The 246,897-nt window shown below is 38.2% G+C and overlaps 6 protein-coding genes and 1 long non-coding RNA gene across 10 annotated transcripts; 4 read left to right on the top strand and 3 right to left on the bottom strand.

Moving 5' to 3' along the window:
• Positions 1-6,147: 6,147 nt before the first annotated feature.
• On the top strand, positions 6,148-77,194 carry ADAM19 (ADAM metallopeptidase domain 19). Of its 2 annotated transcripts, none has more exons than XM_060688499.2 (23): positions 6,148-6,770; positions 11,491-11,576; positions 21,355-21,425; positions 36,861-36,939; positions 39,621-39,697; positions 42,383-42,575; positions 43,902-43,967; positions 47,361-47,432; positions 49,282-49,448; positions 49,813-49,897; positions 51,668-51,807; positions 53,571-53,748; positions 54,410-54,499; positions 58,165-58,360; positions 60,304-60,412; positions 61,677-61,881; positions 62,604-62,681; positions 64,594-64,702; positions 65,038-65,182; positions 65,946-66,027; positions 67,211-67,429; positions 70,193-70,342; positions 71,710-77,194. In XM_060688499.2, the coding sequence occupies exons 1-23, from the start codon at positions 6,677-6,679 to the stop codon at positions 71,761-71,763; spliced, it is 2,745 nt and encodes a 914-aa protein (XP_060544482.2). In that variant the 5' UTR covers positions 6,148-6,676; the 3' UTR covers positions 71,764-77,194. The 2 variants fall into 2 exon arrangements, with proteins under 2 accessions (XP_060544482.2, XP_060544483.2); XM_060688500.2 differs by having other exon boundaries at positions 6,159-6,770; positions 67,226-67,429; positions 71,710-73,764.
• Positions 77,195-79,403: 2,209 nt separating this feature from the next.
• Positions 79,404-93,174, bottom strand: NIPAL4 (NIPA like domain containing 4). The gene is made up of 6 exons (XM_034401613.3): positions 92,839-93,174; positions 86,539-86,787; positions 85,688-85,744; positions 83,838-83,928; positions 83,363-83,523; positions 79,404-82,564 (listed from the first exon to the last, which is right to left on the bottom strand). The coding sequence occupies exons 1-6, from the start codon at positions 92,882-92,884 to the stop codon at positions 81,960-81,962; spliced, it is 1,209 nt and encodes a 402-aa protein (XP_034257504.1). The 5' UTR covers positions 92,885-93,174; the 3' UTR covers positions 79,404-81,959.
• A 1,606-nt stretch (positions 93,175-94,780) lies between these two features.
• LOC132710842 (uncharacterized) lies at positions 94,781-97,472 on the top strand. The gene is made up of 2 exons (XR_009621571.2): positions 94,781-95,193; positions 97,284-97,472. It is a non-coding gene; the product is annotated as an uncharacterized LOC132710842 (long non-coding RNA).
• A 3,679-nt stretch (positions 97,473-101,151) lies between these two features.
• On the bottom strand, positions 101,152-172,360 carry CYFIP2 (cytoplasmic FMR1 interacting protein 2). Of its 3 annotated transcripts, none has more exons than XM_034401637.3 (31): positions 172,050-172,360; positions 156,935-157,075; positions 155,421-155,510; positions 155,250-155,327; positions 154,008-154,109; positions 151,918-152,099; positions 150,524-150,620; positions 149,274-149,402; positions 147,959-148,063; positions 142,281-142,372; positions 137,583-137,700; positions 135,573-135,692; positions 134,850-134,975; positions 134,401-134,567; positions 133,371-133,518; positions 131,693-131,846; positions 131,099-131,255; positions 130,298-130,394; positions 130,095-130,171; positions 128,668-128,776; positions 127,911-128,030; positions 126,622-126,821; positions 126,002-126,089; positions 124,286-124,429; positions 123,156-123,246; positions 121,003-121,133; positions 116,470-116,542; positions 115,995-116,089; positions 107,131-107,369; positions 106,731-106,878; positions 101,152-105,888 (listed from the first exon to the last, which is right to left on the bottom strand). In XM_034401637.3, exons 2-31 carry the CDS (start codon positions 157,049-157,051, stop codon positions 105,721-105,723), a joined length of 3,762 nt encoding a protein of 1,253 aa, XP_034257528.1. In that variant the 5' UTR covers positions 157,052-157,075; positions 172,050-172,360; the 3' UTR covers positions 101,152-105,720. The 3 variants fall into 3 exon arrangements, with proteins under 3 accessions (XP_034257528.1, XP_034257535.1, XP_034257543.1); XM_034401644.3 differs by having other exon boundaries at positions 142,281-142,369; XM_034401652.3 differs by lacking the exons at positions 115,995-116,089; positions 116,470-116,542.
• A 660-nt stretch (positions 172,361-173,020) lies between these two features.
• ITK (IL2 inducible T cell kinase) lies at positions 173,021-214,563 on the bottom strand. Its single transcript, XM_034401663.3, has 17 exons — positions 214,308-214,563; positions 195,097-195,201; positions 193,971-194,052; positions 193,085-193,213; positions 191,768-191,808; positions 190,967-191,118; positions 190,177-190,242; positions 189,079-189,133; positions 187,817-187,896; positions 186,130-186,266; positions 185,300-185,374; positions 184,829-185,000; positions 183,515-183,731; positions 182,654-182,718; positions 180,196-180,314; positions 175,977-176,134; positions 173,021-174,516 (listed from the first exon to the last, which is right to left on the bottom strand). The coding sequence occupies exons 1-17, from the start codon at positions 214,506-214,508 to the stop codon at positions 174,445-174,447; spliced, it is 1,926 nt and encodes a 641-aa protein (XP_034257554.2). The 5' UTR covers positions 214,509-214,563; the 3' UTR covers positions 173,021-174,444.
• A 4,977-nt stretch (positions 214,564-219,540) lies between these two features.
• Positions 219,541-224,063, top strand: MED7 (mediator complex subunit 7). Its single transcript, XM_034401673.3, has 2 exons — positions 219,541-219,674; positions 220,662-224,063. The coding sequence occupies exon 2, from the start codon at positions 220,679-220,681 to the stop codon at positions 221,369-221,371; it is 693 nt and encodes a 230-aa protein (XP_034257564.2). The 5' UTR covers positions 219,541-219,674; positions 220,662-220,678; the 3' UTR covers positions 221,372-224,063.
• A 4,214-nt stretch (positions 224,064-228,277) lies between these two features.
• Positions 228,278-243,505, top strand: LOC117654787 (hepatitis A virus cellular receptor 2). Its single transcript, XM_034401685.3, has 6 exons — positions 228,278-228,408; positions 229,910-230,257; positions 231,355-231,443; positions 233,907-234,036; positions 239,960-239,999; positions 241,317-243,505. Exons 1-6 carry the CDS (start codon positions 228,360-228,362, stop codon positions 241,408-241,410), a joined length of 750 nt encoding a protein of 249 aa, XP_034257576.1. The 5' UTR covers positions 228,278-228,359; the 3' UTR covers positions 241,411-243,505.
• Positions 243,506-246,897: the final 3,392 nt, after the last annotated feature.

Raw genomic sequence — 246,897 nt, 5'->3', positions numbered from 1 at the left:
TGATATATTCTAAACATATACTTCAAATATGCTTTTTGGGGAAAGTTGGTCTTCAAGAATTCTTGTGAGCAAATATGCTACAGTCCAGGAAAAAAAAAGTCTGTGCAATCCTGTCTAACACAGAGCGTACAATTGTTCTTTTTTGTTTCCTTTACAATATGTAAATACCACAAAATAAATAGCAGCACTAAAAGAAGGACAGGTAAGCATAGGCCTAGCCAGATCTTGCTCATCCTAAGAAAAGTAGAAGAATCCATGTAAGCCAATTCTTCCCAACCTACAGTCCTCTAGATTTGTTAGATTATAATTCCCAGCAAGGCAGCATACAGAAAAGATTATCCTGCAATTCAGCATCATTATTCACAAATACAAGAGTTAACCACACTATTCTGGCTCAAATGAGTCATATTTCATTTCATTAAAAAAATTACATTTTCCAGACTATGAAAGAAGGTAAGAGAAGAAATAATTATGTGATAGCAAAAAGGAAAAAGACAAACCTCCGATTAAAAATTTCCAGTGATAAAAATGCCATTATAAGAAAGATCATTGGCTGTAGCATACTCCATTTTTACAATTTTTTGCTTGCCCAATATAGTGCTATTTCAGGGCAAAGAAAAATCAAGATACGAATTTATGATTTTCTTTTTTTTAACGTAGTTTTTTATCTAACAGAATGGAAAACTGTGCAATATGAAGAATAAATTGCTGACTTTTGAAATCAGAAAGTAAAAGACTAACCTCATGGAGACATTCCTCTATCGTGGAGACCAGTGGTTTTGTCAGATATGGGATAAAGCTCAAAGCAAAAACTGCTTATTAAAATAAAAACCCAAGCTTTTTGTATAGAATAAGGGGGAAAGTTTGCACATTTTCTTTCATATGTACAAAAAATGTAAGCAAACAAATATTCAGGCTGCTGATTCTAAAAACAAAAATGTTTGGCAGCTCAGTTTATAAAACAATATGCCTATTACATTTTATCTTGCATAATTGGGCACAAGGCACAAACAAAATTGTAATGCAATTCCCCTTTAGAATAAGTTTTGTTTTATGCAGGCATCCACAGAGAAAAGAGGAAGTGGGCATTAATTCTGTATGGAAGATATACAGCATTATATGTATGCATAGATATATAGCATTATATGTATGCATATATGATTCTCATGCTGTTTTGATGAAATAAGACGAAGTGAATTAAGGAGAATTCCTTCCATCAAGGACTTTTGCCATCATTAAAACTCATCTGAGACACATTCAGAATGGTTTACCTGGGTCACAAATGTAGAAATCTGTATGACATCAATGTTATGTGTCTACAGGTAGGTTTGCCTAAAGGTTCTGCACTTTTTACAAATCTTAAAACAATAGTGACGATTAATCTGAGATAGGAATGAACCACAGTACATCGGTGTGATTTCAAAAGCAGAGGTTATTATCTTTTGGTCCAAGGAAAGAATTCTAATCTTCAAAGAATTCTCAAGACTGTTGGAAGAGTGTTAAACCTACAATTTTTTCGTAGCCATGGTGCATTTTCTCCTCCCAGTTTGAGAAAGTGATAGTAACATTAAAAAAAAAAAAAAAACGTATTGAAGAGCATTGCTTGATTCTGCCCAGGCAATAGAGTCAAATAGGTATGTGGTCTGCACAGTTCATAGAATAGAATGAAAACTGAATGGATGGAGGAAGTTATGAAAACCCAAGAACAGGAATTCAATCAACAGTAGGCATGTAACATAGAGGCGTGTGATGTACATAATTTCAGCACATAAAGATGCAGAGGTCTCCTGCTAACTCTCTGTTGTCCTGAGTGATCAATAGGCTCATAGGTGCAAAAGGCGGCCGCATGCGAAGTTGAATTACAATAGCATTACAATTCTCAAAAGTTATTGCACCAATTTGAACTGTCATCACTTCATGAAGGTCTTTAAATTGGTCTCTTCATAGTGCCTTGTAGGTATGTCTGTTACTATCTTTAATGTGGGGTAGTAATCAGCTCCTCGGTCCCATTCAGCTGTGTATTTCATCCAGAATAGTAATTGGCACCAATGTACTTTATATGCACAGTAATTTTCTCTGATTTTGAAATCAGAATGCAACTTTTATTGTCCTCGTGCATAATTGCAGGACTAATTTATGCATCCAGGTTAATTTTATCTGCAGGTATGTAGTCTGCTTCTGTGGATGAGGGGGTGATTATTGATTGCTTTCTATTAGTCCAACTGCTCCCCGTAATGAAATAAGTTTATACTCATGGATTTTTTGTACTTCCAGGCCATTTGCATCCATAACCTTGTACTTAGCTGATCAGACTGATCTTGAAATGTTAACTAGCATCAGATCTGGTTAAATTGGATGGGTAACCATCAAGAAACAGTAAGCTAAATTGGAAAACAAAAATATCAGAGTATGGTATTGTTGCCCCTAGCCACCAAAAAAGACATAGAAGTATCTATAAGTCATCAAAACCTGAACTCAATTCAAATATTTTATCTGCCCTATAGCAGCTGCTACTGCTTAGACTAATCTTTCTTCAATATTTTGGCTATGCTTGCTTGGTATGCTGAAGATTTTAAGATAACTGCTTAAACTGCTAAATTGGCAGACTCCAATTTAAGAATAGAATAGAATTCTTTATTGGCCAAATTGATTGGACGCACAAGGAATTTGTCTCCGGTGCATAATCTTTCAGTATACATACAAGCAACAAGTGATAAATTATGATCATAATAATAAAATACAATCATTAATCATAAGATACAGCACTCAGTGATGGTCATAGGATACTAAATAAGCAATCAATATAAATCATAATAGGATACTAAATAACAATCCACATAAATCATAAGATACAAACAGCAAAGTTATAGTCATAAGACGCTAAGGAAATAGGTTATAGGAAAGATGAGAAGGATAATAGTAATATAGCCCTACTAGGTAGTTTGACATTCCAGGGCTTAAGACAGTATTGTGAGAATTAGTTGTTTAGCAAAATGATGGTACATGGGGATGGGGGGAATGTCCTTGTATCTAGTTGTTTTGGCATGCAATGCCCCATAACGTTTTCTTGAGGGAAGTTGAAACAGTTTAGGACCAGGATGTGTTGGTCGGTTGATACTTTCACAGCCCTCTTTCTAGCTTGTGTGATATACAGATCCTCAATGGAAGGCAGGCTGGTTGCAGTTGTTTTTTCTGCAGTCCTAACTTTCCATTGAAGTCTATGTCTGTCTTGTTTGGTTGCTGTGCCAAACCAGACAGTTATAGAAGTGCAAATGACAGAGTTCATAATTCCTTAGTAGCTATATCAGCAGCTTTCTGAGTTTTCTGAATTGGCTCAGAAAGAACATTCTTTGTTGTGCTTTTTTGATGACATTTTTGATGTTAGGTGTCCATTTTAAGTCTTGAGATATTATAGTACCTAGAAACTTGAAGATCTCTACTGTTGATACTGTGTTGTTTAGTATTGTAAGAGGTGGTAAAATAGGAGGGCTTCTCCTAAAAATCTATCATTTCTACAGTTTTGAGTGTGTTCAGTTCAAGACTGTTCCAGCTGCACCACGCCAGCTGATCAATTTCCCGTCTGTATGCAGATTCGTCATCTCAAATGAGACCAATCACTGTTGTATCATCTGCAAACATCAGTACTTTAACAGAGGGATCCTTTGAGATACAATCATTAGTATAGATAGAAAATAGTAGTGGAGAGAGCACACAACTCTGGGATACCTGCTAATTGTACAGGTATCTGATGTGATTTTGTTTGGCTTCACCTGATGCTTCCTAAGCTTATGATCTACTTATAGTTGTGGTCAGGCACAATTGTGAGTCAGTTTAGTGACAAGAATATCTGGAAATATGGTATTGAATGCCGAGCTAACGTCTACAAAAAGGATCCTTGCATAGGTCCTTGGAGATTCAAGATGTTGTAAGATGTAGTTTAGTGCCATATTAACAGTATCATCTGCCGATCTATTTGCTTGATAGGCAAATTGCAAGGGGTCTAATAGTGGATACATAATGGTTTTCAGGTGGGGCAGTACTCCAAGTTAAGGGTCTGTTTCTATCTCTCATAGAACCACACCAATATTTTTCTAGAGATTCCATACTATGGTAGTGCTGTTTTTCTCTTTTACCAAACAATAAACTAGAAAAATTACCTACAGTATATGAGACATTGTCTTCCTCTGCAGATGGCTTGCTACATGCTTGGAGCCATCATTAAATATGAAAGAAAATTGTCCAGGACTAGGGGTGAAATGATACTGGTTCAGTCCGGTTTGCCCAAACCGGTAGTAAAAAAATGTAAAAGAAAAGTTCCGACAAACTTTATGATGAATTGGTAGTAAAAAAATGCTTTAAAAAAGTAAAAAAAAAAAAAGGTTTGGATGATCACAGCTGTGCCGCGCAATCATCGGAACTTTTTTTTTTTTACTTTTCACGCATTTTTTTACTACTGGTTCAGTTGAATAGGTAATAAAAAATGCTTTAAAAGAGTAAAAAAAAAAAAGCCTCAGACGATCGTGTGGCACAGCTGTGATCGAGCCTTTTTTTACTTTTTTAAAGCATTTTTTTACTACCTATTCACCAGAACCAGTAGTAAAAAATGCTTTTAAAAAGTTTTTTAAAACGGTTCCCAAGATCACGTGCCACAGCTGATTCCCCCCCACCACAAAGCTGTTCTACTTACCTTCCCAAGCCTCCTTTTGGTGTATATTGTGTATGTGTGCGCAGTGCACGTTTGGTGTGAATTGCACATGTCCGCGCAGCACACATGCGGAGCCAGTCAACCAGTAGCAAACCGGTTCAGATTTCACCACTGTCCAGGACCCAGAAGACGGAGTAATGGAAAATATAGCAAACTATAGTTGCAATTTGCCTAGTTAAGAAAATTGCTTGCAGCATACATACATCCTTGATTCATCATGAATCAAAGGAAATCATTGGAGACATAATATTTGACTCATTATCTTCTGGATAATATTTTCCATTAAACCCACCAAATACAGTATTCAGCTTTCTACAGGACTTGTTTTATGAAAACCCAAAAGATTTATTATAGTACTGTATAGCTTTTGTTGGCTTCAGCCCACAATGGCAGATGCCAGAAATACAACACTGATCGTCCACAAAATAATAAGTTCAGGACACTGAGAAAGATCCTGATGTTCAGAATAAAAACCGAATCCTTCAGATGAATTCACCATTTCTTATTCTCTGGATTTACTGGAGCTAATTCCAGTGGTCAGTGGGTTTCATATGTAAACCAGCAACCACAGCTGCCAGAACTTGCTTTTCTTTCCCAGTTTGTAACAACTTTCTGAACAGCACTGGACTAGGCACTCTCACAAGGCCTTTCTCAAGACAACAGTGTCTGCCGAGGGTGAGAGGGGATTGACAGTGATAAGATGGCAAAGGGAGCACTGTGCTATAAAGGCTGACCTTTTTTTTTACATATGCTAAAGTCATTCTTTTTGCCTTCTTATCAATTTTGGCTGCCACAAGTGTCTGCTGCTGGCACTAGTCTTGACTTTTAAATAGGTCCTTTAGTTAGTGGGGAATTTGGTCACTCATAAAAAGGAAATCAAATGCATGACTATAGGATGAAAGGTACTTGGCCCACAAACTGCTACCTTGATATTTATGGTTTAAACCAGTGGCTCCCAACCTTTTGGCCACGGTTCCATAGAGAGAGCTTTTTCTGCAAACCAGAGAGGGTGTGGTTTCGCATCCTGCCTGCATCCTGCACATGGGGCTTTGCTTGTTTGTGCGGACTGGTTGCTGACATACCACGGACTGGTGCCGGTCCATGGACCGAAGGTTGTGGACCCCTGGTTTATAGCATTTTTTTAAACCTTCATTTAACCTTAGCGCTGGAGAATTCTGGGACTTGAAGTTCACACATCTTAAAGTTGCTGAAGTTGAGAAACTGATTTGGACTGTGGTGCTTTTCATGCCAAAAGTTTGGGTTCCCCCACACCATTGACATCCATAAAAAGGATGTCATGGAGAGAAATGTTACTGTGGGGTAACGTTCCACCTCCAGCACCGGCTTCTGGAAACCAGCAGGATGTAGACTCGCCACCAGAGGGCGCACCGAAAGAGCCATTCCGGTTACTGCGCATGTAGACTCGCAATGCGGTCCCCTTCGGGAGCTTGGCGGAGGCGCGCGCGGTGCTTTTATTTCCAAGGTTGGAGCTGCTCGGGTGCCGGGCTCGATTTGCACGTTAGACCTTAAAAATAAGGGCAGGCGTGGGGAAAGAGCCCCCGTCACGGATTTTAGAATCCGAAAGGGCTCCTTAAAAGCAAACCTGACGGAAGTAAAAAAAAATTGCACGTATAAACCCATCGCGCTTGGAGGCTTTTGGAGACTTGGAGTAGTTAATACTCGCTGCAGGTTCTGATCAGTTTTAAAACGGGAGGCCAGCAGAAGTGGGGAAGAAGGATCGGTTTTCTCGCTTGCATCTTTTTGTGATGGCTTCGTATCATTGATACCGGGAGAAATTCTGACCAATGGGCGGAAGGATGGCTTCCGTGGGCGGGTTTTAAGAATGGCCTTGAGTAGGCGCACCAATTCAAGGGGCTTCTGCCCAATGTCCTTGCAAACGCGGAGGCATAAGAGTGGCGGAGCTGTCAGTCTTCATCTCGCGGACGATCTTCCCAGATCATTGGAAAAACGATGCCCATGTTGGCAGAAGGGGGCTTGGCTTATTGCATTGGCATCACCTTGCTTTGTCTAAGAGAGTTTGCAGCTGAGGCTTCGGGATGGACAGGTAAATGTTTGCATCTCTCTGCAAGGCTAATATTATAATTAGAGCTGCTAATTGAGTGGCTATTCAAGTAGAGCAACTTAACGACGAGTGTAAATATCCTCAGCATTGGAAAATAATCTTTATATTCTCTTAAATGGTGCCATTATTATTATTTTTTTTTAAAAGGGGGGGTATTTAGTGGGAAATAAATGCCCTCGGTTCTAGGGAATGGAACCGATATGATATGTAAGCATTTCTGGGAAGACAAAATATGAGGTGCGTGTTTAGTTTTCATAACTAAGTTTTTTAATAATTTTAATTAAATTTTAATTAATTTTAACTAATTTTAAATGGACTTTGATGTTTATGTAATTTTTTTTTGTCTCCTTCTTGTAAACTGCCCTGAGCCCTTCGGGAGAAGGGCAGCATATAAATTACATACATACATACATACATACATACATACATACATACATACAAAATAAATAAATAAATAAATAAATAAATAAATAAATAAATAAATAAATAAATAATAAATAACTGCAAAAGAATTTGTGCATAAATAACAGGACTAAAACAGATTGAACAGGGGAGCAGAATTGTTATTCCTCGTCACCCCGTTCTGCTTTTATTGCTACTGTAATTGTTCTGCTCCCAAGAAGGTTTAATTCAGAAGCAGTGCATTTGTTTGCGAAAAGATGTTCAACAGGTATGCCCAGGAGAAATGGAATTGCTGAATTTTTTTTTCCAAAACAACACCCACAACCTGGTGTCAGCAGAACCCTGTGGGATAACTTAACAGCAGCTATAATTAAGAATCACAGCCTCTAGTTGGACTAAGTGTAGAAGTTTTTAATTTTAGGTTAATTAGAAAGGTATGAGTACTCTTTGAAGAACCAACACAGGGTCTTAAAATGCCAACGGTACTTACAATGTTCTTTGAAAAATATGCTCCAAAAATGAATAAAGTGAATAATCCATACAGTAGGTGGGTTAGTTTTCTCCTTGATTGGGGAAGAGGAGAGAGCTGCTTGTCTGTTACTTCACTCTGGTCATTGATCTCCTTAGTCGTTTTTAAAAACATATTCCCTCTCTTCCCTTGAGAAATTTTCAGCCAAATCAAATGGAGAAGAGTTCTGCCACTTCCTCCTTTAGCCTCAGTGACAGGAATGATTATACATACAAAGGTGTTTCTTTTCCAGCATGTCCATCATGGGGCCCATCAGATAAGAAAGTGTCAAATATGTAAGGGAATCAATTCTGGGGGAGGAAGGAAGGGATCCTACAAATCCTGCCGTGGCCAGGAGGACTTTTTATCAGGTTTGCCTGATTCGCCAGTTGGGTCCCTTTCTGGATCGGGACTCGTTACGCACGGTCACTCACGCCCTTGTCACCTCACACCTGGATTATTGTAATGCTCTCTACATGGGGCTCCCCTTGAGAAGCACCCGGAGGCTCCAACTGGTCCAGAATGCGGCCGCGCGGGTGGTGATGGGAGCAATGTGGCGCTCTCATGTAACCCCCCTCCTGCGCGAGCTGCACTGGCTCCCGGTGGTCTTCCGGGTGCGCTTCAATGTTTTGGTTACTATCTTTAGAGCGCTCCATGGCTCAGGACCAGGGTACTTACGAGACCGCCTCCTGCCACCAATAGCCTCTCACCGACCAGTTCGCTCCCATAGAGAGGGACTCCTCAGGGTGCCGTCGGCCAAACAATGTCGACTGACGGCCCCCAGGAGGAGAGCCTTTTCTGTGGGGGCACCTACCATCTGGAACGGGCTTCCCCCGGAGTTACGAAACATCCAAGACTTACACATATTCCGCCGTGCCCTGAAAACATTTCTATTCCAACAAGCTGGTCTGGCCTAACTCTCCCTTTTAAATTGGCTTTTAAACTGGCTTTTAAATCGGGTTTTAGACCTCTTTAGATAAATTTGGATGTTTTAATCTTTGAGCCTAAATTACTTAATCTGTTTTTTAATAGTTTTTAACTTCTATATGTATTTGTATTTATTATGGCTGTTCACTGCCCTGAGTCCTTCGGGAGTAGGGCAGTATACAAATATGAAAAATAAATAAATAAATAAATGATCTAAACCAAATGTCCTGAAAGCTTTCCAGACATGGATGGGAGGGATAAAGCAGCAGAGGAATCTACCAATCAGGACAGCGGAAAACATGGTCCCCACAGAACCTCTGACTATCACTGGACAAAATATAGCAAGTTTGAAAGTCAGAAAGGAATTCCTTGAGCCAGTGTGGTTCCCAGCTAGTTTATGGACAGCAATTGAGCAAGTTAAGACTGTAATAAGGAAAAAGCAGGTAAGGGTAAAAAGTACCCTTATTTATTTATATCCCACCTTTATTATTTTTATAACTAGCTCAAGGTGTCAAACTTCTAATATCCTTTCCTCCTCCAATTTTGCCCATAACAATAACCCTATGAGGTGGGTTGGGCTGAGAGAGAGTGACATGATAATTATCTTTCAATACCTGAGTGGTTGTCACAGAGAAGAGGGGGATTGACTTTTTTCTCTGAAGCACCTGAGGGCAGGACAGGAAGTAAATTGAGGACCCAGTTGTGGGGGCAATAAGCTGACTTTGTATAAATATACAAAAGAATGAAGGCTATTGCTTAGCGCATTGTAAGCCGCCCTGAGTCTCCGGAGAAGGGCGGCATATAAATCAAATTAAAAAAAAAAAAAAAGTAACGGGTGCAAGCTTGTTAAAGAGAGATCCAATCGAGGAGTAAGGAGAAATTTTCTGACAGTGAGAACAATTAATCAATGGAATATTTTGCTCCCAGAGTTGTGGATGCTCCATTATTGGAGTTTTTCAAGAATAGGCCGGACAGCCATTTGATCAGGATGGTATAAGGTCTCCTGTCTTGAGCAAGGGTTGGACTAGATCAGGGGTCTCCAACCTTGGCAACTTTAAGATTTGTGGACTTCAACTCCCAGAATACCTCAGCCAGCTGGCTGAAGTATTCTGGGAGTTGAAGTCCACAAGTCTTAAAGTTGCCAAGGTTGGAGACCTCTGGACTACATGATCTGTGAGATCCCTGCCAGCCCTATGATTCTATGCTGTATGTTCTATATTCTAAAGGGGCAAGTTAATGCGAAGGATGAATAAAGAATGAGAAGAGATAAAAGATGAAACTTACTTTTCCAAGAAGAGAAAACGTAGTCTGGCATGTGCATTTTGAGAGGCCTCTTGTAAAGCCAAAGCTAACAGACAAGCAGAGATTGGAAGGAATGACATATAACCAAAGACCACCAACATCCATTCAGCCTACGAGCCATTGGTCAACAGGATGGTGGGATGATCCCAAAAAATCTGATTCCTCCAAGGGTAGAGAGAAAACCAACCTAAATAAAAACCATAAAAAACAAAAAGCCATAAATTTTAACAGAATGGGGGTGACAGGACCCAATGACGATGAAGGAAAACAAGAACATAGGGACAGAGCTCCCTAACACAAGTGGTAGGGGATTAAATTAGAAATAGGTCAGAAATCTTTTCCAGTTTAATCTCAGTATCAGAAAGATTTAGTGTTATAAATCCAGAAGGAGCAGCTGAAGAAAGTCAAGCAAACAAACTTAGTTCTGCTCCTAAATCAGGGCACCATGAATGTTTATGGAGATTGTCTATCATCTAGGTCATGGTTGTCCCAAAGATGCTTTTACAAAAGGCAACTGGAATTTCTTGCTTTTTCTTTGAAAACGTTTCACTTCTCATCCAAGAAGCTTCCAGGAACTGAACCAACCAAGAACTGAAGAAGGTTCCTGGGTGAGAAGCAAAACGTTTTCAAAGAAAAAAACCAAGAATGTTCAGTTGCCTTTTGAAAAAAAGCATCTTTGGGACCAGCCACCATGATAGCAGTGTTCCAATATCTAAGAGGACGCCATAAAGAAGAGGGGCTCAACCTATTCTCCAAAGCACTTGAAGGCAGAACAAGAAGCAATGGATGGAAACTAATCAAGGAGAGAACCAACTAATCAATTGTTAATTAAACAAAGAGCCACCGTGGTGCAGTGGTTAGAATGCAGTACTGTAGTACTGCAGGCTACTTCTGCTGACTGCCGACTGCCTGCAATTTGGCAGTTCGAATCTCACCAGGCTCAAGGTTGACTCAGCCTTCCATCCTTCCAAGGTGGGTAAAATGAGGACCCAAATGGTTGGGGGCAATATGCTAACTCTATAAACTGCTTAGAGAGGGCTGTAAAAGCACTGTGAAGTGGTATATAAGTCTATGTGCTATTGCTATTGCTAATTAGTGGAATGACTTGCCTCCAGAAGTTGTGGATGCTCCAACCATGGAAGTTTTAAAGAAGAGTTTGGACAACCATTTGCCTGAAATGGTATAGGGTTTCCTGCCTGAGCAGGGGATTGGATTAGAAAATCTCCAATGTCTCTTCCAACTCGGTTATTCTGTTCTGTTCTGAGTTTCTAACACGGTTTATTTTATCTTTCCAATATTTTTAAGTATGCAATACAATCAGATAATTTCTGTTGCAGGGCATATCCTAATAAATAAGATGATGATACCATTAAATTAAAGACGGAATATTTGAAAAACACTAGATGAGTCTTTTCTAAAACTAAAGGATGCTGCTGAAGGGAAGTAAGAAATATCCAGCGTGATAAAAGTTGTTGCTGCCTTAATGAATTATGGGATTTTTTTCCTCTGATGACTTTTACAAGTTCATAATAGATCTTTGAGCAATTTCTTATATTTCTCCAGGAATGAGGAATACAGTCAGTGCCCAGATGCCCCATGAAATTATAATCCCTCAGTGGAGAGCGGATGCAAACTCAGGCAACGACAAGGTAGGTTGCCAAATTACAATTGTTAGCAAAGATTCTGTTTTCTGACGATTCCTCCAGATACTCATTCATGATCTGCTCATGGCAAGAATAGTTTGCCTGTGGCTGGTTGCTCAGCAGCTGCAGTGAAGAACCCAAAATGACGTGATTTGCATATGTTTGTGTACATGTGTATGAGAGAGAAAAGATGTAACCTTTTGAAGCAATATATGGGAAGAAAATTAGAATTAAAATTAAAATGAGTATTCCCTCTTGAGATTTGAATGCTTTGATATTAATAACTTCCTCTTCAAGAGAAGGAATCGATTTTTGCCAAAAACCTGTCTAAATGTTAAGCATTTGTTTTCTCTCTCATGGGTTTGTTCTGGGGGAGAGGGATTAAAAAAAATCAAGACGATAGCTGAAAATTTTCAATTAAAGTCCCTCCTTTTTTTACATCCCTTGTGCATGTGACATATATATAAAGAAAAAGAGAGCTTGATAATGCAGGACCCTTTCCAAGGGATGTCCCTGCTGCTTCTCCCAGAAGCATATATCAGATTCGGTTGAATCCAAAGTGAGTTGAATTGGAAAAGTTCAGAAATTGTCTGAATCAAAGCAGGGCTTTTCTAGATGAGATTGAACCTAAATCCTTTGCTAATGATGTGGAGGAACAGGAAATATATCTCAAAAGGGCTGATCCGCTTTTCTTCCTGTTAAGCTAAGAAAAGCACCAGCCTGCAGAGCTTCCCCAAAGGAGCTAACTGACTTTAAACAGTTAATCATTCATTGTCATTCTCCAGTTGCTGGGCTTAGTTTCTGAAATTTAGCAAAATATTGCACAGATTATCAGTGAAAAGAGACTAGTGGTTAACATATTGGAGTAAGAGTAGGAAACCTGCTGGGTATCCTCAGGACAGTCCCTCCCCTTCACTCCTAGGCAGAAGGTAAGGGCAAACCTGTTCTGACCCAGCTCCCCAAACACGACAAACCCTCTGTAGTTGAAGCAATGATTCCTTTATTATGAGCGCCAGCAGCCTTGGCAAAAAGTTTCTCTCACACAGCAGGCTAACAAGTCTGTCCAGCAGGGAGGTGAATAGTTGTCTGCCATATCTATTCATCCCTGCCCCCTGCCTTTTATCCCTAGAGCTAGGGTGGGGCTTCACTAGAAGCGGTGGCTCTTCTGTCCCAAGGATTGACCCACAGATTTCCACTATTCTCCTCTCCTCTCTGCCTTCTGCGCATCCGTGTGTCAGGCACTGGACCCAGCTGTTCCTCCTCTTCCTCATCGGACGGCCCAGGCTCCACCTCTGTCTCTTTCTCTGACAGCTCCATTCCTTCTTCCCCCTCAGAGTTCTCAGGTTGCCTTGATGCTGACCTTGACTCCCACATCTCCTCCTCATCTGATTCGGCTGTTGGAGGAGCTGGCGGCTGACAGATCACAACAAAACCACTTCCAAAAATGTTATCAAAACCCCCTCCCCGGGCTTGTCTGTGTAGTTGCCAGAAGTCTGACTGATGAGAAGATCAAAAGGAAAAAAAACAAAGAAACAAAGCAGTGAAAATAAGAGAAAGGGAAGAAAATGCATATCAATTTTTTTCCAACTGTAAAGATACTCTTGTACAACAATTTTAAGTCCAGTCACACAAACTTGATCCCCTCATAAGCAATCAACATGCTGACAAATTTAACTCAAACCTGCCGAGAAACCATTAAAATAAATGGCAGTTCTATTTAAAAATAAAAATCCAAGGTGTAAATAAACCTGGCATATACTTACATACATTTATTTTATTTATTTATTCATTTGTATCCCATCTTTATTATTTTTTTTTACAAATAAGGCAGTTAACACATCCAACACACGTTCGTCCTATTTTCCCCACAACAATAGGTGGTAATACAGGCTGGTCTTCAACTTATAACCATTCGTTTAGTGATTGTTCAAAGTTATAACAGCGCTGAAAAAAGTGATCTATGACCATTTCTGACACTTAGAACTATTGTAGCATGCCAGTGATCATGTGATCAAAATTTGGAGGTCTGGCAACTGGCATTATTTATAACAGATGCAGAGTCCTGGGGTCATGTGATCACCTTTTGTGACCCTTTGATAAGCAAAGTCAATAGGAAACACAGATTCACTTAACAACCATATTACTAACTTAACAACTGCAGTGATTTACTTAACAACTATGGCAAGGAAATGGGGCAAAACTCACTTAACAACTGTCTTGCTTAGCAACAGAAATATTGGGCTCAATTGTGGTCATAAGTCAAGGATCACCTGTACCTTTACTGAAACCAACTGGTTATACTTGTTTTTCTATATTTACGAGGTACTTCTAGCAAATACGCATAACTGCTATTGTGCAAATGCAAATACTTTTTAAAACTGGGAAGCCTTTTGTTTGTTAATAAATGTCTTGCATAACTTTCTGCTTTGTTCCTCTTGTTGCTTCCTCTTGCTTTACCTGGAATAATTTGTGAAAATGCTTAGCTCAGAGTATTGTATTAGTTTTAATAGTAGTGGAGCTTCCGATGTGGAGGTCATTTCATAGTATGGTAAAGGTTCTGAATAGAAAAATGAAATTATCAGTCTTTGGCACTTAAAAGACTATAATTCATATACACGCTTCATCTTGTGAATCATTTTCATTGTGGATAAAAGAGGAAATGTGCAATATGTTACCACAGTGTTAGATGGATTGCCTCTGAATTGCCCAAACTGCCACAAAAAGCTAAAATTGCCTTTAAATTGCTAAAATCTCATGCAAGAACACTAAAAAGGTATGAGACTTTATGTAGGTATATAGCTGATATACATCACAATATTGGTATTTTGAAGGGTATTATTATTTTAAATGTTCTTCAGGCAAGTCTGACATTATATATATTAAATTCTATTTAAGAAAGGTAAAACAAGACATTGATGATAAAGACACAAATAAATTACATTTATTTGTAATTGTTATAAGTAATCCTTGACTTACAACAGTTCATTTAGTAGCCATTCAAAGTTACAATGGCACTGAAAAAAGTGACTTACGACCGTTTTTCATACTTGCGACCATTGCAGCATCCCTATCCATGGTCACGTCATCAAAATTCTGATGCTTGGCAACTGACTCATATTTATGATGGTTGCAGTGCCTTAGGGGTCACGTGATCAGCTTCTCTGACCTCCGGACAAGCAAAGTCAATGGGGAAACCAGATTCACTTAAAAACCTGTTACTAATTTAACTGCAGTGATTCACTTAGCAACTGTGACAGAAAAGGTCGTAAAATGGGGCAAAACTCACTTAACAAATGTTTCACTTAGTGTAGTCTAGTCCCAATAGTGTTGTACGTTGAGGACTGCCTGCATTGGTAGATTCAGATTTGGGTCCAGTGGGGACATTGTTTCTTATGCTTAGTTCAAGACCATTAAAGAAACCCTGAAAACATAAAATGTATGCCTATGCAGTTTAATTGATCATATTGCTTTCTCCAATTATTATGTATTTATTGCTTTACTTTGTAAATCTCTTTGTATATTTGTGCATCCAACGTCACTTTTTTGTATCTCATCTCTTTGGTAAAACGATGGCCCAGACTGTACACAGTGATACATGTTGGCTCTTGCTTAAGGAACTGGTGTTGGATACAAGACTCCGATAGTATGAATTAGTAATACTGATTGGATTCAGCCTGTCTTCATTTTCTTTTGCTCCAGGCCTTGGGCCAATGTTGAGAATTCTTTTAGTCCCTACCCAGTTATTTGCTACAGAAAAACAAAACCCAGTTCAGGGAGCAGGATGATGTGAGATCATTCAGTTGTCGGCCTTTGCTGTTCTGACTGTATGGTAGCACCAGCCGAAGCACCAGTGAACACAAGCAGAATGTTATTTCCTTTTCTGTGCATGTGGCAGTATGCTTTGCTTCAAACATCCTTCATTTGTAACCAAATCTTGCAGAGTAAAGGATGGGGAGGATGTGGTAGCCTTGTGCCTCATGCAGGAAAGAGTATTGTTATTCTGTTTTTGTTTTTCTTGAGTTTAGTGTCGTTACATAGATTGCCTAACAAAGGCATTGCATAGAGAACTGTCAAGCTGGGAACTCTGTCCACCTCTTTATCCTTGGTGTAAGCTGGATATCTGTGCAGGCCTGGTTAACTTAAAGGGGGAAAAAAAGTTACGCTGAATTTATCCAATGGAGAGTGGGAGCCAGTGCCTCTAATTTGCAGACTCAACTTTTACTATCTTATTTATTTATTTATTTATTTATTTATTTATTTATTTATTTATTTATTTATTTATTTAATTTGTATACCGCCCTTCTCCCAGAAGGGACTCAGGGCGGTGAACAGCCAAAATTAAAAAACATACAAATGCAAAAGTTAAGATAATTAAAAGAATTAAATCACTGGCTACCCAATTTAAAACCCCAAATCCATAAAATTTAAAATCCCAATTAAAAACCATTTAGGCTAGGCCGGCTTGATGAAATAAAAACGTCTTCAGGGCTTTACGGAAGGTCCGGAGGTCCGGGATCAATCGTATTCCAGGAGGCAGCTCATTCCACAGGGCGGGTGCCCCCACAGAGAAGGCTTGCCCCCTGGGGGCCGCCAGCCAACATTGCCTGACCGATGGCACCCCAAGGAGGCCCTCTCTGTGAGAGCGTATTGGCCGGTGGGAGGTTATCGGTAGCAGCAGGCGGTCTCGCAAATACCCTGGCCCTAAGCCATGGAGCGCTTTAAAGATGAGAACCAACACCTTAAAGCGCACCTGGAAGACCACCGGGAGCCAATGCAGCTCGCGCAGGAGAGGTGTTACGTGGGAGCGCCACGTCACTCCCATAATCACCCGCGCGGCCGCATTCTGCACCAGCTGGAGCCTCCGGGTGCTCCTCAGCGGGAGCCCCATGTAGAGAGCGTTACAGTAGTCCTGGCATGACGTAACCAAGACATGAGTGAGTCCCGATCCAGAAAGGGGCGCAACTGGCGTATCAGGCGAACCTGATAAAAAGCCCCCCTGGCCACGGCCGTCATATGCTCTTCTAAAGACAGCCGTGTGTCCAGGAGGATGCCCAAGTTGCGAGCCCCCTCTGTGGGGGTCAGTGACTCGCCCCCAATAGCCAGCGATGGCACCAGCTGGCTATACCGGGACGCCGGCATCCACAGCCACTCGGTCTTGGAAGGGTTGAGCCGAAGCCTGTTCTTCCCCATCCAGACCCGCACGGCCTCCAGACACTGGGACATCACTTCGAGGGCATCATTGGGGTGGTCTGGGGTGGAAATGTACAGCTGAGTGTCATCAGCGTACAGATGGCATCACACCCCAAAACCACGGATGATCTCACCCAGCGGCTTCACATAAATGTTGAACAGGTGCGGCGAGAGGACCGACCCTTGTGGCACCCCGCAAGCAAGGCGCCTCGAGGTCGACCTCTGCCCCCCTGCCAACACAGACTGCGACCGGTCAGAGAGATAGGAGGAGAATCACCGCAGCACGGTGCCTCCCACCCCCAGTCCCTCCAGCTGGCGCAGCATGATACCATGGTCGATGGTATCAAAAGCCGCTGAGAGGTCTAACAGGACCAGAACAGAGGAACAACCCCTGTCCTGAGCCCTCCAGAGCTCATCCACCAATGCGACCAATGCCGTCTCCGTGCTGTACCCAGGCCTGAAGCCGGACTGGCACGGATCTAGATAGACGATTTCATCCAGGAACTGTGGGAGCTGTCGTGCAACCACACTCTCCACAACCTTCGCAACTAAGCGAAGGTTGGAGACCGGACGGTAGTTTGCCAAAACGGCTGGGTCCAGAGAAGGCTTCTTGAGGAGGGGCCTCACCACCGCCTCTTTCAAGGCGGGAGGCAAGAAACCCTCTCTCAGAGAAGCATTTATAATCCTCTGGAGCCAGCCTCGTGTTACCTCCCGGGTGGCCAGTACCAGCCAGGAGGGGCACGGGTCCAATAAACATGTGGTTGCGTTTAACCTCCCCAGGATCCTGTCCATGTCCTCAGGAGTCAGGATCTTCTCCTTCAACTTGATCATATTTTTAGCATTGTCCATGAATTTGACTGAATGTAAACTGAAAAATTCTAAGAGGAAAAAGTCCTGGTGGGTAAAACAAAGAGTTCTTCCATGGCATTAATTTGAGGAGTGAAAGGCATTGTGAATGTCCTGTCTTTCATTCTGGGGTGACCTTTGTACTGATTTATATTCCCTTGCTTCAGTTAAATCCGAAGAGAAGGAACAACTTCTATGGACCTTTGGCATCTTGGGAACCATGAATTGAGACAATCTGCAGTTGAAAAATGTAAAGATCATAACTAGGGAAAGAAGAGCAGCAACAACCTCACAGGCATAAATATCCTTAAAAATGAAGTAGAACACTTAAGCATCATTTATAAGTGTAGAGGTACTTCCAAGGGATTGGAAGTGTTTGATATTGGCACAATATTAATGAAAATGAACCAAACATCCCCAAAAAGATGGAGGTTAAATAAAAAGAACAGAGAGAAATTAAAATTATCAACCAATATTCTAGTTCAGGAATCAGCAACCTGCAGCTCTGGAGCAGCATGTGGTTCTTTCACCCCTCTGCTGCGGCTCCCTGTCACTCAAAATATGCGTCACAACTGCCAATGTGCAACACCCGCCGGCACATGATTTATTGAGCTTTTCAACCCCCTGGTAGGCCAACCATGGATAAATCCAAGAAAAGAAAAGTTTCAGAAGAAAACAGAACATTTAATTCAACTACATATGCTAGTTTTGTGGCCGCTCAAGAAATAGTCAGGCACGGGAAAGGTTTTGTGGCTCCTGGTGTTTTCTTTTCTGTGGGAAACGGGTCCAAATGGCTCTTTGAGTGTTTAAGGTTGCAGACCCCTGTTCTAGTTTATCCAAATACCAACTAATATTACCCAATTACTAACCAATATTCTGGTTTATCCAAAGACAAAACAAAAAATCTAAAGGCTTTGTAGATGGAAAGGATTGTGACTGGAAAGCTCATTGTAATAATTTGAGGAATGTAGGGAACAGAACTTTAAAATTAAAATAGACATTTTCTTTCATAATTAATGAAATTGTATATATAAGATGGCATCACAGAGCGCTAGCAGGACTTAGTGATCTAAGATTTAGGGGTTGGACTAGGACTGGGCAGTTGTCCACCCTCAATCAAGGAATCCATCCACTCTTGGAGCCTTCGAGTCAACTCACTTAGCCCAACCCGCCTCACATGGTTGTAGTTGTGAAATAGAAAGAAGATTACCATCTGAAATTCCTGGAGAAAAGACAAAGATATAAATCTAACAAATAAAAAATAAACAAATGATGGATGGATGGATGGATGGATGGATGGAGTTAGCATCCTTTAATATTGTGCCAAGTCATAAAAATTATGCTTGGACTCTACCTAGAGTACAGTATATTTTCTTTATATTATTGTTTGTGTGCTCAGCATTTTAACATTTAGGGAATGAATGAATCTGTAATTATATTTAGGCAGCTGTCGTACCTAGGGGATTTATATTTGTGCGTTGTATCTAAATCTATGTTTGACCACAGGAAGTATGGTGATGTCATCTGAGAGGATAGGGTCAGGTTTTTAGGTGATTTTTGAGGATGAAAGCTTAAAAGTAAAATATGTATGTTAAAGTCTGTGGATTAATAATCTATTTAGCTTTTAATTTTAATGAAAACCACAAAAATTATGCTATGGAAAACAAGTGATTTGCTCTCAATTTTTATCGGTGTGGTCTTGGGGGTAGCTAACCTCTATAGATTGTGAAAAATGAGTTGGGGAACTGCATTTAGGCTTCATGTTTAATATTACAAAGAGAAAACAGGACCTAATATATGATGGTTAGAAAACACAAATCTATTCACCTAGATCAGGGGTGGGGAACCATGGCCCTTTTATGACTTGTGGACTTCAACTCCCAGAATTCCTGAGCCAGCCACAAGTCATAAAAGGGCCATGGTTCCCCATCCCTGACCTAGATAGACTATGTTCCCAGTATCCTGTCACAGATATCAGGGAAGAAAAGAGAATATAGAATACAAATACTGTACAGAAGCTGCAATGTCCTACTAAGTAGAATGTCCTACTGAGACTACAGGGGACAGATGGTTATGCAAAACTATGAAGATGAGAGCAATTATTTAATAATATAATTTGGGTTTCAGGAGCCCAAATTGCCATTTTCCTTTCTGTTCATTGACAGTTTTAATTCATTATATCTAATACATATGCTGGCAAGGATATGCAGGGGAAGGAGACAATGGCTTGTTATTTTGTTCATGTTTGTTGCAATGCCTATATTTGGTTCCTCAGCTCATAGTTAACAGTCACACAAAAGTTCATTCTAATTGGCCAACTTCCTCACAGATGTAGCAAGAAGTGTTACCTTCTTATTCAGAACCTGCTTCCAGTAACTGTCACAACATGTGTCTACATTAATTTCCTTTTAAGCCATGTTTTTTCTATATAACTGGTCATGATTTTTTAATCATTTTTTTAAATGATTTTTTAAATGTTATCTAATTCTGGGTTTTATTTAATTGACCAAACTAAGTAATAATTTTAATTAGCAATTTTATGATGTTTGTGTGTCTATATTTTTCTTGACTGTACACCGCCTTGAGTCCTACGGGAGAAAGGCGGTATAGAAATATAATAAATAAATAAATAAACAAACAAACAAACAAACAAACAAACAAATAAATGTTGCGTGTCCATGTACTGAGATTGTTTAAAATATCATTATACCACTTGAGCATTAGATAAGACAGCAGGGAAGAAAGAATCATTTTTGGGCAAGATTAGAAAAAGCCACCTTTTTTTTCTGGCAATATAATTTTAAATTAGTTTTTAAATTAAGTAAAAAATTAATTTAAAATTAAAATTAAATTAAGCATTTAAATTAATTTAAATTAGTTTTTAAATTAAGTATCTGCAGAAATGTTGGTGGCAATTAGAGAAAAGGAAATTCTTCAAATGGCAACAACTGAAACTAAGGTGTTTTAATGGGCTCTTGAAGATACTGAGTGGTATGTCAAGGGAAAGATTATAATAAAAGTGGTTGAAAATACTCGGTGATATTTCAAGAGGCTCTTTGTGGTACGAGGGCATTTGGTTTGGCCTCTTTTTCCAGAAGCCACTGATTCATTAATCTGGTATTAACCAGAAAGCATTGTACAGAGGTAGATTGGTACACATGCACAATCATAACATTGAAGGGGGCCGCTTAGATTATCATGTCTTACTCTCTACTCAGAACAATCCAGATTGAAACATCTTCAACAGGTAATATCAAGTTTGTGCTTGAACACATCTGATGAAGAAGAATTTCCACCTCTCTGGTTTCCACTGCCCAAATGTTTGTAAAGTTAGGAAGGTTTTCATTACATTTAGTAAGAAACTGTCTTGCTGCAACTAGCCTGGTTGTGAAGGCGTGCATTCAGTACAATTGAGCTGGAATGCAGGAGTTATTTCAATATTCATCAGTGTTGTCTCCAAAAATCAGCTTCTCACTATTTTTCCTCTCTTTTTATTATCATTCAATGTACCATTTGCAAGTACAGTGTAGATTAATGGATTTGAAGTATAGTATCAACTAATCAAGAAACCTACATCAACAAAAGTAAGGGAGAGTATGAAGCTATAATTTGAAGTTGGCTTGCTCTGAAATTTGAATCCTGAAAACTCAAATGTTTACCTAGATAGCAAAGGAATGAGTGCATGTATCCACAAAGCTTCACTGTATGGCTATGTATTGGTAACTGTTAATTTTTATATTCTATGTAGCATCCATCGAGAGCAGAACTCAGGATAACAGCTGAAGGAAGAAACTTTATTGTCGATGTTGAAAAAAATGAGTAAGTACTTGAAATCTTACCATCATAAAGAAAGGTATAAATAGTTGGCAGTGCAGTGCTTCACACCAAATCTCCAAAAACTGCTTTGGGGCACAAATGTAGCATCTCTCCATAATACTTTGAAGTAGCTGTTTACTTCTTTCAGGATCTCAGAGCCCCAATAAGTGTTTCTTAAATTCATTAAGCAAAAACATTAAGGTCTTTTAGGGTCTGAGATTAACCTAAAGGACATCTATGGAGATTCTCAGTCATCCAGGTCATGGTTGTCCCAAAGGTGCTTTTTCAAGAGGCAAATGGACTTTCTGGTTTTTCTTTGAAGACATTTCGCTTCTCATCCAAGAAGCTTCTTCAGCTCTGACTGGATGGTAGAGAATGTAAGTATTTATACTCCTTTCAGACAACTGGACATTTGGATTCTTTTAGCAACACAGTCCTTTCAACAGTTCCAAGACAGCTCCACACCAATTTGCACCACTCAGGTGACCCTGATGATACAGATAAATCTGCAGGTGGCCTCAATGACCCTCTAAAAGAATGCAAATGACCAGCTGTCTGCAAGGAGTATAAATCCTTCCATTCCACACCATCCGAGCTGAAGAAGCTTCTTGGATGAGAAGCAAAACGCCTTCAAAGAAAAACCAGAAAGTCCAGTTGCCCCTTGAAAAAGTACCTTTGGGATAACCTAAAGGACTGACATGTATCTTTAAATATGTAACTGAGAAAGCTTTGGGAGGGGCTGAATAACATACATGTGATCTTTCACATTCCTCCTTTTCCTGAAATTTCACTTACTGTGCATTCGTAAATTTTGCCTGGCTGCATTAAGCATAATACATGGTATTTATTACTGTAAAGTAGCTTCAGTATTTCCATATCAAAGCAAAAAACTGCCATATCAAGTTCTCAGCAATGAAAATTAGCATAAATTTTAGTATACTAAATGAAAATTTAAGCATGAACCTTCTCTTGTGTTCTCAAGAAACAAAGAAAGGTAAATATACATGCATTTGGGCAATGAGGGAATAACATTAAAAGCATTTAGCCTAATCCTATTATGAAGTGTGCATCTAGCTGCCAAACTCTCCCTCCACAGAGAGAAGTTTTCATCCTGTTTCCTAGTGATTTGGATCTACATCCTAGTATAAACATAACTCTCTGACCATCTGGCCTTAAATTTCCAGCAATATTTCTGAGTCGTATAAAGTAGTACAGGCAAAGCCACTGATGCAGCAGAATTGGAAGAAGCAGAATCATTAGTAAAATTCAGCCACATTTTAGCATGGAGGATAACGATATAACCACCAGATGCCTCCTGGGAATTAACGGTGCTATTGCCATGCGAAGCTTACTCTCAACAGGCTAGCAAAACAGAATATATATCTTTACTTTCCCAGTGGGCTCACCGTTCAGCCAAACGTGCACGCATAGCCATTCAACTTTGAAAGGGATTGAAGGAGACAATGATACGGATTCACAATTTTGTGTACTGTATGTACATAAGTGCTTTAAACTTAACCTTGTGTAGATTTGAAGTGTTGGAAACATTGGCTAGTTAGTTTTTTGCTAGTAGATTTTTTTTCTTATTTATTTTTATCACACCTTTATTATTTTTTACATTTAACTCAAGGCAGCAAATGTATTCAACACACCTTTCCCCTCCTATTTTCTCCACAACAATAACCCTGTGAGGTAGGTTGGGCTGAGAGAGATTGGCTGGCCCCAGGCCACCCAGCTGGCTTTCATAGCTAAGGCAGGACTTGAACTCAAGGTCTCCTCCCGCTTACTAGGCTGGTGCCTTAACCACTAAACCAACGTGGCTCATCCAAAACAAGAAGTTATTGAGTCCAGTGGCCATCATCCAGTTATTTCATTACCACTATAATTTTAAGAAAATGAGCTAGGGGAAGAAGAAGATTTTTTAAAAAATGCAACAGTTGGAACATAGAAAAAAAATCCATAGAGTTTGTGTATTATAATAGTCTAAAAGTGAGGAGAAGATAGAAAGCCCAGCACCAGGCTAATTAAATAGGTAGACTAGAGCCAAGCAATCTGAAGGTAAATGGCCACATTTAATATTCGTAGAAATACATGAATTTAGAACTGTAATGGGCAAAACAGTATTGTGCTCATGAAGTCAGCCAAACTTTTCTATTTTATTTCTGAGTTGGAGGACAGACATTTTGAGATTCCTGTTGTAAAAAAAAAAAATCCCCATCAGAGAAAATTGTATTAAACTGTACTTAAACTACATATACTTTGCTGATGACTAGAGTTGAAATCCTATACGCAGGGGACAAATCCTGTCGAGAAGCTTGTTTAAGTATTAGGAAATGGCAAACTGTTGTGAAATTCTCCTTACCAGAGGATGTGCTTGATTTCAGCATCTGTTTACAACAGGATGATCTCAGTTGCTGTACCCCCATGAACTGGGGACATTTATCTTCTTTATTTGGAGACCACTCCCAAAATGGCGGCCAGAGTGGCAAGTTAAATCCTCTACAGCTAAGAATGTATTATTTATTTAGCTATTAAAAGTGAGCTATAAAATAAGCATTTTTCATGCTTTTTTTAAAAAAAAACTTTGAAGTCATCTGAGTCCAAACATAATTTTGTTGGGATCCAAAGAATTGGAGCCAGATGGAAAAAAGCTCTTAATTGTCATGTAGCCAGGAAGCAAAGTCCTTGGTGCAATAATTGGGTTAAACACACAAGGCCATGAACCCCTAGCAAGCCAAAAAAATCCGCAGAGGATGGTCATACCCAAAGGACAATGCAACACCACCATCAATTAACTTGATAGCTTTCTTGAAAGTCCAAGGAATATAAGGATTGGCAGGAAAAAGAGGCAGGGACAAAATATGAGGTAGGTCCAGAGCAGAATAGTAGCATTCTGGAAGGAGATCTTGGATTCCACTTTATTTGAGTCTATTTTAAGAGATACTGAACACATTCTAACTAACATTAATTTACATTTCCTTGATATTGCCAGTATTGTGTCAATACAAAGCACATTTAATTCCACAGGAAGTTACTCTATTTACATATAAACTCTGAATTGATTCCTAAACACCCGGTGCACTCAAGTTTGTTTTTCACATACGGGTTGTTGAGATGTTTAAGTTCTGCAGCTGCAAAACAGAAAGCCCAAAGCAGAAGGATATAATGAGAGTTGGGGGGGGGTATAACATTGGTCATTACTGTCAAAGAGCATCAGATGTTCACAGATGTGTTTCAAAGCATAATTTTCTGGAAGGAGAGAAGAAAGAAAGAAACCAGTCCTCTTTGCCTGAAGTTAATGGAAGTCTTGAAGTTGCGATAAAAACAAATAACGTTGTTTTAAGTCTGTGTTTAATTAGAATTAATTGCTTTGGGTCAGCACTGGCCATCTGCACAGGCCAACTGGGGACAAGTTCAGGGAGGCAAAGATAGGATGTTGATTTAGTAATGGAGGCAGCAGCATTTTCAGGGGGTGGCAAGGGGAGTTGGAGTGATACTGGTGGAATCATGTGAGTTGGTACAAAGCTTGCTCCCTTTCTGATATATGTCATTATATCAGTCACATTCCCAAAGGGGCAGAGTTTACAGCTCAATGCTACTTTTTTCATTGTGAGAGATTGTAGACATGACTGAATGGTTGTGGTCAGTCATTTTTAAAAGATTTATCTATCTATTTATTTATTTATACTTGTATACTGCTCATTCTCAAGCCTCTAGGCAGCTAATAGTGAACAGTTCTTTAAAAACAAACACCTAAATCAAAATGCGGAAAGAACATTCATAGTAAAAACAAAAAAACAAACAAAAAATGCATGCCACAGAAACCACTAGCATATTGTAAAACACCCTCTTTCTGACTTATTGGAAGAAGTGAGTTTTAGCAAAATATCAGAAAACTTTCTACTTCTGACAGGCCCAGGAGACATGAAATAGGTCAAATTTGCACTGGGAGGAAGTTCAAATGTAAACTTCAAAGAAATGTATTATGAACTGAGACATTAGTTTGGAAAATCTCCTCATCCACAAAATCTCTGTCCAGTTTACCTAGAACTGGGCTACCAATAATGTGAACAAGCTGTAGCAAGTATTATATTTGCCACGTATAATGTGGGATGTATCATCTAAATTGTTCTGCATTGTTTTATCTGAACTATATTTAGGGGACTGGAGGAGGCTGCCAATTTGATCAGGGCAACATCACAACTCAGGAAAACAAGTGCCTAGGTCAGTGATGGCTAACCTTTTTGCCATTGCGTGCCAGGAGAGGGGGGGCGGGGGAGGGCTACGCACGCATGTGCCCACGCGCATGCGTGCGGAACCCCCTCCCCCCCCCCACTCCTGGCACATGATGGTCTGGTAGGCCCGTTTTTCTTTCTTACCTGGTTCCAGATCCTCTCTGTGTATCTGGGAAGGGTGAAAACAGCCTTTCCCACTCCCTCGGAGGCCCTACGGAGGCTGAAAGGGCCCATTTCCCAACTCTCGGTGGGACAGGAAGTGACATTTTTTGCTGTCCCCAGCCTCCAGAACCTCTCTAGGAGTCTCTAGGAGCCTCTCTAGGAGTCTCTGGAGGCTGGAGGCTGGGACAGGAAAAAACATCACTTCATGTCCCACCGGGAGTCAGGAAATGGGCCCTTTCAGCCTCCGTAGGGCCTCCAAGGGAGTGGGAAAGGCTGTTTTTGCCCTTCCCAGATACACAGAGAGGTTCTGGAGCCAGGTAAGAAAGAAAAACGGGCCTTCCCCACCCCGCCCCCAGGCCCTCCAGAGGCAGGAAACAGCCTGTTTCCCTACTTCTGGTGGGCCCAGAAGGCCCGAAAATCAGCTGGCCGGTGCGCGCCTGCGCCCCAGAGCTGAGCTGGTGTGCCCACTAATATGGCTCCGCGTGCCACCTGTGGCATGCGTGCCATAGGTTCGCCATCACGGGCCTAGGTTCTTACGTCATGCTGAACCATTGTGCATTTGCTTTGGGTTTAGGAAGTTGTGTGAACCCAGCCCATTGTGGCTTATTCAATTCATTATGGTTAACACTATGTGTAAGCCAAGTCAATGTGGAAATGCATGAAGGTGGTCTGAATATTATTCTTCCCCCTGCAAATTTTCTGACAGAAGAAAAAGATAACGAGGCCGTGGCTCTTTGTGTTTTCTGAAGTTTTATCATGAAGGATGTTTGCCCTGAGACGTGGCATTTTGCCAGAAAAATTCCTGAGTAGCCAAGATGTGATGTAATGAACTCCATGACTAGACCAGCTGGCATAGGAAAAAGTCCTGGCATCCAGCCCTATTCAGAGATCTAATTTTAGAATTGCAGTACTGTAGTTTGGAGCACAAAACTGCCTCATTGCCAAGCATACTGTACCCTTCCCTTGTGTCAGAGCTACTCTGAATGTCCTCCGGAGGTGCCCCCATCCCAAGATTCAGCTGTGCTGTTAATCTTTGTCCATCATTTCCTGCCTTGTGGTTTCCTTTCCAGAGTTTCCTTTAGAGATTGGAAAGAGGAAAGATTGTTTTCCAGTTTTGGCTTTGGATTGGCGGGATAGCTGAACTTTTCTCTGCAGGGATGCCCTCGCCTTAGCTTTTGCTGATAATTTCCTAGATGCAGGGATACTAATGGGGGCAAACTCACTGGATGCTCTGACCTTTTCCTGCAGAGCTTGCAAAGACTAGCTGAATGGTCAGAAGAACAGAGCAGCCACCTGGGGATTTTTAGTTCATCTTCCTCCTGGAATAATGATTTCATTTTCTGGAGGCCAGGCAAGGAAGCTTGTCTCTCTAAGTTATCTGTTCTTCATTGCAAAATTTCCTGGGAGGGAAGTATGCTTCCTTCCTTTCCTTCACTGTTGACTTTTTGGCTCTACAGTTTCACAGTGCAACCCTTTGAGTGATAATTTAAAAGAGAGGGGGGGAGGGAGGGAGGGAGGGAGAGAGAGAGAGAGAGAGAGAGAGAGAGAGAGAAGCAAGCGTTGCTAGAAAAGTTGCGTTCTTCACAAATAGGAAGATGCTGAAGTAAAGAGGATTGAAATCTCTGGCTTTGGCAGAGCACATGTTGAACATCAGCATCTAAAAAGGATGACTTTATCCTCTCTTTAGCTTAGGGGCTGGGTGTGTTAATGAAAGGGTGGCTTTCCTTCTTAGCTTCTTGGTGATCCCAGTTCAGCAAAATATAGGCTGAAAGATGTCAGTGCAAGCAGCTTGTCTAAAAGTATAAGCCTGAAAACATAGTATAATAAATTGTGTGGATACAGCAGATAATCCTAGCTCATATAGATGATTATATATTTGCCTATAGCAAAGAAGCATTGATGTTCCAATCCCACGAAAAGAGGTTTCCCATGAAATTACATTTTTCAGTACAGTTGGTCCATAGATTTGACTGCAAATTATCAAACGTGAAAACTTAAGTCTGCAATGATTACAAAGTATGTGTTGTCTTTGATATATGAATGTTGGCTCTTGGCCATTACCTAAGTCTAGTACCTGGTACTGATATGCAGTCATCATTTTGTATTTTGTTCAGCTAGCTGGTTGTTAAATTCCAACACTTTCTTACAGAGGTATGATGGTTTTACAGAACAAAATTCCTCTCTTCCCCTTTAAACAAATACAAATAAGAGCTCTGACAGAACAAGACCTACCAGAGACTTCCATAGAGAATTGTTCAGTGTAAAATGAGGGCAGGAAACCTGGTGTACTCTAATACAGCCCTCAGCATCCCTCAATGCTGGGAATTGTAGTTCATTAGTAACAGGATGAATATAGGTGTTTTTTTCTCCAGTGGGACCAGTCTATCAGGGCAACCTGGTCTACCCAATTATGGGGCGGAACATACTGCTTCTGTTTTCGCCTTTCAGCCTCAATCCAGGGGCCTTCGCTGGCAGTCACTTTCACGACAAACTATTTTTGTGTTAAATTTATGTTTTACTGACAAAGAAATAAAGGGAGACTGGTATAGAACTATTTCAAGCTATTTAGCTCTCATCAGCTAGTCATGCCCTTCTCAGATGGCCCAGGTTCAAATCCCAGAAGGTTATGGCTAGCTGATGAGAGCTAACTAACTTGAAATAATTCTATACTAGTCTCCTTTTATTTCTTTGTCAGTAAAACATACATTTAACACAGGATGAACATAGCTTCCCCAGCTCTGAAAAGTAGCATATTTGTAACCCCCCAAATGGTAATGAACAGCAACAGTTTCCACATCCTAAGCCATTCTGACCAGGAATGAAAGATTTCTGGGACTTATCTTTTTTTAAAAAAAGCTTTTGTATACAGAAATCAGCAGCTCTACAACTAGAGGAGGTATCTGGTATCACAAGCGCTGACTGTCATATTATGATTTAAAGGACATACGTGATTTCCTGTATTTTGTGCCAATTAAGACATTATTACCGCCATTCTCAAACATTAGACACCAAACAGAGTTGCCCAGAGTTACATTAACAGTGAGATGAGTGAAATGTAAAATTAATAAATAGAGTTGATAGTAGACTTTAGACTGAGATAAGGAATGGATGACATGTTTGAACTGTCAGAAGTTACAAATCTAAGCATCCTAGACAACATAGTCAGTGAAAAGGAATATTTGGAGTTGTGATTCAAGAACATCTGAAGACTCACAGATTTCCCAACTTTGTCTTGGATAGTCAGAGATATTGCCAGTGTTATGGATTTGTACAGGACTTTGTTGTCTTTTAATTGTATTACATACAGTACAGATCTCACCTTTCTTCCATCATGGAAGAAAGAGTCTCGAGAGACTCTTGTCTTACATAACAGAAACAGCAAGAAACAGACAATCCTGGGTCAAAAACCAATGCTAAGTTAATATGAACATAGTTGAAAGAACATAGTCAAAGCAAATATTCAAACAAAAGCATCCGAAGGAAGGTTCAAAATGTTATGCAGCAGGTATTGGCAAATTTGATAGAAGTAGGATTAATCAAGTTATATTTTTAGTGCCTGAATTACTTCAAGCGAAGGTTTTTATCCCAGAAGCTCCTGGTTTTCAGTGACCACAATTTATAATCCTTCAAATGAATGATGCTTTGTGAGCACTTGTTTTGGAGCTATAATGTACTCCAGAGACATGGTGTTCTTCTGAACTTAGTACTCTTCCCAATAATCTGGTGTTTCTTGGAAACCTCCACTTTCTTCTGTTAAATGTGGGGAGGATGTCTTTGCTTTTGTATCGGATTCAAGAATGTAGGATTGGGAATGATGGAAGATGATTCCAAAGCCAAAGTATATCTACAGTAAGTAAACAAGCTTATCATGTTTTATTTCCTATATGCTAGGCATTAGCATGTGGACCATGAAGATTCTGAACTTTGCAAATCAGTGTTGTTCCTGTGTTTTCACTGAGTGGTGCAATTACATGTAGTATTGCCAGAATAATCTCAATTAAAATATGAATAACACTGAAACCAAAGTTGGAAATGATTCAGGTAAAAAGAGTTAATCCACCCTGCCCCGAAGCCTAGAAGAATAGCCTCAGAAGTATGGAAGGCTGAGTCAACCTTGAGCCCTTCAGGATTGAACTCCAGAGTGTGGATAGAGTTAGCCTTCAATACTACATTCTAACCACTGCTCTTGCTCTTGGTGGCACAGTGGTTAGAAAATTGGTCTTAAGTATGTTTATCCATTCTGATGGGGTTTTCCGTTGTGTAGGAGATGATGAACTTAGTATAACAGTCTTGCAACAAAGAAACTATTCTCATGTTTATGACTTTATGACATACTGGCATTTTCTACCCGAAATTTCCATCTGCCTCATTTATAAACTATTTGCATCCTTTCTCTTCACATTGGATTAATGGTGTTAATGCCACAAAATAGAAACCCCCTTCACTGCAGGCGCCTTCGTTGCTCCATCCCCTATCCTGAAGATGGAGGCTTTGCTCAGAACAATGGTATCATTGACACAGTAGAGGATAGCCAAAAATGTGCTGAATTGGGCTGGAAGGGAAATAAAGCCGTTAAAACATCTGTATGTTGTGGCTACAGGCCAGGTTCTTGCTCATTCTCTGGATCTGACTCTGCTCCTGAGATTTCTACTGTAATGAAAAGTGGCAACAGCTGTCTGCTTTCAGCCAACATCTGTATTTTAGCAGAAGGATGCTAAATCTGCAGGCCACAGTCAAACTGTATTCACAAAGTGTATTCTTTTAGTGAAAAAAAGAATCCAAACTTTTGATTCTAATAATCCTAAACATGCAAACTTAGAAGTTAAGTCCTACTGAATTCATTGAGCTTACTTGAGAATAAACATGCCTGAGCCGAAACTTCATATAATTCACAGTTCTTTTACCCTCTATTTGTTCTTTCACCTAGTGCTTATTTTCTGCATATGGTTTTTTTCAGATGCATGTCCAGGTAAACAAAGTAGCTGAAGCAGCTAGAGATAAAGTCAGGCATTGTTATATTCTGTGATTGCCGCAGTTCAAAAAACAGTTCCAAATATATCATTCACCTTATCACTAGGAACAGTTTCCTTTTCAAATCAAGGCAGCCAAAATTAAAAGCAAAAGCCTGTAAAATACTGAAATCAGCAACCTGGTTAGGTCGCTATATTAACAGCAGTTTTAAATAAACATTGCAGGTAGTCCTTGACTTAACAACCATTCATTTACTGACCATTTGACGGCATTGAAAAAAAGTGACTTGCATCTGGTCCTCGCACTTAACATACATTGCAGTATCCCCATGTTCACGTGATGAAAATTCAGATGCTTGGCAACCAGCAACTATTTACCATAACTACAACATCCTGAGGTTACGTGACCACCTTTGCGACTTTCCCAACCAGTTTCTGATAAGCCAAATCAACGAGAGAAACCAGATGCACTTAATGACTCCATGCTTCACCTAACAACTGCATTGATTTCCTTAACCACCACGGTAAAAAAAATAATTCTAAAATTCTTAGCAACCAATATTCTGATCCCAATTGTGATTCTAAATTGGGGACTACCTGCATTGACTGATCAGATTTGCAAAATGAAACCAGTTTGGTTAAAAAAGAAAGATTGACTATAGCAAAAAAAAAAAAAAAGGTTTTATCATATACTCAGTTAATTTATATTTTAAATTATTGATTGGCCCTGAAACACTATCAGGTCCTACAAAAATTTGGGACCTCTGTAAGTCTAGCCATCTGAAGAATAAAATGATTTCTGCAAGTTCCAGTCTGGGTCAGTCACTGGGACCAGAGGTTTTGTCCAAATTCTAAACCTCTGGTCCAGCTACCCGACCTAGATTGGATCCTGCTCAGCTTGGGACACGTATATTCGCCTTCATTCATGAAAGTAATTTTTAGCTTTCTTATCTCTCCTGTTTCTAAGATTCTGATTTTTTTAACATAAAGAATATAGTATATAACCTCTAAAAAAGGCTTCATCCTGAGGTTAATTCTAGTCCTTCTTAACATCCCTCACAGATCTTTTACAGGAAGAAGATAGAATACTACTGCAATTTTCACAAATTGATACACACCAAATATTTTGGCCCCAGTTTGAAAAATCTGGTCCAGAATATTTTGGGAAGAGCACGTTGGCAATGTTCACTGCTTTTTAATGTAACACATAATTTTTGGGACAAAAAACAACTCTTTATCTCAGCGGGTAGAAACTTGGGTATTGGAGTAATTAGTGCAGCAACCCGCTTCTTTCAAGAATTATCTCATCATTCTGCAAAAAAGTTGTGGTTTTGTGTCTTTTGTTGTGGTAGTTACAAGCAGGGACACCCTCAGTGTACATTATCTTGTTCTCTCAAAGAAAAGCAGCAAAATACCTGAAGATGAGGGAGACTGTTAAATACAATCAATTGGTTGGTTGGTTGGTTGGTTGGTTGGTTGGTTGGTTGATTGATTATGTCATTATCAACCATATAGATGGATAATGGTCTGTCCCCAACCTGGTCTTTCAGCCCTTCCAATAGTGCACTCATCACTCTAACATCAAATATCAAACATAACTCGGTTAAGAGGGGGAAAAAAGGAAGTGGTTCATTATGTTGGAAAATAGTGTAAACCATCGCACCTTGACCACATTGATCTTAGTTCCTCCAAACTCATTAGCCACAGTTTCATAACTTTTACCATTACAGACATTTTTGTGGTAAGATATCAAGGAAATGGATGATTTAAAATAAACAGGTACATCGGATTTTATCATGTTCTTCAGGGAAAAAAGACCACAGTACCCATCGTCATAGTGAAATAATTAGTCACTCATCTGTTGCCATTTCATGATTATCAATGAATAGTTCCAGAGAGGTCTTTAGTGGACCTCTCTTTTGTACATCCATAGTCAAGAGTCATTGTTGAAGAGCAAAGTTTAAAGTTACTAAGGATGCTCAGATAAGTTACATGCATGAGACTCAGTCCCAATGAAGTTGGTAGATATGTATAGTTTTCATTGCTCATTTATTTCCATTCTAGCCAAGAATTGTTAGTATTGTATCCATAACACAAGGCTGAGAAAAGCTAACATAAGCTTTACATTATAGAATAACTGGCTCTGTTGCTAGTTGCAACAGAGCTGGTTGCTACACCAGCTTGGTGTAGTGCGTAAAGGTGTTTCGTGTAATGGTTTAGAAACTGGAATAGTGTAAATTCTAATTCTTAGGCATGGAGTTAGGTGAATGTAGTAGGCCATGTCTATCTCTCCCTCAGCCTTAAGAAGAAGGCAGTGGTAAACCACTATTAAAATGTTGCTAAGAAAAATGTGTGGACTTGTTCATTTAATTGGTAGACTGCTTTAAACATCTCCACCCCAGACCACCCCAACGATGCCCTTGATGTGATGTCTCGCTGCCTGGAGGCCGTGCGGGTCTGGATGGGGAAGAACAGGCTCAGACTTAACCCGTCCAAGACCGAGTGGCTGTGGCTGCCGGCGTCCCGATATAGTCAGCAGGTGCCATCGCTGACTATTGGGGGTGAATCTTTGCCCCCCACAGAGAGGGCTCGCAATCTGGGTGTCCTCCTGGACGCACGGCTGTCTTTAGAAGAGCATATGACGGCCGTGGCCAGGGGGGCCTTTTATCAGGTTCGCCTGATCCGCCAGTTGCAGCCCTTTCTGGACCGGGACGCCTTGCGCACGGTCACTCATGCCCTTGTCACCTCCCGGCTGGACTATTGTAATGCTCTCTACATGGGGCTCCCCTTGAAGAGCACTCGGAGGCTCCAACTGGTCCAGAATGCGGCCGCGCGGGTGGTTATGGGTGCAACTCGTTGTGCCCGCGTGACACCCCTCCTGCGCGAGCTGCACTGGCTCCCAGTGGTCTTCCGGGTGCGATTCAAGGTGTTGGTTACCACCTTTAAAGCGCTCCATGGCATAGGACCCGGGTACCTTCGAGACCGTCTTCTGCCACCAATAGCCTCCCACCGACCAGTCCGCTCCCACAGAGAGGGTCTCCTCAGGGTGCCATCAGCCAAGTTATGTCGGCTGGCGACACCCAGGGGGAGGGCCTTCTCTGTGGGAGCCCCAGCCCTGTGGAATGAACTGCCCCCGGAAATACGCAAGATCTCCGATCTCCGGGTGTTTCGTTGCGCATTGAAGACCCTGTTGTTCCGCCAGGCCGGGCTATCGACATGATAATTTTAAATTGGGGTATTTTAAATTTTTGGGGTTTTAAATCGGCCAAATCTATTTAATTATTTTAATTTTTAATTATTGTTGTGTCTTGTGTTTTTAAATTGGCTGTACACCGCCCTGAGTCCTTCGGGAGAAGGGCGGTATAGAAATAAAATTATTATTATTATTATTTATTATTAAAGATACATTCACATATATACATTGATTTTGTTAGCACTAAACATTGGTTCATATATCCCAGATTCTGCATCTTGGTAGGCATTTATTTATTTATTAAATGTATCTACCACTGGGCTCATAGTAACCCTGGATGGCTTCCAATTGTCAATGAGAAGTCAGTAATAGCTGATGGGATGGGACAGGAAACAGTCACCTTTTAAAGTATATATTTAGTAATTAAATGAACATGCAGTGCAGCAAAATGGCTTTTTTCAAGGTCCATCCATTTTTTATGTGTTCAGATTGTCTATGGGCTGTGAGCCAGATGAGCTCAGAGGTAATGCTAATGATGATCATGGATGGAGATAGAGCGCTAAGCAGTAAGTCCTTTGTATCATTAAAGTAATAGCTTCCTGATAATCCAAAGTAATTAGAGAAGGAGGCTGGAGAGGAAGGACAGTGAAGTAGCCAGGACACCTGAAAAGAAGTACAAAGATGATGGGCAGAAAGTAGGGTGGCAGTGGCTCAGCGACAAAGTAGCTATGATGACATGGAAGGTGGAGGATCTCCTTAATCCAGAAATATCATTTGAGCCTCCCGCCTTTTTTCTTATTGCAACTGGTGCCAATGCAGCTTCTTTCTTCCATTAGATTTTTCTACTGAATTCTAACATCCAGTAAGCAGATCCATGTTGTATGACCCAAAATTTTGGAATTACTTTTAGGTTTATATAGAGATATTGTAGCATAATGTCTTCTGATCATTTCACTAGAGGACCAAATGTTGAGTGGGGCATCCTTCTACTATAGGATTTGGGGGAGTTATTTTCTCCTTCCAGCTTTTATTAGATCTATTATATTTATTCTATAACTGATAAAAGGATAGTACTAAAGAAGTGGAAATGTGTTCTCCTAAATTCTTTCTCAAAAGTAACTTCAGGGAAAAAAAAGGATGGCCTTATTTTTTTAGTTGCTACATTGACAGTAGTAAGACAAGAAAAAACTAGAACAAAGCATTAAATTTTACCCTTTTCAGATTTTAAAATATTGTACATAATGTTTTACTTTGGAATTTCATATAAATGCCCCTGATAAAGGTGCATTCCTACATAATATACGTGCTATTTATGACAGAGATGGGATATTGACTAAACTCAACTTGTACAGATGGTATTACTGTCTAAAATGTAGGTTACCCTAAATTCTAGTTTTTTAGGATTTACAGAACCCTCAGTGAATCCTCTATTTGCAGAAAGCCAGGCATACTGAATAAAAATTCTTTCTCTGAGATTACATTTTAATTTATTAGATATCTAGGCAAAAGGAAAATGGTAACAATATTAAAGCAGTTGTCTCTCATCTGAGAATAGGCTGAGTCAACTTGATGCCACCCCAAAATCTGTTTTGATTATTGTTAATATTAAATTTGTGTTACTAGATAGAAATCAGAAGGTGCAGTTTTGTTTGTTCATTGTAAATAATCTCAATATTTCCTGTTTCTTTTATAGTCTAAAGAATGGCATCATAGGCTAAAGAACAATAAAGGGAAATGAAGTGATAAAAAGACAATATAAGGAATATATAAACAATATAATTGTACTGTATATATAGTGCCCTTAATAGCATCATACTGTCTGACCTGCAATTCAGCCATCTTTATTTGTTTGAGGCCTGGGAGTTGGAAGAGAGCAAAGATATTTAAATAAGATTCAGTTATGGGTATAAATATATAGGTATATATGGAAAACCGTAGCAAATCTGCATATACTTGAATAAGCAGCTATGTAGGTAATAGATAAGCAGGTTCTGAACCCTGAACAAATGGCAGATCAGTGAGATTCAGACGTAAAAATAAAGTTTAACTGCACTTAGCTTTACCACTCCACAAAGCAGTCATGACTCAGCCATTCTACTGACCACTCTTTGCTAATTGCTAATGTCATTTCCCAGACAGGTAAATACAATTGGCAAAGAAAATGATTGATTCTTGAAAATGCATGCTGTCCAGACCCTTGGTAACACAGGATGTATAACTGAGCTTATTTTGCAGTTTTGTTTGTGGCTGTTTTGGTTGACCATGATCTAAAGATGCAACATGATGAAGTGACCTTTATTAACAAAGAGCAGGGGAAAAGCAAAATTAGATTTGTTAGAGTTAAAAGCTTCCATGATTCATCTGTTAACCTGAAGTCTTTCTAGAGCACATTTAGTGTGCAAAATGTTAAGTTTCTCTAATCTTTTCTATGAATTCTTGAGGTGAAGAATCATCGGAGGCTGTTTAATGACATGAACAATCATATGTTTATAGAGTTATGAATGGTATGAAAGGAGTGGAGAAAGACATTTTTTCTTTCCATCTCATATTGCATTATGCAGATTGTTGAAGTGTCAGATTGGCCACAGGGAATCAAATGTCCAGCACAGTTTTAAGAAGAATATTTTTCATCTGCTAAATTGGTTTTACTTCATCTTGCCATTTTTCTTGGCACATAATGTTGACATTTATTAATCGTTGTCACAACTTTAATCTATTTTTTTTCATGAGTCTGATTGACAACTTTTTCTAAATGTTACAATTGGTTATTGATGAAATAGATTTTCATGTACATGAATATTCAAATAATATTAATATTATTTTTTCTCTTCTACACCCTCCACCCCATCCTTCCCTCTTTCTTCATTTTTGTTCGTAGGGATCTCTTTGCACCAGACTACACTGAAACTCATTATACCAAAACTGGAACAGCCCAAACCATCTGCTTGAACAAAACAGTTGAGTATCAAATGTAATTTCATGAGACAAATCCATTTGAAAACACAACCCTGGTTCCAACTTGGATAGGCTTTACACGGAACAAGTCTTGACTGCACCCTGAAAAAAATGATTTGGAGGCACAAAAAAATTGGAGAAAAAATTATCAAGGGAGCAGTTTCAAATACACTCTGATTCAATGCTGGGGTGGTAAATAAAGAAATATTCATTGGTCTTTTCCTTTTTTCGAAATGAGTTCATTGCTAAGTGTAATGATGTAATATGGAAGTAGTGATTGAATAAGAATCTGATATGGGATTTATGATAGTGGCTGCTACAGTTTTCATAACTGCAGCCGTCTATTCAGTTCATTTCTTCAACAAATCATCTTTCTATGACTAAATATAATAAGCCACTGTATTTTTTTATATCTTTACTGCCAAGAGTCATTTTGGAATAGTATAACATAGAAACTCCAACAATATATAAATACCATTCAGATGAGGCAGAATACTTGGAACAGCAAAAACAGAAATAAGTTCCATTCCTTTTCCAAACTGTGACTTTATCTTAAAAAGCAAAACTCTTTGAATCTACTATATTCCATATTAACAATTTATCAGATATTGTTTCATAGGATTCATAGAAATATTAGGTGTAGCTGTGTAATGATGAACAGCATCATAGAGTGTTGTTACAACTGCAGTGACCCATAACTACATAGAATTAGCTTGCAAGTTGGGTGTGGTCCTTGAAATTCCATACAAAATTGGCAGTGAACTTCCTTGGTGTCCCTACTACAGTGCTGTCTTGCAGCGATATGCTGATGGGCCACTGAAGTATAAAACAACAAACAACAACAACAACAAAAAACAACAACAGTGAACCAACCACTAGAGCAGTGATGGCTAACCTTTTTGCCGTCACGTGCCAAAAGCGGGGGGAGTGTGGGGAGGTTGCATGTGCACGTGCCCATACCCATAAATCGGATGCGTGTGCAACCCCCCGCACTCTCCCCGCTTTTGGCATGTGATGGCCCAGTGGGCCCGATAGGCCCATTTTTCTCCCTCCCCAGGCTCCAGAGCCTTTCTAGGAACCTGGGGAAGGTGAAAACGGCCTTCCCCAACCCCAGGAGGCCCTCTGGAGGCCGGAAATGGACCGTTTCCCATGTGCCGGAGCTGAGATAGAGCAACGCTTGCGTGCCAACCAATATGGCTTTGCATGCCACCTGTGGTACACGTGCCATAGGTTCGCCATCACAGCATTAGAGCTATCCAGCTGAACATATATGAAGCCATATTATTAATGTGCATTCTTTCTGATTGCCATGTTTTGACATTTCCTCTTGCACTTCCTACTAGTGTATTATCTGTTTGTGCTCTTGCCCATGTCTGATACCTACCCTATCCTTGCTCCCGTCTGCAGAGGACCCCTCATGTCATAAAACTGAAGAGATTGGCTATAACCTTTTCTTTTGCCTCAATAGCAAAGTACTTATACATGAAAATTCCAGATTTTAAATTTGTGTGTGATGTCTGTACCTTCTAAGCTATCCAGGCTAGAAGTGCTCATGAACTTAAAAATGGATATCGTCCAGGAGCTGATCTTTCAACTTCTGCCTTCTGCTAAGTGGGATCTGAAAGCTTGTTATCCTCTCAAGGCCTTCCTAAATTAACATGCCAGCTGGCTGTTGTCCAGCCGGACCTCTCTTCTGAATTAACTGACTGGAAAAAAATGTTGACTGGCTAGCAGCACTTCAGATAGTGAATTAGGTGGTTTACAAATAAGTGTCCATAATAACAGCTTTCTTCTTCTCTTTACTGTAGTTTCCTAAAAGAGGCTGACTGTGCAACATTGTAATGACTGTTGGGTTGCGGATTTGTTGTTGTTGTTGTTTCTTTGCTAGTTTTCATAGTGGAATTCTATGCAGTACAGCTTTATCATTTCACAATATGTTTGTGGTTCCTCATAAGAAAATTGTACCCCAGAAGTCAGTAAAACTTTTTCAGCCAGAAAAGTTCCTGTCTTCTCTCCAAAGGTTTTGTTCAATAGAATAATAAACACATTGGTACATAGAATTCTCTCTCGCTTTCTTTTAAAGTAGAAATAGTTTTCCAAATTATTTTTTCCCTCCCCTACAAAATACTCTCTCAACATTTACAAATAAATGACGGTATCAAGGGTACAAGGAAGTATTTGTAACTCAGGGCTGAAATGAAGGGTCCTTGGTGCTGTCTGAACTTAGTTGTTCAACCAAGAACCTCTCAAATGAGGGTATGCATACAAAAGTAAGTGGGGTCACAAAGCATACTAATCCATAACATAATTTATGGCATTGTCCAAACATTTTGCTAAGCCATGTTTGATTTAAGTGTTATTTAATGAAAACTATAATTGGTTGGGTTTATAACAAGACAAAACCAAGGTAACTGTATTATGGCTTAGACCAGTCTGGGAAACCCAGCCATTATGGACAATTCGGCTCTAAGCTTTATTTTGGTAGGAATGAGTAGAGGGAGAGATTGGAAAGAATTCCTATCTCCAGAGAGCTAAATAAGCCATGGTAGGATCACTTCTATGCCTTTTTATGCCTACTTTTCATGTAATTCAGACTTGGATCCCTACCAAAGGAGTGGGGTTAAGATAAATGAATCTGCAGGATGAGATTACTTGCTCATGACACTTCCTTTCACCCTCTCAGGATAATTGCTTTTACCATGGAAGAGTGAGGGCCGTTCGTGAATCAAGTGTGGTGCTCAGCACATGCAGAGGTCTACGGTAATTTTCCACCTCTTTCATGCATTCTCTGTTTACAAAGTAACAATTGCACAATCTCATAATTTGCAGTTAAAAATTAGAGTGATGACTAAAGGACTTTAAAAAAAAAACTAGATAGATGAATGGCTAAATAGTGATAGACAAAAAAGAGATTTTTTTTCTGTATGCAGCTCTGCTGTGAAACCAATATTTCTGAGGATGATTTCAGAAGGATTCAGTAAGCTTTATTTGTATTGTTCCTTCCAAATACCACAAGATAGGGATGGGCAGCTTTTGGCAGCAGGACTGCTGCTGCTGCTTCTCCCTCTCCTTCTCCTCCTCCACCATCACCATCATCAACAACACTACGGACTATTCTAAGATGACCACACTGCGGGGGGGGGGGGGATACTGATACACTCATTTGTTTTAAGAAACTTGACTTCTGAAAAAGAAATATCCCACTACATCTATTTTATTATTCTTTTAAAAAATCATTTCTTCAGAGTTTTGCATCAAATTTCTGTAGACTAATTTTAAAGGGCTTCAAGGGGTCATGAAAAAAAGAAGCTAGCCAGAGGGTAGCTTCACATAATTCAGAAATTGGAAGTTGGTTATCCTTGCTGTAAAAACAAATGTTGATTTATATCCAGGGATTCCACTTTTTTGGGATCTACAGTCTTCCTGTTTAGCTTATTTGGAATAAGATAATTGACTGTCTAACCCAGTATTATCCTCCTTAACTGGTAGCAGGTCTGCAGAATTTGGGGTAAGTGGGTTCTTTTCCCAAACTTCCCTGGAGACATGGAGGGTTGAAACCTGGAACTTCTGTATACAAAGCAAGTCTCTTCCAAAAATGCTACAGATAATCCCCAGTTCTAACAAATGCCACAATCTTTCCATTTTCATTCATTTTTGCCTTTCTTTAGCCTGATGTTATTTATCTCAGAACAGTTTTCTGAATATTTATTTTGGTCTTAATATTTGTAGCAATCTTGCAAACATCTGATCCTTACTAATATGAAGTTCTCACTTAGTAAAATCCTTGGATAGCAAGGAACCTTTCCTGCTGATTAACATATGCTAATTCTACAGTGCACTTAAGAAACTAAACACATTGTTTTTATAAATAGGACTTGGTTTCCTTTTGGTCACTTCAGAGCCTATTGAAAGCTGGGCTTCTGTCCAGCTAGGAAATAGCTTTGGCCAATTTTTTAAAAATCCTCAATAGTCTCAAGCCAAATTTAATGTAAACAAATTGTCTGGGTGTATAAACAAAATAAAGTCTTCCTTTTATGGCTGATACACAAGACCTGCATAAAATAGAAAGCATCACAGATGCAAGGTGAGCCACTTTCATCCCTCCCTCCTTTTTCCAGTGTTTTGGGCCTTGGCTTCAAAATTTCCAACCAAAATTGTAGTTTGTTGTTAATATTTTGATTGACTGCCCAGCTGTTCCATATACTGGCCAGCATCCTTTACATTATTTTAATATCGAAATAATTTGGGATTCCTGATCAAAAAGCAAAAGGTAAAGTCTTGCATATGTTTTTAATTCTTGTGGGAAAATAAAGCACAGCACAGCTAGGAAAGAGACTGACCACAGACAATTATTTCTTGCTTTGTACACTGGTGTTCATTAAAAAACAATTTGGAACTCAAGCCAATTATAACACTTAATATTTCAATAAAGCAGTTCTATATGTAAGCTATTACCTGAAACTTAATGATACTATTTTTTCTATAGAAACCAGGAGTAGATTGTGAATACAGAAATATTGACTAAAACTCATTCTACGTGTATGAAAACATGCCAAATAGTGTTTTTAGCAGTTGATCACACTCCTATTTTATTTATTTATTCACATAGCTGCTCACCTTATAAACATGACTATGTGGTGTAACATAAATAGCTATAAATGAATACTATCGAAAATGTGCCTTATTTTTTTGAAAAAGCAATATTATTAAAAGACTAGGAGAATATTTACAGGCAGAAAAACATCTGACTAAAGAGAGAATTGGGTTTTTCAGAGGCTGATTTCCATAATAGTTTGCAATAGTTTTCAGTGACTTAAAAAGCCTTCCTTCCAAAAAAGACTGTGGAACTCGAAAAAATCAGTCACTATTAATTAATTAATTCCTTTGTTTCAATCAAATTATATGGCTGCCCATTTCACAGCAGTGACTTTGAGTAGCTAATAAAGTTCAAACTCAATTTTAAAAGCACAGGCAGTAATAATAGCAGTAAATATACATAGACTAGTTAGCTTGCTTAGACTTCTATATTTTAAAGGCCTTTCATTTTTATTACGAAGTCAATTATTTCCATTACTAATTTTACTTCAAGATTCTTTTATTCACTTAATATATTTAATATTAAGTGTATCACTGTAATATATTTAATATTAGTCTCCTTATAGCCATTTAAGAAAGTGGAATGGTCTTTTTGGGTGTTAGAAATAGCCATGTCTTTTCTTTGTTGGGTTCAAAATTTAAAATCTGGGATTTTATTAAATGTCCTGGTTAGCTTTGAAAATCAAGACTAAAAAGGGCTTAGTGGCTTTCCAATATTATTAAATGTCACTCTTGTAAATACCAACTCTGAATTACATCTTACTAAATTCTGTTGTTACTAAATTCTTTATTTTTCTTTAGCTGATTTGCCTTCCCTGCCTTCTAATGGTTTGTTGAATTGTTTTTCAGTGGCCTTATAGTTATAAGCAACAACCTCAGTTACGTCTTAGAACCTCTTCCTGATAGCAAGGAGCATCACTTCATCTACAGGTCTGAGCATCTCAAAGTTCCTCACGGAAGCTGTGGAAATGAGCATTTGGAGTTAAAGGTGACAGATTGGCTTGCAGAGTTGACAGGCCGAACTGAACCCCGTTACCACAGGGTATGTCTGAGTCACTCCTCCTACCTTACAGGGTGTAGCAACATCAGAGTGGGAGGGAGTAAAGAAAAATAAAGTGGTGCATTTGTTAAGCTTTCAAATTGCTCTACCTGGACTATTCCAGCAATCATTCAATCGCCACCAGTTGGAAAATATAGGCTAGTTTATTATCCCAATGCTGATGGATGGAAACCTGAAGCTGAGAAGTAACAGATAGTCCTTGCTTACTGACCACTCGTTAAGCAACGATTTGAAGTTGCAATGGTGCTGAACAAGTGATACTTAAAATGATTCTTGAAATTCTGGCTATCACAGTGTCCCTGCAGTCACATGACTGCGAACTGGGTGCTTGCCAACCATGTCACAATTATGACAGTTGCAGTGCCCCACAGTCATGTGATTACCAATTGTGACCTTCCCTGCCAGCTTCCCACAAGCAAAGTCAAAGGAAATATATCCGCCCAGACTCAAAATCATTCATGCACATCATTGCAACCACTGCTGTTGCAATAACCCATATGTCCTCCTCCATCTGGTAGCAAGCCTGAAATCACTTGCATGCACTTTTGCAACTATCACATACTTTCCCCCACTTGGGAGTAGCCACTGACACCCCCCTAACCCAGCTGTTTCATCTCTTCGTTGGCAAACAATTGAGCAGAGTAGAACCAATTCACTTCTGATGTCCTTAAATATTTTTATTGCTTCATAAATTGCCATTTTCTTCCTGAAAACTCCAATAATGTCTGTGGTGGGTGAGGTAAACACTCTAGCATTGTTTATTTATTTAAGAATGTATATTCTTAAATAACTTTATTTATTTAAGAAGGCATATTTTAAATAAAGAAAAAATTAAACAAGCCCAAGGGTTTTTTCTAAAGTAGAATCCAGTCAGTTCAGAAATATTCTGTAGTGTTTATACTTGGTAACCTAAATAAATCATAATTTAAAACTTGTGATAAAATAATAGCAGCTAATATTTATAGGAGAATAGTTCAGTGAGTATTTTGGGCAGAAGCATAATGTGTTGATAAGAAAATAAGAATGCAAGTAATTTGCAATTATATATCTGTGTATGTATGACAGATGACTGAGAATAGGACTTAAATGAAGGGTAGACATGGTGAATCGTCTATATAAGAACAATTCCTAAATATATAGCTTAAATGTAGTTTGTGTGAAATACACCATTGATACTTAATTATGAACAGTTGCTCATCTAATGTATGACTGGTCATTATTTCTCTTAAAATGAACATATGTACAAAGGTTCATTGTTTGACCAAAATAAACAACAAACATGTATTTTTGTGTGTGTTTCTGCCATAGGTGAAGAGGGATGATCAACAATCAATGAAATATGTGGAGCTTCTATTAGTAGCTGATTATGCAGAAGTAAGAAAGTCACCTATTATGTCTAATTAGTGGTGAACTCAGGGCAGATAAAATACTAACTACACATAACATGGACAAATCAGTGATCCAAAGTCCCAGTTATGTTACCTTAGAAGTGGCTATGGGGAAATCCTAGTATCAGTTTTGTGAGAAATAATTTTTATTGCACACCGTCCTGCCGAAGGTTAAGAGATAGTTCTGTCATGTGCCCAGTCAGTCTCTAGAACTCCAACTACAAGGATATGATTGTTTCTGAGTAGCCTCCCTTTAATTGTTGATCCCTAGTGTACTGAGGAGATCTGGGGATGAAACAGCTGAAAAGACACCCAGAGTGCTGATGTCACAAAATGAGGAAAAATACAATTAACACAGATACAACTCAGGTTCACAGCAATAAGAATGGTGCAACAGATTTATTGTGTCTGCGAAATTTTATCCATGGCATTTAAGATTACCTGAATTCTGTTCGATCTGGGCATAAGAGGAGATTTCCTAGTAGGCCACTGTGGCTGATTTGCAAAACACTTATAGTCAAAATCCCTCAGAATCAGGTGACACCGATACATTGAGTTAATGGAGATGATATCTTACAATGGGATTCCTTGGAGCTTGTAGACTGTGCAGTAGTAGCAGGGTTCTCTGCAAATGAACTCTTCCATCTGCACATTGGACAAAACTGTTGCTTTAGTTAACTAGTGGTGGTGGAGGTAGATGGATTTAAGTGGTGGCAAGTGCTTATTTAACAGCAGCTCTTACCTATGTTTAGTAGTTGAGTTCGTTTTTCGTCTTCCACTAGTGGCATCTAGACATCTCTTAATCCATTTAAATCTCTCTTCATTCTTTCATATACCACAGAGAACACCAAGATCCCCCAGGTCAAGAGACACCACTTGGGCACAATCTTGTCTAAACCTCACTCACCTTCCTATTCCAGATGGTGACTAGGGACTTGGCAGGACTATGCAGCTTATCTCATAACCTCTTCGCTCCCTCTCAAATCCATTAGGGTCAATCAGTCATTGGGGCAGACCAATCTAATAAGTTTCCCCCTCCCCCATGAAAGGGTGCGACTCAGAAGATTATAGCTACCAAACTGTGATCTGACAATGATAAAGGGATTAAAGAAATGATTATTAATCCCAGATCACAAAGGCACCACACCTTCAAGAACACCAAATTGGGTGTGTGACCACTATTCCTAGCTGTGTCCTGGATGACTGGACAAGCCCTATAGATAGAGATGTAAAAACATTCTGTGTGAACATGTCTGGAATCTGTTTCTAATCAATTACTGGAACTAACTAGTGTAATTCCCAATAGGACATTAGATCATTCATGAATTTTTAATTTTAATTCCTTTTCCTCCTGCTCGGTTCTTTTCAAAGATGCGATTTCTGCTGACATCATGTCTCTGGGTAATTTGATTGTCTCACTAGCTATTTACTTGACTATTTTTTCCTATTTTTAATTTACATTTGATACAAAGAAATATATATTCTCAGCCATGGTGACAACTATATTCATAGTCACAGCACATATCCATAGATCATACACCTGAGTCTCCAATTATGTGACTCTGAATTTGCCAAGTATAAGGTGCATAATAATACACCCAATAATTTTTTATTCAATTATCTTAGAGTGAATGCGCCATCTTGTCTTACTCATGAATTATAGCTAAAAGTGTTCAGATTCTGCTGAGTTATGGTTATAATATATTCTTAGTGAAATGAACAAAAGTGTCATTTCATTTTTCTTTCCCTCTATGGAAAAGGTGTGTGTGAGAGAGGGTGGGGAGAGACAAACAATAAAGGAGTTTCTTGAGATTCCGAATGTTTCCTTTCTATATTTTGTTATATAGAAACATATAAATCGCATATAAATCATATAAATCATATAAATTGGCATATAAATCACAATAATAAATTAATATAAATTAATGCATTTAATTAAATTATGTTTCCTTAAACAGAAACAGGCAAGCTCTTCATAGTCAGTTCCCAAAAATGAATAAATAAATCTTACATCATTCTTTATTAAAGAAAAAGTTTATAAAGCCCACTTAAACCCATGGGATGGAGGGGATGAGAAGGGAGATCCAGCTTTCCAGGTGTTCCTTCACTTAACTCTCATTATCTCCATGAATTATGCCTAACATATCAAATTACAGAAATGTATATGCATACATTCTGGTAGATTGAGTTTCCATAAGGCTAAGTGAAGGTAATGCAACCAGCTAACCATAGGGAAGAAGGATTAAAAATATTGTTTTCTAAAACACAAGCTTTTGTTTCCAAAGACCCAAATGCTTCTGAAGTCTGTGCTTAAGATAATGCCTCAACTGTTGTAGGTAAAAAATGGAACAAATGGGAAGCAAACCTCCCTGGATTTCTCTGTTGGCTTTGGAAGTTGGGATACCATTCATATGTTACTGGTTAGCACTTAGCAATAACAATGGCACTTAGACTTATATACGCTTCATAGTGCTTTACAGTCCTCTCTAAGCGGTTTACAGAGTCAGCAAATTGCCTTCAACAATCTGGGTTGTCATTTTACCAACCTTAGAAGGATGGAAGACTGAGTCGATCTTGAGCTGGTCAGAATCGAACTCCTGGTAGTGGGCAGAGTTATCCTGCAGTACTACATTTTAACCACTGCACCACCATAGCTCTTAGGTGAAGCCTATTTGGTTTCTTGCCTTGCATCCCTATCACACCCAATCTTGTTGCCTATTAATACAATACAGAGATTGTAGCCCCTTGTGGGCTATGCTTCAAAAGAGATAGGCCAATTCCAAGTTTCCGATATGCTAGTGAAGTAAGTGCTGTAAGCATTTTCAAGGCTTCGAGCAACCATTTTACTCAAAGTCCTGCCACCCAGCTATCCCCAGTTTAAACATTATAATCCGTATTTACCCTGTCTATTCTGGGCTGCTGCTACCTACATATGGTCTGCTCTGCAGGCTGTACTTTTTGCAAACGTGATGGAAATATTATTTCAAACTTCATACAACATTAAGACAGTGAAGAAGAACACTCATTGAATAAACATGTGGATACTTTACATTATTTATCAAACGTGCTAGAAGTCAAACATGTGCTAGAAGAACAGAAGCTAGGGAAAACAAACTTCATTGGTCATGATGTTCTTAACTCAAAGAGTTAAGAGTTGACTTATAAGACTTGACTTATAACATCCATGGGATAAACTTGACTTGGATTTCAAATCCTGGCAACGAGGCAGTAACGAGCTGTACATGCATGTATTATCTACAGCTAGAAATAGCTGTATGGCACCTTATTCATTGTATTTATGAAAATGTAACATAGTTTTGATTGATTATTTTACAGTTCAGCAGCACTGATTATGGTTGAATTTCTTTTTCTATTTCAGTTTCAGAAAAATAAATATGATCTTCAAGCAACCAAGAATAAATTAGTGGAAGCTGCCAATTATGTAGATAAAGTAAGACCAGATATATATGTTTTAGAAAACCTGTTATCTTTTAAAATAACAAATCAGGAAAAGCTGAATATTTAACTGCCTGTTCTGTGTAATTCCCCACATTTTCTAAAAAAGAAAAACAGAAACTAATGGATAGAAGAAAGAAACATGGAGTAAAGATAAGGTTATGGGAGAGTTGCCTTTTAATTTAATTATTCTATTACTAAAAAAATACAATTACAGAACAATATTTATCTTCTAAAAAGATATATTCTTTTTATGTGAACAGGAAAATTAAAGAGGAAAAAAAAAGGAACATGCAACTATAGGAAGGAAAAAGTTTCATTAGAAAGTTTGTGTATTTTTATATATCATGCAGCCAAATTTTAAGATAATATATAATCAGTCTCTCCATGCTATCAATGGAATGTTGCTTTATAAAGAGAAAATGATTACATATCTGTAAATCCAGAATAACTCTGAAATAATGATTTTCCTTTCTACCCCTCATCCATGATCATATATCAAAATTTGATAAATAAATAAATTTGATAAATAAATAAATAAATAAATAAAATTCAAGAATCTGCAATCATGAATAATTATGGATATAACTGTAGATTCCAAAATTTTGGTATACAGTGTGAGGGCATCTTCACATCTTTAAACAACAGTGATCTTTATAATAGTTTATTAATCATTTTGTGAATATTAAGCAAAAAGGGAACATTAATTGATTCTTATCATAATGTCATATGAGCTGAGAGCAAGTTTGGTGGAGTAGTTAAAGCATCAAACTAAAAACCAGGAGACTGTGAGTTCTAGTCCCATCTTGGGGTGCAAAAGCAAGTGGGTGACTTTGGGCCAGATACTCTTTCAGCCCCTGGAAGAAAGCAGTGGCAAACTATTTCTGACAAACCATGTCAAGAAAACTTCAGAGACCTGTCTAGGCATTCTCCAAGAATTGGACACAATTGAGCAGAAGATTTAAAAAAAAACACAGGAGTAAATGTTCTCTCATCTGTATGACACTTCTGTCATAACACAGTTAGTAACCAACTCTTTGTAGACATTATGTGAGGAGTCCAATACCTAAACAAAAGAAATTGTTTATCTCATTTTAAGATATACCAATATGGTTGATATTTTTAAAACCCTTTCTGATTGATTCAATAGTATAGGATATCTTGACTAATACGGACCTTAGTAATGTGAATTTTTCTATTTCATTTTTCCCCTGTGATATTGAAAATGTGATAATGCTCTTGAACGAAAGAATACCACTGATGGTGGGTGGGTGCTTTTGGAGCAGAGAAGTGGTATAGGTTGCTTCTGTCCTTCACAATACCTTCTCTGTTTGGAGACCAATCCCAGAAACCTGAAAACCACAAAGAACTCAGTTTAGCAGGAGTTCTTTGAAACATCATGATATTGTCTATACCATGTGCGTATCAAACTCATGTTGTCACAGTGGTGTCATGTGACTAATCGGGACTTTTCCCCCTTTTGCTATACCGGCATGGGCATGGCTAGTATGTTACGTATCCGGCCCGTGGGCCGGGAGTTTGACAGCCCTGGTCTATACCATGGGTATCAAATTTGCTGCATCACGTTGCCATCACGTGACGTTTCATGACGTTTTTCCCATTCGTGGAGCTGGGGTGGGTGTGGCCTGCATGTGATGCATCTGGCCTGCGGGCTGCCAGTTTAACACCCCTGATCCATACGGACATTTACTACTCAGGGAGAAAAAATAAAAATCTGTCACAAAACTTCCTTAGAAAGGTAACTCATATTAGAACTGTTTCATAGACGCAAAGTCTGTTGATTAACTAAACTCTTCTACTTTTCCTCCCTCCTTAACTTTTAGTTCTATAGGTCATTAAACATACGGATTGCTCTGGTTGGACTTGAAATCTGGAATGACTACAATAAGTGTGACATCTCTGAGAACCCACATTCAACGCTTTGGTCATTTCTTGCTTGGCGACGCAGATTACTAATAAATAAAAAGCACGACAATGCCCAGTTGATTACGTAAGTTGTTGATTTGGGAACAGTATGACTCCTCCCAGATGCCAATTACAGCAAGGATAAGTAACCTTGGACCAAATCTGGCCTGCTAGGCTAGATCAGTATTTTCTACTGATTTAAATGGAAGAAGGGTGAGGCTTTCTCATAATTCTCTCTTCTTAAGTTCCTCCCTGTGAGATCATCTATCGTACTTTGTATGGTATGCAAAATTAGATCTGATCCAGTTCCTCGCTGTTGTCTCAGGAGAGTGTAGTGCAAGCGGTCATATTAGGCTACATAAAATGGTCTCCTTTCAAAATGTAACTGCATGCATAGATGGACAAATTTTTATTCACAATTTTGTTCTCTTTCTTGTAACATGGTACAGTGGGATGTCCTTCCATGGTACTACTATTGGCTTGGCCCCTCTGATGGCCATGTGTTCGGCTTATCAGTCTGGAGGAGTAAATATGGTAAGTTACACTTGATAAATAAATTCTTGCTTTGTTCAAAACAGTTTGAAATAAATAGGAACAAACCCAAAAAGAGGAGATGTTAAGATGAGATCTTAAGGCTGGTTTTTTTTTTTTTTTTCATCAGAAGGGTGGAATTTCAGGATCCAGTTCCTTTAATGGACATTACTGCTATGGTTTGCTTTGAAAAGCCGGACTGTTTAATTATGGAGAAGGGAGGGAAAATTAAACTTTTTTTCAGAAGATTTTGGGGGAGAGAAGAAATGTTTTGCTGATAGGTTTGTCCACAAAGGGGAACAAAATAACCAGAAGGGACACTGCGTGTTTCTGCCCAAATTGCTTTGTTGCAGGCTGCAACCTCAATCAAATAACACATGCTCACTCAATAAAACTTGCTAGGAGTAGCTTTGTTGTTGTTGTAGTTGCGAAGTCATGTCTGACCAATCGCAACCCCATGGACAACGTTCCTCCAGGCCTTCCTGTCCTCTACCATCCCCCGGTGTCCGTTTAAGCTCACGCCAACTGCTTCAGTGACTCCATCCAGCCACCTCATTCTCTGTCGTTTGCTTCTTCTTTTGCCCTCAATCTTTCCCAGCATTAAGCTCTTCTCCAGTGAGTCCTTCCTTCTCATTAGGTGGCCAAAGTATTTCAGTTTCATCTTCAGGATCTGGCCTTCTAAAGAGCAGTCAAGGTTTATCTCCTCTAGGACTGACCGGTTTGATCACCTTGCAGTCCAAGGGACTCGCAGGAGTCTTTTCCAGCATCATAGTTAACAGCCTCAATTCTTTGGCACTCAGCCTTTCTTATGGTCCAACTTTCACAGCCATACATTGCAACTGGAAAAACCATAGCCTTGACTATACGCACTTTTGTTGGCAGGGTGATGTCTCTGCTTTTTAGTATGCTGTCTAGATTGCCATAGCTTTCCTCCCCAGGAGCAAGCTTCTTTTAATTTCCTGGCTGTAGTCCCCATGTGCAGTGATCTTGGAGCCCAGGAAAATAAAACCTGTCACTACCTCCATTTCTTCCCAATCTATTTGCCAGGAATTGAGAGGGCCGGATGCCATGATCTTAGTTTTCTTAATGTTGAGTTTCAAGCCAACTTTTGCACTCTCCTCCTTCACCAGCATCAAGAGGCTCTTTAGTTCCTCTTCACTTTCTGCCATTAGAGTAGCTTTGGAACACTCAAAAGCAAAAGTACTGCTTTATGGTACATACTTAACATAAGAAATATGATACTAAACTACCACAAAACAAATTATGGCCACTATTTTAAATGGCTTTAAAACAGTATTAAATAAATTAGTGGAATTTGAATCTTTCAGCTGATAGCTCTTCATGTTCACAAGATGTGTACATCTGAATATTAATTCCTGGGAGTACAAACAATGCTTCTCTCAGTCTCTCATGTCACTATAACAAGCCAATTATTTGATAGAATGATCCAGCAAGGAGGCCCTTAATGTTTTTTAAGAATGTATTCCTTAAAATGTTACATTTACATACAGGTAGTCCTTGACTTGCAACCATTCATTTAATGACCATTCAGCGGCACTGAAAAACAATTTATAACCACTTTTCACACTTACAAACATTACAGCATACCCACATCACATGATCAAACTTTGAGTGCGTGGCAACTGGCATGTATTTAAAATGGACAAGATTGGGCTATGATCTTAATGCACTCTCCTTGGCTGAATGAGCCCGGAGGGGGAAATATACCATAGAATTGTAATATTAAGTAATCTTAATTCTGTGCTTGGACAGGATCACTCTGAAAATGCCATTGGAGTTGCTGCCACTATGGCCCATGAGATGGGCCACAACTTCGGCATGAGTCATGATTCAGTTGGCTGCTGCTCTGCCAGTCCCAGAGATGGAGGATGTATTATGGCTGCTGCAACAGGGTAAGTTGTTTATGCACGTATACAAAAGGATGGAAGGCTGAGTCAATCTTGAGCCTGGTGAGATTCAAACTGCCAAATTGCAGTCAGCTGGCAGTCAGCTGAAGTAGCCTGCAGTACTGCATTCTAACCACTGCGCCACCGTGGCTCTGAAATGAAGGCCTTCACAAGGAAAGGGGCTTTATCTGAATTACTTTTTTGGCTATGACTGATACGTACAGTATGTAACCCATTCAGGGCATCCATAGGCAAGATCAAAATAGGCAAGGTGGACAACAGTGTCATAAGGCGAGAAAGGTCCCTTTCTTATGTGCACATGTTCAAAAATCAGGGCTTATATTGTAACATCACAGGTATTTAGTATTGCATTTAAATAATGTTATAATTCAATATTATACAGTAATGTCACACTGTACAGGACATCGCAGTACCCTTTTTTCATTGTCTCAATAGAATTTAGTACTAAAAGCATTAATTTTATTTTTTTCAGCTGTTTCGTATATAAAGAATTGAGCAAAACACTGTTAACATTTAGAACATTTAGAACATTTAGAACATTCAAAACTAAATTCCTTCTTTGACTCAAAGAGTTATGCACTGCTTGTTTTCACCTTTATAGGCACTTGGTCCAAATTTATCTCTGATTCTTCAGGAATCAAAGGCAATTTGATTCCTGAGTTACTTTCTTAGTAACACAGGAATCCTGAGTTAGTATCCTGATTTCTTAGTTACTCCTCCAAAGGCAATTCTTTACAACTAGGAAAACAATCACAGCAGCTGGCAAGTTAGAATTTGTCATTCAAAGTTATGGCCCTTGTACTAGATGATCAGGGACATAATTGTCATTCAGCCAACATCAACTTTCCAGCAAAGTGGACCAACTTTTTTCCTCTTTCCTTCCTTCCCCTCCAGTAGTAGTCCTACTTTTAGTGAACTAAGTCAAGTGAGTCACCAAAGTTACAATAATATTTATTAAAGGAACAAGTAGAGCTTGCGGCCTGGGGACTATTGTTAGATTTTCTGCAGGATCAACAGAAAAATGAAGTTTTGACTTTGTGATTTGAGGATTAGATTTAACTTGACTACAGAAATATTGTGGATTGTCAAATAGAGCTAGTCCTTGATTTAAAACCCACAGAGCCCAAAATCTCTGTTGCTAAGCAGGACAGTTGTTAAGTGAATTTTGCCCTATTTTATGATTTTTCTTCACACAGTTGTTAAATGAATCACTGCAGTTTTTAAATTAATAATATGGTTTTTATGTGAACATGAGCCAGTTGCCAAGTGCCCAAATTTTGATCATATGACATTGGGGATACTGCAATGGTTGTCATAAGTCACTTTTTTCGGTGCCATTGTAACTTTGAACGGTCACTAAATGAATTGTTGTAAATTGAGGACTACCTACATATGACTATAATTTATTTACAGTTAATAAGCTTCTATGTTTTACATTAATAACTAAGAATATGTTATTTTTTTAATATTGGTTGTCAATACTTTAAAGGTTTACTTAAACTTAGAGGTTGTTGTAATTATATAATTGTCTCTGTATTGAAAAAAGTCAAACATCATTTTATATATATGTTATTTTATGTATTCTTGTCACTTTTTAACTTTTCCCTTTTTCCTTTTCTCCTTCATGTTAATGTGTATTTTATTGGTTAATTTTTTTTTTTAATAAAGCTCAATTGTGGAAGCTTTCAGAGGTATTAATGCTTGAATAATAACACTCAGTTCAAGATTGCTCCTTGCGTGTTTTACAGGGCACCCTTCCCCAGAGTCTTCAACGAATGCAATAGAAAAGAGCTGGAACGGTATCTGCAATCTGGTGGTGGAATGTGTCTTTACAATATGCCAGATACAAGGACCTTATATGGAGGACAGAGGTGTGGAAATGGGTATCTGGAAGAAGGGGAAGAATGTGATTGTGGAGAAGTGGAGGTAATTCCTTTTGGTTGGTTTCACAGATTTTTCAGAATCAACTGGGAATTAGTATTTAGGTATTCCATAAGAAATAATGAGAAGTATGTTCTTCTAGTTATCTTTTCTATTATTGCCTCCGCCAAATATTTTTTCTGGTTTGAAAGCTTCTGTTTATTCTAGCAATGTGGCTTAGTTTAACTTAATGAACACGGGGAAGAGCTTCAGAATTATTTCCTTCCACCCATACCTCCTCATTCCCTTTTTCGCTACTTGAGAAGAACATCAATCCTCTTCTTTCTAGAGTTTAGAATCTTCAAATGCAATCCAAAAGTATTAGAAATTAAGTATTCAGAAAAAAAGCAGAGAGACAATACTGATGCTATTGTCCAAGAAACTTAGGTGCAGATTCCATCATTTGAGAAACTCAGACCTGATGTTTTGGTGTTTTGAACTCAATTTATTTGAGAATTGAAGCATTTGAGTCCCAGATGTGACATGTTTAAGAAGCAACTTTGAAGCTTCTTGGAGATTGTTATGCTTGGCATGAAAAGTAAAAGCATATCTAGCTACAATCTTACAAGCCACCCAGAAAGACAGCCAAATGCTTTCCAATGTTTTCAGATATAGAACATCTGTTCTGTAAGCGCAGCACATGTCATTTCTGTTATTTCTTCTGCAGGAATGTCATAATCCTTGTTGCAACGCTGCTAATTGCACTCTGAAGCAGGGCGCTGAGTGTGCTCATGGAACTTGCTGTCACAAATGCAAGGTGGGACTACCTTCCTTTTACCTCTTCCAATTCCTCTTCAGTTTCTTAATTTTAATATGCATAATAAAGGCTTGAATTCTCATTTGAATCAGCACTCTGATTTGGAAAGATTGTAATCTCAGGACACACATCCTCTTCTGAATTACTGCAACAGGAAGAAAAGCAGGGTTAGGGTTACATGATTGCTTCATCTACTTGTGAGTAATTAAGTGCCAGAGAGGACTGGGTTGGTGGCACAATACCAAATAGGATGCCCTGGTGTGGGGAAAGGAGTAGAAACTGTGGGGGAAGGCCTTAAAGAACCCCATCTTCAGGTGGCCAGAGGGTTTGGTCTACCTATCATAACCACCTATCAAGCAGTGTGTCTTAACATGCCATACCCACACCATTGTCATAACTTAAGGATATGTAATAAAATGTTTGGGTTTAAGTATACAGAATTGCAGAAGTTGTAATCAGGAAATAATTTTAGTTGCAAATATGCATACACTGTTTCTGCATTTATTCTCAGGAAACTCAGTCATTTAAAACAGGTGTTTGTTTAACTGTGCAATTGTCCAAGGGCCCTGGATTTGGCTATTATATGGCCAATTCTACTTGTTACCAGGAGTTTTATGGCATTCTGCAAAAGTTTATAGAGTCAGTTTGATTTAGTGATTAAGGACATAGTCTAGAACCGTGATGGCGAACCTATGGCACGCGTGCCACAGGTGGCATGCGGAGCCATATTAGTGGGCACGCCAGCTCAGCTCTGGGGCGCATGCGCGCACCGGCCAGCTGATTTTCGGGCCTTCTGGGCCCACCAGAAGTAGGGAAACAGGCTGTGTCCTGCCTCTGGAGGGCCTGGTGGGGGGGTGGGGAAGGCCCATTTTTCTTTTTTACCTGGCTCCAGATCCTCTCTGTGTATGTGGGAAGGGCGAAAACAGCCTTTCCCACTCCCTTGGAGGCCCTACGGAGGCTGAAAGGGCCCATTTCCCCACTCCCGATGGGACAGGAAGTGACGTTTTTTCCTGTCCCCAGCCTCCAGAGACTCCTAGAGAGGCTCCTAGAGACTCCTAGAGAGGTTCTGGAGGCTGGGGACAGGAAAAAACGTCACTTCCTGTCCCATCGGGAGTGGGGAAATGGGCCCTTTCAGCCTCCGTAGGGCCTCCAAGGGAGTGGGAAAGGCTGTTTTCGCCCTTCCCACATACACAGAGAGGATCTGGAGCCAGGCAAGAAAGAAAAACGGGCCTACCAGGCCATCATGTGCCAGGAGCGGAGGGGGGAGGGGATTGCGCACGCATGCGAGTGGGCACGTGTGTGCGCGACCCTCCCCCGCCCCCCCTCTCCTGGCACGCGATGGCAAAAAGGTTAGCCATCACTGGTCTAGAAACTAGGAGATTATGAATTGTAGTCCTGTCCTAGATGTGAAGGCTACCTGGGTATCAGGGAGAGAGAGTCAGTTATACTCTCTTAGTCCTAGGAAGAAGGTAAGGATGAATAACTTTTGAAAAATGCTACGAAAACAAATTCATGGCATGCCAATTTTCTGAATTGATACCAGGCGTCAAGACTGACTTGAAGACATCAGACAAAGCAGAGAAGCCTAAGCAAAACTGAAGTTTCTTTGTTCGTTTTATTCCATTTATATGGTTGCCCATCTCAAGTACGGTACATAACTCTCCGTGGTTCACAACATTAAGAACAATATATAAACACAAATACAAAATAAAATGCATAATAAAACACATAGCAGCTTGAAAATCATAAAAAGCCCTTAGTATAGCCAGGAAACAGGTGCTGTCATACACTCAGGATCCTAAACTTGCACACAGAACCAGGTGTTCAAGGCCCTATGGAAGGCTTGCAGGATTGGGCCAGTCTAATCTCTGGAGGGATCATGTTCCAGAGGTCTGCCGCCATTCTTCTTCAGGGCCCCACCAACTGACATTCCTTGGCTGACAGTACCCACAGCATGCCTCTCCTGCCAGATAGCATAGGATAGATAGAGACAACCAGGTTCTGATTTTCTCACTTTTATACGTTTGGGAAGCCACCCAAAGCAGCTGTTTTGGCTAAAATTAGTCCCACCCTGAGATTAGAACTACAAACGCGAAGCTTGTCTTTCAAAGGAGGTTATTGACCCAGCTGGGCCTGAAGTTAAGCCTTCTGCTTGCTTGCGTTACCAGTCTTTTTTACATGTGGTGTCTGGCAAGAAAAAAAAATCTTCATTTAAAGTTTTCTCTGACTCTGCTTCTTACTGATGTCTGTTTTCTGTTGTCTGTTATATTTTACTGAATTTGAGAAATCTGGATTTCTCTACAGATTGAGCTTCATTTCCTGGGTAGGGTGGAGTAGATAAATATACAGACAAAAGATTCCTGCGTATCACTTTACATTATAGCTTTCTTAGGAAAATGTACTTAAAATAGTCTTGGTATGCTGGGTTTTTCCCATATGTCTCCTGGAGGCCCTGCTTTCATAAATGCATCCCTTGGGTTTGCTTAAAATTGCTGCTCAAGTTGGTCAGGCAAAGCCACTCAATATGCAACATTTGAATTCTTGCACACCATCACCATCTGATATTTTGGATTGCTTGTGGTGGCGTTCAAAAGCTTAGTCCTTTACATGGTGACAACTGAATACAGCTGTCTGGATACCATCACAGAGCGAAAGTACCTTCCATGCAAATTCAAGCAGGGACCACATTCCCCATTACGGTGAAAAGTATCAGTGATTCTTAAGTGTTGCATGCAAACAGTAGTTCCTTTCCTTTGTTAAGCAAAGGAAGCTCCAGAATCAGCTTTAGAAGCATGATCTGCCTGAAAATAAATAGGGTAGCCCAGTGCTAGCAGAATATTGCCTGTTAAAGTGATCATTTAAAATTTATATAATATATACCAGATGTTCTACTTGCTCTGTGTCCATTAAGCCACTTGCTAAAAGTTATCAGTTCATCCTTCCAGGAGCTTTTAAGCAATAAATACAATATTAAAAAAAAAAACAGAAAATGCTGGGAATTGAACATGGAATATTTTCCATCCCAAAGGTGCTTTTTCAAGAGGCAACTGGACTTTCTTGTTTTTCTTTGAAGACATTTCACATCTCATTCAAGCAGCTTCTTAGCTCTGACTGGATGGTGGGGAATGGAAAGATTTATATTCCTTGCCGACAGTTGGTCATTTGCATTCTTTTAGGGAGTCGTTGAGGCTACTAGGAGGTTTAATATTTTCTATCCCAACTCTGGTCTCTTCCTCTGTTATAGGTTCTCCTATGGAGTGTAAGTAATTTGTAATGTAAAGTAATTTGTAATGTAAGTAATTTGTAATGAAGCATTAATGAAGACTAAATTAGGATATGGTTCAAGATTGCTTTTGTTTGAAAAAATGTCCTCGGATTTTGACAAAAAGAGATTCTTTTCATAGAGTTGAGACAACAAAAATGTAATTTGGGGGCAATAATGAGGAGTTTGTTCCCTTTAGTGATGCTTCAGGAATTAGGTTGAATGGAAATGAAATTTGCTATACAGAATGAAGAGAACTGAAAGTCAGTTGAGCTTGTCTTCAGAATAAATCTATGATATACACATCTGAAGCACCTAGATCAATGCTTAGATACCTTAACTGAAATGCCAAGTATTCTACACTACTCTGAAATAAATATTTAATTATTTTCCCTTCCTTTAGTTGGTTTCATCTGGAACTCTTTGCCGGGAACAGGAAAGAACATGCGACTTACCAGAATACTGTTCGGGCAAATCATCATTTTGCCCTGCAAACTTCTATCAGATGGACGGTACCCCATGCGAGGATGGCAGGGCATATTGCTACAATGGAATGTGTCTGACCTACGAGCAGCAATGTTTGCAGCTTTGGGGATATGGTAAGGAGGACCAGTCTCTAAGAAAGACAAGAGGCCCCTTGCATTCACAGGTGTAAGGAAAAGGAAGGAGAAGATTGTTCTTATTTTTAGTTTATGGAACTATAATTACATCAAGAAAGAAGAATAGAGAAAGGGAAAATGCAGGTGTTCATCCGCAGAGGCTATTGTGATCAGTGAAGGCCAGGCAGCTACTTTTATGCATCATTCTGAGCCTTGCTTTGGTGAATTATGGTTTGTTGGATAAGATGTTAAATGGTAACAGTAACAGAGTTGGAAGGGACCTTGGAGGTCATCTAGTCCAACCCCCTGCTCACGCAGGAGACCTGTACTAGGGATTCGCACTGCTGAACTGCCGACCTTTCTGATTGACAAGCTCAGTGTCTTAGCCACTGAACCACCTAGTCAGGCTGTTGATTGAGTCCATATCATTCTACCCTAATCCTAACATGATCCTTAAAGTGCAATGGCTGGGTTGACACATAACACACTAAATCAGAACGCCATAGTGTGACCTTGCCAAGTCAAGTCTGTTTTTTTTTTTAAAAAAAAATATTTTTAAGTTTGAAAATTGATTCAAATTTTCATCCCAAGGGCTAAAAAGCTTTTTAAAAATGCAGTGTGATATTTCTGCACGGTTTTATTTCAAATAATTATAAATATAGATATGTGAGGGTGGAAGTTTGTTCTCTGAGCTTGTGGGTTGGTTTCCAAATGTTTCATTACCAGGCTAGGTAACATCTTCAGTGGAATTTAGGTGATGTCAGTGTTCTTCTGCTTATAAGAGCTTCAGTGGGTCTTGTGATGGGGAGGTATATATATATATATACATACCATGTTTCCCTGAAAATAAGACCCTGTCTTATATTTTTCTGAACCCTGAAATAAGCGCTTGACCTTATTGCACTCAAAAGCCCAATTGGGCTTATTATCAGGGGATGTCTTATTTTGGGGGAAACAGGATATACATATTGATATATATATATTGCTGATAAATAAAGGGAGACTAGTATAGATCTATTTCAAGCTTTTTAGCTTTCATCAGCTAGCCATACCCTTACTTGGATTCAAACTTGAGCTTCCTGCATGTTAGGCAGTTGAATTAACCTTCTGAGCCACAAGTTCTCAATATAAATTTGGTATAAAATGGTTTGTTGTGAATGCGACTGCTTGAGGGCTCCTGGATTGGAGCTGAAAGGGAGCAGAATGCCTCCTCCCACATGTTGGGGTAGACCAGGTGTCTCGATAGAAAAACACTTAATAGATAGATAGATGATAGATAGATAGATAGATAGATAGATATTTATATATATATATATATATATATATATATATATATATATATATATATATATATATGTTAGATATAATTATAGATAATCATAGATTATTTGTACATGAATACAGGTAGTCCTTAGCATATGACCATAATTAAGTTTTGCCTCATTTAACAACCTTTCTTGCTACAGTTGTTAAGCGTATCACTGCAGTTGTTAAGTTAGTAACACAGTTCTTAAATGAATCTGGCTTCCCCATTGACTTTGCTTGTCAGAAGCTCAGTAAAAGTGATCACATGATTCCAGGACACTGCAACCGTCATAAATATGAGTCAGCTGCCAAGCATCTGAATTCTGATCACGTGGCCATGGGATGCTACAGCATTCATAAATGTGAAAAACGGTCATAAGTCACTTTTTTTCATTGCCGTTGTAACTTTGAATAGTCACTAAATGAACTGTTGTATCTCGAGGACTTACCTGTAGTCATGTCTGGTAAACCCCATGAGGATCAGATGAAATATATTCCACGGGACAGTTTTGCCTGTTCTAGTGAAGCAACTATTTTGTCCTTACTGATGGGTTCACACCCAATGCTATGCAGCTGTGTGATACAGTTGGTAAGTTACCTTTCACAAACACCGTACTATGTGAATCTTTTCCATACAGGAGCAAGGCCAGCCCCTGACCTTTGCTTTGAGAAAGTTAACGCTGCCGGAGATTCCTATGGGAACTGTGGGAAGGATATCAGTGGGAACTACAGGAAGTGCGACACAAGGTAGAAAGACACAAAGCCACCTGTTTTCATGTGAGATGAGATAACTCAGTATCCTCACAAGTTAAAAGATGAGAAAAATGAATCCAGCCTATGTTGCAAATAGCTGCAAATTCATTGGCCATTTTGTTAGACCAAATTGTCATTTTTGCTTTGCTTATATTAAAATCTTTCAGAACAAGTTCATACCCTGACTTTTCTGGTTGTGGAAAGAGTGAGATTATTTTTCATGACCTCATCATATCTATAAACATTTTCCTGCTGTTCCTTATTGCGTACATAAACAAAAAGAGCCTTGATAGTACAGTGGTCTACGCACCCTGTTATTAACACAGCTGCCTGCAATTTACTGCAGGGTTCGAATCTCGCCAAGGCTCAAGGTTGACTCAGCCTTCCATCCTTTCTAAGGTAGGTTAAATGAGGACCCAGTTTGTGGGGGCAATAAGCTGACTTTGTATAAATATACAAAAGTATGAAGGCTATTGCTTAACGCATTGTAAGCCTCCCTGAGTCCCCGGAGAAGGGGGGGCATATAAATCAATTTTTTTAAAAAAAATGTCGATTAAATGGCAGAGAAAGGACTCGTGGGTTGTGTGAATGTATCATCTGAAGTACTTTTCCCAATCCAGATAGGAGCTCCTTACTTCTTCCAGCAGATTTCTCTAAAAAATCTTTTGAAGCTTAAAGCTTTTCAACAATTCCAGATTGTTTTCATAAATAATCCCCTTTTTTAAAAAAAGAAAGAAAAGCCACCAATACTTTGGTCCCAATATGGATCAGGACTCTCCACACTTGATACTGAAAAGAAAGAGATACAGTGTTCTAAGGTGGGATATCAAAATGCTTTTCAAGCCGTATTTTGTTTTACAACTATAAGCATGCTCATTTTCTTGCAATTCTATCATCCTTAGATACACAAAGCAAACAAAGGTTTTATTAATGAAAAGCAGAAGTAAAATTGATCTCAGAAAGTAATGGAAAGTCACAGTAAATGTCTGAATACTTGTACATAAAACTCTATGTGACACTGGGTTTTTACTTATCCTATTATTGGTAGGGTAATTTTGAGGTCAGTGAACATGAAAAAGGATATTCTGCATCTAATAAATATACTTTTCAGAACATAACATGGAATGTGACTGACCAGGTCCCTCAAGACTCTTCATTTTATTGGAAGTGAATAATGTTATGGAAGCCTTTGTGTTGGGTGTGTGTGAAGCTAAGATCTTAGCCAGAATACTAAGACTCACAAAATTTTCCTTTCCAGAAATGCTAAATGTGGCAAGATACAGTGCCAAAGTTCTGCTTCCAAGCCTCTGGAGACCAATGCTGTTGCAATTGATACAACTATCAAATTAAATGGAAGAGAAGTTCATTGTCGTGGTACCCACGTCTATCGAAATGAAGAAGATGAAGGAGATATATTAGACCCAGGACTTGTGATGACAGGAACCAAATGCGGTGACAGTCACGTAAGCACTGGATGCCTGTTGTACCTTATTCCACTTTTAAAATACACGTTTGCTTTTCCCCAGAATTAATTGCATGCAACAATTTGTTTTAAATACAACTTTGAAAAAAAGAGAAACACCCAAAGGGAATCCTCAGAATCAACAACTTGGAGTAAAAAGGACCTGCTGGGTGTAGCTTCCCTCCCTTGGAGCAGGCTGCTTTTTGGCTAAGATCAATGCTGTCAGTCCCAAATGAATCTGGATGTAGTCACACTCTACACAACATGTTGGATCCGGCATTACAGATTTATGCAATTTGAGGGACTTAGTTTAGTAACCCTTCATCTCCCATAAACTATTGCTCCTTCTTCCCATATATTAACTTCTATTAGTTGGACCATGCTAGCCTTAAGCAGATGCTGAGAGCAATGGCCTTGCCTATGGGATAATTGCAAGAGTTGGCTTCACAGAGTTGATGCAGTGGTTTTACACCCCAAGCCTGCCTTGTACCCAAATCATTTAACAGCATTATTCTTGTAGTACAGCATTTCTTAAACATTTTTTACTATATTAAAAATTAAAGTAGACACATTCTCTAGGATTTTAATACTGCATTGTTTTTAAACATATGTTGGCAAATAATTTTGATTTCATGGACCTCTGACAGGGCCTTTGGGGACTTAGAACCACATTTTAACAACCACTACTCTAGTATAATTCTGAATATTCGGTTTCTCCTACAGGTGTGCTTTGAGGGCCACTGTCAGAATACCTCCTTCTTTGATAGGGGACATTGTGGAAAAAAGTGCAATGGCCATGGAGTAAGTATCTGTCCTTGTATTCAGATATCATGTGACTGTATATACCGTATTTTTCAGAGTATAAGACACACTTTTTTCCCTCCTAAAAGAGGCTAAAAATTTGGGTGGGTCTTATACTTCAAATGTAACTTTTTTGAAGCTTTTTTCCAGTCTTAATGAGGTACTAATGAGTGAAGCGATCTACCTCCGACTCTCAGCTGTGCTTCAGAAGCTTTTTCAGTGAAGCGATCTTCCCTTCTTTGCCTGGTACCTCGGACTTTCAGCTGTGAAACTTTTTTCAGCCCTAACAAGGCACTAGCGAGTGAAGCGCTTTGCCTGCTCCCTCCCACTCTCAGCTGTGAAGTTTTTTTCCAGCCTTAACGAGGCGCTAGTGAGTGAAGCGATCTCCGTGATTTGCCTGCTTTTCTCATTGCTTCTCTCTCCAAAGATCAGTTGTACTTTAGAAGCTGTTTTTTTTATCCCCAAGCAGGGGATAAAAACCAGCAAACTAATGTGCTGAAGCTGACCAGACTAAGGGCGCTAGCCAGATGAATACCTGGTAGGCAGATTTTTTTCCTCCCTATTTTCCTCCCCAAAAACTAAGCTGTGTCTTATACTTTGGTGCGTCTTATACTCTGAAAAATATGGTACTCCTTGCTTTCTTGGCTAGCTCTTATTCTTTTTGTTGGGTTTCAGAAAACTAATAGCATCCATGGAGAAAGATGTCCTATCAAAGATATGCCTGGCTGTAGAAAGACTTCCAGTTCAAATGTATTTGGAGAGCTAGTTTGGTATGGTGGTTAAGATGTTAGCCTAGAAACCAGGAGACTATGAATTCTAATCCACTTTAGGAATGAAAGCCAGCTGGATGATCTTAGGCTACTCGCTCTCTTAGCCCAACCCATTTGGGGTGGGGAAAATAGGAGAGAAAATATTACAAACATGTATGTCCACTGTTTTGAGTTACTCATAAAATAATAAAGGTGGGTTAAAAATCCAATAAATAAATAAACTCTTCCTCTGGAACAGGGATCAAACATATTGTTTAAAATCAGTTTAATTTGTACATTGACCAAAATATATTTTAGAGCAGAAATGTACACTGCATGTGTTCTTCTAGCACCCCATCTGTGCCCTGCCAGCCCCTTGAAATCATGTGGCTAAAATTTGAGAGCAATATGCCCATTTTTAAGTAAGCAAAACAGAATAGGAATTGATGAGAACAATAAAATAAGAAATAAAAGTAAAATTTCAATGGCTATAAATGCTTTTGTACTTTTCGTGGAACAAAATGCAAAACATTTTTGTATTTATGATCTATTTTTTTGGGAATATTTTTATAGCAAAAATGGGATTGTTCACTAAACAATCCCAAGTGGTGGCTAAGAGGTGGTAGAATGGTGAGACAGAATACAAAATGTTAGAGTAGGTGTCCGTCATGCAAAATTAAATTGATACTTCTCTCACAGTTTTAAACAAATCTTAGGGTTCTCTTCAGAACATAAAGATAGGCTATGAAGTATTATACTGATCTTAAATATCAAATGTTGGAAGGACGGCTTTCCTTAAGCTGTGGTTTTACATTTGAGAAGAAGTTATGGCCATTTGTTATGGAGAGGGTATTTATTGGGAGGTTAAAAATAGTGGGAAGTCATCTCTGTTCCTCTTCAGGAATGCACATATAACCCAAAGTGAATTTTGAAAGATGCAAATATACCCTTTGTGGCTTAAGTATTAAAAAAGAAAAGAATGTTTAAACACTGCATTTCTTGGGAGGGATGATGGACATAACCATGGATTGTTGGGGTGACTTTTAAATGCACTGAGCTCTAACAAAATCCAAGGCAAGTTGCAAAGGCTTCTTGTGTTATTGGATTGACCTGAGCAGGGTGTTTACTACAGAAGTTACACTGATGGTGTTCTCTCAATACAGATTTGCAACAACAATCACAACTGCCATTGTTTCAGTGGATGGGCACCTCCATTTTGTGATAAACCTGGAAAGGGAGGAAGCCTGGACAGTGGCCCCATGCTTGAAAAAAGTGGGTGTGATTTGTAATGTTATTTGATCATTGACATGTGAACAGAGCTTGTGGGGCAGGGATTTGGCTGAGCAGAGGAGGCACAGGACCACAATATATTTGGTGGTCCATACCAATATAACTGAGGGAAAGATGGAGTATGGCAAGTGAAGTTTTTGTCTCTCTCATATTCAGCATTGGGACACATGATACAGATATGCCCTTCACTATTACCTGTTCAAATGCTGGCATCCTACAGTGGGTGGGTTTGGGTTTTTTTGAGGGGTGGTGGTGGTTGCATTTTAGCACAATCAATGGATTTGAATAATTTTGACTTTTTTTTTTTTGCGGTCCAGATCCTATTCCAATCATCATAGGTGTCCTGGTTTCCATCTTGCTTTTGACTTTAATTGGAATAGCTTTATGCTGTTACAAATGGAGGGCCAAACTTGTGCCAATTAAGAAGACTATCTTTGCTCCCAAGAAAACCGAACAGCCAAGGTGAATGAATGAATGAATGAGTGAGTGAGTGTGTGAGTGAGTGAGTGGGTGGGTGGGTGGGTGGGTGGATGGATGGATGGATGGATGGATGGATGGATGGATGGATGGATGATTTGTCAGTAAATGAGATGATTGCTTTTTTTTTATGGTAAGTAAGCATGAGGGTTGATGTGATGTTGCTCATATCCCCTCATATTTCATTTGAATTCTGGATACATATGCATGACAAGCCAGTATTCTTTTATTTACTGTATATACATATATTATAAAGGTACCATTAGAGTTTCTGGAAAAGCTTTATAGACCATATTCAAGGCTTTTAGGGAAAGGTTACCTTTGGCAAATCTCACTCTGTAGACTCCTGCCCTAAATTGATTTACAAACACAGTGGCTGAGTACATATAAGAGAGGTGAATTACATATAAGAGTCTTAGTATAGTGTGTGAACTATAATTTGAAATATATCCAGGGCATAATTCCACTTATATTTTAGATAACTATTCAGACCTGTCAGCACTTACCCTATAGATCTCCTGCTAGAAACATTATGAAAAGAAGTCTCTTTGTTATATTTAACAAGAGATTTCACCCATAGAAATATGAATTGTTACAATTTGGCTACTGAGTATATCGGCCTTTTTGCAATGTTAGTCTAAATAAAAACATGTGGTTTTATTTGTAAGAGAAACCGTTATACAAATAATGCAAGTGCAGTTGCAGAAATGATTTATAATATTCGTTTGTCCCTATTGTTTGGATACAGCCCACCTCCTTCCATTCAGAAGGAAGTGAATGGACATGCCAACCCAGCATTCAAATTGAAAACTCCACAAGGACAGAGAAAGGTACTTTGAAATGACTAATTTCCATTCAAACCTCTGTTGAGCCATGCTCTGATTCTTCAGCATTTTGAAATACGCTATCAAACAAAACAGTGGTGGGTTTCTACCAGTTCATCCCAATTCGGGAGAACAGGTAGTGGCGGCGGCGGGAGGCTCCACCCACCCGCCTGGATGTCATTATGGATCCTCTGCGCATGCGCAGAAGCACCACGCACGAGTAAAGTGCGAGCGCGCACATGCGTGCTTCTGATTCCGAACCGGTAGCGAAAGTAAGTGGAACCCACTTGAAACAAAAGATCATAGTTGTACAACTAATTTCCTTGTTATGTTCTAAGAAACTTGTTCCATATGTCAGTTCCCATAAACTCTGAACTAGACCATTTTGGGATCTTCAACCATTTTTTTCTCACTGCAAATAATTATTTAAATACTTATTAATTATTTGTTAATTTATGTTGTACTCGAGGCAGTATAAGTAGGGGGTCTGTCATTTTACTCTTAAAGCAATGCCCCAGGGAAAGGCTGGTCTAAAATATAATACCTGACTCAGTTGCTCAGTGAGTCTAGTGGAGGCTTCTAAGCTCACCCTCTTAACCACTATACTATAATGCCTCTTAATTTTGTCCTATTTTAGAGTTGCAAATTGTATTTATTGCAAATATTTCCAATAGGGAACATGTATAGATTATATTTTAAATGTACTCTTCCAAGTGCTGGAACCTATAAAAGTAAGGACACAAGAATGAACAGAAAAATCCATACACACACACACACACACTCACACACACACACACTCAGCCAGGACATAAAATATATTGGCAGCACTCATTCAAGAAAGATACTTGGAAAATAGAAGTGCAGTGATTGCTGTAAACTTATTTGATCTCTGTGAGTATTTGCCAGAGTAGGGAAAAGATAAATGAGTTTGACCTCTGGTGACTTAATGGACACATTTCCCCAGGAAGTTTGGAGTTGTTCTTTGACTTCCAATTCTCACTAACCATGCAAATCCCTTGAGGTCCCCCAATTAAGCATGAACTAAGTCTATCCTAAATTGTTTTGAGCCCAGACAGGGTCAATTCAGTGCTGTCCCCTGTTGAAGCCAGAAAAAAAGTTGTTTGTCAATCAGCCGCACTAACTAATAAAATAGAAATGCCATCTTCCTCTTTGTATGATTTGCTTGTAGATTACTGATATACAGAATGCACTCTCAAAATCTGAAGTGCTATACTGCGAGCCACCTGCAGAGCTCAAGAGACAGGGGCAGCCACCACCCCCGGCTTTTCCACCTAACTACACAAAGAAACCCCCCTTTCTGGAACATCGTACCGAGGAGAAGCATTTGCCAAAACGAACTCCGCCAAACAGGCCCGCACCTCTGCCTCCAAACGTCATGGTTCAGCAGGTGAGGAATTTATATACCTATGAAATCCTCTTTGTCAATAACTCTGGGTAAGCTGTACAGGTGTTTTAAAAATAGCAAGCATTCAAACAAGTACATTTGGTATTTGCTACCAAATGTGTTCTGATGTAACTTTAGAGTAGAAGTATCTGCTTCAATCTGCATTGTATAATTGGACCATATATTTTTCTCAACACAGATATAAACAGTGTATCATTTGGGTGTGTCTCAGGGGTGAAATGCTCCAAGTTCAGACCGGATCGCCCGATCCGGTAGCGATGGTGGCAGGTGGTTCGGAGAACTGGTAGCAAAAATCCCTGCCCCACCCCCATGCCCAGCTGAGCCGCATGATCATCAGAGGCTTTTTTTTTTTACTTTTAAAAGCATTTTTTCTAAAACCTCTTCGGCCGAAGAAGTTGTAGAAAAAATGCTTTTAAAAGTAAAAAAAAAAAAAGTTGGCCACGCCCACTAAGTCACATTACCCCCCACCAAACCATGCCCACAGAACCGGTAGTAACAAATTTTACATTTCACCACTGGTGTGTCTTATATCTGAGATTGACTGTCACTTGTACTGGCATGACCTGGCCTATAAGAGGAGCACTCATAGTTCTTTTGTGTAAGCAAGTATTGACAAGGAAAATATATAGGATTATATAGGGTTTTTGACTGACAGGTTGATGCAGCAAGGAAGCATAGTGGTTGATGTAATATACTGAAAGTAGTTCAGGATCCAGCATTACTATAAGAGAAGTATTTATTTTCAGGAGAATGGTTTTGCTTGTATATATTAGAATGAGGGGGATGCAGTGGCTCAGTGGCTAAGACGCTGAGCTTGTCGATCAGAAGTTCGGCAGTTTGGCAGTTCGAATCCCTAGTGCTGCATAACGGGATGAGCTCCCGTTACTTGCCCCAGCTTCTGCCAACTTAGCAGTTCGAAAGCATGTAAAAATGCAAGTAGAAAAATAGGAATCACTTTGGTGGGAAGGTAACAGCGTTCCGTGCGCCTTTGGCATTTAGTCATGCCGGCATATGACCACGGAGAGGTCTTTGGACAGCACTGGCTCCTCCGCTTTGAAACGGAGATGAGCACCACCCCCTAGAGTCGGGAATGACTAGCACATATGTACAAGGGAACCTTTACCTTTATCAGAATGAGAGAATTAAGCTTTTTAAAAAAGATTCCCATCAATAGACGGCAAAGGACTTGCATTTTTGTGTTTTGGTGGGATTACTGCCAAAGTTTAGTAGACTAATATATTGGGGCCTGAGAGCTGCAGAAAGGGAAAGTGGGGAGCTTCTCACAGATTTCTCTTACCGCCCTTACCACTTCATCTCAAACAGATTGAAGTTCATTGGCAAAACCAATAAGGTTGAAATGACAGCACCACCTTGTGTCTAATGAATTTCCCTTCCAATCTCTTCTCTGCATAGAACATCTCATTTCAGTGATGAGGAACTGAACTTCATTTTTAGCTTGGCATAATGTATAGTGGGTTTAGTAAACCCTGGGTTCCAGATTTTTAATTTAGCCTTGTGGGTGAACCAAGCCATGTCTCAACATTATTTTTTAATAGTTCCTAGGCCCTAACAGGCTACAACTGTTCATTCCTTGAAACCAAAAGTGCCCAAAACATTTCCTGAATCTGATTGTGCAAATACATCATGGATGTATGACATGACAATTATGATACTTAGATTCGGAATCTGTCTGATCTGATTTATCTACAACAACCAGAGAGCCTGTCATGGGACTTCAGTGAAAAGACATCTGAGACTGATGCAGCGTGAACAGAATGTTGTTATTGTATTTCATACTAACGGAGGTTTCTGTACTTTCTGCAAGATCAGTTCCATGTATAGCACGTTGGTTTCTTATATGAGAATCAGCAGCAGTTATGAGCCAGTTATGAGCACTTAGACATATATACTGCTTCATAGTGCTTTACAGCTCTCTCTAAGCAGTTTACAGAGTCAGCATATTGCCCCCAACAGCCTGGAATGATGGAAGGCTGAGTCAACCTTGAGCAGGTCAGGCTCGAACTCCTGGCAGTGGGAATGCAGAGTCATCCTGCAATACTTGCATTCTAACCATTGCACCATAATGGCTGTTGATACACACACACAGAGAGACAGAAAAAACATGGTGGGAACAATTTTTTTCATGTACATCTTCTAAAAATGCAAATCCGTGCATATTTTTGTCTTGCATAATATTTGTATACACCATAAAGCGTGAAAAGGAATAGCAGAATATAATTATCTTAAATTGACCTTCGCAAATCTGGTGGCCTCCGGGTGTATTGCATTGCTGCCCAAGAATTCTGAAGTTGCAACACCACCACATTTGGGCTGTTTTACTTGGGGAATATACCTTAAATCGTGAATGTTTTTTCTGCCTAATAAATTGCTTTCCTTTCTGAGCTCTTCTAATGTTCTTTATACCACACTGTTAATAGATATCTGTTTATCTATCCAGTTATAAGATCTGTATAATTTTCTCTTTCTTTCTTCCTTTCTTCCTTCCTTCCTTCCTTCCTTCCTTCCTTCCTTCCTTCCTTCCTTTCTTTCTTTCTTTCTTTCTTTCTTTCTTTCTTTCTTTCTTTCTTTCTTTCTTTCTTTTCTCTCTCCCTCTCTCTCTCTCTCTCTCTCTCTCTCTCTCTCTCTCTCTCTCTCTCTCTCTCTCTCTCTCATATCTATCTATCTACCTATCTTCTATCATATCATATATAATAAAAATTGAAGAATTCTTACTTTTTTCCCTAGGATTCTTCCAGACTAAAACCACCTCAGAGAGCACTTCCGGCTAATCCAGTCTCTTCAAGCAACAGGACGGGGTTGTCCAAAGTGAATACAGGAGCAGTACCATCCTATGGCACTTCAAGGACTACAGGAATACATGCAGCTTTGGCAGAGGTGAGCTATAAAATGGTAACAAGGATATATAAATAAAAGATAAAGGGGGAAAAATAACACTCGAGTGTTGTGTGATATTTTTCCTGTTTTGAAATATTCAACTGGACACATGATACCAATTTTTTTCTTGTTTTTTTGGGGAGGACAGAAAGATAAGTTGATTTAAGAAAAGAATAGTAAAGATATCCACATTTTATTTGTTCAACTTGTATGCTGCCTTTCTCCGAAGACTCACATAATTGTAGCATGGTATTTTCCAGAGGTAGAAAAGCCTAAAATTAAAATTCACCAAGAGATGAATTTTAAAATAGATGCAAAAACCGCGAGGCAATGAAATGTCACTGGAAAATTCTCAAGGCTCCAGATAAGCCTTTCATGGGAGACTCTTTAGTCACCTGCCTCAATTGTCACTTGCCTCAATTGTCTTCCTGAAAAGAACCCTTTATTAAACCCTGAATTAAAAGATGAAAACAACCCAGGAATGACTTGGAAGCAACAGAGTCACAGATTTCCTCGGAGGTGAGATATGCTTGGATCCCGGCATCTCTGAAGAATCCCTAATGGTTCTCCTTGGCTCTTAAAGAGCCAGTGGTTTGTTCCTTCCTCAAGTAGCCTTTGCCTGAATCCAGTGGTACTGGCAAATTTTGTCTGGTTTCCAATTCTTCTATTTAGGGAAGGTTGATGGAAAGTGATCAGTTTACAGCTCCTGTATGTCAGAGTAATGTTGGTTGAAGGTATGAAAATGTGTATACGTTGTATGTGGATAAAACCAATGTTGTTGACTGGGAACTCATATGAGTGAGGAGCAGGGATCTTAAACTTACTGCATCAAAGATCAAGGTAGTTGCATGGGGGGTGGTGGAATTGAGTGAATTAATGCAACGTATACCTCGATGGTTAGCAGTTAGTACAAGTAGGTACATTTGTGAACTTGGGTAGAAAGTTTAGTAAATAAGGGAAAAAGCAGAAATTTTGGAGAATGCAAATCCTGATAGAAACCTAGTGGCTAACAGATGGTCTAAGAGAATATTGTTAGAAGGGACCTTGGAAGTCTTCTAATCCAACACCTGCTAAGAACAACAACATATTTTTATGGTCAATGATCAGTGCAAACATGAAGTAAAGTAGATAAAGCATTTTAGATTAAGATGCAATACATATTTAGTACCCATTCGATTTTATTGCATTCAGCAGAGCTATAGTATGTGGATCAGGTCATAATTCACTTACGGAAAGAAGTGACGTGACATTTAAAATGTTTGCATATTGGCAATATCCATCTCCATTGTTTCATCTAAATGCAAATATATCTCTAGTTTCTCCTATCCGAGACAAAACAAATACTAAAATTATTTTATCTTTTGTAGAATCGAGCCATGAGAAATCTGGGAGCGGCAAATACTCTGAAGTTTAGAAGCTGAAATTTGTCCTATGGTTCTAAAATCTGCATCAATTCTGTTTGGTTTTACCTGGAATTTTCAAGGGCTTTGTTTCATTTTGTACAAGTCTCGGGCCTAAAGTAACTGAGATCAATTTCAAAGCAACCTTTAGGAAAGGACCTATATTTTGTGGCATGGGCTGATACAATTTTCTAGAAAAGGTCTAGAGATCTCCCAGTACATACCAAGGACCTTTCTCCATTACAACATTTGTTTGTTTAAATTGGCATGCAGAGGGAAACAGAGGACTTAATTACTCCTGAAATTCATTGTTTCAACAATAGACAGATTGATTAATCAACATTGCATAATGGAGGCAATATATCTGTCTCTGAACACTTTCTGGAACAAAATCTTAAAGAAGAGAGAAATGTGATGCCCTAAGATCATCGCATGCTGGTGAGAGATCCTCCCAAACTACTTTAGATCATAGAGAAGAGTTTCCCAATTTGAAGAATTTTGCTGTATATGCATTTAAGAGAAGAATTTTCTTTCCCTTTAAGGAATCTTTTTACATATATTTAATCTCTTATATTCTTCTATGGCATCAGCTGTCACTCCAAAGTTTTTTCAGTCCACACTTTTCAGAATTTAGAAATTTTAGCAATGTAAGTGCAGTGAGTCCATATTTTGCCTTGAACTTCCACGATTCTCTGAGGTATACTCAGGTCTATTTCAGTAGTGGGTTTTAAAACCTGGCGCTACTGGTTCGCTATTGGTAGCGCACAGGTAATGTGTGCTTGCTTTGTGAGCGCGTGGTGCTTCTGCGCATACGCAGATCATTTTTGATGACATCTGGGTGGGTGGGCAGAGCCTCCCGCCACCACCACTACTGGTTTGCCTGAACCGAGGCGAACCGGAAGCAACCCACCACTGGTCTATTTGCCTTGGAATTGTAACAAGTACTGACCAGCTATGCAGGGGTGTTTTTGTGATGGCAAATGTTTACCTTCAACCTTCAACTGGTCTTGACATCATTTCTTCTCAGCTGTTGTTTGCTTCAGATGTCTTATGTATCTCTGAAATGCAACTTTGGGAAATGATTGCTGAGCTTTCTTCAAATGTTGCATGAGGTAATTTCAACAGAAAGTGAAGAATGGAGAGATGCTTCTAATACGACACCCATCTCTATTCCAAAAGAAAATACGTTGAAGGAACTTCATAAACCTTTTATATGAAGAGGGAAGTGGGCTGTTTTAGAGGGGACTAGAATAGGGAGGAAAATGACAAAAATTAAGTTGGACTTTATCATGCATGGGTCAGGAGCAGGATTTTTTTCTGTTTTTCTTTTCTTTTTTTGTAGGTAGGGTAGGTTTTTAAAGCTGTATTATGCCTATTCTAGGTTAACTTTAGAGTTTATTTATTGTCTGGTCTTGAAACAACATTTTACGGTACAGTTGGAGAAGGTGCAAGAAAGAGACTTTTAAACATTCTTTTGCTCTGAGGGATGTAGCAAACCCTTGACCCAATACCCCATGGTGTGCTGAAGCTGGCTTGTCCTGGCTCACAAGAGCCAATTGTTACATTTTCTTGAATTTTGTGAGCTGATGGAGAACAGAACTCTGAGCTACTGTGCCTACAGTACACACCAATCATCATTTACCAGCATATCAGTACCCATTTCTCACACACCAGGAGGTCCTCATGGATTTTGCTGCGTGGACTTTACCTTCCTGAGGACAAAAAAAGATGAGAGATATTATGCAGGGTCCACACAGTGTTTTTGTCACTGCTGCCCCACTCTGCTTAAGGTAGTTTTTTAAAATGTATTTATCTTTCGTATATAGACTGGGCTTACTCACTTAAAACATTTGAAAATGTCCTTAATGTAACTAGTGACTTTCTATACTTTCTAATTTGGCGCTGGTATAAGGAATACAGCCAATTTATAATAAGAACAAAGTCATCAGATAAGGTACCACAGTAACTTTTAAAACACCATTATAATGGGGAATCTCCTGATTAAAATGCAATGCAGAGCTATGTATATGTGTCACATTGATCAGTGTTTATGTAAGGATGTTACCTTACTCATCCCACATTCAAAGTTTTATAGGCTTCTCATTCCAATTAATTAGGGGATACCTAATGATCCAGCTTAATTGGATGTCCACCACAGTTCATGAAGCTCAAAAAATAGGCTTTTTGATTCATGGTGCTAGTTGAGCAGTTGATAAAAGTCTGTTGTTTGTCTAACTGTGCTCCACAAGTTGTCTTTGCACTTTAAACAACCTTGAATTGTAGTGAAAGTCAATTGTAACACTGAGGCATATCCGAAGCTTCACAAATGTTCTCAGGTTTTAAGTGGTGCTTCCTTTATCCTGTGGATTTATTTTCAGTTTGCTTTGCAATATGTTGGTGCTAAAGAAATGCTGTTTGGTTTCTGATGACGTAAAATTGGCATGGTTAGTCTAGGAGATATAGAGCCACAGTGCATATAATATGTTTGTGTAGTACACATTTTTCCTGTTTTTAAAACTGACCCCAGTTGTAACTATAAGCATCTGAACTGTGACAGAGTACAATCCAGTTACCCCACATACTATTTCAAGAGTTCATACAGAAATCTAAAATTATGTTCCTGAAAAAAATGATTTCCAATTGGGCATTAGCTGCTTTTGATTAATGCTGGGCTTATCAAATAGTATTTTAATTGCATACCCACATTGCCAGAGTACAAAGTAATATTGTATGTTTATGTTTCATACTGAACATGTAGCTACAAGAAGAGCAAATCTTTCCCATGATCTTTCTGTGATGCTCATTAGTTCCCAGCAAAACTGCATAATTATTTGTAATACGAATGAAGAGTTTTCTAATCCCTTTATATTTAACTTCTTCTGAACGAAGGAGTGTATTTGTAAAAATGTGCACAGAATAGGAAACATGTTGCAATTTTTGCTCAAAAGAAAATAGGTCTCCTCAATACACACTATAAAAACACTTCTACGGGAATGTGTTGTGTTAGAACAAGGGTGTCAAACTCGATTTCATTGAGGGCCATATTAGGGTTGTGTTTGACCTCGGGGGGGCTGGGGGGGCATGGCCAGGGTAGGCATGGCCAGTTCAATGTCACTCATGTCAGGGCGCCTGTGGCACCTGAGCGCTCTGCCAATGAAAATGTGCTCCCAAGCTCCGTTTTCACCTGCGATGGCTTCCTGCAACCCCCTGCCAGGGAAAATGGAACTCGGGATGGCCTCCCGCAGCCCTTGCGAGCTACGTTTTTGCTGGCAGAGGCACCGCGGGCCAGTCCTTCGCTGTTTCCAGAGCGGCTCCGTGGGCCAGATCTAAGAACCCCGCAGGCCAGATCCGGCCCCTGGGCCTTGAGTTTGACACTCCTGTGCTAGAACATAGTTTGAACAGTTTCATTCTGTTGGACAAAGCTTGAAACTGTTAAAAGTATTCTGATCATAGGGTTTAGTGGGAAATCTAGATCCCTATTTTTCATGCCAGAAAGCTACAAACATTTATACATTAGCATTTCATGCCAAGTTTTATGTAGAAAATTTGATCAAGTAAAAACTAAAAACCCCAAAAAGTTTTTCAAAACTTTTTGAAAAACATTAAATCCAGAGAGGAAGCAAGAGGAACAGAGTTCTGCTCTAACTATGTACTCTTTCCACTCTACTACCCACTTCCACATCTGCTTATCCAGTATGAACAATAACAGCAAGAGCATCACTTAATCCTTGCTATTTTACTGATATCTGAAAAAGTTGAGAAAAAGGAACCCAGTCATAAGTCACAAAGCAATAGCCCAGCTGCAGTTCTCAGAACAGGTAAAATACTGAAAATGACTCAAAAGCTGCCAGCATAATTTCACATTCAGAACAAACTGCTGTGTTTTGCTCTAACCAAACTCTTGAACCAAACAACTTTTTTGCTCCATGTTTGCAATAGCTGAAATGATCATTTTTAAAGCCAAAGTATTTTGTGCATTCCTAGGTGTATGTTTCAAACCCACACCAATCTAGTAACTCTTTTACAGTAAGAAAGCATCTAGAAAGTGCAGCCATCATACAGAGTTATATTTAGTCCTTTGAAGAGGATAGGTAGATTTTCAATACAATCACTATAATGTCATTCAAAATTATGACTGCAGGAGTTGAAGCCTTGTAGTAGCCATATTATGTAATGACTGCCTTAATGAAATGCAAACACATCCTACATTCTCAGTCTTCCATAATCTGAAAATCTATTTCCAAAACTTTGCAGAATCTTATTGAAAATCCTTTACTGAGGGCCATGGCAAGTGAAGACACAAAAAATCAAATTCTTAATTTAGTACTGCTTTGAGTAAATATGTACAATCCTGCCATTTCTTCCACTAATCTTTATTTGGCCTATTTCATATTGCTTCAAGGTGTCTCTATTTCCAAGAATATTTTACAGCCAAAAGGATATCTTATTAATCATATTGCTAGTTCTTAAAAGTGACTTCCTCATAAATTCTAAAATTAGCATCCTGCTCCCTTCTCACTGGTGCAGGAATACAACTCTGTCTTCTCCCTCTACCTCATGGGAATAACAGACATTTCCTTGTGTGATAATGGGAGAGAAAATAACTCTGCTCCTACAGTTACTGCATGATGGAGGGAATTTTGGTACATCTCATAACTATGTTCTAGAGCAGGGTTCCCCAACCCCTGGTCTGTGGATCTACACTGATCCCCGGCATGCCAGAAACCGAGCCTTGCAAACAAGCGAAGCCCATCCACGGGATGCAGGCAGTTTGCAAATCCACAGCTCCTCCAGTCCATGGAAAATCCTCTTTCCACAGAACTGGTCCCTGGTGCCCAAAAGTTTGGGGGCCATTATTCTAGAGGAGTCTTTTCAGATGCAGGAAATGACAGTCTCAATTACAGCATATGCCTTAATACTGATAATACTTCACATTATTCTGTTTTTTCATATGCATGGCATAGATTGGGAGAGAAATGTTACATGTGGCTACAGCTCAATACATATTGAATCAGATTGTGCTCCTAAAATCCTGTGGAGCTTATTTCCAAGTTTAATAAACACTAGAGCTGTGCAGTGCTTTGGATTCAAAGGCAAAAGGCAAGATGAGGATTCACCAAATTGAGGGAGGGAGGGAGAGGCAGAGTTTCATTGTTTGGAGATGATCATTGCTGCATGATCACGGGAAAAGATATATTTGATGAAATGAGTTCCAAAGTGCCCCTTTTGCCTTTATAACTGAAGTACCGTGCAATCTTAAGACTGAACTATAACAATTTCCACACAAAATGTTTTGAAGAAGCCTTTTTTTACCATGTCTCACCACTTTGTTTTGGAGTTTACAGTATGATTTTTGTGTACCTTTACAAATTGTACACCTATACAAATACTTGAACAATGCAGTTTGTTGTGCCTTTTGCCTAGATATACTGAATAAATTTTATGATTGCTATTTGTATACTTGTCATAAATTATTGTATGGAGATTGATAGTATTGAAGAGGTAGGGGATACTATTCTTTCAACCAATCATCCACATTGCTGGAGAACAGTTTTTTTCAATTTGAATTCGATCCAGGAAACAATGTGGATTTACTTATGTAATTTTTCTTGGACAAAACAATACATGAATCCTGATGAATCAGGCCATAGGCCCACTTAATCAAGCATTTTGTATCACACAGTGACCAACTAGATTACAGGTGTCAAATTCGTAGCATATTGCTGTCATGTGATGTTTTGCCATGTTTTTCCCATTCACGGAGCTGGGGTGGGTGTGGTCTGTGTGTGACACATCCGGCCCGTGGGCTGCCAGTTCCCCCCCCCCCCCCCGTGAACTAGATTAGGGAAACTCAAAAGTTTAGAGTAGAGAACAACATCCCCCTTCTGCAGGTCCTTCCCAGTAAATCAATAAGGCTTTTTGACTCTGATTCAGGAGGTACTAACAGCCAACAGTACAGAAGTGGTTTGTCACTGTTTTCTTCAAAGATGATTTCTGAGTTCTGAGGATCAACTAGAGTTGGCTAGCTTTGTACTGTTTCCCCTCCTCCCCAATGATATTTAACTTTTATTTTTAAACCCTATGGCCATCAAAGGGACTCAGTGGCTAAGACGCTGAGCTTGTCGATTGAAAGGTCGGCAGTTCAGTGGTTCAGATCCCTAGTGCCATGTAACAGAGTGAGCTCCCATTACTTGTCCCAGCTTCTGTCAACCTAGCAATTCAAAAGCAAGTAAAAAATGCAAGTAGACAATAGGGACCACCTTTGGTGGGAAGGTAACAGTGTTCCGTGTGCCTTTGGCATTTAGTCATGCCGGCCACATGACCATGGAGGTGTCTTCAGACAGCGCTGGCTCTTCGGCTTTGAAATGAAGATGATCATCGCCCCCTAGAGATGGGAACGACTAGGACATATGTGTGAGGGGAATCTTTACCTTTACCTTATGGCCATCAAGTCAAGTTGAAATATGGGATTTTTTTCTCTTTTTATGTTCTGTCCCCCCACCTCACACAGGCAGACACACGAGCAAAAGACGTCTATCAGTAATTTATTTTTACAAGCCAACCTGAATCCCTTTGGCAGATAAAACCTCTCTTTTAAACTGTTTTTTAAAATTTTAAAAAAATTTAAATTTTAAATTTGTCTTATGAATTTGGGGTGTTTTAAATTTTGTTTTCCGGGCCAATTATTTAATTGTATTTTAATGGTTTAACATTTGTATTATATGTATTTTATTTGGCTGTTCACCGCCCTGAGTCCTTCAGGAGTAAGGCGGTATACAAATTTTTAAAAAAAAAGTGCTGGCAGCTACTTTCTGAATGCCTGCCAAGTTTCTTATCACCTCTAAAAACAGGAGTCAGCGTATCTGTAGTCCGTTGCTGGGGCAACCAAGAGTTCAAAGAGTAGTCAGACGTTATTCACAAAGTCCAAGCCTTAATTCCGAAAAATATCCCATCCGAAGCTCACGATATGCAGTTTTTGTCCGTCACAGAGCCTGCAGAGCAACCCCACCCACTTTTATCCCCTGTGGGGCATGGCTCAGTGACTCAGCAATCTCTGGCCCTTCCCCACCTCTTCCTTTAGTGCGCACGCCTCTCCTTCCGAAGCTGCCTGGGATCAATCCAAGATTGATTTTCAGCACTCCCTATTAGTGGGTGCTCCGACATACCTTCCTCCTGGCCTTCAGCTGGAACCTGAGGCGTTGCCAGAAAGGAGGATTCTGGAGAGGGAGGCCTTGTGAGTTCCTCCCCATCACTTTCAGAGTAATCTTCCTCCGTGAGGACAGGCTCGGGAGCCAGAGTCACAACATTTTGTTTACAGACCACTCAGAGAGTAAATCTCAGACACAGGAGCGTTTCTCCAAATGTGATACGTGCTTTTTAGCTATATTGGATTACAACTCTCTTCCCATAAAACAAGGCTAATTTCAGAAAAGATGTTAAGGGGCAATAGAAATTAGCAAATGAAACAGATCACCAGCTTTGGAAGTTCATAAAAACAATACGTTCTTCCATACAAAATAAATGAGTTGTACTAAAAGTCTTATGAATCAAACAAGAACAAATTTCAGTCATTTATAAAGCCATTTGCAAAACTCAATTATACTATTATCTAATTGTAAAATACATTCATTAGCAACAAAGATCTCCAAAGTTTTACAAGATTTGCTTGACACAGTTTTATTTTTTTGTAGTTTTGGAAAATGTAGTACCTGTGAAACAAACCTTTACTATAATGAAAGCCAAAGCAGAGTGGCTGGGTTTATACATGCTAAACAAATCTACATTATGGCTTAGCATAAGGAATAGATATAAAAAGTTGTTTTCTGATGCCAGCAGAGCACAACAGCCCTTAGTACCAGATCATTATATCTAACCATCCAGAAAGCTTCAAATATACCATCCCCAAGTCAATGTTTTAATTTTGAAAACTTTATTTTTTACAGTGCCCAACTACTTACCTATCTATTCACCCATCTACCAATCGATCTACAAGTTCAAAAACCAAGAAACAACATTTTGCACTGGAAATAAAGTAGCAAATACATGTATAAAAGAGAATGACTACTTATATGAAGTGAAGTTGCAAATAGGGGAAATTTGGGAGGGGTCAGATTTTTTTATCCCATTATTATTATTATTATTTTAATTAAGGCGATGAACATATCTAATACAGGAAGTCCTTGATTTATCACAATTGAGCTCAAAATTTCCACTGCTGAGCAAGGTAATTTTTAAGCGAGTTGCCCTATTTTACGACCTTTCTTGTCACAATTGTTAAGTGAATCATTGCAGTTATTAGGTTAGTAACAGTTGTTAAATCAATCTGGCTTCCCTATTGACTTTGGTTATCAGAAGATCGCCAAAGATGATCACATGACCATGGGGGAATGCTGCAACAGTCGTAAGTGTGAAAAATGGTCATAGCTCACTTTTTTCAGTGCCATTGTAACTCTGGTCACTAAGCAAATGGTTGTAAATTGAGGATTACCTGCATTCCTTCCTCCTCCTATTTTGCGCACAACAATCTGAGGTGAGTTGGGCTAAAAGAGTAACTGACCCAAAGCCACCCTTTCAAATTCAGGATCCAGGAAACAGAAGGGAAACCCATTGCAACGCATCTTTGTGCAATACAATTTTACAAAAAATTGTTCAGAGAAACAATTTGGTTTAGCACTTCCATACAACCATCCCATGAACTATACATAGATGGAACTCCTCCAATAAATCTTTCGATGGTATTCCTCTTAAAAGTTACATGTGTTCTTGTGATCCCTGAAGTTGTATCTATTGCATTATAAAATAGTCTTCTTTTATAAATGAGAACTATATTCTGCTGTTGACCAATAGCAAAGTACAAACAACTATATATGACAGGCTTTCTGAGCTTGCTTGATTTCTTGCAGATGTTTCATTACCCTAACAAGGTAACATCATCAGTAGCACAGATGATGTTACCTAGTTAGGGTAATGAAACCTTCATTTCAACCCTGAGCTACAAATATTCTCCTTTATTGGAACTATATATGACCTTGTTTTGCCTACTTTTCTGACTTTACAATAAACAGAATAGGCTCATTAATTTAGAAGCACAGAGACAAGACTCAAAACAGCCTGAAATATTTATCCAGAAGCTTTTTCTAATGAAGTATACCTTCAAACTTAACAAAATTAAGTTTGTTAATTTTGCACTTGATACAACAAATAAATAATTATCTCAAACCAGTCATGTGAATCTTCACAAGCACAGACAATTATAACACTTTAGATTAGAACATCTTGGTCATCCAGGCTAAAAAGACTTTCATTAACCAGTAAAATAGCATAAATTGGGTGGCTAGTGATAATTATCATAGGCAGTTAGGCCTCTAACTCATTCACTTCTTATAACTAATTAAATCTTATTAACTTTTGACAGTTTTGATCCCAGTTTACACTCTCTGTGATCATAACTGAGTTCTAAATTATAGAAATTACCCCATTCCTCCAAAATATCTACAAAATATAATTTTGTATGGGGACAAGAACAAAGCATTATCACAATTAAATTATAATTCATATTTATGGAAAATGAAAGATAACTGCTGCTGCATCTGAACATCTAATAGTATCAGTAAAATTAATTAAAATAGGGAAAGCACCAAAATGTATTAAAATCCAATATCCAAGAAAAAGGCTGTAAGGCAATTTTTTGAGACTGCACCATTTAAGAATAAGGACATGACTGAAATTCTGAATGTCTTGGGCAACATTACAATCCGGAGGGAAACGTAGCTATCTATTTTACCATATTTTCAAAAATGACTTGGGTATTCCTAGCTGGAAAAATAGGCATGCTTTCTTTTGAAGCTTCAAATTCTTCACACACTTCAATGAATATAACTTTTTCTCGTGAAGATAGGGGAAGAGTGAGAAAGATCTGGAAGAAACAATGCCAGTTGACAGCAAAACATTTCTTCCAAAGGCAGAGGGAATATGCCCATGTTTGACACAAATACAATCACCACTGCTATTGATTCTAGAGTGTGCAAAATCTAGTACCATTGCCAAGGATAAAAAGGGGAGATGCAGAAATGTGGAGGTAGCAAGCTGCGTTGAAGTTGGTTGCTGTTTTCAAAAGGCACATATGGTGATGTTTCACTTAAATTCTTTCAGATACATGCATGTTTTTATGCTGTTTGGCCCCATTACTCGAAGAAATAGAAATATTAAATTAGGTTTCAACTGAAGATCATGAATACTTTGGGTTTGTTCTGATCCTTGATATCTGGATTTTCCAGCTCTATTAAAGTGTTCTTGTCATCCTTAATTGCTGGCGGCTCATTAGAAGTCTGGAACGTTTGTGGCAGACTCTTCAAACTGACATCCATATCTTTGAAAGCATGGAGTAAAAAGACTCCTAAAATAATGGTAAGAAATCCACATACCGTCCCGATAATGTCTTTTACAGACATGGTGACCCACTCTTTAAAGAGGATAACTGAAGTTGTGATGACAACAGTGGTGAAAAGCACATAGTAAATGGGAAACACCATAGAGGTATTGAAGATGTCCAAAGCTTTATTGAGGTAGTTGATCTGAGTAGCAATAGAAGCCACTAATGTGAAGACAAGAATCCAGGTCAATGGGTTTTGTAGAACAGGCAGGTGAGTGAAAAAACTCTTGATGGCAATGCCCAGCCCTTTAACAGAAGAGACGGAGAAAGCCCCAATCACAGAACAAATGGAGAGGTAGATGAGAATATTGGTCTGGCCATAACGTGGTGCTAGGAAACAAATCAGAACTAAGCTGATAACCAAGAGGATGCTGGCATAAACAAGAAAACCTGGAAGAAATAAAAAAACATAAAAAGGTGACAAATCATGACATTTTAATACAAGACAGAATGCAATGCTTAGCACAAGCATTGGCCAGTACAATAAATGGGTGGATAGAGCAACAGAGCACTGCACTGTTTTTAGGAATTTAAATAAATTAAACCAGTTTATTGTAAGGAATAGGCATCCTACTACACATGCAAGAACAAGATTTAAGTCTACAGAAAAACAAAGTTTTTAAAGACACAAGCCTATGGCCCTAGAAAATGTGGAGGAGAGGAGAAACCTAGGAGACAGATGTGAATATCTATCCTGTCTTGCTGGCTGCAGACTACTGGAATTGGGGGATTACTGAAATATTCCAATTATTGAATTTAGGGCTACTTTGCAACTGATCATCCAGCTCTAAGAATAAGAGTCAGTGAAAGGCAGGCATATATGCTCTGTGTACCTATTTTCTCTGAAAGGCTAAACATCAAAAGCTGTTTCCCTGTATGTCATCTCAAAGACCAATTTTTTAAATTGAAATTTATATCAATTCAAAATGAAATGTAAAAACAAATTGACAACAGGACATGAGCGTTTTATGAAAGCTTTTCTCCCTGGGAAAGAGAAGCAAGACAATTGGCACCGCCCATGGGATGCCACCAAACCCAAATGTGTACAAAATCGTGGAAGATTCACCCTTGTGCAAGACACTTTTACAACCATCACATTACTGCCCCTGGGAAACTGGTTCAGATATGATAACATTCCAACTAAACACAACACCTTCATTCCTTTGCTACCTTATTTCATAAGCTTACCTGGTTCCTTCAGTTTTGAAAGCAATTCTCCCAAAGTGGTGATTTCCTCTTCTTCTGGAGCATGTATCACAAGAATGGTACTACCCACAATGCTCAGCATGCAGCCAAGTTTGCCTAGCAAGTTCAGCCGTTCTCCAAGCAAATAAGAGGACAAAATGGCACTGGGCACAACAGACAAATACAGAAACACAGCCTTTATTCTACCTTCCTTTACACTTGTAAATTACTGATAACAAACGTAAGTCCTTACAAATCTATATTCTATTAATGGACGTAGATTAGAGTCACTGAAACACAAAAGTAATATGCAAGATCAATTTGGAGAGGGGGAAAAAGAAGCAGGACTTAAGTACATATCTGGCTATTGCTATATTAGCACAAGATTAGAAATCTTTTTTCTACTGGCAAGATCACATTATTAACACCTAGACCTAGAATAAATGTAGGAGAAAAGAGCAAAATAAAAGGAAGTCACCTTATAAGCACACTAAGTGCCCCGAGTGGTGTAACAATTGTTGCAGCTGCAAAGGCATATGCGGCAAAGTTGGCGGCCTCTCCTCCACCCACTGAGCAAATAGCCACCAGGGAAAAAAAAAAAAAAAGAACAGATGAATTACAATGATTACTACCGGTATTTAGGTTCTCACTGGCCAGCAACTCTACTCAGTTCCATACAATTGTCTTATTAAGAAAACATGAAAGCTTATGAACCCCAAGCAAAACGTTATCTGTCCAGGTAATCCTCGACTAATGGCCATTTGTTCCGAGATTGATCAAAGTTACGATAGCGCTGAATGAAGGAACTTATGACCTATGCCTAAAGTTATGGCCGTTGCAGCATCCTTCATTGTCACGTGATCAAAATTCAGGCACTGGCAGCCCACCTGCACTTATGACCACAGGGTACCATAACTCCCTCCCACCTAACTCTTCCCTTCCTCCCATACCATCTATGTCCTTTTGGTCCCCTGCTGCTCTCCCCATCTGTCTTCTTGCTCTCACTGCTGACAAGGAATGCCCGGCCTGGCTGCCTTGTGCTGTGGAAAAGGAAGAAAAGCCTAAAGCAGCCCCTGAGCCGTTGCAGCACACTAAAAAGCAAAGAGCTCCTGGGTGGGGCTGAGGCTGGCTTTGCACTGTGAAAAAGGGGGCGGAAAAGAGCCTAAATCAACTTAAAACAATCTGTGATACCTTGTCAATAGTGGAAGCAAGAAGATCAGTTGGGGTTGTAAAGATCTTGGAGTGCAGGGTGGCAAGGTCAACTGGTACTGGGCTGGGATAGTCTTTCCAGGGCATGGCAAGCAGAGTTCTGCAGTTCTGGGTTGTTTGCCAACTCACGAGGCAGGGTGCAGGGCAGCCAAAATGGCGGGGGGTGTGTGTGTGTGGAGGGGGCGGAAATAGGTGGTTGGAGGAGTTGGAGGCAGTCCTTATTGATGTTTGTGGCTGGATAACCAAGCTTGAAATGGGCTGCTGGGGCTAATGACTGATAAAATTTGCTTAAATACGGCAACTGGGATTGCTAAGCAATGTGGTCACGTGACATCTCCATTATAGTCAAATCGTTTAGCAATTGAAATTCCGGTCCCAGTTGTGGTCGTAAATCAAGGATTATCTGCACAACAGTCTTTGTAAGACACTTAGGTTCCAGCAAAATGTTCCCCAAATTTTCCAATAGTTCAGAATCCAAATGCAGTTTGTCAATATCTCTTTGTAAATAAGAAAAGGAATCCAAATTATTGAGCATATGATGTTATATTCAAATTGCAATGCAATAATCAATGACTTAAGACAGTAGCTTCCAGAGAACCAGTGTAGCAAAACTAGAAAAAATATTGTGTGGTGTGTTCAAAATATATTTTGGTATATACATTTTTTGGGGACTGAAGTTGCCTGCAAATATTTCCTGCATTCCAGTCCACCAAAGCTCACACCACTATAAATTTGTCAGTTGCTGAAGGTGCTACAAGGCACACTGCTGGCTCTGGCCAGCAAATGTCTCTTCTGAAAACCGAATCATTTAAATTCCTGAACATTCCTATGTTATGGTGATAAGATCTGAAAAAATGATTTCCACAGGCTTCAGCATAACCTGTCAGTGTAAAAAGGTCTTTAAGCACAAAAAGATCTTTAAGGTATTCAAGCATAAACTTCAAGTACAAAAAGGCCAAAAAAAAAAAAGTAGAAACAACTTCTGTAACTGAAGCAGGCAAAATAATCTTTACGGCCCATGGAAAAACAGAGTCCTCACAATTAAGTCCTCAGTAATCATCAAGGTTAAATATTTGATCAGATAAAAACCCAAGCCTGGCTAAATATAATCGTACTTACTGGTTAGCAAACCAGCCCACCACAGCCAGTCTCTTAGATAGCCATGACCTCCATCTCCTGGGGAAATAAAAAGGACATATTTAGAGGAGCATTTGTAAAAACCTTCCATATAAAATAAAATCAATTCTAAACATAACACTACAGTACTTAAACATAAAAGAGAGAAAGAAACAACAGCTTGGATTGAAAAAAACAACAATTGGCCTACAAGTCACAACATACATATGTTCAAAGACTTTTAAATACCTTTCAAGAAAGAAAAGTAAATAATACCTGAACTGGCAGGCCCTTAAAATCCCTCCCCACACACGCACCTCTTGCGTGCATGGACTGAAGTCTCCTGGCTTAACATTTCTGAAATTAGCTGCCATAACCTTATGCTCTGACTTGAACATTTTATCATAAGCCATAGTGTACATTGTTATAGACTTGTTTTTCAACATTTTCTCCAGAAATATATTATGCTAGAAAAAATATTGTTATTCTACGAAGCAGGACTGGATTATTAATCCACTTGGACTTGTGCTGTGAATACTGATTAGTAGCATCTCTCTAAAGTTTCAGGTTGTGTATTTAAAATGGCAAACATAGGATGAATTCAATGTGACATCTGAAGGGATCTTCAGAGGCCAGAAGGTATTAATTACTTCTTCAACCTGGAACCTGACTGCTGTTTTTTCTAACAAACATTATTCCCAGTCAACATACCTTTGATTATACTGGCTCTGAATTTTTATGAAAGTTGAAGTCCAATACAACAACGCTTAAGGAAAGATGGCTTAAATGCCACTAGAGTTCTTTTCCAGAAAACATATTTTTCTGTCCCCTCTTGTAAGTCAAAAAATCCATACCAGCCCTGGTGCCTCCTTTCTCCACCAGTCGACGCAGTCCTTTCTTCTTGAGGATGACACTGGTGCCAATGAGAAAGCTTGAAAAGATGGCCAAGCCCAAGCCAATGTAAAAGCCATACTTGTCTTCAACTTGTACCATCCAGCTGGAGCTTAAATTAAGATTTGTATGGGGTGAAACTGGAGAACTGACATTCTTAATGATTTGACAAACAGCATGATGATTCAGGCAAGCCAAAGTGATCAGAGAGCCTAAGCAAGACAATGAAATGTGGGGGAGAAGAGAAGATTAGAAATTAAGACATTAATAACTAGCAACCCACATGTCTTTAATTTTGCATGCAACCTTACTGCTAGGAATCTTTCTTTCTTCATTTGGATTCTTGCCCTACGAGTGGCATTTAATTATTTCTTAGAAAAACTATGAAGTTAAAAATATAAATTCTAAATTTATAGGAGAAGAATTGAGAAACAATGGCATTCAGATGCCTTAAAACACAACCTTATAATAGCCAACAATCTGGAGGTACTGTATTCTTCTTGGACTACAAATATTTTCAAGGTATTTTTCAGACTTGAAATTCAGCTTAGATGAGATCATGTATTTGGAAACCTACTGCTTCTTCAATTACATATTTCTAAGACTATGACATTATTGCTGTAAACCATTGTCCTTCCAATGCATGTTCTCAAATTTGCTCTGCAATAAATTAGCATTTGTAAATAGCCTTTGACAATTTCCACTCTTTAAAAGGATCCCTGATTGTAAGATTATCTACAGGAACCTTCAATTCATACACATCAATTTAGTACATATTCAATTAACTGTTCCAGTGTTTCCCAAGGAAAAGCTTGTCTCCGTTTTATTAGGTGGAAATAATGAGAAGATAATATTTTTTCACAAGTTCTGAGATGTCTCTCTATTGCAGGGGTGTCAAACTAGATTTCATTGAGGGCTGCATCAGTGTTATGTTTGACCTTGTGGGGGGCATGGCTAGTATGGAGAGGGCATGGCCCTCTGTCAGCGAAAACGGAACTCAGGGTGACTGTTTGTGGCCTTCCGGGGCCCTGTTTTCAGCTGGGATGGCCTCTTGCAGCCCTCTGCCAGTGAAAACAGACCTTGGGGGGCTGTGCATGCCCCCAAGCTCCATTTTCGCTGGCAGAGACACCACAGGCCAGTCCTTTGCTGTTTCCAGGGTGGTATCATAAGCACCCCGAGGGCTGGATCCGGCCCACGGCCTTGAGTTTGACACCCCTGCTCTATTGTCTATGCTAAGTTGGAGTGGTGTAGTTATCAGAAAATACAGGAGGTGGGGTTTCAGGGTTTTCCACAGATCCTAATCAACTGCTCTGTATGAAAAATGAAAAAAAAAAGTTTAAAGTAGAGTATTCAATGTAGATGTGGACTTGTGGAAATTTAATTGGGGAAGCAATGAAGCATTACCTAGCAGCGGTGCAAGTAATGTTTATGCATGTTGAGTATAACTATTTTAAATAATTAATTTTATTACATTTATTCTTATGTTTCAAGAGCTAAATATTTCTTCTCAACTATCCCATCTTCAAAACAGCCTGAGAAACAGCAACTTCTCTGAAATCAGCTACAGATGAATTTATATAGAGAGAATGAAGATGGATTTTCTAAACTTTCTCAGAGTACAATATGTTTTGAGTCTTTCCCTTTTCTCTTCAGGTCTGAATGTGAGTCACCTGTAAGTATGAATGTGTATAATCTAGAACAACAAAATATCTAGATTTCCTTCTTCTTTATTATTCATGTTGTAATTCTGGCACTCAATCAAAACTTCAGCTGGAGTTTTAGCCAGAATAAAGAACAATTAATTGAAAAAGATGAAACTGCTGAGGATTGTCAAATGACAAAATGTGTCTGTTATAAGAAAAGGATGAGAATCCCTACAGATGATCATTAAGGGAATATTTCGAAAGAACAAAGTCTTTGCAAAATAAATTTAACAAATTCCATTTTAAGGAAAGTGAATATTTAATAATTAATATATCTCGTTCTATAACATCCTATTTCAACCAGCTTGCTGCTGACATTTTCTAATAATCATACACATTTACTTTGTAGAAAGTGAGACCTTGTTACATTCACATCTCATCTTTCCTATAAAGACTCCTTTAGTGCCAAAGACAACACCACTTTCTGAGAGACTGATCCACCAATGGCTTAATGATCCCAGGCCTAGTTCAACTGTCTAGAACTTTGTATAAAGAGGCATAAATATAACTAGAAAATTAACAAATACAGATAAGGGCTATTGAGAAATAAAGAATTTACTTTTGCTAATACCAAAATACTGTTCAACAGTTGCCAGATTTCAAACAAATCATGTCTATCATAAGCATCAAAGATTTTTTGTGAATGTTCATGTTTAATAAATTTATTATAACTTCAGATATAGATAACTGGCATTTGTAATTTTGTTAAAAAATTAACTTTTTTATTTCAAACATGGCACTTAATCCACTAAACTCTAGATTAAGTTGCACAAACTTCCAAATGATTTGGAATAAGCAGTTCAGAAAAATTGGGGGGAAAAAAGAAAAGAAATTAAGCTGATTCATTAAGGAAGCCAAAACTTTAATGCTGTTCTTTAAAGCAGCCATTTTCCCATCAAAGCATTTCTTCTAAATGAATGTCAAAGCTTGCCCAGCCCTATTCTGTAGTTCCTATCTCACACAGTTGGGGAATAGATACATATTTTAAAGGCAGAAACCTGTCCACAATTTTGAAATGCCTCATTCTTCGTACATACCCTAGTAATTGCCTAGGCCAGTGATGGCTAAGCTTTTTGCCATCCCGTGCCAGGAGAGAGGGGGGGTTATCTATCATTGCCAAAACTATGGATCCATGTCTAACTTAAGACAGCTGCTAATGAACTATCAGAAACAAAGACTGAGGCAGATTGTTTTTTAGAATTGTCACATGTTAGGACTGTCTCCCCCCTCTCCAACAATCTGTCTTCATTTATACAACAAAATTGCATAATGTTAATTAATGTTCTTAATGAGGAAGTGAAATATAGTGGGTGAACAAAATCTGGGAAGGTTAATAGTTTCACCAAAGCTTTCCAAGGGCATCTTCAGGGGCAAATTATTTTTTTTCAATCCAGATATGTAATGAGTGGATTTTTTCCTCAGACAATATAGCTTTTTCTGTCTCTTTGCCCATCACAGCCCTCTTCCCACCATTCAAGGTATTTGACATCATCTTTAAAGCCCTTCCAGACATGTGTCCAGGTTACCATGGGCCCAGGTTACCCTGTCTTTTCCCAGTTACAGTGGCCCATCCCACCCAATCAGGCAGGGCTGCTAAAGAACTTTGATTGACAGGGTCCAGGAAGCGGTCCTTCTCTGTCATTGCCCCAATCCATTCTGCCCCTTGAGGTGAGGCTGACCCTTACCTTTCTGGTATTCCAGATCGGCATTAAAATCTGGGTCTTCCAATTGGCTTGGGGGCCAAAAAGTAATATGCAACTATGGGGTTAGTTCGTGGCTCAAGGGCATTCCCTCCATCTTTTTAACTCTGTCATTTAACTGCCTTTTTAACTTTGTTAATTTTATTTTTTGTATGGATTTTATGGATTTTTTAAAATCTGTAAATCAGCCACAGTCACTTCATTAGTGAGATGGGCGGTGTATAAATTTGGTTAAGAAACATATAAATTCCTGAATGTCATGGACATTTTGGAATTGCATATTCAGATATTGTAGCGGAACAGGACATGAAGAGAAATTGACAGGGCTCCTTTGAACAAGTCAGGAAGTGTCTTTTTGTTTGAACCAGACAACCCTGGATCAAAACCACCTTCTTAAAAATAAATAATCTCATTTGTTCTTTCATTTGTTCTTTTGGGGGTTTTTTTGTTCCTTGTTTGAGTATTAATAATGAAGTAGTATATTGAATGGATATGTTCACAAATCAGAAACTGAAGAATAGAATTGAAAGAATCATTACAGAAAAAAATATATTAGCAGCTCTATATTTATGAATTTGCTAAAACTGCTTAAATACAAAAGGAGAGATAATGACCAAATATACTGAGGGAACAGGAAACTCAAATCTGTCTTTTGTCAAATTAAACAGAAAAAAATAAAATTGCTGCTAAATTATATCTACAGCAATGCAAATATAGCATGGTGGTGTTTAGACCCTGGCACTTTGCCTAATACAGGACAGTCTTTGTGAGCCTGAAAACAAAAAGAGAATTCTTATTAGTTCTGAAGCCACAATGCCCTAATGTCATGCAATAGCTAGCCCTTTCCTTCTTCTGCGATAGTTACCCTCAAAAGCAAATAATCAGAAAGAAAGAGGCTGAAAATGGAGAATTGTTAACTCATACATTTTATTAAGACAGCTTCTGCTGCACTTTTTGGTAAGAGATTAAGTTCAAAGCCCTCTGAATAGATAGGAATTGAATATTCCTAGTCCATGTACACAGCAGAAAGAGTGGTGATAAAGCGGAAAGCATATTAAAGAAGCAGAATTTCTTTTCAAACTTTTAAAAAAGAATATCTTATGGAGATTTTCAGTGATCCAGGTCCCAAAGGAAGAAGAAATTGTTTTGAACACTCCTCTGTTAGAATCAGGAAAAGACAACTTTTCAAATCAGGAAACTGAGTCCCTTTGTCTCAGATCTAAGGCTTGTTTTGTAGAGGCAATCAGGTGTCCCAATTTATTATGTGATATTTTAGCAATTCATATACACCTGTTTGTTTACTTAGGCAACTTGCCTTTCTTCTAAATTTCTGCAGACTATGCTCGAGAATCTCATAATTAACCCACACAAACCTGTCAACCATGGGAAATTTTAACGAGACACATGTAATAAGTCGTGCTCCCCAATAAAATCAACTATGTATAGTACTGGGAACGACTAGCAATGTCTACTGAGTCTGACAAGTGGATTTAGTTTATGGAAACAAGGCTCAACTTTGCTCCTGCAAGAATAAATTAAATCTACATTGGTAATTTAACAACAGATGGCAAAGATTTATGTGTGAGCAGCAGGATAATGCCTCTAAATATGCAAATTGGAGAACATTATTGCTCTGAAGAAGTGATTACACATCAATCTGTAGAATTAGGAGGTTGCTTTCCTGGATCAGGCTTCTAATAACTCTTTCAGGATCCACTGCCTGAAGAATCTTCTTCCAAAACAAACAGATCCAATCGTTTGCTTAGCAAAATATAGAAAAAACTCTATAAAAGAAGCTGAAAAGCTGAGCAGGATTGTGGCAGGATGTTAGGCAATCACACCTCTGCTCCTTTCACCTCCATTTCTAATAAGGTCTGGTTTCACAAACTTTGTAGGCTTAGGACAAACAGGAGTGGCTTGATGGGGCTGATTTGTTCCTTATATACTCAAGAACTTTGCTTCCTCCCTTTGGTCTTCCCCCAGTTGTATCACAGGAAGATGACCCACATTCCACTAGTTTTGTCTTAAGAGTTACTCATGAATGCCAAAGAGAATGTTTTCAAAAGCAGTTTGGAGGCAACCCTCCTCCCATGAACCATACCACAATCTTGGGTCTTGTGTGGTTTCACCATGCATTAAATAAAAACACCCGGCTGAATTCTTAGTCCCAAATCAGTAAGTATCCCAGTGCAAACTGTTTTACAGCTGAACGCAAAATTAATTAGAAAATTGGTTAAATTCATTAAAAAAGTCACTTTGCCCTCAGCTAATCCGCCTCCCTTTTGATCCAGCAATTATATCACTCTTGGCAGATTAATTTTAAGAAGTATAAACCTCAGCTCCCAGAATTATGCTCAGGAAGGTGAAGTTCACACCTCTTAAAAGGCACTAAGGTTGAGAAATACTGAATTATACAGTATGCTTCATTCTTGTTAGTTTTTGTAGGAGGAAAGGGAAGAGGAGGAGGAAGAAGAGTTGAGTGGAAACTTCTGAAAGCCAAGAAAAGGCGTAGGTTCCGACCTCTTCCTACAGAAGAAAGAGCTGGGCCAAAGAGGAGGCAAAGAGGGCCAAGTTGGAGGGGGGGGAGAGCTGGGGTGGAGATCTTATGAATTTTCTGATCAATTTTTAAAGAAATCAGTCTTGTCTTCTTGCATTTCTCCCAGGGTCGACAGGTGAAGTCAGGTTCGTCGCGAAGGAGGGCGGGGGATGACGAAGGTTTCTCCCTTAATCGTTCCTTAGAAGTCAACGAATTTGGAGGGGAGGAAAAAGGTTTTCCGTGAACCTGAGAAATGCAAGTGGGTAGGAAAGGGAGCCTCCTCAAAAGCCAACCTGGGGACAAAAAACGAGCGCGCTCACTCACCGCCGGCACAGCTCCTGTTCACCCACAGCGGCTCCGGGAGCTCCATGCGCGCTTCGGGGTGAGAAGAATCAGCACATTCCTAAAAGGCAGCCGCGAAGGAGACGCGGCAGGGGGAAATCTGGAGACTGGGCGAGATGCGCGCCTGGTGGCCCCGCTGGTTCGCTCGGCTTCGCTCTTTCTCTGTTGGCTCCCTTCGGCCGTCAGCTTCGGAAGGAAGAACGGCCTTCCCTTCCCTCCCCTCCCTTCTCCTCGCCCCGCCTCGCCTAACCTGCGCGGAGCTTGAAAATTGCCCCCTGGCGAAAGTGGGATCGCACCTGCTCCAAACGGGGACGCCGCGCCTTCCTCCTCCTTTTTGCGTGGTGCCTCCTCGCGCGTCACAAACCTGCACCTACGAGATCGACGGACTGTGGAGAGGACCACGCCACACACGAGCTCTTGCAGGCACTCTGTGTGTGCCTGGCTTTCTGCACGGGGCTAGAGTCCCGTGCGCTTTCGTAGTTAGAAATTTCTTAGGCATAAATTCGGACCCCTAAGTCTATTTTCAAAGGTGGAAAGGCCATCCGTTTTTCCACTCTGATTTAAACTATTTTTCCTCTCTTTTTTTGTTTTGGCAAAAACAAATGTGAGCGTACCCCACACGTATCACTGATGGTGTTACATAGTCAGGTAATAAAACATCTGCAAGCAAACAGCCAAGCTCAGAGAACACCAAGGACTCCACAGTTCAACGCTGAGATCCATAGCTTATTTTCTTTTGAATTCAGTATAATCTTGTTCTAAATTTTACAGATTCTAACAGATTAACAGAGTTGGAAGGGATCTTGTAGGTTATCTAGTCCAGCCTACCCACCCAGCCCTGCCCAAGCAGGAGATCCTACACCATTTCTGACAGATGGTAGTCCCGTCTCTTGAAAGCTTCCAGTGATGAAGCTCCCACAACTTCTGAAAGCAAGCTGATTCAGTGATTCAGACCCTTATAGTCTCCAGGTACTGGAGAGGGATATCAGCAGTATCACCAGTCTTACCTGCATGCAGTAGCAATGCAAATCTAGGGTATCAATTAGCATATTGATAATACCAAACCCCAAACAGCAAGGTGACGTCTCCAGTGACTTATATGGATTGTTAAATGGGGGAAAGAGAGGATTGTCTTGTGTGGCATTGCACAAGGGAATAGCCAATGGGCCTACCTGCCATCCTTACCCAATACCGACTGAGACTGACCACTGAGGGAAGAGCAGTAGAACCAGGGGTGAAATGCTCCCGGTTCTGACCGGATCACCCGATCCGGTAGCGATAGAGGCGGGTGGTTCAGAGAACCGGTAGCAAAAATCCCTCCCCTTCCCATGCCCAGCTGAGCCGCACAATCACCAGAGGCTTTTTTTTTTTTTTTGAAAGCATTTTTTTTACAACCTCTTCGGCCGAAAAAATGCTTTTAAAAGTAAAAAAAAAGCCTCTGATGATCGCGCAGCTCAGCTGGGATTGTCAAAGGCTTTTAAAAGAAAAACAGCCTCTGCTGATCAGACAATTCAGCTTGGATCATCAGAGGCATTTAAAAGAAAAAAAAACCTTTTCTTTTCTTTTCTTTTCTTTTCTTTTCTTTTCTTTTAAACCACCAAAGAGGTTGTAGAAAAAATGGTTTTAAAAGTAAAAAAAAAAAAAATTGGCCATGCCCACCCAGTCACATTACCGTCCCCACTAAGCCATCCCCACAGAATAGGTAGTAAGAAAACGAAAGCTGCTAAGATGTCAAAAATGATCAGAATGAGCTTATTTCCTCCAGTTAGTTCCTGGCCAAGGTTATCTATTCATCCAGTCAGAATGTCTAACTTGTTGTCAGAATGTCTAAACCTAGACACTCATCTGCTTCTTCAATGCAGTTTTGCAGTTGAGCATTCACCAAGCATTCTCAGCAACCTCCCACAAAAGAGAAGGTTGGAAACTGGCAATAATTGTTTAACGCTCCTGGATTCAGGAAAGACTTCAAGAAATGGGACACCACAATTTCCTTAAAGACCACTGGCAGGTTCCTCATGAACTGAGGTGTAGCAATCTATCAGCATTTTGTGGTAGGCCAATCAAGAAACAGACACCTCAGAAATTTCAGGAGTGCTGTTTATTGTTGAATGGTAGAGTAAGAAAATCCTGAAAACTCTTCTTCTTTCTCAAGTTTCTTTTAATTCTTTCTCAAAGTCTTCCTTAAATGGCATATTCCTTCCTTTCCCATTTTCAAGGACAGCTCTGCGTTTCTTCATACAATCTACCAGAAATGGGAAACTCCAACTGCCATAAATATGTGTCAGTTGCCAACTGTCTGAATTTTGATCACATGACCATCGGGATGCTGCAACAGTTGTAAGTATGAAAAATGATCATAATTTATTTTTTTCAGTAGCATTGTAACTTTGAACACTCACTAAATGAACTATTGTAAATCGAGGAAAGCCTGTACTTGTCCACCATTAGATTGTGAATGGACAAGGTCTTATTGCAGCCAGACCTGGCACTTTAGATGGTTTTGTGATTATGCCAATTTATTTCTGTGGATGAGTGTTTCTTTTAACTATGGATCTTGCTGCTATTTAGCATTCTTAATAGAAAGCTGGCATATAAAGACAACAGACAAGATATATGAATAAACACAATTTTCAACTAGACATTTTGATAAATGTCAGTATGTCATAATACAGTGAGCACTGTGGTATCACCTGATTGTCAGTATAGGGGAAAAGGTAGAAAATGATGTTTTTCATCCAAGTGCAAACAACGGGGGGGGGGAAGGTTCTTGTTAAAAAGGCCAATAAGATACATGAGAAAGGTATGCATATATATATATATATATATATATATATATATATATATATATATATATGTTACAAAATAATTTTATTTTAAAAAATAATTTTATTTATTTAGAATCATAGGGCTGAAAGGGACCTTGGAGGTTTTCTAATCCAACTCCCTGCTGAAGGCAGGAAGGATTTAATTAATTTTTATCCTACCCTTATTATTTTTATAAATCATTCAAGGCAGCAGGTATATTTAATATTCATTTCCCCTCCTATTTTCCGCACAATAATCCTGTGAGGTAGTTTGGGCTGAGAGAGAGTGACTGGCCCAAAATTACCCAGACTGGCTTTCATGATTAAGGCACGACTAGAACTCACACTCTTCTGGTTTTTGGCCTGGTGCCTTAACTATTTAACATTAATTTTAATAATCCAGGCACAGGTCCCTGGTGAGAAGAAAGTTCTAAATCTAAATGTTTATTGCATATCAGGCATCATACATCAGGACAGAGAGTTCCAATAAATTACAGTGTTTTCCTAACATTGCTTGTTAGGCCTGGGCACTGACTGAACTAAGATATTGTGGCAAGGAGCAATAATTTATCATTCTGAGAATGGTGACTAGACTAGTCAAGCTTTTTTGCTTCAGGCTCTCCTCAGTCATTATTATGGCTTGCCAGCAGACATAACAGCAATCTGGCATGTTAGTTGAATGCTGAAATTTGCTAGCTTTAATCCTCCCTCAATGTCTCCAACAAACCTTTTTACAATTCATATTTAAACATTTACATTTCCCTGACACCGCCAGAATAGTTTTATGCCAAATATGTAGGGGAAAATGATTTGATTACTCCCAAAAGTTGTCTTTATAAATGTCTTTACGTAGAGTGTTTACATGAAGTCCAATGTATGCCTCCTTTCCAGATTTAAGATTATCTAACAGTCTTATCTGCTGCTTAATTTAGGTAACATCTGTTTCTTTAGGCAGGTCTGTCATGAAGGCATCCCTGGGATTTACAGTCCTATTGGTTGCTTCTAGCACAGGGGTGTCAAACTGGATTTCTTTGAGGGTAGGATCAGCATTGTAGTTGTCCTCCACAGGCCGGCCAGTGGAAAGGTAGGGAAGATGGGATGGCCATCTCCTGCAGTACCCTGCTGGCCAAAATGGGACACAGGGGGGCCATGTGAGGCCCCCATGCCCCGTTTTAGCTGCCAGAGGCACTGCTGGCCGGCCCTTTGCTATTTCCAGGCCGGCCCCTCTGGCCAGATTTAAGCACCCCGTGGACTGAATCCGGCCCGTGGGCCTTGAGTTTGACACTCCTGTTCTAGCACAATAGATGCAGAGTGGAAAGACATGGGAGGTTACAACAAAAGATAATCTCTTATGAATTCTTCTTATTTTTTTGTGACTCAGCAAGGCAGTTGTATGATAAAAGCCTTATGGGAAAGCACAAGATGAATCATATGTAAACTCCAGAGTTAATGGTAGGAAGTTCAACCTATGTTCTAATTTAAAAGTACATTTCCAACAAAATATTGTTTGGAAATATGGTGAGTTTATCTCACTGGTGATATTAAAGACTATTATGACTGAAGAATTATTAAAAGTAAAGATGTTATTTTAAAAGTAAAGATAACCTCTACCTTCTACCACAGGCTTTCTACTTGAAGCCTCGTATCCGATTACCATGCCTGAGCCTGCATAGGATTTCTATGACCAGCCAAGGTTGGCTCGATGCTGCTTCCTGCTGTTGTCTTTTGCTGGAAACAGGTGATAAGAATGCAGGGTGACATTTCTGGCCTCAGCTCATTAAAATATCTGTGGAATTAAACAATTAATTAAAACAAAGCCATGATAAGAGAAGGTTCTTTCTTTCCTTGTGATGAAGTCTTAAATTGAAAGTACAGCTGTACACCATAAATATCACTGAGCCCAAATAAAACCGAGTCTTTAAGAGATGAATCCATTAAAAGATCCCGTCAAATCCCCTTGAAATTGGCCCAGTGAAACTTCTGTAAAGAATATTGTTTTCTTAACAATGTAGCCATGCTTGAAATACTGGTTTGCAGGCTGGATGATGTGAATCTGAGGTAACTAAGAATCTGGAGTGTAGGTTAATGCAATGCTTCCCACTATGTTACTTGGCTGAATAGGAAACATCAGGGATATTATCTGATCTAAAGAATTGCTTTTGATACTTAAAGAAGAGTTTCTCGTTTTTATAATATAAAAGGTTTCTTTGTTATAATAATTTTTATTACAGTTTAAAAATACAAAAATAAAAATAACTAATACAAAGTAAGAAAAATTAAAAATTAAAAAGGGGAGAGAGAAAAAAATTAAAGAAAAAAAGATATATAAAAAAATGACTCCCCTTGCATCAAGTACAATTTCAGTACCTTAACACCTTCTCTGACATTTCAACAAAAGATCTCTTCTTCCCATATCTCATTTGTAATCTATAAACAAATTATGACTCAGTCACTCTGTCCTAATCAGCAAAAGTCTGCTGTTAGAAACTACAACAATACCACACACACACAAAACATAATGAAATAAATCAGTTTTATATTCTTTTTCCAAAAACCTCTTCTTCTCATCTCTTATCTCTAGACAAATTTTTGAATTCTTGTCATTTGGACCTACTAAAGAAAAATGGATTAAGAGCTACCAGAAACAACATGTACCATATTTTTTGGTCTATAAGATGTACTCCTCCCTCAAAAGTGGGTGGAAATGTCTGTCCGTCTTATAGAGTGAATGTTGCTGAAGCCCCGTCCACCCATCAGCCCCCACCCTTCGGCCTCTGCCTCCCAGCAATTTGCCTCCTTGCCACTAACAGCAAACAGCCTGGTCAGCTTCAGCACAGCCCGATTTAGCACAACCAGCTGATTGGCGGTTGGATCGGCCGATCACTGTTCCAGGCTGTGGGGATCGCCACCACCCATCGCCACCTCGCATGCCCCATTTTTGGCCTCTACATGCCCTGTTTTCAGCCTCCATGTATCCCGGTTTGGGCCCATTCCAGGTGGTGGAGATAGGCGGCGGCAGCGATCCCTGCTACCTGGAACGGGCTGAAAATGGGATGCACGGAGACTGAAAACAGGGTGCATGGAGGCAGTGATAGGGCGGTGACTGCTGCGATGGGCGGTGGTGATCCCTGCAGCCTGGAACAGCTGATCAGCAGTATTTCGGGAAGCCAATCCAACCGCCAATTAGCTGCTCATGCTAAATACACAAATACACAAACAAGCCTGAAATTTAATTGATGTTAAAGAAATAGATATAATTAATTTGAGTCAGATACTTAAAGTGATATTGTGTAAAATTAAACAATGTGTGTAACTTTCTAAATACATAATCAATTCCAAGAAATAGATTGGCCATTTGCTAAAACCTAAGAATGGAAATGACTTAGTGCATATGTGAAAACAGGAAGAAAATCATTTCAAAAGATTACATTGGACTACAAAGCAAAAGGTGTAATTCATCAGTCAGGCGTTCAATGTGGTGTTGTGCATAGGCACTGTAGGAGGAGAGCTGTGCAACCTGAAAACCACATTATTTATAGGTAGCACCTTTTCCAACTAATTCTGTTAAAAGGCATGAGTTTTCATGATCTGCAGTTCATTTCATCAGACTCACTACCAGACACCTTCCGATTTTTGACATACTAGTTTCATTTTTACTTCATGGAAAACCAATTCCTGACTTTGGTGTTCTGCATCTTGACCCTTTTTATTACACATTAGAACTTCTTGTTTCTGTGTCCAGCACCTCTGCCCAAGTCTGTCCACCTCAGAGTAGATTTCAATTCAGCATTGTTCAATGAGGAGGAAAAGAAAATACACGTAGTCACACTAACTCATTTTGGATCTTTTGAAATGGACCCGTTTTAAAATTCCCTTTGAAGACATCCAATGGAATTTAAATAAAAAACATTGTCTTTAACTTCTTGAAAGGATGTAAGAGACATTTACATAAAGTAATATAAACACGAGGTCAGATTGCACCAGTGTTTTGAAATTAGCATATTAAGGCAGAATAAGTAGCTGCTAAAATTGTAAATCTATGTAATTAGGGTGGCTGGTTCACATGAGCCTAGTAAGGTGTCCCTTTTTAACCAGCTTTTATTTTTCCTAAAGGAACAGGTTCTTAGAATGCTTCAATTAAGCTGGCTTGATTTCTCTCCCTTCCTCCTCCCTTCCTTCTTTCTGGAATTCAAGGCAATTAACAGTGTTTTTTAAAAAGAGAGATATTAGAGCAATGCCCATTTTTTTAAAAAACAAAAAATCAGTTCCATTAAACATGCTGGTTGCACCACTTCTTGGAAAACTGGTCTAGCATGTGTCAAATACACTTTTGTGATTGCATAGACTAATTATGTGCAATATGCAGTTTCTGCCTCTTAGTTTAAAGACAATGTAGACAGAGCTTGATGCTGGAGCAAAAAGGATACGTGTTTTTAGTATGTACATTTAATATACTAAATGTGCTGCATATATATATATGTACTGGATACATGTATAGCTTTTTTCCTCCCTCAATGTCTCATTACTTTTTACCCCTGACCATTCTAAGCATAATTACCTTTTCCAGTGAGTTTGATCACATGACTTGGCCTAAATAAGATAGAATTTTGTGATTTTGCTTTCCAGCAATGTGTTTGATTTTATACACACCAGTACTTGTTCGCTTGTCACTTTTTGCTGTCCAAGGAATTCACACAAGCCTTCTCTTCTAGCGCACCTTGAATGAATCAATTTTCTTCCTGTGTGGTTTCTTCATGGTCCAAATGGACAAATAAAGAATTAATAAAATGCCACTTTCAGTTTCTTGTTCTACCAGTCATACATCCACAGAACATATCACACAGCAGAAGAATTTTTCTTTGCCATCAGTAGCCCCATTATATGAGTGTTAAAGGAAGAAGTTGTACGCTTACTTCACTTACACTACAAAAGTGTATAATCTGAAGCCTGATGCTGAGAAAGGCCACCAAAAGCTTTCAAGACTGTCCTTAGAAATTTTCCAGCGGTCGTTAGTAAATTGCCTTAATATACACATTAATGCATGCGCTGAGAGTGATGCTAATATGCTAATAATAATCCAATGTAAATTAAATTCAAAAAATACCATTAAGTTCTGCCACACTAATGATAAAAAACTGTTATTTCCCAAACAGTAAGCATCCTTCATCAGAGAAACAATTATCCAGGTTTTACTCTTCTGTCATGTAATCACCCACGAAAAATGTTTGGATCATGATTTTAAACTTGCCTAAGAGGCACAGAGGTGTTTCCTATAAGATTAGGGAAAAGTGTTAATGGCCCTTCCCTACCATTGTTCCTATTTGTGTTTCCCTTCTTGCCATTCTGCAAGATCACAGGTTTATGAGTGGCAATTTAACATTGCAACTGGAGAACCCAGATTTATTTGTAGCACCAGGTGATTCTGAAATGCCCAGTTCAAGGAAATTCATCCTGTATCCTAAATCACAGAGAAAATCAAGTGCCGGAGTCATTTCTTCATCCTCGTGTTCACACATTTATTATTTCAAATTTTCCCCTTAGATTCATCCCAAGTTTATTGTACACATTGTTTGAAACTGCAATACAGGTCATCATCATGTCATAGCACGCAAGGTATCTTATTATTAGAGAAGCATTGGAACAGCAACAAAACCTCTGTTGACCAATGATGAAAGAACAAAAAATATAAAACAATATATACCATTTTCTGCTGCTTAGCAAATATGATTCAAACACCATAGCTGATCACTGCTGTAAATATACTGCACCATAAATAAATGTAAAATCATTGTACAAAAAAACTTAGACATTTTTCATACAAACAGGATACATTTGGAAGAATTACACAAAGATTTTCCTTATATTTTCCTTTTAAAAAAAGATTGTGTTTATGTTCTCAAATATCCAAATACTAATGAAATGCAGATTAATACAGAAAAGCAGGGGAATTACTATGGGCTCTGATATATCTGACAAGTGCTGCTGGGGAAAGGAATATAATTCAAGTGTATATTTCAGTTCAAATCATTTGTTTTTCATCTGAAATCATTAAAACCAAAATGAGAGCAATCTAACTGAGCTAGAGGGAATCAAAATGGTTTGAAGAGATCACTGTTTTGTACTTTTCTTAGTTTAAAGGACTCATAATGCATTTTTGTAAATTGCTAATTCCCATGAAGAATGATTACCAACCAAACTTTATATCATATGTGGTTGGATAGTTTAATGCACCAAAACTTGTTGTTATTGAAAATGAACCTTGAAAGTTGCAAATAACTGAAAAAGAGGTAGTTAGGGTTTCTCAATCCCAATTTTTCTATTATTTGCTTATTGAAAATCATATTTTCCTTCTCATTCATAAGAACAGGAAATACATGGTTTTGTACAATATTTAGGATTTCCCCATAAGTAGTATTGATTTCTTTTTCTGGGAGTGATTGAGAATTCTTTTGTAATAGTGATATAAAAGCAGAACCCAACAAACTTCTTTCACATGACTGAAAATGCTTATTAGAATTATTGTTCTCTACACACTTGTTCAGAAAACAAGATATAGAATGTTATACCAATCCTACAGCAGATACTTTGGGAGGATATTTGTTTTGAAGATAACTGTAAAATTTAGAACTGCGGGATACAGTATCCAGCTCTGATGGGTAACTACATTTTTTTATTTACCATATTTAATGCTGTAAGAAGAAGAAGAAGAAGAAAGAAAAGAACGAGGAGCAGAACACCTGCCTATCTTGCCAAGTGAATTCAAAATCAATCACAAGAATATGTTCGTGTTTGGTTTAGTTTTTAAAGTTTGCTTTGTTTTTTAAAGTTAATCAAGGTTTACTACGGTAGAAACTGTGATGTTAAGGAGTTCTGGCAATATTGTATTTGCTTTCCATAAAAATCACAAAACACTCAAACTGTTCTGGCAGAAATTTGAGATTGGAAAGAGCAGGACATTTCCCTCCTCTGAACTCTTTTGTTCACCATTGCTGTCTGTGTACAGAGTCTTAATTCTATGAGCTTTTCATATTTCCATCAGTACAAGAGACCCCTATTTAACCACCACAAACCCATTGAATGTTAAGAATGAGCCCAGTCCCAACATCACCCCTGAGATATTACACTAAATCAGACATTTGCATACGCAATGTACTTTTTGTTCTGAAAATGTTTTCACATAAAGAACTGAACAGATGTTGCCTTCTATTCAACATGGAATCTGGTCTTGCAAGGTTTGAGCTCATGTGAAAAGCAAACAATGTACGATTAGGTGAATATTTCCTTAGTACAGATAAGAAAACTGTATATTTGAATATCTGCTTTGATGCTCGTGGATAGAGGGGTTAGTGTTGCTGATATCATGGTTTTGTTGCATGAAAAAAAGCTGAAATATCTTACCACTTGAATAGCTGCCTCAGTTCTTATACATAGGAAACAAATATGATATGTGAAACAATATTCCATCAACTTCTCTATAAAGAGATGTAAATCTTCAGTGGAAAGAAGGCATTTAAGAAAGGCCACATACTTAATACTAATAATGTTATGCTGCTGCTATTGCTTAGGACATAATGTTCTTACAAGATTGAAAACAGAGAACATTAAGCTAGCCTTTTTTTGTATTTTTATCAGTATTAGTAGATCCTGGTTTAATAACACCTGGCACATTGTGAAGAACAGTAATTAAATATGCATTTATGATAAAGAAGAAAAAGCAGAGGTGAAAATTTCTAAGATCTAAACGATGGAAAACAAAATCTTAGCTAGATTGCCCCTCTTTGGCATCTTCCCATCAGAGCTGGGCCCAAAATTCTGGAGGACAGCAAATTTGGCAAAACTAGTCTTGAACAAGATAAGGTCAAAAGCCAGCTATTATGGAAGAATCTGCACCTGTTGGAAAACCTCCAACATTGAAAGAGCCTGAGTTTATATTTTGCAGGCTAAAGATCAGGGAAACACCTCTAACACCATCTCCACCCTAAGAATTTCACAGTTCATTACCTTAAAATGGCACCAGCAACAAATTACCAAGATGTTCTAATGATTGAGCCTCCATAGATGAATAGAAGACAACTACTGTCTTGCATACTATCATTCATTTACATAAAGGAACTTTTTAATGCACTATACCCTTGCAGTTCTGAACAAACAAGGAAAACTGTCTAAATCTTTAATATTTTGAATTAATTTTGAAACTGTAAGCAACAATAGAGCAACGTATATTTTTTTTATAGGAAATTAATCTGAACTGTTAGAGGATTTCATTCTAAAATTCATCTTTTTACCCTGGAGAATTACAGAGGAACTTGCTTGATGAATTCTATCAAGTCCCTTAGAGCAGGGCTGTCAAACTCGCGGCCTGCGGGCCGGATGCATCACACACTGGCCACACCTACACTCGGTTTAGCGAAGGGGAAAAAAGTCACGATACGTCACGTGATGCCGCCATGATGCCATGAGTTTGACTTGACCCTGCCTTAGAGTATACCAAAAGAACTCAGAAGTGAATTATTCTCTTAAGGTCTTAAAAGATCCTCCCTTTTCCTTTTATTTCCTGTTACATGCTCCAGCTTTGGTAATTAAACTAGTTCTGCTTGGGTAATTAGACTTGCTAAACTGGGTAGCTTTTATCCTCAAAATCTTTTTTACTGTCATATTTGGACTCCTGAAGATCTTCTCATCTGATAAGAGTTGTGACTGACTTAATAGTTCTGTTTCTCTTTCATCATTCTTGCCCGATCTTGTCTCTTTAAGGCGTACCTTCTCCTATAGTACAGATCTGTTATGGAAAGTGTCTGACTTAATTTCTCCTGACTGTGTGTAGTGCCCTCTCATTCAAATTACATGGATTTATCTCCTGGATGAAGAAAGTAAGAGATCTATTATGAAGAATAGCACATATGTGTTCTCAAATTATCTTTCCTCTTCATTCTATAAGCTTTTTCATTTTTAAATCAGCTATGGGAAATCCATATGTTATTGGAACCATACATATTAAAGGAAGACAAGCTGTTGCTTAGAACAAAGATTTTGTTGCATGTATTCCTAAGAGCATTTCCTTTTGATTACTAAATATGGATCTATAGTTTTGAATTATCATAGATTTCCATTTTCAGGAATACAGAAATGTAACAACCTCATTCTTTTACTAAAAGCATTCCAAAGAGAAAAAAATGTTGAGCTCAAAAGATGAACCCCGTTTCCAATCAACCTTCAAAGAAGACGTGGCCTGCTAACTTCACTAAGGGCTGAGGCCATTACAATGTGTATCACATATAGACAATGACTGTCTGTAATTCTAACAGTAAGAAACAAATATTAGCTCAGATGTATTCATGTCAAGAAAGAGATTGAAAAGAAAGCATTACTTTGTTTTCCCTTCTCCATAGCATTGTCAGTCAACGCAAAAACTGAGAAAATTTGTTTGTTAAAATTCCACTGTAAACTAATTCCAAATTTGGCTTAGCAAAGTAATTCTAGAAGGCGAGATAACAATTATAGCAAAAACCTGTTAATTTCAAGTAAACAATTATATGCTATTCTAAAACAATAGGATGCTTTTTCTGTATCACCTACAGGGGGAGAAACCTCATTATTTCAAAATGTTTAAGCACTTATATCACAAAACCAAGTTATCAAGGAAAACTATTCAGTGTGCACCAAGTGGAAGACTTGCAACATTTTGAAATGTGGGCTTCTTTAACTGGAATCTCAAAAACAATGACCATTTAAAGACTGCAGATTTTTGTGCTTGATCAGATGATTATGGGTTGTCATGAAAATAAAGGAAACCCCAGGAGGAAAAAAAAAAACACTTTCTGCTTCTTCTCACCACAGTTTCAACACTATAGTTAAAGCCAGCCAGAAAGATATAGAAGAACATGCATTCAAATGAGTCTTCTAGGAAATGCATCTTTGTGTACTGGATCCATCCATGTCTGTTTTGTTGCGGGACCTGTGTTTGCAGCTGTTTGGCTTCCAACAGCTGAAGTCCAACCTTTCTCGCCAATATCCAATGGAAAGACACAAATCTTCACACTGTATTTCCAAGGCTGAAAATTTAACATGTTGTGGCCAAGGACTGATGGATGGGGGGCTGGAAGCAGCGCACATGCTCAACTGTTGAACTGTCTGTTTCCACCGATTTCATGTATTTGTTCAGGATGGCAAAAATCTCATTGTTCAGAATTTGGTACTTCCTGATCCTGTCAGCCATTTTCTTAAGTGGCTGGAGATTAAAACAAAAACAGGGAATAAGGAAACATCAACACCATCTCTATTATTTTTATAGCCATCCTGTTGTCAAAAAAGTCAGCAAGACAACTGGATAAACATCTAGAATAGTTCTCTCCTATCTCTAAATGGAAAAAAAAAATGTTTCCAACTCCCCTATTTCTTAGGCATCATAAATATAACATTTCTTTACATGCTTCCACAAAGGTGCTGGAAAATAACTCATTTGCCTTACATTTTTATTAAATTTATGGAGAAGTGTCTCTGCATTTGTTAAATTATAGACTTCTTTAAGTCCATCTTTTCCTCTTTTTCTTTCCCTCACTACCAGAGAGCCAAAAGTACACAACTGTTTGCTAATAAAGGTCAGAGGACCCTGAATTTATTATATGTATATACAAAGCACTCACAATAGACCTCACCCTGTTCAGTTGGGAAGAGCTATTTACTGTTCTCCCACATAAAAATGCAAAATCCCCGAAATACAGGTTGTGCTAATCTGATAGATAATTGTCTGCTCTCTTTAGAATAAAAAAGACAATTTCAGAAGAAATTCCATGGCTTTGTGGTAAAGCACATGTTTTGCATGAAGAATGTCAAAGGTTCAGAAATTTGGATCATCATGGCCGGAAAGTCATCTCATTGAAACAGATTCAGTGCAATGCAAAAGGTTTGAAGTTTGACATAAAACCATTTTCAAGTTTCCACCTGGGATATGTAAAAAATCTGTTTAAACTCTGGGGAACCATCAATGTTCAATGTATAGAATGTACAGTCAGCCAGTAGAACAAACCCTACACATGGCAAACAGGTCTGTGTGTTCCCTCTCAAACTTACCACATTCTTTATGATTTCATCCTTCCCATCCTGTCTTTGCACTTTTAACAGATGATAGCAGAAGTCAAAAAGGTCAAAACGACGCTGTTGCCCCAGAAGAACTATGACTGAGCAACCAGCCCAGTTTAAGCCATCTCCAAAGCACTGTCTAGAATAAAAAGGAATGGGGAAGACATTATTTGGAAATGATGGAAATATTTAGATATCTTCTCACTTGATTCTATGAAGAAATAATATATTCTGACAAGTTCATACAAGAAAAAGACAGCCCTGTGGCCTTTATTCAGGACTAGTCTCAAGGATATGGAATCCAGTCACTAGTAAAGTATCCATATGATTTACATGTCATAAAATCTCAGCTCTTTGCAAAATGGATATAGCTTCAGCGCAGGCTACTCACTCAGCAGTGAATTCATTTGTTCCAACTGGAATGCAGTACACAAATTGCATGGCGCTCCAGAGCCGGTGAAATTCAACACATTCATCAACATGCATGACGCCGTTTGTCGGGGGAGGCCCACGCCAGATGGGATCTTGGAGGTAGCTACGAATGCGGGTCAGGATAACTTCAAACATGGACAGCCCACAGCACAATCTCTCCTTGGTCAGCAAGTCTCCTTCACGGGCTATGGCTATTTGCTGATGAGGAAAAAAAGCTCTATTATGAGATACCAATTTCTCCAAGAATTTCCAGATTGATCTCCCCACCCAGCCCTCCAGTAAAGTTTGGAACCTGTTAAAATGTTTAAGAAAGGACTTAGCCTGCTGAGGTTTAATTAAAATCTAGTAAAGTTTTGCCTGAGAACACTGAGCTGCTTTGTTGTTTAGTTTAAGGAAGTTGCTTTTTAATATACCTTTGTATATTTTATCTAAATATTTATTATTTTACTGGTATTCTTTCAATGAAATGACATTTTGTAAAGAACCAAAATTTGCTTCTGTATTAGGATTTTTTTAAAAAAATTATTTTCTGCACAATGTATTTTTCCTGCAAACTGCATTCCTGACAGTGAAATATATGTCTTCAATAATGTTTTCTTACTGTAGTGAATATTTAACTCTTAATTTGCATAAGACCATGTATTTTATATGTGCATTTATTAGTTATGTTAACAGTACCTGCTTATTATACATTATTAATCCAGCTCTGCATGCGTTTGTGAATTTGCATTTCCTGTTTTGATGATCTTACATACCTGATTACATGCTTAAATTTAATATTGATAATCTATCATGTAAAATTCATGAGAAACTTAAAATGTGACAGATAATAAAAAGAGCCTAGGGAAAAAAAGTCGCTATTCCATTAATTTTCCATTGTATATTTTAGTTATGATTGCAAGTAAGTATACTTGAAGTAAGAAAAACATTTTTCTCTGCTTTGAAAATTGAAAAGTCAATTTTATAGGAAAATATTTCTTCTTCCACCCAATTTTGTAGAACTCAGAAGCAGTAGTAAAATATATTCAAAAATAATTTTTTACAATATCAATAATTTAATATTTTTGGAACTCTAAAAAGCATGAATCATTTGCATGCAGAAATGAATGAGGGATATATACATATACTATTGTCTAGAGAACTGCATTTGTCAACTTTCTACACTTTCATTTGAAAGACAGCAACACAATGAAAATACAGATATGCAGCATAGAAATGGGCGGCAGGATGGCAGAATGAAATGGATTAGCACAGTGAACAACTAAAGGTATTTCAGCCATCACACACCTATGCCATTTCAGTCTTTTAATAATGCAGTAGCAACCACAAGAGAGAAAAGCTGGATGGACTTTATCTATTTGCTTCACAAAAATGCTAAGGCACTTTCATTAGTACATGTTGAGTTACCTTAGTACATGTTGAGTTATTTATCTTTTAGGTTCAAAAAACTGCTATTAAGGTAGGAGTTACCCATTACTTCTAGTTGAACTCTAAAGTGGAACATCTAGCATGCATATTGATAATAATGAACCAATCCATTTTTAAACCATTAGGCACTGAAAGCTAAAAGATGGTATAGAAAACTATGACTATATTTTACCAAGGAGTAAATATTTGCAAATCAGTCCATATTGGGAATCCCTGAAAATAATTTTCAGTCTATACATCTGCTACTTCTATGCAAGTTGAAGATTCTTATATTGAAAACTTACACTGATTTCCTCTCAGGTAATTTCTCACTAAACTCAGTGGGAATTATAGGATTGGGAATCAAATATGGGTTTGGGAATGGGGTTAAATACTTTTCATTATGCAACAGTTGCATTCTTACTGATTTATTCAAATCAGATTTTGAGTAAGAGATCATTTCTAGATATGAGATTTTTTTAAAAAAAATTTTATTGTATTTTTATTGTTAAAGAATAACAGAAAGAAAAAAAAACAATACAAAATTTCTGGAAGAATTGAAGACTTTAATTTCCTAAAATTTCCTTTCCATTTGTATAGCACGTTGGGGGAAAAAAATTTCTTTTTTAAATATAGATATGAGATTTTTTTAACATATAAGTCTTTAAAATTAACAAAAGCGGAATATCCTTTGAATATTGACACATTAGTGGCTGGAACTTACTTTATTTTTTTTGTAAATAAATGTCAGCTGGGGCAATTGGAAAAAAAATAACAAGATTTCCTGGAGTAATCTGATGTTTAATGGCTGGACTACTAAAATATATAGAACTCTACCTGGGTATGGTTTTGAAGACAACTCTTCAAAAGTCAACTGAGAAGCCACAGTAGGTCCAAAACACAGATCCCTAGTGGCCAACAGGCATAAGCACAGTTAACAGTGCTACACCAATATTTACATCACTGCATTGGTTATCAACAGCTTTCCAAGTCCAATTCAAAGTGCTGGAGATTACATATAAAACCCTACAAGGCTCATCTTATAGGATCATCTTTTCTGAATATACTGTTCCTGTCCACTTTTATTCAGGCGGGAACTTTAGAATATCTGCCTTATATAAAGTGAGCGAGATGGTGGCCCAGAGGTGATCTTCTCAGCTGTACCTCCACATGAAGGACACATTTGTCCCCCTTATATTTATGAAGTTTCCAAACAGAAACCAAGCAAAGTATGCTGTTCTGTTGTGCACCTGGCTGCTAATAGTGGACATAAACCCTGTTCTTGATAGGATTATTATTGTTGCTGTTGCTATTGTGGTTGCTGTTATATTAACTTTTATGGAATATTTTACTTGTGGCATGATTGCTCATACTGAGGTTGGTTTTATCATATTGCATTAGGTGCTATAAACTGTCTTAGAGTCTTCACAGTGGACACCACAGTATATAAATTGTTGTATACATAAATGAACTCATAGCTCTTCAGTGACAAAAAAGACTTAAAAGGGAATACAATATATATATATATATATATATATAAATAATTTGATTTATATGACGCCCTTCTCCGAAGACTCAGGACGGCTTACAATGTGCTCAGCAATAGCCTTCATCCTTTTGTATATTTATACAAAGTCAGCTTATTGCCCCCACAAACTGGGTCCTCATTTCACCTACCTTAGAAAGGATGGAAGGCTGAGTCAACCTTGAGCCTTGGCGAGATTCGAACCCTGCAGTAATTGCAGGCAGCTGGTCTTAATAACCAGCTTAATAACAGGGTGCCTTAAACCCCTGTACTACCAAGGCTCTATTTCAAGGCAAAGCAAGAGAATGAAGTTCTTATCCTTTTAGGAATCTTATTTAAGAAGAGTTTCTTAAAGTTTCTAAATAGATTTGTCTAATTTTTTATACAGATGTTGATTTTTTTCTTTAACATCTTCTTTGTGCTACGCAATGAATATACTTATACATTAAAAAAAGGCTACACTGAGAGTTAAGTATATCCTTAATTGACATAAGTATTTCAGTCTCTTCTTTTCGGCTCCAAGTCTTCTCTAATAATTTTAATGCAGACTATCATCAATTACTATCAATAGCAACACAATCAAAGAGTGATTAGCAAAATCTAAGTTCATATTTGTTTCATGTAGCAAATCTGAGATTGGAGTTCTACTGTTATCATCTAAAGTATAGAGTCACTTTCAATGGTGAGATGGATGGTATATAAAACAAACAAACAAACAAACAAACAAACAAACAAACAACAGAGTCACAGGGACATCCTGAAGGGAAAAAAATTAACTTTAGAGAAAATGCAAAGAGATGTAAATCTAATTATTGTATAGAAAATTTATGTATTCTATATTTGAGACTTTTCCTGAAATTAACAATACAATTAAGGAAAAATACATTTTTTATTGTGTTCTTGAGACATATCCTTCAGAACTACATTGTTTCACACCTATTCCTCTGGTGTTTTTCATAATAATCATAAAAAATGCTGAGCTACACATGGGTCTCAATTTTGTATACAGTATGTTTGAATATTAAGGAATGCCTATCTGTACTAAGGGTACGATGTGGTACAATTCAAATGGAGATATTAATTCAGGAGCTGGGCTGTGAAAAATTCAGTGGGATCCCACAGAAATATGGATAGCTTCCCCATAGACATTAGTATCTGTGGGGTTAGTATTAGTATTACTCAGAAGCAAACAGTCCAAGAGCTTTGCTGTGTTAGGAACAATCATCTGAGATCACTGAGAACACATCTTGCTCTGTACTGGTTTATATTTAACGTCTCAGAATGTTCTTACTATGTATACTAAGATGGAAACAATTCAGGTTAATAGTGGTAAACGATTTGGGAGTATCTGATAGTATATTAAGATACTGATTAGTGAATAGGACTGCCTGCATGCACTTTCAGGTCAGTTTCTGACTCCTGTTGACTGCCTGGACAAGTTCCTGAACTTTTAGTAACCTTGATTTATTTGAAAAATGAGAAAGGTGTATTAGGAAATCAGCAAACATTAAATTCCAAGACTCAATCAATAGAATGTATAATTTGACTTGACTTTCCAAATAGGACAGCTGATTCAGTTTGAATAATTGTATTAGAGGCATCCAAACGGATTTAACTTCAACTGTGAGTATTTGTGTTTTTATAGCATTAATCAATCTGAACTGATTCAGTTTAATTTAAATAATCAGGAGCAATCTGTACATCCATAGGATGTATAATAAGACTGAACGAATTATATATTTAAGGTGCAGTATAAAATCTAAGATGATAATTGGATGAGGAATATTTCTAATTGGAATCTGCTGTATGAACAGCTAACAATTGTTAGCAGTTTATGCTGCTCCAGACTAGCTATGAGGATTTAAAGAAGGTTCAAGGCTGAGCAAGCTAGCTTCCTTCATACAGGACTGCTAGTGAAGTTTTAATTTTTTTAAGAAAAAAATCTAATTTTGGATTTCCCACCATGTCATATCAAGGTTGGCTCTAAATTAAATGTTTTATTAAATGTTCTCGTGTGCCACAGACCGCAGCTGATACAGGCTTACAAATCTCTCACTGCAATCAACAGGAGCAATGGATGTCATTTTATCTGGACTGCTGTTATAGGACAACTGATCAACTAAGACTTGGGTATATGGATTTCAGACAAAGAGCAAAGCATTACATACAGAGAAGCCCCCAAGCATAGAAACAGCACCTTCCGGGCTGGTCTCCACCATCTGTGTATGGACAGCAACTACCAGCATGATATCTTGGGATTCTGAGAGTTACTGCCTTCACACATTGGAAATGTTGGAAAAGGCAAACACGGGTGAATATTTGTCACAAACTTCCTTGTATTGCTTCATTTAGTCCTCCACAAGGATCAGTTCAAAATGGGGCCAAGAAATGAATTTATATTTAAATGTTGAGATCCAGAACAAATGTTAGAATACTTGGAGTCATAAGACAGATATGTAGCCTGTGCTATACAGGCATTCTGTCTTTTTTTAATTAAGTGTGAGCATCTCAGTGATTTTTGAAGTCATAATAATAGAAAGGAAAAAAGAAACCTAATATATCGGATAGCTTCAAGGCCCAGCCCTCTATTAAAAAGAACCACAAGCAAAGAGCAGATATGTAGCAAAAAAGGGCTTTGCCAAGCACAAAGATTAAGTAACTCATGCAAGTGAGCCAAGCCACAGAATATAAAAGCATAGAGAAAACCCAACATTTCTGGAATTGCAACCAGTCCAGACTGGCCATTATAAGTATATATTCAAAAATGTAGCATGTCTGTCTATGCCTGTGTAATGTATGCTTGAAAGGGAGACAAGTAATCAAATGTCAAAATATGTGTTATCATGAGAGAGATAGGATTGATTTCAGATTCTTGTGAAGGGTACACTAAGAAAATGAATCAAGAAAATGTCTTGATATAGGATCATATCCCCCTCTTTACCTTTTCCTCCTCCTGATAGTTGGGATAAGGGTTTAACCCCAAACACGATTCAATGGCTATGTTTTGGGGCGCATATGGACCAATGACAGTGGTTTAAAAGTTTAATCAAACACCATTCCTAAACAATCTAATAAAAATTGTAGAACGTTTAAAGTCACATTTGTAATGACAGTCAACAAGTGGTAAAATGTGAATCCTCATGCCTCTCTTTGGTGCAAAAAGGAAGAAGAGCAGGGGATGAGAAGGCAAATTGAAGAATCTACTTGGGTTTACGTAATACCAAATCTTCTGAAATGGTATGTTCACCCATCTCAGGGCTGAAGTTTGGAAGGGAGAACCAACTATGCTTGGATAAGGCACAGTCGTGGAACACATGGTTATCTCCATCTCTTTAATACAGAGACTTTCTATTGCCAACAGTGAAGCCTGGGTCAAGAATAGGCAACAGTCTGTTGGTTCAAAAGGGTCGGGTAGAAAAATCTAGAATTTATACTCAACGGTAAGATAAATGCATATGAACCCTGTGATCTGCAGTAAGCAAATCGGCTGGTTATACATGATTTCTCTTTGATTGACTGATTATGTGCCATCAAGTCATTTTCGACTCCTAGTGATTCCATGGTTTTTTTTTTCCTACATGACAAATTTCTCCACCATCTGTAATAACGCACATTATCACATTCTGTGAAACTTTTGCTCTATGGGCTGTTACTGAAATAGAGTTGGTCTTAGAAGTCAAATATTTCCAAATAAATAAATCCCCATGTGCTTGGTTGCCATTTTATATTTTGTATTTATAAATTGTATTGCTTATTGTTTTTATTTGATTTATTGTTTTTAATGCTGTCACACTGGATGAGTGGGATGGCATTATATATCTAATAAATAAACAAATAAATGTGGCCAAGGCAATGTTAACCACAAACCAAGTCAAAGCATGAAATAGTTCTAGAAACTCAAATGTACTCCATCGGGAGTATTTATTTTTAATTATTTTAAGCACTCAGGGAATTATTTCATAGTCATTAAGATGACAGTGATGTGCTGTTGTTATCTCTTAGACTACTGTAATTCACACGTGGCTGCCTTAAAGTGAACCAGAATTGCAGCTGGCACAGAATACAGCCACCTTCTTGTGTGATGCTAGCTGGTTCCTTACTTTATGGAGTACTAATAGTTGAAATGTCTTTGAATATTAGTAGCTCGGGTTGGTAGTTATGTTGTTGGTTTGAGCGCCAAGTTTGGCAATTTGGTTGTAAACATTTCGTCCCCATTCGAATGGGGACGAAACGTTTGCAACCAAATTGCCAAGCTCGGAGCTCATACCAACAAGTTCTAATAGTTGCCAGTGGGTTTCTGGTCTTAATTCAATGTGATGGTCATTAGCTATAAAACCCTACACATAACCTGAGCTTTGTTATCTTTGGGACACTCTTCTCCAAGCAGAATCTGCGTGCCTTACATAGTGCAGCCAGGAAAAGATGCTGCGGGTATCCATTCCCAGAGAGATTGAGGCTGGCAATGCTCCAAAAATGCCACTGTCAATCTCAGGCCTCAGTTTGGACAAGCATGTCCCCAGAATTTAGGTTAGCTCCTGTTCTTTTATCCTTTAAGACAGTGGTTTGCAACCTGTGTCTGCGGACCTATGGGAGGGCCAGGATGTTGTCACAGGGGGCCTGCGAAGCCTTGAAGAAATGTTATGATTTAAACATTGAGTTAAGACTTGGGGATCCTTGGACACAAAAGGTATCTAAAGGGGGTTTGTGGTAAAGAAAAGGTTGGGAACCACTGTTTTAACAAGCAATCAAAAAATCTTCATACAGAGGACATTCAGTGAAGAAATTTTAAAACAAGGACATCATCAGATACAGTAGCTTTCACTTGTCGACTTCTTGTTCAGTGGTTATGAAAGCACTGAAAAAAAGATTTACGATCGGTTTTTGAACTTGCAGCTGTCACAGCATTCCTATGTAAAGTAAAACACCAAGTGCCAATTTTTGTTTTGGGCATTTGGCAATTGGCACACATTTATGATGACTGCAGTGTCCCACTGTGAAGTGATTGCCATTTGCAACTTTCACAGCAGGTTTCTGACAAAGTCAATGGGGAAACTGGCAGTCAGTCATGATCATATATGACACTGCACATAACCACCACACAGCATTAACTTCAGAGCTGCAGCCAGAACTGATGTTGTAAGGTAACAAGGTCATGTGGTGTTTTACTTTACAACCATGTCACTTAGTGACGGAGTTGCTAGTCTCAATTGTGACCTGTAACTTACGACTGCCTGTATTGAGTTTATCACTGGACACTTCAATGTGTGAATATTGTTAGATGTCTAGAATGAGTGGGCAGTTTATACAAATTTGCAAACAGGTACATAATTTGATTGCACAATTAATGTGTTATCTGCAAGCTGCATATTATAACATAGTGTCAGTGAAGATATGGAAAACTTGCCAGAGAAGTACTGTAATGGATAGCCTGGTCTTATTCTTTCCCATGACAGAACCAAGAGAAAAAAAATTGGAGCCAGGGATGTAGGATACAGTAGGAGTCCATGGCTATTTTGAAACTTCAGGGTCCACTTAGAAGAGACAAGAGAATGCCTTGCCTGATGCTCATGTGAACAACAATAACAACAACAACAAAAAATCAAATAATTCAGATTCAGGACAATAATGACAAACTGATTGTCTCTGAAGCAGAGGGTGATTATGGGGGAGACACAACTTCATAAGAACCATACTGAATTTCACCAATTTTGCTGAGTCACAAGTAATGTTTCTATCAATATTCTGGGATATACAGTTGAAATCCAGGCAACAAAAATAGAAAGGCTTCTTGAGATCCAGGATGTTTGAGGGATGAAGGATGGGGGAGGAAGAATCAGGGCTGGGTGACGTGTGTGTCACCCAGTCAATATGGGTTTCAATGTCATCCTTACCTGAGGAGTTCCCAGCCTCTCTATTAAGGGAACCAGGTGAAGTGGGGCATATTTGGCTTCGAGACGCTTCATGCGTACCTCCAAGCGTTCTCCTTCTGTTAAGCGAGCAGCAAACAGTGAAATGAGAAAGCAAAAAGAAAAAAAAACTAGCATTTCAGAGTCATCTCCCAACCATTATCCAACTCTGGGACAAGTATGACATAAAACCGTGGAAATGAATTGTGAAGAAGGGTCTCTACTTACAACTGTGACACCAAATACACTTGTAAGAGGATTTTGTTTTTAACGCAAACATCTTGCTTTGCTTACAGGGTGCCCTTTCTTGTGGATTGGCTAATAGGGCCCCTAGTCAAATGAAGGCAATGAATAGCTAACTACATCTAAGATTCTTTGAAAGCTGAAATTTCTGTAACTTCGTAGCTACTACATAGCTAGGGAATAATGACTGGTTTCTGTGCATCTCTTCACTCCTTACCTTTGATGTAGACCCTGGGCAAAATATTTTGGAAGGGAGCAGCATGCAGCAAATCACACACTTCTTCCTGGGACTGAGGCAGGAGGAAGAAAAATAAAAGGTGTTAAAAACTACCTAAGAACTGACTGTTTAGCTGTCAACCAAACCGGGAAGGGCATAGCGATCCATTTGCTTTCAGAAGGCTATTCAATTCTAGCTCAATATCCAGGACAACGGACACATAACGTGTGTCAAAAGTAAGTTTATAATAAAGATAATCTTGGTTTGTTTTGTAAAATTCAGGACTTCTGCTTTGTTTACTTCTTCTGATTCAGCAGTAGGATTTCTTGACCCCTGCTGCAAAATGGTGTGCTTTCCATAAGACTGTAATAAGGACTGCTGTTAATTAACCACGCTCCTCCTCCTTTGGGTGATCTGAAGTTGTCAAGCACTGCCAAGGATTGTGAGGGTCTGTGTTGATGTATCTTGAATGATTACATTATTCCACATAGGTGTATCCACATGTAGGCCGCTAACAGACATACTTAATTGATTTCTCCACTCACAATTGCTTTTTTTAAAATCAGCCTTAAGAAGAATTCTCTGAATGATGTGTTTAAATATGAACTATAAAGGCACCCTGAAAATTTCATTCAATTTCAGTGACAAAGCATGTAGTGCATCTTGCACTAACAGGAAAAAAAAAAAAAACACTCCAGAATGTACCAGACTTTCAGGTTTTCTACCAGGCTGTGACTTTAATTGTGATACTGGTACTGAGCATCCCCATTACAAAAACTTACAGTGTGTAAGTTACAGTGCATTACATGTGACAGACACTACTTGCATTTAAGCCAGTAAATTCAAACAATAAGCCGAGGTTTATGAGAAAATGTGTTTACATTATATTGTAACCTCTTTTGACAAGGCTTTATCTTGAAAAGCACTATGACAATATTATAAATTAAATTAATATAGTGCGGTTGTTAATTTGCCTTTTAAAGAGAAAAAAAATGAAAACCTGGTCATTTTTGGCTATGTTAATTATAGGTGTGCATCAACAAAGACTTAACATTTGGTAAACTGAAAAAGAAACCCAAGATGGAAAGTAGCAAGGGCATAGCTAAAGCTAACTTTTTCACAGAGCCTTCCTTGACCACTGATGGCAGTGGAACAATGATCAATCCGATAGATGTACAGTCCAAGTTTGGAGGTTGGAAAGGCTGATCTAACACCTAGACACAGAGTAGTCAACTGCCCTTGGAATAGTGTTGCAAGTCACTTTGTAACGTCTAATAGAAATGTTAGCAGCCTATGGGCCCCGAAAAACTGCAGCTTGAACTCCAGTAGTGTGTTTCTAAAATTCAATAGCAAATCTCCAAATTATATGGGGTGGTGGTGGTCTTCACAAGTAAGTAATAATATAGTATAGTATAATCTGTAATATAATCTATAAACTATAATACAATATAATTATATTATTGTTATGTATAGATATATAATTACTTACTTGTGAACACATAAATACACACACACATACCAAGTCTCAGTATCTGTTTTATTGAAGAAAAAGCCCAAAAATATTTTAAAAGGGGTCTGAGAATTCTGGTACTGCCCACTCTGATGTCCTCATAAAATGACTCCTTGGCATCACTTATCAGAGGCTGACTTCCCGAGTGTCTTCTTTTTTTAACCAAGTTCATTTGGAATCAATTAGTAGTAAATAAGAGATCCAAACTACAGGAAGCAGAAGATGAACCGGACTGGGGGCTAAAGTTGACCCAACACAAGATCTTCTATGTTGGGCATTTTAGTTGTTGCTGTGTTTTTCACCTGAAAGCAGTATGAGAGCCATATGACATTTGGTTCAAGACTGTGCTTACAGGAAAGGAAGACTTATCTGATACCTAGTGGGGAAAAAAAATAGGATGGCACAGAGGAAGTCTGCTCATACAGATGTAGGCGAGGAACTGCTCTTACTTTCAAAATCATGGGAGATCTTGATTGGCCTTCAGGCTCTAAGTATACAGTGAACAATACAGCTGTTCTATCCATCTATATACGTTCAAACCTAAGTTTCATGGAATTCGAAGAGGCTTCAGCTTTTTGCTGTGATATTTCCTGTGAATTTTAATTCGCTGCATGTTTCTTGGTATGGATGGACCACTCTAAAAAGAGACTCTGTGATGTATGTTGCCTACTTTCCTGGAAATATAGCCCACTGATCTCAGGTCAAACTTATTTCCAAGTAGCCATACTTAGAACTGAGCTGGAAGAGGCTGAGAGAGGAACCACAAAATGAGAAGAAATTTAAAAACACATACAGAGATCGAGAATTAATCTAAACTGCAGACACACAAAGAGGCAAGACCTCGGAAGCAGGAATGTTGGCGGAGACTTGAGTAATGATTGCAGCAAATTCTGCATGACTCTACATGGCGGTATAGCAACAAAGTAAGCCATGATAGCTGCATGCAAGGAGGCAAGACACTGCAAAAGGAGGTGGTTTTTTGATACACCCTTGTGTGAAGATGCATTTGGAACGTTGTTGATCAATTCTCTAATTCCCAGCCACACTTTATATGGACCAAAATATGAGCACTGGTCCCTTATCCAAGCCTCAGTGATTTACAGAATGTAATAATTTTATGTGCATTTTTGTAGGGGAGTCTAAAGGTGTTATTACCTTATGGTAATATCTTATGGTAAGCAATATATCATATAATTAGATATCACTGTTTCCTATTTTATAAAAAAGGCCATAGAGGGACTTGGGATGTCGGATTTTATTCTTTGGAAAGCCAACATAGAGGGGAGGTTTTAGCTGCTGGATGCAGCACCCCAGCTAATCTTTTTATGTGAGAAAAAACTCTGTACACTGTAGAAGTTTTATATAATCAGGCCCTGTCTTCTCCTACAGTCTTGGAACCATCAGTCAAATACAGTCACTTATACCCAGATTTGCTCCATCCTCTAAAGGAGAGGGGGCAGATTACCATTTTAATGCCAGAAGACAGTTTTCTTCATGCTTAGGAGGCAAGGAAAGGTGCACAGTTTTTTTAAAAAAACTTTAAAACAACTTTAGAAACATCCTAAACTCCTACTTCACGATACGTTGGTACATTTATAGATTATTTTTCTCTCGGAAAAGAACAGCAGAAAAGTAAACCTATATCAAAATATTCTCTTTAAGTCATCAGCAAGAGACAGGTCTCAATCAAGAAACATTCATAAATAATACAATGTACTCAGTAAAATATATTCTGCATGCACTATGCTTATTTTTGTGATCATAAAAAGCTGAGGGAAATTAGGTACTTTAGTTATGGGTACAATAAATAAAAATTTTTTCTTCCAGGGGGATTTTTCTTGGCATATGATTCAGAATGCTTACCTCCATTCCACCTTTGGCAATCTGCAAATTATTGGCACTACAGCATTGTCACAATAAACAACGTGCTATTATTAAGCAATTAAAAAAACAAACATGTCCAATAAAAGGGAGAAACTATTGTGAGCTTTCAAGTATAGTTTAAATACTATGCAAATTAGAAGGATTGTCCCAGTAACAAGGGGAATAGCATAACTTCTTGAAACCATGACATCTTTAAAATTGGTAAATATGTTTTTCCTCTTAATGGAAGAGAAACATCAGAGTTATAAACTGGTACGGGGTAGGCAACCTGTGGCAATCCAGAACTTGCTGAACTACAACTCAGAACATCCCTAAGCTATATAGCAAATCATGACAGATGCCAGGAATTGTAATTCAGCAACCGGAGTAGTATGGTTTGTCTATTCCTTAATTGGTTATTAAGGTTTATTCTGACAGAATATATATCAGTTTTTTTCATTTGGAGCTGGATGCTATCGCAGGTATGTAGGAAGCAATATTTGATGCTAACTTGATGAGTCAAGTTGTCTTTACAGATATTAAGAACAATTTTATGCAAAATTAATCACATGCACTGCAACTGCTGCCACACCTGAAGTGGGATTGATAGCCAAGGACTATCAATCATTTCAAAATTGAAGCACATAAGAAGCACATATATCATGTTACCAAGGTGCATGTGTCATTTTGATACTATTGTGGTTTGTTAGAGATGCAGCTGATCACAATCTGCAATGAAGCCTGAAGACAGCTGCATTTTTTTAAAATAAAAAAATGGAAAAGTATAAATAAAATCAGCTCATTGGTATTTGCTTAGGCACTTACTGGTGCATTTGCTGGTATATGGACAAGTACTTCATTCTGCCAGGCTTTTGGCAAGCCACTGAAGAGTACTGTGACAAGTAATAGCAAGCTGTAGCATCCTTTCCAATCCTGACTGTGTGGGCTTTAGCTCACTGAATATCTCAGCAGCATGGCCATTGCTACTGTAAATTCGCTGTGCAGGACTGGGAATGTAGGAGTTCCTGAACTAAGAAGTTCTATAGACCACAGCTAAGTTGACATCTAATTGAACACAGATAGCTCATTTGTTTGTTCCTTTGTTTCATGTATAATGACTTAAGCCCAATTATTTCCCCAAATAATTCATTTTAACTCACCAGGGCCTGCTCTATGAGAAGGCAGAAAAGAATGGCATTACCCACTTCCCTCAGACTTTGGAATACATCAGTCTTTAGTTCTGCATATTCAATTATGTCCTTCAGCTGGTGATGGAAAAACTCCAGGATTCCTGAGGAAAAGCAAGATATAAATAAAAGACCCAAAGGTGCTTTTTCAAAAGGCATCTGGACTTTCCTAGTTTGTCCTTGAAAATGTTTCACTTCTCATCCAAGAAGCTTATTCAGTTCTGACCGAATGGTGACGAATGAAAGGATTTATATTCCTTGCAGTCATCTGGTTGTTAGCACTCTGAAGGTTGGTCGTTAGCTCTCTGAGAACCATGGAGGCCACTTGGGGTTTTATCTAGGCCATTGGTGGGGTGCTCCTGGTTCGGTCTGGTTCTATAGAACCGGTACTAAAACCAGTGGGAGGCTCCGCCCACCCGCCATGACGTCATCATGGGTGATCTTGTGCATGCGCAGAAGCTTCTGAGCACGCGCAGAAGCGTGTGCTCCCACTGTGAACCGGTAGTAAAGGTAAGTGGAACCCACCCCTGATTTAGGCCCACCTCATAGGATCTGCCAGGTGTAAGTTCCTAGCAGAAGGATCTGAATCATGACCTCTCTGAAGCATATAAAATGCAGTGTGCAGATATAACTGGGAAGAGCTGGTGCCTCAAGATTTTGTTAATGGATAATAAAATTAAAACAATGTGGGTAAGCAGCAGAAACTCTTCACTAAGAAACCAAGGCACAGGTACAGGATGGGGATTCTTAGCTTGGTGACAGAACTGTAAAAAAGATCTTGTAATAGCAGCTGATTGCAAACAGTGTGGTGTGGCTGCAAAAAAAGACAAAGGCAATTTTTAGACTGCATCAAAAGAAAAAAATATGTTCCAAATCATGGGAAGTAACTGTTCCACTTTCTTCTGCTTTGTTCAGATTCAATTTTAAATACATTTTAAACGTATCCCATTCTAAGAATAATACTTTAAGGATTCAAAATACCTGGAATGGGTTTACAGTAGGACAAAGAAGACAATCAGGGGATTGGATATTAAGTCTCATGAGAACAAATTGTAGGACCTGTGAAAATTTAGCTTTGCCAAAGGATTGGAGTGGATGGACTATTACATCACCCTTCAAATACTTGAAAGGATGACATATTGCGGAAGTTCAAAAGTTTCATTCTGGTGTGCAGGAAGAATAGTGGTTTACTTTTTTTTTTTTTTTAATTTGATTTATATGCCGCCCTTCTCCGGAGACTCAGGGCGGCTTACAATGTGCTCAGCAATAGCCTTCATACTTTTGTATATTTATACAAAGTCAGCTTATTGCCCCCACAACTGGGTCCTCAATTTACCTACCTTAGAAAGGATGGAAGGCTGAGTCAACCTTGAGCCTGGCGAGATTCGAACCTGCAGTAATTGCAGGCAGCTGGTCTTAATAACCAGCTTAATAACAGGGTGCCTTAGACCACTGTACTACCAAGGCTCTCAAAACATACTTTACTTTACTCAAAACATACTCTAACATTTAATGTTAGGAAAAAAAATTCCCAATAGGAAGTTTGTCAGTGGAACCAACAGCCCAGGTAAGTTATTGGCATATCTGGGATGCCTTAATTTGGATTCTTGCACGGGGCTCAACTCTTTGTTTCTACAGTGATTCTTATACAGTAATTAGGTTGTTTCTAGAACTCTCAATTAGTTGCTAAATTAAACCTCTGTAATCTTAATCCTTAGTATATAATTTTATTGTGTCTAAAGCACAAATTGAGATCAGAAAAAATTGCTGCACACATGCAGATAAAATGAAATGGATAGTACAATGAAAAATTTAAAATAGTATAATTCAAAATAAGTCACGCTCATGATTTTGGGCAAAGGACAGGATCACCCAAATGTGATAAATAAGAATTAACAGAATAACAGCATTGGAAGGGACCTTGGAGGTATTTTAGTCCAACCCCTTGCTCAAGCAGGAAACCCTATATGATTTCACACAAATGGTTGTCCAATCTCTTCTTAAAAATCTCCAGTGTTGGAGCACCTAGAACTTCTGGAAGCAAGCCAGTCCACTGATTAATTGTTCTCACTGTCAGGAAATTTCTCCTTAGTATTATGCAGATTTACTAATCTCACAGTACTAACCTGGAGATCCATACTCATGCCTTGGCAGGCGGCAGATCTTCGGCATCACCTCTATCAAGGTCTTCACATACTGAAGGATGGTTCCTTGCAGCTATCAGAAGCAATTGGGGATGAAGGTCAGCTCTGGGAAGTAGACTCAACATTCAAAGCATCTGCTGTTTTATAAAGTGGCCTGCAGCTGCAAATCTTGGCTCCGTTCAGCCAATTTATGCAGTTGCAAGTAATCTTGATCCTATCTCACTCAGTTCAGACAAGAAGGAAGCTTTAAATATAATGGTTTATTAAACAGAAGTAAACAAATGTAACAATGCCAGAAACGTCTTCTGAGCTCAATAGTTTGTAGGAAGAAGCTGAGGCTTCAGAAGTTCCAAAACCCAAAGGGAAACATTTGCTAAATAAAAACAGATGATTGAAACTGGCAACTGGATGTGCAAATTTCTGGGTCTTTTGAAACTCCTCATAATGTTTTTGAGCTGGGATCCAAACAAGTACTTTTAAATCACTTTTAAGTTGGCTACAATACTTAAATATATCCAAATAGCTGTTTAAAAATACTTTTCTTTGAAAACACAAGAATAAGAAAAATAAGAAAACAATTTTAAAAATTTACACTAATAGTAACCCTACTTTAAAAAACCCAAGCAGACTTTTTATATTTTTATATTTCAGTGCAAAAAAAAGTATTTTTTTTTCTTTTTTCCTTTTGCTACCAAGAAATCTCTATATCTTATGTTGACCTGATAATTTTGGTATATGGATTTCTGAACACAGGTTTATCATATCATGAGAGCTCCATTTCTTCCAGAATAATTACAGATTTATAGCAGAATTACTGGCAGATGTGAAAAGCTTCCTCAAATCCTATGCAGAAACCATATCTGGAAAATTAATTAAAATCTGCCTTTCAATCTTGGAGCTATATTGAATGTCCCATGAATCAACTTCTATTTATACAACATGAATTTTCCTTCCTCTCTTCCCCAGATTCACTTCCGATCCCTCTCAAATCTTTGTCAGAACATCAGTTAAATTTCTAGAGCAGATTTTGGGGAACTACAAGGAACTTTAGGAGGAAGAAGAGAAGAAGAAAGAAGAGGATTAAAACCAGTGGGTTTATTTATCCCCATTACCAGGCTTTTGACAATCTTCAGCAATTCTTCCATCACAACAGCAATCCCTTGGTATCCAAGGAGTCGGCAGATTGTCTTGAAATGGGGAGGTCCCACAAAGTTTCGGTAAGAGCTATAAATGTGGCTGTATGCAATGTTGAGTGGCTGAGAATAAGAGGAGCAAAACATTTATTTAATAGGACAAGTCACATATTATGGTTAGAGCAAGGACAATATGTTGATAACCACCAGACAATGATTGATATTTTATTCTTTCTCCCCTTTTAATATCCAAACAATTTGGCTCAGATTCTTTTTCTCTTTTAGCCATGGCATTTCAAACAGCTACTAAACAACAATGCATTGATTCATAAGATTTCTTTAAAGATAATCTAAAGCCATGGAAAGATAATTTAGCAATGTAGGGTAGTAGCTGTAGTACTAGCCCTGCAGTCTGGGCAGGGGTGCGATTCTACCAGTTCGGACCAGTTCGGATGAACCGGTAGCTCCGACGATCAGCTGGGCCCACTCGCCAGCCTGCCCCTGCACTTTACCTATCTTTATTTCCTTTGTTTGAAGCCCAGCTGATCGACACGGCAGAGCGGATTGCCGCGCCTCAGCTGTTTTACTCACCGGGGCTGCAGTAGAAGGTAAGTTTTAGAGCTGAATTGAAACGCACTGCGCAAAGCATGCGTGAAGCGAACTGGTTGTTACACCAGTTGAATCTCACCACTGAGTCTGAGCTTTGTTGATACTGCTATATTTTCTGATGCCAAAAGAACAGTTTAGAGCAGGGGTCTCCAACCTTGGCAACTTTAAGACTTGTGGAATTCAACTCCCAAAGTTGAATTCTGGGAGTTGAAGTCCACAAGTCTTAAAGTTGCCAAGGTTGGAGACCCCTGGTTTAGCGTCCATTTTAGAAAGTTGCTGTCTCCAACAGTGAGAGCTGTTCCTAAAAACAGTATGAAAGTTTTTGATGCATAATGTACAATGTCCTCAACTTGCAACCACGATCGAGTCCAAAATTTCCATTGCAAAGCAATGTTAGCTTAAGTGGGTTTTGCCCCATTTTACAAACTTTTTTTTGCCACAGTTGTTAAGTGAATTACCGCTAAATTGTTAAGTTAATAACAGGGTTGTTATGTGAATCTGGCTTTCCCATTAACTTTGCTCATCAGGTCACAAAAGATGAGTGCATGACCCCTGGGAAACTGCAACTGTCATTCATGCATGCCAGTTGCCAAGCATCCGAATTTTGATCACGTGACCATGGGGATGCTGAAATAGTCAAAAGTGTGAAAACTGGTCGTAAGTCATTTTTTCAGTGCTGTTGTAACTTTGAAAGGTTGCTAAATGGATGGTTGTATGTTGAGAACTACTTGTATATAACATCGTGGGCTTAAGTATAGTGTGAATCACTGATAGTATGGGGAGCGGGGGGGGGGCGCGCAACTGACCTCTTAAAACTCCAGAAATGCTCTGATACATAAATAGTGAGTTACAAACATGAACTAGCTTCTTTGTTCACAGTTATTATTTGATACACAATGCTGCACTGTTTCAGATGGTATAACATGGAAAATGTAAACTCCTTTATTCTGAAGTGATCAAAAAATAGGACTGCATACTATTGATTGTTCCTGCCAAGTATTCTATAAAATCAAGAGAACAGGAATTTTCAAAAGCCCTATCAGCTGTATGGAGATCTAGAAACAACAAGCACATTGTTTGACTCACCTTTGAACCATAAAGGTAATATGGCTGAACATTGGCGGGTTTATCTCTCTGGGGTTCTTGGGTGAATGGAATTGCTGTCCGCACAAACCTAATAATTGTAAAATGACACAAAAAAAGGTGTGTGTGAGGAGGAGGAGGGCTGCATCAGTCATCCTAAGACACTTATGACACAAAATAGCCATGTTTCAATTAAACATTGCTTCCTAATTTAACACTGCTTATTTAGATGTATCTTCAAACAATACATCTAACACTTTTGCATCCATGCTAGCAATTACATGAAATTCATTATATAATGCAACCTGGTTTGGACTATAGAATAGAAAGGAGCTACAGAATCCAAACACCTACTCGGTGCTATAATTAAAAATTAAATTATCCTAGACAAATTGTTGTGGAGCTTCTACTTGAAGATATACGGTGAAGACCACTGTCTCCCTTGGCAATTAGTTGCACTGTGAAACCAGTCTTCTTGTTAAGAAATGTATTCTAGCATTTGGGAAGAGCAGTGAATGCAGAGCAGCAAAACTATTGTTGTTATTTATCCTAGCAGCTTAGTGATTTATTTCTAGTCTTCAGAGAGGGGACCAAAACATATTATTTTGATATTTTATTTGTACCTGTTAGTAGACCCATTGTAGCAGTAATTAGGTAGAAAGTCAAAGTTTAGCTCCCAGAAGACATGCAACGTGATGCGCCCATAAGGAGCTGAAACATTATGATTGGCCTCGCGGAACATGGCATCAAAACTGTCCAAGGTCATGTGGTTGCACAAGAGTCTATGTGTCAAACGATTGATCTCCAAAAGCCATTCAAGTTCCTGCATCAGAAAAGAAAAGAAAAGAAAAGAAAAGAAAAGAAAAGAAAAGAAAAAAAGAAAAGAAAAGAAAAGAAAAGAAAAGAAAAGAAATTCTGCTTTCTCAGGATAAAAACTGAAATCCTCATACATCAATGTTGATTTGTCCTGTGTTATTAGATGAAATCAAATATTAACAAATGCATTCCATCTACAGGTAGTCTCTAACTTATGACTATAATTGAGCCCAAAATTTCTGTTGCTAAATGAAACAATTGTTAAATGAATTTTGTCCCATTTTACGACCTTTCTTGCCACAGTTGTTAAGTGAATCGCTGCAGTTGTTAAGTTAGTAACATGGTTGTTAAGTGACTTCACTGACTTTGCTTATCACAAAGTCATAAGCAAAGTCACAAAAGGTGATCATATGACCCCAGGATACTGCAACCGTCATAAATATGAATCAGTTGTCAAGTGTCTGAATCACATGACCATGGTGCTGCTTCAACAGATATAAGTGTGATAAATGGTCATAAGTCACTTTTTTCAGAGCTATTGTAACTTCACAAACAGTCACTAAATGAATTGTTGTAAATTGAGAGCTACTTGTATAAAGTGCATTTGTGATTCAGAATCAAGTCCAATTTTTGCATCTTCCCAGCCCAAGTTGTTTGGAACATCCTGCCAATTTCTGGGGAACTTGACTCTTACACATATTTAGGAAGTAGGGAAAATCTTGATAGTTGCAAAGAAATATTGATAATTCTTCCTTGCCTATAAATAAAATCATTAAATGCAGACAGTTGTCAAAAGTTATGTACAGGATTGACATCACCTCAACATACCTGTGAGCAAAATAGAACTTACTATAAAAGCAGATGTATTTTTTATTCTATTATCATACTGGAAATAACACACTATAAAGATTGATAGAAATAAACAGAATGTATTGATGGATGCAATTGTACTAGACACGCAGTACTGTGTAGCAGGAGTGAAATCTACTTACCTTCCTTACCGGTTTGGAAGTGCACCCGCCATGCGCACATGCTCTCTTCGCTCGCTTGCGCGTCACATGCACTATATATATTCCTTATTTGGAGCAATACTTACCACTATGGATGTCAGATCTTCACTTTCAAAGCGGCTAATAGCCTGATCTAGTGATTTGTACATCGCAGCTGAGATACGCTGGGTGATAAGTCTGTTCAAGTCAATTGACCTGCCTAGCAGCTGAAAAAGACACAAGTATAAAACCAAGAAATTGGTGATTAAAAACAGGACCAAAATCAAGTACAGAGCCAGAACAGTAGAGCGCTTAAGGTTTTGGACTGGCACGAGATGTCAAACCTCAGGATGCTGAGCAAGACAAAGGGGACAAAAACTATCAGCTTCCAATAAGGCATCTTTAATGTTCACCTGGGGCAACCAAATCTTGAAAAATTGGAGGAATTCCCCACATTCATTTATAGTGAGTTAATTACAGCAATATCTCTTTGAAAGCTTTTTCCCCAGATTTCTTCTCACCTGGGCTACATTACTTTTTATAAGATAAACTGCCAACGGAGTTAGCCATTAGCTATTTCCTTCCTTATATTGAGAGTACTTTTTATATTTTCCAAAAATATGTCTTATATAGAATGCCTTCTACCATACAGAGATTCCTAGGTGAAGCCCTTACACATGTACCTTTTGCTAGTATGGTTACCTAGAAAACATAAATACTTGCAAACAATTATTCTAAGCCATGGAAATGTATGGCTTAGAATGCTAGCTTGCCCAGACTTTGGCACAGGAAATTAATGTGTGAATTTGTCCTAAAGAGCAGTCCATAAAGAACACCAAAGAATTTGCTAAAAGGAAATTGTACCTGGACATGTCTTTGTTTGAGCAAAGTTTCATAGCGATTGGATGGTGGGTAAGGGATAATCACTCCATAATTTTTACATTCAGCCCGGAAGCGCTTATCCAGTAAAACACTGTGAATGAAAAATACTCATAAGAATCTTTACTTGATTTTCTCTTCACTACCACAATTCATTTATTCTCAAGACATCAGTGAAAAGAAGAGCTATGTAATAAGATCTAGTGCAGAGGTCAGCAACCTGTGGCTCCGGAGCTTTGGGCCCTCTGCTGTGGCTCCATGTCAGGTGACCCCATCACTGGCTGGCCCTTCACCCTTCCCTCCCAGTCTCCTCGCCTGGCCTGAGAAGGTAAGGGCGATGGCGGGGGATGGAGAAACAACCAGGGCAGAGACAGAGAGATACAGAGAGAGGAGGAGAGAGAGAGAGAGACATAGAGAGATACAGAGAGAGAGGGAGAGGGAGGGAGGGAAGGGAGAGAGAGATATGTCAAAAGGATTTTGTGGTTCCCAATGTTTTTTAACAACTGGTTCTCTGTCCTAATGACCAGCTGGGTAGGTGTGGCTTGGGGTCATGTAATTGGTGGAAGTGAGTGACATCGAGTTGGCCATGCCACCCAGGTTTTGTGGCTCCCGGTGTTTTCTTTTCTGTGGGAAACCAGTCCAAATGGCTCTTTGAGTATTTAAGATTGCAGACCCCTGATCTAGTGCTTGCATTAAGGGATAATGGAGGGGGAAAAAAGACAGAAGACAGCTCAAGGTAGAAACTGACATGGAAGCAATTCTTGCTTTCTTTCCACAAATTTTAAATGCTTTTCTGAATAGAGTTACAAGACCCCATGTCTTTTCTTCCTCATATTGTTCAGTGTTAGTATGAAAATATGATTAGTCAGGAATATTATTACTACTGTCATCATCATCATTATAGAAATCTGCAAACTTAAATTTTTCAGTTGTGGAAAAAATGTTTCCAATATCTAAAATAATTTGTTAAGCTACCTTGGGAAGGTTTTGTCTCGTTAACAGAAATCCAAACCAATAATTTATCAAGACAACGTGAACTGCCAAATTAATTATGTGAACCATCTGTGGAAAGATGAAATATTCTAGAAGCAGCTACCATTTTTGATAATAAAGGAAATCAGATTCTCTGATGTAAAATAGATTTTAGGTAATATTATTCAACCAGTTGATTTTTAATTGCTGAAGAAGCATTGGTCATTCAGCAAGAAGCAATACTATGCAAAGGTTTGCTATGAATTACTGCTATCATGTTTTGAGTATGAACAATCTTTTTCCATCAATGTCCAGTAATGTCTACTTCTTGTAATATCATCACACAAACCATATATTTTTCAGCTCGGGAACTAATTGATCCATACAGAAGAACATTAATAGCTGGTCCAACACTCCCCAAACCAATAGAGGCTTCATACCTGCCAGCCATTGCTTTATAGTAAGCAAAGATTTGATCTGCCAGTTTATACACAAACTGATCAAAACACAAGTTCACCTGGTAGAAAAAGAACAAAAAACGGGCTTTATAATAACAGGCTTTATAAAAGTTGAAGTGATCTATGTAAAATAAGTCAAATGTTTGATGTTAATAATTAACAAAAATAATGCAGAGAGAACTCACTTCTGCTTCAATTTCATCATAGAGAAACTGCTTTTTAAACTTGGTCAAAGCATAATAGGCGCTATCGTTGTAGAGATCCAGTGGGTAGAGTACATATCTGCAATTAATGAAATAGGTCAGCCAGCACAGACATGTTTGTACAAACATTTGTCTCAACTATGGTAGAAATTTTAAAATGCGATTTAATTTAAAACTACTGGTTTCAGGAAAACCTGCATAAAATTTGATACAATATTAAAGCAAGCTTTCTTAATTTTGTGTATTACAAATCAATATTTGCTTACAATCTCTTTGGCTCTATAACAAAATTTCTTCATGCATAGAATTGTATTTCATAAGCCTGCTACAATGGAATTCAGCCAATCGCACACGGTCGAGAACTTTCCTGAATTCATTCATTTGCAACATATCTATTGGCATCTATCAACCAATTGCCCATCTATTAGTCTGCTCATAAATTATTTCCTATCATCGATTTTCCCTTACATCCTTAAAAATAGAAAGGAAAAAAAATCGCTTTATACAAATCACTTCATAATTCCTTTATACTGTATGAAACTAACTGTCGTTTAAGAACACTTCAGCCCTTCACTCCTCTTTGTGAGGATACCACTAGACAACATACAATAAATAAAAGTAAATTATCCTTCCAAAGAGATTGGCAGATGCAATAGAAACAGGGAGACTGAATACTGCTCCCTGTCATGAGGCACAAAGCTGAATTTGAATTAAATTGAATTCCTTCAAGAATTATCACAAAGTCACCCACAAATACATTTCATATCATCCTGGAGTTCTTACTCCATCATGGAGGGTTCTTTGGTATCCAGGATGTGATCAGTTAGAATCCAGGGCATTGACATCTCAATGGGGAACTGAATTCGGCGACCCATGGTCAACTCCAGAAAAAATTCCCGGAACCAAAGTTGGGACAAATCACAGCACTGTTGGAGGGCTTCTGAAAACATAAAATATTTCCCCAATATAAAGTGTAACTGAAAACATGTAATATTTCCCCAAAATAAAATGCAAGACAGGTTTAATGCATGTAACATAAAAAGATATTGCAGTGTGTGTGAATACAGCAAGTCCATGTTACAAAATATTATATGGAGATAATGTAACAGCATATTCGAACTGATAAAATTGTATATATAAATATATAAAATTAGACTGTTTTCTTACAAGAATAAGATAGCAATTTATTTTAAAAAAACCTAAACAATTGGGCTAACAATTTCTTTCAAAGTTCACACCCAGTTCTAATAGTTCTTTAATATAAATTACAATGCACTGAAAATTCATTGTTCCAGAGCTGGTTACTCTTGACAAGCTAATTCTTGATAAACTAATTCTGTCTAGGTTATTTATTTCAGAGTTGATGTTGCTACTTGCCACTTATATTGAGGAGATGTGTAAAGAAGAACGACTGTTTATGGAATTCTTCAATGGCCAGAACTATTGGTCCATCCAGGCTACTTCTAAGAGTCTTCTTTGAACCACTCTTGTCTGCAATGAGAGATTCTAACATGGTTCTCACCATATAAAGCTGAAAAAAACATGTTGATGATTGTTATTACAGTATCCTTTGATAAATAATAATAATCATGTATAAATAATAGTGCGGGTAATCTTCAACTTAATACCAGTTGTTTAGCAACTATTTTGGGTTTATGATGGTTATAAGGGCCTTGGGAAGGTGCTGTCATAAAATGGCACACTGCTTCCCTGTTGGTCACATGACCCCATTCTGGGTGCTTGACAACCAGCTTATATTTATGATTGGTTGCAGCATCCTGCAATCATGTCATCATGATTTGGTATTTTTTTGGGCAGATTTTGATGTTTTACATTGGTTTCTGGCAAAAAATGTACATTTGGGAGAAAGGGTTAGCCCTTACAACCATGTGATTTGATTAGAGACCCCATAAAAATGGTTGTAAAATCAGGTCTAGTCACATGGCTGCCTTTGCTGACAACTGTCACGATTTATGACTGAAATTCCAGTCCCAATTGTGCTTGTAAGTTGAGAACATATTCATATTCAGTGGAAACTGAGAAGAGAGGTGGTATCAGTCCATATCAACTATTCCACAGCTGAGGGTGTCCTATTGAGTAGGCCTGCTCAAAGGAACTTGGAAGATGGAACTCACTTGGAGATCGGAATCTCAACTTAACTTCCCTCCTTGATCTCAGTGGAAAAACAGATTCATTTTGGAGCAGAGAAGGTTTGCTACTACTATTAGAGTTATAACGATCTCTTTCAAAGGAGGAAATAAGTCTCTGATATGTAAAAGTGGATAAATAATAGAATACAGGTGTCAACTCGCAAAGCATTCCTGACCTGCTCTTGAGTTGCCATAGGCAGGGGGATGGGGAACTGAGTCTCCCAGCTGCAGCGAGGAAATTGCACTTCAGTCAAAACAAAAGCACATTCCAGCCATCTCCACATCAAGGCCATCTCCACAGAGACCCACAGTGGCTGGAGGGAGGGACTTCTACAACCCAAGAAATTGCTTCGTTGGAGAATGTGATTGATGACACACATTGGGGGAGGGGGGAACAGGGTCAGAGCCGGGGCGTGAATCAAGTGAGGTCAGAGTTGGCTTCACTTGGTCCGTGTCGACATGAAGCTCCTAATAAATAACTGGATTTCTTTTGAAGCTTGGCTCGAGGCTCATGGTTTAATTAGGGCATCGGTCCGAACCCTGACAACAGGTAATATTTAAATTATGACTGTAATGGAGACTGCCTGGTATGATCATAAGATTTGGTGGATCAACATCATTTACGATGTTTTTTGCAGCAGATGTTAGGTGACCACCATAGCAATAGCAATAGCACTTAGACTTATATATCGCTTCACAGTGTTTTACAGCCCTCTCTTAAGCGGCTTACAGAATCAGTATATTGATTTCAACAATCAGGGTCCTCATTTTACTGACTTCAGAAGGATAAAAGGCTGAGTCTTTATTTACTTTATCAGTATGAAACTGAACAGTATAATAAAAAAACTATTCTAAAGATCTGGTTGATAAATTAACCTGCATCTTCTTAATAAAGGAACAGATACCTGTGTGCTTGAAGGTCCAACAGCTCGTCGTGGGACTTTGATATCAAAACCACCTTTGGGATCTTTCTCCCCTCTCAGACAGGGATCATTTGGAGGCTCACGTCCTCCCTCCCAATCACAGATTGTCTTTCTAATTGCCTGAAGAACACTGGGAAGATGAAGAGTGGATCTATCACTGAACTGAATTGTTGTGTTTACAGTGAAGTCTAAATAATCAATTTAAATATGAAGTAGAAATATAATTATGTAAGTACTGCATGAAGCTTTAGGGATATTATACAAATCTGATATTTAATGATAGTAGCATCAGCATTAATTAATCCATAAAACTCTACTACTTTGGTATGTAAAAAGAGTTAAGTATCCCATACCACATTAAAAAGCTAATTTCAGTTGCTAATCCATTCAGGCTACGAGCAGCAGATGAATGAAGACTATCTTCAGTTACACCCACACATACATATGCATCATATACACACCCACACAGACAAAGAGATTGTGTGTTGGTGGAAGCGGTGGTGGCAGGGAGAATAGGAGAAACAAAATGTTCTGATAGTCTATTAAATGACAGCCAATAGAAACTAGAGAAAAGTAAAAACCACAACCCCAAAGCTTCATGGTTATAAGAGACATGAGTATAATCCATGTCCTATCAAGATCTTCTCTATGGAAGCAATTACTAGCCAAATATTAAGCATATGTGGATACTGTCTGGAATGCCGATTTTCTAAATACAAATTCTTGGGGACAGTGAGTATTTGAAAATGCCTTGTTTGACCACTATTGTTCCATCTAACTTGGCACTGTTTATTCTTCTTCCAGTTTTCTACAATTGCAGCCTAAGTATTTCCCAAGCTTTTGACTTTTTAATTGGCAATATTATAGATTTAGCCTGGCATATTCTGTGAGCCACGCATGGAATCAATCCTGCACTTAGAAACATACATGCTAATTTAATGGGTGTAGGCAGGCAGGAAAAAAAAATGAAATAGAGTCCATGTATTTAACTTCTAGCAAGCGATTAAGTTACCTGATGAGGACATTTTTCTTCTTCCTGACTGCTTGCCTCAGCGGCTCTCTTAGGGTCACCTGAGCAAAGTCCTGTAGAGCAGCATAGATCGTGTTCCTGATAGCCTGGTTAAAGACACTCTCCATGCGACCCATGAGCACTTGCAGGCCCTTGATCATAGCAATAACCTGCGTAGAATAAAAATAGTCAGTGTGGCTCTTTTAACTATACCAGGCCCATTCACATGCACTCTCAGCAGAGCACTCTTCTAGTGCTATCCTGGAAGCCCTGGAGTTGAGTGGTTTTTCTCTGCATACAAGAATACAAGAACAAGTGGAGAAAAAGGGACAGTTGTAAATCCAGCAATGTCTGGATCCTCCATTTCATTCCATTTCAGTACAAGACTCCTTCAGTCATCAATTCAAAGAAAGTATGTACCCTGGGCAAAAATGAAGGATATAGCCACCTACCTCCACAAAAGCAAACTTTTCCTCACTGGTATAATTGTATCTTGTAGCTCTCTCATACTCTTCAGCAGTGCCTGGACAATCTTTGTTACAGAACTTATCAGTGGGATGGACTAGCTTCCAAGAATACTTCGAGGGGGGAAAAAAACCACAGAAAATTCAGTTGGAAAAATCCAACATATTGATTTCTCGAAAACTACTAAATTCAGCCTATAACGTCATTTCTCCAGTATATGTAGTTTCCTGATTGCTTATTTGTATCCCATGACTATCATTAAGTGTTTTTACCTTATGATCTTGATGAACGTATCTTATCTTTTATGTACACTGAGAGCATATGCACCAAGACAAATTCCTTGTGTGTCCAATCACACTTCTATTCTATTCTATTCTATCACAGTTTCACACAACACACTCAGCAGAACCAAACAAATCATACTATTGCCAAGAATGTGATATAAACACAGCTGTTTTGGTTTTAAAGCATAATCTACATTAAGAGTACAAAAATGTCTTGGAAGCTGTAGTCAATGTACATTTTTCATTTTTTTTCATTTTTTTAAAAAAGTCAGGTTTTGTAAACAGTACACAGGCATGCACATCTTATTTTAAGTTCAATTTTTGCAAGATTTAGAGGGAAAGTAAATTAACCCCTCTGGTTTATGCTGAAGGCAGCTTTACCTTAAAAATCAACATATAAATGTATCAGAAAAAAAAATTACTTACCACTTCCATCACATGTGCACTCCACTTGGACAAAAGTTGAAGTCCCCGTAAAGCCAGGTCAAAAAGCTCCCTATATTCCTCATCTGACTTCTGACTGTCCAATCCTGAGCCTGTTACAACCTGGAAAAGGAGTAGACATCTGTCTCACCCAGTAATCTTTTCCTTTAGTTGCTTCACGTTGCTATTTTCATTAACTGAGCAAGACATTGCAAGCTTTCATCAACAAGAGTTAATTGATGGACAGGGAATGAGGGGAAGAACTGAGAATTTAATTTATTGATTTATTTACTCAATTTCTATAACCGCGAATCTCAATCAATGACTCTGGATGGATTACAAATCCAGAAAGTTGCTGGAAAGTTGCCGAGATAAAATGCACAGATGGCTGACATCAAAATGACATGATTCCTCCAATCAGTTTCATATTCTAGTCCTTCACCTACGTATTCCAAACAATGTAGTTCAAATATAACACTCAATTATAAAAACTCATCCAGTTTCCTACACGTTCAAATAAAACTAGGAAGGTCTTCAGAGAAAAATGCAGAAGTACCAACACCTGAATTTCTTAATTATTGCAACTTTCACTGAATTCTTTTGGAAACATTTTGACTAACAGTAAATATCTAGCTCCTATAAAAGAGAAATTCAAGGATAACTTCTCCTTTGGGTTGATATATGCAAATATATTGTGCAGCATAGTGCCCTCTATTGTGCAGGCAATCATCTGCCCACTGACTAATTGTGAATGTTTTTTAAACTTTGAAATGGGAAAGGCCGTAGATATCCAAGCTACACAGATGGTAGGCTTAAACAATGCTGAACAGTATGACATCTGACAGCACTAAAAGCAATTTGGAATTCGAGAGGCCTAGGAACACCTAGGGATGTTTAATTGTTTTCAGAAGGAGGTTCATATTTATTTTTCAATTGTATAATAGGTCCACAATTAAAATAAATAGATGGACTCTGGACAAAGACTAAAATTGATTTGGTTTAACCAATACTTAAGTTTAAGAGCCTTGGTGGCACAGCGGACTAAAGTGCTGATAAAGTAGCACTTAGCTGCCAGCTGCCCGCAATTACTGCAAGTTCAAATCTCACCAGGCTCAAGGTTGACTCAGCCTTCCATCCTTCCGAGATAGGTAAAATGAGGACCCAGATTGTGGGGGCAATAAACTGACTTTGTATAAAAAGAACACCGCTTGGGGGTGGGGGTGGGGCAGGGCGAAAGCCCTACTAAGCAGGTATATACAAAAAAGTATGAAGGCTATTGCTTAACGCATTATAAGCCACCCTGAGTCTCCTGAGAAGGGCAGCATATAAATCGAACCAATAAATAAACAATAAATAAATAAATTGAAAAAAATCAATTAAACAGAATTACAAAGATTATTTTTTAATATTTTTCCCTACTGTCTAAATTTAAAAACATACAATTTAAAGGCAACCTTTGATAAAAATTTGCAGGCTGCATATAGGGCGTCCCATGACTGCCAATGGCCCTGGGATATTGCATTATATACTTTTCTATGCAAAACAGTAAATAAGAATTGGACTGCAGACTATATCTATGATACAGAAGAACAGAGAGTGTTACATACTTTTGAATGAGAAAAATCTTTCTACTCTGAATATCTGGAGAGCTGCTGTTGGTTGGAATAGACAGAATTGGACATTCATCATCTAAATCTCCAAGAGGCAAGCTATTTGCATTCCAACACCAGGGGTGGGTTCTACTTACCTTTACTACTGGTCCGCATCGCGCCTGCGCAGAAGCTTCTGCACATGTGCAGATCACCTATGATGACGTCCGGGTCAGTGGGCGGAGCCTCCCACCGGTTTTACTACCGGTTCTTGCGAACCGGTCTGAACCGGGAGCAACCCACCACTGTCCAACACCATAACCAAACTACAGAATCAAAGTAATAATGAATTGCCCATAGAACACACTCAACATTTATTCTTTCACACATGGATTGTGCAACACATGCCTCCATGGAAGCTTACCTCACTGTTGCTGTAGCGAGCAAGTTCAGAGATAAACCGGATATGATCGTCTCGGATCTGTACCATCTGTTCACAGATGTTATACTGTGGACTGATGCTGCTCTGAGTGCATGTCCATCTGGGCAGAAAACCAATGTCTTTAAGTTAACACTCATTTCTGACTCTACGGTTATTACTCAAGATAACTTTGGTCCACTGGTCCACTAATATCTCACTTGGTCCAATGTCTTTTGATATGGTGCATCACTCAGTAACCGACAACTGAAAATTAGAGTTGTTGAAGTAGATATGTTTTTTAATTTCATAATTTATCCTATACTTGATATGTTTATTTTACTTATTTTATGTTTGTGGTAAAGGTCCGGTAGCAAATCCATAGATGACAAGCAGAATTATTCACTCAATGTGCACAACAGAATTTGAGGACTGGTCTTTAAGAAACTATATACACTGTAAACATAACTATATGAGGAAAAGATGTCTAGAATCAAAACTTGGGGTCTATTTAACCTACATTTATAACATTCTAGGTCTATGCCAATATAGAACAACATCAGCAAAAAAAGTTAAAAATTGAATTAGGAAATAAATAAGGGAAAAAATGATTTGATACATCTGGCAACCCTAATAATAATAGCAAACCATAGTTTAGAATTGTTTTCTTTTCCTGGCTGCCAGAGCAAGATCTATAGCTATGATTCATCTATTCAGATAACACAGAGAATCATAGTAAGTAGCAAATGCTTTATAAAGTTCTCAAATTAGAATTTCTAAATCTTAGTTAGAGATTCACAATTTCTCCATTTAAGATGACGTCAATAATGACCCATCTTTAACCTGATTTTCCATGAAGTTTGAACTTAGCCATTCATTCCTTCTTCTTTTACATGACTATGAATTATTCTTAAATGTAGCAAATGAACCTGACTTCTACTTAAATGTCAGTAAAGAGTATTTATACAGGCTGTCTGGAGTGCCAACTTTGCTATTCAAAATTTGCTGTTTATTTTGAAAGAGTGGGATATTTTAAAATCTCATTTCTGGGACTAGATATCCTTGGTAATATTGAAGTAGATGCAATTCTCTTAATGATGTTGACAGTGATGATTAGGTCCTATTATATTTCCAAATGTTCAGAAATCCAGTGCTTTGCTCTTACCCTTCCAGTGTACTGTTCCCCAAAGAACTCATCAACAGGTTATCAGTGGTGATCAGATATTTGGCTGCACTAGCCCAACCTGCCATATATAATCTATTCCATTACACAAAATTAAAAGGCCATACAAGAAAAAAAAATCCACAGTTAATTTACATCTCACCACAAGGATGGAAATGAATTAGGGAGACGAAAAAGAAAAGAAGGGCATGAATGTGCAGGAACATAAAAACCCCACAATTGTTGTGCAGCCAAGTTAGCGTTCATAATCTCTTCTCCAAGGAAGGAGAAAGATGCTCAGGAGGCGATACTGCTCTGCTTAGAAACTGAATAAGAAAATAATTGTTAGTAAGTAAAGATGAGTGGAAGAAATAGTTCACAGTTTGATTATTGGGATGGGGTAGGATAGATTAGAAATGGGATTTAAAACACATATTGTTAAATACTTCCATGGACTGGGCTGAGTTTAAAATCCAATTTATTTTGGCAATAGAAGGTTAGAATGATGAGTAAGAAACAACATACACATTTATGCTGGTATGGAAGCCATTAGTCAGATACCATAAAACGAAATAAATATGCACCCAATGAACACCATGAATTCCAGTAATGAAATCCAATTGTAACATGATTTCTTTTTTTGCAGTGATTAATTAGTGATTGTCTCTTATTAGCAATAATTCTGTGACTGCCGGCCTAAATTTGGTCTAAATTTGAGAAACTGAAACTGTTTATTTGATTCGAATCTTGGTAGTTATCCCAGAATAAAGTACACCAAGTTGTGTAGTGAAATGGAGACTGAAACGGCCAACTGAGAGGCATGCATCACATCAAATTTTGTGATCTTCGTATGGTTGAACCACTTTGGATTTACATCTTGCCATAAATTGAATGGCAACACTTACCCTTCATGCCTAGAAATAGCTACAGGGGAGGCTGCCTAAAATACACCGGGGCAGCATTGCCTTCTAGGATTCTATATCAAGACAGGTGGTCATACTTCAACCCTTAATTGTGATTTCATTTACCAGGGTCCTTATAAGGGAGATGGGCAGCATCAAACGTAATAAATAAATAAACAAACAAACAAACAAACCCATCCTCTCTAAGCTACCACTGAAAAGGCTCCCCAAGATCCACATTCATCCCTATGAACAATTCCATTGAAAACAATTCCAGTTGGGAGTAACTAGAGTTTATGCTACATTTCTTTTGTTGTCCTGCCTAAAACCCAATCTGAGAATCCTTCTGGACAGATAGAGTGCTGTGTTCATGCTCTGGAGGATTTTCTATCCAATTGAAAAATGTGGATAAAAATTACCCAGAGCAGGCACACTCGGTCACATTCACGTTCACAAGATGAGCATTCATACCTACATTCGCAGCTGCCAAGCATGCAAACAAATAACAGTCAACATACAAGTACAGACACTGATTTAATATATTCAAATATATTCCCAATGTATATCATCACATTAACACTCATATCCATTTTTCTTCCATGTAAGTGTTCTTCACATGTACATACTTGCACAAATCCAATCATTCCTTTCCATCTTCATCAATACCTCTCAGTCAGTACTTTCCTATACACACAACTGTACAGATATTGGCCACCATATACATATAAACTCTCAGTGCAAATTATTGATCTGCACTCAGTTCTAGAAATCACTTCTCTGTATTCTCAAAGACACATCTTTATGGCTATAATTTATGAACAATTTAGCTAGTTAGAGACATTTAGCCAGCCTGACTGGTGAACATTCAGAAAGTCTGAGAAAGTTTGTGGAAGGTAATCTATATCCTTGCTTGATTAAACAGATATCTAATACCATGTTTCCCTGAAAATATGACCTACCCTGAAAGTAAGTCCTAGCTTGATTTTTACATGTGTCCCCAATATAAGCCCTACCCCCAACATAAGACCTAATTAAGACCCCGCCCACTCCAGGGTGCATGGGTAAAAATTAAGCTAGGGTGGGGTGTGTGGAGCTGCCCTACTACTTACCTTCGGACAGTTGCAACCAGACCTTGCGCACCCCGACACCTGCCTTGCCGGCCCATTTCTTCTGCAGCCAGCAAAGCTGGCAAGGCTTTCCTGAAGGCCTCTGCAGCTGATAACAGAGCTCTGGATCGATCCAGAACTCTGTTATTGGCTGCAGAGGCCTTCTGGAAAGCCTTGTCTGCCGCAGAAGAAATTCCTGAAGGCCTCTGACAGTGAAAAGGAGGCCAGGTTGATGCGTGCAAGTGAGGTGAGTCAATGGACAACTCCCCCAACCCCCCCAAAAAATTAAGACCTGGTGCCTTTTTTGGTAGCAAAAAATTTATAAGACAGGGTTTTATTTTTGGGAAAACATGGGTATCAGGGCATTCCCTCACTAGCCAAAGGACTGGATGAGATTTGAAACTGAAATTGAGATGGAAATAGCAAGGAAGAAGTAAGAAAGTTTAAGGTTAGGAGCAAAATCTACCTGACTCAGAAAAAAACTCTAGGAATGCAAGAATTTTGAATTGTAGCCAGAGTTCACTGACCTTGAAAAGTGTTGGTATAAGACAGAAGTATAAATCTTATACTTGATATAAATCTTCAATAGTTGCATCCCTGGATTTATCATCAGAAGGTAATAACTCTGTACAGCCAAGCAGAGAAAAGTCCCAAAAGATCTGGACTGTCATTTCAAGGGTAAAATAATAATCTGATTTAATTGCATCTTCATAGCAATTCTAGAGTTATACTTGAATTGCTCCTTTAGTAGATCAAAAAAAATAGGGGCTTTTAGGCACTCAATCAGTTCAAGATCACAGCCTGAGATGTTGGGATGTGTAAGAACCGGAAAATACCAGGGAAGAGAGATTAAAGTTGAAGAATATTATATTCCAAAGATGGCAGTACTTGAGGAATCAACATTTAAAAAACTGCACTCTCTGCATGAGTTATCTTTCCATTTCGCCAATAAAGCTCAGGGTTGACATGAGGGGTCCTTGGTGCTCTCTGAGCTTGCTTGTTTTCTGGCAGACGTTTCATTACCCATACTACACAACAACATCAGGCTAGTAAGGAGTGCAGTTTGCTGTCAGTTAACATGGTAGCTTGTCTGCCAGTGTTGCTGGGGGTGGTCTTAGAGATTCTTTGGTTGATCTGTTTGCTGTTGGCTTCTTTGGCTGTTGGCTGATGATGTTACCTATGAATGAAACGTCTGCAAGAAAACAAGCAAGCTCAGAGAGCACCAAGGACCCCCCTTTCCATTTCATTTTTAGGGCTTACTGGGAGATCTGGCTATGGAACCAAGGAAGAATTTCAGGGAGGTAAGGTACATTTAACTGTAGAAATTGGTACAATCAGTGTCTTTCAAGATACAGTAAAGAGAAAGTAAGAAATCATATTGTGACCTACATCCTTAGCAAAGCACTCGTCCTTATGTTCAGTCACTCAATCACTTGGACACAGGCTCACAGGCAGTCACTCAGTGAGCTTACACACGAGTGGAAGAGTAGACTAAGACACACCAAAGCCAAGAGACATTATGGCAGGCACTCACTTGGATTTGTTCTCCTCATAGTGAGCACTGGTCTTAATGTATCTGGCCAGCTCTATCTGCATATCGCCGAATAAAGGAACCACCTGCAGCTGCTGGAAGAAAAAACAAGAAATGGTTTAAAGAAGGTAAAGAGGCTTCTTTTGGTATGAGTGTGACACATGGAGTAAAGGGGCATTTAACCACCAGAGGGGGCTAAAAGTCTGAAAGAATATTCCTGACAATATTGGGAGGAGCAAAATAGTTTGTGAATTTTCATGGTGAAGCTGAAAAATATGAGTTATTATGATGATTCAGATCAGGTCAGCACAATTTTTAGCTAGCAGTTTATCATCATTTTGCATGGGCATCAGCCCTGTTTAAAACTACCTCTGCAAGATTTCTGAATGCCAGGTCTTTTCGAAAACCACACCTTTTCTTACAATATAGTACATTGGAACACTCCTGGATCATTAAGTGTTGGGAGGATATATTGAAAAAGAAATACTAATTGATGATCTTGAGGTGGTTAATCTTCTCAATGGGATCTATTAGAAAATAGCAGCCATGTCCCATGGGTTCTAGTGTGAGGAATACAGATAGTCCTCGACTTACGACAATTGAGCCCAGCATTTCTGTTGCTAAGCTCCATTTTATGACCTTTCTTGACACAGTTGTTAAGTGAATCACTGCAGTTGTTAAGCTAGTAACATGATTGTTAAGTGAATCCGGCTTTCTCATTGACTTTGTTTGTCAGAAGGTTGCAAAGGGCAATCACATGACCCTGGGACACTGCAACCATCATAAATATGAGTCAGTTGTCGAACATCTGAATTTTGATCACATGACCATGAGAATGCTGCAATGGTTGTGTCAAAAATGGTCATAAATCACCTTTTTCAGTGTTGTTGTGACTTCGAGCGGTCATTAAATGAATTGTTGTAAGTTGAAGATTACCTGTAGTACTATCATGTGAAAACAAAACAGTGGCTCTAAATTGTCTGGCCAAGTACACAAGAGGGTAGAACTTCTATCGCTTTAATAATTGCCTAAAAGAGGAATGTCAGCAGAATTAGTAAAAGTGCATGAGTATTAAGTTCTCTTGCACCTGGTCACCCTAATACGATCGCCTTAACCCAGGAAATATATCTTCACTTTTTGCTTCCTGTTTTGCTTCCTGCTACCATATCCAGCCATCAATCTCAACACATGTAGAAGCTTAGTATACAGACAGGAAGATAGGATTTCTGCTCTCATGACAAATCTTGAATCACATATTTCGTTTATTAAATATGAAGCCAAGTCTTCTCAATTGCCTCAGATTATTATTGAGTCTCAGAGAACTAAAAATGAAAATAGCTTTTTTTAAAAATTTGATTTATATGCCACCCTTGTCCGGAGACTCGGGGCGGCTTACAATGTGCTCAGCAATAGCCTTCATCCTTTTGTATATTTATATAAAGTCAGCTTATTGCCCCCACAACTGGGTCCTCAATTTACCTACCTTAGAAAGGATGGAAGGCTGAGTCAACCTTGAGCCTTGGCGAGATTCGAACCTGCAGTAATTGCAGGCAGCTGGTCTTAATAACCAGCTTAATAACAGGGTGCCTTAGACCACTGTACTACCAAGGCTTTGGTAGTAGCTTTGTTAGCTTTGGCTAACGAGAAAGGAAATTTAGAGTTGGTAAATTTTCAGTATATGATTATATGCTTCACATGAAGCAATTACCTGAATTTATTAATCATCTTGGATTACCATTTGTAGGTTGCAAAAATCTGAATCTTTACTGCCATCTAATGAACATCTAGATTTTGCAACCCAAATACGGTAGCCTTAAATAGTCATGTTTGAAAAACCTAACAATAAAGATTATTTCTTAAAAATAATTTGAAATTATATTCCCAATTTTTGTTGACAAAACAATAGAATAACAATTTTATACAACAACAGATATTTTTTCCCTAAAAGGAAACTATAGTCTTCCAGGACTGCTCCTGGATTAAACATGGTCAGATTTTGTTCAACAAAGTGACTTCTCCCAAAGGTGCTTTTTCCAAAAGGCAACTGGACTTTGTTTTCCCTTTAAGGCATCTCGCTTCTCACCCCAGAAGTTTCTTCAGTTCTTCTTCATTTTAGAACTGAAGAAGCTTCTGGGATGAGAAGTGAAACATCTTTAAGGGGCAAAAAAAGGAAGTCCAGTTGCCTTTTGGAAAAAGCATGTTTGGGATAACCATGATTTGGATGACTGAGAATCTCCATAGGAAAAGTGACTTCTCATTTCCATCCTTCTCCAAAGAATGTTTTTGATTACAGTGATTTGTTTGAATTATTAACTCTACCCAAATAGAACTATATCGTCAAACTATAAACTACATCATCAAAGTTGAATCAACCAATTAGCAGCCAGTTACTAACACAATAGGTTTAAAGAGGCAGAGCTAGGATTGCTTTCACTGTGATTTTTTTTTTTTTTGGTAAAGTAAAATTTTTAACTTGCAGGTAGTTCTCATTTAATCACCCCTTGTTCAGCAACCATTCAAAGTTATGACAGAGCTGAGGGGGACATATAACTAGACCTCATAGTCTTTGTGATCACATAAGTGATTACGATTTGGACACTTGGAAATCAACTTGCAATTATAACATTGCAGCATTCTACGGTTGTATGTTCACATTTTGCAACCTTCATTGTCAGCTTCAGACAAGCAATGTCAATGGGGAAGTTGGCAGGAGGTTACAAAGGGCGACCACATGACCATGGGCCATTGCAACCATGTGGGATTAGCCTAACAATGGCAGCTGGGATTGCCAGAATTACTCTTGTAAATTGGAATGGAAATTGTGCTTTATGATCGCATTGTTTAGCAATCCCAGTTACTGTGAGTTCTACTCTGAAGACTATGGAAGTCTAATTCAGATATTTAATAAGTTTTAGATTAGATCAGGAGTGTCAAACTCGATTTCATTGAGAGCCGCATCAGGATTGTGTTTGAGCTCAGGGGGCCGGGGTGGGTGTGACCAGCATGACATTGTTCATGTCAGGGGCGCCTGTGGTGGCCTGAATGTTCTGCCAGTGAAAACAGGTTCCCGAGCTCCGTTTTCAGCTGGGACGGCCTCCTGCAACCCTCTGCCAGCAAAATTGGAGTGTGAGGCTCTCCCAAGCTCTGTTTTCATTGGCAGAGTGTTGCAGGAGGCTGCCCCAGCTGAAAACGGAGATTGAGAGCCCGTTTTCACTGACAGAGGCATCACAGGGCGGTCCTGCGCTGTTTCCAGGGCAGCCCTGTAGGCCAGATCTAAGCACCCCAGGGGCCGAATCCGGCCCGCGGGCCTTGAGTTTGACACCCCTGGATTAGATCTATACTGTACTTGGCATAGATTTAACACTATTTTAAAACAGGTACAAGAATCCAGTGGACTTTCATGTGATAATGAGGACTCTAAACTTTGGGGTACCTCTCAGTTTTGAAATTCTTGCACTCCAAATATTAAGCTTATGGAAGAAATTCCCATGCAAGAAATTACTTTAATATCTGCATGCAAGAGGAAGAATGAAACATGTAAATCAGTTAACGTGTAGCTCACATTTACAGGCATATGTGTGAATTGTGGAATTCTTTCTGGAACTAGGCAGTAGCTTCAAGGAATGATGAAGGTGAACAAATATACAAATATCTTAATTTAAAATCTGCTCTTTTAATTAATCAAGAACCTTAGCAGTCGCGAACTTGCTGGTGTGCTGAGACTAGACCGATAATGGATGATATATTCACCATATTCATGTTTCCTTCATTTGCTAAATGAAACACATATTGTTATTTTTGAACAGCAGTAGGTAGAATGTTAGTAATTAGTAATTAGAGGTGATGTACTGTAGTCACCATGTAGTTTTTGAGTTACACTTAACAATGGAAAGTACTCATTTTAATGAACTTGCAAGAATAAGCATTTAGCAATGCTGCAAACTGAACTGCTATAAAATAAGCCACTGGAGAGGGCACCTGAAGGTTTACAGCAATAATCTGTTGCCCTGATAATAGGAACTATGTTTGGCGGCTTATAAACAATGGTTACTATTTTGAAACTTTCAAAACTTCTGCAAACAATTGTAGATAATTGTGAACTTTAATTCTCAATTCACCTTTCACTTCTCCACAATTTTTCAGCAGGAGAAATGCTACATCTTCTGTTTAAAATGCATCACGGCATGAAAAAGTACCATAATAAAAGACAATAATGTCTTTTGAAAGAAGCAGGCTAAATGGCCAGACATTTTTTCACGCTGATACAGGAGGTACACATGAGTGATACCTAGTTCTACAGTTGAATAGCCATATTGTTTAAGATGGGTTGAAATTTCTATCACATGCAGGTCCTACTCTTCTAAAGCAGTCCACATATGGGAACCATTTTTGACAAAAACTCATAGCAAATTCTAGGTTGGACATTTTTGAGATCAGCAGATACTATTTACACAAATTTATCTGTTATCTAAAACTGCTGCAGCTGTTGCTTGAGCTGGTTGTTAACAGCTAAATCAAGCAAGAGTGAAACAATCAGAACACTTTTTATGCAGTTTAGTTTTTAAATGACTTTGTTAAATAAACTAAAAATGATAATAAAGTTTCCCTCCAGCTGAGTTTAACTTCCGATGGCCTCACTGGTGATTTCTTTGGCATCTGTTCGGAGCTATATTCTTCGGGAAGACTTTTTTTAAAAAAAGACTTCTCAATCTAGTCTCTTCTATAGTCTTGGCATTTTTGGATAGCTTCCACTTTACACTTTAGAACAGAAAGGATAGTATGACCTCCCAGCAGGTCCAGCCCTTCTCAACTTTCAGAGATCAGCCAAAGCCAGTTTTACCATGTTTTTAAAAGTTTGGTACCAGCCTGAGAATAGCGCACAATTGAGTTTTTTTTTTTTTAAAAAAAAGAGAGGACAGAGAGGGATATATCAGAAGAAAGAACCAACCAAATTATGTGTTTTACAGCCAGCCATTACAGTGAATTCCATAAGAACTTATTTTCTTCTCTCCTTTATCCACACCTAATTTTACTCAGAAAGTACCTGAATGGAAGTCACAGCTTCCATTTATTGAGGTATGCGTCTCCATAAATATGCATTTAGTTCCCACCTCTGTTATAATTTTGCGTGTTTTCTTTTCTTTTCCCCCCTGTATTTAATTTAAAAAATGAAAATGAAAAACGAAAGTATCTGAATGGAAAAGCTTGTGCACAGTAACTCACATTCTATTAAGGAATTCACCATTATCTAAAAGATGATCAACCTATTGTCCTAATATATGTAACTATGTCCATTGCAGGAACAAAGTTTTCCCCGAAGAAGGCAAGGTAAACAGAAGAATTCCTGTCTATGATGCATGTCCTGCTGTTGATTGTCAGGGTTTATTATGCAGAGGTGAAATCTGGTAGATATGGAATTAATCTGTAGGAATCTGATTTTAATCAGGACATTTTTTTGCAGAAATATTAGCATGCTGTTAAAACACACAGAATAAAACCCCCTAATTGCTTATTTTCAATTTTGCAGCGGTAAAATATTCAGATTTTTGTGATTCAATCGCACCTTAGGTTCCAGCATGTCAAATCCTCCTGTGTTTGCTCTATCTCTAGACAGTACCAATACAGGTAATCTCAGGTCCCTCTGGAAATAATCATGAACCAGAGCCCAGCCAGACACTGACCTTGAAGAATTTATCAATTTTGCTGAGGTTGATTCTCTTCTTGGCATCTAATTTATAAATATTACTGACATTTCCATCCATCAGGTACAAACCAAAACCCATCACCTAAAAGAAAAATACGAGCAACATCTGAATGTTCATCACAGTTATTTAACAGTTACTGTTTGAAAGAAGGAAAAGGACATATTCCATGCACAAATTTTCAATTAAAAAAAAACCCCCACATATATCTCATAATATCTGAGACTACATTTACTCTGTGACTAACCATAACATACTTTTGATTTCCGAAATTATAGGAAACTACCTTAAATTGCTTCAAAGTATTTGCCCAGTTGACTCAATATTTTCCACTCACACTGGCAGCTGTTTTCTGAATGTAAATGTCAGCCCTGACACGCGGCCGCGTGTCGGGGCTGCCATTCCGGTGGGTGCGGAGGTTCTGGTGAAGTGGTGGCTCCCATGGCACCCTGGCTCCTCAGCTTACCTCTTGGCCACCAAGCAACGTGAAGATCCCTCCTTGCCTGCCTCGTCATCTCCTGGCCTGGCAGCAAGTTTTCTGAATGGACTGGACAGAGAGTGCAGCTGGGAGCTGAGCAGCTGTTGGGGGAGGCTGAGAGGCTGAAGGTCAGAGAGGTTTGGAAATGGCTGTATTGATGGCTAATCTGGAAGAGTAGCCAGCGAGCCGGGAGCATGCGGGAGTAATGCCTAATTGCACTATCTAAGGGAACTATGATTAATGAGTGGGGAGGAGCCGGATCACCTGGGTGATAAAGTTTTATAAGGTGATGGGGAGTACAAAGCATTAGCTCCAACAAAATCTTCCTGTATTGCTTTATGGATGTTAGTTCGTGCTGGTAAAGGATTCAACCATCATTTGTCTGTGTGGAGTTTTCTTTATACACCGGAACCTGACAGTAAAGTTATTTTATCCTGGCTTGCTTTTACATCTTCCATTTGCGCTGCAACACTTTTTAGAAAGTACACGCACACAAAAGTCTGGGGCCTTTTCTGTGACCCACAAGCTTCCATCCCTTAGATAAATAAAGGTTTTTCCAACCTGACTCTGAAAAAGATTTGCAGGACTTTTTGAATGTATTTTTGAAAATAGTTTTAAATTTTTCTTTTAATAATCCAATAATTATCTTTTCATAGAGAAGTTAAAAATTACAATCTAAAAGGAGAAAAATGCCCCCACCCCCACCCCCAAAAAACCCCACACCAAGACATGCATCATGAAAATAGGCATCACAAAGCACTTGAGAAAAACTGAAAGATGGTTAAAATACATTTGCAGAGAATTGAAAGAAATTACCTTCAAGAGCATATGCTTCTCACTGGGTGTCAAATACATCTTGTTTTCATAGTAATCCACACAGATGTTGACAATATCAGCCAACAGTTCTTCATAACCAGGGATCACTTCCAGCTGCTGATGCAGGCACTTAAAAAAAATTCCCACAAGACCCTCACTAATTTTCAATGAGAACGAAATAAAAGGTCGTAAAGTTTAATTTAGCATCTTCCTTGCAGTGTAAAGGCAACGAATTAATTTAAGCATGTACTGCTTACATCAAGCACTGCATTTGCTCTATATAGTTGTATGCAGTGCTGGGCAGTATAAGAACGATTAAACATCTCTTTTCCTATAGCTACTGCATCCTACCATCTGCCTATTCTCGATGTATTTCTGCTACCACCATTCTTTTTCAAAAGGCAATAGTTTTGACTTCTGCACTAGCCAATTCTACATTTAGTAGCTTGCAAAAGATAATTGTTTACAAAGGCTGCAAAAGCAATAATTTAAGTGTTTGTGTAAAAATGGAGTGGAGTTCTTGGTGTTCTCTGTTTCCCCATTCCAAACATGTCCCCTCAGCAAAAAAAACAATCCACCTGGTGCAAGGTAAGTTGCTATACATAAAGAGGCAGCACACCCTACTCTCAATCACACTGATGATGTTACCTAGTTGGATAATGAAATGTCTGTAAGCAAACAACCAAGTTCAGAAAGCACCAAGAATGACATAGTTCAACCCTGAGCTATATATATTTTCTTTTGTTGAAATGTCATAGGGACAAGAGATTTAGTAGTGGATTACGCCAAATGATTATTAGCAGGGTGTATTCCTGACTCTGTGCATTTCTTGCTCTGTGTGTGTATGTGTGTTTCTATATATTTGTATGTGTGTATGAACGCATCTGTTGTATAGAATAAAAAACACAGTATTTGGTTGCTATGGAAATGTGGTTAAAAAGCCTTGCATGGCATTTGCTATTTCATAGCACAGTGTTTGCTATTTCATGGAGTTGATGTATAAGTGCCATCTATGTTGATTTCATAATGCCCACTGCTTCATAAATAGTCCAAGCTGACTAATTTCCTATATAACAACTTGCATTTAATAAGTCCCAAAGTCCCAAATACAATAAGGCCTAACAGTGATAAATATATTTCTTATGATGTACTGTATTCTCCAAACTCAAGTCCAAAGCATACATGTCAAGTCAAAGTAAACTTATTTAAATATCATAATATTTGTAAAAAGATAAGAGAGAACTTTCTACCTGAGTGATTCTATTATGGTTTGCTAGGAACATCGAGAGATTCTGTGATTCCTGAATAGACTGAGGATCAGCCATTTTTCTTAAAAACTGGGCTGCTCTAAAAAATAAGAGGAAATTCAATTTTGTTGATAAGTTGGAACACCATACCAGCACATTGCTGAGTAACACAGACGTATAAAAGGGGCTACAAAAGGAATACAAGAATGGCATTTCATTGTCTTTATTCCACTATAAATATAGTTTGACACAAAACAAGATTTAGAAACCTCTAATCCAGGGGTGAAATGCTCCCAGTTCGGACTGGATCAGGCAATCCGGTAGCGATGGCGGCGGGTAGTTTGGAGAACCGATAGCAAAAATCCCTGGTCCCCCCGTCCATGCCCACCCAATCGCCCGGTCCCCACTTGCCTACTTGCCAGCTTGCTGCTTCTTTTGGGCTCGCTCGCTTTTCCTGTCTTGCTTTGGCTGCTGCAATCCATTGCATCAGCTAGCAACTCAATCTGCCTGCCTGCAATCAATCCAATCGGTGAGCAATTCAATCTGCTTGACTGCCTGCCTTGTGCCTTCAATTTGGTAAGTAACTGGGGTTTTTTTTGATGGGGGGATGGGGAGCTTTAAAAAAAAGTTAATTGGGTTTTTTTTAAGGAGTTTTATTATTTTTTTTAGACATAGCAATTTAAAGTTAAGGAAGTTTTAAATTTAGCTGCTTTTATCTAAAAATATAAATAAAATAAAATAATGAAATAAAATATTTGTGCAGCTTTCTGAGATTTGGTTTTGTAGTGTTTCACTCTAACTACACAAACACACAAAATCTCACAAAGCTGTATGTGCATTTTGTGTGGAAAAAGTGTGAAAGTTGGTTTTTGAGCTTTTTGTGGCTGTGTGAGGTTCCTGCTTGTTGCAGGGGCCATTTTGGGTGAAGTGCAGCTGCTTTTACATTGTGTGTGAATCTGTTGTGTTGTGTTGTGTTGTGTGTGTGCAAAGTGTGAAAGTTGGTTTTTGAGCTTTTTGTGGCTGTGTGAGGTTCCTGCTTGTTGCAGGGGCCATTTTGGGTCAAGTGCAGCTGCTTTTACATTGTGTGTGAGTCTGTTGTGATGTGTTTTGTTGTTTGTGTGTAAAGTGTAAAAGTTGGTTTTTGGTACCTCTTATTGTTTTGTTTACTTTGTTTATTATTTTTATTATTTATTATATTGGCCACGCCCACCCGGACACCTGACCACCAAGCCATGCCCACCAATTAAGGCACGCCCACAGAACTGGTAGGGAAAATTTTTAGATTTCACCCGTGCTCTATTCTATGACTAAGTACTATTAACTTTGGAAAAAACAGTGGCCTATTTCCAAAGATCCCAGCAATAAACCCTATTAAAATACATACGGATTAATCTCACCTTTTGTAAGCAGAATGGTCATTTTTGACACTGCACTTCATGTTCTTCAGTTCATCCAAGACTGCAAACATATTGATAAACTTTCCCAATGTCAGTAGATAGGCTTCTGAAACAAAGTCTTTCCTTCTCTCTGCATGGCACAAACGCTTGACCTCACTACAGAATCGTTCAATGGCCTTTCTCTAAGAAATAGTAAGACAGCAATAATTTAAAGAAGGATTAAAAGGGAAGGAACTGCCAGTAATGGGTGAGAAATGAGGCTTTATTAAGTACATGAGATTCCACCATCTCAGGTCTAAGATTGAACATGTCTCATTTCCACCTCCTAAAGGGTTAAAGGATGTTGTCGTTTAGTCATCCAGTTGATCTGTTGTCCTCAACATACCTAGCATTCTAAGAAATTAAAAATGAAAATTGGCCCAAACTGTGACATCCAGAAAATACTCCCAACAAGCTGAGGAAATACTACGAATCATCCTAGTACTTGGAGAATGGAAAAAGATGGGATTCTTTTGGCTATGCTAAATGTATCATTGTGAAGTATTTATTTTTGTACACCAGCTCTTATGCCTTGTTTTCCTTGTGGATATGTGTGTGGTGGCTGACTTATATATATATTTTCCTGGTTTTGCTTTTGGCATGATGCATATCTTGTTTTCTTTGTTTCTATTTTTTTAAGAAAGTATATGCTGGAGATATTTTCTTTAGCATCCACCAGTAGCCCACATCCCACTATGGGGATAAATTTTGAGAGCTCTGGCCTTGATTCTGATTTTTTTCATTTGGTAGTTGGATTATTTGCCTTTTCTTGAAAGCCTCACCAAATTACCTGTTTGGAAACTGACATTTTGTTATTTACTATTCCTCTAAAGAATTTAACTAAGCAAATGTTTTCCTCAGTTCCCACTAGATCGTGAAATGGCACATTGTCAAACTTTTAAGGAGATCCATCAACCCAAAAGCTTTGGGGACACCTACCGTTTCTCCTGTGAGAAAAGAATAGCTGAATGGTGCCTTTTTGCCTGGCACTCATACACATAATTTCATTTGCTGAAAATTGTATTACATGGGGCGCTGGAAAAAATGGGATTCAATTGACAAGGGAATTTCAAGCTAGAAACTGGAATCTTCTGTTTAATTCTTTTAAAATCTGTCTAATTTTAGATATGATAATAGATAAACGGACTTAAGTTAGAAAGGAAAATGAACTCGTATCTGAGCAGGATGGTGCTTCATGTGACACGATTAAGCAAAAAGTGACCACCACACTACAATATTTTTATTCGATGGTAACCCCTAATTGTGTGTTTATGCACTTTGAGAAGCCCACAACTATGATACTGTTAAAATATAAAGTATTTAAAGTATTTCTCCTGTTACTTTTAGTTTAGTCTGTTTCTATCATATTATCTTCCAACTTAAAAGGCTTTCATTATCCGGGGTCATGTCCTTGGGTTTGCTTATTTGGACTATGATTTGCGGTGCAGTTAAACATCTTTCAAAACCGATCACAATGAACCTCACATTAGAGAGAATGGTTTTCCCACATCTGTGTAACTAGTCTTTTTAGGCAAGCAGAAAGAAAGGTCAGCCAATATTGACAAGAACTTGAGTACTGTCTGTGTGGCATCCAATAACATTCATTTGTTGACAAAATGGCAAACAGACTGAATGCTGGCTTTTCCTGACACTATCAAATCTGCCTCTGGAGAGTATTGTGTCTTTCAAAACAATTTGGGAAGTGGACAGGTATATATGGATGGGAATGGATACAGTCAACAGAAATTTGTTCATATAATTTTAGATATTGCCCTCTTTTAGTAATTAAAGCAAAATAAGATACCATGTGGGGAAAAAAATATATTAAGCACTTAGCAAAATCATCATGCCTTGGGTAAGTTTACTGCAAAAATTGTATTTTATTTATTTATTTTATTTATTAAATTTATCAGTTTTCCATCTTACCACAGGGTAGCTCTGGACCAAGAAACAACAGAAGATCTACTTTTATTTGCTCAGTATCTGTACAGACAGGGTTTTCCACAATAATAAGTGAAGAGGACTCAAGCATAGGAATTTGGAACACCTACCTGAAAGTACATGAACTTCATGAGTTTTGTCACTTCTGGCTCTAAGACTTCCACTGTCTTCTCATAAATCTCTACTCGGTTTGGCTGCTCATTACACTTTACCTGAAAGTTAATGTGACAATTTGATATTAGTAGTGCTCATGGACATGATGAAGAAGATCCATGGGACACAGAGGGAGATCATTTCTAAAAGGATAGTTTGACAGTCTTATGTAGCAAAAACAAAAGATCTTGGAGTGCTTTTGAGATAAAACCAATTTAGAATGTGAGGGGCTTTCATAGACAAATCATAATCAGCTGTCAGATAAAAGGCTTCTAAATGAGAAAAATGCAAAGATTATCAGAAAGTAATTAGTACTAGGAATGATATTCCATCATTTACATGATCACACTTTTCTACAATTTGTTCTCTAGATCAGAATGAACCAATGTTGCTGATGCTTACTTCATTTATTACATTAATTTATACATTTTTCTTGCTAAAGAATAGCATTCATAAGCTTTTCAGAAGCCAAATACTTTTATGCCTTTTACATTTAGCTTGCTGAAAACCCAATTTTTCATTCCAGCTTCCTTGATAGGAATGTTCTGGGGAAAGCATAATAATGCATTTTACTTACTATAATTGTATTTGTTGATTTTATTACATATTTTATTAGCTATGCATACTATTCTAAATACATCTAACATTATAACGCAACGTAAAATAGATTATTATGATTGGTTGCGCAGTCAGCCAGATGTTTAGACTGGATTTGGCATTTTGGTCCACCTATCAAGGGTCAAGTCAATTAACTGCATGATGAAAGCTTCCTAATTGAAGATTATGGAGTGTAAACTACCCAATGGTCCAATATGAGTTTGTAGTATTTTTTTTTCTCGTTTTCCCAGTCTAGGGTTGACTGGCCCAAATTCACCCAACCAGAATCTGTGCTTAGGAGTAGACTAGAACCTGTGTCTTTACATTCTATTCCAGACTACACTGGCTATCCATAATAGGTTAAATAAGAAATAAAATCATCTGAGTGAATATTCATTTATTAATGATTTGTTCCTTTGGAAATACTGGTCACAGTATCATCATCAGTGGGTCATTATTCTATAACTTATTAGAGAAAAATAACTTCTGAATTATTCTGAGAAAAATAAAAGTTTATGGCATTCCTAGAGTATCTTTCAATTTCTTCTTGACAGAAACTTCTCTCTGATTGAAGTGGATTACAATTTAACTTGACATCTTACCTGGGGAATAGCTCTGGAGCAGCTCCTCCAAGTATAAAGCATTACTGCATATTCGTGCCCTTCCTCCAACATCTCATTCTGAAACACATTGGGACAATGTAACAGCACTAGTTGTCACATAATAGTCTATTCTGCATCCCCTCAGTCAGCTCTGGATCACCTGATACCTACCATGCTAGAATGCACTGTTGCTTGCTCAATGTATCTAGCAATACCAGTTACAAAAGCATTTCTGTCTTCAAAATTTGTATCAAAGTTGGCCTGAAAACAGATAAAGAAATAGTTAGATATTCTTTTTATTTAGATTTTCATTTGTTTTCAGAGAGTTTCCAGTGTCCTATTGTAGAAATTACATTATCAATGTGCAACCAGTTAAAATGGAAAATACAAAACTTTATAGAAATAATGCATAAAAATTAAAAGCAGCTATAAAACAGTTGTCAGATAACAGAATGTAGTTACCTATCTATTGTTTCAAGAAGTTTAATCGAAAAAGCCCTGATAAGCCATCATTACAAGCATATATCTACATATGACAGGAACCGGAAATACCTCACAGGAGCAGCTGAAGGCAACTCCTGAAGAGGCAGGAAATGCATCTCAGACTAATCCTGCCAACACAGCAGACATAAGCACTGTAACATCTTCCCTTTTCATATTAACACAACTAACACATATTAAGACATTATAAAACCTTGTAAGCATTGTAAAACATTGTAAAAGTTCTGATGAAAACAACTGTAACATCTATCTCAATATTAAAAAAGCTGTTAGTGAACAGTACTACTGTATCAATAAGATAAAGTCAGAACAAAACCAAGAAAAAATGGAAATAAATATTAGTTTTCTAGTGATTTAGCTGCTTGGCTAAGATCAAGTGTATATTGCATTATATAATGATAACTGCACATATCACTTGATCACTTGGGCATATACATAACTACAAAATCCCTTTTGTAATCTATGTGCAGAACCTAGAGGGGAAAGTTTAAAAAAACATTCAGTTTTATAATATATTTATTGATATTTACCTTATTAAAAATTAAATTCATTGGTAAAAATGAAATTGATACTAGAGCTTCTCACAACTGTTTGATGGGATCCTAAGATACACACTTTAAGAAGCACTGCTATGGATTATATGAACATATATATTTGCTGAACTTGAAGAAGAAGCAATAGAACTGTTCTATAATAAACAATGGCTTGTATTTATCGTAACAGCAAAAACATATTTTGATATTAGGAGCATAACAGTAAGTTTAGTCAAGCTTGTACCTCTTAAAAGTCTGCATAACAACTAATGTTAAATGCTTTGTCAAAAGAAGCCAGTTCATATAATATCCACTAATCTTTCTCCACCAGATTCATACAAGACAGCTTCGTAGTAAATTAAATTAAAAGAAGAACCAAAAATTTCCAAACTCCTGAAGGAGGGAAAATATGAGTACAAAGAGAATGTTAACTTGTTTCTATGCCACTAAATCAGAATACAGCTTTATAGCCAAACTATCCTATGGTTAACATTCTTATCTTGTTTCTTTAAGTCTTTTTTTGCTTGTCCTCTTCCACATTATTCTATCTGCCTCTTGGAACTCTCCAATATTTTCTCCTTTGACAAACTTTCTTCTTCTCTTCAAAGCATGACAGACTTCAAGGTCTGATTCTAAGGAAATATTGCTTACCTGGTACATAATGGATGATGGAGGTGGCTCAATGCATGGCTGCTGATCTGGTAATGGCAGCTCCTCCAAGAGGTCCACATTGGACAGAGCATCTTCCAGGGTTACGTGAGTTGTCATGGTTCCCAGCTTTTAGACTCACCACTAAAACAACAATAACAAGTGCTTACGTTATAGAACTGAAATAGAAATACTACAACTATAGAAGGAAATCAGGCAACAGCAAAACATGACTGTTTCTGATGAGTTCTAGTGCCATCTTAGGCAAAATGGGCAGCTGGGTGACTTTAGGATAACAAAAGCCTTCAGTGTGAAAGTGTCTATGGATATTCTCTTTCATCCAGGTCATGGTTGTCCCAAAGGTGCAAAGTAGTGGTGAAATGCTACCGGTTCACACCTGTTCGGGTGAGCTGGTAGGGATAAAAGCTACCAGTTTGGGTGAATCAGTAGTAAAAAAAAGCTACCGGTTCATCCGAACCAGTATTTCTGACGGTCAGCTTGCCGCGTGATTTATATTCGCCAGAAAGCAGGAAATCCTGATTTCTAGCGAATCTAAATCATGCGGCACAGCTGTTTCCCCCCCTTGCTGTTCTACTTACCTTGTTAAGCTTCCTTTTTCTGCACGAAGCGTGTGTTTGGTGTGCACTGCGCATGCACGTGCACAGCATGCTTTTGGCATGCACTGTGCATGTGTGCGCACAGTGCGCGTTTGGCACGCACACACGGGCAGTGAACCGGTGGCAATCCACGGAAGATTTCACCACTGGTGCAACTGGCCTATCTGTTTTTTCTTTGAAGGAAGGCAGTAGCCTTAACATTGAAGTTTACAGTAAACCCACACACACAGATCACTATTTAGATTTTGATTCCAACCACCCACTGAAGCACAAAATGGGAGTCATCAGAACCCTACACCACCCTACAGTATACCACCGAGCTAAAGGCCTGACTACCAGCAAAGATCGGAAAGAAAAAGAACCAAAACACATCAAGGAAGCCCTCAGAACATATGGCTATCTCAAGTGGGCCTTCATCAAATCTCAAAAAGGACCCTACAGAAGCTCCTCCACAACAGACAATAGAGAGAACAATAAATGAAGCAATGTCATTCCATACATTGCAGGAATATCAGAAAAGCTCAGGAGGATCTTCAGCCGACACAACATACCTGTACAGTTCAAACCCAAGAATACACTACGGCAGAAGTTTGTCCACCCAAGGATAAAACACTCAGACACAAACTGAGCAACATGATATATGCAGTAAATGCAGTGAGCCGTGTTCATTGGGGAAACAAAACAACCACTTCATAAATGCATTGGCACAACATAGGAGAACAAACCCATCAGGACAAGATTCAACAGTCCATCTGCATTTAAAAGACAAAGACCACTCTTTTGAAGACAGCAAAGTCCACATTTTGGACAGAAAGGACTGCTGCTTGGAAAGAGGGGTCAAAGAGGCCATCTATGTCAAAACTGAATAGCCCGCTCTCAACAGAGAGGGTGGGATACAACATCATCTATCTTCACTCTACAACACAGTTCTTTCAACAGTTCCAAGAAAGCGTCACATCCATTTGCACTATTCAGGTGACCCTGATGACACAGATAAATTTCCAGGTGGCCTCAATAACTTTCTAAAAGAATGCAAATGACTAGCTGTCTGCAAGGAGTACAAATCCTTCTATTCCCCACCATCCAGTCAGAGCTGAAGAAACTTCTTGGATGAGAAATGAAACATCTTCAAAGAAAAACCAGAAAGTCCAGTTGCCTCTTGCTAAAGCACTTTTGGGACTTTAGTGTGAAACTGATTAAAAGCTGGTCAGTTTCAATAAGCAGAGAAGGGGAGCCCAGGGTTCTAATCAACTAATTAAGGTCATATAGCTGATATTATTAACTTGTCCTTAGCACTTAGGGAAGTGCTAAGAAAAGCAGCTCAGGAAGAGAGCGCTTGTTTGAGCAATTTCTCCACCTTGCAACATGGGCAAAAAGGAGGGGAAAAGAACACATGACTGTAGGAGAGAACTTTATCTGCACAAGATGGCAACAACTACTGATCTTCTCAGCATTCTCAGTCATGTGTTCACTTAGTGACCATTTTTTAATGACCCTGTCATTGGAACAGAAAGTGGTCACCAAATGAAGAGAGGGTATAACTAAACTACTAATAAAAGTGTGCCAATCCAAAGATATATATCAAATGATTTCTCTCCTGTGACTGATTTGGTTTTTTCCCTCTCCTTCATGCAGAGGAGAGAGATTGGAGAGGAAGGGATTACAAGAGAATAAGCAAACATACAATATGAAATAGATCTAGCTGTTTGCATAGTATGCTTCTGATGGCTGGTGTTGCTGCATTACTTTTGTTGTGTAGTGCCCACAGTGCCTACTTACTCTCTTGTAATCTTTTCCTCTCCAATGAATGTAAATACAATCATTAATTTCCTTCTTCTAATTATCCCTTTCACCACATTCCAAAAGGAAAGGAAGTGATTAGGACGCAAACAAAAGTGAAAGGTATGAATTTTATTAGTTTTGTCAGTTTCAAACCAACATCCTAGTGCCAGGGTGAGCATTTCAAAGGGTGAGGAAGTGAGGAAAGGGAAAGTACAGTTACAGTCACATGATTTCCCACTTATGCCTGCTTCACTTAACAGAGATGTTGGTTGCAATTTTGGCCACTAAGCAAGGACTACAGATATTGTTTACACATTTTGTATTGGAAGGAATTGATTTACAAATAACATTAGTAAACATTTTTCCACTGCAAGGTGGATTTTCATATCATTCTCACCACTTTTGACTATTTCAAAATTCACATCAGAAAAATAAATAAGCATAAACTTTGTAGAGTGATAATCTGCAAATCTCAACCTTGAAGCAATAGGTACAAACTCTGCAAATGAAACAAGTAGGTATCAATTACTTAAAAAATTCAGGTAAAATGGGCATTATTGTCTTTTAAATTAAGTCCATATTGCCTGGAAGATCTTATAATGTTTTCATAATAGCATGAGAAGATCTTCATGCTTCTGCAGAGTTTTTTATATTTAATCAGATAACATATTGTTGTTTTTAAGAGCAATTTCACACCATGAAATCTTGTTAACAGTATGTAAAATATATTCAAAAACATTAATGGCAAGCAATGGACTACAAAGTGTGCATATATAACCGATTACAATCGCATATCAAGATGCATCTATTCTTCAGCATCTATCAGTGGTTAGTGCACTTGAAAATTGGATAGATTTTCAGAAGCCCTTTTCCAGAAAAGAGGACAGATGGACTCAAGAATCAGATGAGGTAATTCTCCAAAGGTTTCTATGACAAGTGTGATAAACAGCCATCAGAGCAAAGCAGCTGCTCACCTAGGTTTCATGAAAATAATACCATAGAATAAGAGAGTTTTAGGAAAATGATCTATAAGGCCCTCCTATTTTGTCTGAAACAACTTAAATCTGATTGCTCCTGCACATTGATAGAAACTAAAATGCTGAATTTCACTGCCAAGGTAGCAACCCTAAGTATAAGATGTCAATTACCTTGAAGAATTATTGGCGTTATAATAATATTGCCTCAGAGGCATTTGTTGTTTTCACAGCAATCATGTCTCTTTTATAAGTGTAAGTTTGGAGGGGGTTGTACCAGGGGTGGTATTGACTTATCTTCACTATCGGTTCACAAATGTGAGTGCACTGCGCTCACAAACAACACCTCTGCGCTGGCGGATGACCTTCTGTGCATGTGCAGAATGTCAAAAATGGGATGTGATGACATCCGGGCGGGTGGGCAGAGCCTCCAGCAGCCGCCTTTACCGATTTGCCCAAACCGGATAAAACCAGCTGAATACCACCACTGGGTTCTACTTGCAGATGTGCAAATAAATTTGGAAACTAATTTCACAGAAAAGCAGTCTCTTTCAACTGGTGTGTGACGCAGTGTACAAGCACTAGTATTGAACTGCACCTTAGACATTATAGTAAGCGGTTCAAAGAGCTTAACAGGTAGAGAAGATCTGTTTCATCAAAAGAAAAATTGAACAGGTTGGAATTATCTCCACCCATACATCTGCACAATGTATGGAAGATATGGAAACTAACAGAGGTGTTTCCAAAAGATGGATGGGCATATAAAAAAGTCGAATGGTGGCTCCTGATCCTTTTCATATGTGTTACATGTAAAATATTGTCCTCAAATATTATTGTTTGCAAAAGCATTGCTAAAATAGGAGTTGGAAAGGAGTCTTTCTCTTTCAAACTGCACAAAAATTTTTCATAGATTCTATGGGGATTCACAAAAATGAAGCTTCTCTTCTTTATTAGCATCTTTATAGTTTAACAATTTTAAAGACATACAGAAATGTATTGGTGGGACTTTACAAGCTTATCTTCTGCATCAGGGGAAGTTTCCCTACTACGTTATTCCCACAAAGAAGCTGTGTTAAAGGGACAGTGACAGGAACATGAGACACACACTCACACTTGGCAATCCAACAACTCTAATAAAGAAACAATTCATGTATCTTAATCCACAACAGTTTCTACTGGTTATACTGGTAATTTTAGCTTTGTGTTCCCAATTCTTGATTTCTAAAAAAGCAAATGAGTTGCTGTAGCAGATCTACCCAGCCTTCTCATGTGAATGAAAAACATCTGCCAGTTAATGTTAGAGTCATTATCACAAGCAATCCGAGCCAAAGAAAGTTGCCCTTTTGCAAAGCTACAGCAATGGGTTCATGGGGTCATTGATCAAAGGTCAGCATGAAATATTAGCCAACAGAAACCATCTGCGCCTCCTCGTAGGCCTAAACCAGGCAGGGTTGATTGACGTGAGAACTCAAAAGTGAACAAAACAGGATGGTGGGGGAAGGGGTGTTGAGGAAAGGCAAATAAGCTGTTAGGTCTGTGGTTCATGCATAAGTGCAACACTTCCTGCATCGTCATGCTCAAGAGACAGCAGTTGCAACTCCAGATTCTCAAGTGTAACAGCTGGATGCTAGATGTAGATTATTCATTACCAATGAACTTGAAAGAGGGACTTTTGAAAAGTAGGCTGTTTTACTTTTTGTACAGGAAATACAAAAACACAGAAAGCACTATCACTGTACAATCTGCAGTGATTTATGGCTTCATTACAAAACAAATCCATGGAAATTCACCTCCCCTCTTTTCATAGAGATAAATATATAAGTATTTCCAGCCATTACAAAACAAATGAAATCGGTAATATGCTTGGAACTCTGGAATGAATGAGCTAGTTAATTAGTTTGGGGTTCTTTCTTTCCGAAATATAGAGTTATTACTTTCCGGAGAGGCGCAGAAAAGTAGCTCTTTCATGTGCTTCTGGTATCAATCTAAGGCAGCAGCAAAAAAGATCTTGAATTGGCTTGATGACATCTGAAAGAACTATACGAATCTGGAAAAACTGCATGCTTGCACATTTATTGATTTTGGTTGAAAGTAGTCAATTACATGGAATGCATAATTTGATTGTGCTGTCATTCAAATGCTGAATCTGATATTGATTCTGTTTTTTTCAGATTATTTGAATTTATTTATACATTTTTGTTAATTGCAGCACTGAAACAAGGGACATAAAAAACAAAAAGAGTCTGGTAGCACCTTTTCTAAGTAACAAATATTACTAAAATCTATAAGCTTTCCTGGGGACTTCCAGGGGAGGTATGGGGAATTGAAGACAGCTCTGGAAAAGGGCAACCAATGGCCATGGCAAAGAAGGAGTAACTGGTGAGTAGATAGATCATAGGAATGTCTCTGAATAAAGATGGAAGATTACCCCATTTAGCTGTTCCTCAGGAGTCGGTAGGACATTGGTTTTCTGCAGGTTTGAGCACAGAGAGACAATGGGATTCGCCATCTTGCTCACATTCACAGTGGAAACTTAAAGGACACAAAATTTGCAAACTGCACTTTGCAAATCACTCTTGGAAATTGCTCATTAACTACTTCTAAGCTAGAAATCTTCAAAAGGATAAGTTTGAAAACATCTGATGTGTCTGCTTTTAATCGTGGATGAAAGAATACTTTAATTATAAGCTTATAAATATATATATATTTATAATATATATATGTAGGTCTTTGGTTATTCGGGTCTTCTCCCACGTAAAATTGGAAGTGTCTTGGCGACGTTTTGACGAAGTCTCATTCGTCATCTTCAGGCTGGTGTTCTCGGCTTCGTGCTTCCAGGAGCAATGTGAGATCGCAGCTGTCTCTTCCTTTTAACACGTCGCCAAGACACTTCCAATTTTACGTGGGAGAAGACCCGAATAACCAAAGACCTACATACAAACACCCGCGAAAACCTGAGAAAACAAATATACATATACATATACATATACATATACATATATATATATATATATATATAATATTAATATATTATTAATATATAATAATATTAATATATAATGCAGTCCAATCTAAGCATAGTACACAAAATTATCTGCTACAACGTCTTAACTGTCAACAACTTCTTCAGCTTCAACCACAATAATACACGGGCAAACAATCGATACAAACTCAAGGCAAACCGCTCTAAACTCGATTGCAGAAAATACGACTTCAGCAACAGAATGGTCAATGCCTGGAACGCTCTACCCGATTCTGTTGTTACAGCCTCAAACCCTCACAACTTCAACCTCAAACTGTCCACCGTGGACGTCACCCCATTCCTATGAGGTCTGTAAAGGGGGCATGCATAAGCGCACCAGTGTGCCTACTGTTCCTGTCTTACTGTCTCCGTTTATCTGTACTTACTTCCTTTGTTTATGTTTATGTTTATAACTATACCTGTTATCTTATACATATTTGACAAAATAAATAAATAAGTAAAATAAATAAATATGAAATAAATAAAATAAATATGAAATAAACAGCAAAAAGTAAATACGATTTTGATCTTAGAAATTTATATACCAACTAAGGGTACAAATAAAATTGGAATAGTGAATCTTTTACAGAAAGATTTTTGAATTAATTATAAACACGTTTTCATAGGAAATAGATTTTATTTATTTATAGATACAGAATTTCATGATTCCAAAAACTGGACATTGGAGCGGACAAACTTTAGGGAGACGAAAGATATACAGATTAATAAAATGGTTATGATTTTTGAAGAATGGAATCAGAAAATGGTAGCCACAATAATAATGTCAGTAATGATATCTGCTTCCATGATTAGACTATGTCCAAAAGATGTTATTGAAAAAAGATCATATGTAGAACAAATTTTATCTGACAAGACAGAGATGGATTGAAAGTGGATTTGCAAGTGACAGGCCAAGACAATAGTTAGAAAAAGATGTTTCATTTGATGTAAAAAAACAAAAACAAAAAACAAACCCCTGGCTGAGATTTTAAAATTTAGAAAAGAAATAAAATGATAAACCAAGAGAGCAACCTGGATATTTTTTGCAACTAGATTTACAAAAATGTATTGCAAAAGCTTTGAAGAACTCTGTGCAATGAAATAAAGAAGAAATAAAGATAAAGCAAATCCTACGACAATATTTGAATGAACTAAAGATTAAAACTGTTAGAATAGAAGGAATATAAAATTGGTTTATTTGATCAAGGTTAAAACAATATATGTTGTTACTTCTGGTTATCTCTTCTTAACTTTCTGTTGACACCAGGACTGAAACATTATGTTTTATGGATTTGTTTATAGATAAGAAATGGGATATGGAATGATGAAATAAATATTTGTAACTTTAGAGAAAATGAGTTACTAAATTTGTTATACCTGTGATGAAAATTGAGATTCACTTCTTTATATATTCCTTATTTTATCATATTCTTACTTCTTTCTCTTTCTTCTCTTTTTTCTTTCATTGTTTACTCCTCTCTTTTTTTTCTAAATTTAGTTTTTATTAGATTTTACAATTATACTCAAAATTCTCACTTCATCAGATGTACAGAACAGTCAGACTAATAGGAAAATGTACATTTATATGTTTATTCATTTATAGTTTACATGTCAACTCATTAAATTGAGCAGATAGGTAATACAGCTAAAGTGAAAACACACATGTAGAAATAGACAGTGGGATGAAAATCATGAAGTGACAGAGGAAGCCAAGATGAAAGACTGAATAACAATTGCCTCACAGCTGGCAGCATAAGGAAGCAATGGATTTTTTTAAAAAATGCAGTCTGTGGCTGGCAAGCAGCAAGAAAGATGAGTAAGAATAGTGTATTGTGGGATCTTTGGTTTATTTCATGGCATCTGTCATTGGAGAGCTGGTTGGAAGAGTTTCAACAATGAGAGAGTAGACTTGGTGAGATGGTAGAAGATTGAATGGGCACAGGCAACTACAACAGACTTGGCAAATTGTTGGAGATATACTTGCTGTTCAAGTCATCAGGAAGGTCTGATGAGCAGTGACATCAGTAGGAAGCTGTCAGAGGTAGAGGGACCAGGATTTGAAAGAGCACCAGGAAGGTGTACCAGGTGAGTTCTGTAGCCTAGGGAGGTTACTTAGGTGTTGGACAGATGAGAATCTACTCACTGCCAAGGGAAGTTCATTTGTTGGTTTATTGATGAGGAGAGTCAACAATGGCCAGGCCATACCTTAGACCATTGATGGCAAACCTTTTAGAGACCGAGTGCCCAAACTGCAACCCCAAACCCACTTATTTATCACAAAGTACCAACACGGCAATTTAACCTGAATAATGAGGTTTTAACCCATTTATTTCAACTAGCTGGGCTGGCTTGAGTCAAATTTTAAACTGATTTTAAATTGGAATTGTTTTAATTACGGCCAAAAGATTTAATTATTTTAATCAGTTTTTAGATTTTGTATGTTTTGTATGTATTGTCTTGTTTTTATTTTGGCTGTTCACCGCCCTGACTCCTATATTGGAGATGGGCGGTATAGAAATTTAAACAAACAAATAAATAAATAAATTTAATTTAGAAAAAACAACTCATATGTGATTAACGTCTTTTATCTGAAAAAAACCCACAATAACAGAGCTTTCAATGAATCAAACAACTTTTTATTGAAAGGTAAAAGTTTGCATTTAGCATGCTTTTGATTAATGAGACTTTTGCTGTTGTATGCACACCAGTGGTGGGTTTCACTTACCTATGGTACTGGTTTGGAACTGCAAGCATGCACGCGCTTGCTTCGGTTGCATGTGGTGCTTCTGCGTGTGTGCAGAACCTTCTGGGCATGCGCAGAGCATCAGTGATGACGTCTGGGTAGGTGGGTGGAGACTGCCGCTACCGCTACCAGTTTGCCTGAATTGGAGCGAAGCAGTAGAAACCCACCACTGATGCACACTGATAATTTTTCTAATCTTGGCTCATACTTTGTAAGTTTGAGAGCAACTCATGCAGCACTGAGGTCATCTGTTAGTCCAGGGGTGTCAAACTCAATTTCAACGAGGCCATATCAGGATTGTGGTTGACTTCGGGGGTTGGGGTGGGCATGGCCGGAGTGCGCGTGGTGGGAATGGCCAGTTCTCACTGCTGCTGTGCTTGCTCTCCTTGGCAAGGTTGCTCATGGTGTGTGCGGGAGGGCAAAGTATGTGGTTCAGAGGGAGGCCCACTCCCTCTCCTTATGAGAAGACCTGGCTTTGTAACCAAAGCACCCACAGTGATAGGATGGGAGATCACCAGGAGAGGTCAGGAGGAGTGGACAAGGGAAAGGCAAAAGGCAGCAGGGTTGCTGGTGGTCAAGTGCTAAGGCAGGATTTACCTCAGACCAACACAATGCGTTGGAAAAGTAGCATGTGGATAGGACTTGCTTCACAAAGGTGTGGCTGGCTGAGGACAAGGATGTAACCATGCAAACCACTGTTGCCCCCAGTTCAGATCGATTCGCAAGAACCGGTAGTAAAACTGGCAGGAGGCTTCGCCCACCAACCCAGTTGTCATCAGGAAACTTCTGAGCATGTGCAGAAGCACGCGCACGCACAAAGCAAGCACACATGCATGGTCCCGTTGCGAACCAGTAGTAAAGGTAAGTAGAACCCACCTTTGATGCAAACCCCAAAACTTTTTCCAAAAGTCATATAGACAAATTAATTTTTCTGATCTAGAGCAATCCTTCCCAGTCCAAACATCTTTCATGGACATAAGCACTATATTGCTACCATCATCTAGGCAGTTTTATTTTGATAAAAATTGTTTCCTCTCTATCTTTTGTTGCTACTACCCTTTTTATTATACAAGAGGGCAAAGAATGGGGAAACAAAATATGGGAAAACATAAGGAAAGGGGAACTACTATGTATTAACCAAACAAGCCACAATTATGACATCATAAAATGTCAGAAGAGATCATAAAATCAATTTTCTACTGATTTGAATAATAATATAGAAATATGAGATGCAATCAATTAGAAAAAGAGCAAGGCACTACAAAAATTTAAACTGAACATGTAGATTATCTTAAATATGTTCAATTAAAAATAAATCACACTATGTCACATAGGGTTTATTCCCAGATAAGCAGCATAGAAGTGTCACCCATATGTTTAAAACGGGAACTAGTCTTGAATCTAATCCAGCAAATGAAAAATTCTTTTTCAAGAAGTATGATGGTTTAATACTTCTGAAACTAATCTAACTTTCTCAGTCCTACAAACTCAATTTTATCTTTGGAATTTGTTCTTTCCCTTATGATGTCTGATTTGCTAAAAGAAAGTCTAACAAAACAAATATGGATGTTACTTAGAATTTTGTTAAAGGTCCATGTAATTTAAGAGAAAGAGACTTCATCAAATTCAATTTTTACAATTAATTTCTCAGTTGTTTAAATATTCCAAGTTAATTATATAAATGGAAGAGGTAATCAGCTATTCTAAGATAGCAACCTGACCTCTTGTGTTCTCCCTTCTGTAGCTAAGACTTCCCAATCTTGCATGATCTCATGGATTCATCAGTTTCTGGGGCATCAGCGGCCAATGGGGGTGGGGCAGAGATAAGATGACAATTGCAGCAGCATGATCAAAATCCATCCCTTTTCATACCTGTGTGGTATTGATGAGCCTAACAAGAAGGATTTGGTACATTCAAAACTGCTCCACCAACTTCCCTTTTAAAAATTTTTTAACTATGCATGCCTGTGCTTTATTGTTTGATATGGCCTAGAGGTCTAGAGAAGTTGCTGTCCCTTGATCTACTTGAAAGAATCATGTTCCTTCCCCAAACAAACTCAGGAGTTTACATGCAATTTCCTTCCTTTGACTGTAATTTTGTGCATACTTTTTTCAGATTAGAACTTACTATATTTATAGTCTCTTTTTTTTACTTTATTGTTCTAAATTGAGGATACCAAATCCATTTAAAATTTAACTTTTCATAAACTCTGGAGGCTATGTGGCTTTCATTCTTATTGAATTAACTATTACTGAATAGATGGTTATTGTGGCTTTGTCACCCACCTTTGAAGTGGAACTGAGTATGTTTAATTTGAATTGTGTGCTTCTACTAAATAAATGCATTTATCATTTCTTTATCACTTAAATCACATAATGCCACTTCTTGGGTCCCAATACCTCTCAGACGCAGTCCAAAAACTCTATTCCTATTTCCTTAATTATTTTCAAGAAAAATATTTGGCTTTTATCAAATTTCAGGGAGAAAATATTTTTCTGTATTTGAAGAAGTAATATTTGAGATAGGAGGCAATTTCTTGCCGGCTTTTCTCAACCAAAATCAGTGGAGAAGCCGACAGAAAGTTGGAAGTCCCAGGACTGGAGGCAGGTTGGTGGCTGCTGCCAGATAGGAGAGGGTGTAAGTGTGAGAGGCATTGTGTGGGCCAGGGAAGGTGTGCAGGGTACACAGGTAGCTAGCACAGTGGAGCTGATGGACAGTGTGCTGTTGGGGAAAACTTACCCCCAGTAGTTTGCAAATTTCCCTACTGGCTTCCCCTTTGACTTTCTGGATGTTTGTAAATCCACTTTCTATAACTATTATGTGTGAAGTAGTCATTATGGCTTGTTTACTGTCAATTTTTTTCCCAATAGTCCTCTTTTCTCAAAGATGCAAAAAAAACCCCATTTAATTATATTACAATACCTAGGTCTTTTCTCTCTTCCCCTCTAGCTTTAAAAATAGCTCTGTTATCACTACCAAGTCTTTATTTGTATTTTTTCAGCATAAACAAAACAAAATTTAAAAATTATGAAAAGATTCATATATTTGAATGCAGACTGTTTAGTCTTGATCATGAAAGCAAAACAAAATCAAATTGTGGATAAATAATCCTGGTCTGTTTGATTCAGAAAAGCAAGCTCTTTTCCTCAAGCCCATTCCAAAGAAGGCAGGGAACAAATCTAAGGTTAAACCAATTTAATACAATTTGCAAACCAATCACAGTTTAATACAATTTGCAAACCAAATCAATGATTCATCTTTCTCTGATGCTTCTCCTCCATTGAATGTTAGCTATACTATATCTTTTGACAGAGCCCTGCCCTTTTATATTCTGCAAGCACAGTAATGAAGTACATATGACAACAATCCAGTCTGGCACAATGAATATCCTTACAGTGTATTCAATGAAAAATTATCTTAAATTACTATTGGCCCCTTTCTGTGTCCTATCAAGATAATTTTGATTTCTATAGAGTTAGAATCTTCATGTGGCAAGTTTCCAACATATGAATTTACCTCCTGTGAAAACAACTTGAGAAAAAGTGACTGTACCCCAAAACGTTCCGTATGGGTGAGTATGTGTAATAAACATATATGGTAACATAGTATTTTTCATGCTATGGTCTATACATGATTCTGATTCCCACTGAAAGGCACACTGGAGGGTTTTCAACTTTTAGAAGTGACTTTTAACTCTTGACCTAATATGAACCTCATCTTTTTATGAATGTTTTCTCACAATGAACAACCATTGATAACTGTGTAAAGTCTACAGAAGAAGCTGAGTTCATTATAGTATAAAAATGTATTTGGAGCCTTACTGCTTGCTTTTTATTATTGTAAGTTGCCTTGGATGTCATCTTGGTCCCAAAATAGGGCAAAAACATAATAAAATCAAAAAGAGACAGAAAGTTATTTAGAAGAAAATCTTCCTGAATCCAATAAGTACCATGTAAATATGAATAGGTCTGAGCCTCAAATGGCAAAGAAAAGCATTCAGGGCAAATAACAGATTCCAGGAAAGCAAAATGGGTTTGAAGAAAAAGGTGCTTATACAGTACAGACCCAAACGCACACACTGAAAAGTAAGTTTAATTGTGCTAATCTGGAAGAATATCATCGGTTGTTTGGGTAAAACTATTTTCTTGGCCACTGGGTTGGAGAATTTATTTTACTTTGAGAGCCGGTTTTAGCTGAAGCTTTATTTCAATGCAGATTAAAGTCAGCTGATTTCTTGCATTATATCAGCCAAAAACATTTTTTATCCACAAAGGTCCAATGTTTCTCCTAACAAAATAGCCTAGGAATAACATCAGATCTCTGCATGCCTCTCTTTCCATTTCCTGTAGTTAAGTCAATCTCATTACTTGAGATTTTTGTGATAGGAAATCCCTGACCACCCTAGTGACAGCAACAGATTGCTCGGGGGCCCTTCTATTTCACTAACAGTAATCTCATTTTTACCTGCAAACTCCAAAATCTGGGTTGCTTAACTTTCACAGGGGCTATCTTTAAAACAGCCTAATGAAACTACACTAAGCCATTCCTTTCTATATGTCTGGTTCCCTTTTTATTTCAGAGAACTCAGCTGTGATTGACAGTACAATTCATTGCAAACCTTATCTAGCTGTTGTTTGGCACAAGGAAATAGCTGATTTCCAACCCACTCATGCTTTATAAGCACAGAAGTTTGCCTCATACATTTGATGCTACATAGTATTATTTGAGGTATCCCCAAGGATAGCATTTAAATAACACATAAAAATAATAATTTGATGTAGCCAATTTCAGATTCCAATTCTGAAATTCTAGTCCAAATTCCCCATTGGCCTAACCTTTTGTTTAAAGACTCCATTAAGAACAAGATGATAGAGAAACTGTTCGAATAAGCATGACTTAGATAACTATGTTTATTTTTCATATTTAACCACCCAAGCATCTTTTTGTATTTTTCAAGTTGGAAAATACACCTGCTGCGATTCCATTTCCTTTGAGCATTTTCTATTCCTCACCCCTCCCCACATGTTTGCTCCTATGCATCACACCTTTTTATTTTGAAAGAAAAAAAGACTAAAGTACCAATTATGTCTCTAATTGCGAGCGGTTTAATTTAACCCCCCAAAGCCATCCCTTAATTCCATCTGAGGTGTGTTTGTCTTAACAAAAAAATCCAATTAGCCTTTCATGATGTGGAAAACCCAGCCTCGGATCACATAATTTTTTTTTCCACGCAAGATATCAATAAAAAAGGCTGATCACATGGCAGTTGCTTGATGCACTCTTATAAACAAGGAGGCCTCTGGATGTATAAGCATAGGTATCTCTAAGCATTCTGGGATATCGCTCGTAAAAATCCTTCTTCCCGAGGGGGCTAGCAGGGCCCGCTCTCCCGGCAGAATGACAGCCGCACCTGCTGGTGCCCCCTCCTTCCCCCTCCACCCCTCCACCCCCAGCCGGGGTCTCTTAAGAGCCTGTTGCAGAAAGGCTTGAATCGGGGCAGGCTCTGCCACTCGGGCTGAGCCGCCCTGCAGCAGCCAAGCTGTCACCGCCAGCTCTTGGAGGCAGCCGCCTCCACCTCCCTCGCACCCGTCAACCCACCCAAGGCCGCCCAAGCCTAGCGATCGGAAGGGTTGTGTGGAGGAGGCCAGAGGCGGATGAATGAAGGGTGATGGGCGGCGAAGGAGCCGAGGGAGAGTCCCGGTTCCAGCGCCCGCTTCCTCAAAGCTACACCTGCGGCTTTGGCTCTCGCTTTAGCGTCTCTTCCTCCCCCACCACCCTTCATGCATCTGCCCCCGCTTCCAGCCCGGTGGCCAGCAGGTCTGCCGTCTTTCATTAACCCGAAAAGCAGCCCCCGCTCGCTCGCCCGCCGCTGCCGGAGCAGCAATCTCGGGCCCCCCAGCCTCGTGCTCGATAATGGCTCTCCGAGAAGAATCCGCGAGGTTCCCGGGAATGCAAACAGCGAGGAGTCCCGTTGCTTACCTGGCGGGAGAGGAAGGATGCTTTACCCGGCCTTTGCGGCTGGGCTCAACGGTGGCTACAGCGGAGGAAGGAGGCAAGGATGCTACAGCGTCGACGCCACCGCCGCCGCTGCCACCACTCGGCAGTCTCCACCTCCGCCGCCACAGCCGCCGCCTCCTCCCCCTCCCTCTATTGCTGCTGCCGCTTGGATCTCTCTCTCTCTCTCTCTCTCTCTCCCACACGCAGAACAGGAGCCGACCGGGCTGTAGCCGGTGCAGACTTCCTGAGCTCTTCCTCTAAAACGTCTTCCACCCGCCGCGAGAAAGAAATCTGCCTCTCCCTTGCCTGCCAGTCTGCATGCCCCCCCGTCCGCCGGCTGAAGCCACACTCTTATCCCGATGACAGTTTGCACCTGTTAATCCGACAAAGATTCATTCATACTTAAAAAAAAAAAAAACATTCTCTCACACACGCACACCATTATCTAATTCTAATAGAAAATCTTAGGGTTTCCCCATCCTCAGTTTAAAAAGACTAAAAGAACAAGAGTTGCATTTGTCATTCCCGAACCGAGCAAACTTGTATTTTACATGTGGAAGATGAACTGACTGCCCTCTTTAAAACTAAGGCAAGTTCTTTTTCCCCCTCGTTCCTTAAATATCTTCTCTTTCTGTAACTAAGCCTGTTACAATAAATATTTTGGAAGGAAATTGAACCTGGAGTTCCTTCTGAAAAAAAGTTGAAGCTACAGTGTCTCTATGGCTACTGGAGGGGTGGGGGGGAACCGTGGTTCTCTAATCTGATGCCCTCCATAGATGGACTTTTCCATTCCCTGCCATAAACTTCTGCCATGTTGGAAGGGGTTTATGGGAACTGAATTTCAACATGAAAGACATACATTTGGGTAAGTTGGACTACTTCAGTGGGTTGTACATATAATTTTCTCAGTACATGACTGGAATTGCAACTGAATATGAGTGATGTAACACAGATGAATCAGGAACATTTTATTTAACAGTGCACTTTACATACATAACTTGAACGTCACGTCATTTATTTTAAAATTTCCTACTTTAGAATTATTCATTAAGAGAATTAAAACATTATACAGATGACTTTTAAGTGCACATCTACACTGTCACATTTTATAAATATGTATAAAACCATTATTTATTTTCCGGCGTAAAAACATATACTGAATACTGAAAATGGATAACACTTTTAAAGTATAAGCATAATATAAAACATACAGCAATTATCTACAAAATCCTTCAATAGCAATCCCTTTCAAACAGAATTCAATCATTTTAAACCATCCCTAAAATATTTAGGATAAAGAAGTGTACATCCCCTCCAAAATGGTTAATAAACAAAGAATTTTAGTAAACCTGCTTTGGCACAGTTTTATATCAATTCGATGCCACTAAGGAAAAATCCTTTATTAATAAATATAATATTTTATGAAGCTGTGATACTACTACAAATATACCTGCAAGGAACTAATTCATAATTTAAAATTAGGAAAAATAATGCATGGTGTAATTGATGTGTGTGTGTGTGTGTGTGTGTGTGTAAATTACACCATGCATTATTCAAAATCCCAAAATATATAGAAGATGTACCAGAATTCCTCTATATATTCGTGGCAACTTTTGATGAAACTGACAAAAAACATATAATGAACTTTAGCTTAAGAAAACTAAATTTGGGTTCAGAAAAAAACACAACATATCTGTGGGAGTTATCAACTTTTTTTTTTTTTGCATAAAAATAATTACACCAATCAAACAATGGTGATTAGCCCTAGAAAAAAAAGATCATTTTGGGGTAAAATCTTTAATTGTTGATTGAAAGTTGCAACTATTAGTCATTTATTTACAATCTTCCACCTTTTCTTTCTAGGCAAAAAGCTCAATGTCTGTCTTTCAAAATTTCCAAATTAATAAAAAGCTTCAACTGGTCTCAGATAATGTATTCAGCTGTACTTCAGTTCAGGTATCTCCTGAATCTGTCCATAAGAGAGTAATTAGTGAATGAGGGATCCAATGTATCTTGAAGCCATTTATAACTGATAGGAAAAATCAGAAGGGAAATCCATCTGATGCAAGGCCTTATTTCACTGCAGCCCATGTTAGGCTCTAACAGATCTCTTCAGCTTATTATTGCTATTGTTATCATTATCATCTCTATCATCATAATTCCATTAAATGGAAACAGGCATGGGAACAGCACACCAGACTGCTTTTCTGTATCTTGTACTATCCACTTTCTTGGGTCTCAATTCTTTCAGAAGGCCAAGAGTCTTCTTAGTATCTCAATGGCAGTTGGGTTGCTCCTTCAAGATGTAGATGATGAATATATTTGCCCAATGATTACAAAAATGTATATTTTTGTATCTTCTCAAAACCACTAATACTTAATGATCAGAATCAGAAATTTCATTGAGGTTGTAGAGCAGGTGAGAAAAAGGCGGTCTGTCGTTTTGCTTCTGAAGAAAAAAAAACAAAGAAAGAGAATTAAGTGCTAACGTGAGTGCACTAGAATGGCAATAATGAAAAAAAAGGTCTATAACAAAATAGCATTTTAAATGAGCACTGCATATTGATGAATTCAAGGGACTATAATAGTAGCAAATGTATTGATGATTTCCCCACTCCTGGAGGTGAAGCCATTTATAACTGATAGGAAAAATCAGAAGGGAAATCCGTAACAGCATTCTGCTACTAGATGAATGGTTCAACTTTACAAGAAAGATATTTAGCCCTATTCTTAAATAAGGATAATTTAAAATCCAAATATAAAATGAGCCATTCTAAATAATGGTGTTTTTTTTTTTAAAAAAAATCCTACATTCCATGTTAAAGATGAACATTTGCATCTTTTTGGCATTTCCCCATTGATAGAAACTCTTGTCAAGTGCTCACTCATAATTTAATAGACACTAAGTCATAGCAATAGCATTTAGCACTTAGCACTTAGACTTATATACAGCTTCACAAGGCTTTACAGCCCTCTCTAAGCGGTTTACAGAGTCAGCCTATCACCCCCAACAATCTGAGTCCTCATTTTACTGACCTCGGAAGGATGGAAGGCTGAGTCAACCTTGAGCCAGTGAGAATCAAACTGCTGAACTGCTGTCAGCAGAAGTAGCCTGCAGTACTGCATTCTAACCACTGCGCCACCATAGCTCTTAGTAACATTACAGACAGTCCCTATCCCATAGTAAGAGTACGTGTAGTTCAGTAATTACATATTTTTCAATAATAAAACTTCCAGATAATAACTTAGTTATATCCTTAAAAAACTCTTGGTAATATCAGCTAATGTTCTTAAATAGAGATATACTGCCTGTGCAAAGGTCCACCTGGAACTATAATTTGACAATTGACAATTGGTTTTATTGAAGGTATCATTGAAAATCTTCAAGGATAGAGCATCTTCTGGAATCTTGGTGGATATCCTATGTTGTTATAATCCCACTCCATTTTAACATTATATTTGCTCTCCTTCACGATCCAGTAAAAAATTGCAAACAAAATGTTATAGATTTTTAAAACTTCTATTATATTTGACTAGTTAAAAACTTAATATATAAGTTGTTTTTCTTAGAAGTTTAAAATACATTTTAAGCTTCAAGTTAATTTATTTTTTCCTACATTGTCTAGTGATGTATAAAACTTTTTGAAAACCGGTTTTATAGATGGCAGCTCATACCCAATTTCAAATGTTAAATTCCCTGGGTTCATGAGAAACAATTAGAGAAATACCAAGGCTATAGGCTAGATAGAAAGTCAAAAAATGCCATTTTTAAAGAAACATTTTCTTTACTGTTGTCAAAAAAACCCTGTACAGTCAGGTCCATGAAGTCACCAAGAGTTGGGTGTGACTCAATGGAGAATATATTACTTCATTCTTACATTTTTCTTACATGAAATAGGATGCACTAACCTCATTCCAACAATGTTGCATAAGTTTATAAATGGTATTGGAAGCAATTCTGGGTTTATACAAACGGAAGCCAGCACTGACTTCTTGTACCACCTCAGCATTTGTCCGATTCTCATAAGGAATTTTGCCTTCAGTGAATACCTCCCACATCAATACTCCTGAAATAAGGGAGGAGACATAATTTATTAAGAATAGCATAACAATGTCCATCACTCCATCTTTCTCAAATAATTTAATGTTCTGATACATTGCTTAAAATAGACATTTTTTTTCAGTGAGATTCATAATGTAATCCTATATATGATTACAGAAAGTTTCATTAAGTTTAACTTTAAAGGAACTTTCTCCCAAATTAAGATGTAAGGTTGCATATTAGTTAGTCATCCTATTGAAATAATATTAGCAGGCTCCAGATTGTCAACAGATTGTGAGTTTGCTTTTGACTATATATTCATATGTTGTTTGTTCACTGTCACTTACTATTACTACACTCCCCCTCCTCCCTAATCCTGCTGTTCTGTGTATTGTGGTGGCAGCAGAGGCAGGGAGGTATTACTGGGTGAGATGAGTGAAGAATGCCAGAAATGTGTCAAGGGAATATAATCCTAATAGGGTCATCTAAGGCATGGCGATCATCCCAGCTGCCTTGCTAAAACAAGCAGGCCTCTATATTGGGCAGTGGTGATAGAGGAAGATGCTAGAAGCAGGCGATCACTTTAGTGACAACAGCAAAGGCATCATTTCATACTTGCAGGAAAAGGCAATTATCAAACTACTTGTGCATAAGGGTAGACATTAAATGTGAAAGACAATATAGTGCCGAATGATGGTCCTCCTCAGGTCACATGGCACACAACACACTATTGAGGAAGAGCTGCGGATCTTTCAGGGTACTAATGATTAAATTAAAGCCTCAGGGCATTTAATTGGTGATGTTCAATGGAAGAAAAGAAAATCTGAAGCTACAAAGATAGAATTACAATGGGAGCATAAAATGTAAGAAGCATAAACATGGGAAAGCACCACACAGTGGAGAACGAAATGAATCACTTATACATTGACATTTTAAGTATCAGCAAATCAACACTTTCAATCAGAAGCCTCTACTACAGCTAGTCCTCATTTAGCAACTGACTTCTTTAGCAACTTTTTCAAATTACCACAGTGATGAAAAATTAACTTTGTACAGCCCTTGCATTGACAATCTTTACAGGTAATGTTCAAGTTCCAAGTTAAGCTAAAATGGAAGCAGAAAACCAACCAGTTTCCATCATATGATCTTGACCATATACCCATCATTTTCAAGAACATTAGGAATCACTTTGAAGTCCTGAATCTTACCAATAAGGAACCTTAGGAATTGTGGAATGAATTTGAAGACATTGTTAAGGATGAATGTGAAAAGAAATGCCAAAGACCAAGTAACAAAAAGAAGGAAAGAAGAAAGGAAAAGAAAAGAAATGAATCAAACCAGTTGTCAGAATAAACAATGGAAATTGCCAAGAAGAGAACAAAAAGTGTCAGAAAACTTTTAGAAGAGACAAGAAGCAACATTGCAACAATATCTATAAAAGCACTATGGAAACAGACATCAATAAACAAGGAAAGCTTCCAAAAACCTCTGAATTCAAGAATTTTCAACTTGAAATGGTGTGATAAAAGACACCAATGGACAAACAGTAACTGATTCCAAAAAGGTCAAACAAAAATAGAAGGAGTATACTGAAGTTTTGTACAATAGAGATATCAATATCCAAGATACTGAAGAAGATATTCCATACTTCCACGATCGTCCCATATTAGAAGATGAAGTTAAATCAGCACTCTCCTCATTATCAATTTGGAAGGCTATAGGAATTGATGGAATATTTATAGAATTGTGGCAAACAACTGAAAGAGATGTGGTAAAGGTTCTAGCCAAAATACACCATCAAATCTGGAAAACAACATAGAGGCCAACAGATTGGAAGAGGTCAGTCTTTAGATCAATAACAAAGAAATGTGCAAAGTATTATAAGTACTCCTTAACTTCCCATCCTAACAAAACAATGCTTACATGGAAGAAGAGATGCCACATGCTCAAGTTGGCTTTAGAAGAAGCTGAAGAATGTAAGACATTACTGGATAATTGAGAAAGCCAAAGAATATCAACAAGAATTTGTGGAATTATAGAAAGGTCTTTCATTGTTTTGATCATGTCAAAGTGCTGAATGTACTTAAAAACACTGAAAGATCCCATTGCCCTCATGCAAAAACAACACAAAGATTAGGAAGCCGCACTAGCTCCAGATTGGCAAAAGAGAGAGACAAGGATGAGTATTCGCCCCTTATTTATACAACCTATATGCTGAATATGCATTGAAGGAGACTAGATTGGAAGAAGCTGAACATTTAGTATTTAGTATTTATTAATTTGTCAAACATGTACAAGATAGCAGGTATAAATATAAACATGGATATGAATGAAAGAAATGAATACAAAGAAATTGGGACTGAAAATGCAAATGATCTGAAAGTTCCAATAATGAATTAAAGGAGAATGGAAAAGGAATTAAGGTTAAATATACAGATGACAACAGGGGCAATTAATAAGAAAGCTACTGAAATGGTGGGATAGCTTATGCCTCAGAAAAGAGCACTTAGTAGAATAGAAATGAAGGCCTGGAAATGATATTCAGATGCTATTCTAGACATTCAAGTATTCATAGAATATTTTTAGGTATTCTATACTACAAACATCAGAATTGTGCAGGAAATATTTGTCTCTGTGACATTATATGAATGTGAAAATTGAACGTTGAAAATGCAAGACAGAAAGATTCCTGATCTTAAACTTTGGTGTTGGAAAATATTTTTGAGAACACCACAGATAGTCAAGAAAACAAACAAATGAATCATTGAACAGATCAATTCCACAGTCCTCACTCAGGGCGCAAATGAACATGCTCAAATTGTCGTATCTTTAATCATATTGTGCAAAGATCTAGCTCTTCGGAGCAATCTATAATCCTGGGTGAATTGGAAGAAAAAGAGAGAAAAGGATAACCAAGGTGGATGGACTCAATCACAGTGGCAATGGATGCACCAATGGAAGACCTGAAGGATTAAGTTGGGAACAGGTCATCCTGGAAAAAATAAATCACTATTACTACCACTGCTACCATAATTTTAGGAAAATAAAATAAAGAACAGCACCAATTCATTTGGACAATCTCCTATGTCCTTTTCTTAATTTGAATCAAAATTTGTCAATGTGAATCAACCTGCTAAATGCCTGGCTTCAAAAGAGCTTGTCCAAAGGAGGAAAGGTGAAAAAACTAGAAGCAAAAAGAATCTGACCTGTCTTTGAAATGTAAAATGATGTTCTTCTGATTGACTTGAAATAACAAACCTGATTATCTTGGGATCCTTGGAAACCTACCACAGTTGACTTGATTTTTATTCAGTCAGCATGGACAATTTTTTAAAAACAAAAATCTTAATTGCAATAGAAAGTTCTTTGGATATTTCTTGGAAAAACAATCCCTGCATACCTGACTGCTGACTACGATAAGATCCTGCCAAATCCTGCCACCCATGCTAAACCGCACTAGGTTCTAACCAAATGAAAGTTTTTGTCATTCAGATATTGTAAATATATTTATATAGTCTATCCAAGATTCCCTTTTAGCTGAATAAATTAACATTTTAATTGCTTCTTAGCTGTTCATTCATAGATATGTATTCATTTTCATTTCTGGATTATATTATTGATTGTCTGATTTAATAAGCCAGTAAAAAATATGAAATAGACTCAGAAGGGTGAAGCAGAAAAGCTCCTTTTATGCAACTCATATGATGTGGAGTGACAATGAACTACGGAAGGATCTCATGTTTTGTGAAATTTTTGTTGCTCTATGTCAGGGCTGTCAAATTCCCAGCCCACGGGCCAGATGTGTCACATGCTGGTCATGCCCATGCCCAGTTTAGCGAAGGGGAAAAAATACGTGATGCCACCATGATGACACCCCTGCTCTATATCGTCTATAAAATTCTAAAGATAAATATGGCTTTAAATACTTTACACTTTAAAAATGATATTGAAATATTTTTAGAGATCATCTAAGACAAAAACATGGTCGAATTTCTTGACCTGTTAAGATAAACAATGAACAGGTTTTTAACCATAAGAACTTGAAGCAATTATGTGACTGGGATGTTTGTTCTTTAAGACTCTTACCAAATGACCATACATCCGACTTAGTGCTATAGCGGTTATAGGAAAAGACCTCTGGTGCTGACCACCTGATGGGGAATTTAGTACCCGTGGAGGGGGTATATTGATCATCAAGAACATACCTAAAAGAGATAGATTTGTTTAAAGTATTTAAACAGTGATTCTAATGCTCATGCATGAAAAACAAAAGATTAAAATCTCAGAATGTTACTGAATCATTAATCTGAAACTATGAGTTATAATGATATAGGACAGTGATGGCTAACCTTTTTGCCATTGCATGCCAGGAGCGGGAGTGGGTGGGGTTTTCACGTGCATGCCCACACCCATAATTCTATGTGCCCTGCCCCCACACATGCGCGAACCCCCTATGCAACCCCCGCTCCTGGCACGCGATGGCACGGTAGGCCCAATTTTTGCTCTCCGCAGCCTCCAGAGCCTTTCTCTGGACTGGAAGTTGGCAAATGGGCCATTTTCGGCCTCCAGGGTGGGTGGGTGGGGAAGGCCGTTTTCGCCCTCCCCAGACTCTTACAAAGGCTCTGGAGGCTGGGGAGAGAGAAAATGGACCCCCTCCGAGGTCCTCTGGAGGCAGGAAACAGCCTGCTTTCCTACTTCTGGGGGGCCCAGAAGGCCCAAAAATCAGCTGGCCGGCATGTGCATGCACGCTGTAGCTGAGCTCGTGTGCCCACCAATATGGCTACGCGTGCCACCTGTGCCACCTGTGCCACAGATTCGCCATCACGGATATAGGAGATTCCACCTTTTTATATACCTGATCCACCAGCAGTAATAGAACAGGGATATTTATACCCCAATTTGAAATTACACAGATTGACTTTCATTCCATGTTATCAAACACTAACCATTCTCTAGACATGCTTCTCTTTAACTGTCAGTACTATGGAAGCTATTGAAATAAAACAGACGGCTTGTTGTTATGCTGCAACCAATGCTATCATTGATTTTATGAGTACTGCTATTCTTTCACATCCTCCTCTTTAGAAAAGCAGTAATGTCTGTGGAAAGAAACTGACTTCAGTTGACCAATAAAATATAATTGGAATATGTCTGGCTGGCAAGTGATAGAAAGGTGTCTGCAAAGTAGGAAATGATCTTAGAAAGCTATGCATGATAGGATGTTGGGTGTTTCTGTGAGTGGAACATTTATTAGGTGAACTCCAATAACATGTCTTCAGAAATTCTATTAGCATAATTATGAGAAGATAATTTTGCTTTCCTAATACAGTCCTTTGGGTACCTTCAAAATCTGATCTGCAAGTTTTAAGGGAAGAGAAATTGCAGAACAGAATTGAGGAACTAATGTCCCACTGTCCCAAAGATGCTTTTTCAAGAGACAACTGGACTTTGTGGTTTTTTCTTTGAAGACGTTTCGCTTCTCATCCAAGAAGAGCTGAAGAAGCTTCTTAGATGAGAAGCGAAATGTCTTCAAAGAAAAACCAGAAAGTCCAGTTGCCTCTTGAGAAAGCACCTTTGGGACAACCCCAACCTGGATGACTGAGAATCTCTATAGACATTTAATGTCTTACTGAGCAAGCAGAGTTGCTATACAATGTAGCCGTGATGGCGAACCTATGGCATGCGTGCCATAGGTGGCATGCAGAGCCCTGTCTGCGGGCATGCCAGTCGTTGCCCCAACCCAGCTCCACCACACATGCACATGCGCCTCCCACCAGCCAGCTGGTTTTTGGGTCTCTGCCATGCATGTGCAGGGGACAGGGCCTCTCCGATCTCCGCAGGTTCCCTTCCCAGCACACCCTAGCTTTCTCCTCCATTTCTGCTGCCCCCACCAATCTGGAAACAAAAATGGGGTGCAGGGACACCGCACGAGGGCCCCCTGCGCCCTGTTTTGAGCCTGGAAAGCCATCTGCATCAACCTGGGAAGCCAAAATGGGGTACAGGGGGTGCATGCGTGGGGCGTACGCATGGGGGGCAGTCACATTGCATTTTGGGAATTGGGGCACATGCACGTGCATTCGCGCATGTGCGCTTGCACTCAGCACCAAAAAGATTAACCATCACTGCAATATAGCATTCCAAGTATGAGCTGTAGCTGCCTCCTTCAATGTAGTAGTGCCTATAGATGGGTTTGGCTTTGAATGTTGGGAGTTACAATCCTAACCTATCTGAAGAATCCCTGGTTGGAAAAGGCTGTACTATGAACCTTACCATCTTCATTCATACTAGTTACAGATTTGCAGAGATGAACAGTAGGAAAATTCAAATGGTAAACTAATACAAAAATGCATTGAGATCCTTTTAGCTGGCTATGAAGGGAGGAGTAGGTTACAGAAATTGCTGTGGAAACAGAGCAGAGGTGAGCTTTAGAAACTTTTGCCAATATAATAAAGTTGAATTGGGTTAGGTTGGATATAATTAAAAAAAACTGTAGTGGATTTCCACTTATCAACTATAGGGCTAATAACGAATAAACCTATATTACCGTGACATTCCAAAATCTGACACTTTGACAACTTGAAATTCTCCCACCAAACAGTTCCGAGCAGCCTGCGGGAAAGAAAATACAAGATATATTTGTAGAGATAATATGAGCCACATTGTACAATACCTACATTTATTGATGACAGAAAACCCTTTATGATCTTCTGGTGAACAGGAAAAAAATGAACTTCACCAGAGACTAGGATATGAATGACCATGAACAGGGCATGCTGATCCAGGAGTCGGTATAATTGGTACACAAGATGAAGCTGTGCAAAGGCCCCCTAATTCCTGGTTGTCATCTGCTTTTTGAGCAGCAGCCATAAGTCTAGAAGATTCTGTAAATGGAGCTCTGGATTTGTTTGAGACTATGCTATCCCATATGGAATGAAAGATGGAAAGTCTCTGGATTCAGGAAGTCCCATAATCCACCAGCACCAGCAATTTTATGAAGGTGGACTTTGAACCTGGTTTCTTTTTTTTTTTGTCTATCCAGTCCTTTATAATCTTCTCTATCTAGGCCCTGTAGATAGAACCTTGGTGTGATATCATATATTATCATACCCAATAACAAAAATAAATTAGCAAACCCATGAAGACATTAAATTTACTTTTCATAGAAAACTACTGGGCACTACAAAACAAAACAAAATCAATAAAAATGTTAACACTCTCACATAGAAAGAATAATCAGAAATATTGCACAATCCCCACAGTTGTACAATCCCCACTGTTGGTCTAAATGCTGAAAGCCTTCTTACATTAAAATTTAAAGATAATATATGGCAGTAATTTCATTTTTATGCTGACTTTTTATGTTATAGATTTCTTTGCAGGGAAACCAGATGTGATCCAGACATACCAGATCTCTATGAATGACAGATGCCTCCTCAAGATAAGCCATTCCCTCACACACATCTTGACACATTCCAAGAAGGTCTTCCTTTGATAAGCTTCCACGTTGCTTCTTCAGGTAATCAGATAAACTTCCAAACTCCATGAACTCAAATACTAGACATATAGGAGAATTTTGCATGCATATCCCATGTAACTGGACCAATTTGGGATGAGATAGTTTCCTGATGATGCAAAAAGATGAATCATGAATTTTCAACAGAAAATGAGGAAGAATACCATAAAAGAAGAAAGTCAGATATATGATGAATATAAGAAAGAAAGAAAAAGGGAAAAGTGTAATTATTGTAAATACCACACTACACATACCACACATATAATTATTGTAAATACCACACTACATTTTCCTCATTCACTATGGATAATTCTTGAAATGGAAATCAATTGTGAAGTTACTCTTTTCACACATATACAAAATCTCACTTAACACTTTTTATTTTCTGAAAAATAAGAATCTTGTTAAATATGTGTGCATAGAATCACCAGGAATAAAGTTCACCTCAAAGAAAAATAATTTTCTTAAAACTTAATTGAAAACAATATTAGAGATTGTATTTTGTAGAACTTGTAACAATACAGCAATATAGCGTCTTCAATCAAGAACCCAATTGTTTAATGCCTGATTGTGCCAATCATGTTTAGGATACAGTCATGTTTGTGAGACCTAGCAAAACAGTGTAAGTAAGATTTTTTTTAAATCACAAAGCAGTCATATTTTAAGTTTCTTTGTGACTGCCAATGATAGAAACTCTTTATTACTTCAAAAATAGTACATAGCAAAAATTCTGAAGATATCTAAAAGGAACCCTCAGAGAAACCAAAAACTAACTACCATTATTTAATGCACATTGCTTTAGAAGCTTTATGCCATTAGACTTGCCTAATGGTAAAAATGCCTGTTGTCAGCTTGAGACTAAGAAGCACTACACATTTGCTAATATTCATACACACATAGACATATAATTGTAGACAACATTCATTTGATAATTCTAATTATTCAGGTAAATATTTATAGAAGAGATGTGTTGATCACATCGTATCTTTTAATTTCATCCAACATTCAGTGTTGCTTTGAAGAAACAAATTGGAAGAAGATTCTAAGTTTAATTATAAAAATGATTTTAAAATTTTGTGGTCCAGCTTATCAAAATTATTAAGAATAAATAATAATGTGAGCCACATCAAATGATTTAAACTCATGTTGCTGCATTATTCATTGTATAAATAAAATGGGAGTTTAGTAAGTGTTTATACTGCTTACATCATGACTTGGGCCTCTTCAATAAAGTCTTCTTCTGACATTGTTCCTGTGCGAATTGTCTTTATGGCCACTTTCATCCGATCAAGCCAGTTGCCAAGATGAACCACACCAAACTCGCCAACACCAATCTCCTGTTCAAATGTTAGTTCTTGCGGATTAATAATCCATTTGCCTAGGAAAAAGCAAAAGAAAAACAACCTAATAGTTGCTTTTGTTCAATAAATAATAATTGTTATATAATCAATAGTAGCAGTGTTTGTGTATGTGAAAAGAACTTGATTAGGAACCCTTCATTTAATCATTACCTCCTCTAATACTCCGCACCCTTACTCCCATTCAAAGAAATTTTGTGATTGCCTTATTTACTCTTATTTAAATTTTAAAGAAAGAGTGAGTTTCACTTTCATTTTGTCTCAAAACCAAAAAATTACAAGGTAAAATTACCTTTAGCAAAATATCTAGTTTACTTACCATAACTTAATCCAGCTGTAACAGGAGCTTTTGCTCTCCAGGAGGAGACGGCATACCTCAACCGAGTAACAAGACCTGTGTTTTGAAGAAATGTACAAATACATTTTAAAAAAAGACTCAAAAGTAAGAGTATGCAGGGGGATTTTTGTAACCCAAGATTGAAATGAAGGGTCTTTGGTGCTCTCTAGTGATATACTAGCATTGATATTGTTACCTGATTTGGGTAATGAAACATCTGCAAGAAAACAACCAAGCCCAGAAAGCAAGGACTCCTCATTAAGTGCCAGCTTTTGGCAGTTTAGGGAAAAAAAATTATGGGCCATAAAAATAGAATTATGGAGATGTACTATAAGAATGTATCTTAGAATCAAATGTAGAAATAATGAAGTTACCAATGTGACACTTCAATAAAGAATACCAAAACAATTTTCCTATTTTTTGAAATTTTTCAGGAAGGTCTGTGATAGAGCATAGGCACTTTGACCATGTACCTGAATATGCTAAGCATTTTATATTAAATTTCTCCCAGAATATCTAGAAAAGCAAAGAATTGTCATTTATTTATATAGTTTCTCTTCAATATAATTCAAAGTTATACTTAACAGGGGTACATATAAAGAGAAGGCAAATACAGTTTTCCTGTAAGAGATCCAGTATTCAGGAAACTTTCAGCATTTTATGATACTAAATAAATTGACATTCATTTATCACAAGAGCTTTGATAATAAGGAATTATTTAAAACAGATGTGAAGATAATTTTTCCTTCTATTTTTAGAATCTTAGAATTAAGTTATCTGCATCTTCTTACCTTTGTCTTGCCTGAACTTACCTCCTGCATTATACTGATGATAATTGATCAATTCCGGAATACAATCAAAAACATGTTTCTCTGCCAAGTAATACCTCTTGGGCTTGTCACTGGTCTCCTTGATGTGATAGTGCTTTATAACAGGGCTATTGTCATTGCTAAAAAGATAGCAAATATGCCTCTTTAAAATAATGTAAAGGCAGCTAAATATGTCCAAGTAAGGCAAAATGACTAATGATTCATGAAGCGTCAATCCAATTCGGGTTTGAACCATAGAATAAATATTATGAACCACTTTATTAGAGTCTGCTACCTATATAGTTCCACAGTATTTTTTTTTTTTACTGTGGAACTATATATATATTTTCTTCTTAAATGTTCTCTGAAAAGCCACACTTAACATCTTTAGGAAAATGAAAAAAATACAGAAAATAAAAACTGTAATTCTTTATTTGGGCTGAAACTATTAAGATTAGACTTTGGAAAGATTAACGAACAGTCACTGAAATAAATACATCAATGATATAATATTCTATTATTTTATTAAAAAAATGAAGACCATTTCTATAAATAGTTGGAAGAGATAGCAACATATAATTGTGTTTTCTGGGATTATTATTTAAAGAACCAATATTTCTGAAAACTACTTTTTAGAGAAATATGTAAATTGTTTATTGAGTGGTGTGGTGGCCTAGTGGTGTGGTGGCCACTTGGAAGGTTCAGAGTTCAATTCTAGGTAGCAGCAGATGTTTCTTTCCTAAGGTGCAAAGAAAAAATATCCATGTAGGCATCAGGAAGGGCATTTGGCCAGTAAATGCTCATGTTCATCCAGTCACCCTAACTCTACCCCAAATTAAGGGATTATAGGGTCGTAAAAAGGAATTGTTTATGTTAAGTTATTTATTGTTGCAGCAACACCAAAATTATGCCTTCTGTTAATGTTTAGAAATTAATATTGAAAAGAAGTGTATGTTTATCTGAGGGATAACCTCCTATATTCATCCATCATTTAATCAGATTAAATAGTGTCAACTCTTTCTGGGTGCCATCACTAAAGGATTGTCACCTGATGAAGCCTTGTAAGGGGTCCATTGACACTCTTTGGCAGGTTTGGTTATATTTATCCATTTGGGCTTTAGAAATATTGTGAAAAAAGCTACCTGTTCTATGTGTTACAATTACACAGAGTGTAATATTACAGAGAGTGCAGGATATTTGTATGTTTTGGTTTTTATTTTTTCGGTACTCTTTTAAATTCATTTGGGATTAGGGGGTCATTTTATATAAATTGACACTGTTAGCTGCTCAGATCCTTGGGGAATAAGCAGCAGACAAGCAGAGCAGAGTAAATGAATAATTCAGAGGGCATCAAGAATATCTATAGCCTAAAAATAGTGATAGTAATAGTATATTCCAATTGTAGACCTTTAGCACAACAATTATTAGAAAGTGTATTAATAACAAAGTCAGGATATTAAACATAACATCTACTTATACCTTATTTTGAAATATCAAATTATGTAAAAACAAGATGAAGAGAAATTACATTGTGAAGAGAAGGTTCTGCAAAAAATGTCATGAAAAATCCGTATATTACAATAAATTATTTTTATTTATTTCTAATGCCTGACAAAGTTTTATTGAATATTAATTTTTATTTAATTCATTTTTTTTTAAAAAATGCCAGCTTTCCTAAGATCTAGCTTACTTTAATGTTTTTGTGAAGACAGAGACTGTATAGGTGCCAGGCTGCCTTGAGTCTCTCACCATGAAGGCTCCTTCTTTATACTGCAGAAAGATGAAATACAATGAATTTACAAAGGAGTCTGTAAAACGACCAGTTTTAAAGTCTGAAATGTTACATAAGCATGCATGTATTCATTCATTCATTCCAGTTGTGGGAACTTCTGAACAAGTCAATGCAATTCTTTTGGCAACATGTTTTTCAGTAGTAGTTTGTACAGAGAGGAACTTGCCCAAAGGTGGTGTTTAGCCAGTTCAGACCGGTTCGCCTGAACCGGTAGCGGAGATCCACCCACTCACCCCAGTGCTATGCCGCCCAATTTAGCCACATTTTTGAGGCTGGCCACCTGCGCGGAAGGTGCACATGTGAGCAAAGCACATGCATGGAAAGCCGGGCACATGCTCGGAAGGCTAGGCACATGCACAGAAGGTGTGCACAAAGCAAAGTGAACTGGTGGTAACAATATCTGAACCCATCTCTGGACTTACCTAAAGTTACCCAACTGTCTTTGTGCCTAAGGCAGGATTAATATTTGGGTTTTCCTGCTGGTAACCCAGCACTTTAACTGGAGGACCAAATGTATCCATTGTTAATCATATAATAAAGGCATTTATACTTCAGGCTTGTAAATATACACATACATACACACACAATCTGCCTAAAGGAAAGTAAAACAAAGCAAAAGCACAAGAAAGCAAGAAAATGAGAAGATGTCTAACAAGGAACAGACCAAACACCCCAAAATTATGGAGAATGAACAGGGATGTAATATTGTCAAATTAATTTGAACAGTCGGGCTGTTTTGGCTTCCCCAAATATTCAAAAGCAGCTGAAAGCTAGAATTTGGCTTTTATTTTAGTTGCGCCAAAAGTAAACTAATTCCTTCTTGCTTGTTCTGTATTGGTATCTCATGTTTTCCAATAGCAGTCTTCGTCCAAAGACTCAGGCTGTGAATAGGTAATGATTTTGCCTATATTTTATATGCTCAGTAATCATATGAGGGAAACTGACAGACTAAGGATCAATGAGTGGGAATTATAATTTACAACAACCGCCAAAACTAGACAATTCAAATTAAAGGTTTTTAACCAATTCAATTCAAAACTACTACTTGATTTCCTTATTACATCACTGAATGTTAATTTCCTATATGCCCAAGTAAGTGAAGCAAGACATTGATTTAAGTACAGTAAAATGTGGGTACCATTTAAAGGGATTTATCTTACCTCTTCCCTGAGCATTGTTTCTGCTTTGTTTCGGCTGATATTCTTGTTGTACCAGCTGCAATGATTAAGTACAAAGCAAAACATGTTGCGTGTCAAGTGGAACCAATTCATAAACAGCATTAATGTTTGATATCATGGCAAATAAAAAGATATTTTTGTAGATACCAGTAGTCCTCAGATTATGATGGTAATTGGAACCAGAATTTCCATTGTTAAGCAATGGGATCATAAAGCACAACCACACTGATTAACAGTATGAATGCCAGCAGTGCCCATTGTCATTGTTAACTGAATCCAACCAGTCACAATTCAAGGACCACGCCAATTTAAGCCATTCCCGTCTTGGTTCCCCCCAGTCTCGAGCCTTGGCAAGGAGAGTTCCTCTTGAACTCTCCCCCCATCTCTGTCCTTCTGGCCACCCTGTACAGGAGCAATCCTTGGTAGTGATGGTAGTGGAAGCTGGATTAGATACCTGGCAGTCTCAGTCAGCTACTCTTGCCACCAGGCCTCTAACTTCTGCCTCAGCACCGCCACCCCACCGCTGCTGCTGAGAAGCCCATAGCACAATCAGCTGCCCTAGTGCCACAGTGCAAAGCACCAGGTGCTCTAACCATCCTGCATTCCATAGACCCTGCTTTCGCTAGCTGACCTTCACCATCTCTTTCCTTCCACTGCTGACAAGGCATATGCTTGGCCTTATGTGAGGCAGCTGCTTGCTGTGCCAGGCCTTCTTCCTGAGGCTGCCTGTGCCTTTGAAATCCTTCTGAAGCATTGCATGATTTGGAGAAGGATGGGCACAGCCTTCTTGCAAGCTTTTGGAAGGCCTTGTCAACAGCAAGTATAAGAAGATGGCAAAGGTCAGCTGGTCCTGACTAGGATCACATCTGGTAAAAGGAAAGGAAAACTGAGATTTCCATTTCTTTCTTATGAAAAAAAAAAAAGAAAGTTAACCTAACTCAACATTGCTTGAGAATTATCAGTTTATTTTTCTAATAAAAATTGAATTGACATCTTAATGTTAAGATTTAAATATTACATAATTCAGAGTTTCAGTTATATCTTAGTCTCTTGAAGTATGAAGAAGCAGCAAATTCTTACTTATATATTTGAAGATTATCTGGTGAATTTGCTACTATGTAGCTGCTTGGCACATATCCTCCATGCCTGCAACAAATAAGTTGTTCAATTAAAAGATGAGAAACTTCAGCATATGACTTGATTAAAATTAAAATTGACTTGACTTGATTAAAATTGTCTGTTAGAGCAGAATATAGGGTACCAAAACTTCTGCTGATGGAATTGGCACCATTTCTTACTGAATACAGAAAGTAAAACTTTCAATTTTATTTCAAAGCATATCATTATTTATTATTTCACATATGTCATATCATACATGGGCTTGCAATATATACAGTATTAACATTTCATTTAGATTAGTAAAAGACAATAACATATAAATGTTAAAAAGATTTATGTCAGTGGTTCCCAACCTTTTTTTGGCTATGCCAAACCTAAGCATCTCTAAAATACTATTCAAAAAGTGAACTCCTACTCACATGGAATAGGAGCCTAAAAGGCCATTAACTTGGTTTAAACAAGGTTCCAAATTGCCCCCATTAAAAATCAAATTGCCGCCCTGTGGGGCGTGGGCATCACGTTCGGTACCACTGATCTATGTCCAAATATCAATGTCTACACCATCTAACGAAAAATGTAACAAAACATATATAAGTGTCTCATTCATCATGGACTATACTTAAGGTATAGTGCAGTAATCCAAAGCAAAATGAATAAGAAACATACAACATATGGAGAAAATGTCATATAGGAGGGAATTAGAACATACATTTTGTAAAAAAGAAAAGGTCTCTTTTTTCTAAAGACCTACCCATTTTTATCCTGAACCAACCACCAATTGACTTCGGAGTTATCAATAACATAATATTCCTCATTGCATCGTAATGTCAGTTCCTGAGGATTCTGAGCAATATAATCATAAATGGCAACTACTGAAGATTCCTTGGTATCTAGTGATAATTTCTGGTTTTTGTAAAAAAAAAAAGTAAGACATATTAAAAGCAGAAAATGACTGCAAAAAATATTTGATTACATATATAGTATGTCAGCGATGTTAAATCATATATTTCAAAAAAGGGAGATTTCTAGAGTTATGTGATATACTGTGCCTGTATTAGAACTGCAGGGCATGCTAGCCTTTTTAAATTTATTATTTATTTATTTGTGGGCTGCCTTTATTATTTTTACAAATAATTTTGGTACCCAGATTTCATGGGTATGGCAGGACTTGAATTCACACTCTCCCATTTTCTATCCTGATGCCTTAACCTCTAGACCAAATTGGCTCAATATTATGCCTTTTGTCTATAAATAGATACTGAATGAATGAGACTTGCATTTTTTAACCAAATTGGGCTCTAGTTGCTGTATTCTTAGAAAGTAATAGTAGAAGGCATCATATGAGATCATTCAAAAGATGGATATTGAAATATGATCATCACAAATTGCAGAGCTATTACTAAAAATTTAACTAGAAATGTTACAAAAAATTGGAATCATTAAGCCACATTTTAGATGAAAAATTTGATATAACATTTCAAAAACTGAACTTCAGTTCAATGGCACAATATGATGGCTCCTCTATTAGTACTACCCATATCTTGATGCTCACCATGTTATTCTCCGGTGTAGGTGGTAGAGGTTTACTAGAGGCTAGGGAAAGAAAAACATATGAAATCAACATAACGTGTGCATACCAAACAGAAAAAAAATATTAAGAGTGTTATAAACCTGAGTGTCTTCAAGGACTACAGAGTAACTGTATATTTATTGTTTCCTATATTTTTAAATCATGGGCTGAAGTAGAACATCTCCAATGACCCAGGGAATTGGTAAGGTACTGACTGGATCAAGAATCATGACTAAAAACTATAAGCAAACAGGTCTCACTTTTTGTTAAGAAATAATTTTAGGAAATGAGCACTTGACTCCGTATAAACTACTTCTGAAAGTTCTGCCAAATACACAATTAATCACAATTATAAGTATACTAAATTAAATAGAAAATAAAAACAATTTACAAATAGAAATACAATTCACAAAAATTGTAAATGTTGTCCCAATTTGTTTTTGAGAGCTATATTTTTCTTTGGACCTAGTATTCTTTTTTCTTTATGATATATGGGAGTCAGCGGTGTTGTGATAAAGATTTCATATATATGCAGATCTGTCTTTTTGCAAAATACCTACAATACATATCTGTACAATGTAAAGGGAATACAGCTTTGCTAACTGGACAGCCATTTATTTGGAGTAGGAACCGGCAATGGTCACAATAGCAACCCACAATCGGGACATGGGTGATAAGAGGATAAGAGTATTGCCCTTAAACACAAAGGCCAGAGCAAAGGAAGTGAGGCTTGTGCACCAGAAAGAAAAACCACTCACAGATCCTAGTGAATCCAAAAGTGAAACCTAGTGCTTAAAGTAGATAATCCGCAATACATATTTTGCTTATTTAAGATGTATAATTAATGTACAGTCCATATATTGCATGCCAGCTAACAATACCATCCACATACTGTATGTTCTAAAGAGTGACTGCATCACAACCACAGGGCAAGAAGTATAAGAAAACAATTCTAGGTGGATTTTCCAGGCATTTCACATTGCTTTGCACCATATTATGGAGACGTTAAGCATTTAGACATTTATTGGTTTTATAGATGAACAACAATGAGTATGGAAATCTTCAGTCCCAAAGGAAATGAATAGATCCACATTACAGATTCAAGCCATATGGTGAGCAGATCACTCTCCTGAGCCAAACCACAAAGCAGTCAAACCACTATATAAAAATAACAGAATTAAACATAAAGCTTTATTGAACTTCTCTCATACACATTTTACAGATGTCCTATAGCTTATATAACAATACTTTAAATTATTCTTGAAGCCTTGTTGGAAGAGAAGTTTTTGAATTTCCTACCAGTCTTGGCTGGACTATACTCCATGCAGCCTGTTGCCATCTTTTCTAGCTGAGCACAACATCTCCATCGTCCATCTATCCAGAAATTTGGGTGAAACTTTGACACCAAAGTGGTGTTGTTCCTAGTTTCTAAAATGGAGAAAATGTCAGATACTCCAAGCAGAGCAATCCTGATAATGATAAACAGCTTTTACCATTTCCCCCCATCTGATACTCTGCAAGTGTATTGGGATTGCCATTTCCCAAATTCCTAGAGAGTCATTTTAATGATTACACTTGATGGGAAAGAATTGCTTCCATTACATCCTCTACCCCATAAAACAGAAGAGAGCAGGTATTCATGAAATTCCAAAGCATCCTAACCATGAGTCAGAAAAGCAAAAGTTACTTTTACTGTGATTAAAAAAAAGCAAAACACAAAACTCCTGAAGTTTGAAGAACAGATTTCACCATGATATTATGGTGCACACGCCATTGTACTTACTACAAATAATAGAAGAATAAGCTATCACTGTAATAAGGGCCAATCTTGTTTTATTTTAATGTGCTATTATGTAAAGAGTCATTGATGGAGCATATAATTTCATTAGATATGTAGGTAAACACATATCCCTTTCATCTTCAAACATTATTCCCAGCATATGGAGGTGAAATAAATCTTTCCCATTAACAGTTTGCCATCAACTTTTTTTAAAAAGAGATATTAGAATAATTAAAGGCTGCAGCTGGAAACAGGAATATAAAAGTCACTTCAAAGCCACAAAAGCTTATGTCCAATAAGTATTTCTTAGCCTTTAATTACCTTAGCCAGTATGTTACCTTGATATACTGAATTTCAAATGAGGTGTTGACCTGAGGTATTACAATGTGATGAGTTACAAATTACCTTCTTTCAGAACCATGACCCATTTCTGGCAGCTTGCTAAGTTGGGGGCAAAGATGTAGAGCATATAGTTGTCATGAAAAATCTGTGATGGGAGGAAAAAGGATTTAGAGTCAATTCTAAACTGAACAGGATCAGCCCACTTTCTATGAATGGTTTCTAATGTGATGTTAGAGGGAAAAGTGAACTTGTAAATAAAGTAAATAATAAATATTCTAATTACATATATTTTCACACAATGGATAAAACATAATAAAAAGCACTGAAGATCCATTATTTCATTGTTAGTTCTTCTTAGCAAAATTTCAACAGATTTCCACAGACTGGAATATAATTTTTCTCTTTAAAAGAGAGTAAACCTAACTGAGGTTGTAAAATTCTTAATTCCCCAAAAAATATTCAGTTCTGTATTTGTTAAGAAACAGAAACTATAAAAAACTGTAAGAAACAGAAACCATAAGCTATCTATACCTTGGTCAATCATGAATTGTATCACTAGGATCAAAAAATTTTCTTGATTTTCTGAATGGCACTATATTTGCAGCACACTATGGATCGTTAATTTCACTGCCAAACAGGAAGCTAACATTTGGGCTGCAGCTGAGGGGAAAAATGATTTCACATGCCATTTATGTTATTATATATCTGGCTTGCTTTAGTACAACCCACTCAAAAGAAGCCCCATATTCCCCAGAAGAAACAAAAAGTTTTCTCCCCAATTAATTACTTGTGTTTGGAGATGGGGTGGGGAGTTTCTAGAGTTTTCTTTCTATTAGAAAAATGCTATTGGAAGTATTTTGCAGCAGGTGAAAATAATGTTAGCAAGAGGCTGAAATAGACAAAGGAAGAAACAGCAAGAATATGTGCATAAAATTAAATTTTATATACTGTTTATACTATATATATAAAATTTGATCAGAAAGATATTGTACAAAGCAGCTGGATTCTTTTTTAAATGCCAATTAGCATCAAAAATAGAAACAAGTCTGAAAATGCTATAAGCTGTTTCCCTCTCACCACCTAAGCAGTTTTACCCCTTAAATCTTTTGGTCAATTAAAAAGAATTAAGCATGACTTGCAAGTTTGATGTACTGGTTATGTTTAGGATGATTGTAATGTTGTGACTTACCTGGAAAGGATATTTATAGTGACATGGAACTGGGACATCACTTTTTACAAGTTCTACACATTTAATCTTGGATAACTCAATTGAACCCTTTAGAATTGTTTTTTTCTAAGAGAAGAAAGAAAATACAAAATACAATTAGGGTCCAAGACATTGCTTACTTGACATTAGACTACCAAGTCTTTACACATTTGTGTCTGGAAAGTATTTTAGCAAGGGAAGTGAAAATAATGAATGACATGTTATGATTTTCAGCATAAAACAAAGAGAGAGAGAGAGAGAGAGAGAGAGAGGGAGAGAGAGAGAGAGAGAGAGAGAGAGAGAGAGAGAGAGAGAGAGAGAGATGTCTAGGGAAATGTCTAATTAAATTTCTGAACATGTAGCTGACTTATTTCCTGAGAAATAGTGGGATTTTTCTCTCTCTCTCTTTTTCCTTGGTAGACCTAGGAAGCATCAATGCATTAGCTTGTATATTTTGTTATAAAAGCTGCATTGAACAGGAAGCCAAAAAGCAACAACTATAATAACCCCGCTGTCCACTAATGCCTTGCTTTGAATGATTCACAGCCCTCTTTGAAAGTAACTGATTTCCTGCTTTGATTTTTCTACAACTGAGATGTAACACTTTTTGTCATTCATTTCAGACAGAGGTTAAATGTGGAGTTTCTGGAATAATTCTTCTAATGTGACAAGCAACTGATCTTATGCCTTTTCTATCAGAAACAAATCTAAGTGGCTTGCAAAAATGATACACAATTAATTATGCAATTCATAAGAAATGGCATTATCATACAATCACAAGAAGAACATCAGAAGCATCTTTGATTGAAGAAAACTTTCACAAAATGGGAGGATAGATTTTGGCATAGTTGTCACTCACATATAATTAAGCCTTACATAGCCCACAGCTGTGTGATAGCTTATATTTTTCCAAGCTTGAGGATGACAACTTAGTCCAAATAGATTGCCAGTTACATTCTATTTATAGGTCATGGCATTCACAGTCACCATATGCGAATCTGCATAGTGTTTAGAAGGACTGATACAGTTTATCTGTCATCCATTATTTAAAAATATGCCCAGAAGAATGCTAAACCCACATATAAACCCACATATAAAAGGATCCTACAAAATGCCTGAACAGGGCATGGTGAAGTGCTGGTTAGACATTGCGCAGGCAGATGCCTTTGGGGAAATAGAGTATCAACTCTTCTGCAGGTCGCACCCCAATCCAAAATAGACATGGAGGGCATGACCCAACAATTGGCAGGATGGAAACATGCCAGCAGTAGTCAAATTTGACAAGTGGGTGTTGGGTCTGGTTATGCCATCGCTAACATCATTAATGAGGCATCAGAGGCTGCTTATTCTTCCTCAACACAGGAGAGGAAAAACTTTAAAGCTCAAACAGGTGAAGAAGAGCTGAAGAGTATAAGACAAAAGATGCTTCATGAAGACACAGTCTCCAAACCCATGTCCTCTAAAGGCAGGGGACTGGATAGTATTGGTGCCTGCCACTCCAATATGTCACTGTGGTTATAATTACATTTGTTTTGTTCCTTTTGCCCCCTTGTAAAATGACTTGATGCAGTATATAGCTGAAGCTGTAATCATGAAAAGAGCCTCTCCCTGGTTTAGTTTCAGCAAATCCTTGATACATATCAATAATAATTTGAAATGAAAACAAAGTTACAGTATACCCAGACCAAATCATGTGAATTAAAGAATGTTCTTAATTGCTAACATAAGAATTTCTAAATGTCTATCCATTTTTAAACGTTCTTTGATGGTTCCCAATAGATCTGAAATAATATTCTGATGAATTAGTTTCATTTTTAAATCATAAATATAGTTCACTTTTTTAAACATCTGGACTCATTGATTCCTAAAATTGGACACACTAACTCTTCTTTCCATAGTTATATAACAAATAATTCCATTTACATTTTTTATATCTTTTAAAATTGAATTGTTGGCTTCCATTTAAAGTGCAGCATGTAAAGAAACCAAAATTGCAGGTATCTTAGAAGCGATTAGCACATACAGACCATATTGTTTAGTTGCTTATGTTGTCAACTGTATATGGAAAGTAAGTCAAACTTTAACTTTTAAAAGGCAATCTTTCAAAACCTTTACAACAAACCATTAAAATAACAAGTGATTTAAAGAATTTCAATAAAACATGTTCCCTGGTATTTCCTAATGATCCAAGTAGTTATCTTGCTCAACACAGTTTAGCTTGAGTCCAGATAAGATTGACCAATGCTGCTGCCAGCTGAAATACAACAAAATACTTCATGCTGATTCAGGCTTCTCCACCATCTCCAACCATTTAAAAAAACAAAACTAAAATAGCCTGGATGCTTTTATTTATGCTTTGGGAACAACTAGATTAATTTCTTGCAATAAATTGTTAAAGCATTGTGCCTTCGAAGTTGCTTTTTGCAACTAACTCAGCAAAAAGATTCTAACCTGGTCAAATGGTAAGTTGCCTATTATCAGACAGCTGTTGTGGTTTCATGTTTATTTATAGGAAAAACACAAATGGCTATTTTTAAACTCTCAGGCTATATGCAGCATATGACTTGGATCATCTCTTCATGGGAACCTACCTGCCTGTAAGATTTGGCATTGTAGTAAAGACCTTCTCAGTAATCCCTGCAAAAAAAATCTCTTTGGGAGGATCTGCCCGAAGCCTACACATTTTAAAAATCATTATGTTTTTTTCTTTTTTTTTTTTTGGTGTCCAAAACTTTAATAGATTTATACTATGCTTAAATAGAGACTTTGAGATTTTATTTGCTTTGTTTTTATGGACTATTATTATAATAGTTCACAATGCCATCTTGAATGTTAAAGACTAAACTAAACTAAACAAAAATAACCTATGAAAAATATCCAAATAATCCAACAATGATAATTTATTAAGGATTTTATCATCAGATGATAAAATACAAAATGCAAGGGATGAAGAAGAACCATGAGCATTTCAGGACTGCTTTACTATAGACCCCTTAACATCTCTAGTTTAACAACACAGAGATTGAATACAGTCAGCAATAAAAACTGCATTTACAGGTCCTATTAAACTATAATTGCCAATAGCCATTCTGAGGCAAAGAAATTAGAGCTGAATCTCCAGCCCTTCAAATTACAAAGACCAGCTGAATCTCAATCTTTACAATAATAAATCACAGTAGACCCAAGCTGTTGCTATTTCAATAAATGAATTTCTCCTGGGAAGATTTGTTGTTTAGATTTGCTTTACTACTTTATTAGCTTTACTGCTGGTTACTGAATGTGTGGCTATCTGTGTACAGGGATCTGTTTCCCAAAATTAAAGCTGGATTGTGTGACATAAACATAGATACCTGAAAGCAGGCATAAGGGAACATTACAAATGTTACCTATTATGATGCTGTGGCCAGCCTATGGACATTTAAGGAGATACCATTTGGCAATACAGAACAGAGCAAATTAAGTTGCATAAATCTTGATCTCAACACAGAAGAGTCAAATGATAGGAGCCTAGGAATATAATTTATATCACCAGGACATTTTGTAAAAAACTAAAGAAGAAAGCTCCTTAGAGAAGCAAGCAGTAAAAACAGCAAAAGAAAAATAGTTTTTAAATATCTCCTTCATACTTCACTTTTCTCTTTGCCAAACTTAATTCTTTATCATTGTAGAAAGGTATCTATTGCTTATGAGAAAGAAATAGAATTTAACTCTTTCCCTAGATAGAAATTGAGTTAATTTCTATCTTTGAATTGACAGTAAACTATACCAGTATAGCATTTGTAGTCCTCGTGGCTGAATCCTATCCATAAAGGACATAAGGAATGGCTTTGAAGGATGGAGGAAAAGTTGCTACCAAGGCAACAGTCAAATAAGCAGAGCTTGAGCCTGGGTCGAAAAAATAACTTGAAAAAACTGCCTCAAACAAACCTCTCCTTAGTTCACACAAAGATAAAGGGAAGGACAGAGGAAGTACTTTTAGATTTTCAAGATTGTGTTACTCTAACTATTTAAATAGAAAATATTTAAATATCTTCATGATATTAGTTTCTTAGTCTACCGTATAGTGCGGACACTGCCTCAGCTGACTGTGTTTTGAATCACTGCACACACTTAGCTTCCCTCCAAAGTAAAGGGTGACAATGCCTAACAGATTTTATATACAGTACTTTGGAAATAGTATAGGAGAGTCTCAGAATCAGAGGGAAAATACTCTGGAGCCTGGAGGCTGTGAGGGTCTGGATGGGAGTCAACAGGCTCAGACTTAACCCAGACAAGACCAAATGGCTGTGGGTATTGCGTCCTAAAGACTATGTTGATTGTACATCTCTGGTCCTGAGGGGGGGAGAAATTGTCCCCCTCAGAACAGGCTCGCAATCTGGGTGTCCTTCTAGACTCACAGCTAAGATTAGAGCAACATCTGACAGCTGTGGCTAGGGGGACTTTTGCACAGGTTCGCCTGGTGCACCAACTGCGACCCTACTTAGTTCAGGAGGCTCTCCTCACAGTCACTCATGCCCTTGTCACCTCACGGTTGGATTATTGCAACACGCTCTACATGGGGCTATCCTTGAAAAGTGTTCGGAGACTACAGTTGGTCCAGAATGCAGCCGCACGAGCTATTGTGGGTGCACCTAGATACACCCACATTACATCAATTCTCTGTGAGCTGCACTGGCTCCCTATCAGTCTCCGGACACAATTCAAGGTGTTGGTTATTACCTTTAAAGACCTACAGGGCTTAGGGCCAGGCTATCTTCGAGACCGCCTTCTACCGCATAGCTCCCAATGACCGGTAAGATCCCAGAGAGTTGGTCTCCTCTGAGTCCCGTCAGCTAAACAATGTTGGCTGGCGGGCCCATGGGGGAGGGCCTTCTTGTGGCTGCCCCGGCTCTCTGGAACCAATTACCTCCTGAGGTCCGGACCGCCCCCACCCTATTGGCCTTCCAGAAAGCGGTGAAGACCTGGCCTTTCCGGAAAGCCTGGGGCCATTGATCTCGCTGCTGCAATCTTGCGAGGCCCGGCCATGAATGAAGTGTATGGATTTTTAATGTTTTTTTTTAAAACAACTTTTATGGTATATTGTTTGCATTATTTTTTGTTGTAAGCCGCCCAGAGTCCCCAGGGAGTTGGGCGGCATAGAAATGCGACAAATAAATAAATAAATAAATAAATTAATTAATTAATTAATTAAATAAATAAATAAATACTATTTCAGTAATGACTTGTGGTCTGGGGATGAGATGATGGCAAAATCATGGGAACATAACAAATATCGCCTGGATGTATTTCTACAGTGCTTATATGCACTGACTCTTAGTCAAACAAATGAGGAAGAGAAATTTCAATAATGTGAAACATACATTTGACATACATTTTTAAGTTCAGACAAGCAGGCAATATTAGCAGGATCAAGGATGCAAGAAATTTTTCAGAAGCATTAATGGTATCCCATTACAGTCGAAAACGTTTGCTTCTAGTGGGATTCCTACAGAATCTCATAGAGAAAGAACTATAAATATAGACTTACACAATAGGATTATGATGAGTCTGTCAGATTCTCCCAATGATCATTGCTAGAAACAAGAGAAGAGACCACTAATCAATGTGCTTAATTGCTTACGATACTAATTAGGCAGAAAGGAGGGAACAGAATGCATATAAAATGGTTGAGGGCTGCAAACTGCTGAGTGCCCATATATGCATTAGATTTTTACAATTAGCTCCCTAGTTTTTGTCAGTATGCTAAAACAAACAAACAAACAAACAAACAAAAAACACCTGCTAGTCATCTGTTCTGAACGACAGCAAACTTAGCACTGCAAAACTGGAGCAATTGAACATCTCTCTGCAGATCCCAAAAGCATATTGATTCCTTCACTGTGGAACGTGATAGTAATTGATAGGAAACTGAATGCGCTGGGTGAAGTACAATCTGGCACTTCAAGAGTTCCTTGCTTGCTGTACTTTGCTAGCTACATGTTTTGTAGGTTGGATCTACTTCAGGACTTCAGTGAAGAGAACATAACAATTAGTTTCTAGGCCCCATAGTGAAATCCATAGAACTTCAGCAGGTAACCTAGTGCCCTTCAAATATTTTGGAGTTCAACTCCTGTCAACCTTATTTAAACAAGCCAACTGAGAAGGACTGTGAAAGTATTAATCCAGGATATCTTTATGGAACTGTTTCCCTCATCCATGTACTAGTGCAACAGATAATAATTATAAAAACCAACCCTATAAAATGTCCAAGATCTAGTATTTATGGCTATCTGCTGTGCTTCAAGTAATGCATGGCAGGAGAGGAACTGCAAAAAGATGTCTCAGTCTCTCTCTCATATGGTGGTTTTAATTCTGAAAAACCACAAGATACAATTCAGAGTAACAAAGACAAGACAATATATTAAAATACCTACTGCACCTGCACTAACATGCAGTGCATGTGACAAAAGTTTGTATTATCTATATACATAAAATGCAAGAAAAGTACATTGATAATTTCGGCACATAACATGAGAAGCAACTTGGCAGAATGGTTTAAAGCAGCAGACATATTAGCTAACTAAAATTAGATTTGAACTGTGTGGGATATATCTTCTGTTATCCAACATAAAGAGGATAAAGCTCTTCTTCAAGTGAAACACAGCTCCTGGGGAATTGATAATACACTTCTTTGCAATTTTACTGGCAGCAGTTTAGAAGGATTTGCTACCACTTTCTTCCTGGATTCCACCCACCCCCCCTTAACCTTTCAATCCAGCCCGAAGTTTTAATATTCTCTGGAATATGAAATAGCTAAGAAGACCTGATCCTGGTTCTTAGCCCAGAGGTCACACCTGCCTTTAATTATTTTTTTTAAAGAAGTGTCATGTTTGTTCACACATACTTAAAATTGTATCCAACAGAAGCAAAAATGGTCTCAAGTAACCTGCAAAAATAAAGAGTTCATTCAAAAGATGATACAATAAATAAATAAATAAATAAATAAATAATTCTTGGGGGGTTTAAATTTATCACTTAAGCTTTTGAATGTTAAAAGAGTAAAGACTCAGTAAAGACTGAGCCTAACTCAATTGGGAAACTAAACAACAGGAAATATTGGAAGAAACATGGATGCGTTCGTGGAAATATCAGCTGAAGTCTACCACCCAAATGGTAAATAAGTCCAGCTCTACACAACTTTTGTGGAGAATCAGTCAAATTAGATCTGGTGCTGCTTCTGGGTAAGTGGAATGACTCCCATTTCCATCTGGCCTGTCTGGATTCCCTACCATGTAGAACTTTTCTGACGAACATTTACGAACTTAAACCTCCTTTGAGCTGGATATTGGATTCCCTGATGCTGCTAATCCCAGGAGGGATACTGGTTCTATGGACATGGGGCCGAGGAGGCGGAATATGGCTATCCTCACCCTTGAGCTTTCTATCAAAGTCTCCATGGATTGGCCTGGTGAGAGACGGCCACCCTGGAAACTTTCGGGGTCGAATGATATGCACCTCCTTAGCCACTGTCGTGAGAGGACAGTGGAGCTTGGCAGCCTGACCATGGACTGGAATTTTCCCTACGCTTATAACATCAGTGGTCCCCCACCCTTGGACTGTTTCCCCTTGATAGCTATATGTATTCGGTGTCGGAACTCCTCGCCCTGCGAGATTCTCCCCTCTCGCAGATTTGGCCCCCCACATTATCGAGGGCCTATCTCGATGACGGACTTTGGAGTCCGGAGAGATGGCATGGAGCAAGGAAGAATTTATGGGGCTTTTTAGGGAAATTTTTAAAGATTTTAAGGGGTTCTGGGGGAGGGGGTTGTAATTATTCTTTTAAAGATATTGGGAAGACGACTAAGGCGGATTGGGGGGGAAATCCACCAGGGTCAGAGCCGTGCCCGGCACAGGGTAACGATCCGGGGGGCACCGGACGAGGGATTGGGAAAGGGATGGGGGACGATATCTATGAGGGCTGTACCATCGGCACGGTGAATGGGAGGGGCAGATATGGCGGGAGCAGGGGACCACATCAGGTGCTGGGGGCTCGCACTTGCTGTCTGAGAGCAATTGCTTGCCCCGGTCCCCAAGGCTCTGCTCGGATACTAGGTGGCTTAGATACTCAGGAGCTGGGCCTTCGGCTGATGCTGTGCAATGCCAGGTCCGTGGTCAATAAGGCCCCCCTCATTCACGATCTTATACAAGAGGGAGGAGCGGACCTGGCGGGTATTACGGAGACCTGGTTGGGCCCGGAGGGTGGCGTCCCTCTGGTTGAAATGTGCCCACCAGGCTTCAGAGCATTCCATCAGCCGAGGGCTCAGGGGAGGGGCGGGGGGGTGGCGGTTATTATTAACGAGGATCTGGGTCCGAGGGAGACCACTGTGCCTCAGATAGCCGGATGTGAGTCCCTCCTTGTGAGGTGGGGCCGTGGGGTTCAGATGGGCTTGTTGCTTACGTACCTGGCTCCCTGCCGCGTGGCAACAGCCCTACCTGAGCTACTCGACGTGATAGCCACGGTGGCAGTAGATACACCCAGGCTTTTAGTCATGGGTGATTTCAACTTGCCATCCGTCGGTGAAACGTCTGAGGTGGCTCGGGAGTTCATGGCTTCCATGACGGCCATGGACCTGACCCAGTTAGTTCATGGCCCTACTCACAGGGGAGGTCACACTCTGGATCTGATTTTTGTCTCTGGCCAGTGGTTGAGTGGTCTTGTTATAGGGGATATAGACATGGAACCCTTGTCATGGTCTGACCACTCACTCCTTCGCCTAGATCTTCGAACCGCGACCCCTCGCCGCAGGGAGGTGGATCCAATTAGATGGATCCGCCCCAGGCGCCTGATGGATCCTGATAGGTTCCAGACGGAGCTTGGGCCATTTCCTGAGGATCTAGCACATGACTCGGCCGAGGACCTGGTAGCCGCCTGGGATCGGGCGGCTGGTGGGGCCTTGGACCGAGTTGTGCCTTTGCGGCCTCTGACCCGATGCCGATCCCATGCGGCTCCTTGGTTTACTGAGGAGCTGAGGGAAATGAAGCGCCGGAAAAGACGCCTGGAGAGCGGTTGGAGGGCCAGTCTCGCTGAATCTGATCGAACACTGGTAAGGTCGCATATTAAGGCCTACCTAGTGGCGATAGAGACGGCAAAGTCTAACTACTTTTCCGCCTCTATTGCGTCATCAGGGAATCGTCCGGCTGCCCTGTTTAGGGTGACCCGCGCCCTGCTCCATCCAGGAGTGCGGGAGGATCCCTTAGAAGGCAGGGCGGAGGATTTCGGACAATACCTGTATGACAAAATCGCCCAGATCCGGGGGGATTTGGACTCTGACTGGGTAGATCAGGGCAGGGTGACGAGGAATAGTCTTGAGAATGTTATCTGGGAGGAGTTTGATGCTGTGTCTCCTGATGATGTGACAGGATTTTGGGGAGACTTAGTGCGGCCACATGTTTACTGGACCCGTGTCCCTCCTGGTTGGTACTGGCTTCCCGGGAGGTTACACGAGGCTGGCTCCAGGGTGTTATCAACGCTTCGTTGAGTGAGGGTTACTTCCCCACCGCCTTGAAAGAGGCGGTGGTGAGGCCTCTCCTCAAGAAGCCGTCCCTGGATCCGGCAATATTGGCCAACTATCGTCCTGTCTCCAACCTTCGCTTTATGGCGAAGGTTGTTGAGAGTGTGGTCGCACGACAGTTTCCGCAATTCCTGGAGGAAACATCTTATCTAGATCCGTTCCAGTCGGGTTTCAGGTCTGGGCACAGCACAGAAACGGCATTGGTCGCGTTGGTTGATGATCTCTGGAGGGCTCGGGACAGGGGTTGTTCCTCTGTTCTGGTCCTGTTAGACCTCTCAGCGGCTTTTGATACCATCGACCATGGTATCATGCTGCACCGGCTGGAAGAGTTGGGGGTGGGAGGCACCGTGTTGCGGTGGTTCTCCTCCTTTCTCTCCGACCGGTCGCAGTTTGTGTTGGCAGGGGGGCAGAGGTCGACCTCGAGGCCTCTCATTTGTGGAGTGCCGCAGGGATCGGTCCTCTCGCCCCTTCTGTTCAACATTTATGTGAAGCCGCTGGGTGAGATCATCCGTGGCTTTGGGGTGAGATACCACCAGTACGCTGATGACACCCAGCTGTACATCTCCACCCCAGGCCACCCCAACGATGCCCTTGAAGTGATGTCCCAGTGCCTGGAGGCTGTACGGGTCTGGATGGGGAGGAACAGGCTCAAGCTCAACCCTTCCAAGACTGAGTGGCTGTGGCTCCCGGCATCCCGATATAGTCAGTTGACTCCATCACTGACTATTGGGGGCGAGTCATTGGCCCCCACAGAGAGGGCTCGCAATCTGGGAGTCCTCCTGGATATGCAGCTGTCCTTGGAGGAACATCTGACGGCTGTAACCAGGGGGACCTTTTGTCAGGTTCGCCTGATTCGCCAGTTGCGGCCCTTTCTTGATCGGGATTCCCTGTGCACAGTCACTCACGCCCTCGTCACCTCTCGCCTTGACTATTGCAACGCTCTCTACATGGGGCTCCCCTTGAGGAGCACCCGGAGGCTCCAGCTGGTCCAGAACGCAGCAGCGCGGGTAGTGACGGGAGCAGCATGGCGCTCCCATGTAACACCGCTCCTGCGCGAGCTGCACTGGCTCCCAGTTGTCTTCCGGGTGCGCTTCAAGGTGTTGGTTATCACCTTTAAAGCGCTCCATGGCATAGGGCCTAGCTATCTTCGAGACCGCCTGCTGCTACCAACGACCTCCCATCGACCCGTGCGCTCCCACAGAGAGGGCCTCCTCGGGGTGCCATCAGCCAGACAATGTAGGCTGGTGACCCCCAGGGGGAGAGCCTTCTCTGTGGGGGCACCTACCCTCTGGAATCAGCTCCCCCCAGAGATAAGGAGAATCCAAGACCTCAGTGCCTTCCGTCGCGCCCTTAAAACCCATTTATTTAAACAAGCCGGGCTGGCTTAAGATGAAATTTTTAACTGTTTTTAAATGTTTTAAACGTTTTTAATTGGTAAATGAGTTTTAATTGGGCCAAATTTATATATCTTTTAATTGTTTTTAATATTTGTTCTGCATGTTTTTTTTAATCTGGCTGTACACCGCCCTGAGTCCTTAGGGAGAAGGGCGGTATAGAAATCCAAATAATAATAATAATAATAATAATAATAAGCAGGAAAGTGTTCTTCATTCATACCAGCAGGTTTCACTGAAAGAATCTATTTAGTTACTTTGGGAATGGATTACTAGAGAGGCCTTTTTTGACTTATGTTGTGGCAAAGGAATGCTTGCCTAAATCTAGGGTCAATGTCCCATTTCTTTTCTATTCTGGATATGTTCAAATCAATAATGAAAACTCATTCTCATTCATCTATTCCATGATAAATTGCACTGGGTTCAAAAAGATCTCCTGATAGTTATATATACAATATGCAAAATGTACAAACAAGGCAATTTAAGTCCACCAATCCTACACATGTTCCTTTAGAATTAAGCTCATAAAATATGTAATATATTTTAAACAACTTTTACAGAAATATATAGGAATTTTTTTGCTCATTTAGATATATTTTAACAGAAGAAACTATTTAAATCTAGAATTATATTAATGCCCCATACAAGTTACGTATCTATCATTTAGTTTAGTTCATTATATTAATGCCCCATACAAGTTATGTATCTATCATTTAGTTTAGTTCATTTAGGACTAGAATAGAAGATGGATTCTTTCTAATCAGATGTAAAAATCTAGTTTCAAGGCATTGTATAAAAATATAACTGAGGGAAAGACAGAAAAACAGCAGGATAAATGATCAAATTATTTTAGAAGGAATTTTTTCACAATTATTGTCTATCCTCTAAGGTATATACTTCTGAACTAAGCCTGACAGGTAAGAAATAAGATTGGAAAGAAACATAACTGAAGGCTTATTGCTTTTATGGTTTACCACCCTTATATACAAATGTTATCTTGCTCATAGCTCTCTACCTATATATACAATTGGCTATGTTGCCTCTCTGTTGTTATATAGTCCAGCATTCCTCAAGTTAGATGCTCTTAGAATGTATGACTTTTGACTCTCATTATTTCATACTAAGCATAATTATTATAATTTAGGAGTTAAAAGTTAAAGATAGTGATACAAGAACGTAAGTAAAGGATATCAAATATTTTAAAATACATATTTAAATGCTAAATATACTATATTTGCAAGACAGAAGTTTGTATGTCCATTTATATATATTGATAAAAATGTTGAAAACATGGATCAGGAAAAAATGAGGGAAGTTTAACAAGCTACAGATTTTCAGGAGAGAATTGTGGAACTTCTGAAAATCTGGTCAGCTGTGGTCCTTGTTTAAAGAATTTACTATAAGGAAAGAAGAAGTGGTAGCACAAGACCTATATAACACAATTGCCATATATAAAATTTAGTAGTGGAATTTTAAAATGTATTTTTAAAATATTTTTAAAAATTAGAAGCTGAACATTCCCATAAGATGATTTCTTAATTCAGTCTGGATTCAATCAAATATCAAATTATCAAAATCTTCAAAGTAGGATTGAAGAGATCCTAAGATAGAAGTGCTTGCTTCTTATTGATTGTGGTTTCATTACTGACACACTTGTTTGCTAGATAATCATGATGAGAAAAAACAAGCAATAATTTAAGATTTTTTTTAAAAAAAATGATACATAAAAAAGTCAGCTATTCCTGGCAATCTGCATGTCTTCTTTAGAACAGTGAGAAATACCATCAGTGCTTCCTGGCTGGTGGAATAAGTATATAAGAATTTTTGTCAACACAGATCCTTCCAAATGAACTGGATTTAAAACTCATGGACATTACAATGGCTGGACATTGTAAATATTGCTGTTCAACAGATCTGCAAGCTATGACGGTGGGAGGGCTAATATGGAGAGATGTATCTTGGATGAAATCATGCAATATACTAGAAGAGAAATTTGGAGTAATTGAATCCTGTATTTTTATACCATCTAATTCCTCATCACACACAGTATAGCTAGGCTTTGTATAACTTAATAAATATTTTATAAATGCAGCTGTTCTGTGTCTTTGTAATTACACTATGGGCATTTCTGAATGTGCTGCACTATATATATATAGTATCTTTTTATAAGGCAGCTGTTACTGTTTTGTAATGCCTCAAATTCTACCATCAATTTTTTTCCAAAGAAAACTTGCATGCTATATTATAAAGTAACTCTGATATGAGACTGAATCCCCAAAAGTTACTGCTATCAAAAAGTCCACCACTGAAGTTACATTTTTGCACATTTTTGCATGTAGTTTTATATTCTATAAATGTAGAATATGTCTATAATTCAGAAGTCACTCAGAATTTTGGAACAGCTCAACACATACCTAGCTCCAATGAAAGAGTACATTCTTTTTCTTAAAGAAAGAAAAGATAAAATGACTTTTAACATGGAAGAGTTATGTTATAAGAGACAGCTACCAGAGACAGCTAACTCAGATACCATTTTCTAAAATTGCTAATATAGTTATAATCTCATTACAGGAAGCCTTACCATGACTTTTAAAATTTAACTGTGATCCCTGGCACAGAAAGTTCTTTCTCCTCTTCGTTTAGCACGCAATTGCCATTACCATTAGCATTAATGAAAGGTTTGTATGTAATCAGGGGAAGAATTAACCCCAGAAAAACTATCAACAATAAGCATCTGTGTCTTCCAAAATTCATTATACAGTGCACAATGAGGACCTATCTCATCATGAAGGAAAGCACTCATAATGGGTATGTATGTCCAAGCTTGATTCTCTGCATAAGTCCACCAGCATCTCATAACTGGCTTCCTTATTATAAGATGCAAATTACTATCGCAGACAAAACTTTTCCCCCCTCTGAAAATCTGACGTATGCATGCAAACTATGCATATGCCTACAGTCTAATTGGTAAACAGTCTGGCCTTCGGCAAAATTCCAAAATGTGAATTCCAGAAGTACAAGTATTCCCAAACTTTTCAAGTTTGTTGATTTTTCAAATTAGGATGGTGCCTTTTTGCGAATGGCCCTCAAGGCAGATTTACCAAATAGAACCTAAAACCAGAAAACACAAAGACGGCAACAGCAGACAAATTGAAACACGCTAAAACAAAGTCATGAGATCATTGATCATTTAACTAGTGCCCAAAGAAAACCAATTAATTTCACCGACAAAGGCCAACATAAGTCAGGCTCTGCCAAAAAGGCTTAATAGCTTTTCTTGAAGGGAACTGCAGTTGTGTGGCACAACCAGAGAATACTTTTCACCAAAGATAGCCTCAGGAGCCAAAAGTATGTTCAGAGATGGCGCACAAACAGGTATCAGAAGAGTCATAGGAGCATAAGAGATCCTTCAGTATCTGGTCTTGGTTACTCACTGAGGCACTTTACTCCTGTTTTAAGGAAAACAAGAATGCCAATCTGGGTTAATTTCAGCATTTAGAACCCTTGTTCCCAGGCCAAATGTTCAGGCATAGTGAGGACAATATAATATTCTGTACCTATAAACTGCACTGTGTAAACCAATTAAGTATTTTTAGTTTATTTTGCACAATACAGGTAATCCTCTACGTAGACCACAACTGAGCCCAAAATTTATGTTTCTAAGTGAAAAATTTGTTAAGTTAGTTTTGCTCCATTTTACGACTTTTCTTGCCACATTTGTTAAGTGAATAACTGCAGTTGTTAAGTTAGTAACAGGGTTGTTAAGTGAATCTGGTTTCCCCATTGACTTTACTTGTCAGAAGGTCACAAAAGGGGATCACATGACTCTGGGACACTGCAACCGTCGTAAATATGAGTCAGTTGTCAAGCATCTGAATTTTGCTCATGTTGTAAGTGTGAAAAATGATCACGAGTCAGTTTTTTCAGTGTCGTAACTTTGAATGGTCACTAAATGAACTCTTTTGAGTCAAGGACTACATGTAGTCTTTTTTTTCTTCCTAATCGTATACTAGTTACGAAAGTTTCTCTTCCTGATGCTTGGATTCTGAGAGTTGATAAGCACTGATTGTATTATCCTAAATACATTTTTGCAGGTATAAGATTCAAGCACTTTAGTACATAATTAAACCAATGCTGCAGTCCTGGTGGCAAGAACAAAAGATGTTCCATGACACATTTTGAATTTTACACTTTTGCAATGGGAGCAGTTTTGATTAATTAAGTCAGAAATTAGTGTAAGTCAGCCAATGAAATAACAGTGAGAATTTTTTTAAAATGCAGAAATTCCCTTGGGGATTTTTAAAAAATATTATCATCACTAAGGTCGGAATTTTAAATGGAAGATTAATATGGGGTGAAAAGGTCTCTATTTCCTCTTGAAAGGCTATTTTTCCATTCAAAAGAGTTTGCTTTCCAAATGGGTTAACCTCTCCTCCTATGAAGGAGAGAACTACCTATAAAAATGTTGCAGGCAGGAAAAAGTATATATGATCAGAGCACCCATTGGAGGAAGGGTATCAAAAAAGCCAAGATGGCAGTTGTGATCATGCAACGCAAGCCCGTGACCCCACAAAGTCCTGACCAATTTTACTCATGCCATATGAAGTATTCCTTGCATGTAATAGCATGCCATTACATTTTGACACATTTTGGCTACTAATACGCAAGTGTAACCAGAGGCCAGATTTGCCCCGGGGATGTTCACACTAATATATACAAGCTATGCAATCTAGGGAGTATCTTGCAAGTCAAAATACTGTAGCCCACATTCCATTGATAGGGAGGAAATGCAGTATAGTGACCCACAGATAATTTTTAGAACTACTGGTAGGAGTGAGCTTGAACCTGACCCATATCTTAGTCTAATTCCATCTTTGTTCAGTAGTACATTTGAACATTTTAGGGGCTCATATTATGCACCTACCTTAAATTATGCCATATTCACTCTTAAAGTGGGCCTGATTTATATATGTTATTCAGACTAATTATATATGCCTGGATTACATACAGAAATAGGTTAAAATAGAAATAAAAGTGAATTCTTACTTTATGGAAACATACCAATAAATATTGATATTTTTATCTGCATGCAAAACAGATATCAAATGCCAATGACTAAGAGATACAGTGTAGAAGATGCAGAATATTTACTTCTAACCACCTGCTATTTACTTTAACTTAAAATCAGCCATATGGGAGCCTACTGCAAACTGGTTGAATGTATTGCATGAGGAGATACTGTTCAGAAAACATCCTTGACTGATCTTTGAGGCAAATAGTCTCAGGGTATGTGTGATGTTATTTTGGTTGGGAATTGGAGAGTGCTTTTTCCATTTTTGTTATTCAATAAAAAATAATAAAAATACAAAATACAAAGCTTCTGAACATTTATAGGGTACTTAGTGATGTCAATGGAGATTCTCAATCATTCAGGTCATGATTATCTCAAAGGTGCCTTTTCAAAAGGCAACTGGACTTTCTTGATTTTTTCACCTTTAGGGCACTTAGTGATACATTTTTTTGGGTGGCTTACAGTAAAACCAAAATAATATATAAATATCTACATAATACTTTTAAATCATTGGCAGAATAATTTACATTTGTTTTCTTTTTTAAAATGTTTAATAAGTCAGTTTTCAAACTTATTAGGAGTGTAAAAATTAGCTTTCAATCAGCTAAGATGGTACAGCTAAGATGGTAAAGGAGAAAGTACAGGAGAGATAGTTGAAAAAATAGTTATGGATGCTGTGGCTACAGTCCTATCTAATTCTTTCTGACATACTTTTAAAAGATGAAATGAGATCTCACCTGTACTGATCTCACCTTACATTATCAGAACATAATTTACACTTTTTACCAGAGATGTTCATCTCAGAATATAATTAATATCATACTTTATTTTTCTGCTTTTCTGTTTTTCAAGATTTAACACTCTACATTAAATGTAGGAAAATATGTGGGAAATTGGCCCTTATCCTTGGTTTCATTCAATGGAAGGTTCACATGAATCATATCTTTTTTATTCAAGGCAGTAAAACAATAAATTAAAACAGAAATAACTCCAAGACCTATTTCAATATTTACTTCCTCACAAATAGAATTTCATGAGATTCAGACATAATCTTTCACCTGTAACCCTTTTCCTTCTCAGTAGAGTAGTTCTCTTGCTTATGTCTCTTAAAACAAAAGTGCTTATAAAGGAATAGCATGGACACGCAACATCTTGTTTTTTTTCTTCCATACAATTATGTCCAATTCTTGTAGACAACATGGATAAGTCTCTGCAGTTTTCTTGGTAAGATTTTTCAAAATTGGTTTGCCATTGCCTTTTTCCTAGGGCTGAGAAAAAGTGACTGGCTTGAGATCACATAGTTGGCTTTGTGCCCAAGGCACCACTAGAACCCACCTTCTCCCAGTTTCTAGTTTGATGCCTTAACCACTATACCAACTGACTGTCTTTTTACTGGTAGTATCTGTCAAAAGCTACTCTTGGGTATGAACAAGGCTTTTATCATGCAGTTGGTTGTTCTGTTCAGAGAATTTTACAAGGAGATCAAACATGTTCATAATCTATTTGACAACCTTCTTTTTTTAAAATTAGTTACTTTTACTTGATTTTTTTACTTTTAATTAGTTACTTGAACTCTTTTGACAGGTAAATCAAGGAGCATTCAGGGATAACTCCAGTATTCAGTCTCTTCCTTTTTGAATCTCTGTAACCTTAAGAAGTGATGAGACAAAACTACTGGTAATGTACTGTGTTTCCCTGAAAATAAGACCCTGTCTTATATTTTTTTGAACCCTGAAATAAGCGCTTGGCTTTATTGCCAAGCACTCAAAAGCCCGATTGGGCTTATTATCAGGGGACGTCATATTTTGGGGGAAACAGGGTAAAAGAATCCCCACTTGAATTGACAGTTCCTATCTTTGGCACTAGATATTGCCCTTCACCTGTCTAGCTGGATAATAAAAAGGGAAACTGTTCTTCCTATTCAGAATATCTCCCTTTCTATCATCCATTACCACCTCCTATTTGTGACATTAAAAACATATTGGGGAGCAAGAAGTGGAAGGAAGCTGATGATAGGACTTGAACCAACAATGAGTCAGAAAAAATACATTTGTCTTTCACCCTACTTTCATAGTGATTTAAAGGAAGACAGTCCAGTTTTTATGGAAAGACAAAGCAATACAATGGTAACAATTTTTTCCTAACCATTTGTAAGAATTATCTGCAAAAAATATATTTCAAGAATATCCAGGATCCTAAATTCAGAACTGTTTCAGAAATGAATAAATATACAGCACAATCATAAAGTGGCAAACAGTAAACTATAATTTTGAAATACTTATGATTTCAGCAGTGGCTTCCAAATTGGTTAGCTAAACTTGGAGTGTTTAGCTGATAATGGTTACCTGCCAAGCATTTGGAGAGTTGGTTGATGGACTTCCCTAAGCTGGGGATCTGAAGAATTAGTCTATATTTAATTTTGCTAGGTATTTAGAAAAATAACATTAGGCACTTTAACTTCCTTTGAGGATACAGTATCTAAATAATAGAAACAATAGTACTATCAGAACACTCCATTTTCCTGAAGATACACAGGACAAATTTTTCTGACATGGTTGTATATGTGTGTACATATAAAACATTGGTTCTGTATGTTCCTGCAGTCTGGTTTTCAATAAGAAATATGGACCCTGATAAATTTTTCAGTTGTAGTCAAAAGACTGTCCTTGAGAACGATCAAGCTGATTATCAAATTCTTGAGATTCGGCATTCTTGTATATACAACAGTTTGTGTAAACTGAAGACATAGACACCATGGGTGAAAAACACAGAACTATCTGTATTAACATTGTGGCTAAATTAAAGCATTTCTCTGTAAAGGAATAAACAGCATTATGCCTTTATGATGATCCCCCTCAAATGCACAGGTTAAAGTGTTAATCCACAAATTAATTATTTTTCATATCAGAAATTATTAGTCTGATGAAAGCTTTGTTCTGTCCAGGTTAGTCATGGGAAGTCACTAGCCTTGTTTACAAATATAGCCATGATGCTACGGGGCACATACTATGAATTCATTATATAGATAATTTTAAACAGAGTAAAACTGAATCCTAGCTCTACAAAAACCAACAGTAAAAAAAAAAAAAAAATCCAGTGAAATATTCATTTTCTTAAGAACCTCTGTATATTTTGAGTGACAGAGCTAGGAAACTTCATGGAAAATAGCACACCTACCCCAGGCCGACGTTCAAAATATGCCAGTCTTGATTTTGTTAAGACGAAGAATCGAACTTTAAAGTTGGAAGGGGAGGTTCTTCTCTTTTGCTGAGATTTTTTGATCAGTTCTTCTTCCAGAAGAACACAGTTATTCATTGCCAGCATGTAATGATCCAAATTCCAGGATGAAAAGGGATCTGCTCTTAATACTCCACACATGAGACCGGGAAAATGAAATTAGAGACAAAGACTGAACTGTCTCAAACATGGATACAAAAAACAATGTAGGTGCTTTATCTTTCCATCTGTCATCCAGGCAGTACTGTTCTATAGCTTCCTTTCTGATACAAAAGCCATAACCACATCCTTTCAAACACACTGCGCAATACATTATAATTTATGTTACACATGTAATTGAAAGATAACTCAAACGGAAGCTTGAATTACAACTGTTTGCTGTTAATCTAAAAAATAAATGCTTTGGTGAAAACACTTGGAGCCAAATTTTCCTTATGAAAAAAAAAATCCACAAAAGTATTTATTTACTTTTGTTTACTTTCTACTATTCAGATTTAGGAAGGATTGAAATTAATATTTTTTAATCCTTGACATTTTTTAACTTGATTCCAAAGTTCAGATTTTTAAATTATTAATATACTTGGGATCTATTCATTTCAAGGAAGTCTTGAGTATGCTTAATTTATGTTGATATTTCTTCATGACATTGTAGAAAATATATGCAGCGATATTTTATTGACTTTATAAAATATCTCTGCATATATCTCTATAATATAGAGAAATAGATGACCTAAAATTTAAGCACTTATTTCTCAAATACAAACAAAGCCACCAAAATAGATTAACCATTATTCATTGAGCAAAACAGATAATTGAATGAAATAATTTGGCAGAGATCATAATTTTTGACTGATTATAACTATATAAAATTATAACTGCTTACATTTTTAGGGTGTTTGAATGATTTTTCTATCTATGAGCTCATTCCCTTACTCATTTGTTATCTTTTCAATTTATTGTGTGCTCATTTAGTTGTTTTGTTGTGTTCAGTGGTTCAACCAAGAATATTATCATGTTGTCTGAGTTCAGTTTCAGCCAGTAGAATTTGTGGGTCCGCAACTATTTTCAAATAGTTGTTTCATTGTTTTGACTTAAAGTTTAAGGAAAGCATGTAAGGTATGTGGAAGAATGTGGATTATCCCAATTGCTTGACAGGCTGATTAAATCAGCTAGCATGCGGACTGATAACATGCATAAATGGAGGTAGCCAGGTATCTCCTAGCAGGAGAGAGACAATAATCTTTCTATCAAAGAACCCTCCCTTGACCAAGGAGATCTGCACAATTAGAAGGCAGTCTTTAAATATTCTAGGAATTATTATATTCCTAGAAAATGTCATCAAGGTAATAGTTTTACAGATGTAGATTCATTTAAATGATATTGATTTGTTTAACTTATTTGAATCGGATTTCAAATGTTTGGTTGCTGAAGTTGCTAGGTGGTTTTGAGGGATTATATTTTCTAGAAACTGCATGGGGGAGACTGTCTTTGTCAAGCTTCCACTCAGCAGTTTTAATATACTTGACTACTGTATTCTTCTGAACTGCCAGTCAGGATTGAGCTTTGGCTGTGATGTTTTACAGGAATATAATACTTTATTTAGGGCTATGTGACATAGATGACACTGATGGACTATAATTGACTTATAGTCAATCAACCTGCAAGATTCCATATTGGGCTCATCGACATAACTATGTTGACAAAGGTTGAAATGAGGTCAGTGTGTTGATGATATCCAGTTCAATTGCTCCTTACCATCCATCTCCAACAAAGTCCAATATGTAATGAGATAGATGAGAATGACAGAATGAAAAATATTTTATGAAAGAAGGTTTATAGCCTGGAAGTTACCCTTTATATTCAATTGTCACTGGATTATTAGTAGGAAGTCACAGCTTCCTACTAATAATCCAGTGACAATTGAATATAAAGGGTAACTTCCAGGCTATAAACCTTCTTTCATAAAATATTTTTCAGCTGTGACAAGAAATGCCTTTACAGAATTATGCCTAGCCAATCATCACATATTTTTTTTGTCCCATATTTAAAGAAAATACTTCCGTGCTGTGTTCGGGGCATATTTGCTATGAGCTCTCTGTGGAAGCTACTGCTGCTACTGCCAAATGGAAGGCACATTAGTCAAGCTTATGCTATTAATTTCCATTGTTTATCTGTTTATATGAAACTTATGAATCCTGACACTATGTTCCTCAGTTGCTATTTACTGTACTCCTCCACCGGAGACCCTTGGATTCCCTCCCCAACCCTGCCTGTCCCATACAGGTACCACACAACGTAGAGGTGGCCTCCCCCACTCAGTCATATAACACCCTCCCTCCCCAGCCAGTTATTACGGCAGAGAACCGGTTGTTAAAAAATTTGGAGCCCACCACTGCATAGCATATACTAAGTACTCCTAAGTATGAAGAATGTGCAAAAATTGTGTTATACTGTAGGCTTTCCCTTTCAATTTGCATTCAAAGATTGAATTTTTGAAAATATTTGCATTTAAAGGAGCATAGATTATATACAAGATTTTGTTACTGAAAAAAATCCATTTCATTTAAAACATTCACTTAAGAGTGAAATGTTAATTTGATTCAAAAGAAACACTCAGGATGGGTTGTTGTTCCCTCTATAGTCTATATTGTTTTTCAAACCTAAATCATTCTCCAAACATGCTACTTGCCTTTCTTTCTCAAAGCAAAAGGCTGTTTTCTATAAAAGCATGGCAAAATGTAACTGTTAATCCCAAAAGTATGTTTAGTGCTTTTTACAGATCATTGTATTTCATAAAAAAAGATAGTTCCTCTCAAGCCATGATTAGTGCTGCTCTCTGCTGCCTAAGTGTGGCATAACATATGTAATAAAGTGGACCGCAAAATAATACATTTTTGTTGTTTTCATTTAATCTATTAACAATGCATTTTTCACGTGAAATTTAGGTGGCAGTAGAAATTCATTTGGAAAACTAGAGGTAGAGACATATTGGATAATATGTATTCCATGAAATTGATTATATTCTTTATGCTGTGTTACAAATAAAAATATTTTCTTTTCATATGTATTTATTTGGTATATTTATATTAAATCTATATATATTTGGCATATTTATATTTAAACATGTGACTCTGGACAGCAGTTAAAAACACAAAAAAATAACATAAGAAAAACAAAACTATCAGTGGGTGAGCGCCTTCAGTTTCCCTAGTCACTTTACAAGTTGCATATCTATGTTCCTGGATCCCTAGGCCAGATGGTAAGGCCATGTCATCAGGCTATTTTGGAAGGCCAACAAGATGGAGCCAATCTGATCTAATGGTGTTCCAAAGGATAGGGGTCACAGCAAAAGAGGATCTCTACCTGGGTCTCATCAGATGACATTTTTTCATTGGCAGGACTCATAATATATCCTTCCTGATGGATCTGATAGAGTGGGTAGATGTGTCTGGTTGTTCTGACCTAGGCTTCCTAAGTCAGTAAAACACACGAGTAGTCCCAAAAACCTATTTAATTTCAATGGCTGTGAATTCTGTTCATTCGCAGATGAGTCCCAAATAGTTGTAAAGAGTCCTTCAGGATAAGGCTGATAATCACCCACCTTTATATCCCTTGACACGCTGCCTAAGACCACGGAGTCCAAAATCAAACAGAGCTTCAGACTTTAAACTGAACAGAATTAACAAGGTTGTTTTCTGCAAAGGCCACGTATCTTTGCTCCTCTTTTAAGTCTTATGGGAGGGGACAATCATCTCCAAGCCCTACTCCCAAGTCGTCCCTTTTGTTTTAACTGTTCTTGCCTTCTGGCAGCTTTGCACATGTGTGCACTGGGAACAGGCTCCCCGTTCCTCTGCCTCGCTGAGGTCTGACTCTGGAGGCTCCCAGATGGCCCTTTCTCTGCCTCCGATGCAGAGCCTTCGTCCAAGCCTTCCCCAGACTCCAGGACTGCCCCATGTTCCTCCCCAATCTCCTCACTGTCCGACTCTGCTGCCAGCTCCACAGGCCGCCGGCGGACAACACTGGTGAGATACCTCAAATACCCATCTTCCAGATTGAAGAAGTGAGGTTCTACAATGAGGAATACCCATCTGAACTTCAACTGCTTTCATGTTGATGTACAGTATATCACAGAAGTGAGTACACCCTTTCACATTTTGTAAATATTTAAGTATCTCTTTTCATGTGACAACACTGAAGAAATGACACTTGGCTACAGTGTAATGAGTATACAGCTTGTATAACAGTGTAAATGTGCTGTCCCCTCAAAATAACACAACACACAGCCATTAATGTCTAAACGGGTGGCAACAAAAGTGAATACCTTCCCAAGACATTTTACTGAGCAGAATATAGTAAAATGCAATTCAATATTCCATGTACACAAATGGACCAAATTGGGCATTCAATTTTAATTCTGGTGAATGAACAAAATCACCCATTACACTTTCCAACATCAAGCTATCTTAATGAATAAATTCTGCCTTAACCCTAACCATTTGAGTTTGTTCAATGCTAATTCTCTTCTAGAATTTAGACAATAATCTATGGACAAAATTGGACTGATCATCTGGCTAATTCTGATCTATTTTTGCCAACTCCAGCTTTGCACAACTGGTTGTTTCAGGAAAGCATACCTGCAGAGGATTATTTTATTACATAAATTTATACGTGTGATTCAAATTTGTTAAGTATAGCAATTAGTCTAGCAGAGAGAGAGAGATGGCAAGAATGTATTTTAAAATTCTTAAACACGAACACACTTTTCCCAGGAAAGATCTGATTTTGAAAGAATTTGACTAACATTTGTGTGGCCGTTTAATCACCGCTACAATAAAACCCTAGATAATTCCATCATGGTTCCTGTAAACCACGATAACATTTCAGGAAATATGCGCCACCCGAAAACAAACTCCCCCGCCCCCCGTCTGCTTAAAGGTCTTTTCTTAGCACGATTTCAAGAAGAAAATAAGATGCGGGGGGGGGGGGTTATTGCAGAAGACAAAACGCTCATTAAACAACTGCTGACTGGCAACGAAATCGGCACGCGCCAGTTCCCTCGCCCCGCCCCTTTTATCGGCCTGCGATTTGGTTCCAACAGCGTCTTTTTCGTTTTTTTTCCGGTTTGGGGGAACTCGCGCCTCCGCGGAAGCCAATGAGGAGAGCGGCGCGCTACATGCATAAATTGCGCGCGCCGGAAGCGATTGTTTGCTGCCGAGGAGAAGCACAAGTGATCCTGATAACTGATACTGTGTCGCGGAGCTGCTGGAAGCCTGATCCCTTTTGGTGTGTCTGTGAGCGTAACATCAAGTAAGCCAAAGGTTTTCACTTCGGGATTCCCATCCTCTGTAGTGTCAGAACCAACTCTTGACTGCTCCCCGGTGCTTTTTGGGAGTCTGCATCCTGCGCTTTTCCTGCTTGTTTTGCCCGAAGAGGACAGGTTAACGGACTAGGCACGACTTTAATTTCCTAGCACCAAAGATTAAAAGCGATCATCATCTACGTTCGCATTAACATCACGACCCCAAACCTGTTCCCTTGTCTTATATTTTGAATATGGGGCGGATAAATTTTGCTGCTGACACTCTTCCCCTTAAAATCGAGTGAATGTAGTTTTATATTTAGTGCCGAAAGAAAGAGAACAAGAAGCTAAGGAAAAAAGTGACGTGGACTTAGTATATATTGAAACGCCTCTTTAGTGTGTGGGAGAGAAAATATAAAACATAACTAGGAATAGGCTTCATTAGACAATGTGTGGACGTTCCCAACTTCACTGTAAAGTTTTGTCAAAATTATGTCGGCTTTTATCTTTCATATAATGTGATGTTTTTTTGTTACTGTAGAAGTGGATTTCTGCATAAGGCAAGGAGATGAAGTAGATCTTGAATGTATCATCAAATCTGTATTTCTTAAAATATGTGTTATCGTTGGCAGTAGAACCAAAAATACAGTAGGATCACATTTATACATAATTGTAAAGTAGTGAGCAATAATATTAATAAGATATTAAAACAGTAAGGAAAACTGTTGTGTCGATCCTCTTGCGTGTTCTTAGGCACATGTTTCAAGTGTGTATAGTGAATAATACAAATTTTTGTCAATTTAAAATCCTCTAAATATAAACAGGTGGCAGATAACTCCATAATTAGTGCTAGCAAATAGTATTCTTAACTATTTAGTGTGTTGGACAGAAACATTTTAACTTTATTGCAATGTATAAATGCTTATCTATCTTGTATGTGATGTTTAAGTGCTAATTTTATTTTTATATTTGCAAATGTTATCTCTCTATTCTAGCAATTTGTTCTGCTGCAATGGGTGAACCACAGCAAGTGAGTGCCCTTCCTCCACCTCCAATGCAATATATTAAAGAATATACTGATGAAAATGTTCGGAAAGGCATAGCTCCTAAGCCTCCACCGCCTATTAAAGATAGCTATATGATGTTTGGAAATCAGTTCCAGTGTGATGATCTAATTATTCGACCATTAGAAAGCCAGGGTATTGAACGATTGCATCCCATGCAGTTTGATCATAAAAAGGAATTAAGGAAACTCAACATGTCTATCCTGGTCAACTTCTTAGATCTCTTGGATATATTAATAAGAAGCCCAGGCAGCATAAAAAGAGAAGAGAAACTGGAAGATTTAAAACTGCTATTTGTTCATGTGCATCACCTTATAAATGAATATCGACCTCACCAAGCAAGAGAGACTTTGAGAGTCATGATGGAAGTGCAGAAACGTCAGCGTCTAGAAACTGCAGAGAGATTTCAGAAACACCTAGAACGAGTTGTAGAAATGATTCAGAATTGCTTGGCTTCTCTGCCAGAAGATTTACCTCATTCAGATGGAGGAATGAGAATAAAAGCTGAACCAATGGACACTGAAGACAGCATAAACTGTATTGGATCGAATGAACAGCAAAGAATAATTTCTAGCGTAAAAAAAGATCAGGTTTTGGATAAAGATGCTAACATGTGTAGCATTATTGATGAAATGACATGAAAAAGCTTTGGGTTTTGTGATTTTCAGGGAACATGCAACTGATGCTAAGGAATTAGAATATGACGTTTCTTTTCCTTTTGCTATGACAATTTAAACAGTAATGGAATACAATGTATAAATCAGTAAATATTGATAATTTATTTGTTTAGCTTTTGCATGTATATCTATGCTTGACTTTAAAGAGCGTCAATCTTACTGAGAACTTTACCTATTATGCTAACTGTGCAATTCATCAGTATCCAAATTTTGCTGATGAGCATTTATTGAAACATGGGAGGTACTTTAAGGAATTTAAATATATGTGGTGATTCCTTGTTTAGGTTAAATTAAAAGACATATTATACCACAGCAACACTGTTATGTATACAAAGTGGAAGTAAAGACAGTAAATGTTTTTTTCTTGTTATGAATGTTTGTGAATTAAAGCAACTGTTTCTAAAGATAAGTAAACTTGGTGACTAACATTTATTAAAAAGAATGAAATTCTAAATTCTTTGAGATAACTTTATCTTTAAAATATTTAACAGAAGACTTGATCAAAATTAGCCTTGTATTTTATAGGATGAGCCATATTGCTTCCCTCTGATTTAAATATAAGTCAATTTTATTAAGTTGTAAAACGGTGGTTCCTCAGATCATGACTGCTTGTTAATGCTGACTGTGTTGAAATCTTTTGTCTACGTTTACTAAAGAATTGGAAGTGTGTAAATAGCATAGCCATAGTATGTATATATTCAACATTTACAGTGGGGCAAAAAAGTATTTAGTCAGCCACCAATTGTGCAAGTTCTCCCACTTAAAAAGATGAGAGAGGTCTGTAATTGTCATCATAGGTAGACCTCAACTATGAGAGACAAAATGAGAAAACAAATCCAGACAATCACATTGTCTGATTTGAAAAGAATTTATTTGCAAATTATGGTGGAAAGTAAGTATTTGGTCACCTACAAACAAGCAAGATTTCTGGCTCTCTCAGACCTGTAACTTCTTTAAGAGGCTCCTCTGTCCTCCACTCATTACCTGTATTAATGGCACCTGTTTGAACTTGTTATCAGTATAAAAGTCACCTGTCCACAACCTCAAACAGTCACACTCCAAACTCCACTATGGTGAAGACCAAAGAGCTGTCAAAGGACACCAGAAACAAAGTTGTAGACCTGCACCAGGCTGGGAAGACTGAATCTGCAATAGGCAAACAGTTTGGTGTGAATAAATCAATTGTGGGAGCAATAATTAGAAAATGGAAGACATACAAGACCACTGATAATCTCCCTCGATCTGGGGCTCCACGCAAGATCTCACCCCGTGGCGTCAATGATCACAAGAACGGTGAGCAAAAATCCCAGAACCACACGGGGGGACCTAGTGAATGACCTGCAGAGAGCTGGGACCAACGTGACAAAGGCTACCATCAGTAACACACTTCGCCGCCAGGGACTCAGATCCTGCAGTGCCAGACGTGTCCCCCTGCTTAAGCCAGTACATGTCCGGGCCCGTCTGAAGTTTGCTAGAGAGCATTTGGATGATCCAGAAGAGGATTGGGAGAATGTCATATGGTCAGATGAAACCAAAGTAGAACTGTTTGGTAGAAACACAACTCGTGTTTGGAGGAGAGAGAATGCTGAGTTGCATCCAAAGAACACCATACCTACTGTGAAGCATGGGGGTGGCAACATCATGCTTTGGGGCTGTTTCTCTGCAAAGAGACCAGGACGACTGATCCGTGTACAAGAAAGAATGAATGGGGCCATGTATCGTGAGATTTTGAGTGCAAACCTCCTTCCATCAGCAAGGGCATTGAAGATGAAACGTGGCTGGGTCTTTCAGCATGACAATGATCCCAAACACACTGCCCGGGCAACGAAGGAGTGGCTTCGTAAGAAGCATTTCAAGGTCCTGGAGTGGCCTAGCCAGTCTCCAGATCTCAACCCCATAGAAAACCTTTGGAGGGAGTTGAAAGTCCGTGTTGCCCAGCGACAACCCCAAAACATCACTGCTCTAGAGGAGATCTGCATGGAGGAATGGGCCAACATACCAGCAACAGTGTGTGCCAACCTTGTGAAGACTTACAGAAAACGTTTGACCTCTGTCATTGCCAACAAAGGATATATAACAAAGTATTGAGATGAACTTTTGATATTGACCAAATACTTATTTTCCACCATAATTTGCAAATAAATTCTTTCCAAATCAGACAATGTGATTGTCTGGATTTGTTTTCTCATTTTGTCTCTCATAGTTGAGGTCTACCTATGATGACAATTACAGGCCTCTCTCATCTTTTTAAGTGGGAGAACTTGCACAATTGGTGGCTGACTAAATACTTTTTTGCCCCACTGTATATCACATACCATGCACTTAAAACATTTCTTCCTAATTTCTAAATTTCTACACAATCAGGAAAAGTTTCTATACAAGACGATTATTTATGGACCAAGAAAAAATACTTGCAAAAATGAATACTAACATATACATACCAAAGAACAAATTAAGTTGTGTATGTTACAAGATAATGAAATTATTTTTGATCTCTAGAGATTGAATAATTAAATTTTCTCAAATTCCATTTTCTGGGGAAAACGTGAGGGTGGCAGATATTTTTCTGACTTCAATCTATATAGAATTTTTAATTTGCTAGTATTGTGTAACCAGAGGTTGGTTTTGTACTAATTAAAAGTATTAGGGAAAGTCAGTAATGTTTTGCTTCTATTTATCCTCACCACCATGATTGCATTTCTTTATACCATATATCATGCAATTCAGAAAGTCTTCCAATTCTCAAAAGCAGCTTTCCAGAATAATCCTAATTTTTGTGCTGATTTTAATGGTTTTTTTGTTTTTTCCCTATATGTTGGGTATAGATATTTTTTATTTTATTGCGCTAATTTGAGTTATCTCAAAATTAGAAAGTACAGTTTGGCTAACAAAGAGAACAGTAATTAAAATTCACCTCAGGAATTCAATTATGTAACAAAATACTTATCCAAAAATTGTGCTTGGATATTTTATCCTAGTATTACTAATGATAATTGTAGTAGTAATATTTTAGCTACCTACTATCTTTGCAATGTTGATTCATCTACACTTCATAATTTGCATAAGAAAAAATTACAGTCAAATTTATAAACAAAAGAGTCCAAGAAATATGAACGTTTTTGTCTTGTTCTATCTTCATTTGGCATTTCAGATTTAGTAAACATTGACATAATTGTACAGTGGGCACCAAACCACGACAGCTTTTTCTAATCTATTTATTTTTGTTTTTAATAATTCTACATTGCTGAGAATAGATGAAAGCCCATGTAAAGAGAAGCAGAAAAATAGCTCTGTTTTAAAATGAAATTAATAAATCGCTGTGGAATGAAGTTCTTTTTCTTGAAAACAGATGAAAATAATTTATGATGAGGAACAATGGGAGTTGATTTTTTTTCTCTTAATTATGTGCAACTTGTTTATGGAGATACCTGCAATAGTCTTAATATATAAATATAATGTAGCAGATTTTTTTGCCTCAGCAGGAGGAAGCACCAAGTTGACTTTGGCTGAGCTCAAAGGCTAAATTTGGATGTCTTCTCTCAGCAATTACATATAGATACTAAAAAACATCAGGTTTGGTACCTATAAAAGAGGAACAACCAAGCCAACCTCCCTTCCTCTCTAACTTCACTTCCTAATTAAAAAAGAATGGAATTGCTGCAAAATAAATGTTCCCAACCATTATAGACAGCTTAAAAGGATACCACAATTAATAGTATTGAACACTACTGAGGGGCTCTAAAAGGACCTAGAGTTGCTTTCCCTCATGGAAAGAATTTCCATCCCATGGCCAGGATTCCACCCCTAGAGCCTGGATATTGAACTCTCCTGGCCCCATTAGCAGGAGATTCCACCACCAGTGGCACTATGTAATCCAGGCACATCAGAATGGCTACTGCTATGCCTTTCCATATTGCACAAATCCCAAACGTGCATTTGCATTGAGACCCTCAAGAACAGTAAGATGGAAAGCATCCTGCAACATCAAGAGGACTCATTCAGAGGAACTGCCAATAAGGAATAATACTTTGAAAGCAAATGGCTTGAATCTCAGAGTGAAATATACATTAACTGAATAGTGGTGTGAATAGGTGAGAGCGCAAAATTGTGCCCTCAACTTGATATTGAGAACTGCAAAGTAAGTTACTTTGCTGCTATTGTTTCTCTGGTGACTATCCAGTAGACAGTTTTCTGGGTGATTAGAGGACTGTTGCAATCAGGCACAGTGATGGAGATCGGGGAATCTTCAGATGTCTACTGTGACAATGATGTAAGACCCAAAAGCAAAGTCAGGAGTTTTTATAAAGCTTGATGTTCATGCTGTATTGTATAAGTTAAGGAATGGCATTCAGAAAACCATGAGTGTGGATGTGTGGGACTGGTTTCAGCTGTTACAGTTTAATGATGGGCACAAGGTTTTAGAAAAAGTCTGGCTGACCACATGGATTCTTGACCGATCATGGCATGTGGAATCTAGCTAAAGGGAATTGATTAGGCAATTAGTACATCTTTGAGAAGGGACACAGTGGCTCAGTGGCTAAAACGCTGAGCTTGTTGATCAAAAGGTCAGCAGTTCAGCAGTTTGAATCCCTAGTGCCGCGTAATGGGGTGAGCTCCCGTTACTTGTCCTAGCTTCTGCCAACCTAGCAGTTTGAAAGCACGTAAAAAAATGCAAGTAGAAAAATAGGGACCACTTTTTGTGGGAAGGCGTTCCGTGTGCCTTTGGTGTTTAGTCATGCTGGCCACATGACCACGGAGATGTCTTCGGACAGCGCTGGCTCTTCGGCTTTGAAACGGAGATGAGCACCGCCCCCTAGAGTCGGGAATGACTAGCACAGATGTGTGAGGGGAACCTTTACCTTTACCTTACTTACATCTTTGAGCCATGGACATAGTGGCCTTAATCTGGAAAACTCTCATCTACTCCTTAAAAAGAAAGCTATAATGAAACTGCTGGCTTCAGTGTACTCATTAAATACTTAGCTAATTCTTATTGAAGTTGATTTAAAATAAAGCTTTTTTCACAGTAGGAATACTTCTTTAATCATGTTTGTATATCCAAATTCATCCTGGTTTCTGCCATAATGACATCAAACCTGTTTTCAGAGTTGCTTCTGCAGCATTTTTATTTTTCTATTGAGAAATATTAATTTATTCTTGTAATCAGACTACATTACACTTTGGAAGATTTGTGAGAATTTGGCCTTCGCTCTAATCAGGTCTATTTTTCAGATTAATTTCACTTCTGTGACATCTAAACAGTAATTACAAACTGCAATTATGCTCTGTCTTGTAAAGGTTTCATTTGCTTACCTATTAAAAAGTTTCTGTCTAAAATGCATTGGCTCAAAGATTGGCCCACTCATCAAAAGTTGTGCCATGGGAATAGAGAGTACATAAAATATACAATCAGAAGGGAATGAGTTTTTTAATTGGAGTCCTCTTAATGTCATTTTTCCATTCTCTAACCTTTTATAAGGTTCTGCAAACTGTCAGCTTAAATTTTGCACAGAAAGTTTGCTGAGAAAGTTAAGTGTACACTTGTGCAAAATTCTAAAATTAGAAATAATTTTCAGGTAGCTGGGGGAAAAAAAGCCCAGCCAACATATTGAATCCCTCAGACCAAAAGTAATGAATGTTGAATTGATTAAAGTTTAGACTAATTGTGGAACTACATGAGTTTGGTAAAGCTTATTATTTACTTAATACAGATGCCTAGATGCCCTCAAAAAGTATTCCTGATGGTTTTGATAATTCTAGTCATATATCAGTGGAATAAACACACATATTCTGCTGTAATATAACACAATATTGCTCTGTGTTTTCTATTTATAAAATATCCTTTTACCAGAAACCAATATAGTGAGATTGTTTCCTCTCTTCCCCAAACTATCATCTTGGCATTTTTTCCTGAGCAGATGAGCACTTTTCCCAACAAAGTACAGGATTTTAACCCCATCACTGTACCTCATTGTTTTATTTTTAAGAATGTTTCGGAGGTTGGTGTGAAGTATAAAACTTAGCTGGACACTTCACTGAATCATACTTTAGCAGGAATGAAGTTGAGTATCCAGAACAGAATCCATGGCATGAGAATCAATTTTCTTTGCTGATTTTTGCCTCTTTTTGCAGAGTGATATAAAAAAGTTGCCTGACTGCATTTTCCCTTCCCTTCCTCTTACATCCCAGTGAATTAGGGTAAAGCTTCTAACACTTTTCCAGATTTAAAGCATGCATTTGTTTTTGTTAACTGTCTCTACACTCCCCCCCCTCCATCTGGTAGGAATGCCCTCTTGGCAGTACCACATTTGCCAAGAATTTGCTATGCAGCATCTAAAAATAAGGCATTTTTGATACAGGAGCCCCAACTGTGAAATTATCTTTTTGTTCAGTTTGGGGTCATGTACTTTGTAAGCTTTTCATACCATCGGACAATGTATTTGCTTAATTAATTGTTTTAATTAAATAAGTAGTTTGAATTTATGCAGCTGTACCTTACACTGACTCTGAATTAAGGAGGTATTTTACAGTTGTAATTTTTTTTTTTGTATCCCCAATTTGGAATTATTATGATTGTAAATGAAAAAAGGGAAAACAACATTTTGGAATAATAGAAGAACTAAAAAATAATAGTGGGATTTAAAAGCTAAAGCAAGCCCAGCAGAAATCCAGTTCTTTGAATTGGTTGTTCTATTCTATTCCATTCCATCCCATTCTGTCCTGCCCATCCAATTTGAACATTCCCACAGTCATGCCCACACAACTGTTTCAGTCAAGGCTTCTTTCTAGAGACTGCAACATTTATGACAGGAAGAGGAAGTTCTGGTCAAAGCTATATAAAGGGCACTGTGATTGATGACATGCAGCAGTCAGAAGTCAGAGAAGTTCAGAAACTTGTTTGGGAAACAAGCCTTCTATTAATCAGGTAGAAGGAAATCTTTTCTGTGGTACCATGTTTTCTTGCCTGCTTCTGAAACAGATCCTGCTCATGATATTAACAGGTAACTAAATTTTCCTAAAAGCTACACATAGATAACATCTTTGTAACAGTATTGCTTCAATCTCTTAGAGGATTTGGTAGTATGATTCTGGTCAGAATTTTGGCAAGTTATTGCATGTATTTTAAAGCTGCCATTCCAATACTAGGATGAAAATTGGATGGTTCACGTCTGAACAAACATAATAGAATTGGGATGGATGAATGAATGACTGAAAATTAACATATTGACATCATCTTCATGTGTTATTTTTTACATGGTAGGAAATAAAGGTAGTATGCATGATAATATTAATCCAACACCAGCACTGACTTATTTAGAGTGTCCATTGAAGTTGATACTATTAATTTCTAATATTACATCTGAATCTTTTTTCTAATATGAGTGCAAAATGAAGCAAAAGTCAAAATAAAATGTATACATTTTTACAAATAACATTTGTAAATTTGAGACTCCTTGATTATCCTGTGTAGGGCAACTAAGTATAGGCAGTGGGTGATCTATAATCTTCATTAATGCCAATTGGAAAGGATTAGTTGTAATCATGTTGAGACTATATATCTAACATTAATTCCAATGTTCATGGTTATCTGGCTTAAAATAGACCGCAGTGACAACTGTGCACTAAGAACTTCTGAGGTTTCTCAATTGAGCATTATCTCATTGTGCAAATATGTGACTTAATTATATTTTCCCAGTTTTATAAAATAAGAATAAAATAGGAAAATATGGCCTTCTACCCACTGTATATAGTGACAAAAATGGTGCAAAGATATGAGAAACAAATTCTCAAAAACAAAAATAAGCTTTTAAAGTTTTTATTGCAGGATATTATCATCTATCTATCTATCTATCTATCTATCTATCTATCTATCTATCTATTTCCTGTTTCCCCTCTAAGTTCACTTTTCATCATATGCTAGCTCTGAATCACAAAGGTCTTCCTGTCTGAGTAATTAAGTGTTCTTTCATTTTTGGTAAGATATCACCTAATCCACTAAGAAAACGGTTGTTTGCTAGGCTGAGAAGACAATGTGTGAAGATGTTGTAGATCCTCCATCAGAAAAGTTATAACATGTTATAAATAATGTCCTGTTTAGTAACCAACAATTACATAAACAGTGTAATAGTATTCCACAGTGAGGACATGGTACTGATTTTTTTTTCATTTTATGAACATTTTAAAAAAGGTTATTTAGCCATAAAAATTTAATTTGGATGGAAAAAAATAGAGTTCCTGGCAGGCAACCATAAGGTGTGCGTGGGTATGTGTTTTAATCAGCATTTCCATCCTGCTTTTATTTTCTTTATATTACTCAGCAAACTGAGGCAGTGATGTCATAGTATCTGCTTGGGAGGATATTTCAGATGATAATTTCATTCTTCTAAGGAAAGCTGCTTAGAAGAAAATTATTTTAGAAGCTATGGCCTTATTTGTCCCAAACCAATCTTGTTGTTTTGTTTTTTTTAAAAAATAATAATAATTGTAACATTTCTTCTACAGGTTGCTTCACATCATATGCTGAAACTGTCATACAAGGAAAAGTGGGTGAAAACATCACTTTACCCTGTCATTATTCAGTTAAGGATAATCGACTCACAGATGTTTGTTGGGGACGAAGTTGCCCTTCAGTGGGTAGTTGTCCCAATAAAATGATTAGCATTAATAAATATCTGGAGATAGATGGGCAACTCCAAAAATACCATCTAATGGGAAGTGTCATTCAAGGGGATGTATCTCTGACCATTGCTAACATTACAGAAGATGATGGAGGGACATATTGTTGTCGAGTGGAGTATCAAGGCTTGTTCAATGATGGGAAAATATTTTTCAAATTACTGATCAAGGAAGGTGAGCAGAAGATTTAAATTTGTCACGTGCTCCTTTGGTATACTACAAAGGATTATTTTTTTAAAAAAAAATATGCTTGTAAATTTGAAAAGAAGTATTATTTTTATGAACTTAATCTAATGACTGTCTCTCACTGCAGTGTCAGTACCATCTAAAATTATATACAAAATGATATTTACATGTGTTATGTATTTTGTGTGTGCTATTTATGAATTATGATATAGTCATTAACATTACTGGTTCTGTGTTTCATTTGATATGGAACTCTTCTACTGTGTTCTTTATAAAAGATACAACTCTATTCACACCCGCATACACTTTGTTATGAATGTATGTGTTCACCTACACACACACACACACACATATCATATGTATATTTCAGGGGTGGGTTCTACTTGCCTTTACTAGTGGTTCGCAACGGGGCCGTGCGCATGCGCAGAAGCTTCCTGATGACATCTGGGTCAGTGGGCGGAGCTTCCCACCGGTTTTACTACCAGTTTTTGCGAACCAGTCCGAACCGGGGACAACTCACCACTGGTATTTATACATAAAAATGTATGTATGTGTATATTCATGTATACACACACACACAAATATGTACATACACATATGTGTATATAAATATATGTATGGGTCTGTATGTCATCTGAAATGATGTGTCTCAAGTTATACGATCCAATTAAAACAAACATGAACCCCAAAAAGCATGTTCAGATACAAATATCAATCTAACACTATAAGATTTACAAATTTTATGGAATTCTGTCTTCCAAAAGTTTTATGTATGTATGTATGTATGTATGTATGTATGTATGTATGTATGTATGAGGGGTGAGTTCTACTTACCTTTACTACCGGTTCGCAACAGGATCGCGCATGCACAGATCGCTTCTGATGACATCAGGGTCAGTGGGCGGAGTCTCCTGCCGGTTTTACTACCGGTTCTATAGAACTGGTCTGAACTGGGGGCGACCCACCACTGGTATGTATGTGTGTATGTATAGATAGAGATAGAGATAGAGATAGAGATAGAGATAGAGATAGAGTTATACGTATACAAATTTGTTTTATTCTGTATTAATACTCCTATTTTTCAGCATTGCTTCATACAACGCCTATATATTTTAGTACGACTAATTTTGTTTCCGAACCAAAATCAGTATTCATTACTGAATCGCCACTCAATGTAAGTATCAATATAAAAATGTGTATGTTTCTGTGTTTCTCTGTGTGTGCATATGAATTGGTAGCTATTTATGCTAAGTCTTCTGAAACCTAGTACGCTTTATCTACTTCTCCTTTGTGTCGTCAATTTCCAGGAATTGACTATAAATTTTAGTGAGGGTCTGAAGAAAAAAAGGGGGAAAGTGTCGGTGTCCATGAATCATTGGGTGCCCATCCTTGCCATATCCTAACTATCATGTTTCAATGCTAGGCAGGAAAAGGCATTATGATACTTCTAAGAGGTTTATTCTGGGTTATATAAACAATGGAAATAGCATTGAGAAAATACACAATTTCTTGAGGAGCTCTGAGAGATAAAGAGCCAGAAGAGAACTCTGATATTACTTTGGAGGAAGATGAAGAGCAAATTGGATCAAAAATATAAGAAAGATATTTAATCCATACTATGGATTAAATTGTGGCAAGTGTCTGCTAATAGTGGCCCTGTTTTAGGTGACCCAATTCCTGGTGGGAAGAGATATGTCATTGGACTATCCACAGGATTACTATGAGGAATATTTTTGCTATCTGACAAATAAAATTTCTTGGATCAGCTTAGAATTGGACTCTGAGTGGACATTTCCAGTTGAACTGCCCGAGGCAACGTTTTATAGGATTGTTTTAAGTAAATTCAGTTCTGTAAAGTGTCCTGAAGTTCTGCAGTTGGTAAACTTGGCCATCTGTTAGATCCAGGTCTCCCCTGAATGGTTAAAACTGCATAGGAGGTAACCTGTGACTGGACCCTGTAACTGGCTCTTCTCTGAGGAAAGGTTAATCCCCAATGCCTTGAAAGAGGCCATGGTGCTTCTGCTTCTTAAGAGGTTATCTTTGGACTTAATGATGCTGGGCAATTTCCATCCAGTTTCCAACCTTCCATTTTAAGGGGAAGGTGGTAGGAGAGGATGGTCCCAGAGGACCCTAAAGAAACACATTATCTGGACCCATACCAGTTTGTTTTCATAGCCAATGTTGTTGTATTTATCAATAATCTGTGGTAGAACTGGAATGCGGTTGATGTTCATCTTGGTGCTCCTCAATCTCCCAGCAGTTTCTGATATATTTGATCATGGTATGCTGGGTAGGTCAGGTATCAGCAATACACTGTTATTCAATTATACAATTCAATACCAGGTGGACTAAGTGATGCTGTTGAGGTCCTGACCCAACACCTGGAGTCTGTGGAGATCTGGCTCAGGAAGAGCACACTCAGGCTCAATCCTAGCAAGAGTCAGGGACTGCTTTTTTTTTTTTTTTACCTTCCCAGTTCTGGGAATATTCTATTTACCATTGCACAGTTTGCAAAAACTGAATTCAAGTTTAAAAAGTAAAGATTGAAGGCCAACGTTATTATTATACTCAATTCTCTCCTTCTGTGACACCCCTAATAAACAAGCAGTGATGACAGTTCAAATCACAGTGGGAATACTGTGTGTATGGGTGTGTGTGTGTGTATCCAAATACTATTAATATTTACATCACCAAAGTTCTAAGGAGAATTATAAATGGAACAGCAACTATTTTACTGCTAGAAAGAGATTCTAATATTTTTGCAGTCTCCCATCATGTCTCATTTTAAGATTGCTACTAACTGCATGGCGTGGGCTTTTTTTCACATCCCCATTTCTTCTTTTAGCTTTTTTTTTTAGCAATTTGCCAAAGAAGAGTTTATCTGAACACTTGCACAACATTTTGTGACTTTTCTTGTGACTAATTTTCCAACCACATAAGGGTGAGAGCCAGTTGAATCTTTTGTAGGCCAAATTTTGAATTCATAACTATATACTTTTAAAGTTTGAATAAAGCACACACACACACACACACACACACACACACACACACACACACACACTAGAAGTGGGTTTCAGCAGGTTCTGACCAGTTCTGGAGAACCGATAGCGGAAATTTTGAGTAGTTCGGAGAACCGGTAGTAAAAAATCTGACTGGCTCTGCCCCCATCTATTCTCTGCCTCCCAAGTCCCAGCTGATTGGGAGAAAATGGAGATTTTACAGTATCCTTCATCTGGAGTGGGGTGGGAATGGAGATTTTACAGTATCCTTCCTCTGCCACTCCCACCAAGCCATGCCCACCAAGCCAAGCCACGCCCACCAAGCCACACCCACAGAACTGGTAGTAAAAAATTTTGAAACCCACCACTGACACACACACCCTAGAAGTGTCAGTTCTGAGGAAGAGTTAGAAACAAACAAATAGGAAGTAGTCTGATGAATGGCTTTCTTGTACTAAAATCTCAAATTGATGAGATAAATGCTCCTATTAACTCTCCTGAATGCTAATAATGTTAATAATTAATATACTTTAGAGCTTGCTAGCTCCAGTTGATTCTGGCTAGCTTTCATTAAGTAAACAAACTCTTCAGCTCAGCGTGGTTCTGCTGTGATGTTTTTTGTTTATTTGCTTTTCCAGAATATTTCATTATATAGGTCTATAATGGTAAAGGAGCAAGCAAAGAATTCACCTTATCGGATAGGCCTATACCTTGGAATTGGAACATGTGTAATTCTACTCGCCATTATAATCCTGCTAATTATAAAGTGTAAGTATTGTGACTTCTATTAAGGGTTTTTTGTGTGTGTGTATGCTGGCCATGTAATACTTTGCCTTGCCATGTCCCTTTGCCATACTTTATTTAGTCTTTCTTATAGGCCACTTTGGTCTCTCTGTTATTCAGTAAGCCTTCATGGTATAGTAGCTTCACTGCATCTTCTTCATTGTCATTTAGATATTATTCCAATACTTCTTTTCCCTTTTTCCCTTTCCCTTTTTCAACCATTTGGTGTATTTGCAACATTCCACATCTACATATTTTCCTTGATAAGTAGAGTTTGCATGGATGAAGGACATGATCCGTTGTCATTATTTTTCTAATCTTCCTATCTAGGGCTTTTAGTTCTGCTGGAGTCTGCTCCACTATTCCAGCTGTGTATCTAATGACTGGAACTGACTATTCTTATTTCTAGGTCCTTGATTATCCAATCATGTGGCAGAGAGTCAAATGAATTCTTATAATCAATCCAAGCTACATTCAAATTGGACTTTCCTTCTCTTTGTTGTTGTTAGTTGCGAAGTCATGTCCAACCCATCATGACCCCATGGACAATGTTCCTCCAGGCCTTCCTGTCCTCTGCCATCCTCTGGAGTCCATTTAAGCTCACGTCCTACTGCTTCAGTGACTCCATCCAGCCACCTCATTCTTTGCCGTCCCCTTCTTCTTTTGCCCTCAATCTTTTCCAGCATTAGGCTCTTCTCCAGTAAGTCCTTCCTTCTTAGGTGGCCAAAGTATTTGAATTTCATCTTCAGGAGCTGGCCTTCTAAAGAGCAGTCAGGGTTGATCTCCTCTAGGACTGACCAGTTTGATCGCCTTGAAGTCCAAGGGACTTGCAGGAGTCTTCTCCAGTACCATAGTTCAAAGCCTCAATTCTTTGGTGCTCAGCCTTTCTTATGGTCCAACTTTCACAGCCATACATTGCAACTGGGAAAACCATAGCCTTGACTATATACACTTTTGTTGGCAGGGTGATGTCTCTGCTTTTTAGTATTCTGTCTAAATTTGGCATAGCTTTCCTCTCTAGGAGCAAGCGTCTTTTAATTTCTTGGCTGCAGTCCCCATGTGCGGTGATCTTGGAGCCCAGGAAAATAAAATCTGTCACTACCTCCATTTCTTCCCCATCTATTTGCCAGGAAGTTAGAGGGCCAGATGCCATGAACTTAGCTTTCTTAATGTTGAGTTTCAAGCCAATGTTCGCACTCTCCTTCTTTACCCGTATCAAGAGGCTCTTTAATTCCTCTTTACTTTCTGCTATTAGAGTGGTATCATCTGCATATCTGAGGTTGTTTATATTTCTCCCGGCAATCTTAATTCCAACTTGTGATTCATCTAGCCCTGCCTTTCTCATGATGTACTCTGCATATAAGTTAAATAGGCAGGGTGACAGTATACAGCCTTGCCGGACTCCTTTCCCAATTTTGAACCAATCAGTGGTTCCGTGTCCAGTTCTCACTGTTGCTTCTTGACCCGCATATAGGTTTCTCAAGAGACAAATAAGATGATCTCTTTAAGAATTTGCCACAATTTGTTGTGATCCATACAATCAAAGGCTTTAGCATAGTCAATGAAGCAAAAGTAAAAATATTTCTGGAACTCCCTAGCTTTTTCCATGATCCAGCATATGTTGGCAATTTGATCTCTAGTTCCTCTGTTTCTTCGAAATCCTGCCTGCACTTCTGGTAGTTCTCGATCCACATACTGCTGGAGCCTAGCTTGTAGGATTTTGAGCATACCTTTACTAGCATGTGAAATGTGTGCAATGGTGCAATAGTTTGAACACTCTTTGGCATTGCCTTTCTTTGGAATAGGAATGTAAACTGACCTTTTCCAATCCTGTGGCCACTGTTGAGTTTTCCAAATTTGCTGGCAAATTGAGCGTAGCGCTTTTACTGCATCGTCTTTTAAGATTTTGAATAGCTCAGCTGGAATACTGTCACCTCCATTAGCTTTGCTCAGGTTTCCTAAGGCCCATTTGACTTCACATTCTAGGATGTCTGGCTCGAGGTCAGTGACATAATCTTGACAATTAGAAACTGATTTTTTTGTTCCTTTGCTGTTTGGGCAGTTTCCTTTCTGTTCAGGTAGAAAGAGCTTGTTTTCAACTGGAGGCTGCTGGACTGCATCAGCTACCATTCATTAGCAATTTGAAAGTTGCTGGTAAGCAGATAATTGGCCTTTAGTTGCCTGGAGCTGCTCCTTTTGTTGGGTCTTTCATTATTAGGTTTTGACAGAAATTAACCAATTTCAATTTCACCTCCGTGCAGTATGTTGTCAATTGTTTTGGCAATGAGTGGTGTATAACAGATGTTTCAACCAAAAATGATGCAGTTCATCTTCGCCTGACCAAGTGCAGAACCTCTTTGCCCTTTTCTGCTGTTATTACATGTTCTTTCATTTCAGCTTATCTGTTATTCTTATCTACCTTCTTTAGCCAAGTTACATTTTTGTTGTTATATGTGGGTGATCTACAGTTAGATTCAAAGTCTAGGACTGGTGGAAACATAATAATTCAGGTTCTAACCAAAGACCAAAGAATGATTAACGTAACATCTAAGAATATAGGCGGTTCCAAGCAGGGTGCTTTTTTTGTAAAATTAGGGTGTTCAGGTCTGATAAATTCATTGTTTCCAGATATCGAGGAAGCCTTATTATTATTTTTGCTAATATTAATCCTGATGTTAAATTTTATTTGTTTGTTTGTTTGTTTGTTTGTTTGTTTTACACATTTTTGAACTGCCCATCTCCCTCAGACAATATAGAATATTTGCAGTGAAACTTATCAGCTGAAATGGAAATACAGAGAAACTGCAGGAAGGGCCAATATCAAACAGCCAAAGTACTTCTTTACTAAAATCTGTCTTCTTGTTCTCAAATGTTTCTTTCCTTGCATAGAGGCTTCTTTTTTTCTACCTTCTTTTCAGTGAAATTAGGAATTATTGTGCCCCTGATTTTGAGCTCATTTCATTGTTGAGAGGTAAAACTTCTCAGAATTTCCCCTGAAAAATAAACCATAATTACTTCTGTTCTATCAAACTGAATGAAAATGGTAAAAGAAATACTCAGAAGAAATGTTGCCTAAGCACTACATTAAAATGCCATATGGTAGGATGACTTGGGATAGAGAGATTTCCTTTGTGTAGCACTTCTTGGTTTACCTTCTACTCCCAATGTATTTTGGGTTTCCCACTGCAACTGTTTACTTTAGTGAGTGAATATTGAAACAAGCCTGCTATATTTTCTGCAATGATCATTGGGATCTTTCTCCTTGATTAATCTGTTAATGTAAAATGTTAGAATAGAATAGAGCTGGAAGGGACCTTGGAGGTATTCTAGTCCAATCCCCTCCTCAAGCAGGAGAACCTATACCATTTCAGACAAGTGGCTGTCCAGTCTCTTCTTAAAAACTTCCAGTGATGAAGCACACACAACTTCAGAAGGCAAGCTGTTCCACTGGTTTATTATCTCACTGTTAGGAAATGATTCCTTAATTAATAATCACCCAGCGACCCTCTTTAAGATGAACTGCCTCCTCCCGGAGAAGGAGGAGATTGAGGTCCACCTGAAGGGGCATGCTGAGGAATTTGTGGATTTTCTGGAAGACAAAATCGCTCAACTTTGTTCCCAGTTAGATCCCGGTGTGGTTGCTGATCCGGTGGAAGCCCCTGAGGACGTTCTTGCCCTGTTATCTGGGTGCAATTCAATGCTTAATGCATTGTAAGCCGCCCTGAGTCTCCGGAGAAGGGCTGCATATAAATCAAATTAAAAAAAAAAAAGGTGCTGGTTGTCACCTTTAAAGCCTTTCATGGCTTGGGACGAGGTTATCTGAGAGACCGTCTCTTGCCAGTCACATCTACCTGACCCATAAGAGTGGGGAGGCAGGAAATGCTCTGGGTCCCATCCCCGAGAGAGATACATCTGGTGGGTCCCAGAAGAAGGGCCTTCTCTGTGGTGGCTCCCTCTCTCTGGAACATCATTCCCCCAGAGATTAGAATGTCCCTCACTCTAGAACTCTTCCAGAAGGGGCTGAAGACCTGGTTCTGCCAGTGGGCTTGTGGAACCCAGAACAGGACGGAGCCGATTAAATGGCTTGTGTGATCTGCTGTCGCTGGGGCGGGGATGGGGGGTGATTTTATTATATTATACTATATTAATTTATTTGATTCTTTTTATTAGTGTTATTGTTTTAAATGTTTTAAATATTGTTTTATTATTTTAAATGTGGTTTTATATTCTGTAAGCTGCCTTGAGTCGCCATGGGCGAATAGGCCATTTATATTATATTGAATATAAATTCAATAAATAAATAAATAAATAAATAATTCTAGGTTGCTTTTCTCCTTGATTAGTTTCTATCCATTATTTCTTCTCTTACCTTCTGATGCTTTGGAAAATAAGTTGACACCCTTTTCTTTGTGACAACCTCTCAAATACTGGAATGCTGCTATTATGTCTCCCCCTCTAGTCTTTCTTTTCTCTACACTAGTCACACCCAATTCCTGCAAGCATTCTTCATATGTTTTAGTCTCCAGGCCTTTAATCATCTTTGTTACTCTTCTCTACACTTTTTCTATAGTCTCAACATCTTTTTTTGTAATGTGGTGACCAAAATTGGATGCAGTATTCCAGGTTAGTTAGTTTACTTTATTGTCATTGCACCTCATACAATGAAATTAAATGCCATCTTCAGTGTACATTATACATAAAAAAACAAAAACAAAACACACATCCTTCATATTCTATACAACTGATATTGCATTAATATTGCACTATACAGTAGAATTCAATATAGTTACTGCTCTGGGATAGAAGCTGTTTTTCAGCCTATTTGTCCTTGTGTTTATTGTCCTGCACTGTCTGCCAGATGGTAATAGTTCAAAAAGAAAAGGGGTGCCCAGGATGAGATGGATCTTTAAGAATGTTTTTAACTTTCTTAAGGTAGTGGGAGCTACAAGGCTCTTCCAAAGAGCGGAGAGGGCAACCAATGATCCTCTGGGCAATGAGGTTAACCCTCTGGAGCACTGACCTATCTGCCACTGTGCAATTGGCAAACCATACACAGGTGCAGTAAATTAAAATACTCTCTATGGTGCAGCGGTAGAAGGTCACCAGCAGTTTTTCATTCAGTTGTTGTTCTCTGAGAAGTCTCAGGTAGTGTAATCTCTGCTGGGCCCTTTTGACCAGTGCTGAAATGTGAGTGCCCCAGGTCAGGTCCTATTTTATGATAACACCCAGAAACTTAAAACTAGCCACTTGCTCCACTTGGTCTCCCTTGATAACCAAGGGCTGGTCTTAACTAAGGTGTGGTCTTACTAAAGTTTTATAAAGCAATACTAATACTTCAACATGATTTTGATTCTATGTGTGGGAATCCAGATGATGTAATAAGCAAAGGTTAAAGCTTTCCACTTTCCAAAATTCTGGAGGACTCCTGACTCTGGTCAGATGTCAGAACCTCTAAAGACCTCCACCAAACTTTCTTCTGGCTTAGTTAGATATTTCACTCTGCCAGACCTTGCTAGAACATGAGTATTGTCATTAAGTGAAGCAAGCAAGAGAGCAAATGTGGTTTTTAAAACAGTGGGAACTGTAAAAGTTGTACTCTCAACAGGGGTGTGTAAAGCAGGAAAGGTTGAGAAGAATTACTGCCTGGTAGGGCTTGATAACCTCTCTTTTTATAACAAGCAATATCAGTAGGTTTGATTTTGATTTTATGATTTTGTGTATGTAGTGAATTCAGCTCCACTAGCAGTAGGTGCTTTAGAAGTGGATGTTATGCAGACACTCTCAAAGTACATAATTTGACTACTGTATCAAACCCAGAAAAAAAGACGTCTCATTCTTAAAATAATTGAGTAAATTGTTTTCATTTTCTTTCAAGTGAAAATTATTTGTTGCTCTGATTATCTTGCAGGGTACCTACACAAGAAGCAGAAGACAATTAATTCTACAAGGTAATTATTATTAAATATGTTTCTACTTGAATGGTAGGAAGAATAAAGCCCTCACTTATTATATAACTGCTACAAGGAAACACAATACACGAATATGATGTTAACAGTTCATGAATACATTGACCTTCAAAAAGGCTGACACCAACCTACCCTAACCATGAGAATGTGGTCACTTCAAACTTATTGGCTGCACAGAAATAGTTCCATGTATTTCAGACTACTAACTCAGCAGTCATACATACAAGAAATGTTTCATGTGATCAAATAGATGCAAATACAAATCTAAAAAAAAAAAAAATCCAACGAATTTGAAATTTAAGGGATTTTGAATATTTAACTTGGTTTTGTTGCCAAAAGGAAAAGAAAAACTTGGTTTAAACAAAGCAATCTCAGAGGCACTTGGTAATTTTTTTGGCATTTCTCAAGAAATAAATAAATAAACATGTCTTTTCTATTTTTTTTTTGAGAAGAACATTCCAAGGAGAACGATGCATGCTAAGATTAGTAAGAAAGGAGGAAGTAATAAAGGAGGAAGAAAAATTGAACTAAAAAAGTTTAGTTCCTGTTTTTGTTTTGTTTTTGGCTTGAGATACTTTGAGTGAGTTATGTAAATTCTATGCACATTCACCCATCCACCCTTACCAATTCATTTCTAATCAATCAGATTTTTCAGAAATCGTATAGGACCCAAAATGGAGAATAATTTTTTTCTGAATTTTGTAGCATCTGTTGTGAAGGCTTTCCTATCCCATTTTCTAATCTTTTTCCAAAACAGCAGCAGCAGCAGCAGCAACAACAACAACAAAGGGAGATGGCAAGCTTATTGGGAGCATGCTGTTATAGCATCATTAAGGTGCATGGGGAAGTGAATTTATTAACAATTTAAAAGATGAAAATGGGTGACGCGTTATTATATGTTCTGTTTAGGGCAGAACATTTAATGCAGAAAGTGGATCAAAATAGCTTCTCTTCCTCTTGCAACACTGGAACCTAATTAACAGTACTGTTAAGTTGAATCATGGAGGTTTGACAATGAAACCGAACAAGTGCACTCAGTATAAGTAAGCTGAATGAAGGAAATTGCAGGATGTGAAAGGTGTTATTTTACTGGATGTATAGTTAAAAATGACAATCACAAGAGATGATTATAGTCTGCAATTTAACCAAAGAGGAAGGTAAGGCTATGATTGGCTAATTATCATAATGTAATATTGCATTCATGCCCAGCTAGAGTTCCTATAGCATCTGGGCAAATCTATGACATAATTCACTATGGCAGTTAAATTCTAATCTGATTTGTACTTTTGATTTTTACAGTCAAGTGGCATTTACAAATTCAGCAGCTCAAGGGATTCAGCATGTTGTCAGTGCTGATGTCCATGCACCGGAAAATATTTATCACTGCTTTTGAAGAATCATTTTAGCAGACTCATGTCAAAGAAGGCACTCTATTTGGAGCAGCATATTTGGCAAACAGATCTTGTAATAGACGGATATAGATTCAAGCTTTGTTTATATTAATGAAATCAAAGACAGAGACAAGAGAATCAGTTTTACAATCTTGCGGTAGAAATATTGTGCCTTGTTTAGCATCCCTCCCTATTAAAGTTGCGCAGGAGAACTGCCAGTTTCAGATAGTGCTCCAATACCCAGTTCTTCCTTCTTCTGACACTAAGTCCAATGGTCTGGACTGCTTATTTGTCATCCATCTGCCACAGGTAGAGACAAACTGCATTAGCACTTTGCTTATTTGCTTTCTATTACCAGCTGAAATTCGGTGAAAAAAAGTAGCCTTGGGATAGCTGGTTAGTACAAAATTAAGAGCTCATGTTTGGCTGTTATGGCCCTATAAAGTTGGCACATGCTGACCTGCTACATCCTCTTTTGAGCATTTGGATGGGATATAGAAAGGTAGGTAATACAGTACTTATGGACTTAACCTCAGTTGACATTTTTGGGCATAAGGTATAGTTTTCACAAGATATCTCTTCATTGTTATGAAATGCAGCCACAATCTTCTAGCATTTGAAGATGCAATAACTTGGCTACCCATTTCTTATCTATGGCTGTTTTCCATGTGGACCCTGATTGAGGACCTGATTTTCCATGGTATGTCATTGTGTGAAGACTACCTGCAACTAATTGTCTGCTAAATGAGGAAGGCTATTATGAGGGGGGGGGGAAGGAAGGCTAGTATGTGCTATTTGCTCCTCTTAAACAAAATTCCTGATTACTGAGTGAGGCAATCTTGGCATGAAATACATTTCCTGCTATAAATCATGTGCAAGCTTTACTTGATGCATAATTTTTGCCAAAAAGCCTATTGAGTTGAGAAAGATACAAAAACATATGTCAAAAATGAAGGAGCTAAAGCAACTGAAAAGCTGTAATAGTTGATAGGTTGGGAAAAAATAACTAAAGTGGAGGGATCATTGTTTTTGTGGATAAAATTATGATCAATTTTATGTGGTAAAGGTGATAGATATTAACTCTATTTCATAATATAAAATTTTGAATGAGTGGTTATTATTTATGTTAGTACTTGCTTACATTATTAAAGACAATGTTCTAGAAAAGCTTTTTGTTTAGTTTTGACAGGCAATAATATGATTGTAGATTTAATAGGTATGAAGAGATAGAATTACAGAATCATTTGATGCCAAATATTTCTATATTTCTTTAAGACAATTCTCAGGCATTTCTTATTGTTTCTCAATGAAACTCAGTTTACCATCCATTGGTTATTTATGCCTTCTGATATAGTGTGCTGTACTCCTCCCATATACAAAATAACTGTAGGTTATTTTGCTATCTTGTTTACACTGAGTGTTAATCATTTCCATATCTTGATTTTCTTTGTCATTTACTGTTCCCTCATTCCTGTGAGCCAGGTTTGCAAATGAATGTAATTAATCTTTTTTAAAATGCTTTTACTGGGCTTTCCAGAACCTATTTCTGTATTACCATAGGCCAAAGGCCACACATAATATATCCATAGGAATAAGGGCTGCATAATTGATTGAACCATCTAACATTTGGATGGGGCTGCTTCTTTGAGAGTTTTTTTAAAACTATGACATGCCTACATCTCCCAGTTTTCCATTTCAAAATAGCAAGAAAATGTGTACTACTTTTCAAGAATTATGGCCACTGCTATCCTGCTGTGGAATGGGGATCTGAGGATCAAGTGTGGTCATAAAATCACAAATTGGCCTAATACCACCACCCAGATGATGCACTTGGATTTATAATGTTTGCTAGGTTATATGTCTGCATTTTATTTTTGATTCTATTATCTCTTCCCAATTGAAGTATGCTTTTCTTTTCTTTGTACATAGTCCAGATTTTTTTTCTAGATTTGTCATTCTTTGATACCTAACACAAACCTAAGCATATTGATGCTACTATATTTCAGATGATGTTTCCTCTGATGATAAAAAATATGTATATTCTTTAAGTGGTCGCTGAATTATCTTTGTTGAACAGTAAAGATTTTTTTAAACAAACAACACAGAAATTGGTAGATAATTATAATTAACAAGGATTTTGTTGCATTGTTGTCTGATACGGAATGCTACCAAAACATCTAGGTATATTTGAAGTTGCAGTATAACATATGTTTTATATATTTTCCCCATTATCACTTCCAGTTCCACTTTTCCCACTAGAAAGGTGCTGGAAAATATGTTTGTGTGAGATGGTCCGATGTATTGCTCTCATAGGTGCTGTGTGTTTTCAGTACTAAACACTTGAATTAGTTTTGATGATTTCATGTTCAGTTAGTTTTCAAACTGGATATAAAAATCAAGAAGTTTCCTTTAAAATTCTTGGCATTGATGTTTACAGAACTTGCTAAAGTCACATGTTGGAAAGTGAAAATAAGAACTACATTTCATTGTAATGTATTGTTAAAGAAGTAAGGAACAAAAACAGGGAAGAGGACTTTTTCTGAATACTTTTGCTTTCTCAGCTGGGGAAAAAGGGAGTTATTTACAGGAAAAAACATACTGAAGTGATAAACTTGATACCCTTTTTAATTGTAATACATTAGGAAAAATGTCTCATGTCTAATGTAGAGTAGGACTTGATTGAAACAGTCCCAATACTTACTAATCCAAAAGTCACAATATATTTTGAAGAACAGCCATTGCATAGGTCTGTGATGGTAAACCTATGGCACGTGTGCCACAGATGGCATGCCTAGCCATTTCGGTGGGTATGCAAGCTCATTTTTGGGCCTTCTGGGCCCACTGGAAGTCAGCAAAAGGGCCGTTTCTGGCCTCCGGAGAGCCTCCAGGGAGGCTGGGGTAGGGAAGGCCATTTTTGCCCTTCCCAAGTTCCTAGAAAGGCCCTGGAGCCTGGGGAGAGAGAAAAACGGGCCTACCAAGCCCACCAGCCATCGTGTGCCATTGCGTGCCAGGAGCAGAGGGGGGGAGCGGAGGGGTCACACATGCATGCGCGGGGGCGGGGCACATAGAATTATGGATGTGGGCATGCGTGTGTGCAACACCACCTCCACCCCCGCTCTTGGCATGCGATGGCAAAAAGATTAGCCACCCCTGGCATAGGCTTTGCTACCAGCCAGATCAACTCAGTGACCCAACCATGTTTCTAAGACCCTACAAAATGCCTGAATTCCAAGAATGTTGTTTTGGCAAGATGATCTGATATATTAATGTAGCCATGACTTTTTCCAGGTTTACTTAGAAATGATTGGGAATAGCTTTTGATGCAGTTGTTTTATCAATGCAGCAAGAGAAGCTTATTGTACATTCTATGTATTATTTTAATCCCTTCAAACATTTCTTTAATAAAAGAAGTTATATAAAAAGAAATTGCATCAATTATAAAGCCTTCCTTTGATAAACACCTTCCCTTTGGAGGCTACTGAAATTATTATGGGATGGAAGACGTATGCCCTGTCTTCATGAAATTTTGGAAATGGCAACTTCTATAATCCATGTCATTAATCCTGGGGCAGAAAAATAGCCTTGTAAATTATCAGAACTAAACTTTCAGACTGATTGTTTTTTTTGGGGGGGGAAGGACAGGGGGGAAGGGGTTCTCATATTCCAGGATCTTTTTTTCCCTAATTTTCTTTTAATAGCAGCACTTTCTCAGATTTTCCTCTGAAACAAAAGGAAGAACGTTGTCATTTTTGCTTCCCCTTTTTCCGTGGAATGGGGAAATGGATGCTTACACCATATCATTGGCATGGAATGTGTGCAGAGAAACTATAAAAACATGTTTTATTGAGTTACTGCTGTTCTTCTGATTTGTATATACACAATTTAATATTTTATATTCTCTTATGTTGTTTTTACCCTTTTCAATTGAAAGTCCATATTGAGGTGTGAGGCTTACCTCAATATTTCTAGCACTTGGGCAGCAAGATAGGAATTTTAGTTTCAAAATAACCGTAGCCATACAAGAGCAAGAGGGAGTGGAATCCAGGGAGTGGTTCACTGGAGAATACTGTATTTTGCACCGCAGTATAAGATGCAGCTTAGTTTTTGGGGAGGAAAATAGGAAAAAAAAATCTGCCTACCAGGTATTCATCTGGCTAGCGTCCTTAGTCTAGTCAGCTTCAGGACATTAGTTTGCTGGTTTTTATCCCCTGCTTGGGGATAAAAAACAGCTTCTAAACCACAACTGATCTTTGGAGAGAGAAGCAATGAGAAAAGCAGCCAAAGTACGGAGATCGCTTCACTCGCTAGCACCTCCTTAGGGCTGAAAAAAAGCTTCAAAAAAGCTACATTCGGAGTATAAGACGCACCCAAATTTTCAGCCTCTTTTAGGAGGGGGGAAAATGTGTGTCTTATACTCCGAAAAATATGGTATATTGTCTTTTCCCTTTTGACAACAATTTCCTTGATTTGACAACAATCAAATCAAAAAACCAGGTTTCACTTTTGGTGAATGAGCATTTGGTGAATGAGCATTTATTGTTACCTATGATCTCATGAAAGTCACTTGGGATCTCTGATGCAGAGAAAGGGACCTTTTAGAAAAATTGTTATTCTCCCCCCCCCCCAAAAAAAAACAAAAACAAAACTCAGAAATACTTTTTCAGTGACTAATATTGGAAATTCTAGTGCAGAGAACTGATGCCAAGAAAAAGGATAGACAGCATTTCAGTCTGTCACAAATATAGGAGTCCTGATTGCTTGTTCTAGTATTTCCATTATTTTCCATGCCTTTCATCTTACAGTTATGGACTGCATCTCATTTAGAAAGGACATAGGGGAAAAACGCCTTGTTAACTTCTATGTCATAATGCAGGGACATGCCTCATGTGAAAGTCAATCCATATTTAGCTACATGCGTCAAACTTTCCTCCTGCAGGTGATGCTGGAGAGAAGCCAACACCTTTGAATGACATAGGCAGGACAGGTGATAGGACTTCTTAACCATGGTACTCCTAGGGAGAGCACTCTGATTCAGTAAGTGCCTGAATGGTTCTTAACACTACCCACATTGTCTAATGAATGGGCAGGTTTTGATTTCAATAACCCCCATAGACCAACCCAAAAGTCACTGGTTGTCATATCATATTGCCATGTCATGTCATATATCAGTTCAGATTAATGGATTTAGGAATAAATCTCTACTTGAACCAAATTATCTTGAAGAGATCTTGCTTGAGAAATGCAAACGAGAAGCAGCATAGGAACCTGAGCACCCTTTCTTTCTGCCTTGCTGTCCATATCCCCATTTCTAATTATTTACTCAGACTTATGTCTGAATTTACAAAAGAGATCAGAAGATAGGAAACTCTATAGAATTCAAATGAATCCTGCTGGGATCTATTTAGATGGAAATGCATTGAACTAATTCATGAAGAACTGATACCAGCTGTCAGCATATTTAATGAAAGGTTAAAGAGAGTTTTGAGAGG

The sequence above is a fragment of the Pantherophis guttatus genome, chromosome 2, assembly GCF_059756535.1.
Source record: "Pantherophis guttatus breed Tessera chromosome 2, ASM5975653v1, whole genome shotgun sequence".
Lineage (NCBI taxonomy): Eukaryota > Metazoa > Chordata > Lepidosauria > Squamata > Colubridae > Pantherophis > Pantherophis guttatus.
The sequence above is the reverse complement of the archived record's forward strand: the minus strand, read 5'-3'. Positions and strand labels throughout refer to the sequence as shown.

Excerpts from the sequence above, each read along its gene's own strand:
- CYFIP2 (XM_034401637.3), bottom strand. The coding sequence starts at position 157,051 with ATGACAACTCACGTAACCCTGGAAGATGCTCTGTCCAATGTGGACCTC. Across the intron at positions 134,976-135,572 it reads GTGCACATGTGATGGAAGTG|TATTCTTGGAAGCTAGTCCA; the intron begins GTAAGTAATTTT and ends CCCCCCTCGAAG. Across the intron at positions 123,247-124,285 it reads TGAAGATTGTCAAAAGCCTG|CTGCAAGGAACCATCCTTCA; the intron begins GTAATGGGGATA and ends TGCTTCTGATAG.
- NIPAL4 (XM_034401613.3), bottom strand. The coding sequence starts at position 92,884 with ATGGAGCTCCCGGAGCCGCTGTGGGTGAACAGGAGCTGTGCCGGCG. Across the intron at positions 83,524-83,837 it reads GCACTTAGTGTGCTTATAAG|TGCCATTTTGTCCTCTTATT; the intron begins GTGACTTCCTTT and ends TGTTGTGCCCAG. Across the intron at positions 82,565-83,362 it reads TTCAAAACTGAAGGAACCAG|GTTTTCTTGTTTATGCCAGC; the intron begins GTAAGCTTATGA and ends TATTTCTTCCAG.
- ADAM19 (XM_060688499.2), top strand. The coding sequence starts at position 6,677 with ATGCCCATGTTGGCAGAAGGGGGCTTGGCTTATTGCATTGGCATCACC. Across the intron at positions 6,771-11,490 it reads TGAGGCTTCGGGATGGACAG|GAATGAGGAATACAGTCAGT; the intron begins GTAAATGTTTGC and ends ATATTTCTCCAG. Across the intron at positions 39,698-42,382 it reads AGCACATGCAGAGGTCTACG|TGGCCTTATAGTTATAAGCA; the intron begins GTAATTTTCCAC and ends ATTGTTTTTCAG.
- ITK (XM_034401663.3), bottom strand. The coding sequence starts at position 214,508 with ATGTGTGGAGTATTAAGAGCAGATCCCTTTTCATCCTGGAATTTGGAT. Across the intron at positions 176,135-180,195 it reads GTCGGATGTATGGTCATTTG|GAGTATTGATGTGGGAGGTA; the intron begins GTAAGAGTCTTA and ends CCCTTATTTCAG. Across the intron at positions 174,517-175,976 it reads TGCAACATTGTTGGAATGAG|AAGCAAAACGACAGACCGCC; the intron begins GTTAGTGCATCC and ends TTTTTTCTTCAG.
- MED7 (XM_034401673.3), top strand. The coding sequence starts at position 220,679 with ATGGGTGAACCACAGCAAGTGAGTGCCCTTCCTCCACCTCCAATGCAA.
- LOC117654787 (XM_034401685.3), top strand. The coding sequence starts at position 228,360 with ATGTTTTCTTGCCTGCTTCTGAAACAGATCCTGCTCATGATATTAACA. Across the intron at positions 230,258-231,354 it reads CAAATTACTGATCAAGGAAG|CATTGCTTCATACAACGCCT; the intron begins GTGAGCAGAAGA and ends CCTATTTTTCAG. Across the intron at positions 234,037-239,959 it reads AATCCTGCTAATTATAAAGT|GGTACCTACACAAGAAGCAG; the intron begins GTAAGTATTGTG and ends ATTATCTTGCAG.